Genomic DNA, 288,358 nt, shown 5'->3' on the forward strand with positions numbered 1-288,358 from the left:
GAACGTTCAGTTGATTTCCTTCCCAGCTTTGTGGTGGCAGTAACAAAAGTGTCAGAAATACCTTAGAAGAGGGATGAACAATGTTGAAGGAGTTTGAGCAGAGGAGTGAATACAGTCTATCCAGCCTCTGAGAAGGGTGACTCTGGCCACTGTGTGGAAATGGAGAGCCGCTAGGAGGCTGTCCTGGGAATCTGGGGAGAAGGCCATAATGGCATGCTACTCAGCTGTTCATTACTGTGACAACTACCTAAGACGATCAACTTAAAAGGAGGAAAGGTTTATTTTGCCTTGTGGTTTCAGAGATTTTTGTCCATGGTCACTTTGTCCTGTTGCTTTGGGTCTGTGGTGACATAGCAGGGAGCATATGGCATATTGGAACAGCTGGGAAGGAAAAAGGGAAGAAGAGGAAGGACAGAGTCTTAATATCCCCTTCAAGGGCACAACCCCCAATGACCTAAACTCCTCCTCCTAAACTGTACTGGGTGGAGAGGGGTGCTAGCTCTACATGGGAAGACCAAGCCTTCAACACGTGGGATTTGTGGGGGAACAGTCAAGATCCAATCTGTAGTGCATGTCTTAGATGGGGAAGGTTGTGATTAAGACAAGGGAAGGTTAGGATTCAGGTTATACTTTAGTTATAATAGCATTACAATATCAAGTTAAGGAGTTTGCAGTTTGGTGAGTGGGTGGGTCAGAGATGGCAATTGAAGGTTTAGGGGAAAGACCAATGATAGCTTTGGCAGCAGTAATGGGGTAGGGCAGGGACAGAAGAAGTTGGAGTCTGTGACTGTCAGGCTGTAGGAAAGAGCAGTGGCAGTGGCTGTGCCCAGACTTACTACATAAATGGGGTCATCTCATCCAGGAGATCCCAATAAAAGGCCTGATACATTCAGTCACTGGCTGCCACTAACCCCTTAGCATCAGCTCACCTGCACATGAACTTCAAGAGAACACAACAAACAGCTCAAGGACAAAAAACAAACACCCCAATTAAAAATGGGGCAAAAGATTGGACAGACATTTCTCTAACGAGGATATGCAAAGGGCCAATAAGTACATGCAAAAAATGTTCAACATAACCAATTACTGGGGAAATATGAATTAAGCCATAATGGGACAAGACCTCACACCCATTAAGATTGCTGCTATAAAAAAAGAGAGAGAATAATAAGTGTTGACAAGGAGGCACAGAAACTGGAGCCAAAAAAACTAAACTGAATTACCATATGACCTAGCAATTCCTCTTCTTTTTGGATGTATATTCAAAAGAATTGAAGGCAGGGGCTCCAATAAGTATTTGCACACCCATGTTCATGGTAGCATTCTTCACAAAGCTGAAAGAGGAAAGCAATCCAACTGTCCGTTGATGGATGAATAATCAAAACGTGATATATACATACAATGGAATATGATTCAGCCCTAAAATGGAAGGAATTTTTGATAATGCTACTATAATTTTTTAATGAAGAGAAATATCCAATAAATGAAGTTAGGGACCAATTTATGAGTAATAATATGTTATGTGATAACCCTGGTCATTGACCTGGGGAGTCTACAGAGAGGTGGTCTGCCCCTTGGCAGAGCAGTGTCCAGTGCCTAACAGGAGAGGAGCTTAAGGATGCTGACAATTCTCACACAAAGGACAGCTGCGGAACAATGGGAGGGACAGGACTTTCCTGAGCCTGCACAATCTCCCTGTGCTGCTCATTGGTGTTTGTTCCAGCCCTGCCCACTGAGGAATGCTGGGGGAACTATCTGAAGTCTTTTGACTTCACTGTGGCTTTCCTGGTCACAGCTGAAATCAAAGAACAGAACCCCTTCCTCCCCTGGGGACTTGGAGCAGAGGTGTGAGTGTGGGCACCTGCTCATCTGGGAGAAAGATCCCTTCCTTCCCTGACTCCTTCATATGATCCCAAGTTACCACCCTGATGCCCTTGAGTACAAAATGCAGAGCTGTTAGAAATTCCAGGAGGAAAAAAACTAAAAGGTCAAGAAAAGCCCAAAGTGTTTGTGAACCTATTACCAAAGAAATGCTCTCACTTGATGTAATGTAAGTGCTCTAAATATTATTATGTGAATTAAAATTTATAAGTCTAATCACATTTTAAAAGCACTAGAGGAAAACCTAGTGCTATTAAGGAAACACGCCCTAAATCCTTAAAAACAATTTAAAAAAAAAAGGTTTCTAATGAAACAAAGGTTTCCTTTCCCCCACCTTCCTTCCTTTCATAGATGTTTTCAACATTGAAACTCTTTAGATATGGAGTTTTCTTTTTTAAAAAAAATTCTTCATTTTTTAATGGTGCATTATGGTTGTATGTATTGATGGGATTTGTTGTTATATATTCACACATGCACACAATATAACAATATAATTTGGCCAATATCACTCCCCAGCATATCCCCCCTCCCTCCCTACCTTCCACCCCTTGGTCCTTTTCTTCTACTGATCTCCTTTGATTTTTAGGAGATCCACCCCCATTTTTGTTTTCTTTTCTCCTCTCTAGCTTCTACATATGACAGAAAACATATGACCATTCACCTTCTGAGTTTAACTTATTTTGCTTAACATAACTGTCTCTAGTTCCATCCATTTCCCAGCAAATGCCATAATTTCATTTTTTTAATGGCTGAATAAAAATCCATTGTGTATATGTGCCATTCTTTATCCAGTCATCGTTGATGGGCACCTACTCTGGTTCTCCGGTTTGGCTATTATGAATTGTGCTATTAACACGGGTGTGCATGTATCACTGCTGTAAGATGCCTTTAATTCTCCAGGGTAAATACCAAGAAATGGTATAGCGGGTCGTGTGGTGGTTCCATGCCTAGTCTTTTTAGAAGCCTTATATGGAGTCTTTTTAAAGCAAGGCCCACAGTTACAGAACATTCACTGGAGGAATTTATGCCTCTCAGGGTGTGTTTTAAAATACTGAACAGAAGGGCAGGAGAGGAGTAAATCGCATGCCTTCTGGAGCCAAAAAGAGGTTAAGAAACAAAAAAGGTTTTTTACAGTCAGAGTAAGGGAAAAGGTCCCAGAGAGAATCAGTGGGCTAATAAATGAGCAAAAGCATGACATTAATGATGATGACAGATGCTCTCGATGAGGAGTCCATTTTCAAAGCTCATTAAAAAAATCTTTAATAAAAATGATCAAAGAAAAAAATAGGAGCACCAGGATGATTTGGAAGCTTCACAAAAACAGTTGTGGCTTGAATTAATTAATTAAGTCAATATAGATGTATTATATAGGTTAATTATATTAACATAGCGCCTGCCATGTACCAGGCTCTGTTAGAGGCACTGGAGATAAAGTAGTTAACAAAATAAAGACCCTTGCTCCTTCCCTCAGCACATACAGTCTGGTGGGGACGCAGGTGAAAAATTCCACATATAATTAAAACACATCTTGTGACTGAGAGTGGCAATTGGTAAGGAGCATGAAAGGGGAAGTGAAGGGTGTGGTGTGGGGGAGGACAGAACTGTAAATAATGTGGTTAGGGAAGGCTGCTGAGGGATGGACCATATCCCACCCTGAAATTCATGGGTTGGAGTCTTAACCCTAGTACCTCTGAATGGGTACCATTCAGGGTAGGGTCTATTAGGAAATAATTAATATAAAATGAGGTCATTAGTGTAGACTCAAGTTCAGTATGTCTGGCATTCATTTAAGAAGAGATTAATTAGGACATAACAGGCAGGAAGGAGAGAGAGAGAGAGAGAGAGAGAGAGAGAGAGAGAGAGAGAGAGAGAACCCCACAGGCACACCCCCAGAGAACTACTTCCTTCAGCTACATCCAACCTGTCTACAGCTACCACCCAGTTAATCCATATCAGTGGATTAATTCACTTACACCTCTCATAATCATTTCACCTCTGAAAAAAATCTCTCATTGTCTCACACATAAGCTTTTGGGAAATACCTCATATATAAACCATAACAGATTTCTAATATCCAGAAATGGCAAAACAAATTTCTATTGTTTAACATCTCACTCTGTGGTACTTTATTATGGAAGACATGACAAACTAATACAAAGAACTCATTGAGCTCATGCATGCCTGTAATCACAATGGTCCAGGAGGCTGAGGCAGGAGGATCGCAAGTTCAAAGCCAGCCTCAGTAAGAGCGAGGTGCTAAGCAACTTAGTGAGATCCTGTCTCTAGATAATATAGGGCTGGGGATGTGGCTCAGTGGTCAATGCCACTGAGTTCAATCTCTGGTACCAAAAGAAAAAAAGAAAAAAAAAAAGATCTCATTGACAAGCAACTTTAAAGAACAGAAGAAAGTTAAGAGAATGGACCAGGTAGTTGGGTATTGTGGAGGAAATGGGGCATATCAGGTACATAGGCCCTGAGGCAGGGATTTGCCTCATGTGGCTGGATTGGAGTAACAAAAAGGATCAGAGTAACAAAAAGTGGTCAGTTTTATGTGGCTGTAACAAAATACCCGAAGCTGGAATCCTTATAGAGAAAAGGGATTTATTTAGTTCACAGTTTCGGAGACTCAAAGTCCAAGAGCAGTCAGTACTGTTAATTTGGCCTCTGGTGACAGTCATGTGACTCCCTCACGACATGCTGGATGGCATCATAGTGAAAGCACCTGCAAGTTGGAGAAAACATGGGGCATGATGAGGAGGCATGAGAGATTCAGGGGCCAGTCTGGTTCTTTTTTATAACAACCATCTCTCTTGGGAACTAATCAGTGCCCCATAAGAACTACATTAATACTGGGCTGGAGGGGATGTGGATCAGTGGTAGAGCACTTTCCTAGTGTGTGCAAGGCCCAGGGTTTAATCCCCAGCATAAAAAAAATGGGGGGGAACTACATCAATCCATTCCACATTAATCCCCTTTGAGAGCAGTACCCCCATGACCTAATCCAGATCCACCTCTTAGAGGTCCTACCAACTCTCATTATCACAACATTGGCGACCAAGCTTCCAGCACACGAACCTTTAGGTGGATACACTCCAGCCACAACAGAGAAGTAACGGACCATGTGTACTGGAGCAGTTTTGGCTTTCACTCTAAGGTGGGAAACTGTTGGAGGGGTTTTGGACAGAGAAGTAGAACATGGTCTGACTTGTATTTCAGCTGAACTATTATTGCTGCTGATTTGAAATCATCAGGTAAACTAGGAGAGCAGGGAAACCAGTTAGTGGCTATTCAGTACCCCCAGGTGAGTGCAAATGGCAGCTTGGACAAGCATGGAAACAAGAGAGTTGAATTCTGGATACAGTCTGAAGGCAGAGTCAGTAGGATTGGTTGACAAGTCCCATGTGGAATGGACTAGAAAGAGAAGAGAAGAAAAGGCCAGTGTTTTTGTTCTGAGGCACAGCAAGAAGGCAATGGCTATGGCCAGGAGACACAGGGTATGGGGAATCATCAGGGACTTGATTCTGGACACTGTAGGTTAGAGAAGCTTGTAACAAATCTTTCTGGAGAGGTGGTATCCAGTGGTTGGGCTCTGTAAGATGGTTGTGTTCAAACCCACAAGAGTGACAAGAGCCCAGGAGTGGCGGTGTGGGTCCAGAGATGCTGTGCCTCCTGCACTTAATATTCAAAGGCAGGGGGTGAGAAGGAGCAGCCAGAAAAGGCCAGAAGAACACCAGGCTTCATGATCCTGGATCCACAGAGCCCTGTATGAAGATGTGAGAGCAAATGGCATTGCCTGATGCTGCTAATAGGCCAAGTTGAACAGGACCAAGAGGAGCAATGGAGTGAAGACCTGGTTAGAGGAAGGTCACTAGAGAATGGAGGCAGGAATTGGAGGTGACTAAGGCCCAAGCCTGGGTCAGGAGTGTTAGAAAACCACAAGGGTTTTAAAAGAGGGTGGAGTCCTACTGAGTCAGGAGATCAACTAGGTGACTTAAGGCCACAAAGGGCCTTTCGCTCCATTCCTTCTTGCCTCCCTCACTCCCTCATTCCTCTCTGTTCTTCAGACCCTTATTGACAAATAACCTGTGCCCATCCCTGTCCCAGGTGTGCCGGGATATGGAGATGAGTACACTGCAGTGTCCGCAGCCTGATCCTCAGCCCTTATCCTCCTCCCTTCCATCTAGCAGCTTGGCTCAGTTCTGATGATTGCACCTCGTCTGGTCCTCTGAGCCACATGTCTGCTCTGCTCAGCTCTCCAGCTGATGTATCTCCCTCATCCCACCTTGAACTTCCATGTCCCCATAAGCCGTCTTGGAATGCTTCAATTATATGCATAAGGATTTGTAGTGACACAAACTATCAGAGTCTAGTCTCACTTGGGGTGACATTGAATCTGATCACTTAACTGTGCTCTGTTCTGTAGTTTCCTGTAACTCTGGATGCATGCAACAACTCAATGAGGCAATGAGCACAGAGTTCCAAGCACAGAGAGACACCTGTGGTAGTCATAGGTGGTCTCTGAATGCTTTGTGGGCAAGTGGGCATGGGTGAAGGTACACTTGAACTGAACCTGGAGTGGCTGAGAGATGGAGGGAGGTGGCCAGGGTCACCACTGAATTTTGTGATAGAAGTTTTAACAATGGCCAGGCTTGGTGGTAGAGGCTTGGGGGGCTGAGGCAGGAGGAGCTCAAGTTCAAAGTCAGCCTCAGTAACTTAGCAAGACTTTAAGCAACTCAGCAATATCCTGTTTCTAAATAAAATGTAAAATGGGCTGGATGGTGTGGTTTAGGGGTTAAGTGGCCCTGGGTTCAATCCCCCTGTACCAAAACAAACAGACAAACAACAACAAAAAGTCCTAACAATACTATGCATAAACCTGATGGATTCTCTCTGCCTTGACAGGTGAGTAGAAATACAGTCCAGGGAGGGAGCCGGAAAAGGGCCAGGCAGTGGTGTCCAGGCAACAGGAACCAAGTGCAAATCCAGTACTTTGAACTGTTGACAGTAGCTGTGAGGTTTGGGGACAGTTTTCCTGCCAGGGTTGGAGTGAGGGAATGTGAGACACTGACCTGGAAGCCAGAGGCCAGGCCATGGGGAACCTTGGAAGTCACCCTAAGGACTTCTACTTCATTTATCAAGTGGTAGAAAGCTGGCTACCAAAGGCTCTTACAATAAAAGAGAGAAGTGAATGGTCTGGATTGAATTGTGTCCCCAGAAGATGTTACTATCCTAACCTCCCCTCCCCAACCCCATACTGAGAATGTGACCTTGGACCGTGTATATTATACAACTATATTATTTGAAAGAGTCTTTGCTAATGATCAAATTAAAATGAGGTCACTAACATGGACCCTACTCCATTATGACTAGTATTCTTAAAAAAAAAAAAGGAATTATTTTTCCAAATGAATTTCTTAATTGCTTTTTCTATTTCTATGAGGAATGTCATTGGGATTTTAATAGGAATTGCATTAAATCTGTATAACACTTTTGGTAGTATGCCCATTTTGACAATGTTAATTCCACCTATCCAAAAGCATGGGAGATCTTTCCATCTTCTGAGGTCTTTTTCAATTTCTTTCTTTAGTGTTTTGTAGTTTTCGTTGTAGAGCTATTTCTACTTTTGTTAGATTGATTCCCAAATATTTGACTTTTTTAGGCTACTGTGAATGGGGTAGTTTTCCTAATTTCTCTTTCAGTGGATTCATCACTGATATATAGGAACTCATTTGATTTATGGGTGTTAATTTTATATCCTGCTACTTTGCTGAATTCATTTGTTAGTTCTAGACCGTTTCTGGTGGAATTTTTTGTATCTTCTAAATATAGCATCATGTCATTGGCAAAGGTACACTCATAAGTTGCTGGTGGAACAGCAAATTGGTGCAACCACTCTGGAAAGCAATATGGAGATTCCTCAGAAAACTTGGAATGGAACCATTATCAGACCCCACTATCCCGCTCCTCAGTTTATACCCCAAAGACTTAAAATCAGTATACAACAGTGACACAGACACTGTTTATAGCAGCTCAATTCATAATAGCTAAGCCATGGAACCAACCTAGGTGCCCTTTAACAGATGAATGGATAAAGAAAATGTGGTATATATACACAGTGAATTATTACTCATCCTTAAAGGAGAATGAAATTATGGCATTTGCCAGTAAATGGACGGAGCTGGAGAATATCATGCTAAACAAAATAAGCCAATCCCCCAAACTAAAGGTTGAATGTTTTCTCTGATATGAGGATGCTAATTTATAATAAGGGGGTGGGGCTAGGGAAGAATAGAGGTACTTCTGCTTAGATAGAGAGGAGTGAAGGGAGGGGAGGGACATGGGGGTAGGAATGATAATAAAATAATAATGATAGTAATCTGGCATTATTACCCTATGTGCATATATGATTACATGACCTGTGTAACTTTACATCATGTACAACCCAACAAATGAGAAGTTATACTCCATTTATGTATTATGTGTCAGAATTGCAGTTTACTGTTATGTGTAACTAATTAGAACAAATAAAAAAAAGGAGGAATTATCTCCAGCACTGAAAAAGAATAAAATAAAAGGAGGAAGGGATTCAGACAGAAGGACATACGTGCACAGAGGAAAGTTGATGTGAAGCAGAGGAATACCTGACCCGCAGGCAGCTAGGAGCAAAGCTGGACATTGATGCTTCCTCACATCCCTCCGAAGAAACCCACCTTACCGCACCTTGATTTTAGTCTTCCACTCCCATGACTGTGAGACCACAGATAATGTGCATCTGTCGTTTGCCACCCCCCACTTCCGTCTGTGGTAGTTCGCTGGGCAGCCCGAGTACACGAGATCTGTAAGGGCTGGTAGTGCTGTGGAGGCTGCTCATGGGAGACAGGGAGCTTGCCATGGCACAGAGGACAACTGTCCAGGGCTAGAGCAAGGTCAGCGGCAGGAGAGGGAGAGAGCAGGGGCAGGTTGCAGAGCTATGTCAGGGGGAGAGTCAGGGCTCCCAGCTTTGATACACAGCACAGGCTCTGGGTTTGGAAGGAGAGATTTAGACATGCAATGATGGTTCCAGTGCATGGCCACATGTGTGTTGTCTGGGCAGATGCAGCATGGGTAGGAACGATACCATACTGTTTCCTCAGGAGCTTCTGGGATGAAGCTGGAGTTAGGTGAGAAAGAGGAGGTGCATGCTTCACAATACCACTGTGTAATAGTAAGAAATCTATACTTTGTCTCTCCCCCAGTTCCTGGCACAGAGCTCCTAACACCTTTATAGAAAGAAGCAATAAATTTTTGTTGTTTTAATATATGGCCTTTGATTCCTGATCCTGAATTCCATGGAATTTCCGTAGAGACTAAGAGCATCTTTTGTTTTAATGAAGCAACTCTTGATGGACTCTTGGAGAGCCTCAGAATGGGGTGGTTACCAGGGAAACCAATTATGCAACTGGACCATTAGAACTTTCAGTCTGAGCCCCCAACCTCCAGGGAGGGGAGAAGGGCTAAAAATTGAATTGCTCCAACAATGTCATCCATGATTCCTTGTTGGAATAACTTTCAGTCTCAGCTAGCAGCTACTAGCAGCTTGGAAGTGCCTGAAATATCCACCTTCCTTCAGGCCTGACAGGAGCGCCTGCAGGATGGGGTGAAACCATATCCTAGCACTTATGGTTAGCATTGCCAAACTGCCGGGTCAAGAAACTGAGAGTCAGGGGCTTCAGGGCATGAAACCCTTGACTCAGGGCTAAAAACTCTTCCAGATTGCTTTCTGCCAGGACAGCAATATTTAGAGTTTCCTCACAGTGCGGTTACATTAGGCAGAAGATGACTGGCTTATGGATATTGTCTTGCTTATGTATGATTGACAGGCATGCCCCACTCAAACCCTATAACCGTTGTGTGCATTCCAAAAATAAACTGAGCTACTGGACGATGACCTGAGGCAGCTCTCCAGCCAGTTCTCTCACCAGCTCCCGGAGTCTGTGTGTGTTGATTCTGTGTCTCTACAGCCCCCGGCCCCCGTGACAAGGTAGCCGAATGACCATCGATCACGAAGGGACTAGGAACACATTCAATTCCTAAATGAATCCTCCATAAAAACCAAAATGGCAGGGTTCAGAGATTCCAGAGAACTGGACACATGGAGGTAACTTGGAGGGTGGTGAGTCTGGAGAGCACAGAAATGTCTCACAGCCCTTGCAGCCAACTTTGCCCAGTGCATCTCTTCATCTGTGTCCTTTGTAAGATCCTTTATAATAAATGGATAAATGGAAGTAAAGTGCTTCCCTGAATTCTATGAGCCACTCTAGCAAATTAATTGAACCTAAGGGAAGGGTTATAGAAATGGCCAATTTATCACCAGCCAGTTGGAAGTACAGGTTATAACTTGAGACTTTCAAATGACATCCTATTTTGAGGGGCAGTGTTGTGGAACTGAATCTTCAACCTGTGCGATGTGATGCCATCTCTGGGTAGATAATGTCAGAATTGAAATGAATTACTAGAGAAATGATTGATAACCAAAGGGGAAGTATTTTGTTCAAGTTATGTTTAGTGGTGAGAGTAGGGAAAACTCTTTGAGTTTTTCCTATCCTCAACAATCATCAACCTGACTAAATCAAGAGCAAAAGACTTACACAGTGACTTCATGAAAGAGTAATATTTAAATGGCCAATAAACACATAAAAGTTGTTCAACTTCTTTAATTTAATGTTCACAAATATTTTCAACTAAAATGCAAACTAAAACCCCAATAGAATAGCACTTCTCACTTATGAGAAAAGCTAAACAAATAAAAAGATAATACCAAGTGCTGTCAATGATGTAGGACAAGATTCTATTACATTGCTGGTGGGAGTCTAAATTGACATAACTATTTTGTATAAGTGCTGGGCAAAATCTGCAAAGCAAAACACATGTAATCCTACGACACAGCCATTTCACTCCATAGTGAAATGAGTGCTTCTATCAAAGAAATATACCTATACAAGCATTAACTACTTTATTTCTAGTAGCCTCAGATGGAAATGACACAAATGTCCATCAACATGAAAATGGGTAAATAAATTGTGCAGTCCTGTTATGAGAAACTACAGAGTAATAGAAAAACAAGTGCTGACATATGCGACAATATGGGTGAATTTTAGAGACATAACAAAGAAGTCTTATACCATAGAGTACATATATCAAATGAGTTCAGGTACATGAAGTTTAAGCAAAGGCAAAGTTAATCTAAGGTGATAGCAGTCAGAATAGTGCTTGCCTTTTAGGAAGGGTCATTGACAGTGGGGAGGTAAGAGAAGCATGCTGAGGTCCCAGAAATGCTGACCCTGAGCTAGGCAATATGATCTAGATGTGCACATATTTAAATTGTGCACCTGGGAAGAGAAGGGGTTGTAGCTCAGTGATACAGAGCATACTTAGCATGTGTGAGGCCCTGGGTTCAATCTTTAGCACCAAATAAATAAATTAAATTTATTAAAAGTAAATTGTTTATAGGTAGGGACAGAGAATATGGACCATTGTTGTAATCCATCTGTCTCTATTGATTCAGAATCTATACTTTATTAAGATACCTGGGTGATTGAGAGCACAAACAAATTATTATTATTTTTTTAGCTACACTTTAATACAAAAACAAGAAGAGACAAAAACCCAACCTAATGACCAGGCCCCAAGAATAAACAGGTAAGGGTTGGTCCCCAAATCCCACATATGGACATCTACTGCTACAGCAAAAATGGAATATTAACACAAAACCTGTGGATACCAAACCTATGGGGGGAATCTCAATCCAGATCACTCTAGGACACTTTTTAAAAATTTTATTGCAAAATTCAAGTATTTTATTTGAAGGAAGGAAGGGAGGGAGCTCTCTGACCCTGAACTAAGCAAGTAATAATCTCATGAAGAGTGAACTGGCCCTGCACACACTGTATGAGCTTCCTCCCTCATATTCTGAAAGGAACAAGAGTTATGCACCTGAGAGGAGCTGAGAAATCTACTTCATAAAGTGTTTAGAAACCCAGTAGGTGAAAATATTTGTGCATGTTAAATGGTCAGGGCCTCTGTCTGATGACAAAATTTTGGCATGTCATGGATGAAAGCCCCTACAAATTTGAGAACTAGTTTTGGAGAAAGACTCTGGAATCAAGCGATGGAGGGGTGTAAAGGAAAGCAGGGGAGAAGCTCCATGGACCCTGGGTTTTTGATTGGGTGGGGGAGTAGGTGATGGTGACTGAGTACTGAGATCAACAGGGGACACTGGTGGATGTGACTTCCAATGCTGCTATCTAGGAGGCCTTGGGTTTACTCCTTGTCTTGGTTTTAGGAGAGAGGTCAAAGCTGGAGTTACAGATCTGGGAATGTAGGTTGAAGCCAAGGCTAAGATTGTGGAGGGAGGCATAATAAACTGAAGAAGGGCCAAGGGCAGTTTTCATTTGTGAGTTCTAAAAAGATGACTCAAGAGTTAGAGGAAACCAAGAAGAAAATAGTCCACCAGTCCAAATGCCCCAGAGAGAATCGTTTCTTGGCCTTTTGACCAAGATCAAGTGTAGTATCTGTCCTTATCCATTTAATATCTGCTACAGCCTCTATCCAAATGCTCCAGGGAGTTACATTCCAGACAGAAACATGTCTGTAGGTTTTTAGAGGTGGTGCCAAAATTCAGATTGTGGCAGAGTGAGGAGTTGGGAGGGGAAAATCTTGACTACTCTTTCTAGAGGGCAGAGAAGGGTGATTATGACTTGTGGAAAGTTACAGGAAGAGAGGGAGTTGGTGGCAAGGAATACAGGGGAGATGTGCTGAGCAGATGGACAGCTCACTGGTGGCTTTTTTTTTTCTATGCTGGGGATGGGACCCAGGACCTTGTACATGCTAGGCAAGCACTCTATCTCTGAGCTACACCCCTAGACCTTGATTCCCCTGTTCTCCAAGGAGATGAGAGGACCTGAGGTCCAGAGGATAAACCAAAGGAAAAGCCATGACAGGGGATGGTGGGAATAGGGAGGAGGCTGAAGACATTCCTTTTGGAGGCTTTTATTTTTTCTATGAAATGAAAGACAAGGTCCTCAGGAAGGGTGACAGAGGAAAGAGGAGGGGCTAGGTGTGAGGGTTAGAATTGCAGAGAGTAACAAGCACGATTACCTACAGGCTCTGAGGGCCCAGCTGAAGCTGAATGAATAAATAAATTTTATTCCAGAATTTTCTAGGATGTAAAAAATGTATAACATCTTCCTATTTTTCCGTTTTCTCTGAACACTTTAGCTTATATATTTTTTGATCTCTTCAAATTCCACCCTGGAAAATGCAATTATTAAAAAGGTATATTGCCTTCATTTGTAAACCTTGGACGGGAAATTAGAAATCTTTGAGCTCAATATTCACCTTTGCTATGAACTCCTGACATTACTTTGGACAAGCATACAGAGAGTGAAAGCGCTCCTCAAATATTTGAAGGGCTATCACACTGAAGAAGGGTTTATGTAATGTCTGTGCCGTGCTGGAGGGCAGATCAGGGCAAGTGTGCACACCCTCTGGGGCAGGCTGCTCAGGTGTGACTTGGTCTGAGAAAACCAGAGTGAGCACATGAACCCTCCCATTGGTGGCAAATGGCAAGGTAATTTCTTTTGATTTTGATTCTGATTTTTCCATTTGTCCTGCTGTGTCACCCTCTACATGTGTGCCTCCTGCTGACCCCTCTTAGCTGGGACTTGACCTGAACATCCACAAGGTATAGAACTGGGTTAGATAGCTGAAACCTATTATAGTTTGGATATAGTCAGGTGTGTCCCCAAAGGTTCATACATCGGAAGCTCGGTCCCCCATGTGGAGGTATTAAGAGGAAACCAGACCTTTAAGAGATAGGGTTTAGTGTAAAGAAATTAGGTCATTGGGAGCATTGCCCTGGGAAGGGATTAATATAGTTCTCATGAGAACTTGGTTAGTGCTCTTGAGAGTAAGACTAAAATGAATGAGCCTGGCCCCTATCTGATCTCTGATTTCCCGTCCTGCCAGGTGATTTTCCCTGTGGCATTTGCTCCCACCATGATGCCATCTGCCATGTTGTGACCCAGCCAGGGGCTGAACTGATGGGGGTCACTTAATCTTGGCTTTTTTTAATATTTATTTTTCAGTTGTAGTTGGATATAATACCTTCATTTTATTTATTTATTTTTATGTGGTGCTGAGGATCGAACCCTGGGCCTCGCACATGCAAGGCAAGTGCTCTACCACTGAGCCACAACCCCAGCCCAATCCTGGCTTTTTAAAATATGAATTAAATAAATCTCTTTGTAAGTACCAAGCTTAAGTTATTTTGCTATAGCAAGGAAAACATACTAATACCGACCCAAAGTTAGTAGGCTGCAGCCTCTGCCTCCAGAGGGTTCAGGGATGATGGATGTACTTGTGTCCTTTTTTTGGTGGGCTGGGAGCAGTGCCAGGAATTGAACTCAGGGCCTCCTACATATTGGGCAAGCACTTTACCACTGAGCAAATCCCTAGCCCTAGGTACTTTTTCCCTAAAAAGAGAGTAAAGGATGCAGAGCGGAAGAGTCTAGGCCCAACCTCAATTTAGGATGTTAGTTCTGACATAGCAGTAAAAGTGCAGACTCTAAATACTAACCATTTTATTTCAAGTCCTAGCTCTTGTGGACTTACTAGTTATTCATCCCCTCTGTGCCTTAGTTTCTTCATCTGTAAAATGGTGATGATAATGAAGTTTTATTAGGGTTAAACTTGCTTAGAATATTTGGCACACACACATTATGTTAGCTATTTATATTATCTAGTTGAGGAGGCAGCTTTTATCTTGGGAAGCCTTATTAATTATTAATAATGTTTCTTTTAAAAACAAAAATCATTCTAGTTGCATAAACCACAAACTTACAGAATGAGGTTTGGTAGCCACTTAGAAATCTTAGGGAAGAAAGCAAAAATATAAGAGACGGGTTTCCCTTTTTTATTAACCAAGTAAATTAAAAGGCCCCATTGAAACACAGAATTTGCCTAATAATCATCTCTGTGGAGAAAGAAGAGGGGCTTTGAGGGGTTGGCTGTCTCTCACTTTGCACACCACTTCCTGTACATCTGAGTGAGTGGTCACCCCTGCCCAGGAGTTAGTGTCACATATTGTGGGTGCATGCAGGACACTGTGGCTCCTTAGGGATGGTGGGAAGAGCCAGAGAATGAATACCCTCATTGGATCCCAGCCAGGACACCTTGTTGACAAATGTGACTGTAGAGGAAGAGGTAACCCTCTGGTGACCACAATCTTCACATTGTGTGGGTTTTATGTCTACAATTTCAGAAGAATTAGTTGGACCTTTGGTTGCCTCCCTGGGGATATTATTTTGTGAGTCTAGCTCAGGTAATTAATATTGCTTCTACATTTCAGAAGATGAGTTTTCTCAGCAGGCCTTTGCATTAGCCGGCTTGGGCCTGAATTTCTACTCTGCCTCAGTGGAGTGTGACCTCAAGGAAGTCAGGTAAACACACTCAGCTTCCTCATATGGAGAACAGAGGCAAGGACTGCTTTTTTTTTTTTAATGAGAAACAAATATTTAGTGAATGATTAGCAGTACCTAGGGCATAGTAAATTGTCAGGTCAGTATGGTGCCACTAATCTATTGCAGTTGGGAGAGGATATAAAGGTTATCTTGTTAGTCCCCCAACCAGGAGCAAGGCAGCCCCTCCATCTACTGTGGTGCTGAGCTTGCCTTATTTCTCATTTCTGTAGGAATTCAAGAGAGCAACTTCCATCTTCTGGTCACACCCTCTAGGGTCCAGATCAGTCTGTGGCAGCACATGGCTTCATCTGGGACATTCCCATTTTCTCAGCCTAATATATAATATGACCCAGGGAAACTGCCTTAAGAGTGGATCCTGGACATGGAAAATAAGATGAGATCTTGCCCATAGTGGGATTTTTATTTTTTTGTACCAAGGATTGAACCCAGGAATGCTTAACAACTGAGCCATATGCCCAGCCCTTTTTAGTTTTTATTTGAGACCGGATCTTGATAAGTTGCTTAGGGCTTCACTAAATTTCTAAGGCTGGCTTTGAACTTGCAATTTTCCTGCCTCTGCCTCCTGAGCCATTGGGATTACAGGGGTGCACCACCAAACCCAGCTCCTTCTGGGATTTTTGAAAATCCAGGGCCAGGGCCTCTATCCTGGAGCTGAAAGAGGACTTAGACGCCAACTGATCTGGCCCCTCCACTCCACACATTAATAAACTGAAGCTCAGAAGAGCACTTCATCTTTTAGTGAATCATTTCACATTCATTCCCTCCTCTGGTTCTCCAGATAGTACTTTGAGAGAGACATTAGCAATATCTTTGTTTACATATAAGGAAATCAAGTGGGTTAGTGCAGTGGGATGGTGAAGATTATGGACTATGCTGTCAGATTGCTAGGCTTCAAGTTTCAGCTCCACTATATACTAACTGTGAGACCCCAAGCAAGTCATTTTTCCTCTCTGTACCTAATTTTCCCATCTGCAAAATGGTGATAATTCTTGGTGTAATGGAAGTGGGGCTATTTTTACTTTATTCCTTAAGCCAGTATATAGTACATTTGATTTGTGTCAGGCACTGTCCAGGGTTCTGAAGATGCAATGGTGAGCAAAACCAGACATTGCCTTCTTTTACAGGAGCTTAAAGTCTAGTGGGGAGACGTGCACCAACCCAATTAACTGATGTAATATGTTACTTAAAGCAAGTGTGATGAAGGAGCCACATATTGTGTTGTAATCAGACAGTAGGATTTATCTGAGGGATTTGGGGGGGCAATTGAAACTGTTGCAAAATTAGATAAGTGCACTGGAATTAGCTAGATGGGGTGGGTGGAGGGAAAGGTGGTAGTTGGGGGGACAGTGCAGTTTGGGCAGGGGGATGCAGTAACATCAGCCTTGTGGAAGATGGCATAAACACCTTCAGAGACTGCCGCAGCTGGAGTAAAGGTACCGGGCAGATCTGAGTAGAGGAGTGGGTGGGAACCACTCAGTTCTTTGTATTAAAAAAGAAGGGTGTAAGCTGAAAATGACAATAATCAGATCTATGTCATGGAAAGATTATCATGACCACAGTATGGAGAATAAATTAGTGGGTGGCAAGAGGTGATACAGGAGATTGTTAGGAGATTGAAGGGCAAAGGGTACATTGGTCTGGCGCTTCTGGAAAAGGTCTGTGCTGGAGATAAAATTTGAAATTGTGGGCAGGCTGATTACAGTCAAGGTCATGGGGGAGCTGGCCTGGGGAGACAGTCTAGAGCTATGCTGTCCAATACAATAACCACTGATCACATGTGGCTGTAAAGCCATGAAAATATCCCTTGTTTAAATTTAGATATGCGGAGGCTGGGGATTTGGCTCAAGCTGTAGCGCGCTCGCCTGTCGTGCCTGCGGCCTGGGTTCGATCCTCAGCAGCACCACATACAAACAAGGATGTTGTGTCCGCCAAAAACTGAAAAATAAATATTGGAACTCTCTCTCTCTTTGAATAAATAAATAAATAAATTTAGATATGCTGTAAGTGTAAAGCACAGACTGAATTCTGAAGACTTAGTAAAAGAATATAAAATGCCTCAATGATTTTATATTGATTGCTATTGAAATGATAATATTTCAGATATATTAAATACATTATTAAAATTAACCTTACCAGTGTGTTTAAATTTTTTAAAAATGTAATTACTTGAAAATTTAAACGACACATGGGATTGGTGTTTGTGAACCCAGTTATCCCAGCCCATGGAAATGACAGTGTTCAAACCAGGGTTTCAGTCAGTACCTTAATTATTTGCACATGATTAGTGGTGGGGATTCTAGATGGACAGGTGGATGGAAGGGCCATAAAGAGAGATGTGGGATGTAAGGTTCCAGGAGAGGAAAAGCATAGAGACAGTAGAGGATGTGGGCAAGAGGCACTACACGCAGAATCCAGCCACTCCCCAAGTTTGCATAGTCTAAGGTCGGGGAGTAGCAGTCCACAGCTCATGAGCATCGTTTCCCCATAGTGGAACAGACTACTTTCTAGGCTCTCATCTGTGGCTGCTTAAATGTCCGCAACAACCCTCAGTTGGGAGGGGAGCAGAAGGAAGCTGATTATTTCATAACTTTTCATCAAGTCTTACATATTGCTTTACCCAACTCCTTCTTTAGCACTATGTAAAAGGAGAGTTGCGTCCCTTTTAGAAGGGGCAGGTCTGGAGCCATACCAGACCAAAGCTGCAACGGTCTAGTCCGGGCCTCAGTTTCTCACCTGACACGTGATGGAGTGGTGAGATGAGATTAAGGCCACTTCTTCCTGTAGTCTGGGTTGGCGGCTCCAGGACCCAAACGGCCAGGTATGGCTTTTTATAGCTGTACACCAGTCGCCCGCATTTTCTAGTGAGGGTGTGTGTGACAGTGTTGGTAATGGAGGGGTGGGCGGTCCCTGGTGCAGAGACCTAGTTCCACTCCCGTCAAAGGAGAACGCAAAGGAAAAGGACTCACTTGATGCTGAATATTTTTTCTACCTATAATTGGTAAATATGCAAATGAAAAGGCCCACATGGTTTGGAAGGGGCAAATCAAGCTTTAAGCTAGCGACCGGGGGCAACCCGCTCTTCCCCAGGGAGTCTTGAAAGCACACGCCCCCCACCCCGAGGGCGCCCTCTGAGAGACCGCGGCGGAGGCTGGCGTGGGCGCGTCCCGGGCCCCCAGCTGTGGCTCTGCTGCCCTGGAGGCCCGTCCCCCGCCCCCGCCTCGCCCCCACCTCACCACCCGCCGAGCCTCAGAGCCCGCGATGCTGGGCTTTCGCAGCCACCGCCAGGTGCACTGGTCCGCAGGGTCGCCTGAGCGCTGGGCCGGCCGCCCGCCGAAGCCTCCCCTCGGCCCCCAGCTAAGCTTTGCGGCCCGCAGCAAGGTCCGCCGCGGTGCCCGCGTAGCTCCGTGTAGAGCGGCCGGCTTTGTTCCCGCGACCCGACGGCGCGGGGGCCCGTGCGTCTGGCGGCGGTGGCACTGCAGTGGTGGAAGCCCGGCTGGCCCGCCAGCCGGCAGCCCGCCGCTCGCAATGCACCAGCGCGGGCGCAGAGCGCGCCGAGCCTCGTCGGGCCGGCCGGGCCCCGGGGCAGCGAGCTACCCCCGCGCCCTCCTGCGTTAACTGCTGGAGTCCGCCCCCTCCCCGACCCGCTCGCCGCTCGCCGCAGTACGAGCCGCCTCCCCGCCCCCGCCCCCCGCGCCGCCGCCGCCGCCGCCGCCGCAGGAGAGGGAGGGAGGACGAAGGGAGGGAGAGAGGCGGCGGGGCCGTGCCCAGAGCCCGTCCCGGGCGCCGCGAGCAGCTCCGGCCGCGGCTGCAGGCGCCATCCGGGGGCCGCCGGGTAGCCGCGGCGCGCCTCGCCCTCCGCGCGTCTCGCAGTCGCCTTCCCCGGCCACCCCGCCGCAGCCTTCCCGCGGCTGGTAAAGAAGCTTCCCCTCTGCGGAGCAGAGAGACTCTTTTTATCCTCCCTTCCTGGGAGGGTGTCCACCTGGATCGCCAAGTGTGAGGGGTCCGGGAGGCGGGGACCGGATCGCCGTGACCCATCATGGCTCAAGCGGCCAAACAGCTGAAGAAAATCAAAGACATCGAGGCGCAGGCCCTCCAGGAGCAGAAGGAGAAGGAGAAGGAGGAATCCAACAGGAAGCGGAGGAACCGCTCCCGTGACCGAAAGAAGAAGGTAAGAGGGGGGCGGCGGCGAAAGCTCAGCAGCAGAGGCGCCCTGGAAGTGGCTGCAGGAGGAAGGGGCTCGGCAGACCCGCGGACAAGATGAGGGCTCGGGGCGCCGGGGCCAGTGGAGTTGATGCTACCCGAGAGTGAAGGGCTCCGGCGGGAGCGGTAGAGGCAAAGAGGTTTCTGTGCGGCGGGGAAGAGGACAGAGTAGGAGGAGGCTGGAAGGGCAGAGCGGGCGGGCAGTAGGCTGAGGGCGCGCAAAGGCTGGCCCGCCGCCGCCCGCGGAGTCCTTTCAGCACCTTGGACAGATGCGGGCAGGCCCGCACAGCTCCAGGACGAACTTTTCTGGCTTCTTCGCCGCCAGTTGGGGTAGTGGGCTGCTCTGCTCAGGCACGCCGCCCCTCCTAGCTTTCTGTGAGAGCTGGTTTGAGTAGACGCGGCTCAGGCTCCTGAAAGCAGCTCTGCCCAGCTCCTCCCCCGGTGACCCACTCTTTGGTGTGGAAAGCATCCTTCCCAGGTCTTTCTAAAGGAACGGGGCTCCAGCCCTTCTCTGACCCTTCTCAAGTCCAGGAATCCCCTTTCCTGACCCTCTGGGTCTGGGGGCAGAAAGGAACATGCCCCCCACCCTAGACACTGGCAACATCTTATGTTAGGATCACTCAGGATGAGCACTGATCGTAGGGAGGGGAAACTCCTTTGGAAACCAGGTACAGGTGCTGTCCAGCTTGGCCCAAAGGCCTGGTCAGAGAGTGCTTCTGACAATGGGTGAGCATCAGGCAGCTTTTTTGTGGAGGGGTGTTGAGACAAGTTATACCCCTCAATGACCCAAACCCCTTTTTAAAAGGTTGCTCTTTTCAGCCCTTCCTTTTTGGGTCTGGGGTCTCCTTTCCCAGTCAAGGCATCTTTAGAACCACCTTAGAAACACCCTTTAGTTGCAAACACCTTTGTGACGGAGAGGAACTGTGAACAGGCAGCTGGCTCCAGCAAGAGGCAGCGTAGAGCTTTGGGCTAAAGCCATAGAGACTCACAGGCCAGGATTACACGGATATAATCCTGGGAGTCAAAAGTAGAACTGGGCTCCAGCTTCTGAGTGCTATTTTGACCTGGAGAAGTTGGTGTGGGGCCTGGCCTGCAAGTCTCCTGGCCCAGTTACTGGTCCCCTTCGGGCTCCAGATTAGAGGCACTGGCATTGGTTGCAAAGGAAACATTTTTTCCCCCTTTGAGATTGACTCATTTTGAGAAAGAAATTTGGAGCCTTCAGTTAATAATGTGGGGAACAGGCTGTCTGTGGGTCATACCCCTTTACTAGGAGGTCAGCAAGACTGACATCTGGCTGTTTCCTAGAGATGAGTCTCTAGGGGTAGAGATGTTCTCTGATTTTAATAGAAGTAATGAACACTTTAGGCTTTCCTATTCCACCCCTCCCCCCCAGAAGATAGTAGCCCTCCTTTCCTCAGAGATTGCTATCTTGTGTGTAAATAGTAGTTTCATCAAGGTACCACCCCTTTAACAAGACTGAAAAGAGGCCTTCCCCAAACCAACAGTGAATCAGAGTTTGGGTTGGTGCCACTTAGAGAATCCCTTCAGGTCCCCCTGCTAGGGTCTAAAATACCAGGGCCCATCCTGTGAGTCAGGCAGGGGGAAGTCTGGTTATATGTGCAGAGTGTTCACCCACTTTCTTGGCAACAGTGTAAACTTCTCGTTAGGAAGGAGTGCTCTATATTTCCATTCCTGCCTTTTGCTTTTGAAGCCAAGGCAATCCTCTCCAAAACTGTTCACTCAATGTTTTTATCCCACTTCTTGCTCTTGAGCTTCCTTCTTGGTGCTCCTGATACTGTAAATAAGTTTTTGAGCAATAATCAAATCAGAACTCTCTTTTTAAATTTCCCTTTTATTCTATGAAACTCCCTTTAATATTACTCTGAATTCTGACTGCATATAACACACATAAAAGTGGTCATTTCAATATTCTTTTTACTTCCTGTATCTTAATCTTTACATTGTAATAAACTTTATTTCCATTTTTAGTGTGAGATAATAATATATCCCCCTTCCCCCCCCCAAATTGTGTTATTTTGTCCTACCAGCTGGTCCCAGCATACTGCATTGTAAGCATTCAAAAATCTTCCATACCGATTTTCATTATTTTATGTAGTATCTTGGATGCTATAATTAATACAATATAAGGAAATCTTAATCCAAAGTGATGATAATAACATAACCTCTTAGGACTGATTCTTTGAGTGTGGGGGGACTCAATATGGGTTAGAGTCTAGAGACGCTTCATTTGTATTTCATGATTGTGAGTCTCTAAGTCATTGGGGGTGGTCTTGATAACGATGTAAAATAATAGAGTTAAAGTTTAGAGCAAAATATAAATCATAAGAAGGTGGAAGGCCCTCAAGGGAAAAGTGAAGGAGGTAGAGCAGCGCAGAAAGGAGCATTTATTTATTTAGGTTTTTTTTTTTTTTTTTTTCAGTGCTAGGGTTGGAACTCAGAGCCTTGTGCATGTTAAGCAAGCACTCCACCACTGAGCTACACTCTTAGCCTATAGGGAGCATTTAGAGAAAGTTCATGAAGGTGCTGGTTAAGCAGAGGGCTGGGCACTAACTTGAAGGTTCATGTAAGGTGAAGTCTAACAAAGATCCATTTGTTACTAGTGAAGTAATTTTTCAAGGCAAACTATATTAAAATCAAGCAGCTGAGGACTTTCCAGTTGATCACACAGACAACAGGGTAGCTATGGAACCATCTTTCTTGTATCAGCGTGAAGAAAGAATTTCCTACATGTAAACGAACATTTTATTCCAGTGAATTGGCAATTTACGTGAATGTATAGCTGAGCCAAGGGCATTCTGAATTTACTAGAAGGAAAGGTGTTTATCCCATGGGTAACCTACTTAACCTGGGCTGACTGAGCAGAACCGCATCCCTCCCGTTTGTAGAAATAATTGTGGTTGTAACTTCAACAGTGGCTGCAATTTTTACAGTTGATGATGTTGTGTGGGAAGGCGCTTGCTAAGGGGTGCTGTGCATCGGGGGATGGAGGAGGCTGATGTTGTGACGCACTGACTGACACAGATAGAAACCACCTCAACACAGGGAATTGAGCTAAAACTCTGGAGCTTGAAAACTACCTGCATTGTTATGGGGCTTCATTCAGTTTTCTGTTTGTGTAGCACACATCCTCATCAGGAGCTTGCTGTTTGTAGCTGCAGATTTTGAAAAAGATAAAGCCCAGCATTTATGACATTCACTGATAAGTCTCCCTGCTTCTGATGGTTGCAATGGCAAGAAATAAATCCCAAAGCATGTGTAAAGCACGCATTTGCAGTAAGGACAGCTTTCTAGGACTGTGTAATGTGTGTGGTTTTTATCTTTACCGAGGGCTTAAGGTTAGGAGGAAAGGAGGACAGGCAGGTTGGAAAAAAAGTGAGACAGAGGATGGATGAGGGGCAAAAATTAAGGAAAGAGCAGTGGATAAAGAAGCAAAGACACAGAAAAAAAGAGGGCTGACATTTCAGCCTTACCTACAGCATTACACTAAGCTTACTACCTCAAAACCTGTATGTGCCCCCGGATAACATCTATTTAGCTCTCTGCTTGTCCCTTGTTCTGCCCACCTCTCTCATCCTCTGATGCTGATGAAGGGAAAGGCTGTATTTTTATTCACAGATGTGTCCCCAACACCTAGCTCAGGAATTGACACACATGGGACCTATAATGGATGTTTGTGGAACGAACGGTTGAATGAGTGAACTAATATAATATTTATTTCTGCCTGTCTAGATATTGGTTTGGTCTCAGACATGTGTTTGGGTGAACAATATACTTTTTGACCATCTTTTGGGGGCAACTGAAGCAAGCCTGGTATTTGTTTCTTTTTCTAATCATTTGCAAAGCAATAGCGATCTGCAGGCAGCCTGTGGAACTATCTAATCTTTTGGTGCAGTGCATTCCACCACTGAGCATGTAGTTAGTTCCTTACAGGGTTTCTGCTGCACTAAAATGTCAAACGGTTTTAGCCATTTGGAACAACAACAGTGTTTGCACAGGACCCCATGGAACCAAAGCCTTACAAGTAGGGCTGGATGAAAGGTACAGGAAGCAAAAGGGAAAAACAGAACCCAAGAGTGGAACCTGGCCTGCGCCACTTTGCTGCACAGGCAGCTCCGTCAGTCCTTCCAGTCTATGCAGCACACACTAGGGAGCCCTCAGCCTTTTTCCTCCCACAGCAGAGGAGGACCTGCTTCTGGGCTGTCCTCCTCTGAGATATCTTTCATTGAATCAGGGGAGATTTGGGGGTACCTGCCTGAACTTGGGGTAATAATGGCTAGGGCTTTGAGTTAGGGGATGAGGAGCAAATAGTGGGAAGAGGGAGGGGGATAGAAAGTTAAATAGGACTCATGTTGAACATGACTCCTGTTTACAAAGGACCTCAAATTCAAACTTCTGCTATCTACAAATGGATTTATAAATTCAATCCTAGAGTTAACGACAAGATTGAAGGAGAATGATGATCATCACATCTTTAAATTTGGGTCTTGTTGCTAAACCATTTCATTTTATACTGTATGTTACAGTATAAAATGGTATGAATAAGTGAAATCTTTGTTTGGCTTTTTAATTGCATAATTGTGTGGTACTGTTTGTGAATTGTTAAAAACATTAATTTATTAGTTACAAGTCTTTATAGCAAACCACAGCTTTGGTAACCTGACATGGGGAGCCTCAAAAAAAAGTCCTTGCCTCTCTCAATCTTTGGTAGGTGCTGGTAATGGCTGAAGATGTGGGGATTTTCCCAGCCTTCTTTATGTCCATTTGCCAAGGCAGCTTCACCTTCCCTGTTGCAGAGGTAGCAGAGGTGGGCTCTGTTCCCTGAGAGCTCCTGTCACTTCCCAACCATAAACTAGACCAGATCTTGTGGGCAGAGAAACTGTTACACCCTCAGGTATATCAAGCACTATAAGGTTTGCACTTTATTTGCTCTTCACAGTATGCCAGGTGGGTCAGAAGCCAATATTCAAAGCCTGGAGTGAGCAGCCTCCCTAGGAAAAAGATCACAAGCCAGCCCCAGGGCCTCTTTGTTTCTCTTGCTCACTCCAGAAAAGGCTGCTTACTAGTTCTGCTTTTGTCCTCTCAATATGAAAAGACTTTTAATTTTATTTTTCTTTTAATTAACACATAATATTATACATAATAGGAGTTATAGTTAATGACATGATGATTCCTATAGTTTTAGATTTGAAATGTCCCCCAAAGGCCCATGTATTGAAAGTTTGGTTCTCTAGGATATGGGAGGTCATGGAGCCTTTAAGAGGTGGAGCCTAGGGAGAGGTCTTCAGGTCACTGGAACATATCCAGGGGATTCTTTACCTGGCCCTTTTGTTCTCCTCTGATTTGTGTCCCAGCCATGAAGTGAGAGTGGTTTTGCTCCCCCATGTGCTCCCTGCCATGGTGTGCTGCCTCACTACAGGCCCAAAGCAATGGGCCAACTGATTATGGACTGAAACCTCCAAAACCGTGAGCCAAAATAAACCTTTTTCTCTTTATAAGTTGATTATCTCAGGTATTTATTATAATGATGGAAAACTAACTGGTATGATGCTTGTTAATTAAATTATTCTTTCTGATAAATCCTATGCCTGAGCTCATGGCTAACCTTCCACTGGCAGTGAGAGATCCCAGTGTTCATCTGGGAAGGACAGTGCATTATTATTTCAGTGGGGTAAATGAGAAAAGGACACTTTGAATCATACCTTCATTTCATTTTCAGAAAAGAAATGAAGTTCCTATTTGGACAAGATTTATTATCACAGACCTATTCAAGTCATTTTTGTGGGTCCAGTCTATGACTTTGAGATCTGCTTGGATATTTTTGAGCTTTATTAAAGTCCCTCATAATATTTGTAGCTGTATATCAAAGGAGAATCATAAAGTGGTTACCAATTTTTCTGACAATACTATCACTTAGGGACCATGGCCAATAAATATGGGATGGGCAATATCCCAGAGAATGAAACATGTGGTATTATGGGTGTACAAGACCTTTCTGAGGGAGACTCTACGAATCTTAGGATACAGAGCTCATATTCTCCAAGAAAGGAAAACTTGCACTATTGATGCTCAAAACTTAAAGTAGATTCAATGGCCAAGCGATTATTTTAATTTTTTTTTTTTGTTTCATACACTTTCAAGGTGACTGGATGCTTCACCTCAAAAAGGATTTTTCTGTGCTTTTGCTAAGGTGATAACAGATTTGCAATTGCTTTCTCCTCTATCTAGGAACATCATTGACAATGACAGCTACGAAAGCAACCCTCTTTGTTCATCGGACTCCCTTGATGAACATTGAATGTACCTGTTCTACCTGTGATATTTTACTGTGTCCTTCACTAGTTTGGTCATCCAAATGCTGGGGCTCAAACCCAGATTCGCTTGTCTCCAAATATTTTTCTCAGACCACTGCACAAGGCTATCTTCCTAGTCATTGGTTGTACCTCTAGGATGTTCAAAGCTATACCATGCATTGAAAGGAGAGTCAAAACCAAAGATAGGTTTTCTTTTTTGAAATGAAGGGCTTAAAATTAGTGGGAAAACAGAGGATTCAAGGCTTAGCACAGAACCATTCACCTCTGATTGCAGCTAGAAAACTGGTGTCCAAAAGCTGCACCAGATGATTCAGGAGCAGCCTGTTCGATGGCAAAAGACCTTGTCTGGGTATCCAGGTTAGCCTGAGAGGCAACAGGAAAGAACAGATGAAAACCAAATCCTAGGGATCATCTGCTTTCTTTCTGGCTGGTATGTCTCACAAAATAGTTATTTCCCCTTAACTGTCTGTTTCAGAGATTTCTCTGTCTACCAAATAATTGACATCTTCTCTATATAATCACTTAATATGCATGTAAATACAGAGCAACAACATTGCTGCTATCATCAATGATTTTTTTTATTATTATATGGGACTTTTGATTTTTACATGGGATACACAGATGAATCCTGGACATTTGAGTCCTGGCAGTGGACTTCAAGCACTGGCTAGAAGCTGGACTGGGTGTTGGGTATGATAAGGACAGGTGGGTAGAAGCTGAGCAAGGCCCAACTCTGGTCCTGTCTCTTGGATCCCCAAGGTTTCATGGCTCACCCCTTGAAGTCAAAAGCTCTGAGTAGTTTCTAAGTGCCCAAGACAAGGAGTACATCCAGGGAGAAAACAGGCATGAGAGATGGGAAGGCACAGGGTTGGGATGTATCTCGGTGGTAGAGTACTCATCTACCATGCACAAAATGCTGTGTTCAATCCCTAGCACTGCCAAAATAAAAATATAAGTGCAATTAGAAGGCACAGAGCAGCTTTGCACCAGAATTGAAAGAGGTCAGGGAGAGTGAGGAAGCATTGTGGGAAAGGAAAGGAGGCCCTTGGTGATGGGCTTGCCATAGCCATGGCTCTTAAAACTAATTTTGAGTGAAGGGGCAGCCCCAGATCCATGAGGTGAGGACTACAGAAAAAGAGAGAAGAAAGAAATGTTACCTGGGGCCTTTCCACTTTGTAAGAATCACAACACTTTACGGAGAGAGAATTTCCTAATTGTACAGCTGGTCTACTTCACACCTGTGGATGGGGTGAGGCCAGGTACCTGTGCTTCTAGCAAACTCCCTACAGTGGAGCCTGTATAGACCAATCTTGTTAACAAGTTAATGGAATGTGGTTGGACTAAGGGATGGGAACCAGGAGATGAAGGAAAGAAGTAAGAGAGCAGGAGACTTACATTTATTCTTTACCCAATTCCCCAGAAGAGGGGGCAAGTAAACAGTTCACTTTTGGGCTGTCCCAGGAGAGTAATCAGGACTAGGGCTGGGGGGGGGGGAGGTTGAGAGGCTTCCTGGGATGGAGGAGGTGGTGGCTGGGCTGGGTCTTTGTGGGTTGTTAGGGGGATATACAGGTAAGTGGGGACAGGGCCATTCAGCTGAGGGAGTAGCATGTGTGGAGGTGAGAAATCGAGGTCTGGAGGAGGAGGTGGTCTGGAATGTGGGTCCAGTGGCAGTAGCCAGGATGTCAGGCTGAGGGAACAGGGTGGAGAGGGAGTCGAGGCAAGGAAGGCAGAGGAGTCCCCGAGGTCTAGAAGTTTACTCTGATTTGGAGCAGAAATGTGGTGGGGTTGCAGGACACTGTGGGAAACAGGGCGCAGGGAATGCTGAGGCATAATCTCTCAGGCTGGCCTGAGCTGGGGTGGCGAGTGGGGGTAGAGAGCCAGTGACAAACTGAAGAAACAGTTGGGTGGTAGAGAGAGTCGCCTGTGTGAGTAACGGAGTGGGTGTGCAGGAGTAGTCTAGGATGATGCCGAAGTTTCCTTTGACATATGTTAACAAATTTGCATATACATTTATATATGTAAGTAGGTTGTGTGTTTGTGAGGGGGGGGGAGATATTCAGTGTCAACAGAGACTCATTTCTGACTTGATGTTTGGGTATTTAGCTAGAAAAGAGGAAAGGGAACAGGTTGGGATGAGCCTTATTTTTGGAATCTATTGTTAGCTAGCTTGCTAGGGCTCTCGACTGATAGAGGGAGAGAGCTCATGGAAAACATTCTTAAATACGGAGGGTAGAGAGAGAACCTCTTAGTCTTGCGATGGAAAGGAGGCAGTCCGTTCCATTCTGCCGTTTCTAACAAGACCCTGGAAAGCAGACATTCTGAGTGTTTGCTTTAAATATGGCACATGCACACAACACAGGAACAAAGTTGCACATGCAACAACTGAGGACTCTGACTGGTGGACGTTCAGACCTTTAAGGAGCAAAACTACCCAGCTTGCGGAGGGCTGGAGAGGACAAGACCAGTTTACTCTTAAAGAAGGAGAGAAGGAGCTGACACCAGCACCATGCATGTGGTGACACGCTGTGCATTCACTATTAACCATGTTTTTTAAAGAGACAGGGTCTTGCTTTATTGTGCAGACTGGCCTTGAGCTCCTAAACTCAAGCAATCCTCCTGCCTCAGCCTCCCTCCTGAGTAGCTGGGACTACAGTTGTGTACCACCACACCCGACTCTACATTCTTAACATGTTTTTGATTAAAAAAAATAGGAATATGCTTCTAATGTGATATTGACTTTAAATTGGAATAATGCAAATTTGTATGAATCATATAAGCTGAAAATATCAGGAAAACTAAGGGTGAGAGTGGCTAAGTGACATGTAACCAATTTAAGGAATTCTTTTCATATAATGTTCACAGTGGTTACCTTTATGTGTGTGTTTTGGGGTGGTTAAATTTTATTTTAAGTTCATTTTTTCTGTATTCACGAGAAATTTAAAAACAATCAGCATGTTATTGATATACAGAAAAAAAACAGAAACAAACAGAGGATGCCCTTCTTGTCAGAGGAGAGCCAGGCTTTCTCAGCCTGTGTCTTCTGGAGATGAAAGCTGAAATTTATAGATGACATCACACCCCAAATTAAGAATTCCAAGGTGATGTGGACTAGAGCCAAGTAGGTAACAGAATGTCCTGGCTCAAAGTGGAGCTGGACCATGGTCTCAAAGAGTCTGGGCAGTTGGGTCTTGGCATGTGAAGCTGTCTATTGTAAACCAACTTGAAAACGTGTGTTGGGCCTAATAGTCCACTCTGCAGCCAGGGTGATCTTCCAAAAATGCAAATCAGATCTTGATACTCCATTAAGTCTTTCAGTGGCTTCCTAATTGCTCTTATAATAAAGTCCACACTTGTTATCTGAGCTTCAGGGACCCCATACTTGCCTTACACATTTCCATACTTTCCTCCCCATATCTTGCACTGGGGTGTACTCAGAACTTCTTTAGTACTTTGGGAATTTGTATTTTCCCTTGCCTTCAGATCTCTCTGCATGCTGAATCTTTGGTCTCCAACACTAATGCCAACTTCTCCATCAGAAATCAATTTAAACATTGCCTCCCAAGTTCTCGATGAGGTAAGGCTACCTCATTGCCCATATTATTCTAGTATGTTCATGTGCAAGGTAAGTAGAAAATCAGAAAGATTTTAGTTTGTGTCAGGAGGTCCTCTTTGACTGTAATGAAGCCGTAATGAAGAGATGTGGGAATTAGATGGAGTCAGGTTTTCACTAGTTAGTAAGTTTGGACAAGTCTCACTTTTGCCAGGTGTAAATTGGAGAGAATACCACCTGCCCCATGACCATTCAGGGTTATGGGGAGGAGTGACTGCCTGGCTCCAATGCCGTGGTTTCTACTCATGCTCACCTCCAACCCCTGGGGCAACCAATAAAACTCAAGACAAGAAAAGAAAGAGTATTAACAGACTATGGACATGTGGAGAGGGATGGGAACTGCATGTCTGCACCAGAACTTTGAATGGTTATTTATTATTCTTTATTTATAATGAAGATCTTTTAAAAAAAATGTGACCACTGGAATTTTCTTCTTTAACCCTGAATAAAACTTCAAAGGTGAAAGTCTAGTGCCTCTAGACTAAATTTTCACCTTGATATAATTTAAAATAGGGAGTTCCACCAAGGTTGATTCCAAGGTTGGTAGTATGAGTTTCTTAAATGAATTAAGAAAGACTCTGGAGAAATGTGAACCTGATCTAAAACTCCAATTAAAGCAAAGAATTGGAAACAGACCAAGTCAGAAAAGTTTCAAAGTCTGAAATTTATCGTTATCTGTGGAGTGGCAGTGAATTTGTAGAGATAGTGAATTCTCCTTTGGTATAGAGATTTGGCAAATCCACTTCAGTGTCATTGGAAAGAACCACGTTGATTTCTACCATTGTAAACACTGGAAATGAGAAATATTCCCACTGATCTTAGGTTTCAGGGTGCTAGTGAACAGGAAGGCCTCTTCTACAGCTTCTTTAGCCTGTGATGCCTTGCATAGCACAGCCATGTGATCATGTGATTGATTCAGCCAGCCTCTGGTTGAGAATGGCTGGAGCACACAGTGGAAGGGACCAAGTGTCCACCTACTGACCCTGAGAAATATCTTGGGAAATATATCTTGGCAGAATACTTGAGTAAGTGCATTTAACTATCTGCTTTAGGTAGAGTAAACCAAAGTCAGTTTGTCTTTTTTAATTCTAATATTGTCTTCTTGCTTAGAACATCGGTCATGTGTAGCCTTTTGACTTCATTCTTGGACAAACCTGCATTTGAAGGACATCTGAACTGTAAGCAATTTGGTTCATTTTAGTACTTTATTTAATTATCATTTACTTATTGAAATCCTGAGGCTCAAACCCCAGGGCCTCATTCATGCTAGGCAAATGTTCTACCCCAGCCCTGGATTTTAGCACTTTAGACCCAGATGTGAATATTGTCCCCCTACAAGACTTAAAAGAGGCAGATGGAAAAAGCACTCTTTATGCCATACCAAGCCTCATTAGTTCTTCAGGAAGAACTTCTAAGAATTTTGCCACTGTATTCCTCATTCTCCACCCGTTTGCCTCTCTACTGCTCCTGCCTATGGTATTTCTGCAGCAGACTCCTCAGAGCCTTCTCCAGCCTGGCCCTTCAACACAGTATTTATCTTGCAGCTAGTGTCATTTTTTAAAAATGTATAATTAATTACACATTAATAACACATATCCCCTTTCAATTATTCCCCACTACCTTCAAAATGAAGTCAAAACTGCTTCCCAGTGTATGGGGTCCTTCATGATCTGCCAACCCCTGGAATCTGACCCAATATCACGACTCCCAGTGCTCTCTTGCCTGGCACCTCACACAAGCTGCTCTCTCTCTGCACCCCATCTTCCTTCTTATTCATCCTTTAAGGCCCAGCTTGACCTCCTCCAAGAAGCTCACCTGAGTCTGGTCAGTGGTGCTATCGAGCAGTGCCTGCCCTGAAGGAGGTTGGGCGAGGTGATAAGCAGTATTCCTTCCCACTCTATCACCGTAGGTTGGCTTGGGGAAGTTCCCAGGTCTTTTAATGGCAATCACACCTGTAATGAAGTCCTGGAACAACTCCGGATTATGGAGGCAGTCAGGAAATGGAACAAACACATTACCTGGTATGGCTCAATTCATTGAGCCTGAGTACAGTCTGGGTCCTAGGAGTTTCTTTCATCTTCCAGGCCACTCTGATTCATATGCATTACTGTGTGCTTCCGTGTTTGAGGACTGGCCCCTGGGGACAAGAGAGCTGGGAGTCTCTCTTGTGTCACTTTGGACACTTTGCTGAGTTTGTTTCTCTACCTTTCAAATAAAGGTACTGGCTTAGAGGGCTTTTAAGACTCCTTTAGATTTTCCTGTTACTCTGCAGGCAGATGGATTGACAAAGCCATGGGCAAAATGGTTCCCAGATATCAACCAGCTTACCCTGGCCTAACGTGTGCTTGATGGGAAATCTGGAGGGACAAGGCTGTCCTATGTCCAGTTGTAGAATATTTCAGACAGTAAGGCATATAGATGGTATCAAAGTACAAAAGATCACCTGCATAGGGTTCAGCTGATTTCTACTCTCTTCTAGTCAGCGTCTCATTTCCACAGCGCTGACAATATTGTGGGCAGGTATAGGAGAGGAAGGCTTGCTGACAAAGTGTATGAGCAGTATTCCTTATAGCATCCCTGACCAGACTCAGGGCCACGTGGGCTGTTAGAAGGTCACTGGTGCTCTCGGTTAACAGATCGGGTCCTCTGGGTGTATGTTTTTGAAGATTGCCTCTCACTGAGCCTGTGTAATCAGGCACCCCCGTGACTCTATAAATCTCCAGCAGAGGCCAGCCAGGTGTCTCCTTTTCTATGTTTGTAACAAACAGTAACCTCTGGGAGGTCAGAGAGTACCTGCCTCAGGTGGACAGGGAATGTGGGAGGTAGAATGACTGCTATTTTCAGCGCAAGGTGACTGGGTCTGTCACACACTGATGCTGAGCTGCTTTCAAGGTCATGAGCATTGGGATCCTCCTCCAGTGCTGCTTGGAGGAGTGCAGGAGGCCCAGACTCCACCAGGGGAGGGGGCTTGAGCAGCCCTGGCTGCCTGTGTTCCTGAAAAGCAGACTTGGCGATGTTCTATCAGGTGCATGATATAGTTTGCCACACAGACCTGGCTCTTTAGAAGCTTGACTTTTAGAGTTGTGTTAGTCAGCTTTGCATTACTATAATGAAATACCAGAGGTAATTAACTTATAAAGAGAGAGGGTTTGTTTTGGCTCACAAATTTGAAGCTTCCAGTCCAAGATCAGGCAGACCCATTGCTTTATATGCTGGTGGGGATGCTGGATGGCAATAGTGGGGGCAAGTATTGAAGCACATTGCTCACATCATGAACCAGGAAGCAGAAGAGAGCAACTGAATGGGCTGGGGCAACAAAATCCCCTCAGGGGTACGGCCCCAAAGATCTAAGGACCTTCTGCTAGGTCCAGCCTTCTAAAGGTTTACCACCTTCCAGTAGAGCCATTGTGGGGACCAAGCCTTCCACACATGGGCTTCTAGGGGACATTCAACATTCAGAACACAGCACAGGTGAGTTTGATCTATTTGGTAAATTCCAGCTTCTTTACTGAATGAGTGTCCCAGGAGTCAATATTTTCAGAAAAACTCAGTACCTCAGTTCAGCCCTAACTGAAGTTCTTTCTGATTTCAGTCTCTGCCCAGGGACCATCTCTACCATCTTGGAGTGCATTGCTTCCTGGTTTTCATGAAAGCCCCAGGTACTGAAAACCTTTCACATTTTCTCCAGTGGTTGCTTGTCAGGGACAGGGATAAGGAGAGAACAATCCTAGGAAGATGATGGCCAGGTAGGAGCTGCTGTTGAACGAGAACCTTTCCAGCAGCCATATCTCCCAGGATATGCATCCTTAGGGTACTCAGGCATCCAGAAGCCCTTGGAGCAATGGGGCCTGTACCATATGGACAGGAAGCCATGGTTACCTGGAGCTCGGTAGCTCCACACCTGCTGTCCAGTGCACTATTAATCCTCCCAGCAGTCCTGTGGAAGAGCAGGAATCATGTTTCCTATTTCACATAGGAGGAAACAATGGGTCAAAAAGATGAAATGCATTTCACACCACTAGTAAGTGGCAGAGCTGCAGGTGAAAGCTTGGACTCTCCAAAGTCTCTCTCCAAAGTTCTGGTTTATAACAAGCAGGTGGCCGTGAACATTGGGTGTTGTGCATTGGAATTTGTGTCATTCTCTATTCCTCATCTATCAACTGCCTACCTGGCTTCTAGTAGGAAAAAAGCCACGCCCAGCTGACTGATGTTCTCTCCTCCACAGGAGAAAAGGGAAGGCGAGGGGTTCATGGAACAGGCACAATACCACCTTGAGCCCACCTGGCCCTCCCAACCCTGGGCAAGTGTGTGGGAACAGCCATTTCACAGTGAGGACTCTTCAAGGCTCAGGAAGGTTAAATAACTTGCTCAAGGTTAGATGGCTAATTGGAATCAGAGCTGGGGTTCATCTCAGCTGCCTGATTTTAAAACCTTGGCCTTACTGTTTCTGGGGCTGTTATGAAGATTACAGATATAGTCGCCAAGAGGGGTAGGATGAGGGACAGGAGGGACTGGGCATAAAGAACATTTTAATAACACAGACACTGGAGCTTGCTGTGAATTCCAAGTATCAGTTCCCTTGACCATGAGATAAAATACCATCCCTGCCCATACTAGCCTCTGAACCACTCACTTGGAGATAGAAGGCATGTTCTGAAAAGAACCAACACCATAGATATGGACATGGAGAGAGAGATAGGTATGGATATGGACCTAGATATATAGAGACATGGACATAGATACACACATATATACAAAGCAGTGTATGGACAGTGGGTTAGGAACTAAAGATGCCAGTCCTGACTACGCCCCACTCGGGTAGCTGAGTGACCTTGGTAAAATCACTTCACCTTTCTGGGCCTTGTTTTTCTCATCTGTAGAATGAAAAGCCAGAGCTGGACTAGGTGACATAGCATCTTGGGAGAGACCTCGGAAATCTCACACTCCATCTCTTTTAGGAGGAGGCTTTGGTGTCAAGAGAGAAAATGGCTTGCCCAGGTCACACAGCTATTTTTAGGGACCAAGCAAGCAGTAGAGCCAGGTTTCCAGCCCCAAATCTTCTGTGCTCTGGTGAGAAATCCTAGCTCTTATAAGCAAAGATTCTTTGAGTACAATGGGAAGGGAGGAGTTCTGACAGGGGAGAGGGACTCTGTTCTTTGGGTCCACATGGAAACAAGACTACAGGGGAGAGTCAGCAAAATGCAGAGCCAGCAGAAATGGGGTGTGCCCATCTGCACTGCTGGTGCAAGGTGCTAAATTATTCAGGACCTGCCAGGCGCCTCTGTGAGGAAAAGGCTGCCAAGGAGCTCGAGTTTGGGTGCAGAAGCCTGAGCCCTCTCTGGGGCCTGGTGAAAGGAAATGTGCCCTGGATAGATTATTCCAAACGGGTCCTCGTCCCAGTGCCCTAATTAGTGCTCTTTGGGTGCCACTTGTGTGTTCAGGGGCTAGTGTGCTGCTGGCTGTGACCTGTTGTGGACATTTAGTTTGTTCTCCACATCTGGGCTTAGGGCCCCTGCAATACTGCAGGACCCAATGGTGAAATGGACCCTCAGTTCATATACAACCTGCTCTTTTTTCAGGCAGGAAAAGGCCTGGGATAGGGCCAGTAACTTCCCCAAGGCTTAGAGCTGAGCACTGAAATCTAGGAAGCCTCCCCTGACTTTATCAAGCAGAAATCATTGTTCCTTCTTTTCTTTACTTTTCCACGAGCACCGCTAATCTGTCCATTCTAGCACTCACTGTTTTGTTTGTTTATGTCCGGGGTTGGTAAACTTTTACAGCGAAGGACCTGAGAGTACATACGTCAGTCTCTGCTGCAAGTACTCTACGGTGCCATCATAGCACAAGAGCAGCCACAGAAACTACACAAATGAGCATGGCCACATTCCAGTAAAACTTTATTAATAGACTCTGAAGTTTGAATTTCATTTTTCACACATTAAAAATGCTATTCATTTCCCCCCAAACATTTAAAAATGTAAAAGTCATTCTTAACTCATAGGCTAAACAAAAACTGGAAGCTAGCTGGACGTGGCTCTTGAGTTGCTGTTTTCCAACCTTGGCTTAAATGCTCATTTTCCTTGCTAGACCCTGCACAAAGGCAGTACCTTGGTCATCTTGGCAGAACCTGTTGAATGAATGAATGAATGAATCAAGTGATTTGCATTAAACTCAGCCATGCAGAATAATAATCACTAATTCTTTTGATCCTTCAATAGTCCTTTGAGGGAGGCAAACAGAATAGGCATTATTGCTCCTATTTTACAGACAGGAAAAATGAGGCCATTGGACTGGTCTATTGGAAGAGCCTTAGGGCTTCTGATTTCTACTCTGGCAGGGCTGTTGTTGTGTCTTTTTTTGGGGGGGTTTCTGGTTTCCATGTCCCCCTCAATAATTGGGGGAACACTGAAAGAGCTGGGCCAGCAGGATGGCTCAGCTGATGGATGCATTAGAAATCCTTCAGGAGCCCCGTCCTTCAGTTGCGAAAATAGAAACAATCTGGTGCCTGCCTGGGTAAAAGGCCTGTGTCAAAATTGTTTGGTTTCCTTCCTACATCTCCCTGGCATTACACTCCTGGAATGAGAGGCAGCAGTGTCTGTTCTGTTGAGGGGGAATTGTTACACATGGCTAAAATTAGATGTTTTGTTTGAATTATGTTAATTTGACTTAATTGCTGGGGAATGTCAATGTTCTTCAGAAATTCCAGAGCTCTGCCTGGTCTTGGTGAATAACAGTAATCCCTCTATGGGTGTAGTGCCTCACCATTCACAACTCTGCCCCTTCATTATCTTGTTTGATCTCTCACAACAAACTCAGAAGGGCAGTGGGCCCAGGATGAGATGCCCATTTTTCTGGACTGGGAAACCAAGGTCCAAAGGGATAAGCTTCCATTCCTCAGGTCACAGCTCTTGGGAGGCAGAGTTGGGGACAGCAACTTATGTTTGAGTTCTCCATGGCTTCCATTCTACCATGATGAATTTAAAACAACTGTCCTTTATTTATTTGTGTATTTATTTATTTTTGAGCAGCAGGCACAGCTGGCTTCATGGTGGGTGAGGTATGCAGATGTACTGGGCTCCACACTCAGAAGATCCCTAGTGAATGGCTTAATACATTGACCATGTTGAAATGATTCTTCATTTTATTAACAAGGGGCCCCACACTTTCATTTCCCACTGGGTCATGAAAATTATGTAACCAGTCCTGGCTGTTAGATTATTTTCATGGGCCAGCATTTTTATTTTCTGTCCAGTTAACCTTGAGTGTGACTTGAACTTGGACATGGTGATTAGGATGTCCACAGAAGCTTTATATATATAAACATCCATCCCAAACCTGTCCAAAGGTGAGATTCCTGAGTGGCTTCTGGCCCCTACCTCCTCTTTCTTCCACCTTTGTCTTTGGACTTTGCCCTGTGCAGGTGGGGGATGATTGTCACATCAGAGATGCGTTTAGAAAGTGCAAAGAAATGTCCTTTCCCTGGCTGTGGCTGCAGACCAGCCTGGACACTCAATAAATCTTTGGGCACTGTCCTCCCTGCAGGGGGAACTAGTCAGACCAACCCCAACTTTTCAGGTCTGGTGCCAACTAAACCCTCTAATAGGTTTGTCATTGCTGCAAATGGCATTTGGAATTACTTTATAAGTCTCTGAGTTTGCAAAGAGTGGCTGTCTTTTACTGCTATTGAACTCTGCCGCCTTCTAGAATATGTTTTAGTTGATGATTTTACTAAGAACAACAATAGCCACAGGTTGATGACCATTTGCTGGGTGCCAGGTGTCCCTGCTAAGCCTCCAGCCTTTCCCTCATACCACCACAGCCCTAAGGACTTTGTTCCAACCCAGTCTAACTTGTTACCTGCTTTAGGACTTTGTGCTCAAAGTTTGCATCATCTCCACTTCTAGGTCACTTCCTCAGAAAAGGCTTCTCAGACCACTTGCTCTCTAGTAGCCCTTTACCCACTCACCCCCCCCCCACCTGATTAAGTTTATGACCCACCCACTCTGTCACATCACTTTGTTCAATTTTCTTTATTACCTGGAGTTAATCCTGTTTATTTCTGGCTTATTATCTATCTCCCCCTCCCTGCATTAAAAAAAATAAATTCTATGACAATAGGGGCTTAGAATTTCTATCTTGCTCTTCATTCTGTTTCCAGAGTCTAGAAAAATGAATGTGTAGCACACAGTAGGTGCTTAAAAAGTAGATACTCAATGAATACTCTAAAATTAGTCACCAATTCTAAAATTAGTCACCATTAGCCTCATTTTATAGATGGAGAGATGGAAGCCCTAGAGCAATGAAATAATTTGCCCAAGGTCTTGGGAAAGTAGGAATGCTATCTGATCCCACACACAGATTTCTTACCTGCCACATGGGATGGTGATTTTTTTTCCCCTTGGGTCTTTCCATATTAGTGTGGCAGTTCCATAAGATATTCTTGCTTTTCTAAAAAAATTTACACAGAAACTATTTTGATTTGCAAGTTTTAAAATATAACTTTACATTGATCAAGTGGCCTTTACCAAAGGACAACTCTATGAAACCCATCTGATTTTCTCATAGCTGGTTCTGGAAACACGAGATAACATATGCAAAATTGTTTGGAAAAATCCAAAGTGATACAGAGATGTGAGGGGTCACCTGTTACCCCAAATATCTACCATATTGATTTCTTACTAAAGTTGATACATCCAGTGAGGGTTATGTAAAGAAATTTTAGAGATTTCCTCTTGCATTCTCCTGTATTCAGGTTGAAAGTCAAATCTTTTATTGGTATAAAAGAAAGCACATAGGGTTTGGAGTTGGACATTAACCTAAACCCTGAGCTCTTTGTACCAATGTTGTACTTTGTTTATTTTCACTAAGCCTTAGTTTTCTTACCTGTAGTAAATCTGTCCTCCTATTCCCTGCCTCCCCATGGGGCTGTGAGATTTAAGAGTTACATTAGTCCATTAAGTCCCAAGTTTTTAATTATGCTAATATATCAATGAAGTTGACTCAAGTACATTAAAATAAGTTGGAAGTCATAATCTAGAGCTTTAAGTTATTATATTAATATTAGTATTATAGTTACATATAATTATGCATTATGTATTCAAAGTTTTATAGTTCCACAACTGGGATGATGGAACAAAATGGGTTAAATGTCCCTTCTCCAGGTGTGTCAGCCCTTTCCCAGGTCCCCTTTCCTGGGTGGGGTCTGGGGCAGAGGTGAGGTGCTGGTGCAAGAGGCTGAGACCAGGTGTAGGACAAGGACCGCCTGGAGTGCGCATCTGTGCTTGATGCCACGTGGCCTGAAGCTGGAACCCGCCTTGGCTGGTGAGATCCCACTCTGCTGCCCGGGCATTAGCCAGGACACTCTGAGCTGGGTCAAGGGCTCCGGAGCTTTAGGGAAAGGAAATCGGTTTCTATTTCTGGGCAGGAGGCCTGAGAGGTGCAGCGGTTGGTCGAGTCTCTTGTCCTGCTGGGTGGCCGCCACACACTGGCCAGGCAACTGAGCTGGCAAGAGCGTGGGTGCACAGGCACTGTGCGTGGGTGCGCTGGGGAGTGCACAGTCGCTGCCCCAGAGATTCCCACCCATGTAGGTAATGGAGGTGAAGGAGGAGCCTTATGCCTCCCTTCTGTGCCAGGCTACTGCCCAATTCCAGGGCCGTGAACTACAGGGACTTATAGCACTAACACATCTGAAAAGCACAGGAAAAAAAAAAAGTAAGATGTTGCTGTCCTGAGAGAAATTGTGCCCAGGGTGAAATTATATGTGGCAGTCAGTCATCCTCATGGAAAGGGTGTTTTTGAAGCTACAAGGAACTTTCTGCTCGCTTGCACGTGGCTTGCTTCCCAACAGCTTAGGAAGAGAGGCCAGATAACTTAGATTCTTTCAATCAGTATTCTTGAACAGCTGACACAACAGCCCAAGTGACCCATCCCTTGAAAGTACCTACTTAGTATGCTCCAGATATGTCTAGGCAGAGTGTGGCGATGGATCTGGGCAGACCATTGGGAAGAGCCAGGATTCTGGAGTTGGATGGGTCTGGGGTGAAACTTACCACCCAGATGAGTTACTTTTTTCTTGTGTGTTTGCTTTGTTGTCTTCTTCTTTCACCTTGTTAAGTTTTCCAGTTTTAGCATGTAAGTCAGCAGAAGTCAGTAGTGACTCTCCTGGAACTTCTGGAGACCTAGGGTTAGGACTCCTCTATTTATCCAAAGCAGCAATTGCCTCTATCCTCCCTGCCCCAGGTTATTAAGCCAGGGCCACCTGCTGACAGCCACTCAGCTAGTCTGTGTCAAGGTGCTCCAGGGTCTTTAGGACTTGTAGGTAAATAGAGATGCCAGACCCCAGCGTCCAGGTGACTGGGGCCTTGAAATTATGGAAAGGGGGAGTGAAGGGGCAGGAGGAGGGGAGCCTAGCCCTGTCCCCTCCAGCCAAGCTCTGCTTTCCTTGTCCTGTTCCCAACTTCATAAATGAACTGAGGCAGATTGTTCATCAGGGACCTTTGATTGTTTTCTGGACCCTTGAAGACTCCCCACAAACTCTCCTGAGAGTCCCACAGCTTGGGCAAAGCTTTTCGTCACATAGACATCCTGGTTAAAATGCAAATACCTAGGGTTGGGGTTGTGGCTCAATGGTAGAGTGCTCGCCTCGCACGTGTGAGACCCTGGGTTTGATCCTCAGCACCACATAAAAATAAATAAACAAAATAAAGATATTGTGCCCATGTATAAAAACATTTTTTTAAAAAAATGCAAATGCCTGGAGGAATAACCCACAGGAGGGTCATTCATATAGAGGAAAGGTCATTGGCATTTTTCAGCTTTGAAATGGGAAGCTTTAAAGCAGGAAGTCACTGAGAAAGGAAAAGGATGACAAAACGAAGGGGAACAGGGATAGGTGAGGAAGCCCCAACCCAGAAAGCAAGATCCTCAGTTGTAAATTTTTTCTTTGCTGGTATTGAAGAATTGGACACTGGTAGAGAGCAGTGTAAGACCTTTTGGTTACAGATCAGCCAGGGAGCAAGTCAGGCACTCACTGTCCCATCTCAATTAGCACCCCTTGTCTGGAGATAGAGAAAGACAGAGTTGCTCATCCACACCTCGTGTTCCCCCTCTCATGTCCTCTGAAAGAAATGGACATTCATCCAACACCACAACAGGGCCTTCCAAAGGGGCCAGTGGGTAAATGATCCAGATGTGCAGCAAAAATGAGCAGTTGAATTTTAAGAAACTGTCACTTTGATCAACACGTCTCACCCCCAACATTTTGTCCTTTTCCTGGACCCAGTGCAACCTTGCAATTTAAATTTATTTTGGTAGAAACACATTATGAAAGATAAGAGGGTAAAAAAAAAGGGATCTGAAATAGAAGTATTTCCAAGTTTCTGCTGGTTGTTGAGAAGTGATGGTGGGTCTTACTCTAAAGGTAGCCACAGGAGACTCTTTCTGTAGTCACCACAGTCCAGCAAGAGGGTCTCCAAGACAGGTCAGGTGCCTAATCCACCCAGTTGCAGCTGACTTGACCCTCACCTGTGGAAGGCCAAACATCTGGGCTGCTACCTTTCAAGGCCCCTTCCTGTAGTATGTCCAAGGGTCTCTTAGTTTTTAGGAGTGTGAGTGTGTGTGTATATATGTTTATGTGCACACAGGGGGATGTGTTGGTGTGGAGTCTGGCTGGTTCAGTTTGGTTCCTGGAGTAGCACATCCAGCCAAGCTTTCAGCTTCCCCTTGGTTCAGCCCATGAGGTAGACTCATTGTCCTGGCGGACAGAATTTCCTAAGAAAGACAATGCAGGAGTCTCAATGAAGGGGTGGCTGCAACATCCAGGGCCTCAGAGGTCCTAGACACACCAATGAATCTTGACCTGACATTGGGCAATTTACAAAGGGCTCTCATCTGTGATGTTTTATTTAATTTAATCCCCATGGTGGCATTGTCATCCCAGGTTGGATTTGGATGTAGCTCTAGCTTGGATACAAATGCTTGTAACTATGGGCTATGTATTAGTCTATTTAACAGTGGAATGCTAATAACAATTGTAATCAATAGCACAATGCCACAGACTGGGTGAGTTATAAACAGAAGAGGTGTGTTTTGGCTCATGCTTTTGGAGGTTCAAGGCCCAGGGGCTGCAGCTGGTGAAAGCCTTCTTGCCGGCAATCCCAAGGTGGTGTAGTCCCAAGGCGTGGCAAGAGATGGGCAGTGTGCGTGTGCATGCATTTTGTTTTCTCTCACTTTTCTTACAAAACCACCCTGTTGCAGTCATAGGGCTCCACCCTGGTGACCTTATCTTAACAACCAAAGTCAGATTGTTTTCACCCTCTTAAATTTCAACACACGAATATTTGGAAAACTCTCAAACCATATCTAAACCATTACAGACTGGTTTACCTCTTTCAACCTCAATTTCTTTTCTGCAAAATGGACCTACAACTAATAATACCTGTCTTGTTTGTAGGGTTATTGTGGAGATTCATGAATGTAATGGGCCTGATTGATGATTAGAGCCCAGAATGTTAACTCCTTGACCAACACTGATATTATCATCTTCACTTTACCAATGGGGAAAATGAGACCTGGAGAAAGGAGGTGAGAAAGAAAGAGGCATGATTAGGATGCTATAGATCATATAGGACCTAACAAACATTCTTATGAGGAGGTGCTAAAGCCATGTTCAAAGCAGCAACTTTTCAAAGAAAATGAACTATAATGGAGTGAGGGCTCAGGTGGAATGAACAATAGAAGAAAACAAAGCCTTTTTCTCAGGGCTGGCTACAGCCTCTCCACCCTCTGCAGTGTGCTTGCACATGAGGACTATTTTTTTTCCCCTTGAAAAGGATTGAGAATTTAATATTGTGTTTCCACAAACCATGTCATTGGTTGTTCTTCCACAAATCCTCTGCATTTGTCACCAGAGACATGGGCCCTACAGACTCCCCAGCCAGAGCCAGTTGTGGGGTGAATCATGGAGGGAGAATGTACTTTGAGGCTTTGATTTTTTCCAGGTCAGGGCAGCACGAAGGAAACACTGGCAAATCTCTTCTAGATCATCCCAGGGAGAGACTTAGGCAGGGCTCTCGTCTTGCAGATTTCATGAAGTATTTCTGAAATTCTCTTTGTTTGTGTAACCATAAGCCTCCTTTATAATCCAGGTTGAGGATTACAAAGCAAGTCTCCCTCCCTGCCAGGGGACTCACTCCAAGTATGTTGGTCACACATTCATGGCTGACATACTCCCATGACTCTAAGGTCTCTGAGCTGGCCTTGGCTCTCCCTGTCACTTTTACCTGGAATGACTGTCCAGAAATAGTTTATTTTTATTTAATAGAGAAAAGCTGGGGTTTGGGAATTAGAGCTAGAAAAGAATCCTGGCTTCAAGTCATGTCACCTGGTGGTCTCTGGCACTCTTTGGATATGGGTTACTTTTTCTCTGAAATGGAGAGACTAGCAGCACTGGAGGATTCGATGGGATGGGGTGCAAGGAGGTCTTGGTCCAGTCCCTGTCACCAGCTGGCAATTGAAAGCAGAGAAGCAGAAGGCAGGGTGGGGCAGAAGGCGGCTGGGCTCACTGAGGCCTGGGCCATTCTGCTCTGCTTGGCAACTGTGTCCCCCATGCTTTGGGGGAGCTGGAGCAACCAGTAAGATGTTTAACTCAAAGTCATCTTTCAGCCTGATTTTGGGGGAAGAGTTTTCTATGACTAAGTCTAGAAATCAGCTTGGGCAGAGCTAAGCGTCTGTTTCTGAAATATTAAAAACTCTTTAAAGTGGGTTAGACTGAACAGAGTGATGACAGCTGCTTATTAATAATAAACCCATTGGGGCTGCCGAGACTCTGCCTCTGACTCTGCAGTGTGGGTGCCTCTCCTGGACTCTGCCTCCTCCTGCCCAAGGGGCTTTCCTGCCATGCCAGGGTAGGGGTCTTCTGGGGTAGTTTTTGGTGGGCCTTCATAGTCCACAGATCCAAGTCCAGTGCAGCCTCTGCTCTCTGCCTCATGGCAGCCCCCTGAGCTCTGTGGTAATTCACTTGTTTCAAAAATGCATATTTTTCATTGGTGCTCAGAGGTACATGTGTACAGCTTGCTGAGGCTGCTGTACAAAGTACCACCCACTGGGTGGCTCAGCCAGCAGAAATGCACTGTCTTACACTTGTGGAGGCTGGAAACTCAAGATCCGTATGTTGGCAAACTTGGTTCCTTTGGAGGACCCTGGGGAGAACTGTTTTGGTCTCTCTCTGGCTTCTGGGGGTTGCTGGACTCTGGGGTTCCTTGGCTTGTAGAGGCATTGCCCTGTTTCCGCCTTTTCATCTTTACCTGCTGTTATGGTTTGGATCCTAAGTGTCTCCCAAAGGCCAGGTGTTGAAGGCTTGGTCACCAGCTCATGGCACTATTGGAAGTGGTGGAAACTCTAGGAAGTAAGACCTCGTGGAAGGAAGTTAAGGGCTATGCCTTTGAAGGGAGATTGAGAACCCAGCCCTCCTTTTTTTTCTTTTTCCTTCCCTGATACTATAAAGCAGCTTCCTCTGCTCCATGCTTCCCCACAGCCACCCCCATGCCATGACAAGCTGCCTCTCCACAGGCCCAAAAGCAACAGGCAAAGCAAACATGAGTTGAAACCATGAGCCCAAATAAGCCTTTCCTCCTTATGTGTAGATTATCTCTAGTTTTCCACCACAGTGGTAGAAAGCTGACTAAAACATGCTGTTCTGCTTTGGTTGGTCTCTGTGTTCACGTTTCCTTTTTTTTTTTTTAAGGACACCAGCAGTATTGGGTTAGAGCTCACCCTAATGGCTTCATTTTTACTTGATCTCTGTAAAGACTTCCCCCCTCCCCAAATAAGGTTACATTTGGAGGTACTGAGATTTGGACTCCAACATATAATTTTTGGGGTATACAATTCAACCCATAACACATTTGTAGGCACGTGCCAAGCCTATGTGCCCCAGAGGTCCCAAGTTGTGGACTATGTCACCCAAAAATCCTTCACTGTGCTTTGAGAGGCTTTGGGCTTCAGAATCAAAGACTCCCTGGGCTCTCAGAGGTGGTAGAGTATCCTTTACTGATGAGGAAACCAAAACTCTGAAACAGGGACCCCTGAGGCATGGTCCAGTAGAATTCCCACTTTACTTCTTCACTTCTGGGACTGTCATGGTGGGACTGCAGGTGTAGTGTTGGCCAGATACTTTGACATCTCACTTAATTCTTATGAGAACATCTATGCTGGATGTCATCATCCCCATGTTAAAAATGAGAAAATCAAGGCCCAGAGAAGTTTGAAATAAGTGGTCAATATTGTACTGCATAGGTAGTGACAGACTGGAATTATGATCCCAATTATGATCCCACTTCTGTCTTTCACTCATCACCATGTTCAGCCTTTGACTTGAATGCTGGGTTGGAAAGAAGAGAAAGGGAACAGGTCAAATCAATAAAGATTTATTAAAGGGCCTGGTTTATTACAGGATTTATTACAGCCCCAGCCCCTGTAGTTCTGTGGGGGAAGTTAGGAGGACATGTCAGTAACTCTGTCCTTCTGTGGCTTCTAATCCAGTTAGTAAGAGGAGATTCAGCCTCATAGATGGATCAGAGCTCATGGTAAGGTCCACTTTGGTTACATAGACAACTTGTGGTCTGTACTGAAGCTCCTGGGAGTAGAAGGCCCTCTTGGAACAGGGTCCTGCCTGGTGTGGAGAGGCTGGTCTTGATGGGGCTGTGGCTAAGGAGGAGATGGATGGACTTGCTCCTTTGGAGGTGGGTTAGCTCTTGAGCACAGCTGTGAGTTGGAGCATGAGTGCAGAGGATAATGAGAGAAAAGATGGGTAAGGGACAGATAGGCTAGTGACTGTGCAAGAGCCAGGAGGGCTGGGAAAACAGCTTGTCCTTGATTCTGGAAGAAGGTTCTACCCACCTATTTTCCCTAGCCACTCCCCCTGCACATGGGCACTGCTGAGATGCAGAACCCACCTGCTCCAATTGGGGTGTTTCTGACAGGATCAAATACTGTGTGGTTGTGAGCTTGGGCTAGTAATGATGAGGCCCAGTGATCCACCAGTGGGCATGGTGACCCACGTTTCTACCAGCCTCTTTCAGCTCCCCTCTCTTGGGCTCAGATTTTATTTCATTGGCTTTCTCTAGAACTTGTACCACCCATCAAGCTGAAAATTGGGCTTCCTCGCTGAGGTCTTCATAGGGCCACAATTCTCTGACCAGTATCAAATACTTTTTGTACACCCATTTATATGATCCATGGGGCTAGGGTTAGGAAGAGGCACCTTGACATTGTGGGATCCAGAATATTGGAGTTCCAAGTTTCAGGCCCAGGGAATCCATTAGGATGGGAGTGATGCTATGTCCCTTGTACATAGCATAGGGCATGAGTCATGACTGAAGCTCAGTACATGTGGTTTGAATGAATAAACATGAGTGAACAATGGAGAAGGTGACTTTTCTTAGTGTTCAGAAGGGACTGAGAATAGATTTACATAAAATAATACCTATCAAAATCTCTATTTTTAAACTTTTAAAAATGTCTTTATTATATTTTAATTTTTTATACTGGAGATGGAATCCAGGAGTGATTTTATCATTGACCTGCATTCCCCCACCCTTTTTATTTTTTATTTTGAGAGAGGGTCTTGCTTAGTTGCTGAGGCTGGCCTCCAACTTGAGATCCTCCTGCCTCAGCCTTCCAAGTTGCTGGCATTACAGGCATACATCATGCTTTAATGTTTCTAAAACAAACATTATCCTGGCTGTTTTTCTCATCTCCCTCACATCCATGCATGTAATCTCAGGGTCTTTTGGTAAAGACTACAGGATTAAAAGGGGTGATGTTGACTCCTATTCTCTGGCAGAACCACTTGATCTCCTCTTCCTTTCACACAAGGCACAGAGATAGACCCTCAGTTGTATTTGTTTTTCTTAGAGTGGTCTCAGGACCTCCTGAGTTCTTGCCCTCTAGAGCTCACTTGTTAAACTGCAGTGTGCTGCCCTCCTCAGTCTACCAAGTAGGATTCTTTCTGGGTAGAACCCAAGAATCAAGGATCAAGGGCGTTTCTGACCCACTCTTCTTAGGTAAGTCTTCTGAACACTACAGTTTGAGAACTACTGCACTAAGAAACCAACATCATGGCTTAATTATTGAACTTGTAGATCTGTAGCAATATTAAAGATGCTTGTAACTCCCAGTTACAATTTTCACTATCAGTTTTTATTATAGCCCATGTCACAGAATCAGAATATAGTGTAGGCTGACAGGAGCCTACAGAGGGGTCCAGGGTTCCAAAGTGTTCCCAGGCCTCTGTGATATCCCAGGCTCCTTTTCCCACAGGGCAGCCCTTCTCTGTACGGTCCCAGTCTTTCTGTGTGAGTATGCAGGGCCCATCTTTTAAAATGTAGCATCTGGGTCTTATCTAGAGCAACTGAATCAAGACCTTTAAGAATGGGATCTAAATATCTGCATTTTATGCAAGATTCTAAAGATTCTTCTGCTCAGTAAAGTTCAAGAACCATAGCTCTCTTCTTTTTTTTAATATTTATTTTTCAGTTGTACATGGACACAATAGCTTTATTTTATTTATTTATTTTTATGTGGTGCTGAGGATCAAACCCAGGGCCTTGCAAGTGCTAGGTGAGCGCTCTACTGCTGAGCCCCAGCCCCAACCCCATAGCTCTCTTCTTACTGCCTGAGACCTTAAGGACAGTATGCAGTAGGAGACTCCTGCAAGAAGCTAGTCACAGCATCAGAGATCAATAGGATTGGGGATATTCCAGTCCAGCCACACCGTACTAGGGATTAGGAACCTTGTGTTCTGATACCTCCTTATTCTGGAGTTTTGATTCTTCCTTTCTCAGCACATAAAGATTCATGAAGAGATGGAGACCATTATGTATTGAGCTTCTCCTATTGGTGATGCTTGTGCTAAGCACTTTGCTTTTCTCACTGCATTTGATCTCTCCAAAGGACAGGAAATGTTTTTAGGCAAATATTTTCCCTGTTTCCATTTTTGACATACTTTGCCTGGGTGCTAAAATCCTGAGCATTCCTATTCTTTATTCCTCTGCTGAGCCTCGATCTTCACATTCCTTTCCCTTGGAGGAAATTTCTTCCAGGTGAAAATTCAAATGGCTATTAAAAATGGTGTGAGGCAGTTTTCTGTCACAATAACAAAATATGCAAGGTAATTAACTTAGAAAGGAAAACAGGTTTATATTGGCTCATAGTTTTGGAGTTTCCAGTCCATTGTTGGTTAGCCCTGTTGCTTTGGGCCGGTGGCAAAGCAGCACATTGTGGCACATGGTGGAGAGAGACTACTCACCTATGGCTGGAAGCAAAAGAGGATGAGGAAGGGGCTACAGTCCTGTTAGTCCTTTCAAGGACTTGCCCCCAATAATCTAAAGACCTCCCACTAGGCTCCACCTTTTAAAGGGTCTACTGCCTCTCTATAACACAACCAAAAGGGGACATTCAAAATGCAAACTCTAGCATAAACTTTTGTTCTAGGAACTTTGCTCCCCACACTCCAAAATTTCTATGTCCTTTACAAAAGATTTGGAACAATTTTGATGCAGCATTTCCCCATCCCAGTCTTTAGTGAGCTTTGTAAATAATGAATCAGATCAGGGTCAATATTTTATGGCAAATGATTTAAGATTCCTACCAGAAGACCTCTTGGAAGAGGTTCCTGGGCACATTTCTTAATTATTCACAAGGTATATAAAGTTATAAATCATTCAGAAGATGATAATAAACGTTGTGAATGTTTCTGATGAGATTTCATACATTGTCTGGAATCTGCATTCAGGTCTTGCAATCTTAGAAGGTCCCTGAGAGGACAAACCCTGCACAAATAACTGCACATCATCTTGGTGAAATGGTTCTAACCTGGGAGTGATTTTGTTTCCCCCTGCCCGTTCCAGGGATCATTTAGCAAAGTCTAGAAACATTTAGATTGTCACAATGGAGGGGAAGGGTGCTACTGATGTCTATAGGTAGAAGACAGAGATACTGCTAAATAGTCTACAATTCATAGGTCTTCCTTCCCTGAGAAGGGATCACCGGGCTCCAAATGTCAATAGTGCTGAGGTTGGGAAACCTTGTCTTAATACTCCTACTAATGCTATTGTTATAAAAACCTGCTTAGTATAGAAATAGTATCTACCCATCCAGAAGTATGTGTAGAGCTTTGACTATGTGTCCAGGGATTGAGGGTACAGAGATGAGAAACTACCATTTCAATGGAGGGGAACATTGGTTAGAGGGGGAGGTGAAAAAGGAAACCAAGAAGTAGAGAGATGTGCAAAGCCGCTTGGAACACAGAGGAGGGCTCAACCATGCATGGGAGTCAGGAGGCCTCCCTGGGAGGTGATGCCTGAATGGAGTCTTCCAGCCTAAATAAGAGGCTAAAGGGTAGCTATAACGGGGAAGAAGAGTGCTCCAGGCATGGAACAGCATGTGCAAAGACCTGAAAGAGGAGAGCTCACCATGCTTGAGAGCTAAGAGTCACTTCCTATGGTGCAGAGTAGAAAACCTGGGGCATTTTCAGGTTGAGAATCTCCTTTGAAGAAGTTTTGCTTCTTGAATTTTGAGGGGTTTTACAGCATTTAAAGAGGTTTTGTTTTTTGTTTTTGTTTTGGTTTGGTTTGGTTTTGGTACCAGGGATTGAACTCAGGGGCACTTGACCATTGAGCCACATTCCCAGCCCTATTTTGTATTTTATTTAGAGACAGGGTCTCACTGAGTTGCTTAGCACCTCACTTTTGCTGAGGCTGGTTTTGAACTTTTGATCCTCCTGCCTCAGCCTCCCAAGCTGCTGGGATTACAAACATGTGCTGCCACCCATGGCTTGAGGAAAGTAGGGCAGGAGCACCTTCCACTTGGCTCTCCAGTGGCTTTTCTCCAAGATGAAAAAACTTCTATGGATGGACAAAGGGGACAGATGTACAACAATGTGAATATACTTAATGCCACTGAACTTTACACTTAAAAATGGTTGAGAAATTTCAAATATGTGTATTTTATCATACTTTTTTAAAAATAGAAAATTGCCTCAGGGGAAAGGTAGAGGCATGATATCCAAAGACAAAAAAGATTACACTCTTTCCCTGGATGGTCCTGTCTATTTGAAAAGGAAATATAGGAAAAGAGAGGGCAGGCTCCAGACCCCTTGGCTAAAGGGGTGTCTTCAGAGTTCCTCCAGATTCCAGTGGAAGCCAATGTCATTGTATAGAGAGACAAGAGCTAGAAATGAAGCTCTTTGCAAGCTGAGGATATTGGTGGCCTACTGAATGATGGGATGCAGGGGAGTGTGGCGCCATGGCATCTGCATTTTAGGAAGGTATTCTGATTAAAATCATCTAGTTGAGACCATTGAAAGACTGAAGAAAGGAGTGGCAGGTGGGAGGACAGGAGGGGACTGGCATGAGAAATGCTTCAGTGGCTCCCCTCCTTCCAGGCTCCTCAGGCTCACAGGGTCTGACTAGGTTAGCTGAATGGAAGGTAATGCCATTCATGGAGTGGGGTGAAGGGGAGGTGGATAGGTGGAGGAGAGGAAGTGACTAAGTCCCCTTTCAGATGTGTCCAGATGGGGTGCCACAGGTCATCTGCTCTGGCATCCGTAGGGTATGTGGATTTGGCAAGGAGAAGGGCTGGAAACTCAGATTTGTGAGATGTCACGGTGTAGATAATAGCTGGAGTGGTGAGTGTGAAGAAATTGTTTATTCATGTTTGCACAAATGTTTACCGAGCCCCAACTATGAGCTCAACCCTGTGCATCACATTGCAGGACACACACTTTGATTTAGCTGTGAGTTGAGGTGGGATCTGAAGAAGGTCTCGTGTGGACTTGGCACTTGCTAGGAGTAAAGATGGGAGGAAGGCCAGCTCAGCACCATGCAGACCCTGGCCAAGCAAGTACTTCAAGAAGACCACCAGCCTTAAACAGTTACTTAAAGATAGCACGGGGCATGTGGAGTTAACAGAGCTTTTGAAAATGTGGGATTTATATCAACTTACTTAGTGGTTCCGTCATAATATGCAATGTTGTTCCTCTAAAAGAGTAAAATTCTACAAGGCTCCTGGCCAAGGTTTTCACGCGACATGTCTGGGAGTCAAATCTGCTAACGTTCACAAGCACAGTACTCAGATGCTTTGAGAGTTTGTGTTTTTGCCAGAACTCAAACAGGAAGTCTGCCCCAGTTAACTGTAACTTGGGCATTTATGCTCATAAATCCAAACTCAGTGGGTGAATTAGGCTGTTTAAATCCATTGATCCAAAGCTCATGGAGTCCTTGGAGGACTCAGAGGCTCTCAGGAGGGTAGTCCAGATGCAGAGTGCAGCCTGGAGGCCCCCAACCTAGCAGGATTGGGTCTGTGGGAATGAGGGGTGCTATCCTGGGTCCCTGAGAGTGGCAAGGCTTCTAAGAGGAATCCTAGAGTGAGAGATCATGTTGGTGGCTGCTGGATGCCCTTCTTGTCATCTTGTTATCAGGCCAGTCCTCCCCCTAAGTGTTCCATTCTTCCATTCTGGGGGGGAGAAATCAGGTTGCTTGGACTGAAAATCGCTTATTAGGAAATGTTTTCTAAAAATCTAGCTGTTTGGCCTTATGCACACATGGCTTTGGTTGGGGAGCCCTTGGAAGGAGGCAGAGACGGGCATGATCCATTTCTTCTGTCCTCGATTGCTTACCTTACACATACCACAGCCTCCGGGAGCAATGATAGTTATATTGATGAGGTGATCGTCATTATCCTTTCTCCCCTTCTGCTTCACTATATTCCTGCTAATCTCTCTGCAGGGCTTAATTTTCCTCAAATTTTTCCATTTATTTTATTTACAATGCAATCACTATGGCAGAAGTGACTGAGGTTCTGCTGTTGTTTACAGAAAGCCCGAGCAGGTTACCGGACAGTAAATTCTGTGCTGTCATATAGGGTGATTTGACATGTAATGAGGAGCGAAGGATGAAGGAGAGCAGTGGAGGATCAGGCTGTGTTCACTGAGAGCCTGTGGGGTGGAACGGCTCCTGCAGCGGGTAAGAGGCAGTGGATTGTCCACGTTCCCCTATTATGAACAAATGTCCTGGGTGTTCAAATAAAGAGACCTTTGTATAGATTTTTTTTCATAACTAACCCAATGGGAGAAATAATATTCCATTTGGCAAGATAGGGGCTTTTGGAGGAAATGGTACCTTGAATTAAGAGAAAGCACTTAGCACAAAGCAGATGCACGGCACCTAGTGTTATGTAATGAACACAAATGTGAACCGACCCTTAGTGCTGCTCAGTCCCACAACTCCTGAGAACAGCCTGAACAAAAGCATATTTGCTATTCCAGGAGATGGGAGGACTCTGTTCTGGGTCCCAGTGCAGAACCTCTTATAATTTGTGTGACATTCGTGAGGTGTCTTTCTGGGCCTCAGTTGTTTCACCTGCAAAATAGGATTAATAATCTCTCACTAACAAGGGCAATGTCAGACTATTTATCAATCTGTCCAGCAGAGGCTTTTACCAATCAAAAGCTTCCATTCTAGGAACACACTATCAAAGAGGGATAATGTTAATGTTCATTATCTATCATGATGGAGAAAAGGCAAGTTACCATGTAGTGCAGGTGAATTATTTCATTTTGGTCAGAAAATAAATATTTACATGCCAATGTTGCCTAGCAAGACAGAAGCAAATTACACACAGTTTTGAAATTACCTTTAGCTGGTGAGATTGTGATGCTTTTTCTTTCCTTTTTCTGTTTACCTGTAATTCCTAATTTTTCTATAATGAAAATGCATTGCCCTATAATAAAGACTTTAAACCAAGTGACATTTATAGTTTTATATAGAGAATGACTTTTCCCTCCCAGTGTTTTTTTTTCTTTCTTGCCTTCTCACCAGACATGTTTATTTTTTCCTTTTTCTATCTGTTCCTCCTCTCTCTATCACTGTACCCATTTCTAATTTTAAGGCATGAAAGTAAATAAACCTGTTCCAAGATTTTTGGGTTTTTAAAAATTGGGTGTAAAGTATTTTCTTTCTTTCTTTCTTTTTTTTTTCCAGTGCTGGGGATGGAACCCAAGGCCTTGTGCATGCTGGGCAGGCATTCTACTGCCAAGGCGCACTCCAGCCCTATCTCCACTCTTGTTGGATTCATCCTTTTTTTTCCTCTCAGAGGTGCCCCCTTCCCTTCTCCAGTCTAATCAAGGAAGGTCAGTCAGTTCCATATTGATCACAGGCTGAAGGACAATGCAAGCCCCTTTCCATTCACTATCTCTGGACAAGGACAGGAGGTGGCCCTTTCCTTTAAACATTCCATCAGCTATGTGTGGCTAAACCTAACCTATTACATGCACTTCTTTTTTATTTGAGCCTCACTCTAATCCTGTAACTTGGTTTTTTTAGATATGCATTTCAAATATCAGGAAACCAAGGCTCACTCTAGGCAACCCAGCAAGTAAGGCTAGAGCTGTGACTTACACTTTGCTCATATATACAGGTCAAATATGTGTGCGTTTAGTGTTATCACTCCCCCAAACAGAAATAAAGGCACTGAGAGTCAGGGCCTGGGAGGGAGATTAAAGAGGGAGGGAAGAGATTAAAGACACTTTGCCAGCTTTCCCACAATCTTGTTCAAGATGCATAGACTCAGCACATTTGAACAGGGCCTGATCTTATTTGTGTAATTAACAGAGGCTACATCCGAAGCAGAGGGGCTTCTGGGTGGAAAGAAATATAAATCCTTTAGGACTAACATCCACTGGGAAGATCTTCCAGGGATGGAATCTTGCTTGTATTTTGAAAGCATCCAAGTGTATTTTCTAAGCAGACATGCTAATAAAAATAAAATGTAAATCTCTTTTAAGATTTAGCAAGGGAAGCTATTGTCCAGGGAGAGACTAAGAAGTTGCCTTTACCTTGGTCCCAGACATCAGTCTTTGGGCAGCTCTTCTGTGCGGTCATCAGTGTGGAGGGCTTGGGATTGCTCCTGCATTCATTTCTGCTGCAGGGCCTGGTGTTGACCCTGTCATTTCTGATGAAGTCTGATGGGCTAGGGTGCCTGGAGCCCTGGAGATGAGAAGATGAAGCCACCAAGTAAGAACTAACAACTGAATTGAACAGCAGAGTGGGAATTCCTAAACCAAAGCTGCTGCTTGTAGTGAGGAAATCTGATGGGGTATGGCTACGGTGTTTCACTAAAAAGCACCACAGTTCTATGCTTAGACAAGTTTAGCATTCTTTACTGCATAACCCCTGGGTACATTTACTCTCTATATTGCAAATGTGCAATAGGGCTTGTATTCTGCAGTGTTCTCAAACACTTTAGGTCAGGGAACCCTTTAATGATGGAGCGCATTGTAGGACTAGTTTCCATAGAACACACTTTGGGAAATGCTACTCTCTAGGATTACGACAAATACTTAGTAAAAACATGTTCATCAATAGAGAAAGGGGAAGAGGGGAGAGAGGAGGAGAGGAAAAGAGAAAGTATTGGGGACTGAAATAGAGCAAATCATATTCCATACCTGTGTAATTATGTCAAAATGAGCCCTACCATTATATACTGTGCTAATAAACACATTTAACACAACATCAAAAAACACGCTCATCAGCTACTGTCTAATTTGAAGGAGGACTTCATTCAGTGCACAGTGTTGGTTTCCTTGTTGAGAAGTGATTTCATCTGAGGACTGGTGTCTGTCAGCCTGTTCCAACAATGTGCCTGGACAGTTCCTCTTCCCTCAACCACACTTGAAGGCCCTTCGCTCCTGTTGATTTTTTTGCTAAGCCATGGACTCAAGGGACCTTGTTACTATTTTGATCACTCCTGCCAGTGCTTCTTGGGGAAGACATTTCTGAGGCTGTGAAAATGGCAGATGGATTTTTTGGAAGCAGTGGTTGTCCTGTTCACAAACTGTTTGAGAACATTTGGCCTGTTTTGCACAATCTTTTGTTGGGATCTTGCAGCCTGGTGTCGGAAATCCATTAAATTTGCTCTTGGGTGGTGGTCTGGGCAATCAGGAGAGGTGCTCCAGGGTCTGTGCAGCTGCTCACAGTTTCAAATTTGATCTCCCCCAGCCACCTCAACAGGATCCTCTCCTGGGGAAGGTTCTTATTTACTTGTTAACTCTTTTCTGTGTGTGTGTGGTGGGGAAGGATGCAACTTTAAAAATAGTGTTTCAGGTTGAATGCATCAGTTCTAGGCACCTCCCTATATTGATTCTTATAGAAATCCTGCTCAATTCTCTTGGCTAGAGCTTACTGTTTCACCCCAAGTCGGGGCCTAGAGCAAAGCCCTTAGCATCTGAATATCCCACAAGTGCATTCTAAGAATTTTATTGCTTTGTCCTAGCTGCATTTTTACAAAGAGTGTTAGACTTGGTCTTGACTGATCCTTGACTGCCCCACTTCTTGGGCAGGGGCTGATTCGGCTTCCCTTTATGGACTGGAATGTTCTTGCCTGGGAACCCCAGCCACAGAACTGGTCCAAGGCAGGCCAACATTGCACTGCTTTCTCAGAGGCGGCATCTAGAGGGAACTGAACTGTCCCTCTTGGGGCATAAATCTTGAGCTATTCTTGGCCTGCAAAGACAAGATTTTAATGATCTGGCTCCTCTGGGCTTTGGAGATTAACAGAATTTTTAAATGTCCATCTAGAATGTAGGCTCACCCTCCCACCCCCACTCTAGTTCTCTCCCTCTCTTTTATATCATAAATGTTTGAGCAGATTCGGTCTGCAGTCTGCCTTGTCTTATTTGCTGACGGTAGGGGTTAGGAAGGAGACATCTTTGCTCCAGGTCCTTCTCTCTGCGTCTGCCTCCTCATTTCGTCCGTTAGTGAGACCCAGCCTTTGGTGGGAGAGGTCAAGAGAGGATTGACAATTTTCCAGAGATGGCAGGCACATCGATTCTTCTGGTTGATTGGAGACAGGGTCAACTGTCAAGCTGTCTTTTGTTGTTGCAACCACTACAGAGTCCCTGCTTGGACTTCCCAAGCTCCAGTTGCTTAGAGGTGGGGGGGACAGGCAGTTCCAACCCTATGTTTGAGCCACTGCTCAAATAATTTCATTCCTGGCAACATTAGCCAAGGAGGAAATCAATTGATTGGTAAGTATTTATTGAGCACATAGTCTGTAACTGTCAAAAAAAAAAAAAAAAGAAGCTATTTAAGCAATATAGATTTAAGAAACTCAGCTTTTGTCAGAGAGCCAAACCCAGGAAAAAATTCTGAAGGTGCTGTTGAGCCTCACTGTCCTCCCACCTGCCAGTTCAGGGGACCTTCTCTTCCCAAGGTGCTACAATTCCTGCTCCCTGGTTCCAGGTTCTCGTACTGCACCTTGGGGCCTTAGAGACCATCCACACCTTCCCTCTTGGGATGGAAAACCCTCAGGATCCAGGTCCATCAATCCTGTGTTCAGTGTACTATCTCTTAGGACCTGCTCCCCTGGGCACCATCTACCAACACAGCAGTGCCAACCACTGGTGATTGGTGGTGCCAGTGGGAGCCCCTCTTCTTCCATTTCTGTTCTCTCTCACACTTTCCTTCCTGTGCAGAATTCTCTCCATTCTTCAGTGCCTGTCCTCTACTCTCCACCCTCCATACAGGTGATGAAAATGGCTGAAATTGACGATGCACTCCAGGAACCACCTCCTGTGTGTGGCATGTTATCATAAGCAAGTCATTTAATCCACACAACAGCCTGTGAAGCAGATTTTCTTGTTGCCATTTTGATTTTTTGTTTTTCCCACAAGGTGACTAAAATAAAACTGCCTTGTGTTTTATAGATTGATAAATAGAAGGACTGGAATTCAAACCTACATATGCCTGATATCTGAGCCTGCTTTCCATCCCTAAGCCCTCAGATGCCCGGCCATGCTTCCACTCACTGTCTGAAGGATGCTGAGCCATGACCCTCGGTGGTGGTTTCTTTTGTGTCGTCATGCTCATTTCTCCAATGGGACGCAAGCCAACTTGAGGCACACCCCATAGTACCTCCCTCTGTTACACACATGCTTCTTGACAGATGATTTGGATATTTGTCCCTCTTGGCCTGGGTGTATTTTTTTTTAAGAGAGAGAGAATTTTTTAATATTTATTTTTCAGTTTTCGGTGGACATAACATCTTTATTTTATTTTTATGTGGTGCTGAGGATTGAACCCAGCGCCCCGCGCATGTCAGGCGAGCGTTTTACCGCTTGAGCCACATCCCTAGCCCCTGGGTGTATTTTTAACAGGGTCTGCCAATCCTTTCATGCAAAGAAGGGATTTGAGGTATTTTAAGGTGAGAGAATTTCTTGAGGATCTTCCCATTAGTGAAAAGAAAGAAAGGAGGTCAATGAAATGACATTAAGTATCAAGTCAACATGCATGACAGTCACTTTTCATGCATTATTTGAAAATGTATGAGGTAGTATTATCATTCCCATTTTTCAGATGATAAACTGAGTCTCCAAGAGATTAAGAGATTAAGTGGCTTTGTTGAGGACCCAGAGTTATTAAGTGAAGAACTGGGACTCAAATTCACATTTTTCTAATCATAACCATACGGTTCCCATTGTACATGCAAACACTCTCATTTCTAAGATAAATTTTTTTTTTCACATTTAGGTAGAAAATTGAAAACAATTCTTAAAGGTGTTCATGATAGATGAAACACAGTCATGTTCAGAGGACCAGAGAAAAGGCTACAGCTTGCATTTCTACCAGTGATTATTAACCTAGAATTTCTGGACCCTAGAGACTCTACGAATAGCTCTCAAGAAGTTCCCTTGAAACTGAAACCCAAAAATGTGCTTATGTGCATTTTTCCTGGGAGAGATAGAGGAGCCATAGATTTCATCAGTTTCTCAAATATATTCATGAACCCCCCCCCAAAAAAAAAAAAAACTTAAGGAGTTCCATTCTTCCAATTTAGAGAAGCAGAAATCAAATACCCCCAAAGAGATTTCATCCTTCCATGGATTTCTGATGGAGGGGGCTTTGTCCTGACTCATCAACGTCAGAATGTCAAGTGCTGAGAAGCAAATAGTAGTCGACAGATCTCATGATGCCCCCTTGGATGCTCTAGATTCAGAGTGGCTTGGCTTTAAATCTGTGGGGACTGCAGTCACCAGGCCTGTCCTACACGAAGTGATGGATTGGATGTGACAGAAGTGGATGGTTCAAGAAACAGGAGCTGTAGGATTTTCCACTTGGCAAGGGCAGGTTCTGCATGAAGCTCTGCCCTCTTGGGTTAACTCAATCCAGCATTCTTGCTGATGCCAGGGGAGAGGAAGAGAAGGATGTATCTAAACTGCAGAACACGCTCAGAGCAAAGTCCTTACATCCAGATAATCTAAAGCACTGCTGTGTCAACTTTAACAAAAATAGAGTCAGTTATCTTGGGCAGACAGAGACTTTTCTCTTGACTTCTTTTCCTCAAGATGATTTGATTTCCAATGTGACTGAAAAACAAACACATCCCAGTTGACCCCATTGGTTCCTCCATACATAAAGTGGCTTCTTTAATTGAATTGTTCTGTGAAAAATACTCTGTAAGCGTGACCCAGTGGTCTGGAATGTTGACCGAGGGAGCCTGGTGATATAGCATCCTCCATTCGGGCACTTTTTAAAGGAACAAGTCATATTGGGCTTTGAGCCCCCTTTCTTCACCTTCCAATAAAACATGGAAAATGAATGAGTCTATAGAGATGACTGGATTCTAATTGGTTCAGATTTTTGTGACTCTGGTCACATGACATTTTTGTGTCCTATCTCAAATTCTCATTAATTTATTCAGTTGTTCATGCATCTATCTCTTTATTTGTCTATCATCTGTTCAGCTAACATTTCTAAAGAGATCAAACTATTTAACTGACACTGCACTGAGAATACAGAGATGAATGAGACACAGTCTGGGTCCTATAACTTCTCAATATGTGTGTGCACACAGATCACCTGGGATTCTTGTTAAATGCAAATCCTGAATCATAGGTCTAGAAGAGGGCCCAACAGGCTATATTTTTAAAATGCTTGCAGGTGGTACAGATTTTTGGCCATTTCATTGCCAATATTGCTAGTTCAAAGACTACCCTTTGAGGGGCAAGGGACTAAAATATCATGCTCCCTCATCTTCTTTATCTATATTAGGAGGATGTATCCAAAGTCACTTCAGAAAAGCAAAAGATACTTCTCAAGTAGAATATTTGACCTTGGAATATGTCCTATCTGGGTCTCCCATTAGGTAATAAGATGGTTCAGTTGCAATTATTTGGAATTGGAGCTGAGCCAAGCTAGAAGAATACAAGAAGATTCAAGTTGTAATCTAGATTTGCAGCTAGAGTAGGTGATTTCATAGCTAAACTCCCTCCCTGCTCCTTCCCTTCCCATCCTTCCTCTCTCCTGAGCTTTTATATGAAAGACATTCTCTTTCTCCTGAGAGTGCTCAGTGTCCTGGCGCCACCCAGCTGGGAGCAGCAAGCCTCTGCAGGGAGATGTGGTTTTGCCATTTAATTCATTGGCAAGATTCGAAGCCATGATAAATAGCCAAGTGTTTAATCCATGGTGAATTAGTGAATAAATATTTTGTTAGCTTGATAAGGAGAAAGCATTTCTGTCTTTTATGGAGTCATGTATATTGAGCCTACGTTGATCAGAGTAGTCCTTCATTAGTTAATAAGATATTAACCCAAGCGATAGTGATCTGGTGTTTTAATGCCCATCCTCTGTAGACAATCTCTTACTTGGTGGTGAGGCTGGGTATGAAGGAATGGAATTTAGAGAAGAGAAGAAGCAGTTTTAAGTTGCATTTTTAAAATATAAAAATTAAAATAAATTTGATTTTTAAAAGGAGTGGTACATCAATAAAGCCTAGAGCAAAATCAATAACAAAATTTCAAGTTGAAAAATTACCAGGAGGAAGAGAAACATTAAGTGTTCATACCCTTGGAGAAAGAAGTCTAAAATAAATTTCATTGATCTTGTTAAAACATTTTTTGAGTTTGCTATTTTTCCCTCACTAGTTTGCCTTTGCAATGCAGAAATTCTAGAAGTTTATTTGAATAGTGCACTAAAAAGACATTGTAAGCAAAGTTGCCAGAATATTTTTGTAGAGTCAATCATTTTTCAGCAAACCCTGACTCTCTTTGGCATGTCAGTATCAGGAGGAAAGCCAGGAAAGAGAACTGTTTTGTTCTCTTATAAATTGACAATAGCTGTGTTCCTGAAAAGTTGAATGTCAAATGAATTTTTGGAAATTGAGTCTCATTCTTGAATGCACCCAGGGAAATCCCATAGTTGTAAAAACACAGATGCCTTTGGTTAAGTGAGTACTTTCCCTCTCTCCCTTCTTTTGCATTTAAAAAATTTGCAAGTCTGAATTTTCATATGTTGCATTTACTTAAAGTAGAGACCACCTGTGGACAAAAGGACAGGAAGAAAGTACCATTTGTTCCTACCACAGGCTCTGAGGTTCAGGATAAATGCTGGGGGAACATTTCCAATAATCAGGCCCAGGTGTAGGAGAGCATGAGAACAGCTTTCTTCACAGAAGATCTCCAGGGATTGGGCAAAGCCATGTTCTTTGGTGGCAAGGGCTCCAGGTAGGTGGGGAAATTATAGCCAGGCCACGCCAATGAACTGTGTCAGCTTAGATAGGTCATCCAACAGTGGTGAGCCACTGTTACTCAATCTTGTGATAAGGCCAAGGACATTCCCCCTTGGAAGCTGCTTGAGGGATGAAACAAGACCATGTCTGGCAAAAAGTAGCAGCTCAATAAATGGTGGCCACATTTAGTGAGGGGTCTAGATAGGGGCACAGAGTCCCTAGAGCGAATCGTAATAACCTGTGATTTCAATTCTCTCATTCTCTTCCCCTCTTTATCCCCCACCCCCACGCCAGCTTTGTTGCACTTCTATTCTACAACAGGTGAGGATTCTTCCATTAGCCACGGAGAGAGTGCCCGATGCTTGACAGAGTCTCTCCATGAGGAGAGGCAAGCAGCAATGCCGGGATGTCACAGTGGCCGCCTAGTTTTTACACGAAGCTTCTATCCCCAGGGTTTCACCACAAGCAACCAGATGGGCAGGATCTGAGGGCACACTGGTCCCTCTTACCAACCCAGTGTCAGCTTCATAGCCAGTGGCTTGGAGCAGCTCTTGCCCTCTGTGTACCTATAGCCCTAGAGCAGAATCTGGTTGCTTGGTTGCTTGGGCATCCCGTGCCCTACTGGTTCCCCTCTAAGGCTCAGACCCCCACTTGGCTCTCTTTCCCTGTTCCTGGATTCCCCGTCCCAGGTAGATGTCCAGACTCATGTTAGTCAGCTTTCTGTCACTTTGACAAGATACCTGAGAAAATCAACTTATAAGGAAGAAAACTTTATTTTGGTTTCAGAGGTTTCAGTCCATGGTTGCTCAGCCCAGTTGCCTTTGGGCCTGTGGAGGCGCGGTGCTTCATGGTGGGAACACGTGCTAGAGGAACCTGCTTGCTCATGGCAGCCCAGAAGCAAAGAGAGAGGGAAAGGGCAGAGTCTCAATATCTCCTTCACGAGCACACCCCTAACCAATAACCTTCCTCCCATTGGGCCCTGCTTCTTTAAGGTTCCACCACCTCCCAACAGCATCATAGTCCGGTAGCCAACCCTTGGATGGATTGAGGAATTTCAAGATCCAAATCATAATGAGGCCCAATCACCTACTAGCCTTGTGAGCTAGTTACACTACTTTTCATCCTAAAGCTTTACTTTCTTCAGCTATGAAATGGGGATGATGACACATGGTGGATAAAGTTTCTGAAGAGGAGCCGGCATGGTGGCATCCCAGCCGCTCAGCAGGCTGAGGCAGGGGGATCACAAGTTCAAAATCAGCCTCAGCAAAAAGTGAGGCACTAAGCAACTCAGTGAGACCCTGACTCTAAATAAAAAATACAAAATAGGGCTAGGGATGTGGTTCAGTGGTAGAGTGCTCCTGAGTTCAATCCCCAGTAATACCCCTCCCCCCAAAAAAGTTCTGAAGGATAATAAACAGAAAGCACCTTGAGAGGGGTTATTATGACCAGTTCATTGGGGCTCAGGGCTGGTAGCTGTGGTGGGGAATGGAATAACAGCATCAACACATTCACAGCTAGCTGGGGCTTCCAGTACTTGGATGCCCAGGAGCAATCTGTAAAGACAGATGGGTGGAGACAGTCCACGTTCCGGAGCACCTTCTCTGTCCAGCAAGACAGTGCAGGCCTTTGGTGTGGATTTGGTCTCATGAGACCACTGGGTCTAGATCTAGGAGGCTTAGGTCTGATTGGTGGCAGGATAGGACATTCCACACACCCTGCACCATGTCACTGCTACATTGCTGGCCTCTTTTCTGCTTTTCTTGGGGATCTGGTGAAGCTTTTGAGAGAGAGAGAGAGAGACAGAGAGAGAGAGAGAGAGAGAGAGAGAGAAAGGAAGAGAGACAGACGGAGCGAGAAGCAGCTGAGCAAGCCGATGACCGTGCAGCACTATTAATATTGATCGCGATTTCATCGATCTTTCAGTGAACTCTGCAGCTTCAGTATTGATCTCTAAGCATTGAAATAAAAAAGGGAGGCCTCTGACTGTCAAAGTTCAGGTGTGCTGGCCAGCTGTGGCTAGAGTGAATTTGGAGTGTGAGGACCCAGGTAGGATTGCTGTGAGGGGTATTCTCTTTCAGAGATCACTGAAGTATCATCCAGTCCTCCTTCTCCTCAAAGTACTTCCTCCATGGTGGTGAACCAGTCCCTCTCCACAAGAAAGAGGAAAGGCAGCTAGGCATGGTAATGTGCAAAGGGACTTCAGAGAGAGACATATCTGGGGTTGGCTCACAGCCCAGCTACTTACTACCTGAGGACCTCAGGAATATTGTTTAGTCATTTGTTTTTCTCTCAATAATTATTTATTGAACACCTACAATATTCCTAGCAAGGAGACCTGGAATCTGCTTTGGTAACATTCTTCTTTTTTTCTTTCTTTTTTGCCTTAGAGAGGAAATTTTTTTATTTTAGTTTTTTTTTTAATGAAAAACATCAAATATACACAGAAGAGTTTCGACTGACCCCCACTTAGCCATTGCCCAGTTTTGACAATTATTCAGCATTTTCTAAGACCATTTAGCCAGTAGCCCACATGATTCCAGTGCCCTTTAACTAGCTCCTGTGAGGCCTTAAGTGAGTTCCTTAATCTCTCTAAGCCTCAGTATCTTCATCTGCAAAGTGGGAAGTCTGTACTTAGCTTATAGGACTGTAGCAAGGAGTAAGTGATATATACTCTCAGGGTGGTGAGAAACTCTCCAGTGTGAACAGTTGTGGGGCTTCTGGGGGGTACAGTAGGACAATGTCTAGAGGGTCGCTAGCAGGTGACAGTTGAAGGAGCGTGGTCATCTTGTTGTCATGCTGACTGGAGTAGCCCAGCTCCTGGCCAAGAGCAGTCCCTCACTGATGATGGTAAAGATGGTGATTGTGGAATACATTTTCTCACATTTCTACCTGGTTGGTGAAAAAGAGTTAAAAAGGATATAAGAGAAAAAAATTATGATTGGCATGTGGTGATGAGAGGAGCTGAAGAGGTCACTAAGAAAAGACATTGTAGGTAGAATAAGTATTAAAATATTAAAATCCTGAAATGACACAACCCCCCTCTTGTGTTTGTTGAATACCTCCCATATGCAAGGTGAAGGGTGCTGCAGGGCTCATGGTCATGTTCAGGACCCTGCCTTTGCCTTCTCTGTTTGGGAAGATAGAACAGAAACTCCTGATGAATGATGACAACAAATTACTTAACTAACAGCCCCAGACCAAAGAAGAGCTGACAAGGGCTGAGGCTGACTAATTGGTCTATTTCTTGTACAGACATTAGGGGCTCTCAGTTTAGAGAGGAGCCAGGAAAGATATCAGGACATTTTCACTCAGAAATATTGGGTTTCCGTGAGGTCTTCAAGGATGGTAGAAGACATAAAGCAGATTCCTCCAAATGTGGTTCAGAGGTCAATAAAGTCAAAGTTTGATGCATTGTTCACTCAGTTTTGTGATTTTTAAATCATTTTTAGGTTTGGTTCAAGTCCCTGGTGCCCTGTCTGGCATTTAAAGGTAGAAGTTCCAATGATAAAGCCCTAGGTAGAAGGGCTTTAAGGAAAACTCCATTGGGGGTGATGGCTTCAGACCAGGGGGTGCCGGCCCTGGACCTGGAGACTGGGTTTGCCCTAGGACTCCCAGCTGGTTGGGAAAGGTCCTTCAAAAGCAAGGGGAATGGACTTTGCAGCCCAGCCTTGGCAATCTATTCCCGCCTCTGTGCTTGGCATGTCCAGCTGCAAAATGGGGATAATAATACCAGGATTGCTGCAAAAGAGGACTCGATACATGAGGATCCTATGAGGGGATCTTAGGGGATGGTATGTAGAGCTGTCTGGACTTGGGGCTGTCTCCAGGTTGGTGCAGTCTAGTCCCAGTTTCAAAACATATTTTTTTTCTTTGCATTCACAGGGTCCGTTCATCTCCCCAACTCCCAATATCCTGAGTGGTTTGATGAGAGACAGTCCACACAGGACAGTCTCAGGACACGGATAAGTGTCCCCAGACCAGGCAGTGGGCCAAGGGCTGGCCGCTGGAGAAGAGAGGCTGTGACCTCGGCCTCGTGCCTGGTCACCTTGAGTCTGGCTCTGCAATGACAGATGATGTTGAGCTAAGGTGTGTTGAGCCGTGAATGTGCGTGCCTCACATTTCTTTCTTTTGCATTTTAGCCAAGACCTGGAGACAGGCCTCATTCCAAAGGAATTACTCTGTGGTGGAAGTTGTGTGATCTGATAGAAAAGAACAAAACAAAACAAAACACTGGATGCTTTATAAGGAGGGATGTTAGATGTTTGCAGAATAATGTATGCCATATTCTAGTTTTTAAAGAAAGTGATAAATCAGTTGGGCAGTCATTATGATTACATACATAAATGTTTATGCACATACAAACACATGTGCAAAATGATCTAGAAGGTGTGGGGGGGTGGGGATCTGGGATGGGAGGCAGGATGGTGATAATGGATTAAAGTCTTCTCTGTAATGTTTTAATTTTGCACAAAGGAAGATACATTCATATAGTAGAACAGGGACTTGAAGTCTGAGCCCTGGATTCTGTGAATCTCCTTGTAAAAGGAAGATGAATCATGCTCAGTGAGCCATCATGGGGATTGAATGAGATGCTTAGATAGCTCCTAGCACAATGCTTGACACATGCAGCTCCATCAGTTAAAGTCAGTGTCATTGTCCCCTTTGCAGCAGAGATGGATGGTCACCCGTCCTTGCTCACTTGTCCTTCCCTCTATACCCCCATCCCCTATCCCACAGGAAAACTATATTCCCCAGCTTATCTTGCATTTAGTAATCATCTGACGAGTTCTGGCCAATGAAATGTGCATAGAAGTGATATTGTATTAGGCGTGGCCATAAACCCACCTGCACCGTTCTCATCTGGTTGACCTTGGCAGGGAAATATCACAGGTGATGGTGTCATCCTTGAGTGCCCAATTGGAAGAGAGCAACCAGGAAAGACACTCAGCTCATATGAGTCTATGATAAGAGCAAGAAGTGAATTTATTATGTCAAACAACTGAGATTTTGAGGTCATTTTGTTGTCAATCCTAGGTGTATTAATTACTCTTCTGTTTTCTCTCCTGGTTCTGAGGTTGTGTTTCTGTTCTGCCATCTAACTCTGGGTTTTTATAAGGTGGAAAGTCACATGATTTGGCTTTCCTGCCTGTCTCACAGGGCTCTTTTTGAAAACCCAATAAGAGGTGGATTGTGAAACCGCAGTGTGACTGCTAAGGGATGTGGCAGGTGGCAGTCCTCAGGTAGTGGAGCTGGACTTTCTCCAGCCCCTCAGATCATGTGATACAGACAGGCTGACTGGGTCATGGGGCCCCTTGTCAGGAGGGCCTGGCCTCAGGCCACCCAAAGGGTGGGGCAAGTGGCATGGGTAAGATGAGGCTTGGGAATTGGGCCTTCCCACATCCTCCAGCTGCCGAGAAGTGCCTGTGGCTAGAAGTGGTTGTTGCCACTTGCCAGTTACAATAGAATCCCTGGATCAGGCAAGGATCAATTCCCAGGATCAATTCACTGTAGGCTGATAAGAGACTCAATGTGTTGTGGGGATTGGCCACTGCCCAGGCCAATGCAAAAACTTGCACCGTAAGCAGTAATTAAGAAGTGATTTGCCCTTGGCCCCTATTCCTGGGACGAATGCCAGCCCCTGCAAGCCATCAGAGCTGCCTGCCTTCAGGAGCTGTTCAGATGGGACAGGTGACCTGCTCCGCACACGCTGCAGCCCATGTACGCCTTGGCAGTTCTCTGTGCTTGCTCCAGTCCAGCGCATCTGGTGCTCTTTTCTGTGGGTGAACACTGCTGGAAAAGGCTTTGTAGGGCACAAAGGTGAGTCTGGCCATTTCAGACAATTTGCCATCGATTCAGATCAGGTGGTCCTGTGGAGAGATCTCTGGGTTTGGAGACAGGAAGCCTGGACTTTATGAAGCTGGCCACATCACAGCCGTCCTCTGGGCCTCAGTTTTGTCTTTTGTAAAATGGTCTATAAGTGGAATCTCACCTGTCCAATCACAGAGCCTGGAGACACAGTTGTGGACAGACAGCATCTCTGCCCTTCATGGACCTTCCAGTCTGGCTCATCTTTGTGTCTTCTTTTTGCTCAAGAGTCCTTTGGGTTGGTAGATGTTGAGCAGTGAATTCTAAAGCCTTCCATTTTGCAAAGAAAAGGGTGGATATAAATTTGGAGAGAAGGTGGGAAGAATGGAAGAAAGCAAGACTTTGGGTGACCCCAATATGTAAATATTCTGCACAGCTCTTGGGATCTATGCACCAACATGTACTTTTCGCATGTGGAAGCTTAAAATCATCTTGGTGTGTTTAAGTAGTGGGAGGGGAAGAAGAAAAACAGATGGAGAAGAAGAACAGAAAGACACATTTCCTTTTGCCTTTACTCATGGTCAGATAATTTCGATGGAAGGCATAATTTATGTACATCTATGCAGATGAGCTGGTTTCCTGGAGTTAATCATCTCTCCTGTCCCCACTAACAGAGTGGGTGAAACTGTAGCCGGAAGGGGATGACTCACAACTCAAATGTTTCACAACTCAGACTCCTCCAAACCCCAGCCCTTCTACCCAGAGGCACATGCCATGTCACTGACATTGTTGTGACATGGATGCCCCAGCCTGGAGTCCACTGAAGAGATGAGAGAACAAACCAAAGGTAGAATTGGTTTAGAAATGTGCATCTTTGATAAGATTTGCAGCCCAGGTGCTTTGGGGGGTTCAGTTCCTTTTTCAAAAGTGAACTTGGTTAGTGAGCTGAATAAAGGTAACTTCTTCCCACACTGACATCCTAGAGAGGGTGCACATTCAATCTCTGGCTTGCAGATGTGCAGTACATCCAGGAAGCTCACCCCAGAGTGTGGTTTCCAGGCTTCTGCCCCTCATTTTCTCTCTCTCAGGTCTATGCCACTTCCCCACCCCCTTGCCTCATTCTTACTTCCTTGGACTAAGAAGTTACATTTTATATATTCTAAAGCGGAACTGACCATTTAATTAAGAACAAAAGCAACGTACACTGATAAACTGATTGCAATTTACAAAGCTCCTTGGAGATTTCTCCCCACCCCCATTTCCAAGCTCTTTGGAAGCAGGAAACCCGAGCTCAGGGAGACTCAATGGCCTATCTGAGATCGTGTGAGTGATAGGCAAAGAGGAAAACCAGAAAGCCTCTAGCTCCCTTCCTGTGTTTGTCAATCCACAGAACGTGCTCGTGTGTGATGCGGTGTGTGCCTGTGTGTCCGGCACAGGGAGCAGGAGGTGCAGCAGCGATGGACTTGTTTGCCGAGAGTGGCAGACGCAGAGCTCTGTGCACCTGTCCATCCACTTTTCTGACCTGGATCTACCTATATGCCCACAGCTCCGATGTTGCTGCTGCCTCTGGCTGCACTTATTGGACCTGACAAACCCATGGTTTATTTATGGACATCCCTGAGCAGGTAGCAAGGTCTGCCAGTTGAAGGGGTTGGGCAGGGGCAGGGCATAGCTGCCTCCAAGATTTCAACTTCAAAAGTCCAAGGATCACCCTGTACCCCATAAATATGTATAAGGATTATGTGTCAATTAAAGAAAACCAAAGGGCCAGGAAGATTCCCAGCCACTTTGGATTTCCTTAGTGACAAATGTATAGTTTCCTGACATGAGATTTATAGAAACCCTTCCTGACCTACCTCCCTGTGATTTCTAGCCTGCACCATATCTTGGGTTAACAGGCCTTAGACATTTATAAGCCACTATAAATTTGTCCTAAACTCGCATTCTTAAAACTTCAACAGAGATCTGCTCACTCTGGTGTTTTGGGACTGGGTGAACAAGTTAGTAGTGTTTTCTGGTCTCTTTCATGGAGCGAGGCTCTCTGGTCACATGTCTCTGGGCACTGGGAATCCCCCAGCCAGTCTGGCTTTGTCCTACTGAGACTTCTGTGGCTGGGGGTGGCCATGCTGGACAGGACAGCCTCATCTTAGCAGGTGGGGAGCCATTCTTTGAACTGGTGCTGCTATAAATGCACCGGCTGGAAATTAGAAAGCACTGTGCTGATTACAAACTAGGCCACGCTGGAAAAGCAGACAAGGACTTTAGGGAATGGAGGCATAGCTTAGGAGTCCTGGGGATGCTGGAGAGAAAAGAAAGGAGATGCACAGAGTATATGTTTTCACACACAAAAAAATTATTTTTAGGAAAAGTTTTCAATTTATAGAAAAATTGCCAAGAGAGTATAGAGTTTCCACATACCCCACACCCGTTTCCTTCTCTATGTTTATTACAAATAATGAACTAATGTTGATACAGTTTTAGTAACAAAGTTCATTCAGATTTCCCCATTTTTCCCCCCTGATGTCCTTTTACTTTCTTGGGTCCCATTTAGGATGCAGCATTTAGTTGTCTCATCCCCTTAGACTCCTCTTAGCTGCTAGGTTGTCCCAGATTTGCCTTATTTTCGATGACTTGGGCAGTTTTGAGGAGGACTGGTGGCCGTAAGTTTTCTGGAGTGTCCTTTTAGCTGATTTGGTTGTTGTTAGTCATGAGGCCCATTCAGGATTTTCCAAGCCTTTGGGTGAGGGAGGGGGAGTCCCATTATGGTTGAGGATTGGGGGCTGTACACATCATTTTGCTAGGCAACATTTCAATCATATTAATACTTATCTCACCCATCTGTGCATTCTAGAGACATAAAAGTCACCTCTGGGGCCCAGGGAGACCAAGCCCATCTTCTTTGCAGCACTGGCTAGTGCACAGTTGGCTGGACACGGGGGGCCTGCTTCACTATGTTCACCCCCAACTCCCATCAGCCCCAGGGCAGCTCGGGGAGGCAGCATGCTGGACAGATAGCAAGAGCTCTGGAGCCCATCTGCCTGTGCCTGCATCCCAGTTGGGTCACTTACTGCCCTGGTAACTCTGGCCAAGTGACTCAGTTTCTTTGTTTCTCACAATGTGAGATGACAATAGTATCTGTGTGGACCAGCTTTCCATTGCTGTAACAAATACCTGAGATAATCAACCCATTTAGTTTTATTATTATTTATTATTATTATTATTTAGTTATACATGACAGTATAGTACATTTTAGAGTTTTTAGTCTGTGGTCAGTTGGCCCGATTTCTTTGGGACTGTGGTGAGGCAGCACATCATGGAACACAGGGTAGAGCAAAACCACTCACTACATGGCCAGAGAGCAAAATAGAAGAGAAAGAGACCAGAGTCCCATAATCCCCGTCCAAGGGCACAGCTCAGTAACCTAAAGACCTCTTCCATGAGGTTCCATCTTAAAATTTCCCTACCACCCAATGGCACATGAACTGGGGACCTAATCTTTGACATTTAACCTTTGGGGGATACTTGTCCTAACCATAGCAGTACCCATCTTAGCTAAAATACAAAGTGCTTAGAACATGCCTCATTCAGAGTCAGTGCTATAGAAGTAGCAGTTATCATTAGTGTCTAAAAGTGCCAGTTGTAACTCTGTAATTACAGAGAGGACAGAAGAGTTCCTCTCTCTGCAACAAAATTTCTAACTGGTACGAGTGGTATGGTTGTTGTATTTAAACAAACAAACAAACAAACAACCCTTTTAAGACATAATACAGAGTGTGTGGAAGAGAGAAAATGCTTAATGAATGTGAGCTTTACTCATATAGGGTATTTCACAACTGCTGTGGGTTCACTGCCGTCCCCAGACCTACCCAGGTTACTTAGGTCTTGTATCATGGTAGTTGTTTTAGTCAGCTTTTTCACCACTGTCACTAAAAATCTGACTAAAACAATTGTAGAGGAGGAAAAGTTTATTTAAGGGCTCACAGTTCCAGAGGTCTCAGTCTGTAGGAAGCTGGCTTCATTCCTCAGGGATCCAGGTGAGGCAGAAGAACATTATGGCAGAAGAAGGTTCCCATAGCCATTCTCAGGTCCCCAGGCTATGAACAGTGGAATAGGAAGCCCACTTGTCAATGGTTTCTCTCCAAGTCGAAAGCAAAAAGACCAGGTGCTCAAGTTATTAAAAGTCTTTATTTACAAGAGGCACTCCAATCTACCCCAGGGTAAGCACTCTTCCATCTTGGTCACCTCGGTCCCAGAACTGAGCCCATGTGTGGCCACCTAGTAAGTGTTAATAAATATATACCCAAGGAATGCATGGCAATTGATTTACTGCTATACAACTCTCACAAATCCTTTTGTCACATTCACGCCTTAAAACTATTCTGTGAGGGTGGGGCTGTGGCTCAGTGGTAGAGTGCTTGCCTAGCACGTGCAAGACCCTGGGTTCAATCCTCAGCACCACATAAAAATAAATAAGAGAAATAAAGGTATTAAAATATTTTTAAAAAACTATTCTGTGAAAGAGGGGTTGATAATATTATCTCCATTTTAAGAGTCAAGAAAATGTAAGGGAAATTAACACTGACTGGGGGCCTTCTGTAGGTGGCTTTTTGCCTGGTTATCTTATTTAATCAGTGCATGTCATCCTCAGAGAAACATCACATACTGCTGATGGCAGACCCAGGACCATGACTTCCCTATGCACATCCTCAGGCCCATGTTCTGCCCACTGGCTCTGCTGGCTCAGAGGCCCTTGTCCTGATGCCCTTATCCCAGGCAAGAAGCCTTAGCCCAATATACGGACGCTTGTGTAGGAGCCCATGATCCTCAGTGCCCCAAGCCCACACCCACCTGGGCAAGGCAGGAGAGTCACCTGCACAATTAAGATAGTATCAGAAAAGGCCAAATGTGGCTCCTGGCCCAGTGAATGCACTCACATCGGTGACTGTTGCCATTAGGATTTGTTCTTTAATCACATGACACCTGCTATTGTAGACAGGAGATGGAGCAAGAAATCACTGGAGGATGAAAACCTTGCTTCATTTATTTATGTTTCGAATGACTTCCTCTCCACTCAGAAAGAGCAAGAACTGAGGATTTTTTTTCTTTCTTTTTAGAAAAAAAAAAAGGTTGTTAACAAGAAAACTGAACCGTCAGCAGGTTTTGCATGTCGCGAAGGAATTTGCAGCACAAAAGGAGGTCATTTTGAGAAGTCCTGTGAATTGTCCTGGGCATAAGGGAAGTTTCTGGCAAATCAGGGCCTACCAGAACTGCTGAAGTATTTTCCTGAGGTCTCTGACAACCCCATAATTCCTGACAGAACTCTGAAGGGAAGCATCGTCCCTCGTGACCTCTACCTGAACAACTGTGCTGGGCACAGGCCGGGAGAGTGCCTTGCAGATCAGCGGATTTCACCCAAGCTGCTCCCCTTCTAGACCTTTCCATCGATTACTCTGCCTTCTTCCATTCAATGATGAGGCCTGCAGACACTCTGGGGGCATCAGGGAGTCCTGGCCTAGACGGGAGAGGCTCACTGGGCAGGGGAAGCTTTTGTCAGTGTGGCAGGACACCCTACCCTTCAGTTAACTAACTGCTCAGAGGGAGAAGGACCTCAGATGTCCTCTGGCTGAAGACTCAGCAACCTTCTGTGAAAGGCCAGATAGCCAGTATTTCAGACTTTTCTGAAATACTGTCATTACTGTTATTCTTCCTTCACTTAAAAATGTTAAAAAAAATAAATAAAAACATTTACTATAGTTTAAATCTCAAATGTCCCCAAAGGTCCACGTGTTAAGAACTTTCTCCCCTGTCCATGGCATTATTGGGAGGTGGTGGAACCTTTAGAAATTGGGGCCTAATAGAAAGAAATTAGGCCACTGGGGCATACCCCTAAGGGGATATTGAAATCCCCACTTCTTTCCTCCTTTTATCTTTCACTTCCTGGCCACCTTGGGGTGAGAAGCTTTGCCCCATGACACTTTCTGTGCTGTGATATGCTGCCTAACCACAGGTCCAAAACCAATGGGACCAACTGGTTGTAGACTGAAACCTTTAAAAGTGTGACCCAACATAAACATTTTTCTCTTTTTCAGTTGATTATCTCAGTTATTTCATTACAGTAATAGGTAGCTGGCTAACACATCATTCTTAGTGTGAGTTGTACAAGAAGACAGTGGCTGGATTTGGCCTGTGGCCTGCAGTTTGGTTGTCTCTGAATTACTCCTTTTTCTTCCTCCTGTCCCCGCAAGACCGAAATCATTTTTTGCAGAAGAATTCCTAACAAGGGTGATTATTTACCCTTGACCTAATCAGATTTCCAATAGTAGATCACCTACAAACTCCTGAAACCAAATCACCAAATCCCAAAACGCCACTCATAGTGATGGGGCCCTCGGAACTCTGGAACATCTACTGCCTTCTAGCTATCTCCTTTGTAACTGCTCTGACCTGACTCCCTATCACCTTCTCACTGACTTCAATTCAGACATTAGGTCATAGGGAAGCCTTCTGGAGCCTCAGAAGGCCCATGAGATAGCAGCACCCTGGGGCAGGATGACCACCCTAGGTCAGAATAAGAGGTGCTGCTTCTGGGGAATGGGCTTGTTCCTTACTGCTGGGTGTGTAATGGCAGGAGAAGAACAGTAGGCGGCAGCACTGAGCTGTCTTTACTCATTTTCATCCTCCGCAGGATCTTAAATCCAGACCCAATCGACTGTGGCCTTTGAGTACCCATCATTGAACCGACAGGGATGCTAAGCTCCATAATGCGGGGAGATGCTCCATATTGATTCTACAAAGATCGAGGTCTTATTCTTGTACTTTCTGTGACCTCATTGATGCTCTTAGGTGACTACTAAAAGTCAGCTCTGAACCCTGTTAACCTCTTTTTGCAGTTCCCAGTCCAGCTGCACCTCTGCACCTATGGCTGGAACAGTAGGGGGAACTGTGTGCCAGGTTCCAAGGCAGCCTTTGCTGTGACTTAAGTTGCGGTTTTTAAGCACCCCCACTTAGGAGGTTTGACTGGTCAAGGCAGAATTTGGGTGTATACCAGGAGTTTTCAAGAATGAAACCACTGTGCTGCCCCATCTGACACCATAGTCTGGATCCTAGCCAGTAGCCATGTTGGAAACCTGAAGAGTCATTGAATCCAGAAACCTGGAGTTGATCCTCTTCTGCCTCTACCTCATCTCCCATGTCTGATGGCATAGCCTCCTAAATGTTTTTCAAATCCTTCCCTTCCTGTCCATGCTGACATGGCCTGGCCAGGGCCTCAGCAACCCAACCCTGGATGTCCTCCTGAGCAGCCACCCTCTCCTTGGCTGCCGGAATGACCTCTCTGAAGGCAGTGTGGATCCTGGTTCTCTGAGCTGCTAGGATCCTCAGGGCTTCTTAGATAGAATGATCTCCCTCATCTATCATGCCAGACCCACTGGGACCTCCATTCCTCTCTCATTGCTCTCCACTTCTGAGTGATGCTTTAACCACAGTTTCCTGCAGACTTCCAGCTGTTTCTGGCCTTTGTCTTTGTCTTTGCTGGGTTCTCTGCCTGGAGTGCCATCCCTCTGCATTCTGCTCCCTGCTAATTTCTGCTTCTCCTTTTGTTTGGGGGTGGGGTGGGGTACTGGGGATTGAACTCAGGGGCATTCAACCACTGAGCCACATCCCCAATCCTATTTTGTAATTTATTTGGAGACAGGGTCTCACTGAGTTGCTTAGCGCCTTGCCTTTGCTGAGGCTGGCTTTGAACTTGTGATCGGCTTCTCCTTTAAGACTCACATGTTAGTCAGTTTTCCTTTACTGCAACAAATACCTGTGATAATCAACTTAAGAAGAGAAAAGGTTTGCTTTGGGCTCACAGTTTCAGAGATTCTAGTCCATGATCAGTGGGAACCTATTGCTTTTAGGTCCCTGGTGGGGGTGGGGCAGCACATCATGGCAGGAGCATGTGGCAGAGTGAAAGTGCTCCCCTTGTGGACAGAAATAGGAATAGGAAGGGGCTGGGGTCCCACTATCTCTTCAAGGTCATACCCCCAGGCACCGAAGCCCTCCCACTGGGCCCCACCTCTTAAAGGTTCCACCACCTCCCAGTAGCACCATGGGCTGGGGACCAAGCCTTTAACACTTGGGCCTTTGGAGGACATTCCAGATTTGCGCCATAGCAACACAGGTTAGATACGTCTGCCAGCCAGTTAGAACCTCCTGCCATTCCTTGGTTAATCTACTCTTTGGAATCTGCTCTTTTATCACCTAGCCTGTTGAGGTGGTGTTGTTCCCTAGCATGTGACCTCCTTGAGGGCCAGGACTGTTTTGTGTATGTCTTCACAACCATAGCATGAACACAGTGCCAGGAACACCGAGGTGCTCGGTGAATGTTCGTTAACTGTGTGAATGCGCAAGACTAGATGAGAACTTGAGGCACCATCTGGCCCCTCCTCTGGCAAACCCTCAGCAGTCCTTTGGAAACCCAGAAACAGGAGATGACCCAGTCTTAGGCAGCGATCATTCCCGTCTTTGATCATTTTTTGTTTTTTGCAATTCCTCTCACTATATCCAGTCTAACCTAAATCCTTGGCACTTCCATTTAACCTTGTCCCATCAACCTTGCAGATGGAGAACAGCTGCTGAGCATCTGCACCCACCCCCAGACACCTGCTGCAATCACAGGGCACTTGGCACATGTAGAAACTACAGTGCATCACCCAGGAGTGACTGGGGAAGACCCAGGAGGCTGGGCTGATTGCAGAGTCCATCAAGGGAACTGTCTTGGGTGATCCCTAATATCCTTTGAGAGGGCCTGATGCACTGGAACATGGAATGGACTTGGGGGCTTCCCTCACACAATGTGCTCAAGAGTAGATTTACAGGGTTAGTTTACCTTTCGTATCCACATTTGGTCTTGGGGCTCAGTTTCCAGTGGGGTCAGTAGTTAGGTAGGTTATTTGGCCTTTTCTGCCTCTTCCTAAGCACCTCAGCTTGCTTTGGGGTCAGCTTTCAAGAGAGGTTTGCCTAACAGACCTAGTTCTCTAATCTCCAGGGTATGAACCAGGAAGCAAACAATATGGGTGTGTGGATCTAGGTTGATTGAGGTGTGACAAATGACCTTTGGTTGTGGGAGAGGGTAGGTGAGTCCACACCGCTACAGGCAGGATTTAGCAAATAAAAATACATGCAAACGTTGCATGGACATACTTAAACCAAACCATTATGTGATTTATTAGAAATTCAAATTTATTTGGCATCCTGTATTTCTCTGGCAATGCTGGTAGAGGAGAAGACCCCCGTGCATGGTGGGAGGGGCAGGCATTCTTGGTATCAGTCCAAGAAGAGGCAGGTTTTCATCCAGGTAAAGGAGACAGGGAATCCAGGCCTTGGTACCAAAAGTACCTCTTGGCTTGGCTTTCCTAAGTCTCCAGGTCTTTAGGCAAGCCCAGCAGTAGGAGAGTGGCCTCTGTTTCATTGACACTGACCAGGAGGTAAATAAGGTGTGGGGAGTTGGGCATTAATAGCTCTGGCTTATTTCCCACTCTTGGTTTCGAACCATTAGTCTAATTGGGTGTCTAATGGGCTGGGAGCCTCAAGGGAAGGAACATGGTCCATATGTGGGCAGCAGAGCCCACTGGATCAGCAAGGCATGTCAGTAGGATGGTAGGTCCCAGGGAACCTGAGTTGACTTTAGGGACACTTCTCTTTCCCTGTCTTTCTCCATCCAGTGGACAATCATCCTTTTTTTTTTTTCCAGTATTGAAGGACACGTGCTTGATTTTTAAAATAATTTTTAACATTTCTCTTTTAAATTCATATATAGTAAAACTCACTTCTCTTTTTGTTTGGTCCCAAGGGTTTTGGCAAGTTTATAGAGTCATGTTCCAGCACTGCAATCAAGGTTGAGAACAGATCTATCACCCCTCAAATTTCTCTCCTGTTGCCCCTTTATTTTTGGTGCTGGGGGTGGAACCCAGGGCCTCAAGCATGCTAAGCAAATGCTCCAGCCCCTGGTGCTGCCTGTTTAGGGTCAAATGTTCCCACCCCCATCCCCTGACCACCACAGATCTGTCCTCCACTGCTATAGTTTTGTGTTATCCAGAATGTCTTCCACGTGGGATCACAGGATAAACCTTTGCTTCTGGCTTCTTCTGCTTTGTGTTTGAGATTCTTCCATGGCATTGTATGTATCCCAGTTCACTCCTGAGTTGGAATCTGCTGTATAAATGTGTCAGCATTTGTTTATACATTCACCCACTGAGGACATTGGGTTGATCCTAGTTTGGGGGCAATTCAAATAAAGCTACTATAAACACTTTGTGTTCAGGTTTTTGTTTGTTTGTTTGTTTTGTTTTTAATCTTGGGCAAATACCCAGGGGTGATTTGCTGGGTCCTATGCTAAGCATCTTTTCAATATTATTAGAGAAAATCTCTGGGCTTGTTTTCTATTGGGGAGGAAGAGGTACCCTCAGCTTGTACACACTTTTCAGATGATAGCACCATATTGCTAACTGGCTTTGGTTTTACAGATGGGTAAATGGAAACCCAGAGAAATCAAATGACAAGTCCAGAATTTTTTTTAAAAAGTCAGTGTTGAGGTTCAAATCAGAGTAAGGGTCCCTGACTCCCAGGCTACTCTTCTTTTGTTTGTATAGTACTATCCTTTCCTCATCTTCTGCTGCACTCTCATCACCCTGGGGGCCCTTTTGGGACACACTGGGCAACCACCACTGATGAGAAGTGTGACTCAAAGGATGGATCCACTTAGTGAAGAAGACCAAGTGACCATATGAACGCAACCACGCCGATGTGCAGAATCCATCTCCGTGCTATGGACACAGCCTTGCCCCCGGTTACTAGACACGATGGAGTCATCTACAGACTTAGTCTTTTATGATTCATCTACGAAATTATTCTTCTGAGATCTTTTCAAGCAGGACCAATTTTCTGTGTGTTTCCTTGGGCGCTGGATACTGTTTGCTTTTTCTTGCTACCTTCCCTTTGTACCTGTCACTGGGGGTTTGGGGCCTGTCCCTGAAAGTTCTAGCCATACAGTCCTGCCTTTATCTGCTTCAAGCATAGAATCAAGATAACAGGACCTGACACTCCCTGGGAATCTTGGCTTTCCCACAATTCCAGCTTCTGAACATGCCAGGGGAGGACTGATTGTTACCCAGGCTGTCACTGTTATGTACGTCACTTTTCTTTGGAGCAAATTCATGGGATTTTATTATCTGAGGAAAGCAGCCATACCAGAGTGGAGAATAATTTTGATTGATGATTTAGCTTAAAAATAGTTTCCTATTTTAATAAGCTTTATCAGGAACAGATGACCTCACTGGGAACTGCATGCTTATCTAGTATCCTGTGTATTCTGTAAAAATGTGTGTATTTTGAAGAAAAGCAGAGGGACTGTGATTGTTTGGTCCTTTAGGCTTGTTCTAGAAGCTTAGTGTGGGGACATACATTGGCCTGTCCCAGCCTGACTGCTCTCCTTGTGCTCAGAGAAAAGAAGCAGACAGTGGTTGAGTAGTTTCTAGTTGGATTCCTGCAGGCTCAAAATTAGATTCAATAAATGGTTATTTAGCACTTGCTGTGTGCTGGGCAAAACATTCCTTTACCTAGGAATGCCTAGGTAAAGATAGGAGACTCTCACTTATAAAATAAATAATTGTCCTGGGCCTGGGGATATAGTGGCAAAACACCTGCCTAACAGGCAGAAGGTCCTGGGTTTGATTCCCAGCACCGCAAAACAAAACAAAAAACACTAAGTACCCTGCCCAACCAGTGAGAGGATAGCAGTCTTTTAGACAATGAGATCCCCTAGCACACATCACACGGAGAATTCAAAAGATTGAGTTTGGAAGACTATTTATCATAGGGGATTGCATATGTGAGATCTTACAGTATAGGTTAGACTGGGAGAAAGCAGAGTATCCTTCTGAGGACTGTGACTCTGGAGACAGATTCGCTGGGCACAAGTCCAGCCCCATTTACCGCTGGCATAGCCTAGAGCAAGTGGCACTTCACTCCTCTGAGCATCAATTTCTGCATCTATAAACTGGGAGTCATAATGGCTCCCTTCTAAGGTTGCAAGAAGGATCCAGTGACAGCGGCTGCCCCAGAGAAATCAGCGAGCTACCAAGACCCTGGGCCTTTGGTTTTGTTCCAACAACACCATCTAAGATCATCAAGCCGCAAGGAAAAACCCCAGCACATGCACACACACACACCACCCCCGTGCGTAGGAAATGCCAAAATTGAGGTTTTCCTTTGAAGCTTTGTGGAGGAAGCCTCTGAAAACCAATTCACAGGCCCTGGAAAGTGCTTCCCCAAAGAGCCGGATGAGTAAACCACGGTCTTCATCCCAGGCGGGGAGACCGGGTGGGGACATGGGCACAGCGGTGGGCTTTGCGGTGAGCCAAGGACCCCACCAGTGGCTCTAAAAGTGCTTCAGGGTAAGATCGGTCTTATCTACAGCGAGTTGGACTCTGGTTTGAGGCTGGAGGAACCAAGAGGGTGCGGAGGACGCCAGGGGGCGCTCTGGAGAGGATAGAGGCAGGCCTGGGCTCTACCCTGGGGCTAGAGAAAGGCGGGCGGGGCTCTCCGAGGAACCCTCTCCTGCGCCTGTTTTCAGGATTCTGCGGAAAGGCACCGCCTGCGGGGACCTGTCCTCTTGCAGCCACCTGTGCATTGTCTGCAAGTGCCCTTCCTCAGCGTCTTCTCAGACCTTTCATGGGAAATCTTCAGGAAAATAGCTCTGCCCTCCACCCCCCAGCAAAGATGTAAAGGACTGCGAAGCACCCATGGGAAACAATGCCTATTGTTGTTCCAAGTGCACTCTCCACAGCCCTGTCATTGTAGTGTGAACTAGGATAATCCAATTAACAATTGCACCCAAGAGCATGTTAGTTTCAAAGACATAAAAGGCCTTGGTTTAAGAATAAGTAAATAAAATGTACTTGGAACAGAGGAGAAGATCCACTCCCTCTGGCAGCTAAGTTGGAGGTTCTAAGGAAGAAAGGGCTTTCTGGAGAAGGTGTCAGGGAAGGTGGGTGCAGCTGCGAGCCCAGCCGTTGAAGCAAAGGGTTCAGACAGGAAACCAAGGTTGGTAGCTGAAGATGGAACCTGTCATTCCGTCCATCCCATCTTGCGTTTCAGACGGGCACTTAACTAGTTTGGCATATGGCGATGGTGAAGATGGAGGGCATTTCACAGAATGTTGGTCTTAGAGCTCTCAGGCAGGAAACCATAAGGCAAGTCCAGATGAGGAAAAGCAGCCCAGGGGAGAAGGAAAGTGGTTTGTCTGAATCACAGAGCTAAGCAAATGCAGGGTCAGAATAGGAGAGGCTGGAGTGGGGATGCAGCAGGCAGGGGTGGGGAAAGTGTGGGAGGGAATAGAGAAGAGCACTGGGCATCCCATTTCCTTTTTCTCCTCCCGTACTCAGCCTTTAATAGGAAATTAAACATTAAGTATAAGGTAATGGAGGGTTGATAGATGACTCATTAATGATCTTAGTGTATTATTAATAGTATTAAAAGTATATGGGGGGGGGCTATGGCTGTGGCTCAGTGGTAGCACTTGCCTAGCATGCACAAGGCACTGGGTTTGATCCTCAGCACCACATAAATGTAAAATAAAGATACTGTGTCCACCTAAAACTAAAAAATAAATGTTAAAAAAAAGTATATGAGGGTTACTCTTTCTTACTCATGGCAGGAGAGAGAGAACTTATGTTTGGGAGCAGAAATAATAGTTCTTGTAAAATGGGGTCAGAATTTTAAAAAATTATTTTAATGTTAGAAACTAAGTGTGGTTAATTTGTAATGCTGTCTACACCTAAATTTTCTTTTAAAAGCCATCTTATTTTAAGGTTGTGAAGATAGTATGCAAAGGAGAGTTTTCATCTCATTATTTCTTCTTTAATGTTTGAATCATTCAGGCTCCAGGGTGGCCCACCCTCCATAAATCTCAGCCAGAAAGGTCCAGGATGCTTCTGGTCCTATGTTGGCACATCTTACACTGGGGGAAGGAATACATCTCATTTATACCAGCAAAAGAAAGGATTGAATCATAAAAATACAAGGTAGTCTTTACCAAATGTTGCCACCATAAGATTGGCAATGATTCCTGGCAACTGGTGAGGCTGAAGAGTTTTAACTTTTGCCTAGAAACAACAAAAGGCAGCGGGAGGAATGGAACCCAAATTATATGAAGCAATCTGAAAATCGGCACATATTTATTGAACACCTACTATGTATGAGACATGGTTCTGATCTGTAGGGGCATATGTTATTGCCAGGAACACAAGACCAATTCTCAAAGTTGTTAGAAAAGACAAGATAATATATCAAGCAGTGAATTATGCAATCTATGTAACAAAGGTTGAACATATTGACAGGAATAGAATTAATACAGACTAGAATGATTTAGGCCAGGCTTTGCAGGACAAAGAATTAAAGATAGGGGAAGATGTAGATGGATGAGTGGATAGATGAAGGGCAGGGAAAGGGAGGGAAACTTGAGAACCACAGCACACATAAAGCTAGAGATGCAAGAATAAGAATGATAGGTTTATACAGCAAGGCTTGAAAAAGTACAGGATATAAAATCTTTCACGTGGTATAATTCTAATTTGGAAAAAACATGTAGTGTTCATATGCAAAGAAATAAGACTAAAAAAATGTGTTCCAATGTCAATAATGTTTATCATGTGATAAAGATATTAGGGGTGATTTTTTTCTTCCTTCTTTTTACATTTTGGTCTTTTCTAATTATTTGCAATGGAATGATCAATCCTTGTAACCAGAAGAGGAAACACTGTCCCACTCAGAGTGGGGTGTGCACAGATATTGATGGACTGTGGAGCATATGGCTGGCCAGGGGTGGAGGGTGTGTGGAGATACAGCAGATCAGCATCTGGGAGGCTCATGTAGCCAGGGAAAGGCTGGCTCCAGGACGCAGGAATGGATGGCAATGAGGGTGTTGAGCAGGAGTGGACAGTGCAGACACTCTGAGACTGGTCTAGTAGTAGCCAGCAGTATGATCTGGGGAGGAGGCACTGGGGCTCTTAAATTGAGTAATTCAGACCCAAGGGAATGAGAACATCAGCCCCTGTGGGGTTGTGAACAATAAGATAAAGGGGTGGATGAGAGAAACTTTTCTAGAAAAACAGAGCAATTGTATAGCCAGAAAAGGAAAATAAAGAATCTAACAGTTGGCATATAAGGGAATTGAGAGGCACCAACATGACGTTTCTGTCTAGTGAATTGCAGACCCCCTTCAACAGGTGCTGAGTGATCTCAAGTTGCCTGACCTCTTTGGTAGATTGGCAATTGCTTGTGAATAGCCACTAGCAGGCAGGACCAAGGGTGAGGTGAACTCCCACTTCTCCATCCAAACTCTCCACCTATAGAAAATGGAGGTTGTTTCTAGAGCTGAGATCATGAATTTTGGTTCTCTGGGAAGCTTGGCTTGGCCAGGGGATATGGTTCTCAGAGGCAGCTGTTACCCACTCAGGGAGATGCTGAGTGTTCAATGGGCAAAGTGACTTTTGCCTTCTATATAGTGGGTCTTGGAGGGTGCTTCTCCAGCCTGGAATGTGGGAGCATGGGTGCTGGGCATCATGGTGTGAGTGTGATCACAGTGAAAGTGTGCCCCAAAAGCCAGTTCCAGAGGGGATGGAAGCTGGAGAAGTCTTGCAGCTGACCAACAATTGTGATCATTTATATTCATAGGAGTATTTTTATTTACCTAATCCAATGGATAAGAACATTGGTGAACTCCATACTCTTTTCAGTTAGCATCCTGTGTAAAAAATAGAAATCTAGAATGGGGGATGCATCTTGAAAGTGCTGCTGTGGTCTTTGTCGGGAGAGCAGAAGCATTAGCAGAAGCATTAGATTATGGGTCCCAAGCAAACTGGTGGAGGTTCCTATATCCACCCAGAACTAGTCATGCTATGTCCAGGGGCTTCCCTCCTGATGTAGCCCCACAAATTCCGGAATGACGGAAGTGCCACATCGTGGAACTTTGCTGGTAATTCATGAAATGTTCTCACACTTGTGGTTCCATCCATTTGTGGCCCATGGAGAGTAAGAAGGGAGGTGTGGGAGTCTTTGCCCTCCACTGGGCTCTCATGACTGGGACCTAGAAGAAGGACAAGCTTCAGAGGCAGACAGGCCATCCACAGCCAGCCTTCCATACTTTTTCACTTTCTGTAAACTTGGACCAGGAGATTTACAGAATCCTAGTGGCATAAACTCCTAAGCAGATGCCCCTGTAGCTAGCTCTCCTGGGTGAGATGCAAGAGAATCTTACCGTGTTCTGAACTCTGCTGTCTAGAAAATCAGAACCGCAAAGGTAGGCTCAAGGCTGAACTCCCACCTGAGGGGCTCATTTAGAAATTCATAGTACACCTTTATGCAGAATAACATATAGTGTGTCAGTCATTTAGATTCATAGAAGTATTTGTATTTACCTAATCCAATACATAAGAACGTGGTGAACTCTACACTCTTTTCAGTTAGCATTCTATGTAATAAATAGAAATAATAGAATAATGTCCCCACCTCTTGATTTACAATATCCATCTTTGCTCTGCCTAATAACAAAACAGTGGTGTTTTTGTTTGTTTGTTTTCTCTGTGTGTGTGTGTGTATAAATCATTCCCACAGGAGCAGAGAAATGAAAGCAGCAAGAATTCTCAATTCTTCATGTGGTTTGTGCTGACATCTTCCTAGGACTTGGAAGCAAAGGGATTTTCCCTTACATTATGATTAATCATGGCCCAAAGATTATAGTAGGCACTTTACAGATACCTGTTGCATGAGTGAGTGAATGAACCAAAGTAATAATAAGAAGACATACTTTTAAATTTAAAAACACTCAAAATGATACTATCTACTACTTAGAGATACATATGTACATTATGAAAATATGTAAAAGTGTGTGAAGTGGTAAATATCACATGAAGAATATTGGGTTGGGAAGGAAGTGATGGAGAAGAATGCAGAAAGTGGATTTAACGTACCACTACACTGAAAAAATATCTCTAATATAAAGATTGCTTCACAAGAGAAAAAGCAGAGGGCGGGAAAGTTGAATAAATACGTCTGTTTCTTCCCTAAGTTGGGCGCCTTTTCCTTCTGTTGCTCACTAACTCCTACACCCTTTCTTATCTACACCAACCACTTCTCTTCCCCTAGATTGTCCCTTCCAGCATTGCTAAGTAATTATATCTTCAGCTTCTGGCTGGAAGACAAATGCTTCTGTGCATCAACATGGAGGCTGTTAGTGAGATCTGAGCAGCCTTATTTCTTATAGACACCACCTTCTAAATAAAAAGATCACCCGCTGTATGACGTGAGAGGAGACACACGTTTTTGGGCACCAACTCTGTGCCCATATTCCACACATTTACTCATTTAATCCTCAAAGCAGCCTGCAATGTAGGTGTTAGCTTTCTTGTTTATAAATGAGTGGGGTGGCTCAATGGTGCTCAGCACTTGCCCAGAATAAGACACATATGGAAGAAGGGTCCCCAAATCAGTATGTGGAAGAAGTGGGCTTTCTCCCCAATCGCCCTCTGCTGCCCGTGCTCTGATCCAGGGGTACAGAGCCACAGTGCTGGCTGCTGACCTTGTGTCTGGTGGCACACATTTGTGAAGTGCCTGGAAGATGAAGGATACAAGACAGTGGTTCTTTTTTTGGGGAGGGGGAAGAGGGGTACTGGGGATTGAACTCAGGGGCACTTGACCACTTAGCCACATCCCCAGCCCTATTTTGCATTTTATTTAGAGACAGGGTCTCACTAAGTTGCTTAGCACTTTGCTTTTGCTGAGGCTGGCTTTGAACTCGCGATCCTCCTGCCTCACCCCCCAAGCCGCTGGGACTACAGGTGTGTGCCATTGTGCCTGGCAAGACAGTGATTCTTAAGTCCAGTGAACCTCCACGGGTGGCTCATCATCATCATTGTAAAGACTAGTCATGTGGCCTCCAAAGTGTGTGTGCCCCAGCAGGGTGCAAGAAAATGCAGAAAAGAGACATCAGAACTTCCATTTATCTAGATTTTAAAAAATCTCCTTCTTTTAAATTTTCTATTTTCTTGGATGTTTTACAATGTTCATAATATATGGGTACATTGTACATGTAGATAATTTATAAATAAATATGCACACATTGAAGATATTTTCAAATATTTAAATATTGTTATTGAGAGGATTGTGAAGTTTTAAAAGTTTAGAGAATAGGGCTGAGGGTGTAACTCAATGGTTGAGCATTTACTTTGCAAGGGCAAGGCCCTAGATTTGATCTAAAGTACTGAAAAGGGGGGAAAAATGTTTAGCGACCATAGAAAGACTACTCCACTGATCTGATCCAGCTTGTTCCCAATCAGCCATTAGTACTCAAGTGTTAAATGAGCTCAGATCTTGTAGCACAGAGCAATGTCATTTCTGGTACTAAGTGATATTGGACATATGGTCATAATGACACTCTTGGGAATATTGGTTAAATCATGGGAAAAAAAACAAGAGGAAAGTCAAGAAAGGTAGATGTCTCACTTTTCAAGAAGTTTATAAGGTCAAATTCCTGAAAACTATTTTAGAATTGACTATTCACCAAATGGTTTATGGCCAGTTAGGGGAAAAACAGTGGTCTGTAGCAGCTAGCCTAGATTCACTAGAAATGAGTCATACCCAGATGAATTCACTTCATTTATAACACTCACCAGAGGCTTATTGGGATAAATCATTCATTCGTGCATGTGGGCATTCATGGTCCACTTAGCAGGTAATTACTAAGCATCTATTATGTTTAAAGCCCCATGGTTGGATGACACCTAGTGATGAATATATTGCAATCCCTGCCCCCAAAGAGCTTTCCTTTTAATAACGGAGACAAACACGTACACAAATAACTGTAATCATCAATAGAAGTAAACTGCTATGGGGGAAATGATCCTTGATCTCTAGACCATCCGCTTCATTGAGGAAAGAAAGCATTTGAATTTCTGTTGATTTAAAAATATTATATTGTAAATATTTATCTGTTTTGTGTACATTTTACATTGATAAAGTTTCACATGATTTTTGCAGGAAAAGTGAAGAAAAGACATTTGGGTTGATGATGATAGGTTATTCGGAACAGGTGGTACAACCATACCCAAAGTGTGGACATCAGCCCAAGGGGAGTTCTTCAGTGATGTGCTGCTGACCCCATCCTTAGCCATGCTATTTAATAGTTTGGTTTACAACTGCTTGCAAACATAGCAAGCATATTCAGTTAATTCTTGGAGAGGTAAATGCATTTAGATGAGCAGAGATGATATTAGCTCTGCCTTATTTTAGAACATATCCATATACGTTTGGGAAAAAAACAGTAAAAAAAAGACCACAAAATGTAATAAACACTAGAACAACTATTTCCATTGTATTTATATTATATCAGCTATAACAAGCAATCTAGAGATTAAGCATATGGGAAGATGTACATAGGTTATATGCAAACACCATATCACCTTATCTAGGGACTTGATCTTCCCTGGATTTTGGTCCATGGTGCATCCTGGAACCAGCCTATAGACATTGAGGGATGACTATAGTTGGAGAAAATCATAATATTAATAACAATTACAATAATAACAGCACAAACTATTTACGGACACCATTGTTGAGCACTGTACATGTTATCTCACTGAGTCTTCACAGGAGGCCTGTGGGGTAGACACTATTATTACTTCCACTATACAGCTGGACTCATTGAGATTTAAGGAGTGTATTATTTAGCTTTATAGAAAGCTGTCAAAATATCTAAGACAATCAACTTAGGAAGAAAAAAGTTTTCTTTGGGCCACAGTTTCAGCAGTTTTAGTGCATGGTCATTTGGTCCTGTTGCCTGTGGGATTGCGGCAAGGCAGCACATCATGGCAGGAGGACACAGTGAAGGAAGCTACTTACCTCCTGGCAGCCAGTAAGGAAAAGAGACAGGAAGTGGCTGAGGAGTGACCTAACTTCCTCCCACTAGGCCCCACCTCTTAAAGGTTCCACTAATTCCCAACATGGACTGCGGTCCAAGCTTTCAACACATGGGCCTTTGGGAGACATTCCAGATCCAATCTAAAGCTAGGAGGTTCCTCAGCCTATGCTGTGGCCTCTCCACACCAAGATTACTTGAAGTATCGGGGCCTGTGACCCAGACGAGAGAGGGCTGCGCTGTCCTCTGCTTGGATTTAAGTTGAGAGGAAGGTAGTGAATTAATTCAGAATGGGGCTGGGGCGGTGGGCGGAACTGGAACTAAAAGGTAGCAGTTACAAGGTGGCAGCTCCTTCTATGTAAAGAGGGACTTCTGAGCCTTCTGCAACATGTAGCTTGCAGCACATATCCCTGTTGGGGTGCTGGAAGAGAGTTGCATACTGGGTGACTTTAAGGTCCAGTTACACTTTAAGAGTCTCTGACCCTGTGTGGGTAATGGGCCTGAAGCCCACTGCTTACCAACAGTGGGTTTGCCAGCCATTAAAAGAGATGTTAATATGGCTCCAGGGCAATCTCTGAGGAGCAACCACAGATGGCTTCACTGTGGAAACCAATTCTTTTCCGGAGAGGTCAGAGCCATGACCTGAGGGGGTGGAAAGAGCAAACTGGAGCTGCCATGGCCTGATCTTTTTCTTTTGCATGGAAAAAGAAAGCCTTAATCCTTTCTGCCTCTATCATACAACTTCAGAGTCGTTGATTATTTGGCTGAATAGTGAACATTCGGCACTTGTCTGTATGAATTTTTCCTTCAATACTGCCTAGAAGGGGGAAATGCCAGACTATAAATAATCAGACAGATGATCCCATATCTGAAAGCATAAGCTGACAAGTTTAGGAGTCCAAATGCCTTCCAGGTTGGAGAATGACCCTTAAACAGAACATTCAACATTTGAAACTTTATCATCATGAAATCAGGGGTAAAGCTAGAATTTAAGGGAAACTGAAGCAAAATTCCCTATCAAATTTTCACTCTTTCTGTCCCCCAACAACACGCCCCCCCTCACTTCCATCAGGTATGCATGGTCATAAAAAATGACAGAGAGAGAGAGAGAGAGCGTGAGCGCTAGCAGGGCTCAGTCAACTCTTAGCAACATGATTAACTTATTTTCACAAAGCAGAGAGGCAGTGAAGCATGAGGGGTTCTGGAATTTAGATAGAAGAACAGATTCTAGCCTCTATTACTAATTAGCTGTAGGACCACAGACAACTCAGTTTTTTTTCCCTTGGTCCATTAGAACTAACAACAACAACAATAATAATAATAATAATAATAATAATAATAATAATAATAATATTTTATCATAATAACCCCAGAATTATTTTGGGTATTAAATATAGTGTATGATGGGTAACATGTCTGCAAACTGCAAATTGCTCTGCAAATGTATGTTTCTGCCATGATGATTGTTAAGATGGAAATTTCCTGCCAGTTTGGAGGTATTTACAGTCTTTGGTGTAGATAAAGTGTTTGTTTCGTGGATCCTCAAATGCACAGAGTAATTAGGGAAGTAAATTCTGGCTAAGCCAGCATATGTGGTGGCCAGTCCAATTAATCCTGCCAGCAATATGCACAAGGAAGGAGTGATGCCAATGTGGAGATTAAGATCCACTTAGGAGAGGTCTTCAAATCATGCCCCCCAAGGATGTGCAGGCCTTGAATGAACCTCTTTTGTATGGTCAGCTGCCTGGCTGTCTTTAGGCAAGACCAAGACTTGCAGGCCATGTTTGAGCTGGGTGAGTCGTGTTTGAAGACAACTTCCCACTGCTATCCAGGTAAAGAAGAGCATTGTATATATTTTCGCAAGGAAAATCAATGATGCCCATTAAAGCCACAGAAATGTTCATATTGTTTTTTTTTGTTGTTGTTTGTTTGTTTGTTTGGTGCTTTGAATTGAACCCAGGCCTGGCTCTCCCACTGAGTTACATCCCCAACCCCTGGGAAAGTTCTTAATAATCACATTCAAGAACACAAAGATATCCATTGTAACATTGTTTAAATTGGGGTAAAAAGAGAAAGAGAGCGTGGGCACACAATCGAGAGTGCACAAGAGAAAGAACCTAAGAAATAATAATTAATAATTGCTTTTTGCTTAGTCAGCAATCAGGGTTGAGTTAAATGAGTAGCAAACACTCTTAGGATATGTTACTGTCAATAAACACAATGATGCAGATACGTATTATTCTCACATGAAAAATATTTTTGATATATTGCTAAGTTAACAAAAGCAAATTATGAAACACCACAGATCTATTTTTTGAAATGTATATTTGTATGTATCATGTGTGCATTTTTTAAAGTCTGGGAATATTCCATAGAACAACAGTAGCAGCTAATATCAATTGAGTACTTTCTGTGGGGCAGGGCTCTACACATATGCTACCTCATTTTGTCCTTTCAACCATCCCTGAAATGAATGTTAATATTCTCATCTTATGGAAGAAGTAATTCAGGGATTTAGAGACATTAGAAATGTGCCCCAAGGTCACACAGCTACTAAGAGGCAACATTTAGCTCTGTCTGACTCCAAAGCTATGCTCATAACCCTCATGAATTAGTGCCTTCCAGTGACACCTTGGCTATACTCAAGCAGTGAGGTTATGAGTTTTATTATTTTCCAAGTTATCTGACTCTTATTTTGTCTGGTGTTAGGGATCCAACCCAGGGCCTCACACATGCTAGGCAAGTGCTATACCACTGAGCTACACTCTCAGCACTGAATTTGATTTTAAAGAACATTCTACCTTATGATAAACTTAACTGCCTATTTAAAGAAATACTTGTGTTCCCCCAAGTTAGATAAGATGGGATGTCAACTCAGGAAGAGCTATGGATGCCCAAGGAGAAGCTACTGGTATTTTGAATTGCATATACGTATCATTGGATTATTGGGAACAGAGGGATATGTAAATCAAGTCATTTATCACTCCTAAGATAGGGTATGTAGAAGCAAGACTAGTGTTGTTTCGGTTAATAATAATAAGGTGCTCTAGGATCAGCCACTGGTGGTGATTCTCCTAACAATTTTGTGAGGCCTACAAAGAATTTCTTTTGATACTCATTTGATAGTTAAGGTGATCTGAGGCCAGGGAAAGATGAGTGGCATGGCCAGGTTATGTAGCCTTAGGTAACAAGGATGCTACCAGAGACGAGACCATCTGACTCCTAGTACACTGCTTTTCTCTTGACAAGGGGTTTTCAGGAAGAGTTGTTCTGGAATCGAAGTGACCCCATGGGAGTTTGGGTGGGACCAGAAGTTGTGTGGTGGACTTGTGGAGTTGTCTGAGCAGGGACACCCTGCCACTCTCTCTAGCTGAAGATACTTTTTGTTCAGAAAGATGCTGATCGGGGAGCCAGCTGAGTAGCTTATTTCTCTAGAAAAGTAATCCAATTCCTTCTCCTCCTTGTAGAGAGAAAAACCAGCCCTCCCTCCTGCTCCCATCCTCTTCCCTCCCTTGGAGACACTTGTGGAGAAGGAAGTTTCAATGACGTGAATCTGACTTTCTTCAAATAGGGTCTCTTGAACACCAGTATTTTACCCCCAAACTTAAAAATCAGAGAAAGTTAATATCCTAAGATGTCCAGTATCTCAGGACCAAATGTCTTAGAGGTGACTAGTGATTTTTATTAGCTACCACCTTTCCATATCATCCTCACCTTCATTACTTCCACCACCCTATCATCACCATGAGATCCATCTCTTAAACTCCAATTCCTCTTAAGCTATTGTAGGGATATTGCTGCTCTTGGATTTATCATTACAATATGGGGTCAAAAGAGACACCGTAGTGATGATTCTTGAATTTTCTCTGGTGGATTGTGAAGGAATGAAAATTCAGATAAATAATCTATAAGTGATTTGAAGCCATGCGATAGTGTCATTTTAGAGGCAGTATAATGTGGATAAGAGCAATTGCTCCAGAATGAGACTTGGTCTTAGGTCCCCACCCCCTCACTAGTTCTGCAACTTTGGTAAGTATGTCTACTGCCCCAGTTTCTTTATCAGTAAAATGGACTTCTCAGTTTCTAACCCCCATTAGATTGCTGAAGTAGTAAGTGAATAACAGCTATAAAATGTTTAACCTGTGTGTGATTTCTTTACCATTGTTTGCTTAGTACCATGCGTGCTTAATAAATAAATGTTAACCATTATTATTGATCCATTCTTTTATCCCTCCTAAGGCTAAAAGGTATAGTTTTATTGACTTGATTTTATTTCCTCTTTTTGTCATGTCTATTGATGGTGATGCCGTAAGAGAATGGGCAAAGGCAGGCAGAAACAGGGACTTCTGAGGAGGAGGGCCAGGAAAATGTGCAAGTTGGACAATCAACACATGAAACAATCAACAGCAGAGTCGTCACCTGCTATCTTAGAACACTGTGCTGCCTCTGAATTTTCTTTTTCCTCCTTTTTCTTTATCTTGCTCCTCTTTTTTTCACCTGATGCTAGGAAAAACAGGGGACTCAGGAGACTCTGCTCCACAAAAAACACCCTGGATAAATCCCATTATCTCCCCGGCCACAGTTTCATTTTCAGAATGAGGACACCAGAGAACTCTCCGACTTGTGCAGTCTCTCATACTTTGCTTCTGTGTTCTTTCTTTCCTAGCTCAATGTCAGAGAAATATTTGAGTGCCTCGATCTGCAGTTTCAAAGTACAGTCTAAAGAACTGGAGTGCAGTCTGGACTCTTCCAGACCCAAAGGAGACCCAAGAGCGTGTTCTCATGATACTAAGATATTTGCCTTATTCACTCTTCTTCCGTCACTCATGTGAAGCACATGAAGTTTCCTGGGTATTCTTTGGGATCCCATACTGCAACCAACTTGAAGAAATAATTACTTCTTGGGTGTTGGTGTGGTATCCAGTAAGATTTTCACAATTAACTGAAAAGGCTGTTAAAGTGCTCCTTCCTTGTCTAACTACGTAACTGATGGGGCCGTCTTGTCTTCATAGACCTTAACCCAAGCATCATACTGGGACTCACTGAATGCAGAAACTGACATGAGAATTCATCTGACTTGTCTTAAGTCAGACATTGAAGAGATTGCCCAAACACACAACAGTCACCCTCTTACCACTGAATTTTGGGTTGTTTTGGAAAAAAGAGCTACTTTTCATAAAAATGTCATCTATATTAGTATGAAATGGGTTTGTTATGCTATATTCAAGTAAATTGATAGTCTATCATTTTTAAAACTCTCAATTTTAACTTCTAACATGCTAAATGTTGATACATATACCCTACACTTAAGAAAAACTCCTTGAGGTCCTCAGTTTTTTTTTTTTAAGAGTGTAAATTGGTCCTGAGACCAAAAGTTGGATCCATTATTCTCAATTTACCAGAGCCAGAAGTCTACCATTGGTTATTTTTTATTATTATTATTAACTTAGATGTGTTGCTTAAGCTCTTTACCCTTTCAGTTCTCCTGTTCTTCATACTAAAATGCTTTTATGGGTGTATGAGGTCACTTCTCTGTTTTAGTGGTATTCTGCCTAGATCAAAGAATTTTACAGCACTCTAAGCAAGTACTGAGTAGTTGGAGGACGTATAAGGTTTAAGAGAATGTGAGTGAAGTTTTCTGAATCTGGAATATATTTTAAAGATATGGATCTCTTAACAAACTTATAGTCTGAATATAACATTAAATAAGGCAAATCCATAATCACCCTTCCACATGGGTACCACATTGTTTTGCAGGCAACAGTTCCACTCATATCATTGCAGAAAACAGAAGAAGGAAAGTCAGTCAACTCAGGATAAGAAAACTGAAGATAATATAGGAAAAGAAAATATTAGATCAAGGTGGCAATTTAAAAATATATTCACAAATTCTTTGGTACATTTGCTTTCAGCAACTCCCTGCTGTTGAATGTGGACTGGGTTTAGTGATTTGCCTCTAGCAAATATGATACAGTAGAAGGTGATGAAGTGCTATGCCCAGGCTAGGTGTCATAACAGGCTATGGTTTCTGTCCTCCTTTCTTATGTCACTCTGGGGAAATCCAGTTGCCATGTCATGAGGACACTCAGCACTTTCTGCTAACAGCCATTGAAAATCTTAGAGGTGGATCATCTAGCCCCAATGGTGCCTTCAGATGCCTGAAACCCTAGCTGACATCTTGGAATTTTTTTTTTTTTTTTTTGTATACTAGAAATTGAATTCAGGGGCCTCTACCACTGAGCCATACCCTCTAGCCCTTTTTATTTTGAGTCGGGGTCTTGCTAAGTTGCCTGGGCTGGCCTTGAACTCACAATCTTCCTGTTCCGACCTCCTGAGTTGCTGGGATTACGGCCCGCCCTAGCTGACAGCTTGACTGCAACTTCATGAGAGACTCTGAGCCAGAACCACCCGGCTGAGGCTGAGTTGCTCCTGAATTCCTGATCCATGGAGACTGTGAAATAATAAATTTGTGTATTTTTTAAGTCACTAAAATGTTTGTGTGTACATGGGGGGGGTAATTTGTTATGCAACAGTAGCAAATTAATACAACCAATATAATTTATGGTTATGGATATAGAAATCCAACGAAATCCTATAGAAAATATCACAATTCTAATGCAGTGATGCTGTATTTAAGATAACACATCATGACTAAGGAGGGCTTAACCCAGGAATACAAGGATAGTTTATCATAAGAAAAATTTGCTAACGTGATGTATCATTTTCAAAGAAAAATAGAATAAAACACATTATTTTCAATTTTCATTCATGATTTTAAAACTGTAATAAATTGGGACTAGGGGCAAACTTCTTTAATAAAAGGTATCTAAAAAAACATTATACTTACTGGTTAATCCTTAAAAGTAGCCATTTAGGTGAACAGCTAGATCCTATGCTATTACTGTTTCATTCAACAATATAGTGGCTATTTTAACTAAGATGATAGTACTACAACAGTGCAAGAAAAGAAAATATGGGGTGAAAAATCTACTAAAGATAATAGCAAAATATTCTTATTTCTGAGTTTAACTGTCTACAGATAAAAATCAAAGAGAATCATGAAAAAACTATTCAAATTAGTAAAGAGCTCAACAAAATTCCTGGGTATAAGTTCAAGATACTTGTACACCATAATATCCTAATTAAAATATAGTTGAATTAAACATCTCGATTAGCAACAGTATTAAAACTATAAAATACCATGGAATGAACCTAATAAAAATGTGCAAGAACTTTTATGGAGAAAAATTATAAAACATTATTGAATAACATCCAGGAAGACCCTGAATAACAACTGAGAGACTGCACCATGTATATGTAATTGAAAGACTCAACAATATAAAGCTGTAGGTGCTTTAAAGTGATAAGCATATTCCATGTAATATAATCAAAATGCCTTACAGGGGATTTTGTATGTGTGGAATTTTTCTAAGCTCACATGGAAGGGCAAAGGATCAAGAAAGGCTTTGAAGCTTTGAAAGAGGAATGAAGCAAGGAAAGTGACCTCATCTGTATTACATTAAGACTGACTACAAACAATATGAAACCTTATTTTTTTTTTAGAGAATTTTTTTAATATTTATTTTTTAGTTTTCGGCAGACACAACATCTTTGTTTGTATGTGGTGCACATGCAAGGCGCTTGAGCCACATCCCCAGCTCATGAAACCTTATTATAATGCAAAGAAGATAGTATGGCATTGGCCTTGAGACAGACACGTGGGCCCATGACCCTTGGAGAGAGTCCCCTCCTTGACAGATCCAGGCACCTGGTGCCATAATATGTGGTGAAGAGGACATTACAGTGCAGTGTGGGAGAGAATGTGCTAGTCAATAAACAGTGCCAGGACAACTGACTATCAATATGGAAAAAAATTAAAACTCTTAATCCACACCCTACACAAAATGCCAGGTGAATTTAAAGACCTAACTATGAAAGCAAAACTAAAAACACTTACTATTGTAGTTTGGTTCTGGAATATCCCCCAGGGGCCTATGTGTGGCTTGGTCCCCAGCCTGTGGCACTTTTTCAAGGTGATGGAACCTTAGGAGGCAGGGCTTAGTGAGAGGAGTTAGGTCATTAGGGGCGTGTCCTTAAAGGAGATATGGGGACCCTAGCCTCTTCCTGTCTTTCTCTTTGCTTCCCAACCAACCTGAGGTGGACAGGGTCCTTTGCATGCACTCTCACCATGAGACACTGTGCCACCAGAGGCCCAAAGGCAACAGGGCCAAATGACCATGGACTGGAACCTCTGAAACTGTGAGCCCAAACAAAACTTTCCTCCTTTTAAGTTGATTATATCAGATGTTTTGTCATAGTAATAGAAAGCTGACTAACACATTTATAACACAGTAAAATGATTTTTGTGGGGTTTTCTTTGTTTTTCTTGAATTCTGAGTTGAAAGGGTTTCTTCAACCAGACAGCACAAGGAAAAGAAAACAATAGATACATTTGACTATGTTAAAATTGACAACTTTGGCTCATCAAAACAGACCATTTTAAAAAGCAAAAGATGAGCCACAAGCAGGGAGAAGATATTTCATTGCATATTAACTAACAAATGATTAGTATTCTGGCTAGGTAGAGAACTCCTCCACCTCCATAAGAAAAAGGCAAACACTGAAACGGAAAAATGAGCAAAGGGCTTGAACAGTAATTTCACAGAAGAGGAAAAATAAATGGCCATTGAACATGTAAAAAGGTGCCCAACCTCATTAGTAATCAGGAAAATGCAAATTAAAACTACAGTGCCACACTCTGTTCTACCCACCATATTAGCAAAAGTTTAAAAATCTGACAATACCAAGTGAGGAGCTTAAGGAGTAACTTCATACCTGCTATGGAGAGTGTAGATTGAAAAGACCAGTTTCAAAAACAGCTCGGCATTCTCTAATAAAGCGGAAGGTATACTTACAATTCAGTAATTCTGCTCCCCTAGTACACACCCTGGGCAGACCTTGCATGTGTGCCCTGCAATAATGTCTTCTTAAAAACATCTTTTTATTGTTGATGGACCTTAATATTATATATTTATTTATATGTGGTGCTGAGAATTGAACCCAGTGCCTCACACATGCTAGGCAAGAGCTCTCCCACTGGGCTACAACCTCAGCCCAACAATAATGTCTTAATAGCAAAAAGCTGGAAACCGCTCAAATTCCAGTAGCAGTAAAATCAATAATGTGTGGTATTTGCCCCCAGTGGAATATGATACTGCAAGGAAAGTGAGTGAACTACTCACTTTGTGAACATTGTGCTGCATCAAAAATGCAAATAGCAGAATGCATCAGACATTATTACCCTATGTACGTATATAACTATATGACCAGTGTGATTCTACATTATATACAATCAGTAGAATAAGAAAGTATACTCCATTATATATGATGCATCAAAGTGCATTCTACTGTCATGTATAACTAATTAAAACAAATTTAAAGAATTTTAAAAATGCAAATAGCAGAGGAATCATGCAGCATAATTCATAGTTAGGAATTGCAAGTGAACAATCACTGTACAGGGATACATATGTAGGTGGCAAAAGTAAGAAAGGCAAGGAAATGAGAAACACAGGGTTTGGGGCAGTGCCTTCCTCTGAGGGGAGGAGACAGAGCCATGAAGTAGATGGAGTCAGATGAAAGAAGGGGTGAGGTATCCTCTGTCCTCCAACCTCTTTATTAGGCGAGTCTTGGGCATATGACCTTATGATTTTGTTATCTTTCTTTATGCCTTACAGATGGGTATAAACACCAGATTCTGGTCAGTCGCCCCCTAGGACAGAGAGAGTGGGATCAAGGTATAATATATTAGTTTATGTAATATTTTATTTTTTCTCAGAAAAATCTAACATAAACTGTGAAATTTCTTGAAGTTGAAAAGTGGACATGGGATGATTCACTCTGATGTACTCTGTAATTTTCCGTTTGTTTGAAATGTTTCATCAAAACATTATAATAGGGGCTGGGGCTGGGGCTCAGTGGTAGAGCACTTGCCTAGCATGTGTGAGGAACTGGGTTAGATTCTAAGCACCACATATAAATAAATAAAAATAAAGGTCCATTGACAACTAAAAAAAAATTTTAAAAATACTTAAGAACATTATAATAAAAAGAAAAAAATGCATATTAAAACGAGAGGCTAGAGAGAAATACATCAGAATGCCAACTAGGGTTGTTTTGGGAATACTGAGGGAGACTGAGATTATATGCATTGCTTTCTGTTTTTCAAACTTTTTCCAGTGAGGGTGTCTTATTATTATTTTTTTTAAGTATTTGTCCTTTTAATGCTATATGCAATTGTTTCAGAGCAAGGTTTCTTCAACCTTCATACTAAGGCCATTTTTTTGTTTTGTTTTGTTTTTTGGTATCAGGGATTGAATTCAGGGGCACTCTACCACTGAGACACATCCTCAGCCCTATTTTGTATTTTATTTAGAGACAGCACCTCACCATTGCCGAGGCTGGCTTTGAATTCACGATCCTCCAGTCTCAGCCTCCAGAGCTACTGAGATTACAGGTGCACACCACTGCACCTGGCCTTATTACCTTTTGTAATTATGAAAAAAAAAACCTTCTAGAAGCCCCTTCTTTTGACTTATTCGTCTTCTAAAAATGGAGCACACTAAGATGTGAAGGCTTGAAACATTCAACAGAGACTTGTTGCTTTCCATACTAATTAAGGAAAGTGCATCAGCTAACAGTGGACTGAAGTCTTAATCCAAAAGCAAAATGGCAGACTTGGTCTCTAGACCCTTCATCCAAGCTGCCTGGAATAGACCCCTTGCTTGACCCCTTCTTGAGTAGATATCTTGGTTTTGTTTTATTTTCCTTCTTGTGCTGGGAATTGAACCCAGGGCATCAGGCATGCCAGGCAAGTGCTCACAACTGAAATCTATCCCAGTCCATTGAGAAGATTTTTTTTTCTCTCTCTATGCCTCAGCTTCCTTGTCTGTAAACTGGGCCTAATTATACTGAACACCTCCCATAGTAATTATAAGCATTACCTGAGTAAAATCTCACCCAGTGCTTAGAAGAGTACCTAGCATCTAGCAAGCACTAGATGTACATTTCCATAAATGAAACAAAAAGAAGAGGGTCTTGTAAAGGGAGGATGGGAGGGTGTTGCTTCCAGGGGGTGAATTGGGGCACACCAGGAGTCTGGTTTCTGGGAACCAAGCTGTGTGTGATATCAGCACAGCTCTTTTTTTTTTTATCCTGCTTGGCTCTTTTGCCCCTAAGGGCATCTGGTCTTTTTTTTTGGCCTTGGACACATCCATGGGAGAAGAGTCTTCTCTTTCCTGGTCCAAGTGAGGTGGTATGGGTTCTGGAGTTAAATTCTGAGGTGACCCAGATCCCGGAGATATTAAACAGCCAGGGTCCCAGGCCTCTGGGGCCTGTGAGGGACTGTGCTGCCACCAAAAGCATCTTGCAGGATCAAGCCTGGGATTTGGAATCACTGTGTCTACTCACAGGACGATATTTCTACATCACAGTGACATTCCCTGTGTGTTGGCTGGGTGTTCTGTCCTCAGTGCTTGGGAACTCCTATGAGAAAATATTGTTCTCTCTCTTCCCTGGATGATGATATGGCTTGTTGCTCTTATCATTCTAATTGATAACAATTATGGATTAACCCTAGATATTTGCCTTGATCACCCAGGAGGTACTAAGTCCACTGCTATTCCAAACCCATTCCTACAACTGAGTGGGGCTCAGGCCAGCACTTTCCCATCATGAGCAAGCTGGCCCCATGCTGTTGCCAAAGACCAAGAGTAGTGGGATAGAGTTATTTGAAATCCTGCCTAACAGGACCTACTTCTTTTGCTTGTTTTAGCTTTCTGGTTCTGAAAAAAAGAAAGAGGAGGAAGCCATTGTTTTGAGTTCAGTGCTTCAAAGTACACCTGCTTGAGGACATATGCCTTAATGACTGTGGTGGTTATTTTTAGTCCAAATGTGGCCTCCAGCTTGTTGTGCCCTTCCCCTGCCATGTCAGGTGCTAGTCGGCTTGGAGATGACCCTAGTCTCCAGTGGGGGGCTCTCCAGCTGCTGCAGAAAACAGAGGGGTCACAGCGTGGTTCTCAGTGGCATTTTTTCCGGGGCAGCTGTGCCCTCACAGCAGGGCCTGCTTGGTTCTGCAGGGAAGCTCTGAAGCCAGATGGCTGCCTCGTCAGGGGACCTGGACCAGCGTCAGCCTAGCAGGAGGGAGGCAGAGCATGATATGAGGAAATCAGGAGAGACCCTTCTTGGAAGGACTGGACGCAGCAGCCCACACCATGTCAATGCACCTCTAGAAAGGAAATTGTGATCCATCTTTCACAAGTGGCAGCCTCTTTAAGAGGAGGTCACCCCCAGGATCCAGGGACACTGCCATTCTCCAGGCCTCATGGTTCAGTTCCTTTGGGTCATTTATTCCCTCTGCCAGACACCCAACTGCTACTGCAGGGCATGATGCTCTCACAGGATAAAGCCACTCTGGGCAGATGCCACTTCATCCCATTGTTGGATTGGATGGATGTTGGGAGGAGAAAAACAAAACAAAACAAAACACCAAAACCACCCTTCCCACGCCAGGCCTGCAGAAGTTTGGCCTTGAATGGACCCAGCTACGCTGGTCAGGCATCCCACATTCCCTGGCGGCCCCTTCTCCCTCCTGGTCACTGTCTACTGGTGACTCACCTCTGGTTCCCAGGAATGTTGTTATTTTAGCCCCAGTTTTATTAAGACTGTGCCCAGATTCCCTACAAATTGACAATTAAGCAACACAGTGGCCCCCAGAGAAAGCATGAAAAATAAAAAATAGAGGGCCAGAGGCGGATGTTCTCCTATTCTGCAGACCCCGGGCTCCTTCCGCAGCAGAGCTGCCTGGGAGAAGAGACTGGCGCGTGGAACCAACTTGGTGCTCCCTTGGAGGCTTGGCCCCAGCCTCCTCCAGGCAGCCTGCCCATGGGGAGGTGCGCCCTTGGCCTCCCGCCCCGAGGGGCCCTAGGGGGCTGGGCTGTCTGGAGCGAGGCTGTGCTGGAGTGGGGGTGCCCCTGATATCTGTAAACCCCAGTCGGGCGCCGCCCTCCGCCCGCGCTCAGAGTCCATAGCATGTCTCTGGGGCGGGTGATAAGGCCCCTCTGAGCGCGCGGCCCGCAGGGTGCAGCCACCCTGCCCCCGCAGAGGCTGCGGTCTTCCCGCGGCTGGCCGCAGCTGTTCCTCCACGGGACCGACTGACCGTCGGCGGGATCCTGTTTTGGGATCAGCATGATGGGCTTCTGCAAAGTGAGTACTGAGCGGCTGCTCAAAGCGGGCAGGGAGTGATGCTAGGAAAGGTGGGGGACTGAGAAGCCCTGGGTAGGACGAGGGGGTGTGCAGCTTTGCCGCCTGCAAGGGGAGGGAGAGGGTGCCTGCGTCTACCCACCCAGAAAACCACCTCCTGAGCTCATCTTTGGAATAACTTCAGCTCTCATGCGCTCTGGCTCTGTCTCTGAATGTAGTGGCAGGTGGCCTCTGCCGGACTCAATTAATTCAGTTCATATTTTTTACAGCCAGAGATTTGCTGTCAAATTGAGTTCCACCTACCTGGGTCTCTTGAATTGTTCTCTCTGCATTAAGGGTTGGGCAGGATGAGTTAGGGATCATAATCCAAATCCATGAAATTCTAGAAGCTTTCCTTTGACTCTCCTGAGCAGTGTATTTTGTAGATGTGTCATGGGACCTGTACCCCGGGGGAGTATAAAGAGGCACCTGAGAGTGGGCTGTCCTGCCAGGGTGCCCTGTCACCCTTTTGATGGGGGGCTTGCTTGTCTCCCTAAGACTCACAAAGAGCAGTCACATAGTGGTCATATTTTCTTCCTTCTTGAAATGATAAACTTTGGGTTTATGTTGTTAATTAAAGGGAGAGAAGTCTAAGAAGGAAGAAGGGGAGAAATGCCAGTATAGATTTTGGAGATAGGGTGTGATGAACATTTTTAAGGATAACAGAGCATTACAGGGGGTTACCCTTGCCATCCCCAGTTCTCCCTGAGAATATAGGATGTACCCTTGCCCAGCAGCTCTGCTGTGTAGTGTTTTCCAGTGGGCTGTTGATGGACTTGGAGTTCAGAGCTGGATATCAGGCCATATGCTCAGAGCATGAATGAAAGGGATTCTGGTGGCCAAGGAGGAGATCCACTCTTTTATGTGTCTAACCGTTGCCAGGTGCAGGGAAACAATATTAATTTCTTTTCCTAAGTATGGAAGCTTCTGTGGAGAAATCTAGGGACTCCCACTGTGGTCCCACTAGTAGCACGTACCAGGTTAAGTTTATCCAGGTCTTTCCCTTTTGCTGCACCATGCTAGAACCTACGTTCTAGAGATCCTCATAGGGCCTGCTCTTAACAGACCACAGGAAGAAGAGAGGTTAAGAAGAGCAGGTCAACTGTCCTCAGGCCCAAATACAAGTCTTGTGTTTTGCAGGAATAAGGAATCTCCCTTGAACAGAATGTGTAAAATGAGTGGTATGCTTTCACTGACCTAATACCCTGAGAGAGCCGCTTTTCTCTGTGTCTCAGTTTCTTTGCCTGGGAATAGGGTATGCTATGAATCTGAAGTGTGGCAGGTTATAAGTGCATTTGGAAAGGAAAGAAAAGACTTCAGAGTTGGTCATTGTAACCAGAGTCAATAAATTCAGCTGGTCCCTGACTTTAGGAATCAGATATAATTAGCTTTTCAGCCCAGGTTGCCACCCCTCAGCTAGTTCAAAATGGTTTGGCCAGAGTCTGAACAACCAGCTGACTTCTTTTGAAATTAATCTAAGTGAGACATATTTAGAAAGGCAGGGTTTTTTGTAATTCTTGCCAAAAAAATATGAGAAAAAGATAAGAGGGCTCTCCAAAGGTAAAGTAACTGAAAGCCTTTGTCCTCAAGGCTTTCATAAATGTTTGTTGAACACCTTTCAACAAACATTTATCAAGTGACATTCGAAGTCCTGTGTGGCATTGTGACAAAAGAGTGAGCCACACAGACTAAGATCCAGCCCTCATGGAGCTTATGTTCCCATAGGTGAAGGAAAAAGTGAAAAATGAAGTAAATGAGTAAATTACACATCTACCAAAAGACTGGGGGTGTAGCTTAGTGGTAGAACACTTGCCTAGCATGAAAGAGAGAATTGGGTTCAGTCCTAGCACCGCACACACATGCATGTGCGTGTGCGCGCGCACACACACACACACACACACACCAGGTAATAAGTACTGTGGGGAGTGAGTAGCAGGCAAGAGGAATAAGAAGGTTGGAGAGGTCTACAAGTTAATAGTGTGTTCAGAAGAAGCCTTAGTGAGGGGCTATTGAGCAAAGACTTAAAGAAGGTAAGGGCTAGAGCTATGCCGCAATCAGGAGGAAGACGCAGAGGAAGCAATACATGCAAAGGTCCTGGGGAAGGCATGTATTGTGGAAATAACCAAGAAACTAGTGTTGCTGGAACAGAATGAGGAAGGAGGAGCTGGAGAAGGTGAGGTCACAGAAGTAGCAGGGAGAAGACACTGGAGCAGAGGCATGGGTACAGAAAATAAAGGATTTTATACATCATTGTGAGGATTTTATTTTTACCTTGAGACAGGAGGCTTTAGGCGGTTTTAGTATGAGACAAATAAAAACCAGTATGATTTGAATTCTACCTGTGCCTGCCACTTCCTGACACCTTTGAAACCAAATCAATCCACACTGCTCTCACTGAATTCTAGTGCAATTGTTCTCAACTTTTTTTTTTCTCCCTCTGGAATAGCAGGGCTGGTTGTTAACGTAGTTATGCATGGTATTTCCATGGTTATAATCTGGTGGTGTATTGATACACCTCTTCTCCTTTACACTCTCAAAATGTAATGAGAAAATAAGTGGGGCCACAGGTGCTCCTTATGTTAAAAAAAATCACCATCAATAAAATTAAAAAGGAGACAGAAGTCACCATCAAAACACAATTAGTATGCAGTATGGTAATTTGTAATCACACAGCTGCTAATGATCCCTGGTCTTCTTTGAACCCTGGTGTGGGTGAAGCAGATGAGCGTTGAGGAATGCTAGCTGTCAAGAACGCTCATTGGGCATAAGCACGTGAGAGTGGAGCTGCTAGAGGGGAACCTCAAATTTGCTCTGATGTAAAAAGGAGCAAGGTCTTCCTTCCCTTTGACACTTTTTCTTTTCTTTTCTTTTGTAGAGCTAGGGATTGGACCCAGGGCTGCAACCAAAGCACTATTTGAGAAAGGGCAATCTCACCCTGTCACCCTCTGTTTTAAATCTTCTTCACGGTGTTGTGAGGACAGGGTCCAGTCTCCTTCATCTGGCAGTTTTAGTCCTGGTTCTGTCATCTTTCCAGCCTTGCTTCATACTCAGTCTTTCCAGGATCATGGCTTCAGGCACACTGTTAGCTCCCTTGGCGGGGTGCCTGTAGACATTTTTATATTATATTTATAGGCTTCACATGGGTGAGATTTGTGCTATTATCCATTATTACATCCTTGACATTTACTGTAGTGTCCAGCATGTAGTAGGTGCTCATTAAATATTGGTGACACTAACAAATGAACAATAAAATTGCTTGCAAAACACCTCATGACTGATTACTCTTTGCCAGTCTGGTTGCAAACCTGCAATTGAAAGCGATCGCTCTAACGGTTTGCATAGAAGATTTTTTACTTTGCTCTTGGGATTTAAAAAAAATAATCCTAAGATAATTTTTTCTGAACTCTCATTGCACCTTACGGGAACCTTCCTGAGGCCCTTCTCATTTTCCACACCTTTACATTTATTTACTTCTATGTCAGCTCTCCTACGGGCTTAGGGTGGGAGGAGGGCAGCACCCACACCTGACTCATCTTTGAGTCACTTCCTCTTATTTTCCCCCAGCATCCCCTGAAGTCTTGAATGTGGGATGGAAAAAATATATTTGTTAGATGAATTGATTTAAAACCATGAATGGGTGTGAGCTCTTGTTTTCCTTTCACTTGCCCAAATTGTGAGCATCGACTGCTAGGAATATGTTGGTTGGGCTATTAATTTGGAAAGCAATTCTCTAGGCAGGCCCTGTGCAGAAGCAGGTGGTCGTAGCCTAATGGCCCAAGGTCCCAGCTAGCTTGATATTCCAGTTTCTAAGGCACCCCTGATCTGGACTCCAGCCCTGGTGAACCTGCTCTGGGCAAGTGCAAAGCTTGTCATCATTCTCAGGCAGGCACTGACAACCAATTAGAAGTCGAGTGAGAAGTGGAATTGCCTTTTCCCCTCACCTCCCGCTCACCCTTGACCACCATCCTCCCTTTGTGGCTCACTATCAGAGTAGAGGCTGATTTATCTCCTGAATTTAGTGTCCCAGCACAGGAAGGAAAACACATTAAGGGAGGAAGCGGTCCCATTGCTAGTGGGCCTGACCAACCAGCTGCTAAAACCTATTAGCGAGCAGTGGTAGGAGGTACAGGAATGGAAACAGCGTGTGTTGCCTGAAGACAAAACTTGTTTATGGACAAAGTAGTAAAAACAGAACAAGCAAGCAGCCCTTGCCCCCAGCTCCTCTGGACCCAGTTGTCTTTGGAAGGTAGTGGGAAAATTCTCTAACCCTCCCGGGGGAGGGGGGGAAGGGGTGATATTAGTCAGAAAACTGTCCTGCTCTCTCCAAAAGTGGGACAAGAGGCAATATTTTGGAAGAAAGAGCACCTGGTTTCAATTTCCTTTGGAAAGCCTATCAAAGCTGGAAATAAGCTGGCTTTGGTCTAGCTGTTCTCCTTAGTTCCCTGGTGGCCGAGCTGTTGATCATGGGTGATGAAGGTTTTCGAACAATGGAACAGATTCCAGCTCCTCAGAAAACCCATTAGCAGCTGAGCAGGCTGCCTCCGGGAGCTGGGATGAGCTGGGGTGGGTCTTGGTGTGTGTTTGTGGTTCCTTTTTGCTCCAGAAGGAGGAAATGACTGGGGACCATTTATCCAACATCTGTGGAACATGTCAGATCTGTCCTGAGTCCCAACGTTTCTGTCTCCATGATGTAATTTGAAAGTGCCAGCCGAATGTCCAAGTCCTGGAACACCTTAGCCACCTATCTGCCATGAAGCCCACATGTCCATCACTGGAGATTCTTCCTTAAAGGGGGCTTATCTCTAAAAATTTTCCATTAATTGCATACATTGACATCTTTCTAAGAGGATCTTGAGTTATACAGATGCAAGGGACTAATTCTTACTGGGATTTTTAGAGGATTAAGTTAACAGTGAGGAGTGGAGTTCAGGGCAGGTTCATGAACAGATAGGGAAGAGCAGGTGCTAGGACCAGGGTCAAGGGCAGGAACAGCTCGCTTCCCTACATGGGACAGCCACACTGGAATTCATATTTCTTCCTAAACATTCATTTATCCTGAGTTATTGGGTCCCTAATGGTCTGGTCAGCCATGATATAGAACACACAATTTGATGGGGGATGGGTGAACTTAAAATGGAAAGAGGGGTCAGTGGCAGGAGTTCTGTGGATGACGAATGCTCTTCACATGTGCATGGCATCCAGGTGACCATGGGGTCAACCCAGGAATCAGCTAGACTTCTTGGCCTGAATTCCCTGGGGCTTTACTCCTTTCCCCCACCACTAGCCTTTCAAATGCTGTGCATGGAATGCTATTGTTTTACAATATAACAAGAACTGCACTTTCTTTACAGCCTTCATCTTAATGTGGTATTGAAACTACCTCGTGAGATCTGTGTTATTATCCTTACTTTCCATTTGAGGAGAGGAAGATGAGCAGATAATCACCTGGCCCAAGTCTGGCAGCTGGGTCCAGCCTGTGTCTGTTTCCTTACACTCTCCAGACTGATACTCACTGGACATATTTTCTTCACTTCTCCTGAGCATGCTGAAACTATTGTTTTATATGCCTGTCTCTTCTGCCCCCCAGCCTTCAGTGTCTGGGGTGTATGGTGGTGTAGGTGGCCTTGCCCAAGCAGGATCTAAAGGCTGGTGTTTGAGTGCGGTAGTCCAGCAGCACAGCAGATGGTCCAGTCTGTGGGCTCTGCAGCCAGAACACTTAGTCACTTTCTAGAAGTTACCCTGGGGCCAGATGTATACTCCTCCATGCCTCCATCTGTCAGCTGGAGGCTATAGTGATTGCCTTAGTTTTGTTGGTAGAAATACATCAGATCGGTGCCTTCCATTTCAGGAATGTTAGTTATTATAACTTTTTGGGAGGGATCACAAGTTCTTCTCTGGATTAATAGTTTTACATACCTTTGATACAGGTCAACAGAATTTATTGAGTAGGAAACATCAATAAACAACATCAATAAATAACTCCCTGACCCACAGCAGTGGGAAATGCTCTATTAGTGGATTGAAACAAGTAGGGTGGAAGCCTAAAAGGAAGGAAAACTAATTATTCTGACCAAGAAACAGAGGAAAACTTCTTAGAGGAAGAGAACTCTGATTGGGTCTTGAGAATCAGCAGAATTTCACAAAACAGAGAAAGTACAATGGAAAGGGAACACGCGTCTGGCATGTTTTGTAAAGGTGCATGATCCAGGTCACTAGGGACAGAGGTGATGGAGAGCTTCAGGAGAAGAGGCTCAAGAGCTAGGCAGGGCTAGATTGTGAGTTTCTGAACATTAGCCTATAAGTTTTCAGGGAGCTGGCAAGGGTTTTTGAGTAGTAAAGTGTCAAGATCCAATTTGTACTTCAGAAGACGCCTTACTCTGGCTGGGACCACCGGAGGGAAAACCAGTTAGGAGAATATTGCCAGTCTACAAGTGAGAATTGATGTGGTCCAGAGTCAAGAGTAACGGGAGATGGTTAACTTTACTGGGAAGCTGCTAATGTCCCAGCCACGATGCTCTGTGATTAATTATCTCAACTCATTTAATATTTAAAACAATCACATATAGAGTCACTACCCACATTACAAATGAGGAAACTGAGTCTTATTGCAATTAGCAAGGTTGATAAGATAAGGTTAGTGTCTGAGGACATTAAGCAGCTGCTCATACTAGTGACCAATGGTCTCGAATCTAGCCCCAGTCACTTGAGTTTTTGAAAATATTTTTCATTGTGACTCCCTCGGTCCTTTGGTCTTCTTTTGTGTTCTTGTTCATCAGTGTTCTCTGGTCAGTGAATTCTGTTCCATTAAGAAAATCTAAATGTCCAATCAGTTAGAGCCAGGGTCCTGGTAAGTGTGCAATCAGAGAAACAGGAGGGGAAATAATCTTGAAGAATATGTCATCAAGACTGGGAAAGGCCTGATGAATCATTCATGCTCATAGCCGGGAGCATCACATTTGTTACAAATTGCTGATTCAACAACATCAGAATAGAAAATGAGTCTCATTGCCTGATGTCAATGCTAGCCTATTTGATAGCAGCTGCTGGGATGTTGTTTTGATAAAGATTCTGAAGCCACTTTTAGGCTTATTGGGCCAGAGCATTGTGGCAACTGAGCCACCTCCACTGGGGGTACCAGATGGGGCGGCATTGGTGTCTTGGCAGACTTGTCATTTCTGGGCCATTATTATTTTTCCTTTTCTTCTTTGAGTTCTCCTTAATCAAATAAGCCATGTTCTGACTGCTGTTTATTTGGGAGATATCCTGCCTTTCCAGGATGTCTGATGCTAACTCACATCATGCTTTCTGTGTTGATTTGGTGGTTTACCACCTAAAAGATAATGTTATATCAAAGATTCCCATTTCCTCACCTCTCCCAGCTACCACCATCAGGTTGAGGATGAGGATTAACTAGAGCTCAGAGTACCAGGGCCTCTATTCTGTCTGAGGCCTGTGCAGGTACAAAGTCCAGCTCATTCTCTCATACTGAAGCCATCACTTCTCATTGTCAAATGCGTGGGAATTGCCATTCAGGATCATCAGCTGGCATGGAACTTTCCAATCCAACTTCTTCAGGCTTCTGATAGAATCACCAGCGGACCATACCCCTCCCCTCCAGTCTGGGCCTGACTCTTCCTCCCTGTTTCTCTGCCCCAATTTGAATGCTGCCCCCACTTTGGATCAGAGCAGGCACCACCCCCAGCTTTCCCGGCCTTTCACCTCTCCTCAGCCTCTGGTCCTCTTCAGGGCAGTGGCCTCCATCAGCAGCTGGCTAACCCATCACTGCTTTGAGATGTCTTGTGCAATAAATAAATACATGTAGAGTTTTTAAAAAATGAATGACCAATAAACTGAACTTGACTTTGTGTGAAATGTGTGGAAATGTGTCGGGGTTGTTGCCCTGAGTGGTTCATTAAGTAGGACTTGTTCTCCCCCCCCACCTTTCTTCTTCCCTTTATGGAATCCCCCATGGAAAGAGCCTTTTATTAGAACAGCAATCTTTCTCAGATTTGGTTTCAAAAAAACATCTGCAGATGGAATGATGAACTAAGTTGGGAGGTTTCAATTTTTAGTCTCCATCTAGACTGTCTTCCAGTGGAATTTTGAAATATCACTTCATTTTCAATGTCCTTGTTTCTCTATGTGAAAAACAGTGATCCACAGAGGGGTCCAGTGTTCAGCACTGAGCAGTGTTCACAGATTGTTCTGGATTTACCTGGTGCAAAGTGGTATCTAGATGATCTAGAACTGGGATAGCTGTATGGAGCCCCTTCTCCCTGCTCCACTCATTTGCATCATGGCCATTGGGCACTTCATCTCTAGCTTTTTTGAATAAATGGGATGTAAATTTAGAGCAAGTGGTGACCACGGCAGCCTCAACTTGTTGCTTAGGGTCTTGGTTTTGTTTGTTGGCAACTAAGTTTGTTTGTTTAGTGGTAAGGGTGCATCCTGCTCAGGGACATTACTGATAACTGTGAAGTAGGTGGGGCCTGTCTTAATGGTCCCCAGTTCAGTGAGTCTCCTCTCCAGGCAGTTCTTTCGGGGCTCAGGGACAACATTCAGGGCTGTCTGAGATGCTCCTCTTGTCCTGCCTATCACTCGCTGGGGGAGTCCCTGTTCCTGATGCCCTGTCCTGACTTGTTTCCCTTACTGTTCCTTTAGCGTCTTGCTCTGTGGCATTTTTAGAGCTGATAAGCAATCACTGAAAACCCCAGATGGGTAAGGCTTCAGGAAGACGCAGATAGAAAGTATCCTGGTGGCTCTTAAAGTGCTTAGAACCTGCAAGGGGTGATGAGGCAGGGACCGAAACAACAATAGTCCAGAATGAAGAAGGGATCTGCCACAAGGGACAACATGCTTTAGAGAGTCAGAGGAGGGTGAGACTGTTGCCAGTTGAGGCAATCAAGGGAAGTCCCAGGTAGAGAGCAGCATCAAGTTAGTTCTGAGAGACAGGTCTGGTGCAGACTTGTGAGAGTAGAGGGGAATCCGAGGAGACAACAGCAGGAGAACCCAGAGCAGGCCAGGCATTTCAGAGCAGTTCAACGCTTGGGAAGAGAAGAGGCTGTGATGGGGCAGGAATTTGGCTGGAAAGTGGAAGTGCAAGGGCCAAGGTGTTTGAAGAACCTGAGAGCAGCGAGGAGCAGTGGAGGGCTCTGGGCCTAAGGATCCTGGCTATGGGTCAGATGTTGAATCTGGCCCAGTATGAGCTGAACGGAGGGGAGCCCAGGGGAAGAGAAGTCAGGCAGGAGGGAGATGCCAAATGGTCCAGGGGAGAGTCATGGATAATTGAGTCTTAGGTATTAGCAGTTAAAACAGAAAGCAGTTGTTCAAGTGAGCAAGAAAAGTGAGGAGACCTGAGCCAGGCCCCGTTCTAAGCTCTACACAGGTGTGAACTTCTGGGATTATAGGCATGCACAACCGCGCTTGGCCAGAGCCAGGCTGGAAGATGCCAGCATTGCTCTTCCGGGGTCATACAGGGCATTTCACCTGGAAGTCCTGGAAGCCTACATGCCAAATGCTGACTCCAAAGGTGAGAGAGTTTGGTCCTGCAGAAGGGTGTGGCATGACAGGGCCTGCTTTGGGGCTTTTCATATCACCTACTCTGCCCATTCCTTCCACAAACCCTTATGGGATCCACAGGGCTGTCCTCTTTATTCCAAAAACCAAAACCAAAACCACCTCAATACCTATGTAAGTTAAAACAAACAGAAAACAGCTATATGATGGTGCACACTGGTAATCCCAGTGACTCAGGAGGCTGAGGCAGGAGGATCAAAAGTTCAAGACCAGACTCAGCAGCTTAGCAAGTCCCTAAGCAACTTAGTGAAACTCTGCATCAAAATGAAAAAAATAAAAAGGGCTGGAGATGCGGCTCAGCACCCCAGGGTTCAATCCCCAGTACTAAAACAGAAAAAAAAAAAGCTGCATTACAGCATGTTTATTTACTTTGCAAAAGTTTCACCATGGGGTTTCTTTAAGGAGTTAGCTCCCAAGTGCATGTGAAAAAATATCGTACATAAAAATTTTTGTGGGAGGCACAAAAATGCCTCAACAGAATAGATCCAGATACACTCCATGCTAAAAGGATCTGAAAATGTTTCCAGTTCTCAGCCTGCTTCTCATGTGTGTCAGTGGATTTAATGACAGACATCCATCATCCAAAAAATATCCTTGTGGTAGGTGGCAGTTTTGGATTGCATTACGGGTCCTACTGAAGAGATGCAATTTTATTATGCTTAAGTTCACATGCACAAATTAGAAAAATTAAGGCCTTTATTAATTATATCCCAAAAGGATGCTTTGCTTTAAGAAGGAATCTATAAAATACAAGTTAGCTATTATGTAAGTTCTTTATTTTTATGTTGTTAATTCCTGGGCGCCAGAAAAGCTGGGGGCTGCAGGTGTGGATGGGGGTAGGGTGAAAAAGGGAGGTAGAGGAATATACTGAAGGGTTATAAGACTTCACCAGTTGGAGGACAGTCAGAGTGAAGGTGACCAGCCTCCCCCAAAGCAGGAGGCAAATAAAGATTTATTATTAATTACATTTGAGAAACATTAGCTTAAATGCTATTAATCAGGGCTGGGCTTGTAGCTCAGCGGTAAAGCACTTGCCCAGCATGCATGAGGCCCTGGGTTCGATCCCCAGCACCACATAAAAAAACTAAATAAACAAAATAAAGGTACTCTGTCTATCTACAACTAAAAATATTTTAAAAAAATAAAATAAATGCTATTAATCAGATTTCTCCACAATCACTCCGAGCTTTAAAAAGCTTTTTCATTTTGAGACTCTAAAGACAGGACAGGGTTCACATTTTCCACATACACTGTCCTGCACATCTTTTGTGCTGGAGTAGGTGACATTGCCCAGGACTAGTATTCCTGGGAACACACTTTGGGAAACACGATGTCAGGTTCTTTTGCAAAGACTATGTTCAGCTTTTGATTTTAGAGAGACTTTGATCATTGGAACATCATGTAGGCAGAGGGTAGTCAGCAAGGGAAAAGGTCTGGAACCATGGCTGGGAGAAATTTGAAGGAACAGAAGAGAAATAAGATTCAAGAGGCTGAAGAAAAGTCCCCAATTGTACCAGGTTGTCACCAGCAAAAGCAGAGACTTACCCTGGTGTGTTCCAAGACAAGGGCCAGAGAAAGGGGTCGGTAGAAGTCACAGGAAAGCAGATGTTGACTGTAGGTAAGAAAGAACTTTCCAGCAAATTGGATTCTTCAATGGGGAGAGTCCTGTCAAGCATTTGAAAAGAGGAACAGGTACATGGACCAGGAATAGGATTCTTCAAAATGATCCCCTTTAATGACTTGATTATCAGATAGAAAAGTTCAAGAGGAAATAGGGTTTGATTAACAAAAACTTCATGTGCTACATTCAATCAGGTACACTTTTGTTTGCTAAGGACTGACTTATCCAAATGTTGTCAATTTTTTTTTCCTCCTGTGCTTGTGGGGTTTTGATAGTTTGCATGGTTGGTTTAACAGCTCTCAGTGGAAATGAGAAAAATCATTCAATCAGGTGAAATGGATTTGGAATGATCAAAGAAGCTTTTTTCAGTGTGGATATTTTAGAAATGCGTATTTGATTTGGATACAGTAGTTAGAAATCTTGGGACTTTCTGATCAGCTGGTGCCTAATGATCAAGTCAATGAAATGCTTGAAATTTTATAAGCTAAGTCAGATAGAATCTTTCTTCTCATTTGGGATCCAAATTTGTACGTTGTTTGCTTAGATTTGTGTAGGTGATTAGAGCGGTTCTATCTCCAAATGTGTAAGATGAAATAAAAATCAATTTATGCAATTTAGTTGATTTTGATTCAGATAAAATGCTTAGAGCTTGATTCACCAGGAATCTGAGATCACCTGAGATGGTTCTTAACAGGCCATCCCTGTCCCTCCTGAGTTTTAGGGAAATACCTGCCAGCAGGGAGAGCCTTACAGATGTTCAGGGGACAGGCCTGCTGGATGCAGGACCGAGTGACATAATGTTCTCACTGGGAAATAAAATCTCATTTTGCAGAGGTGGAAACTGGGATAAGAAGGGTTCAGAGACTTGCTGGTTAGTGGGGCCTGTGATGGAATGACCGTGAGGGCCCTGAAAGATACCAGCTTTGCTCTCCCAGTTTGAAATACCTACCCAAGAAATGCCAGCCACATCCTCACCTGATAGAGGTGGGCTTCTCTACACTATGGCCCTGCATTTTGGCCTTGAGTGTTTGCAGGTTTGGTCAAGTAGTTCTCTATGGAAATGCACAGTTCTTTCTTTCATTGGAAAATCCAGTAGTGAGGGTGGACTTTCCCAAAATAAGTTGGGTGCAGGGGAGAGGGGTTAATGTCTGAGCTTAGAGGGTACATGGGGAAGGGCAGGGCTCCTTGCTGAAAGGCTCCTGAGGCCCTGAGGCTGGTGCTGGTGAGTGCTGAGGGCTCGTGGAGTAGTTACTGAGCTCCTAAGTATTTAAAATCCAAAGTATTTAAATCCTTGGGTTTACATAGCTCCATTCCCAATTTGACAGAGTAGTTTCTTACCACTCTGACCCTGGTGCTAACATGGACCTTAGCTCTGTCATCAGCCATGTCCCCACAGCCCCCACTTTATTTGTTCTTACCCCCAGCACTTGTTCTCACCTCCCAGTCCTGGATTCTGGAAAGGACCCTGACACTGACATCTGTTCCTACCCCGTTTGGCCTTCAGGACCCTCTGCCTTCCCTTCTCAGGCCTGAGGGGCTCCAAACTGGAGCAGGATTTGTGTCCTCACCTTGTTCCTTTGGTTCTTAGTCTCTGTGTCCTCAGTTCAGTTTCCACCCATTCAGGTCAGGGACAGGGGCCATCTGTGCAGACTCTAGGAGTGTCATGGACTGTGCTGGACCAGGAGACAGAAGCCTTGGTCTCTGGTGCCACCTTTTCCATGAACTCGACATTTGTTTGAGTGGGCAATGACTCTGTTTTTTCCTCGGCAGAGGCCAGGTGCAGAGGGTGGGGGTGGGCATAGACAGGAAAGTGGGGAGGTAGGGAAAGCTGAGATCTGCACTGCACTTTGGGCTCAGAAGCTGGACAGGGGGTCCTCAAAGTGCTTCCATGTCTGGGATCCTTGGGATGTGGTGCCCAAACAACCAGTGCCTTGCACAACTCTGCTGGGTCAGGGGAATGGCTTCATATGGCACCCTGCCTAAGAGAGTCACTTGGAATTGCCTGACATGGTGGCCTTTCCAATTAGGGAAGGGCTGCTAGGCAGGGAGTCCTGGCAGGTAGGTGCATGGTCCAGAGCTTGCCGACATTCTAGGAAACTGCAGAGGGCAGGGGAAGATTGAGGCTGCTGAAGAGACTTTGGGGGTACACAGACCTCAGGTGAACTCCCCTCCCATCATTTTGATTGCCTCTCTGCTACCTTCCAAATGGAGTCCCCAATTAAGACAGAAAATGGCAATATTTTTTTCCAGAGAGGGAGGCTTTCCAGAAATGTAGAACAGAGCATGAACATTTCTCTTTTGCACTTCTGGTTAGGGATTTCACCTGCTTTCTAGTGAGATGAGATTAGAAGCTCAATGCCAAAACCACACACTCTTTTTCTTTTCTTTTTTTTTTTTTCGGTAGTGTTTCTCTCCCCACTGCCATCTGCCTATATCCCCTTTAAGTAATTTGTCTAGTAAACTATAAATACATTTGCCCATGGAAAGGACAGTGAGTCTAACAGCTGTCTATCCTCCTCACCAACCTTCCCCACCCCCAGCCTCAGCCTCCAGAGCCTAACCCTCTAACCTACTCTTGGTTTCACTGATCACACACACACACACACACACACACACGTATGTAGACACACATTCCTTTCAAGTGGGTGGGTCTGAAAAACTACTGGAGCTATTCAGGCCTCAGACTGGGGAAAACCATCACCCTGTGGGTCCAAGAAGCATCAGCCCATTTTGGTGGGGAGGGGCGGGGGACAAATCTACTAAGAGGAGAGTCTAATCCCCTCCCTTCCCTGGGCGGGATGTAGGAGGATGTCTCATTCCCTGGAGGAGAGGAAAATGAGCTGGATGCTGTAATAATGAGTCACTGGGGTTAACTCAACAAACTCCTACAGGCCTTTGAAAAATGTTAATGCTATTTATGAATTCAATGGGAGTCTAAGAGGAAATAATTGAAAGTTATTGGTTAAAAATTCAGAGGAGGTAAACTTGGGTCTCCTATCTGCTAGGATCAGCTGGACACACTCAGGTGAGTCCCCAGGGAGAACGGGACAATGGGGGGCCTGGGAGGGTACAGCTTCAGCTGTTTTGACCTCAGTGTCCCCAGATTGGCCCCAGTGCAGGGTAGGTGCTGGGTGATGCTGAATATCAATCTGAATAAGTGGCCTGGACAGAGTACTGCTGAGCAACCTGGCAGGCTGCTGGCAGAGAACAGAGACTTCCCAAGGCCATCTCTCATCTCCACTGCAGCCAGATGCCGCGTCTCTTACCATTACTTCCTCAGAGTTCCTGAGTTTTCTGTTCTTCTGTGGTCTTGCAGTCCACATCTTTAAGGCACTAGAGCTGAATGCTTACAACTGCAGACTTGGCTCCAATTGCTGAATTCGAATCCTAGCCCAGCCACTTCTGTGCTGTGTGACAGTGAGCAAGATTTTTTAACTTCTCTGTGCCTCTGCTTTCTACTTGTAAAAGAAGGATAGTTAGAGCACCTAATTTATAAAGTCACTGTGTATTAACTGGTTAGCTGAGTTACCACTTTTAAAGTGCATAGAAAAGTGCCTCGCACCCCCAATATGTTACCTATTACTATCTTTTCTTTCTTTGGGTTCCTCCACCAGCATCTCTAGCTTCTTGTCTTAGGGCATCAAAAGTTGCATAGAGTCTACAGGTACAGAAGAGAGCCTTCCAGATTAAGGACCATATCTTGGTGATGGTGGGAGTGAGCACTAGAATGTTCTACAACTATCATTACCTCTCATAAGTTTGCCTGTCCAGGTACAAAATGTCCATTCCCTGCCTGTGTTCAGCCCACCCCACCGCACCCCACCCCCAGGCCTCCCATATCTAATGCTATCTAACACCACGGATGGCTCTCCATCCCTTTTCCTGTTTGATTTCCCTTTTGGCATCTACTACTTCCTGATAGAATGTAGGTCTCACTGCTCATCCATCTACCTCCCCTTCCTCATGTTAGAATGTATGTGTCTGAGAGCAGGATTTTGTCTGTTCATTGTTGGATCCTCCACAGTGCCCAGCACCTGGCAGGCACACACATATTTTTAAATGAATGAATGAATCTGAAAATTATTTCATTTTTCTCTTCACGTAAAGTTTTTGTATGGGATGGAAATGCCCTTTAATCTCAGGACAGGAGACATGAAATTTTGAAAGCTATGCTGTTGTTAGGCATGAATTATCCTTTTGCATAATATTCACACTATTCCCAAGGGTAGGTCCATTAATTTTGTTACATAGCATATGAGTTTTAATTTGTAAGTATTTGTTTCTGGATCCACTTGTTCTATCTGGGAGATCAGGAAGCATGCATTCTTTTGGATTCTCTTCTAGAACCAAGCACCTAGACCCCACCTAGACTCCAAATAAGCATGGGTGGTGTTGAAATTGATCCACACATTTTCCTGAAACCTGGCAGTCCTTTAAGATTCTGTTCAAATCTCAGTGCTGCATACAAGATCCCTCTAAGTACCAGGACTCCCCCTGATATCAGTCCTTCCTTTGAACTCCCAGGACTCCTTGTTGGAACCTCTCATTTGGTATTTAATTGCAACACTATCAAGGGCATCTCCTGAACTATTGTCTTACTGGGTATTTGACCCTTTTCCTATTTATTTTCCATATAGTTACAGCTTTAACCTTTGCCAGTTTGTGATCTTCCCAAGAGCAGGGACCATAGAAAATCCATATCTCTGTTTGCCACCAGGCTCTCAGATTGCACATGGCAGTTTAATAGCTCACATGTGAATCAAAGAATATATGAACAGGGACAAGCATGTCTATTGAATATCCCCAGGTTCTTGTATTGGTAATTTATCTTTTACCCTCATCCTAAAATCACTAAAGACTGTTTCCTTTGAAATCATTAATGGGCATCTTAACATCTTATTTCAGAAATCCTGGAACTATTTCATTGTGGAGCCTAAGAACCAGCCCAGTCATTCCAAAAATGATAATTGTTTGGGAGTTTTGTTTTGTTTTAGTGATACTTGATTCACTGCCCATTTCTCCTATTCTTTCTCTAATATGTGACATTACTTAGAAGTTCAAGGTCAAGGGTGCTGATCAAGGCCATTTTAAAAAGCAGCTTATGGAAGTGAATTTCAAGATTGATTTTGGAGTAGAAATAAGGTTTTCACTTCATAAAGTCATAGAACTTTAGAGATGGAAAGAACATCAATACAGCTTCAACATTTTATTTCTTTTAAAAGATGAGAAGCCAAAGTCTAAAAAACAGACGATGTAGACTCTCTTCATTATTGTGCAGGTTAGAAATGTCCAACTTAACAACATCCCTTAGGATTCACCCAGTGTAGGAGGGGTTTTCTGCAGATAAGTGTGAATTGGGAGAGAAGTGAAGATGTAGCTGATGATGTATGGCTTATTTGCTCACCTCTTTTATTTAAGTAATTATAAAGGGGGTGATATAAATACTGTATGAAAAGATAGCCAAGAGAGGAGCCAGCCAGAATTCACAAGAGGATTAAATAGAAAGATAATGGTCTCGATTCAATTATTAAGAATAATATGATGCGTCCCATGTGACATATTTACATGTGGCACCTGCTCTTGTTGCCTTGGTAGTAAAGAGAAAATAGGATTAGGATGTAGAAAGCAGATGCCAAGCTCTTTTCTAGGGGTAGCTGTTAAGCACCCTGTTGAAAGGAGATTATGAGATTCTTGGAAGAAAGAACTTGTCTGGCTGGTAAGTTGTGAAAAATGGCAAAATCTAGAGCCAGTCAGTGGGCTGGTTAGTGTTTTAATTTTATTCAATTGCTTCACAATGTTTTGACTCTGGAAGGAGAGAAGAAACCTTTGCAGTCAGCATTTGGCCAACAGATCAACCCCTGATCACCAGGGTCTGAAGGAAGGGGAAGAGGTGGGTTCCTTTGCAGAGGGTCCTGTGGTTCCTTCTACTTCATCTGCACTTCTTGGGTTGAAGATCCAAGGCTGCCTGGGAAGACTTAGTATCTGCTTTCTGGAGCTTCTTTCCCCTTGTTCAGAAGGTGTGTAGCTGAGAAGACAGGATTGGTGTTACTGTTCTATTCCAGAGAACTCAGAGTGCACAGATTAAAATCAACCATATTGTACCAAGAGCCTCTGTTTCCCTATTGCTCTCAGGAAGGACAAACTCTGGTCAATCACCTCTTATCAAGTCCTGGAGGGTCAAGCTTCATGTCAACAGTGGCCTGACATTTCTGAACTCAATATGCATCTGACCAGTAGCTGGGGTCTTTTTGGTATAAAAAGGTCAAACTAATAAAGATGCCTAGATTATTCCCAAATTTCCAAGACTGAGAAATTCCTAATGGAGAATGTTAAAATTCACTTTCTCACTTGCCCCAAGAAAACTTTCTTAGGCCCATAGAAAAGGGCAAAATGTAGAGCAGCTCTCTACTTCAGCACCAGAGCACAGAGCAACATCTTACCTTTGGGTGACTTTGAGAAAAGGACTTAATGTGCCTAAGCTGCTGCTTCTGTAAAATGGGGACAATAATAGTAGCCACCGCACTGGAGGATTGTGATAATTAAAAGTGTTAAGATGTCAAAAGGGATTAGAAGAATACCTGTCTTATAAATTTCAGCTATTATTCTTTGAAAAGCCCTTTCCCCTTCCTGCTCCTCCATCTTTCTCATTGTCACTACAGTGAATTTTCATAGGCCAGAAGCCATGGAAGGGATCCCAAAGTATAATGCTCCCAGGCCAATTTCCTAGTGGATGACTCCAGGCTGCCTTCCCCAAATGGAAGAGCTACGCTTCAGAGGCTGGTCAAACTGCACATCTTGGGCTGAAGATCCAGAACTACCTTAGAAGACTTAGCATCTGCTTTCTGGAGCTTCTTTGGCCTTGTTCAGAAACAGGTCCTAGTGGAATCTTTAGGCAGGTCTTCCTGTGGCTGGCAATGGGTCACCCATTCTGACTCTTTCCCTTCAAGTTGATATAGGGGAGACATGAGTGGATCATCCTGAGTAGATCACTGGGCAGCCTTTCCAGACATGGATGATCGTTCCTATAAGACAGGGTTGCATTTCTAAGGGTAGGACCCTGGCTTGCACCAGGTGAGCATGCCATACAGGATTGTCTGAGCAGACCTGGGGCATCCTTCAGAAACTCTGGAACCATGGGGCTCACTGACAATACTCAAGCCCATTTACAAAAAAAAAAAAAAAAAGTTTCCATGTAGCACCATCAAAGTGAGTTTAATTTTGCAATTTCTCTAATGTGTACTCTTCCTCTTCCCATACAGCAGGCTGCAGAGGAAGGCTTCCATGATGTTGGAAACTCCAGAGGTAGTTTTAGTAAATGAGACCATTATGGCAATGCAGTTCATACATGTTTTCCAGAATGTGTCATTTCCCCTGTAGTCTGGGTTCCCCAATCAGCAATATGTTCTGAAGTGTCAGTTCTAAATGCAACCCGTTCCTCAAACTGTGGAGAGAATGAAGCATAGCTAGGCGGCATGGGCTAGTATACTGGATGATGGCAGTTTCTCTTAGAATTCTGATGGTGCACCCTGATGACATCCCACTTTTTACCCCCTTGCAGGGAGGTAAGAGTGATTGAAGAACTCTGTGCCTCTTTGCTTGAGAGGGAAGAAGCAGAATGGATCTGATGGACTGGGAATGGAGATTATAGGAAAAAAGAACAGAGAGGTGTGGATTGAGGGGCAGGGCCCTTTCTCTGTGGCATGGCCCAGGGCTTGATGGAAAGCCACTGTAACTTCCCCACCTAGGAAAGGACAGTGGTTCCCAGACTGTTTCCACAGGAGCCATAACAGCTTGTGGGAAAATGAACAGATTAGTCAACCAGCCTGGACATCTGATTGTTTTTGTTTTTCACTGATGTGGCTCATTTTAAAATTGAAAGCAATTGGATTCAGTGAGATTCCAATTCAGTTAATATTTATAGTCTCTGGTGTGCGGCCAGTACCGGGCTAAGATTCACGTCTGTTGTTTTGACCAAGCTGATCAGAAACTCTTATTTTGTGGGTTCCTGTTGCTCTTGCACCAACTTGGAATTCCTCAACTCAACCTGTTTAACTCCAGAAATCAGTGTAGAGCAATTCTGTGTCATGGGGACTCCAGATGAATGGATCATCTGAAAAGATACCTTGCCTTTATTCACCTCCCTGGAAGTCCCAGCACCTCTCTGCAGAAGCATTCGCTTGTTTTCAAAGCATTTCATTCTTTAGAAAATCCAGTTCTCTCTCTCATCCTGAGAAATGGATAGTGAAGCTGAGATTTGTTATTGAACATAAAACATTCTGTTCTCTTCATCTGGCTATTTGATGAGACCGTGGTGTTGGATGCCTGTTTATTTCTCACTGTTTTGAAAATAGTCCTGTTTCCTACAGACTTGTCATTTGGGTCCACTCCCCACCCTTCTTTTTAGCACAAGGGACCAGGTTTCAAGGTATGAGCACAATGACCATCTGGGAGCTCAGACTTGGCTTGGATGCTCCTATTGGCAAACTCCAGACTGTGAGCTCTGCCTTGCTGAATGGGGTGGTCATTCCAGAATATATGATTTAACAGGTATATAAAATTCATATTGATTTTTCATACTAGGACCAGCAGTGTCAAAAACAACCACACTAAATACACATAACACTCGTCCCCCCCACACGCACACACACAAAAAAACACCCCAGAAAACAAAAAACTTCAATAATGAGAAATAGACCATAGAAAAACGTTTTTCAACCATTGCTCACTAGGAATCAAATCCCATGTGACAGTTCCCAAAAGTGGGCATGTGACTCAAGTTGATCCCTTTGGAAAGACGGTCAATATCTGATCCCAGGAATGAGGGGAACCCTGTATGTAAGGAAGAGAAAAATCCTAGATTCAGCTGTACTCTCTCCCCCTCCCTCCGTCCCTCCTGCAGTAATCCAGGTTTAATTTGGTCTTCTCTGGAATCCATGTAGCACCTTTCTCATGGGTCTAAAAATAGACTCAAGGGCTGCCAACCCTCTTAAAAGGAACACTATGGAGAAGAGTGCCAACACAGTGGGACCTGATACCCGGCTCTGGTCACCTCCCTAAATATACCCCCATACTTGCCATCTCTTCGTCCAGAAAGGCAGATGCCCAGGGTTACCTAATTGGCCACTGGAAATGTACTACACAATGTTAAATAGAAAAACAACGAAGGCTCTCTGTTCTCTCCCCACTCTCCTATAAATGTTAAAAAGAAATAACAAAGTTTTAAAGGAGTTGGACTCAATTTCTTATTGGATTTGAATGTTATTTATTTATCTATTTATGGTACTGGGGATTGAATCCAGAACCTCGCACATGATTAAGCAGAGGCTCCCACTGAGCTATACCCCCAAGACCCTCAAAGGAACTTTTCATGGAACATTCCATAAAGATGCTTTCTAATTAATTGGGGAGTAGGGTAGTGAGGGAAACTGCAATGTGTATGTGAGAAATAAATTTCCCAACAGTGATGTTCTTGATGGTTTTCAAACTCCCCAGGGTGGTTCTCAAGTGTTGATAAACTGGCCTTTCTCAGTAAAGGGTGGAGCTCCTGGTACCCACCCTTATCAGTGGTACCCAGAGCCTCTAAGGACTGGGGTGACTCCCTGTGTGGGTGAGGGACAGAATAGATAGAGTCGGCAGGCCACAGTGTGGCAGGAATACTGTGAGAGGAGCTGGCAGAAAGGGATTGGGAGCACAGCTTCAGTTGGATACGCAACTGGAGAATCATTGTCTTCCATGCAGAGAATGTGGAAATTGAAGACAGTGTGTAGGAAGCCCCAGAGATCTAGTTGCTACGGCAACTAGGGGTCCTCTTCTTGGCCATGGGTATTAGACCCTGGTTAAATAATAATAAGGCCCTAATTTTACAGGGTAGAAGCAAGATCAGTAACACTCTATAACTCTGGGGAAGAAGTTTAGCAAAAGCTTTAGTTGAGAAGAAGGAAAGCGGGGGTGGAAAGGTCAGCTGTCATTTATTGAGCACCTACTGTGTGTCAGAAGTAGTGCTAGGTATTTTCACATTAGATTCTCACAATACTTGGAGAGGTAGGTGAAGCTGCTTTCATATTCCTGATGTGGACACCAAAGCTGAGAAAAATAATTTCTCTTATCAAAACATATACACAGCTCAATTGCAGATCGATTAACATCAAGTATTTTTAGAAGCTGAGAAGCAACTTGTGTTGTTGCACTTAGTTCCAGGTTTGAGTTGATCCCATAGGTGGGTTATAACAGGATGGCCATTGCCATAGGGCTGAGGAACCAGGATGCCCTGCTTTGGAACTCTGAGTCTGCCCCAAATCTCAGCTCTGCTGTCCCTTTGGAGAAGAGTTACCTTACATACCTGGCTGGCTATTGCTTAAATCAGCCTGCTCCTTCCAACCTCCCCCCACAAAATATCCTGGGGGGCAGAATCATCTGAGAACCCTACTTGCTTAGGATTCTTTGTTCTAGGCTTGGAAACACACACACACACACACACACACACACACACACACAAATAAAGCCCAACGGTTTTTATGGAAAAGCAGAGTGATTCAGCCATATAGGGATTCACTGCACGTACCCATCAACCATCCCAGGTTCCCGCCATCCTGGTGACAACCCGCCTCATCAAACCAGAAGGAAGCCAGAAGTTTTAAGTGTTGCCCAGTGAGTTTCTTCCCTTTTTCTTCCCTACACGGCCCCCTCCTAACAAAGCTTAATGCAGGTTAGAGGACAGAGCGCCACGGCTGAAGCCTCCAGCACATCATTACGCTTGCGTGCTGAGGGAGCTGCAGAGAGGCAGTTGGTACGGTATTTAGCAAGCTTGGAAAAATCCTGCAGAGTCCATGAAGCTGTAGGATAGAACAAGGGGCCTGGTGTGTCTTTGTTGTGAACCTCTAGCTTTTTCTTTAGCTCATCAATTCTGTTCTGTTGTTCTGATGTGATTTTGGTGACTCTCATTGGTAGATCCACTGAGCACACTTAATACCTGCATTGAAAAGTGCAGCCTTAAAGTATGGGGTGGGGGAAGGAGATGGAGAAGAATTAGGATGATTATTGGTGTCTGAAGGTATGGTAGTGATGGGTTGAGGGGGCAGTCCGTTATGGGGAAAATATAATGGTTTATCTTTCTGAATCCCCAGGGTCCAAAGAGAAACTTCAAATTCATTTAATTTATCTAGTGCTCCTATTTGCCATATCAATTGGTGAGTTATCTTCCTCTGCTATTCTGAAGTCTCTCTAGCAAAGAATCACTCCTTTCTGAATAATGATTTCTGTTAAGTCCTATATTCCTTATAGCTGGAAAATTCTTTCCATTCAGTCTAAATCTTTTCTATTTCAATTCAATTCTTAGACATAGTTTCCTTATGACTAGCATAAATGGCTGGTGTGCCATCTTTCAAACATCAGCTAGCAAGTGTTGGGACTGGTGCTGCCCCACACTGTGCTGGTCACTTAGGGGAGTGGTCGGGAAAGGCCAGGAGGAAGGAACTGGAATAAAGAGCCTAATAGCCAAGCTGCTTCTGCTGGTGTGTAGCTGATAAAAGTCCTGGTGCCAGCGACTTTACCTGGGAGAGGGCACCATGTAATTAAGTCTACTCTGAGGGTCCCAGCTCCAGTGCTGGGGAAGTGTTCCTCTTAAGGGCTATATTCTTTAGCCTTCTATTCTTTCATGTTGATCATCTCATTCCTTTAATCTCAGGCCTTCCTGAGCAACAAGTCTACAGTTGTCTCATTTCTTCTCCTCTTGGGCCTTTCTTGACATATCTAAGTTTCAGAGCCTCAGCCTGAATAAGGCTAATGCCATGGCTAATGTCAAGGATTCTTGGCAGTCCTGTGTACTAATGTCTTTTGATAATACATCTTTCCCATTACATTCGTAGTGCTATGGGTTGTCTTCAGCTTCTGGTCCATTGTGACTACCTCATCTTTTTCTTTGTGATTGTATATAAGCTATACCATTGTATAATATTTTAAAAATTGGGTTTGGGAGTTAGAAGAACTGGGTACCAAAACTGGATAGGGCATTTTTTGCTATTGAAATTTAAAATTTTGCTTTTAGGATTTCAGTTTGTCTGACCTTTAAGACAGATACTCTGTATATAAGGAACTCTCAAAACTCAATAATATGAAAGCAAACAATCCAATTAAAAAATGGGCCAAAGAATACACAGGTACATCACTGAAGAAAATATATGGACGGCAAATGAGCATCTGAAAAGATGTTACTAATGGTTAGGGAAATGTGGATTGGAAGGAACCACAGTGAGATACTACTACGTATCTGTTAGGATGTCTAAATTAAGATTGACCATACCAAGTGTTGACAAGGATATAAACCAGCTAGTAGGAAACAGGGATGCATTACCAAGAGGCATGAAGAAACTGGAGGTGATTGATGTGTTTATATCAATTGTGGTGATGGTTTCAAGGAAGTATATGTATATCAAAATAGCAAATTGTGAATCTTAAATATGCAACTCATAAAGTCAGTTATACCTCAAATAGTTGAAAAATTTTCAGTTCATTGTTTAAGTCCATTGCATTTGTATTTTTGAGAGTATTATACGTATTATTCATTTTCCATTTGAGTAGGGCACTTTCTCTCACACTAAATATTAATGTTGGAACAGTGCTTTAGAATCCCTTGAGATATTCTCCCGGGCTGGAATCAGGGCTGTTCCAGTAACCATAATTTATTAATGGAAACTCTCTGTATAGAGAATTTTAGCAAATTTGGGAGGCAGTTTTAAGAGGCATGGGGCGAGTGTTTAGGCAATGTGTTCAAGGGGGGAGAATGAGCTCCAGTGACTGCCCCCTCTAGACCAACATCTGCTGTTTGGTATAAAAAATGGGCATTTTCCATCTCCTTCCAGAGCTTGCCTGTCCTCAAGTTCAATCTCCAACAGTGTCAAGGGCTGAAGACCCAGAGAATTCTGATGTTGCTGTCTTCAAATCATTTTTTTTTTCACATAGCAAGGAGTTAATTGTATCAGTACACTTCAGATTGATCTTTTTGGCCATATCCTAACTTTTCTTGATCTTTACTTATCTCACTTCTTTGGGACACCCCTCCCCCGCCCCTATTGCAGCATGGCTCTATGAACACCTTATGTTGTAACATAGGCTCAGGGTTTTTTCTAATTTTCAGGGGCACCTGCCATACCATCTATCTCTTCCTAGCACTGAGTGAACTTTTGTTAGGAAGTGGAAGAATTTGGGATTTGGGGTCAATTAGGCTGTGAGCCAGTAGGAGCCACCCTTTACCAGTGGTCCCCTTGGTCCTGACTCTCTAGGCTGTTTCTTCATCCATGCAACCATAATAGTATTGTCTATCTTTCTGGTGCCTGTGAGGGTTAAATGAGGTAATGTCCAGCAGCTAATAGTGCTCATGCCTTTATTCCTCACACACAGCTATACTGTACCATAAGTTAGGCAGCAGAGTGGGGGAAAGAGTATTGGTATTGCATCTCCACTGTTATTTGAGGCCAGGCCCATGATACAGAACATCTATGTCTTGAACAAGCAATAAATACTGTGAGGGGCCCTCTCACCTGACGTGGCTTTTGCTGATCATTTCTCCCTGTTCAGAGTTGAGCCTGCTTTCAACAATCCCTGATATCACCCCTAAGACTTTGCCAGCCCCTGACATGCTTTTCACATCCACCCCTGAAATGACCTCAGAAATGGTGGGATGGTCCCAGAGCAGAAAACTGGGAGCATGCTCCACGGACCACAGCCCTGGGTGGTATTTCGGTAACACCCTCACACCGGAGGAGTGAGGCGGTAGTAGCAGATCTGCCTCTTGCTCCTCAGCTTCATTTCGCGTGGCGGCTCTCCCGCAGAATCTGGAATAGGGTGATTAACCGGTATCTCAGGACACGATGTAAGAGCTCAAAACATGCAAATTGGTTGTGGGGCATAAATAGACTTTGCTGAGCTCACCCTGGCCGTCTCTGCAGGCTCCGGGGCCCATTCACTAGGGCAGCCGGGGTAGCAGGAGGCAGGGCGGGAGCGCCATGCAGCTTGGAGCTCCTCACCTCCATTGGACGTGTGTGCCTCCCTTCTGCAACAGCAGGACGCTCGCTCTGCGCCCGCCGGGGCCGGCCGGCACCTGCAGCTCAAGCCGCACCCCCACCCGCACCCTTCACGCACTCCCTCCGCTGGGCTTGGCAGCAGGTGCCTTCTCTTGGGAGATCGCTTCGCATTAACTTTCCCATCTGACATAATAATAATGGAGAGAAAATGAAGAGATCCCATTAGCGGCTGGCTGGCAGGCGGTCGGCCGGGAAAGCGAGGAGCGAGCGCAGGGTCCCCGCGCGCCAGAGCGGAGCGGAGCGGAGGGAGCCTGTATTTTTAGCCAGATGCCGCGTAACTTGCTGGCGCTCCCCGCGCCGCCCAGCAGATAACGGGGGAGGGGGAGCTCGGATTTCAGCGCGGGCGCCGGACGATGGCAGCGAGACAGGGCAGGTCCGGGCCAGACCCTGCGGTGAGTGGACGAGCTGCTGGCGGCCGCTCCGGCCGGGCGCGGGGTGGCGCGGGGCCGCCGCTGTGCGGGGTGCGGGCCTCAGCGCCCCTACTTCGGGCTGCGGCTGCCCGCCGGCGCCCGGCGCCAACTTTCCCGGGCGGGTGCGGGGACGCGCGCTGGGCTGCCCTTCTGCTGCCTCATGCCGGGCGCCGAGGCTTCTAGCAGGATCCAGAGGAAAATTCCTTTGGCCTGGAGGCCGCGGCCGCCAAGGGGCTGGTGCCGGGAGGCGGCGCGACCTGTGGCCGGCGGGGGCGAGGTGCCACGCGCGGGAGCTCAGAGTCGCCGCGGGGATTCCCCGAGGGGTGCGTCGAACGCTCGCAGAGACCGTGTCCCCTCACCCTGGGGAGGAGAGTCCAGCCCAGTGGGTACAGCTATGGGGGATGCCACAACCTCGGGTCCTGGCTGGAGCAGCTGCTCCTAGCAGGCGGCCTGACCAGAAACCTTAGAAACGCCAGTTGTCCCGAGGTCCCTAGGAAGCGGGAAAAGAATGGGGGCGAGAGGGAAGCAGACCTGTTGTGCGCCAGAGCCCAGCTGTGGATTATCCTCATTTTAGATCTGGGGAAATTGAGGTTGGCCAACTTGGACGAGGCACACAGCATCAAGGGACGAGCAGGAATTCACAGGCAGGTGCTCCACGCCAGGGCTCACCCTGGCTTTTCACAGACCACCCCAAGTAAGACACAGCCGGTAAGGCACCATGCTGATGGCACAGAGAGTGGATAGGGATCTTCGCAAGGCCCCGCATTTGTGATGGGGATGGAAAGGGAACCCAGGACTCTGGTTTGTACATCTTGTTGCTTTAGTGACACCTCTCATTTGTTCATTTCATCTTTGCCGATAGTAGTCAGATTAAGGTGCTGGAGACAGTTTGTGAAGCAGGAATAGCCCAACTTTCTGGAAAGAAATCTAATGAAAAGATGCACGGTGGCCCAGAGTTCACTTCTGTTTCTGCATAGTCAAAGGCAAGGGCCACGCAGATACTCAGGCTGGAGCTGTCTTTTCTGTGAGGACTTACCTGGACCTGGAAGAACAAACCTAGGGCCCTCACCACCACCACCAGTATCACCACCACCCCCACACACTGGAGTGTCACATAGGGAATGCAGCCTGTCTCAGTCACCTGACTGAGCTGCAGTTCCCCCAGGAAACCATCAAGACCGTCTTTCCCCTAGTTTTGACAATGGCTGTGTCCAAGCGCATTCTGCCCAAACAAGATGCTTAGGGAAAGAGAGATTGCCTTGTTGCTTTCTGTTTACAGACACTTGTTATTGAATTAGTTTTCCATTCATCATTTTGGAAGGAAACTGTGTCCTCAAAACCTTGAGACAGAGTTGCAATCTGTGCTAGGGAAAACTTGGGCCCCCTCAAGCCCCCAAAGAAGGTATAAAGAGACCTGAGATCCTCTTACTCTGTCTGAAATTAAACTTTGCTTGGCCTTTGGTGGTTTGGAAGGCTGTAGCTCATGTGTTAGGAAACATGCTGACATTCAGCAACATGCTTCCGGCTCCTCCCTCCCAGGATACTGGAGGCCCCTCCGCTACCCGTTTATCACTATAATAGTATCACTCTACTCAGGAAGTACAAGTTTAATAATAGTCTGGATGTCTCAGGTAACCAGGGTTCACCCCCTTTCAGAGCAGCCCTGATGAGAGCTTGAGTTCCAGGAGGAATTCCAATCTCTTCCTTTCTTTTCCATTTCCTTCCTCCTGAAGGCAGGCGGAAGGCTTCTTCTAGCCAAAGCTGAACTTGAGAGGAACTTTATGAGCCTTCAAAAGTGACAGCACAGTGGTTAAAAGAAAGACCTTAGAGATACACTACCTAGATCCAAACCTGGCCAATTAACTGTGGGACTGTGAGCAAATTGCTTAATTTTTCTGTAACCTCATCTGTGAAAAAGGAGATAATAAAAATACCTGCCTCATGGGATTCTTGGGGGGGGGGGGGAACAAACACATGATCTTATTTAGAATGCTTAAAACATAGTAAGAACTTTATAAAAGTAAACTTACTTTGTTTTGAAAGAAAGTTCAGGGTTATCACATGGACTGACCTGCAGGGATATGGCCTAGGGGTGAAACAAAATGTACGTTGTGGAACTCCTCCATTCCTCCAAAACACACATGCGCACACACGTGTAATTAAATTAAAATGGAGCTCAAGATAAAGAAGGGACAGAGACACAAGAGAGCAGCCTTGGTGGGGTGCACAGGGATGTGAGCACCTTGAAGGCATCCATCCAGGGCTTATGGGAGCTGTGGGCCTACTGATTGTACACAACAGCAGGCCCTTTTGGGTTCCCTAGTTTCTTTCCACGTAATAGCTTTCTTGAGGCTGCCTAGAAGGGGATGGATAGGACTCAGAGAGGGCCAGCAACTTTTCTCCAACTTACCATAGCCTAGAGAATGTCTGGTTAGTATTTTGTTGTTGTTTTCCTGGTTAGTATTTACTCAGATAAATATTTTTAATGGAACTTATTGGATTCTTCTGAATCTTCCCACCCTGTTAGATGACATAGCGTCTTCCTGGGTGCACAGAACACTAAAGCATAGGCAATTAAATTGGAGTAGTTGAACTAAATGGGTAGTAGGGGCTCAGAAGCACAAGATGGTAAACACCAGTCTCATAGACCAACTAGGACCATTTGCTCTGTAGTTTGTAAATTACCTGGCATCTTGAAGGTACTCAGTGAATACTTGTGAAATGAATCCATAGATGCCTGTGAGCATGAATGACCCCTTTATAACTCAGCCGCTTTACTTTTCAAATCATGAAGGCGAGGACTTACATTCTGATTTTTTATTCTCTCTCTTTACCTTAGCAGGATATTGGACTTGAAATAGGGTCTCAATAAATACATTATAGAATTAAACTGAGCGATGCCAGTGGGAGTGACATCATTATTTGAAATTCACCTCTAAGAGACCCTGATGATCTTGCTTATGTCCTGCCTACTCACTGCCCATAGAAACCCACCTCCCCCACCCCCAAACAAACAAACAAAAAACCTGACAAAGCCTTAATGAGTGAACTTCATTTCTAGGCAACCTTAGTCACGGCACTTCTCTGGGTCTCGATTTTATCATCAGGAAACAGATTTGTAGAACTAGATGACTCCTTTCTAGAGAACTGTGTTGGCCTTAACACAGTGCTTAGTGACAGAGGTGGGACCTTCTGGACCTGTCCAGAAACTTCACTTTTCCATGGATAAACTCTAGTCCTCGCCTAGCTCCTACACCTGTCAGGGCTGTCTGAATGGACACTCTCAGGCTTCTATGGCTGAGAATGGCCCATGGTGTCATGGACTTTGGTCAGGCACACTTGGGTTGAGTCCTTGAACATTAACTAGCTGCAGAACTTGGGCAAATGATTAGCTTCTGCAAACCTCAATTTCACCAGCTCTAAAATGGGGATAATAATTATACTCACCTCACCAGTTGTGATAAGGATTAAAAGATATACTGTTAGGGGCTGGGGGTGTAACTCAGTGGTGGAACATTTTCCTTGCATGCACAAGGCTCTGGGTTCAATCCACAGCAACATAGAAAAGAAAAAAAAGGTATAACTCACTTAGCCCATTGACTGCTATTATAATTTTATGTTTATATTATAAAAATTACAGACACCATTTAGCCTTCTCATTCTAGTCTAGATTGGCTTCCCTTGGCCTCTATTTATCTCCTTGTCTGTCATTAATATTCTGCTTTGCTTCCTAGAGTCAGTGCTTTGAATAGTCAAATAGAGTTGCTCATTGATATTGCATCTGTTTTTATCCATCTATTCTCAGGTTTTTATCCTGAATCCTATTATTGTGCTGGAAAATATACTCAGTTGGTGGGAGAAATGTCTCCATAATACCTTTATTCTTTTTTTAAAAAAACATGATGTCATTTTAAACATCTTTGTTTATTTATTTTTATCTGGTGCTGGGGATTGAACCCAGTGCCTCACGCATACTAGACAAGTACTGTACCACTGAGCCACAACCCCAACCCAACACCTTTATTCTTGGGAAATAATGTTGTATTTTTCCTTCTAGTTGAACACAGATAGGCTTTCTCAATCAGCAGGCCTAGTCATTTAGCTGGGAGATATACCTTGAGTCTGATTTCTCTGGGACTCCAGCTCATGCATGGAGAACCAATAGACTGATTCTTGTTTCTGAAATATTTCCTTCATCACAGATGGCTTGCTGAGGAACCTGGGGACGTGGGAACCATGTGCTTCAGGTCAAATGAGGCCTTGACCTTGCAGACATTAATTCTTTGAAGGACTTAAAAGAGATACAAGATTTGGTCCCTGCCTCAGGAAGCAAACAATTTGGCTGGGGAGATAAGATTTACATAAATTAAATAACTAGAGAAAGTTGTATTTAAAATGCTTGATTTAAAATCAAGCTCCTATCCTATGACTTCAACTTTTTGAAGATGGTAAATATTGAGTATTGAAGGGCAGAATCACGCAAGGAGTAGGAGCCCAGGGAGACCTTGAAGGAAGGAGAGATTGGAATGGACAGATGAGAGCTTCAGGGCTCAGGGAGTGGTGAGGGGACAGGCCAGGAGGGGGCAAAAAATGGGAATACCACAGGGAGACAAAAAAGAGAGGAGGGGGTCTTCCTGCTGATGGGGCAGCATGTGCCATGGGAGGACAGCCACAGAGCTTGTATTGGAACCTATATCAAAGGGGCTCAAATGGGACCTGGAGGAGGCAGGAATGGCCCAAAATCAGCCTTTGGGGAGAATCCTGATACTAAGGATGCTTGTTTCATCACAGGGTCACTGTTAAATGGCAAAGTGTGTATCCCTGCTTTGGGGAAGGGGTGATCAGAATTTCATTGTAGAATATTGTTTTGGGATTGTGGGGCTGTACATTTTGTGTCTTCCTTGTTTAGGGATGTTGGCATTAGCATATATATATATTAGTTTCCTGTGGCTGCTAAGACGAACTACCACAAACTGGGTGGCTTAAAAACAACAGAAATGTATTCTCTCCCAGTCCGGAGGCCTGAGGTCTGAAATGAAGTAGTGAGCAGGGCCGCACTCCCTCCAAAGGCTCTGGCGAAGGAACTGCTCTTGGTCCCTTCCACCTCTGTGCTTGCCTGCTACCTTGTCTTGGGGCTACCATCACTCCAATGTCTGCCTCCTTCTTTACATAGCTTTCTCCCCTGTGCGTGTGTCTCCTCTTCTGTCTTTTCTGAGGACACACAGCAGTGGATATAGGGCCAACCTAAGGAGTCTAAAATGATCTCATCTCAGGAGCCACAACTTAATTACATCGGCAAGGTCTCTGTTTACAAATGAGGGCACACTGGTAGTCTGCAGAGATCAGAGTGTGGAAGAATCTTTGGGGGCCATCATCCAGCATGTTCTCTGAAGATGCAGCGTAGAGGAAGGAGACAGACCTAGCCCTCAGTGGAGAGGGCACCACCAGGCAGGTGTTCTGGATGAGTGGCATCACACACTTTCACCTGTGACTTGTCCACACAGCCACTCTTACCTGTTAAACTCAGCCTGTATATGCCTGGTGTGCCAAGCATTGTGCTCACATAATTATTTTCTCAAAGCACCACAAGGGAGTGAGGAAGAGTTTCTTCTCCACAGCTTTCAGATAGGGTGGCTGAGTACTTACAGTACTCAGCCTGGACTCAGGGGACCTGCTCTGAGCCTCTTCAGTCCTTTTATTTCATTTGTCCGCATTAGCAGACTTTCTTTTGTTGTCCCCAGCATTCACTCTCTGGCCATCATTCATCTTTAATGCAAACCAGTACTCCCAGCAGCACAGTCTTCCTGTGCGTGGGGTAAGCGTCTGAGCAACAGCCCAGGAACAGAAGGCTTTAATGTCATTCAAGAAATCGGACAGGGATTTTGGGGCACCTGAGTGTCTAAGGCCAGATGAAACCAGTAGCAGAGCTAGGAGTGAAGCTCATGAATTTCAGAGCCACCACCTGCCTTAATCCTGGTTGTGCCTCTTACTTCCTGTGGGACTCTGAACAAGTCATTTCAGCTCTCTGTGCCTCAGTGACCTTATCTGTAAAATGGGGACCATAGTGGTATTTCCTTCTTGGATTTTTTTAAATGGAGGTCAGGTGCATATCTCCGTGTGTGTCCATGTGTGGCGATATATATGTAAAATGCCGATAATGATTCTTAGCACCTAGTAAGTAGTACTATGTGCTGTTTGCTTACAAAAACAAAAACAAACAGCCCCACAGAGCATATGGCTCTTCCTTCTATGCCTGTACTCATGAATCACTGGAGCTGGAGACCTATGTGATATTACAGGTTCCTCAGCAAGAATGTGGAGCCCTTGAAAAATCAAAGGAGTGAACCCCAGGCCATGCTAAGCATCCACTGTTGGAATAGGATCCCGCTCAAAGCCTGCTACCCAGCCAAGATGTTTGCTTACGAAAATACCCAAAGGGTGGGAGGCATGGTGTCTAAGGTAGCCTTACATTCTGGTTCTAAGAACAGTGCAGCCAGGAGCCCAAAGGTACCTTCACCGCACCTGAGGACCTGACATGAGGGTAAGGTGCTGCCACTGTGACATGGGATCAGATGGGATTGTTACAGCAAGACACAGGGTACGCTCCACTCACAGCCTGTTGTTTTCCCTACAGGCTGATGCTGCTACCAGCTTTCTGAGGGCAGCACGATCAGGTAACTTGGACAAAGCTTTGGATCATCTGCGGAATGGGGTGGATATTAACACCTGTAACCAGGTAAGTGAGATGGAGGCAGGCATGTTGCCTCTGAAGGGTCACTCTTCCCTGGTGTTGTTTCTTGAAAGCTTTTGAGATCTTAAAAACCCCCAAGGTCTCTGCATGCTGTAGCCCCTAACTTTGTGGAGACATCTCTGGCTACTGAGGCTGAGCCCCAGTGAGAAGGGCTGCTTCCTGACAGGTGGGAGTGAGACCCACCCTGGACCCCCTGGGACCTCTTTCCTTAGAAGCTGATTCCTGCTGTTGTCTTCAAATATGTGGCCTTTGAAAGTGGGCAGGAGGAAGGGCCTTTGAAGGAGGTTGTATTAGTGGGAAGGTTAAATTGCTTTCGTTCACCAGCCACCTTTATGGGTTTTCAGCTGGGCGGAGAAGAAAGGTGAGGGAGGACTCTGTTTGTCAGGTGTTGAGGAAGGCAAGTCTGAGGAGGGCTCCAACACCTTGCTCTTCATGGCTCCTGAGCTTGTGACAGGAGCTTGGTCTCAGGAAGGGGCTGGGAAGGAAACAATGTGTTCAGGATGGACTGCAGGGCAGAGGAGTCAGGTGCTGGGCCAAAGATCTAGGAGCTAGCTGAACAGAGAAGAAAGAAGCTTCTGGAAAGAGGACAGGTGAGGGATTTGGGCTCATGGATTGGTGACTTGTTTTGGTTTTGGTTTGTTGGTGCTTGTCAGCCAACTGAGTGACTCAGGTGTGCATGCAAATTCAGTTTCTCATTCAGAAAACATTGGCCAACTGCGACTCCTCTTATTTTTACCATAGTCATTCTTTTAAATCTTGCTTTTAATGGTAGTTAAATGTAACATAGAGTTTACCCTCTTAGTACAGTTGGGTCATGTTGAGTGCGTTCACAGTGTTCTGGGCCACCACTAGCATTCCTTCATAGAATCCTTCGCATCTTGCCAAATTGAAACTGTGTCCCCGTTAAGCAGCTCCCCATTTCTTGACTCCCCAGCCCCTTCTACTCTCAGACCCTATGAATTTGAGAAATCTAGGGACCTTGGAGGAACAGAATACTACAGCATTGTCCTTTTGTGACCTGCTGCTTTACCTTGCACAGTGTCCTCTGGTGCGTCTGTGTTGTAGAGGCTGCTTGACTTCTACAAGACAGCGAGGACAAATTTTCTGCCCAAGGCAGGTTTAGTTTTCCATGGGCTACATTCCTCTGTCCCCTGCCCTCCTCATCCTTACTTCCCTGCCACTCCAAGCTCTGCTGCAAATGCAAAATACTGCTTGCGCTCTCTCCCAGGGCCAAGACCCCATTTGGAGTTGCTTGATGGCACAATTTCATAGCTAAAAGATCAGAGAGGACTGGGCATAGTGGCGCATACCTATAATCCCAGTGGCTCAGGAGGCCGAGACAGGAGGATCTCAAATTAAAGATAGCCTCAGCAACTTAAGGAGACCTTAAGCAACTCAGTGAGACCCTGTTTCTAAATAAAATATTAAAAAGGGCTGGGGATGTGGCTCAGTGGTATAGTGCCCCTGGGTTCAATCCCTGGTACCCCTCCCCTCAAAAAAATTAGAGAGAACAGAGTGGGTGAGGTACGTGACAGAAAACCAGGAAACAGGGAAATGCAAACCTGTGGCAGTGAACTTCAGAGGGGAGCAGAAGAGGATGCAAACTGGATGAGGAGAAGGCAGCCCTCCTCCTCTCCTTTCATCCCTCCACCCAGAACACCTATACCTACACATCCCAGACCGACGGATGTTGGTGATTATAACCAAACACCAGACCCTGAGTTGAAGGTTGGCCCTTGGGTGGCAGAAGGGAACTCTGAACTCATTGCTTTGATGGAAAGAGGTGGAAGAAGGAAAGTAACAGGACAAGCTGAGAGTCCTGGAGGAGAGTGGCTCAGGAGGGGGGCTTAGACACCTCTTAACACCACGTTCCCAGAAACAGGTGCACAAGCCCATTCATGTTGTTCCCAGCGCCCCCCATCCCCAGCCCTGGTGAGGGCTGCTCTCCTGTGGCCTGCGTTGCTGGGCCGGGCTGTGTGGGTTCTGAGGTTTTCCATGCTGTGGCTAGAGAGATGCATCTGGGTGTTTCTCTGCAGTGCAGTTCCTGGTGGAAGCGACTCAGTCCTTCGGAGGCCTTCCAAGGGTTAAGATTCCGGCTCTCAAAGGAATCCATTTAGCCGAAATGGGGACAACTGAACGTTCATAAAACTTGAGCCAGGGCTCATTTTCTGTGTGAAATTGGAAGATTTTGATGACATCCGGGGAATGGCTTTGTCCTGATTGGTCTCCTGTTGGGTGTAACTGCCTCATCCCTCTGTCTTCTCTCCTTAGAGGACCTCCTTGGTTCATTTCGGGCTCAGAGAGCAGCAGGCACCGAGGCATTATTTGCACTTTATTGACACAATTTCTGATGGGCTCAGCGCCAGTGACAAGTTGCAATTCTCCCTGCTAGACACTGATAGGGGCGGGGGAGGACTTCAGCCTCGAGACCGCAGTCTTGGCTATGACAAGCCTCTTTCTTTCAAAGAAGATGCTGCTGCAAGAAAGGAAATGGATGGCAGAGAGGAGTCAAAGGAAAACCCACCCCAGGCTAAGCCCCTGGCTGTGGTCTTGCTCCTGAGGCTGTTTCGTCCCCTGCTCCCCACATTTGGGCCCTAGTGGCTTGTGTCTTAGGTCCATGACTGTGCAGTGACAGGCAGCTGCAGATGGGCTGCACCTGGAAAGGAGCTGGTCATGTTGCCTGAGCTCGCCCTGGTTGTGTAGAGGATGATTTGGTTTGTGCTTTAGAAGGGAGAGGACAGGCAGTGGGGGAAGGGCTGTTTCCGAATTCGTGCCCTCATTGGGCACATTAGGGCCCCCATGGGGACCATACCGCTTCTTTATAGTGTTCACAGGGCTGGCCTCCTAATGGTACTAGAGCTTTCTCCTCTGTAAAACATGCATTCATTGTTTTGAGAAGATAAAAACAGGCTCTTGTCCTGGGGTCACGGCTTGGGAATTTGCTTTCTGCTGGAGTCTTTTGAGCTGATGGGCCGCGGAGCAGGGGCACAACCTGCACTCCTCCTTATGTAAGCAACGCGCTTCCAGATAGTTCGCGGTGGGGGAAGAATGAGTGCTGCTTGCCGTCAGAGGAAGTAATTACTCTAAGGAGGGTAAGAGAGGAGCTCTGGGCTTATATAAGAGGCATTGGAATATTCAGGGCAGCTTCCTTATTGCAGGGATCATATCTGTTAATTTTTACCATTATCATCACTATTCTGTTTATGGAACAGAACAAATTCAGACCTAAGAACACACACACATGTACACACACATACACCAGAGCATTTATGTAGATGCCTGGCTTTTTGTTTGTTTGAATGTATTTAAGCATCATTCAAGCTTCAGGCCCCTGCATCCAATGTCTTCCTGTTCATCTCCAGGTGTACAAGGAGTGCTGGGCTGTAGGTATTTAAGAGCAAAATAAGTCATAGGCCTCAGCCTCTCTGAACTCTAGGCTAGTGGCAGTAAGAGCTGTTCATCAAATAAATAGAAATAGATATGTGACCCCAAAACTATTGTCATGAAAGAAAACCCTAGAATATTCTGAGAATAGATAAGAGGTCTGGCCTGGAGATCAGGGAACGCTACCATGAGCAAGACACAGTGGAACTGAAGGATGAGCAGGGCTTAATGAGGTGAAGGAAGGGAAGAACATTCCAGTCATGGAGAAGAGCCTGAGCAAAGTCCTGGAGGCAGAAAAAAAGAGTGGAGTGTTTAAGGAAGGCCAGGATAGGGCAAGTGCAGAGAGCAGGAGGTCCCAGGTGAGGTAAAGCTGGGATGGAACTGGAACTTAACAGGCCAGGATTAGAGTGCAACATTCAGCAACTGGGACAGCATGCCCTAGGCCTGAATGATGTGTGCACACACGTATATACGCATTGTGTGTGGGGTGTGTGTGTGTGTGTTTACATATTACTCCAGATAAACCCTGGAGTTGCTCATGGAGGGGAAGGGATTTGAAGAAGGGGTCAGAGTGGCCAGAGCAGCAGATGGGAGAGGTACCTAAGAGCTTGAGGCAGTGGCTGCAGGCTAAGCGGAAGGGAGGCATTTCAGCCTTGAACAATCTGTGCAACCCTGTTAGTGTGTCCTGTTTAACTATCTCCCCAGCTTTCAGAAGCCACGTTAAGGATTCTGGTCTTTATCCTGGGAGCAGTGGAAAGTGAATGGTGGATTCCAGCAGGGGAGTGCCAGGCTCAGAAGTGTGCTTTAAAGAATCGCACAGGCTACGGTATAGAAGACAGATGGAGAGTGCAAGGTGACCGTAGGGAGGCCAGTCATGAGACTATTGCAGTAGCCCAGGAGGAAAATGTCGGTAGCTTGGCTACGAGCTGTGGCTGTAGAGATGGAGCAAAGCCAGCAGGTCTGGGCAATGAACTGGCTGGGGGAGAACAGGGATGGAAATCCCAGAATGATCCTCAGGGTCTGGTTTGTGCAGTGGGTGGATAGTGTCACCAGCTACTGAGAAAAGGAATGCTGGATGCAGACAGAAACATGGAAACAGAGTGAAGGGTCAGGAAATGAACAGCGTGGAGATCCTGGTGAGTAGATCTGTGGAATCTCAATGGAGACATATAGTAAGTAATTGGACATTTGAGCCGGGAACTCAGATAAGAGGTCCAGCCCAAAGATAGTATTTGGAAGTCACTCAGCATTTGAGGAAGTCAAATGCTGGCATTGGCTGGTACAAACAGGGATGAGAGGCATGTAAAATATAATCCCACTAGTGTCTTTGTGGGGTAATTTCACATATATTTATTAAACACCTACTGTATGCCAGATTCTACTCTAGACATTGAACAAGCTAGACAGAATAGACAGTCTGTGCTCTTGACATTTGTCTGTGGGTGTAGAAGACAGACACTCACTAAGAAAATGGACAAATAGGTAATGTCAGCTGATGAGAAATTACCATGGAGGAGAAAGAAGTAAGGAAGAGGACTGTGTGGTTTCTGGGGAACTGCATTCCTGGAAGAGGGGGAAACATATGCAAAGGCCCTGGGGCTGAATAAGCTTGGTTTGTTTGGAGAGCAGCAACAAGAGCCGTGGGATGGAGTGAATGACCCAAGGGAAAAGTGGTAGGCAAGGAGATGGGGGAAACGAGACAGGGCCAGATCAGGAAGGGCTTGCAGGCAGCGGTGAGGACGTGGACTTTGTTCCAAGGGTAATGATGGGGAGGCACTGGAAGGTCATCTCTGTGCCCTAAGAGGTGCTCTATCTGACTTAGGTTTTTAAACAATCACCCTGGCTGCTGTGTGATCTGCAGAGTGGACCTGGGACCCAGGTACAGAGCAGGGAGGCTGGTTAGGAGGCAGGTGCGGTGTACCAGGTAGAACCCCTCAGTGGCTTGGAATGAGGAGGAGACCGTGACAGTGAGAAACCTGAAGATTTGCCTCCTGGGCTTGAGGTGTTGCTGCCCCTGCTGTGGTGGTCTCAAGCATACAGGATGCAAGTCCCTTATACAGCAGGACTGTGTCATTCTTATCACCACACAGCAATGGGCTGGTTGACTTCAATCTCAGCCCAAAAGCCACTGTGAAGACATCCTTGACCGCCCCCAGCATGAAGTAACCTTCACCTTTATATCTATCAGACCCTCTTTTACAGCTCAATGGAGTCCCACCATGTAGCATGGTGACATTAAGCACATCTGTGGCTCCTGGCCGACTCTAAGCCACACAAAGGCAAAGTCCACACAGTCTCCCCACAGCACCCAGCATTGGATATGACACCTAATAGAGGTTCTGATATTTATGTGAATGAATGGTTACTTAATTATGCTTGTGCCAATCTTAGGTTCACGTGTTTAATTTACAGGGTTATTGCTAAATCATTTCTATCAAATTGTAATATTTTTTTATGGAGACTGGAGCAATTAAAAACTACTTCCTAGGATAAGGTAATTGGTTTTATGCTCTTATCAGTTAGCCAGATAAAAAGAGAGCTAGAACCATTTTTCTGTTCACTTCCTAGATTAGTTGGGTCAATACAGCTGCTCCCTAGGAACCATGAGCTCTAACTTTTTGCCCTCCAGAGCAAAAAGCCTTGCTAGTTTAATTTTCTGTTTTATTCTTATAATGCTAACAAATGTGGCCTTGCTTGGCCTTCCTGATAGGAAAGAAAGTATTGAAGATCCCAGCAGAACATTTCCCACCAGAAAGAGTGACCTTGTCAACTACAGCTCTGGTGTGAGACAGAAGAGAGGGCTTCTGGGATATCCTGACATTGCTCTTGGCTACCTTTGTCTAATTTTTCTCCATATACTTGTTACTGCCTGGTTTATGCATTTGTATGTCTACTTATTTTTCTTTCTCGACTTTAATAAAATGTAGACACCTCAAGGGGGAAAAAGCTTTGTCTTATTCAGTGCTCTGTATCATGATCCTGCTTGGTGCTAGTAGGTGCTTATAAAATCATTAGTGGATTGAATGAAAAGCTGCAGGGATGTGCTGCGAAGATTTTGGGGACCACTAATGATCTTAAAGCTTCTCCTCAGTCCACATCAGTACTAGACTAAGCCTACTACTTCGTAAGAGCCTTGTTCAGTGATGAGCTCTTGGGATAATGACTCTGCTGGGTTAACCACTGTTCAGATGCTGGCATCAGCCCCACTGGTAGAGTATGTGGCAATATTTGCTGCTGTCTCCAGGAGCTCGACCATCTGAACAACCCCAAAAGCATAACAGATTTCTGCGCTAACACAGCCAATGAAAACATGCAAAACCACACCAGTTCCACTGACACTGCTTAGATATGCATGTGTGCCTTAGGCAGCCCTGTGGTGGCTGGAAGGTGAAGCTGTTGTTGAGCTGGAAGGTGAAGAGTTGTAGGCATTTTAGAAACATGGGGCATACATAACAATAATTTCTGCTACAGAATAGACTTTTCTTCAGCAGCCAAATGCCAAGTCTTTGACCAGGAGTTGTTGGACTCTGGTGATTGTGGTAATTATGACCTTTTCAAGTGGTAGAATCTTAGCCCTTGGAAGAGATCATGGTGTTTATAATGCTGGAAACCGAGGTCTAGAGGTTACCTCTGAATATCTCACAAACTTTGTGACTTTGGATTTGGTGAGATGGATATAGGAAGGTGCACATGATGTTTCTGAGCTCATTCATTTATTCCACAGACATTTATTGAGCAGTGCCAATGCTGGAGACCAGGATTAACAAAGATAAATAAACACATTCCCTGCTCTCAAAGAACCAAGAGGCAAAGAGAAAACTCTGGTTTATTTAAAGGTAGAAGGTTGCAAATTCAATGTTTTAAGTGACATGCAGAGAAAGCCCAGAGGAAGTTTTCATGCTTGACACACATGTTCATTGAGCTGCTGTAATATGCCAAGTGCTGGCCAGCTGCTGGTGAGTGAGTCCCAGGGCCCGCTGTCCTGTTGTTTCGGATCTGAGGGTGGTGGCTAACATGCCATGAGTCAGAGAAACAGCCCAAAGGAAGACTGGAAGCCTCTGGTCTCTGTTCCAGGACAGAATCAGGAAGTGGGAGTTACAGTGAGAAGGAGTAAGCTCTAGACATAGGCAGGAGTGGGGAAAGGCAAGGGGTAGTGGGAACTTGGTGAGGTTGGGGTACACGAAATGACCGAGTGGTGATCGACCAAGCTGGGGAGGTTCCATCTAGATCAGTTTAAATATAGAGCCTGTAACTTCTCTCTGTCATTTTTTTCCTTAGGAACTATTGACAGTCATAGAAATGGTATTAAACCACATGGTTCCTAAATTCTACCTGCACCCCACAGGCACACAAAAAACCTTCTTAATATGATAATGGGGTCACATTAAGCCTTCATAAAACTCACTGCCTTGGTACAGCCCTGGAATAGTGATGAGGTAGAGAGAAAAATAAATCCCTGCAGTCCCCACCTGGGACAGTGATATTTATTCTGTGGTGTGTAGTTAAATAAGACAAGCAGCTTGATGCCCGTGAGCTGGTGCTCTGGATCCTTCTGAAGTTCTGATTTCCACTAGGAAAGGAATTAGCAATAAAGATAGAACTTGGAAACCTCTACCCCTGAATTATTTTAAATAAGGACATTTCTTTTGTATCTGGGCAGGAACTGAGCTATTTGATGTTCCTCTTGCTAATTCTGAGACCAAATGGCAATTGTAAAATAAGTGATTCCTTATCACAAGTCAGAATGACCCATCATGTTTCGCCGTCCCAGATTGCAATTTTGCCAAGTTTTGCTATCTAAAGCCCTTCCTCAGCCATGACCTTTGAATATTCACTTTACCTTCATGAGGTGGGCAGAGCAGGTGGTGGACAAGGAAGGCTCAGAGAGGTGAAGAATCTTCCTGAAGCAGATCCCTGCACCCACCAGCCCAAGTCCTTGCTCTGTACTACACTGCACAGATGGATTGGAAACTGAGCAGCAGAGATTGTCATTCCTCTGGGCCATCTGCCCCTGGACTGGGTTCATTTTTATTCTTCCTTTGCAGTGCAGAAAGAGTTAACTGACCAGTTCAGTTACATAAAGATGTCCATTTGTAGCAACAACAGGGACATCTCTGGGATCCTAGGAACTAAGAAAAAGGTGACTAGCATTGTCAGGAACAATCTGGAACATATTGCAAGGAAAGTACGCCCTCCAAACTCCACTTTATGGTTTGATAGCTGTGAATTTACAGTATGAAGACCAGATGTGATCCTCTTACTCATGAGAGACTAAGAAAAAAGAGCTCCATGTATGTGGCAGGTTGCACGAATGTGCGTTCAATTCTGCAGACTCTTGTGGAAAACACTCTATGTGCTAGACTCCACGCTGGGGCCTGATTACAATAGAAAACACAGGATCTCAAAAAATCGAGGCCTTTGGTGCAGATGGACACGAGCAGATAAATGCAATATTATGTGATTAGGACCTTGAGAGATATCAACTGAGTCCCATGGAAACATGCTCAAGAGGGAAATTCAATTTTGGGAGGCTAGAAATAGGGTATAATGTGGCAAAGAGGAGCAGAGTGACCAAGAAAAGTGAGCCTTGATCTGATCCTGAGGGAGTCTAGCCTGTCTGACAGAGGAAATGCTGAATGCCATCTCATTCCTGACAGGAATAGATTGAATGTGAATTGGCTTAAAATGTTGGTTCTATTGACCATAAATTCTTTGTTATAAACTTTTTCTCTTTTTAAAAAAATTTTTTACTTATTTATTTCTATGTGGTGCTGAAGATTGAACCCAGTGCCTTACATGTGCTAGGCAAGCACTCTGCCACTGCTAAAGCCCCAGCCCTATTTTATATTTTATTTAGAGACAAGGTCTTACTGAGTTTGCTTAACATCTTACTTTTGCTGAGGATGGCTTTGAACTCGCAATGCTCCTGCCTCAGCCTCCTGAGCCATCATTTTTTAAGTAAACAAAATTAATACATTTTTTTGCTTAAAAATCCAAACTATGCAGAAATATATAAAGTCTGATTGTTCTCTGCAACTCTCTCCCACTCCACAAATCATTAACAAAATCACTGTTAATGATTCAGTGAAATCTTGTCATACTTTTTTTTTTCTACATGCAGAACACAACATATCTTAACTGTTTTCTGAAGTCTGCTGCATTGTTTTCTCTTCTCCCCCCAACCCACCCACCCCTGGGGTGTGGAATTAGAAGGAAGCCAAGAGATCAGAGCAGGTTGGTCATTGTGCAGATGTATAGATTGAGACGCTGGGAGGTGGCTGATAGGATGATAGCTTAGAGGCCTCAACTCTCACCCAATATTCTTTCTCTAAACCCCATTGCTCTTCTTCAGAAGGTCTGGTTCTTTTTATTTTTTAAAGGAGTTTCAAGATCTCGGATAGAGAATCTTTCTAGTCCATAGGAGATATTCTTAGCTGCTGAGCTTAATTTCAGAGCCCCATTCTCTCATTAACTTGAACTCACACTTCCTCCTGCTCTACTCCCAAGGGCCCTACAACCTCTGCAGTGGCTTTGCTGCTGAGCCACAGGATTTCAGAGCGTGGGGGCAGCTGCAAGCTTTGTACAGTCAGAGAGTAGAGGGAAGGTGATCTGAGGTTGATTTGTCCCCTGGCGGAGTTCTGAAATCGTGGGTTTCTTCTTTTTCTTTTTAGATAATGAAAAGAATGAGAGTGTTTTTCCTCCTCGTGAGTGTCTAGTAAACTATGAACCTTAAAAGCTATCTGGGTAGAGAACTAAATTTAGATTGTAATAAAGCAAAGGGAAAATGCCGAAAGCTGGTTTGTTCCTTTCTGAGTTTGTGCATTCCTCTCGGATCCTTCTCTTGTGCTATTTTCCCTGTTCCTACAGGAAAGACAGTCTTGAAAAGGAGGCTTCCACCTTAGGGTGTTTTCCCACCAGGGTTAGGACAGTTGCTTTGGCTCTGTTGGGCTTCTGATTCATTAGACTCCAAGATCATATATTTTTAGCAGACCTTTCCCACCAAGCTGGTCTCTGGGGACCTGTCAACTATCAGGAGTAGAAAGAGATGAAGGTGGGCTGGCCTTGCAGCACATGTGGCATGTCCTATGGAAGAGGTATCCCCTGTCAGAAGTGTCCACAGGATTCTGAGGGCTGCTCTCTTAGGGTGGATGGTTTATATCCTTCCTGGAATAATGTGAGAACTCAGGTCAAGATGGCACCTCACTGGTTCCTTGGAAATGGGATGAATGGATGCGGTCAGATCTCCACCGGCTCAGAGTCCCTGGAACCATAGAAACCCACCCAGCCCACCCATCCTTCCCCATCATTACCAGAGCCCAGAGTCACCCCACAGCTCTGCCTCCTCTTCTTCAACAGCCTCTTTCACTCCTTGCCACTGTTACTCCCTGTCTCCTATTTTCTTTTTTTCAATTTTTTGGTAGTTTCCAACCATGGCAAGAGCATTACAAATTATCCCCCACCACCGTGACCACTTTATGGTGTTTATGTGCACTCTTTCTGTCTATCTATCCACCTGTCTATCCATCCATCCATCTATAACATATAACATGTATGACATAATTCTCTGTCACTCTTAGACATTTCAGTGCACACCACCCACAATAAAGGATGGTTTCCCACACAACCACTCTGCATGCCTCCCAATCACCAAATCTGCATCAATACAGCACCATCATCCAGCCCACAGACTTCATGACACTTTTGCCAATAATTTCTTCCTCTCCTTCTCTGTTCCTCCCCCTTTCCCCTCTGTCTTATTCTCTCTCTCTTTCCTTCTCCTTCCCCTTCGGTCTCTTCCTGCCCTGACCTACCCTCTTCACTCTCTCCCTTTCTCAGTTACAGGATTCTCTCCAAGTACATTCTTAGGTGACCTGTGTCATCAGTTTCCTTCAATCTGGAATAGTTCCTCAGTCTTTGCCTGCCTCTCGTGCTTTTGACTATATTCCATTCTGAGATTTGAACCTCAGCTGTGTCTTGCTGATGTTCTCTTGTGGCAGGACTAAGGTATTGTGTTCTTGACAGGAATACTGTGGAAATTGTGCTTCCTACCCACCCCTGGAGATTTTAACCTTGATTACTAGGTAACGTTGGCGTTTAACCTTGATTACTAGGTAAAGTTTTCTATTGTAAAATCATCAATGTTTCCCTGGTAGTTCATATGTATTTTCGTGGGGGAGAGAAATATTCTGATATGATAATGTCAGTATCTTTTCCCTATTAGACTTTCAGCCATCAGCCATGGCCATTCCTGAATGACTTTGGCCTGTATCAGCTACCACTCTGATGGTTCCAAAGAGTGACTCTCTGTTTTCATCATCATTTCCTCTTTTATTTATATCTGTTTGGATTCATGGATTCTGATCCCATTCAATGGATTTTAACCTGATCCTCTCATTATTTAATGTTCAACTCTAAATTAGGGCAGTAAGAGCTCTTTTAATACATTGGGAGTTTTGTTCTTTGATATGTCCTCATCATTCTTCAAGTATTTCCTTACTTTCTGGCATGGTTGTCCCAGGCTTATTTTGTATTTTCCCTGTGCCTCTTCTGCCTGGATCAACTATTTCTCCAAGGAACTCTGGATCCTGTTGGTGAAGGATGGTAGTTAGACACCAAAGTCTGCTCACTTTATTTATTTATTTTTAGTTTTCAGCGGACACAACATCTTTGTATGTGGCGCTGAGGATGGAACCCGGGCCGCACGCATGCCAGGCGAGCGCGCTACCGCTTGAGCCACATCCCCAGCCCCAAAGTCTGCTCACTTGAAGTGCTCATTACTCCTGGTTCTCATGGAGAATCCAGATTGAATAGGAAAACAGGATATTAAATTCAGAAACCTCGGTATAGAGCCCTCTGTGTCATGGGAAAGATCTTCTGACTGCTTCTGACCACTTGGGTAAAAGGGAGTGTCACCCCAAGATCAATTTATCTAGAAGTTTCTCTTCCACCACTCTGATATCCTTAGTCTCTTTGGCTTCTCTTCTATGGCTATGAAGCTGTTCTTCTCAGGGTGCCAGATCTTTCCTTCCCATTGAGAACTTTCTTGACCAGAGTCCCCTTGCCTGTGTGTCTGGCTAAATGGCAAGCAACTAATCTCATGAGCTGGACCAATAACATGATAGTAAATGTTGGAGAATGAGAAGATTATGCTTCCTAGATACTATATTAGCTTGTTGGCCCAAACCCACTGCTTACCTCAAAGAAAAGGAGTGAGGGGGTTGAAAAACTTAGTTTTAGGAGAAGTGAGGTGGGAGGACTGGGTGGACCTTGAGGTTCTTGGTCACAGGACATAGCTTGAGGCTGCCTGCTCCTCAGAGGCAGGGGAAATAAGCAACCATGAGAAAAGAAACTGTGGGCTGTGTGTTCTCATGAGAATGCAGGCAGCTGCTTTTGAGATGTTCTTGAATCTTCAGTGAGATGTGGGACCTCAGGACAACAAGGTCCTGAGGTTTGAAACCCTTCCTCTGCCCTTGACAGGACAAGAGTTAAGTTCCTATGACATGACTACTGTATTCATACATTTAGAAATCAGTTAGTGTAATTGGGGCAATCAGAAGAGCTAAACAGAGGAATAATTTACTGAGAACAAATGTCTGGAATTTTATATTTTGCCAATGGAATTTCTCACAGTTGGTGCAAAAAAAAAAAAAAAAACCTTCGAATTAAATCATTCAGGCTGAATGTGACTTTTTCTTCTTCTTAAAAAATGTTAAAAGAAACACAGCCTGGCTGAGATCTCCTTCCCCTCCCATCAGACAGATTGCTCCTCAGAAGAATCCTTTAAATTGACATTTTACCTGAAAAAGAGCAAAAGCAGATGAAAGACTCAGGGTGTGAGTGCTTGCCTTGAATATTTTTACCCCACCCCCCATAAAAAGGAGCCCAAAAAGGGTTGTCTGCTAATTTAGGACCAGGTGGCACAAGATCATGTGGAGATAAGTGGCTTCAGAGGCTTAACTGTATAGGGAGCACATAGGATGTGGAATATCATTGCTCCCACCTTACAAACTAGAAAAAAAGATCTGCATAATATACAGATTATGATTTTTCCTGAGCCCATCTGAGGACTAAGGTAGCAAGGTAACCAAGTAAACTGCATTCCAAAGAATTGGGAATTAATTCCAAAAATTATTTTGACTTTGGCAGAGCACAGGAGCAAGAGAGCACCATAAAAAACCTTGAAAACTCTGAAAGACCACATGTAGACCAATGTGTCTGGAACAGGCTTTTGACCCCAGGCCTTCACTGGCTGCTCATGAGAAGTATCAGAGACCAGAGAGAGACTCAGGTGTGCAGGGGGTGATGGGTGGCTGTGGAGGCCAGGTGGAGGGAGGAACAGACACAAAGCTTTGCACACTTTCCAAGACTCATCTGTCCTGTGCAGCAAAAACAGACCCTCCTGCTTTCAGAACAGGCCCCAAAGTCCAATCTCTTAAGGGAGGAATAAAAACTGACTACCCTGGCTTTTGGGGAGAGATAGGAAAATTCCTGCCAAAGGTCCATTGCTGCTACAAGAACCATAGAACAAAGGCCCTGTACTCCTGAGGGAGGGCCAGGAACTATATTATAGGCCCAGGATCCCTCATCAGTAACGAGCAGAGGTTTGTTTCTGCTCAAGGCTGCACAAGAAATTCCCACCTAAGACCAATGTAGACAAGGTAGGTTTTGTTGCTTCAGAGAAGAGAGGAAGGGATGCTCCCCCGTTTTTTGTTTTTGTTTTTTAAGCCATACCTTTGAGGTCCAGTGCATAGAGCCTACCAAGATTGAAGCTGAACTAGGACAAAAGAAAACTAACCTGCAGCCACCAGATTAGGAAAGAGCATACCTCATACTAAGAAGAACTGTTCGGAGAGGGGTAAGGGCATGGGGAAAATCCTATTTGAGGCACAGGCATATGGGAAAGCTAAGAGCTGAAGGAAATCAGATACACAGGAAACCCCTCTGGCAAAGCGCAGGGTGTAACAGCAGCCTATTTCTAAAAGAATGTGAAGGTTGTGATTTGCCAAAGGTAATAATGATATTCGCCCTTCCCACCCCATTCTAACAATGTCACAGATGAAGAAATCTGTCCATCTTCAGCTATAAATCCTGTTTACTTTCATCTCTCATACTCCTTTACATATGCTATCTGGCATTCAGTTAAAAATTATAAAACACAAATAAGGGGGGGGGGATAAAGAAAACAACAAGCCATTGTCAAGAGACAAAGCAATGAACAGAACTAGACTCAGAGATGACCAAGACGCTAGAACTATCAGATGGACTTTCAAGTAACTATGATTAAGATGTTCCAGAATCTAGTAGGGAAAGAGGATCACATTCATGAGGTGATAGAGAATTGTAGCAGAGAGATGGAAATGCTAAGAAAGTCAAAAGGAATCCTAGAAAGTAAAGAAACAAAACAAAACCTCTTTCTCAGTGATGAAGAATTTCTTCAATAGGTTCATCTGGACTGGACATAGCTGAGGAGAGAATCAAAGAACTTGAAGTTAAGGCAAGAGAAATTGTTCAGATTGAAACCAAAAAAAAAAAAAGGAGAAAGAATGAGGAAATAAAAACAGAAAAGAGCAGCTGAGAGCTACAAGACAAAGTCCAGGGTCTAACACATGTGCAATTGGAGTCCCAGAAGGAGGAGCCTGGGAAGAAGAATCTATCAAGCTAATGATTTCTCCCAGGGAAGCCTGTGTGGGTGAAAAACAGCCACAGTGGATATCGCCTCCCCCTAGCTTCTAATTTAGCCCAAGCACATACTCTCATATTTCTCCACTTCATTTTTGCTTATCTTCTATGCCCTGTTATTTGAGAAACGTGTGATTTATCCTTCTTGTAATCCCCTTCAACAGCCTGCCTGCCATTTGGCATCAGAAATGGCTATGAAGGTTGGATGGAGTAGCTGAAAAGATGCAAGGCAAGATTCTGCAGTCTGCCTTTTCCTTTTGGCAATCAACTTACACTTGACTTAACTAAAATAAAACATATGGTTCCTGGTTTTGAAGGGGTGGTAAATTACAGTTCATCTCTGTCCATAGTCATAGCTAAGAACAAATGCTTCACATAATTTGCACTCTTCCCTTTCTCATTTCAGCAATTAAAAAAATCTGTTTAAGAAAAAGAAAGCATTAAATGTACATTTATCAGTGAACATTCTTTTGAATATAGGAAGTGGTCTCTGTGTGGGGTAGTTATGCATTGAATAAGACAGTGATACAGGAAAATCGGTTTTTAGGCATTCAGCAACTCTAGCTTCTGGACGATGATATCTTATGTCTATTGACCAGTCATCTACCTAAGGAGGCCTGTTGCTGCTGAAAACTTGCCACTATGAGTCTGATATTTGTGCATCTGTTAAATTCAGATGCACTGGATGAGAACCACTGAGAATAGATTATAAAATCTTAGCTCATGGGTTTAGATTTTAAAATCAGACATGGCTTCTCATCTTGCTGTTGTTCATAAACTTGCAACCCTACTGTTTCCAGGCTGGCTCCTGGGCCTTGAAACAGCCTTGGTGAAGCTCTGGCCTCCTTGACAGAGGAGCTCCTTACTCCTTTGTGTTACTGCTAATCTTACACATGCCATTTGGGGAGCTTTTTTTTTATGATTCTGCATTTATTTTGTATGCATCTGTTTGTCACGCAAAGCCATATTCTTCAAGAGAAAACGATTGTATTTTATTCATCTATAGCACACTGTCAGGCACAATAGGCTCTCGATAAGTGTTTTTTGAACTGGATTGAGTAAATGTCTCAATGTTAGGTGGAGCAGTGGCCATAAATGAGGTTGAGACAAATGATCCTTATGGTCCTATTGCAGAAGTAGTTTTATTATGCCAACCACCTTCCTGGCTCAGATAAGGACGGTGATTCAGATCACCACATGGAAGAGACATGGAAGTAACTTAGGGAGACTATGTGGAACACAAAAAAAGTTAAAAATAAAGTAAGAAAGATAAAGAAAGAGTCATAAAGGAGAAAGACATCATTGAACCAGGATCTGGGATGGAGGGTATGTAAAACTAGGAGAGATGCAGACCCAATCAGATGGGTCCTTTTGGGTGGAAGATGGCCGCTGTCTGCCAAGAGAAGGCTTATGACCCAGGGAGGAAAGAAAAGGGGCTTTCCGTGGACCTGGGCAATGAACAAAATCCTAGAGATGGATTGCAGAGATCTCAGTCAGGTCCATGGGGATGATTGCTATGACTGAATGTTTGCTCTAAGCTTCTTGATAGCTCAGAAAGGGAAGGTAAGCTGTCATCATCTGATAGAAGGGAGCACACTAGCTCCTGGGGGAGAAAAAAACAAACCCTTTCTCTCTGGAAAACCCAGACTAGTTCTGTATATGGCTGTGCCTAGAAAGACTATGTGACTTCAGCTAATCATTTGACTGTCCTGTGCCTCAATTTCTTTAGCTGCATGAAAGGGTAGAATTCATGGATCTCTGATATCCCTTGGGATTCTAATAGTCTCTGCTCAGACAGAATCTAGAATCCCTCTGGATTGAGATTTGGACACTGGCTCCAAAGAGCGGGGAAAGCCACCCCAGAGCATTAGTGGTAAGCATGAGGTATTTTCTCCCTGGCTTGCCAACTCTCCAGTTTTAAGGCATTCAGGACCAACAAATGCCCATCATTGTGTCTGTGCTGCCCAAGTAGGCACTGAAACTCCAGCCGTCAGCACCAAGGCTACGCTGGCCGCTTCCCCAGCTAGAGTTGTCTCTTGCAGTATGCAGACTGCAGCAGCTGCTCCAGCATCCACACACCCCACCGCCAATTCCCATGTAATCCCAGGGTGCCTGCTTTCAGTGCTGGAACCTTCTAGGCTTGAGGCTACCGCACAGAGGGAGCTGTGCTCTAATAAGGAGCAACTCCTCTCATGAGCCCTACCCCAGGAAACAGTTGCAAGTGGCAGAGTTGCAGGGAGTGGCTAAATGGGGGGGTTTGGCCTCAGGAGAACCCCTCACTTGACAGATTGCTCTTCTGTGAACTGTATCTTGCAAATTGAGTTGAGAGGATGGGTTAGCATCTGTCCAGTGTTCTTTCATTCCCCCCAGCATCCTGTTCTAACAAACTGCTGCCTGCCTTCCAGCATTCTCTCCCTTTGTTAGGAAAACTAGCTCTGACCTATCTTTGATCTGATAAACTCATTCACACTGGGGTGTGAGGAATTCACACAGCTTTGGACCCTACCTTGAATAGTGTAGAGAATCTGCGGGAGAAGGAAATCTAGTGGCAACTGAAGGGCATTTCTCCGAGGCAGTGTGTAATGAAGAGTCCCTCCCATCAGCCCCACACATCTACCTACCTACCTGTGCACATACACACAGAGACACATCCTGGGAAAACCAGTTGTATTGCTGGGCGAAGATGTGGCCATCCACACTCACTGGTTGCTCGAGGTGTGGTCAGACCTGATCTAAACAGGACATAGGTAAAGTTCCCTTTGCAGCCTCCTCTCTTGTCTGACACTCAAGGCACCTGTTTTGTTGTCATTGCTTTTGGTTTTGTTTGTTTTTGCAGTACTGGGGATTGAACCCAGGGTGCTTTACCACTGAGCTACATACCCCCAGCCATTTTTTAATTTTTATTTTTAAATCAAGGCAGGGTCTTACTAAGTTGTCCAGCCCAGACTCAAACTTGCAATCCTCCTATATTGGCCTCATGAATAGCTGGGATTACAGGCATGTGCCACCACACCCAGCTAGGCACCTGTTGAATTTGCCCCCAGTCGAAGGCTCTTGCGTGAAGTCAATTTAGTTCTCCTTCCCTTTTCCCATCAGGGCTTTATTCCCAACAGCGTTTCCTAGGCTGATAAACAAAGCAATATGGCTAGTCCATTAATGGACTGAGGCCCAACCACCTCCAAGTAGCAAATTTCTGCTTTAACAGGAATCTCTGGAAATGATGCCCTGTCCCAAGTGGAGTGGGACTTAAGAAATTCAGGTGACACTACAGAAATGTCCAGAGACAGTGAGTCAGAGATCCCTCACATCACACTCTTAGGAACCAAGGCCCCATTGTGTTGGTGGATGTGTTTTTATTAGCTGAAAGTTTGCAGTGACTCAGGGGTATCCCCGGGAAAGGAAGGTGCTAGAACAAAATTGATCAAAACGGAAGCCGGGAAGGAGTGGGAGGGGAGAGGAGAATTATTGGCAGGGAAGGAGGAGGCGAGGAGCAAAACAAAATAAAAGCAGGGGATGGAGATTGCTCACTGACTAAAATCATTTTCTGTACCCAGCCATGATCTACTCATCCACTAGAATTGAAATTTTATTCCAGTGTGTTGTGGGAATTATCTGTGGCTCTCAGTAGCACTCTTTGATGTCAGCTGTTGCCAGAAAGTTTCAAGACCTTTAAGTGAAAGAAGGATCAGAAGATCAGGAAGCAGGAGAGTGAGGAATACATCCTGAGCCAGGCTGCTTTCCCTGGAGCACAGAGGTAGCTCCACAAGACAGAATAGAACTTTCACTGGTTAGCAAGAGGTCTGCTTTTGTGAGCTGACGATTGGGCATGAAAAATGTATTTTGTTTTGTTTTTCCTACAACTAAACTAGCAAGCAGGCTTTTTTTGGTCATATTTGAAATGGCAGATTGTGAAAAGGGCTATTTTAATACCAATTTTTCTATCAAGGAAGTCGTACAACTAGGTGGGTGGCAATACATGTTTTCATATGAGACCTTATTTCAAAGTTGATCACTTAGTAATGCAAGCATGTCTCTGCAAATGTGGAGGGCACACCGTATTATGGTTTGGGTATGAGGTGCCCCCCCAAAAGCTCTGGTGTTGATGGAGGAATATTCAGAGGGAAAATGATTAGATTATGAGAGCTCTAATCAGTCCATCCTACTTGGAATGGACGAACTGGGTGATTAACTGTGGGCATGCGGGACTTGACTGGAGGAGATGGGGTCATGGAGGTGTGCCCTGGCAGGGTTCATCTTCCCTGCTGCTTCATCTCTTTCCCTCACCCCACTCTCTCTGCTCCCCAGCTGTCATGAGCTGAGCAGCTATCCTCCGCCATGGGATTCTACCTCATCTTGGACCCAAGGAATAGAATTACTTGATGATAGACTGAGATCTCTGAATCTGTGAGCCCAAAATATACTTTTCCTCATGTAAGTTATTCTTGTCAGGTTTTTCAGTTACCGTGATGCAAAGCTGACTGATGCATAGTGGTATTACCTCTTTGTTTTTTCTGGTTGCTGCTATGAAAATTCACCAGGGGACTGACGCTCTATCAACCATTTCCATTAAGCCGGTTGCTTGTGTTTGTCAGCCTTCTGTCACGGTGCAAAATGCCTGAAAAAAACCAACTTAATAAAAGAAAAGGTTTATTTTAGCTCATGGTTTCAGAGGTTTCAGTCCATGTCACTTGGCCCTATTGCTTTGGGCCTGTGGCAGCACAATACATCATGGTGTGAGCATATGGCAGAGGAGGATTGCTCATCTCTGGGCAGCTGGAAAGTGAAAGAGAAAGAGGAAGAGACCTGTATCCCAATATCCCCTTCAAGGACACGCCTCCAGTGACCTAACCTTTTTCCACTAGCCCCACCTCTTATTAAAGTTTCTACCACCTCCCAATAGCACCACAGGCTGTCAGAGAAGCCTTTGACACATAGGTATTCGGGGAACACTTCTAAAACATACCAATGCCTAAAGACTGCCAGTGATCTTATTTTGAAGCTTCTGCCATTGATTTGGGGAGAACTTTACAAAACTCAGTTTCTGTCTGGGGAGTGGTGGTCATTCATTCTTTGCTCTCCTGCTCCTGATACTCCTACACAAGAGGTACTAAGGGAGTCTGGGCATTTCTGCTCTGTGTTCCTCCAGTTCTGTCCTGCTACTCCTTCATATACCTCATGACTGGAGTGGGGCCTTTTTCCAGGGTAGAGAATATACATTCCCACTAACCACCTCTCCTACCTCTCTGCTCTTTTCAGAATGGGTTGAATGGCTTGCATCTGGCCTCTAAAGAAGGTCATGTGAAAATGGTGGTTGAACTTCTGCACAAAGAAATCATTCTAGAAACGACAACCAAGGTATGTCTCATGGGGAGTGGGGGCACTTGTCATAAAAAATTCAAGTCTCTTGGTCTCTTAATATAGTCCCAAACTGTCTTAGAAACTAGCCCTTCATGAAACAATCCTAAATGCACTTCTGAATTTGTCTTATCCTGATCACTTTCCAGTTCTCTGAGTTCACCTGAAAACACAGGACCCTGTTTCCAGAAAGATTCAGTGGGCCTTTACTTTTTTTATGATGCTGGGAATCAGATTGAATCTAGATGCATGCTAAGCATGTGCTCTACCACTGAGCTACACCCTCAGCCCCCCAGATAAGTTTTGTTTCTTATATACAGGCATCTTGTTTATTAAGCAGGATATAGACAGTATTTGAAAAAACAAAACTAAACTAAAAAAAAAAAAAATCTCCTTTTACTGGCTCAAGTACCATCTGCTCAATTCCCCTTTCTCTTCTCTCCCTACTTTCTCATGTTTTATGCTTGAGTTTTCTCCCCAGCTCATTTCCCATTTGTTATTTATTAGATGGGCTCTCATACACAGCCTCAGTTTCTGCTCTGTGCAGCACACATTTTGCTGCCTCTCAAGCAGAGAACACAGAAGAACAATATGTAGAGAACAGATATAATTTATGGGTATGACGTGAACTACCAAAATATTATGAAAGAGAATCAGATCTCAAGGTAAAATTCTGTAATTTTCATGTCATCTTCCCAATGTGAAAGGAGCTCTCTGATAAAATAAACTGAGTTGCTCTTTCTGACTATATATGGGTATTTTTTTGGTAACCCCAGGACAAGTGGCAATTGTCTCCACCCTGCTCTTAAAAGTATGAAGGGATGTAATTATTATGATTTTTATTTATTTGTTTGTTTGTTTGATGCTCTCACATACCTGGCTGCAAGCAGTGTACCATCTGACCAGCTCTGTGTGGGCCGGGGCAGCCGCTCTTCCCTGGCATTTCCCCAAGAGCTGTGAAAACATTATGCTTCAGCACTTTTGCTCTTTCCAAATTCCCCCCTTTGATTGTTATTTTGCAATGAACACTTGGTGTGTCTCTTTTATTTATAGAAATTTTATGAGCCAGCATGGTTTTGGAATGCCATGCAGAGGGAGGAGGAAAAAAAAATGGTAAAACTCAAACCGTGGGCTAAGGAAGACTCGTAACAGATTGAGGAATTGTAATGGATCTCCCAAGCCTGAGAAAGATTTTAAAAACAAAATAAGCAAGAAGCCAAAACCAATCTAGACTCCTAAGCTATGCTTAGAAATTCAAAAGCATAAAGCAAATGCACTGCTTCCCCACCCTCCCATCTCCACCCCTTAGAGGCCAGAGCTCAGCACCTTAGCTATTAATGAACCGAGAAAGCTTTCATCTCCACGGACAAAAGCCTTCTCCCTCACTGTGTTTCTGTCTCTCCGTCCACTTGAATTCACTCAGCACTGTTTCAACCATCCTCCCCTCTATGAGCTCTATGCGTCCCTGAAAATGGAGAAATTAGATATTTGTGGATCAAAATAGAACTAAATAATTTTTCCTGTGCCTTCACGGTCATATTCTTTCATGCTGAGGGAGAATGTAGAGGATGGCAACCTCCTTCCTCCTGCCTCCCACAGCCCAGGGCCAGAGGCCTTCTTGAGTGTGTGTGTGTGTGTGTGTGTGTGCGTGTGTGCAGATGGGATGGAAGGGGTCCCATTTCCCAGGAACTTCCCTTTGGTGTTATTCCTTATCAACGCTGCCCTCCGCCCACACGGCATGAACCAAGACCCACAGCCAGGTTCCACAGCTGATTAGCTTCTCTTCCTCGTGGGTAGAAAGAAAGTTCTGCTACCCTCAGATTTCAGGCAGGAAAGAGCAGATGGAAAGAAACATTTGAGGTCTGCCTCTTCAGGACAGAGAACCTGAGTCTCAGTCACCTCTGTGTTTCTACCCTGCCTGGCCCAGAGCCTGACACATGGGTTCTCAGTAATGAAGGGATACAACATACGTCCTTCTTCACGGGAGGCAGGGATGCTCCACTTGGAGCTCTGAGTCCTGGTTTCTAGAAAAGTTCCTGGTGCCAGCAGCCCTGTTTCATTTAGTACAGCAAATGAAAAGGACCCAAGTGCCAAAACCTTTAACATAACCTCCTTGGACTTCTATGAAAAATTATTAATTAGCATCTATACATTCGCTTCTGGCATTTATTCCCTGCTGGATCCTGGAGAAAGAATCCTTCTGCTTATCAAATGGGACTTTGGGAGGCAACAAACAAAAAATCTCCTGCCTGATGCAAACTTTGATCTTAAATAAAGCACAAGAAATGAAGATCTGAACTTCCAGCTCCCAGGTCCCCACAGGGGACCTACCTGGGGACACTTGGACAACAGTGGTTATGTGTCTGTGGAGCTGGGTCCTGAGCTGCTCAAGCCCACCTCAGTGAGGAAGCTTTGCCTGCAGGTGACAGGTGGCTGCAGTGCAAGGACTGGGTTTGAAGTCCTGGTTCTCATCAGTTCTTATTTTCAGAAGTGGATTAGTACATGATTATGGAGTTTAGTTTAAAAACTTTATGCAGTCGTCCCTCAGTATCCAGATTCCAGGACTCCCACAGACACCAAAAAATCTATGGAGGCTCAAGTCTCTGACATGGAATGGTATAGTATTTGCCCATAACCTAAACACATCCTCGCACAGACTTCACATCTCCTCTATAATACCTAATACAATGTAAATGCTAGGTAAGGAGTTGTTATACTGTATTGTATAGGGAATAATGACAAGAAAAGTCTGCACATATTCGGTACAAATGCATTTTTTCCCTAATATTTTCAACGTAAGGTTGGTGGAATCTGTGGCTACAGAACCGGGGATACAAAGGGCCAGATGAACTATAAAAAAATAGGTTGTTTATCATTTCTGCTACTTAAGTATCACAGAGACAGATAGGTCTGGCTGTAGTCCTGCTTTCTCCACTTGACTTGACAGACATGCTGACTGGAGCCTGTCCCCCAGAATGTCCCTGAACAGGGGTGCCAGTGCATGACATGCAGAGGATCCCTTGGGGAGACATTGGTAGCTTTTGGGCCCAAGACTCCTGGGAGTCAGGAGGAACCTGGCAGAAGGGTTGGCCGGCCAGGGAACCTCAGCATGCTAGACACAGATGGACACAGCTGGTCCTGCACTTCCTCTGTGAACCGTGGTTCAGTATCCAGGATAGCCACAGACCAGAAAACCTGAACGTTAAACTCACATCCTGGCAACCTGCCTCGTTTCCTTCTGCTACTGGTTCTTATCTTTTAAGAGGTTTAAGACACTTGTATGCCTTATTTTATCTTAGGGTTTTTTCTTTTTGGCTTTCCCTCCTCTCTTGTTTGGTGAGAACTTTGTCATTAAGTTTTACTTAATAATATCTTAAATATTCTCTTTGCATTTTCCTTTGCCAGATTTTATTCTACGAAGGCACCCCCCCATTTATTTTCATATTTTTCTTCTCTTCCCTACATACACTATAGAGTGCATTTCACCCTTTCCTTTTTTTTTTTTTTTTAAATATTTTCTTATGTTCTTATCCTCTCATCACCTTTGTCCCCTTCAGACCAGCTTTTGGTTTGTGGGTGTCCCTTTAACAGCATTGAGGGTATCAAGCCAGGGAATCTGCTGCCTCCCTTTCTCCAGAGCTCCCAGATGTAGTGGAAGCACACCACACAGGCCAGTTTGCTTGCGGATCTCATGGTGTGTGTGCCAAGGGGCACTGTCAGCCAGTGACAAGGCGCTGTGCCTGTGTGCAGCAAGATTAGCTGTTGAGAAGTTACATTGTGTGTGTGTGTGTGTGTACTGTCAGCATAATTTTTTATTAAAAAAATGCAAGAAGAATTTTTCTCCTGGTGTCTACAATACTATTTTAAGATATATGTCAGGCCAAGCACACACATGTGCATTTTCTACCTCTTTTGACCCAAGAGAAGGCCACTAGACCTCAGCACTCGTGTTTAGCTACCTATGATAGTCATTTATGCAAGTCCAGTGCAAACCCTACTCTGTCCCTCCCTCCGTGCATTTCAGAAAGGAAACACAGCTCTGCACATCGCTGCCCTCGCAGGTCAGGATGAGGTGGTCCGGGAGCTGGTCAACTATGGCGCCAATGTCAATGCTCAGTCACAGGTAATGGCTTTCTCTAGTCCCAGATCACTCCTCTTTTCTATTACACAGTGGACACATAAGCTATTGCATCAAGAGAATACATACATACACACACACACACACACACACACACACATTGTAGCCGAGCCTAGATTTATTAGCAACTTGTATCCAAGCAGGGATGCGTGCATTCTTTATTATTTTTTTCATGATTAGACTACATATTCTAAGCATTGCAGGCCCATCTCTATCCAGTAAACCAACTGATTAATAATATTTAGTCATGGTTCATTTAGGGAGAGAAACTGTGTGTGGAGGGGGAAGGGGATGAGGCTTGGGGGTTAACAAGGAAAGGAGTAGAAATGGAAGGGGTACATGTGATCCAGTGGGGCAGACTGACAGTGGTGAGGGGCAAGACCCAAACTTCCTGGAGAGTCATCCCCACCTTGCGGCCTTTGGTAATAACTCATTATGCTGTTTCAAAGAGACAGTGAGTCTTCACAGACGGGGGGTATCTCCCTGGGGGATGTGTGAAAATGAGATGAAGAGAGAGCTGTCCTCTCTTTTCGAGGGTTTTCTGCCTGCGTCTGCCTCTCTCCTCATTGCAGGTGAGTTCTAATGGCCTCTTCTTTTGGCTTGCAGAAAGGCTTTACTCCCCTGTACATGGCAGCACAAGAAAATCATTTAGAAGTGGTAAAGTTTTTACTGGAAAATGGAGCTAATCAGAATGTAGCCACAGAAGTAAGTACTTTGGGAAAATGTCCTCATCACCAGAGTGCCCTGGGCATATGATATGGGATCTTCCTGGGATGGGTCCTGACTGCATCTGAGATCTCAACTGACATAGAGTGTCACTGAGTGTTCCTGACCTTCATGTCACTTGCATGTCACTTCATGTCACACCTGAGTGTCCCGAGGTTCTTCAAGGGAGTAAGAGACAAAGTCATGGGTCTTGAGCAATGCCCAGATGTAGATGAAAGAAATGACATCAGACTTGAAGATGTCATCCTGCTGATATCCAACGCTGAGGGCTAGTGGGTGGGGCTGGTGTGTGAATGTCTGATTGACGAGTCTGCCTACCCGAGAAAGGCTCTTGTCATGAACCCATGGTACACCCTTGAACAAGTCACTTTAGCTCTGATCCTGAGGTTAGTAGTTGGATTAACTGGAGCCGAGGCTGTTCTTGACTCTGGACTCAATGACTTTGCCGTATCCTGCCTCAGCACTTCACGGGGTCCTGTTCCCCTCAGTATGCAGCCAAAGGAATCAATATTAGTAATTCACATTAAATGCTCAGGGCCTGCCTTGGTTTCTAGCATATGGTAGGTATTCAGTAATATTCTGCCATGTTCAAGGCATGATTCTGGCACGGATGGATGGGCTGAGAGGGACGGTAGGTAAAGAATCAAAAGCAGTAAAATGTCTCATAGCACACAGTGAGGCTAGAAACAAATGATAAAGGAAAATTAAGTAAATGCTTAAAAATGATTACCACAGGCCCTGTGAGGCTGCAGAGCAAGGAAGTGGTATAAGAAAATCTTTAGGGAAGAGATAGGTGGCATTTAAAAGCTAAGCTTGGAGGATAAAGAGAGCTTTGAAAAGCAGCACATCAGAGGAAGGTCATTTCAGGCTGGGACCCATCAGGAACAAAAGCCCTGAGGCAAGAGTATGTGTCCCATCTTGAGGACCCCAAGTGTCCAATAGTCAGTGTTTTACTCAGCTTTTTTGTTGCTGTGACTAAAAGACCTGACAAGAACAATTAGAGGAGAAGAAGTTTGTTTGGGGCTCACACTTTCAGAGAGATCTCAGTCCACACATAGCCAGTTCCATTGCTGAGGGCCCAGATGAGGCAGAACACGATGGCAGAAAAGTGTGGAGGAAGAAAGCAGCTCAGGACGTGGCAATCTGGAAGCAGAGAGAGCTGTGTTCACGAGGGACAAAATATAAACCCCAAAGACACACTCCCAGTGACCCACCTCCTCCAGCCACACTCTACCTGCCTATAGTTGCCACCCAGCTAATCCATACCAGTGAATTAAACCTCTCATAACCTAATTGTTTCACCTCTGAATGTTTTTGCATCGTCTCACATGTAAGCTTTCGAAGGACATCACGTATCCAAACCATAACAGTCGGAGTAAATCCATCTTTCCTCTCCTCTGGCCAGGATGGCTTCACTCCTCTAGCCGTGGCTCTGCAGCAGGGCCATGAGAATGTGGTGGCACACCTCATCAACTATGGGACGAAAGGGAAAGTGCGCCTCCCGGCCCTGCACATCGCAGCCCGCAACGATGACACACGGACAGCTGCGGTGCTTCTGCAGAATGACCCCAACCCAGATGTCCTTTCCAAGGTGAGGGTGGCCAGGAGGAGCACCCGGGGGACACCAGGCCACAACCATGGAGGCCTATGTGATAGAGTCACCACAAACACCCAACCATTTCCCAAGAATGAGCCAGGCCCTAGACGGACCACCTGTCACACTGGGCACCAGCTCCACAGTGCCATCAGGTTCCCAGTAACAATACAGACAGGAGCCAGTAGACAGCTCCGCTTTAGGTGCCCCCCTACCTCATGAATACAGAGAAAAATGTTCTTAGCAGGGAGCAGGGAACGTCCAGGTGGGGTGGGATGAGTCTCCATCCAGAGTGAAGCTGGGTCCAGGAGTGGCATTCTGGGCTTTTCTTCCCCTTTTTTTTACCCCAGCTGCCCCCTGCTAGAGGGAGGAGGTGTCCCAGTCTTGGGGGGCTGGAGTGTGGAAAGAGGGGTTTCCCCAGGGGCCTCATTTGTTAATCAGTCATCTACACTGTTGGATCCACTGTCTGAACATTTAGACTCTGTTTTCTTTCAGTGGGAGTGGATTTGGGCTGAATTGTTCACATGGCCCCCTCACCCCACTCCACTCTAACCCATGGCCACTGGGTTTTGTCTCCAAAACAGCTGACAAGGTATAGATGTGTCTGAGGTTATAAGACAGGGTGGCAACAATGGACCCACCAAGGGGCCAGAGGTCTGCCTTTGGTCAAGCAAATGAGTCATCAGACTATTTTAGGAAGCTGAAACTATCCCTAGAATTAAGATCAAGGACCCCCATAACACTTGCCATCCATGAATTAAAATCTCCTAAGTAATCTTTCCGATGAGTGGCCCTACAGAGTTTGAGGCAATCCTAGTCTATGGCTTGTCCATGGGCACAAAGCAGAGACTGGTCACTCAGGTGCCTGTTTTTTTAATACAACATGCTACAGGATGTCCCTTGACCCATTCTGCGATGCGACCATCCATCAAAATCTGCTTCATGTATTAGGTCCTCTGGATCTACCAACTTTTCCCGGATCCCCAGACTGATTCTTGGTTAGAGATGCCAGGTTTTCTCTCCTCTCTTGGGAAGACACATGACAGGTTTTCTACCTCTCTGTTGTACCCCAGACGGGATTTACCCCCCTCCACATCGCAGCTCACTACGAGAACCTCAACGTGGCCCAGTTACTCCTCAACAGGGGAGCCAGTGTCAACTTCACGCCACAGGTAACCTATCTTCTGCATGGCTGTCTGGGAGTCTGGGGGTTTCTAGAATCTGGGTGTCCCTGCCTCTTGCCCTGACACCATGGAATTCATCCATGCTGCAGAAATGCCTAGGGGTGAAACAGCAGTGTCTATCAAGACCCCTTGCTTGCTGACAGGTTCCTAAACAGCCATCCCTCATTTTCTGCCTGTTTTGTCTTGAGAAACTCTAAACCACATTTGGTCATTCTTAACATGGGAAACATAGAGGCAGGGGCCAGTTTTCAAATAGTCAGCTTGCTTTCTGTCTGTTAGGGTGACTCTGGGGGACATGGCTTGGCCAACAACAGTGTAAATAGGTCCTCTCAGGTTTTAAAACCTTTCTTCAGTGAGAAATGCCCTAACAGTAGGTTTAAAATGGCTACAGTTGCAGGGCTGGGGCGCTGGGGAGTGGGGTGCACCCAGCCACATTCAAGAGGATGCCTATTCCTGACTGTACCCTGCTTCTTCCCCTCCAGAACGGTATCACACCACTGCACATCGCCTCCCGCAGGGGGAACGTGATCATGGTGCGACTCCTGCTAGACCGGGGAGCCCAGATAGAAACAAGGACCAAGGTGGGTGCCAGCAACCTTCATGGCCAGGTCAGGGGAGGGGGTTCTGCCCTCGAGAGCCTCACCTGGAGAGGTAAGCTCCTGGTGACCCCGTTAGTGACACACCACTCGCCTCCCAGGGCATCTTGCCATGTCTGCCTGGTGCAGCGGGAGAAGATCATAAGCTGGAGTCAAACTAGCCCCAAAGGAAACATCAGCACTTTTGCAGCTGAGAACAATGCTGCAGGCAGTCTTCTCTCCAAATGGCCTCTGATGGGTGCCTTTTGGGCTTTCTGTTTTTCACTCTGTCTTTTAAAGGACGAATTGACACCTCTCCACTGTGCAGCTCGAAATGGGCACGTGCGAATCTCAGAGATCCTGTTGGACCACGGGGCACCCATCCAAGCCAAAACCAAGGTGTGTACCTCCTTCCTGTTAGGGGAATCTTCCAGGCAGGGATCCAGATCAGACAGACCTGGGATCAAATCCCATTTCTGTAAAAGAGAGATGTCAATACAACTGAATGCAATAGTGTGTGTGACATTTATTGCAACACCTGTCACTTAGGAAGTTCTAATTATTCTGGATCAAGGATTGAAAACATTTTATCTAAAGGACCAGGTAGTAAATATTTAGGCTTTACAGGCTTCAGTCTCTGTTGCAATGATTAAACTGCCAATGGAACGAAAAAGTAAACATGGGCAAACTAGTGGCCATGTTCCAACAAAACTTTGTTTACAAAGCTAGGTAAATCTGCAGGCCAGATCTGGCCCACAGACTCTAAATCAATCCCTATCTCTTTGATCCTAGCTCCAGAAGCAATAGAAGCTAAGACTTTTAGAAGTCTTCAGAGCCTAGGGCAAATGGGAGTGAAGTTTTAAAAAGAAAATGAAACTGTCCTTCTCAAGCTCCATTAGAGGCCAGAGCAAAGGTCCATCTCTAGTTTCTAATGTGAGGTCTTGAGTCTTCCAGGAGGGAAGTTCTGCCTCTACCTCCTCCAGGCCTTCTGCCCTGTTCCTTGGGGTGAATTTAGAAGATGTGTCAAAGTAGAAAACCAGGCCCCTACTCAACCACTGAAGTGCATTTGTCAGGAGCCAGGAACAGAAGGATCCAGATCCAGTTCTACTTTGTCACTTTATTCACTGAAAACCACATTAATTAAGGACCACTAAGTATGATACACACATTTATTTGGCACTGTGAGGCATTTAAGAAACATTAGAGCTGGGTGCCATGGTGCAGCCTGTCGTTGTTTGAGGCAGGAGGACTGCAAGTTTAAGGCCAACCTGAGCAACTTGTTGAGACCCTCTCAAAATAAAATTTAGAATAAGACTGGGATATAGCTCAGTGGTAGAATGCTTGCCTAGCAGGTGCAAGGCCCTGAATTCCAACCCAGTGTATGTAAAGAAAGGAAGGAGGGAGGAAGAGAAAGAAGCGTTAGACAGAGCCACTGATCTTAAGATGCTTGTAAGGAGAAGTAATACACACATCTGAAAAGTTAATCATGATTTGACAAATATGAGAATAAGGTCTAAGAGAATGGCACAGATCAGGAAAGCCCACAGGGGTCCAGGGTGGTCAGGGAAGGGTTTGTGGAAAAGGTGGGCCTAACTGGTAATGGCTTGGAGTATTTGGGTGGAAAGGAGAATGTAGCTGGAGGCCAGCAGGAGCAGAGAGGCCTGATTGAACCAAGCTCACTCAGGACTCACTTCAAAGCATCACATAGGCCAGAAAAGGGAAGTGATGTTGGTATCATTGTCCTGAATTTCCGTGTTCCATTCCCAGAAAGCCTTGCAATTGTTTGTGTTGTTTTCTTTACCCAGAATGGCTTGTCCCCAATTCACATGGCGGCTCAGGGAGACCACCTCGACTGTGTCCGACTTCTATTGCAATACAGTGCAGAGATAGACGACATCACCCTGGACCACCTGACCCCACTCCATGTCGCAGCCCACTGTGGCCATCACAGGGTGGCCAAGGTCCTTTTGGATAAAGGAGCCAAACCAAACTCCAGAGCCCTGGTGAGTGGGCAGCTATTAAAGAAGGTGCTGGAGGGGACAAGGACAGAGGGAGGTAGAACCAGAGCCTGACCTGGGCAGGACCAGAGCAGGTGCCTTGAGAGGATCCTAAGATTCAGGGCCTGTGTAGTGTGCAATATTTCAAGCTATAGTGTGGGTGGCTGCTAAAGCCTGGGAGACAAGTGCACTTGGTGTGTGCTCATCCTTCACTCCTGCACTCAGTTAGCACAGCCCCTGTAGTGGGCTGTGGTCCAGGGTGGGTTTGTGCCCAGGAGTCCTGACTCCAGAAGCAGCATTCATGGTGTACACATGGGTTGAGGAACCACTTCAGCTCCAACCAAGCCCAGGCTGAAGAACAATGAAGTCTCAGAGACTGCCGGGCTTTCCCAGCAATGGCAGCGGTGGCCTGAGCTGAGTAATCTTCTTCTGCAGAGGGGCTTAACATGACACTGCTACAGGCATGAGTTTAGGCCTAAAGCAGATTCCTCCTGTGGCCATGGTTTTTCTCTCTCCTCCCTAGGTCAAGGGTTCCCAGGTTGGTCCAGGAAACTAGTGGGGCTATAACCCATTATCTTCTTCTGCCTCCTGTCCATTCCCAGAGGAGGAGAACTGAGTGGGGCAAGGCATCTTTCAAGGGCAGCAGAGGATGGCTCATTCATTCATTTGAAAATGCTTTCATTAAGCATTGACCTCAGCCATGCACTGGGGTACTGGAGGCTTCTCAACCTTGGACCATTGACATTTGGAGTTGATGTTTGTGGTTCTGAGCATTGTAGGATGATCAGCATCATCCCTGGCCTCAACCCATTAGGTAGCAACAGCTCTCCTCCCCTAGTTATGAAAATCAAAAGTGTCTCCAGAGCCGGGCGTGGTTGGCGCACTGTAATCTCAGTGGCTCAGGAGGCTGAGGCAGGAGGATCGGGAGTTCAAAGCCAGCCTCAGCAAAAGCAAGGCACTAAGCAACTCAGTGAGACCCTGTCTCTAAATAAAATACAAAAATAGGGCTGAGGATGTTGCTCAGTGGTTGAGTGCCCCTGAGTTCAATCCCCAGTACCAAAAAAAAAAAAAAGTGTCTCTGGACATGGCCACGTGTAGAGAAAGAGTGAAAACCCCTCTCCTCTTCCCACCCCTTCCCCTAGTTTGAGAACCACTGCCCTAAGGGGATAAAGCACTAAAAGGACAGGCAGACAAAAATGAAAGTCCCTGCCCTGTGGAACTTGCTTTCCAGTGTATCAATCACACTTAAAAACAAAAATCCATTGCTCTCATACTGATCCATGGTTTCAGGGCAGAAGGAACATGATTTGCTTCCCCCAAAGTACTCTTTATCATCAGTTTACCCTTAAGGGGACGTTACACAAGGCTCTTTTAGTGCATCCAGAAATACAATGGAATTTTTTAAAAGGTTTCTAAACAACACGTTTAAGAGCATGTTTGATGTATAAACTGAGGGCCTTGTTATCTCTTTCACGATTCACACTAAGATTAATCAATTCATGTGCTTTTATTCATTTTTCTGTGGGCACCCACTGGTGGGCTGGGGTGGGTGTGCAGTCCTGCATGCGCTCCTTGGCTAGTGTGTAAGCTCCTGATGTCTGTCTCCCTTTGTGTGGGGCTGCAGAATGGCTTTACCCCCTTACACATCGCCTGCAAGAAGAACCACATCCGTGTTATGGAGCTGCTGCTGAAGACAGGAGCCTCCATTGATGCGGTCACCGAGGTAGGAGAGACTCTGCAGATGGGCCCTGGTTCTGCCCTGATCTTCCTCCACTAGCCCTCTCTGGGAGTTGATTGTTCTTTGTGGCTGTGGCTGCAGGATTGTGTGTGTGTGTGTGTGCAAGACCTGTTCAAAGGAATGAACCAGGGGTGACTGAGATGAGCGGGCTTGTGCCAAGTCTCAGGGAGCTTTCCAAGATCTGAAGCAATATTTCAAGCTATAAAAGTGGGCAGAACTTTCCCTCCAGTGATTTTGTTCCTCTGGCCATTGTCCTGAAAGTAAACCCACCTCATTTAACTCCCTCTTCTTGGAAAACCGTTCATGGAGGACCTAGCTGTAAGAACACATTAGATGCCATCTGGTTCTCTCTTCTTTGTGGGGAAGACAACCACTCAGCTCTCTCCACTCTTGTCTGTCCTAGTCTGGCCTGACACCTCTCCACGTGGCTTCCTTCATGGGGCACCTTCCCATAGTGAAGAACCTCCTGCAGCGAGGGGCATCACCCAATGTCTCCAACGTGGTAAGACCTTGGCCACAGCAAGACTTGTTGCTCTGGGTGGAGGGCTCTGAGGGGAACTTTGTGTGCACTACTGAAGTCTCTGCTCTGGGCCTGGAGGTGAAATTCTCAGGGTAGCGAAGGCTTCAGATATGGGAGAACCTTCCTGTCTATTAATGCTCTCTCAATTAAATTTGCCCCACATCTGTAAATCTACAGGATTTTATTTTGGATAATATTTTGGAACTTCTGTGTAGTCTGGAAATCATTTATATTTTTAAATATTCATTAGCTCTGGGGTTTATTTTTAAGAATACCTAGAGTGCACGTGCACCCACATGCACATGCGCGCGCGCGCATACACACACACACACACACACACACATACACCAACAGGCCAAAGAGTGTTTTGCTGGGGCAATTCCACCTCTTGGATAACACCCCGTCAAGCTACACCAGACTGGCACTTGGGAGCTCTGTGTGTGTCCTTTTGCAAACCCAGCATGTATTAACAGTTCTATAATTTTGTTATTTTACAGAAAGTAGAAACTCCACTGCACATGGCAGCCAGAGCAGGGCACACAGAAGTGGCCAAATACCTGCTCCAGAATAAAGCCAAAGTCAATGCTAAGGCCAAGGTGAGTTCCAGAGGCGGGAAGGGAAGGATCCTGGGGTGGAGGCAGCTCAAGCACAATAAGGGGAATCCATCCTCATTAGAGGCCGGGCAGCAGTGTTTTTGGCTCAGTGATCACTTGTCATTCCCATTTAGGTCACACGAAAAGCTCTGATTCTGCTTTGCAGGGCTTTTGAGAAGGCCAGAGATATTTTTTGTGTTAAAGCTGTTACTCTAGAATAATGAAAGTCTGAGGAATGTGGCTGGCCAGCAGTGTTTATTGGGCTAGTGGTTTAAAGAGGAAAGCAGCTTTTTAAACATAGTGCCATCAGTGAAAATCAGCCAAGAATCACTAGATGTAAAAGTGGAGGATTTCCAGAGCACATGGATGCACACCTGTAATCCCAACAGCTCTGGAGGCTGAGGCAGGAGGATCTCAAGTTCAAGGTCAGCCTGGGCAACTTAGTGAGGCCCTGTCTCAAAAACTAAAAAGGACTGGGGATGTAGCTCAGTGATAGAACACCCCTGGATTCAATCCCCAGTACCACAAAAATACGTATATCAAATTAACTAATTAAAAACAAAAATGGAGAATTTCCCCTTGTTGTATGCACATTTTTGAAATGTTGGGTGAGTGACCAATAAGGATAGCTGCTGATTCTGCAAGTCGATGGGCAAAGATCATGCTTTCCTACCCATAGATGGTTGAAGATGCCCCTTAGCGTTAGGACCTGAGATTTGTGTCTGGGCCATAACTTGGGATGAGCCCAGTGACAGAAAGACCTTGTCTGTGGAGCCCTACACCATAGCCATAAACAGGAAGTTGGGCAGGGGTGGGACAAGACTACGTCCTTCCCTTTTAGCAATTTAACTCTCCCATGACCCCTGGTGTAGAGAAACTGAAAGTAAAGTTCAAACAGAAAGATGAGCATATCCGCTTGGAAAGGTCTGGGGAGATGGTAATAACAAGTTTATTGAGTGTTTAATATACCCAACACTACATGAGGCCCTTTCTGTACATTATCTGTCAATATTATCATTCTCATTTTACAGATGGGAGGGCTGAGCCTTTGGACAATTAAGTGGAAATAACAACTTACTTGAAGAGTTATAAAGTTAAATAAGATAGAACATATCATTTTCTATGACTCAAAGGCTTGACTCAAATTCCAGCTCTTTATCCGCTTCGCTGTGTCCCTGAGAAAATCATTTAACCTTTCGGGGCCTTACCTTTCTTGTTTGTAAAATGAAATGTTGGGTTTGATAATGTTAACATTTCCCAATCTTTGTTTTCCCTTTGGGGTTCAGGATGACCAGACCCCACTTCACTGTGCAGCTCGCATCGGCCACACAAACATGGTGAAGCTCCTCTTAGAAAATAATGCCAACCCCAACCTGGCCACCACTGCCGGGCACACGCCCCTGCACACTGCGGCCCGAGAGGGCCATGTGGATACAGCCCTGGCCCTTCTGGAAAAGGAGGCATCCCAGGCCTGCATGACCAAGGTACAGCCCTTCTTCTCTTGTTCTTAAAAAGTGACAGGCACCTGTAGTCCCAAATCCTAGGAAAGCTAGGGCAGGAGGACCACTTGTGCCCAGTTCACGTTCAAGGCCAGCCTGGGCAAGAACTTGTCACAAAAGGAAAAAAAGAAAAGAAAAGCCATAAATAACAGACTGGGGCTCCAAGGGGATTCCTGCCTGATGGCCTTTGAAGTTTTAATGACAATGTAGGCAGCTGGAAGGGTGGACACCCATAGGACTGGCCACCATCTGTGAGCCTGGTGTGTTGTTGTACTTTCCCAGAAAGGGCAGTGAGCCATTCTCTCTTTCATTCACTATTCATCCATTTATCACAGACCAATTATTTCTCAGGCACCTGCTCTAACCCATGACAGGGAGATTTTGGAGATTCAAGAAGGAATAAGGGGCTTGGGATATAGCTCAGTTGGTAGAGTGCTGGCTTACCTAGCACTCACAAGGCCCTGGGTTCAATACCCAGCACCACCAAAAAAAAAAAAAAAAGAAGAAGAAGAAGAAGAAGAAGAAGGAATAAGTCCCTTTCTTCTCCCAGGGAGTGAGCATCTAATGACAATATCAGGCATGGGAGGAATGCAGAGGTGCCTGGTGGAGGAAGCTTGGGTTCCTGAGGTCTTGGCATCTCAAAGGGATCAAAACTTGGGGTGCTGGGAAGCCTCCATTGCTGTGGGCCCTTTCTCCCAGGAGAATGGCTCTGGCTTCCTGTGGTCCTGACAGCCTGTGTTTCTCCTCAGAAAGGATTTACCCCTCTCCACGTGGCGGCTAAGTACGGGAAGGTGAGGGTGGCAGAGCTGCTGCTGGAAAGAGACGCACACCCCAACGCTGCCGGGAAGGTGAGTTTGTCCGTCTCCTTCTGGGGTCAAAGGAAACAAAACAGGACAAACTTCACTACTTGTGGATTCCATCTCTTACCTGTTTTGCCCACGCTTTGGGCAGACATCTAGGGAGAATGGCCTTTGAAAAGAGTGATCTTTCTGTGAAAGGCCTAGTAATGTTAGAAGGTTAGAAGGCCTTCTCTGAGCAAGGGTGATTTCACTGCTCTGCATCCCCTGCTGCCTCCACAGGGATAGTACTTGGCCCTGGGTCCTGCTGGGTATGTCCCCTAGTGACTCCTAGTCAAGATTGACTGGGAACACGTTTATTTATTTTTTTTAACAGTAACTTTATTTTCTTAATTAATTAATTTTGTGGTGGGGTACTAGGGATAGAACTCAGAGGCACTCACCACTGAGCCACATCCCCAGCCCTATTTTGTATTTTACTTAGAGACAGGGTCTCACTGAGTTGCTTAGCACCTCACCATTGCTGAGGCTGGCTTGGAACTTTCGATCCTCCTGCCTCAGCCTCCTGAGCCACTGGGATTATAGGTGTGTGCCACTGTACCCAGCTATTTTTAAAATTTATTTTGCAGTGCTAGGGATCAAACCCAGGGCCTCATGCATGCTGGACAGATCCTCCACCACCGAGCTACACCCACAGCCCATCCTTCAATAAAATTTTAACCAGATTATTACAGATTTTATAAATTTTTAAGCAGATTTTACCTGTTTAAAATAAGTGCTGTGAATCTCATAAAGGGCTCCCAAGTGGAAAACCCACTGGAGTGAAGCTGTTCTCATTTCTCTGTTTTGTCCCTTTGCAGAATGGCTTGACTCCCCTACATGTGGCCGTTCATCACAATAACCTGGAGATCGTCAAGCTACTGCTGCCCCGGGGTGGCTCTCCACACAGTCCCGCCTGGGTAAGATGCCTCCCTGGGCAGACCAAGAGTGCCCAGCCGTGGGCGCCGAGTCTACAGCCCACAGAGGGTTGTTGTGAACGCCACCCAAGGGGTCTGGTGTTTTGCTTTTATTTTTTACCTCAGACACCTCACCCCACTTTCACATATGTTACCTGCAATATAATTGCCACTATTTGGAGACCAGGAATGAGGTGGGAAGCAGTGACACTCCTCCGCAACAGGCTCCCTGGCAGAGATGGAATTGGCTTTACACACCAAATGTATGCCCCAAGCAGCCGCCTGCCAGCTGAATTTTGTAAACTGGCTATCAAAGATCAGCTTGGATAAGGATCTCTGGGGAGCCATAAGCCTTGTTCTCAGAGATCCCTACTCAGTGGGACTGTGGGATGGCCCAGGAGTCCAATTTCCCACCTGCTCTCCACGTGCTCTGATGCTGGGGCAAGATGCTGACACTTGGAGAAACATCCAAGGCTGCTGGGGGCACTTTCTGGAACCTTGAAGGAAGAAGCCTTTTCTGAGTGAATGATCACCCCAAAATTTATTTCTCTCATGAGTTCAGACAATTAGATTGTGGCATTCTTTTAAGTATAATATATATGATGTGGAATATACATAATGTGGAATATATATAATGTGGACCCTCAGGGAAGCAGAGTCAAAGGAACTTTGTAGGGCCAGCATGGGGGAGGAGGTAACACAAGGACACAGCCACAGCAAGGAAGGAGCATTTTGCGGGGATGCCCCCACCCTGTGGAAAGGTGAGGGCTATGTGGGGTTTGTGTCTATGAGGGCCAGGACTCTGAGGGCTGGTGGCAGGGAAAGGAGAGGGACAGGACTAGGCATACAAGAGACACATGCAGTCTCTGTGCCCAGAAGTTCGTAATCTGACAGGGCAGCCCAAAGCATGAGAAACACCATCAGATGACAATTTATGGCAGAGCTGTCATGTGGAGGGAGTGTCAGAGCTGCCTGGGATGGAGCCACAGGATGGTCCCTGTGTGATTCCAGCTGACACCTGCAGACTTTGGAGCCTCAGTGGCCCAGGCAGGAGAAAAATCAGTGCAAGGCTTCAGTTGTTTTCCCCTGATCAGCACGGGTGCTTATCTCAACCTTACAGCATCCCTTTCCTGCAGACACAGCATCTCCCAGATGCCCCTGTCTCCTCAGGCTTCTGTCCCTGCTATTGTCATAGTGAACCTCACGTTACTGTGCAGAGGGAGCTCGCGGCCCTGCTGAGATGTCGACTTACTCCTGCTTCTAAAAATAAAAAGCTGGACTCCCCTCCTCCTCCTCCTCCTCACTCTCCTACTTATATAAAAGGAACTGGAGCCAGGTTCATGATATTTAAAGAGAGCTAAATGCAAGTGCAAACGCTGTACAGATGGGTTTTGTTTCCATGGCAAAAAATAGTTTCCAAAGTAGTCTGGCAATTTTGTAGAATTTCACATGCAAATCCCTCTGCACCCAAACCAAACTCTCCCCTTCCTAATTTGATGCTAATGTTGCAACATTCAGGCAGAGCCCTCTCACGCATTCAGTCCTCCAGATGAGCTCATTTCCTTAGGAAAGAAGAGTCTTTGCTTGGCACACATCCCTCCCTAACTGCTCCCCGACTCGCTAGCCCAATTGCCTCTTGTCCTTGTCACCTGTAGAAGGTCATCATTACCTGGTTTGTCATCATTAGTCCTGGTTTGGAGGAAGTTCCATTGGAATAGCCCATGTTCAGAAATCGTCAGTGGCTCTTGTATCATCTCTATGATACAAGGTGACCTAGCAGCCCTAGACATCTCCAGAGCAAGCTCTCCTTTGGCCAGGAGAGGGCGCAGTTGCCAACACGGACACCCACAGTTGCCTAAGTGGTCTGGAACTCCTGGTGATGTGTCCATGAACGTACTTCAAATTTTGTCAGTGACTTTCCTTTGTACTTTAAAAGAAATCCTAATAATCCTTACTTTCTTATAGCAAATGCCTTCTCTGGGCCAGCACTAGCAGAGGGTGCATCTCATCTGATGGTGTCTGCCCTGCTGGGGGGGAAACATTCTACAGTGGTCTCAGAGAAGATGATCTGTAATTGGAGATGGCTCCATGTCTCAGGATTGACCACTGAGCCACATCTCTTTTTTGCTCTCTTTTGATACAGAACAAAAAAAAAAATCATTCTGCTTAATTAATTTTATTACAATCAAAATGCTGATCTTGTTTTATGAACAAAACCCCCAAAGAACAATGTCATGTTTTCTCATAATGGAATCCAATTAAAAAGGAGAAATACTAGAAAGAATTATCTTACATAATTTTGCCAAGAGAATGATTTTTAATTCAATTTAATTTGGGAAGTAAATTACAAATTTTTAATTTCCCCAATGAAAGCCACTTTACAGACCAACCTAGCTATCCTATTCCATGTCCCCATTACTATATAACTGGGATTTTACTCTGTTGGTCAGCTCCTTCTATTCCCTTCCCTTTTCCTCACCAGTGATCCTGAAAGAGTGAAAAATGTTGGTTGCCACAAGAAAACGGTGGCTGGCAGAGGGGAATGCAGTCCTCAAGAACAGCTAGGGGAGGCCGGCCAAGGTGGGAGGAAGCTCCTTGAAAAAATAGCAGGTACCCACCCACCTGCCCTGGGAAAAGAAGTCCTTGGGCCTGGCATCCCTCTTTGCCATGAGTGCTTGAGGGTCTTGCTACTCAAGTGTGATCCCTGGAAAGGCAACATCAACATCATCTGAGAGCATTATTACCTTCCTACACCTTCTTAATTACAATCTACATTTGAACAAGGTCTCAAGTGATTCGAATGCATATCTGAGTTCAATTCTGTCATTTTATTATTTGGCTTTAGATAAAGCACTCACCCCTCAGGGGATTGGCTTCTTTATCTGCAATATAGGATAGCAATAAAAATACCTGCATTTAGTACCTTGCATGGTGTGGGTGAAGCTCAAAAGAGATAATGGAGGGAAAAGTGGTTTCTAAAAAAACGATGCCCAGGAGCCAATCTATAGGCTGTCAACGATCCGCAGTTGGATAAGAGGTGTGCTCCAGATGTAAACCCATGCACTGCTTCCTTCATGGAGAAAGTTTCATTAAAAAAAAAAATAGCAGAATGAATAGAAGACAATGGCATAATTGACTTACTCACCCAAACTCCTTTGTCTCGCCTTGTACTTACAATGCCTTATGAATCAATGCATCACAAACCCACATTAGTTTTATTTCCTTTTGTATCTTTATTTTGGAAAGATTCTTTCTGTACATTATCATATTTGATCTACCCAACAACTTTGAGAAATGAAAAAGGTAGTTGCTCTAACACTCTTTTAATGGCTTAAAAGAAATACAAAAGGAAGTCCAGGAGGTAGAATACTTGCCCGGGTCACAAACGAAGACTGGCGCCCGTTGCCTGGTGCGTGTCCACTTCCATCACCTGTCTGATGCCAGCAGGCCCAAAAGGCAGCACTTGCCCCAACCGTGCAGGGACAGGAGAAAGGCTGCTGTTTCTTTCTTTTATGAAATGTTGGGGTTTGGGGTTATTCTTGTTTTCTTGCCCACCTAGCCTTCTAGTTGTTCTGTAGCCCACCTAATTGAATCCCAGCTTTGTTCCTTGACAGAGCATTTCCTGCACAGCAGTTTATCTATCTAAGCAGAATAACACAAAATAGATGGTGAAAAAAAAGGGACAGACATTTCCTGGCTATGGGAGCCTGGAGAGCCATCTCCAAATCAAATGGCTTTTGTTTGTTTGTTTACTTAAATTGCTCTCCTGGGTGACACCAGCCCTGCTCAGTAGTTGTTCAGCAGCCCTAGAGCCACGCCCAGCCTTCCCTCAGGCACTCATATTGCCAACTCGGCATTCCTGTCACCAAACTCTGGGTGGCTTCCTCTCTTTCAGAATGGCTACACCCCTTTGCACATTGCTGCCAAGCAGAACCAGATGGAGGTGGCCCGCAGTCTGTTGCAGTATGGGGGGTCTGCGAATGCAGAGTCGGTGCAAGGTGTGACTCCCCTTCACCTGGCTGCCCAAGAAGGTCACGCAGAGATGGTTGCTCTGCTCTTCTCGAAACAAGCCAATGGCAACCTGGGGAACAAGGTAGGTGTGGCCCCCTTGGATTTGCCCTGTAGTCCTGGTAGTATGTGTTGGTGTCAGCTCATCAGATGTAAATCTACATGTGGAGCACCTAGCGCGGGCTCAGCTTCTGAGTCAGGTGGTGTGTGTGTGTGTGTGTGTGAGGTCCCTACAACAAACAGCCCTGTGTAAATTTTGTCTCGGTTTGTGAATGAATCAATAGAGTCAGAAAGATTGCTTGTTCTCAAGGTTACAGGTCACTGAACAAAAGCTTTGCCTTTTCTCCTACCATGCTGTCTTTCTCAACAGATTCACGATGTGCAAGAAGTTCTAAGTGAAAATCCAGAGTATACTTTCCTGAATATAGGCCAGTGTGTGACTTCAGGAGTATATTCAGTAATTTGGTACTAAATATCCACTTTCTGTGGAGGAAGATTTTTTTTTAAAATACTGATCTATACATTAGACTAGCCATTCTTAATTTAGGAGTATAGGTATATGAGCATGATATCTACTAAAATTGTATACAACCCTTTGGGTTTATGGGCACATGAGTGCCTTTCTGGCTGAGGTGTTCCTAGATTCCCTCAGCTTCTCAAAGGAATTCATGACCCAAAAGAGACTAAAGAATCGGTTCTTTTTTAAACAACTGATTTATTGAAATATAATTCATATAAAATTTATCCTGTCACCTGTACAATTCAGTGGATTTTAGTACATTTAAAGAATTGGAAAACTATCATTACCTAACGTAGGACATTTTCATCACCCGAAAAGGAAATTCCATCTCTGTTAGCAACCACCTTCTGATTCCCCACAAAACCCCCGTCGCTGACCACCACCTACCTATCTCTGAATTTTCCTATTCTGGAAATTGCATTTAAATGGAATCAAACAATATGAAGAGCTAGTTCTTTAGATGATAAATTAATATAACAGTTTCAGAAAGGCAAGCATTTTAAGGATGATTTCAGATTTCCTAAACCTCTGATCCGATGGTTCTTTTCATATAGGTTTGGATAGGTGACCTCCAACAAGGGAACCATTGTAGTCATGGCATTCTGGGTGTCTTCCTTGTCCCAAGTAAAGTGAGCTACATAAGAAGACAATAATGGTGGCAGTGTGTTTTTGTTCAGGAAACACTCTCACCCCTGCCACCCTCCCAAGGCAGATTCCTGGTGTTACCCCGAGAACTGAGCCAGTCACCTGCCTGAGGGGCTAGCAGTTGACACAGTGACATTGGCACAGGCACCTGCAGCCAAGGAGGGCCACTGTTCATTGGCTTCTGGTCAGCCTTGGGGAATGCAGAAGGCAGAGGAGGGCAGGTGGAGTCACTAATGGGGCCACTGCCTGTGACTTCAGAGGAATCAGATGTTGGTCCCACTGTTAGCAGAGTGTATTGAGGTAAGGTGCAAGGAGGAGAAGACTTCTGACATTTTTGTACAACAAGAGCTCTGATTCATTACTACCCTCCGGAAAAAGCTGTGATGAAAAGTCCATGAACGTGGTCTTTTCACTCCCAGCTCTTTACAGATCCTCCCTGCTCTTTACAGTGCTGCACTGGCTGTGATCCCATAATAGTACGCTATATTTAAAGAGTACATTGTGCTTTTCAAAGTGATTTTACATGAACTGTGCTTTCTCAAATGCTCCTTACGTTCCCTCTAGATAGGTCAGTGATAGAATCCCTATTTTCTAAATTAGGAAACCAAGGCTCTGAAAATTTACCATGGAAATAGAAAGTGTTGTCATTGGAAGGTACTCTAAAGTTCATTTATGACCTGTGAGCCAAATCCAGCCCACCACTTGTTGTAAATAAAGCTTTATTGGAACACAGCCATGACCATTCACTTCTAGAGCCGCTTTGTTACCTTAAGGGACAAAGTTGGGTACTTGCAACAAAGACACAGATTTAAAATATTGACAGTCTTACCCTGAACAGAAAAAATTGACACTTCCCGATTTCATTTAACTATCTCATTTTTTTAGGTAGGGATATTGAGGCTCAGAACAGGAAGAGTTTTGCTAAACAGGTGGTCAGATAGCAGGCTGTGGCTGCAAACCAGGCTTCCAGACCTCAGTGCTCTGTCACAGTAGCCTGGAATTGTTTCCTGCCTCAAAGCTGATGAACATCTTTCTTTTTCCAGAGTGGACTCACTCCTCTCCATCTGGTAGCACAAGAAGGCCACGTTCCAGTGGCAGATGTGCTCATCAAACACGGTGTCATGGTGGATGCCACTACCCGGGTAAGGCAGGCAGCCCTGAGCTAGCTTCTGTCCTCATGGCTCCCCCTGCTGAGCCTGTGTTCTCTGACCCAGGCCCAGGGTGCCTCCCTCATGCCTCAGAATCATCTCTTCCCCTGGGGGACAGAATCCTAAGGATCTGGTGGAACTTTCTTCCCTGCCACTTTCTGGCAGGGAAGTAGAATTCAAGGCAGTAGAATTCAAGGACACCATCCTAATGATCTCACATTCCCCTTGGGAATTTTAAAAAGTTTGTTGGAGCTTTGAGCTTCTGCAGCAGGAATTTGGAGGAATGTTGAATTGTGATCTGCCTTGTATGAGTTGCAGAGGAAGGTCAAAGGGGGGGGGGGGCTTCCTTGGAGTCACTCAAAAATGCAGCCCCTTCTATTCCAGCTGTTAGTTGAATTCAGCTCAACTCGCTTTGAACCTCTTTTGTGTGTAAGGAGCTCAGTGAGATGGTGTGAGCGAGGCACATGCAGTTTGGAAGCTGGGCTGCAGGCATTTGTGGTTTAGTGTGGAGATGATTGCAAGAGACAGGAAGGAACTGGAAATATGATATTGGTGGGAGAGAACACCCGGGAGCCCCGAGAGGGCCAGGGTGCTTCCAGCTGGTGGGAAGGAGGCGGCTTCCTGGAAGAAGTGCATTTTACTCCTTTCATCACAAGGTAGTTTTATTAAAAGGAAGGGATAGAGTGACGCCACCACCAGCCCCACCCCTTCTAGAGATCTCCTGGAGCACTAGGCAACATGAGGTCATCCTGAGAAAAAACTGGAACCGCCTCTTTGTCCCCACCTGCCTGCATCAACAAGAATCTGTTTTTAAAAAGCCAAGAATGTTCTGGATCTTTGGGGCTTCTCTTGTGTGCCCAGTTTAGTCTTTTAGGTTCCTTCCCTGAGACCCCCTATTCTTTGGGTTAGAACTGCCTCAGGGATCCTAAGCCAGCCCGCTACATGAGGGTCTTGCCCACAGCATCTGTATTAAGATGATCTCTGCAGTCCGGCTCTGGCTCCCTGGGTACGTTTGGGAACAAAGAGTTCAGAAGGCCTTGGCTCAGAGGCGGCACCAAAATATTCGATGGGGGCTGGGGCTGGAGCTCTATGGTAGAGCATGTGCTTGGCAGGCATGAGAACCTAGGTTCAATTCCCAGCACTAAAAACAAACAAAAAAATATTCATTAGGACAGATTCCTTGAAAATAAGCTCCTTCTTAGACCAAACTCCCACTATTTCAAGAAATGAGCATTTCCTATAAATTCCATTACACTAAACTCAGTGACCCCAAGCAGCCTTTGGGGATCTTACAATGGGAGTTCACCTTTCTAATGAAATAAGTCTGCAATCACTGGGGTCAGCCAGGACTCCATGTGTCCATTTGTCCTGCTCTTCACACTCTTCTCAGCAGAGGGCCCCATTGCTGTTCCTGTCTTCTTAAAATGACTCCTCTTAGTCTCTGGAGCACAGCTCTCTCCATTGTCCCTCCAGCCTCCCTTCCAACTTTCCCTCTGAATGTTGGTGCAGTCCTTAGGCCCCTCTCTGTTCTCCCTCCACTTCATCTTAGATACACTCATTTATCTCCAAAGCTATCAGCTCTCCCATAGGCTGAGGATGACTCCTAGCCCAGCCTTCATGGCAGGGTTCAGTGTCCACCCTCCTGTCACCTACTTGACTTCTCTGCCTGGCTCACCTCCAAACATCTCAGACTTCAGTTGTCTGACAATGAACCCTGCTCCTTCCCAGGCCAGTGGTATCTGGCTGGCAATAGCAGGACACCACGTAGCAGCTGTTAACCTTCCAAAGGGTTCCCCATCCATTCTCTCTTTAAATTACCTGCTTTTAAAAAGAATTTGATTAAATGCACAGTTCATGGTGGCTTAAGGTCTGCCCAGAAGCCCTGAAGGTCACCTATGCTCAACTTCTTGCATTTCAGATGGGTTACACTCCACTGCACGTGGCCAGTCATTATGGAAATATCAAGCTGGTGAAGTTTCTGCTACAACACCAGGCAGATGTCAATGCCAAGACCAAGGTACAGGGTGCCTTAGACCCCACTCCTAAAAGGGCACTTCTTAAGTGCCCAATTAGAATGGAGCCAGACCTACTCTGAGCACACTTGGGGTTCTGCCAGTTTTGGACTTGGATCCTGAAGGAGGAAATGGGGAAAAATCCTTTTTCTTTTTTTGTCACAAGTAGAAGGTGAATGGATTCCATGATATGTGGGTGGTTCTTTCTCTACTAGCTAGCTGATCCTGCCAAAATGTCTACCTCACTTTATAGCTAGGATACAGCCCCTTGCACCAGGCGGCCCAACAAGGACATACTGACATTGTGACTTTGCTACTGAAAAATGGCGCTTCCCCAAACGAAGTCAGCTCGGTGAGTACCCGCCCCGGCCTGATTTCAGAAAACTGTTCTTCCCTGGGCAGCAGCCCTGGGAGACATCCCAGAGCCATAGAGGTTGGTGTACACATCTGGGACCCAGACAGAGCTGCAGCACTTTGGGTATTCCGGGGGATAGGGTATTGAGATCAGTTTCTCTTCTGGTGACTGAACTTCATCCTTGTAAATAGCAGTTACTTCCCCCTTTTATATTTGATTAAACATTTTTGTGGATGCCTCTTCCGAAGTATGTGAGGCTACATTCGGTGTGCTACAAGTGAATCAAATTAAAGGTCTTGTGGAGTGTCTGATCTTTCAGGGTCTTGGGTTATCCTTAGCAACTTTAGTGATCAGGGCTCAGTATGAACTTATCATCTGACAATGTGAGGTTTTATTAGATTCCCTCCATGGCTTCTCCCAACTCTGAAAGCATGTGGACCTTTGACTACAGATGTGGGTCCTGAAATTGTAACTAGAGATGGGGCCAAATCTGGATGGATCCTGGGCCATGTCCTGAAACTAGAAAACACAGAAGAAAAATAGTCTTCATTGATTTTCACTTAGCTCTTTCTCTTAAAGTCAAAGTAGAAAATATGGTCCCTATCCTATTTCTGGTGACCTGTAATTTCTGATTGGCCTGCCTAGTTCACTGAAGTACAGGGATTGTTTTAATTGTTGCGATGCTGTTATTGACACCCAGAGAACAGACTTTGAAGCAGTGAGAACAGACTCTGTACCCTCCTGTTTCAGAATCACACATGGTGACTTCTGACACCCTTCCTGCCAGAGGGTTCCCTCTTGGCAGTCTTGCCTTGCTGTCATTTCAAGCCCCCACACAATGCTACAACATGAGGTGTCAGCGCTCTCCTCTCTCCCTGCCCTAGTCTGAGTGGGCATCTCTGCTCTCCCACTGATGCAGCCATCTTGCTTTGGGCTCCAAAGCAAAATCTGTCCACTCAAGCCCTTCTGAATAGTCAGAGGTGAACTTAGACTCTGTACAGGGGCAGAGTGTCCTTCCTCTCTTGCTCCCTTGTCTGATCACACCCTCTTGCTGCCATTTTTTTCTAGAATGGAACCACACCTCTGGCAATAGCCAAGCGTTTGGGCTACATTTCCGTAACAGACGTGCTCAAAGTTGTCACCGACGAAACCAGTGTAGCGGTATGTGTGCTCCTCCCGGCACTGCCCGTCCCCACTCCACCCCCCACCACAGCCTGACAGGCAGGGCGTCCTGTGGGCGACTCTCCAAAGCCTCGGGTAGGAAGCATCCTGCCAAAAGGGTAGCCGCCGAGTAGGCTCCATCCTCAGTTGAGCAGGGTTATACTGCCACCTAGTGGCCTGAGGAATTAGAGCTGTGGCCAGACCTAAGGGAGTCACTGTGAGGTGAACCGGGCTTGGGAAGGGATGAGGCGGCAAGGTCCCCGGTTATCCTCTCTGGGATGCCACCAGGCCTCAGCTTCCTGGGTCTGGTTTTCTTTTGGGGGGACAAACTTCCTTTATCACCTCCTCTTCTGTCCCCTCATGGTGACCAGATCACTGCTGGGCTGGTGAAAGGGTGGTGGTGCTCTGTTTGGGTTGAATTCTCGCCGCCTTCTCCTTTCAGTTAGTCAGTGACAAGCACCGCATGAGTTACCCTGAGACAGTGGATGAGATCCTGGATGTCTCTGAAGATGAAGGTAAAGTCAGGGAGGGGTCGGTGAGCTCTGACCAATGGGAGCAGAGGGGCGCTGAGCACCCTGAGTGGCTTCCTGCCCCAGCCAGGAGGCAAGGGTCCCCTGCAGCCACCCAGGGTTCTGCAGATGTGCATTGACACTGAGGAGGCCCACTTTTTACAAATGTTGTCTATTATGAAAACAATTGCTTTCCTATAGTCTTAGGTGGAGGAAAATTGACATCTCAGAGATTAACATTTAAAATTTTGTGAAGCTTCACAAGTATGTGTGTGTTTGCATATATGATGAATGTGTATCAAATCGAGTGTGATTCTACTCAGCTCAACTCTAGGGCTGTGAGGAGCTTTCCTGGTGCTTTGAACAAATAACAAGTGAGTTGTTTAAAATCCATGAGCATGCATTTTAATAAGCTGCTCTTCTGATCATATAGTGGGTCAGGAGGGGTTCAGGTTCTGTTCATTACTGTGGAAGTTACTACATTTCAACTTTATGAACTACCCAGTGCTTTTACTATTATTCCTTCCCCAAATAAGTCTTGTATCCTTGCTTGAGTGTGAGAGAACCCTCATGAAGCAGAATAGTGGGGTTGGACTGGGTTCATTCTGTAGACCCTCCCATCTATAATTCAGTGGTTGTACAAACCTAGTCAATTAGACAGCTGAATCTTTCCCTGTGTGCCCCTTAATAGCATGCCTCTTGCTTTACCTGACTTCAGTGCTGTCCTTCCTTCACCTTGGCTCTTCTTTGCTTTTCAGGAACCGCTCACATATCTATAATGGGTATGAAACACTTTCTGTTCCCTGTGGTCTTTTCTTACCAGAGTGCATTTCACCCTCAGCAACCCAAGTTCCCACTAATCCATTCCTGCTTTCCATCCTCTGATGGCTCACAGTCCGAGCCCAGAGCTTGACTAAAACAGGACATTTACGCCCAGGAGTTCCATCCTCAAGGGGGCAACTCCTGCCTGTCCATCTCTGTGTCTGTGCCCATGCCACCATGTTTGTGGTCATCACTGCATGAGCGGTTGTGATTCCATCCTGTCAGTTTCAGATCACAAGGCCAGGGCACTCACTGCTACTGATAGTCAATGACATGCAAGGACAAGGACCCTGGCTCCAAGTCTACTTAAAGCAAGAGAAGGAAACAAAAAGGCAGTGTGGGGTGTGGGCAGCTAATTCACCAGTAGCTTGAACTTATTTGTAATGAAGCTTTAGAAATAATGAAATTTTAGGGACCATGTTATAAACACACACACACACACACACACACACACACACACACCAACCTATAGCCCTTCAAAATAAATGGTCTGGTCTGCAGTGGGAAATGACAAGCTAAGGAAGTTCTTTCTGGCACACACACACACATACACACACACACACACAAACAACCTACAGCCCTTCAAAATAAATGGTCTTATTTGCAGTGGGAAATGAAGTTCTTTCTGGCTGTGTTGTCTTTCCTACAAAGTCTGGCATAGACTGAGTTAGGAACTGACCACTGCACACTATACATCAGGGCTGGAAGGAATAAGACTGAGCAAAATCAGAGCCATGGTCCCTTTGAAGCATCAGAGACTTCTCTGTGCTTCTCAGGAGCAAGCATTAAGAGGTGGACAAGGAGAAGCACTTTTTCAGGAGGTCTCCACCCTGTCACTCACTTGAGCTTGTGTTCTTTCAGGGGAAGAACTTGTTGGCTCCAAGGCTGAGAAGCCGGATTCCAGGGACTTGGATGAAGAGAAAGAGCTGTTGGATTTTGTGCCAAAGTTCGACCAAGTGTAAGAAAGGGCTCACTGGAAGGGTCACACCATGCATGGTCAAGGTACAGCCCTGCAGCTCAGAGTAGGATTGCAAATCGAGGAGAAGTCACAAGGACAGGCCCTGGGTGTGCTGCCACTATAGATGGACGGCTGGCGGGCCAGGCTGCGGCACCAGCACCTTGACCACCAAGCGCGTACTCAGAGGCCTCCCTCACAGTGCGCTGTCAGTTGGGTCTCTTCACTTCCAGCATCCCCGCCATGCACCTTTCTTCCCCCCCCCCCCCCCCCGTACTCACAGCTTCATGATCACACCCCTTCTCCTTTTCATGCACACTCAGCTTCTCCTCAGAATAATCTTGGAGAAAGGTTCACGTTAGAAATTTGCCAAGCTAATATCAAATACTGACCACATCCCTCCATTGGTGAGGTACCTTAGAGAAAGCCCACGGAGGTTCTGTATCTACCTGGAACCCATTTCTCAGCCCTCCCTGTCTGCTGTGACTTAGGCCACCACAGATCCATTTTTCCACAGAGATGTTTTGCAAATAAATCTACAATCAACCAGTTTTTAGAAACACTGGGATGTTTCCCATGGCTTATACAAAACCAGACAGCAGGACAGTAGGAAGGGAAAGTGTTAAGAAGTTTAATCTGTTGGTGTTTACTAAATATCTGTTAGAAAAAAAATACAGAACTTGGACCCTTATGTAGATTCATTTGGTGGGATCAAAACCCACACCAAGTGCAATTTAGATTGATGAATGAATGAGGTCAGAGTAAGGGTTCTGTTAGCAGGCAAGAGAGAGCTGCAGAAAGGGCAGATGAGTCGGGGCTGGAGGGTCCTTCTGAGAGATATGAAGGGCAGCTAGGCTCTGCAGAGTCACAAGGGAGGAGACAGCTTCAAGTCTATTCAACCTGTGGAATCATCTTATTGCACATGCAAGGGGGTACTGAGGCTGAGGTGAGGGGATGGGTTGCTAAGTCATTACAAAGGTACTGAGGTCTTTCACTTAAGTCTCTTGGGAGAGATAGGGGGTGACTTCAAAAGTTCCGCCCTTTGATTTCCCAATGTTCCTGGTACACAGGGTGGAATCTCCAGCCATCCCGAGGATTCCTTGTGTCACACCTGAGACAGTGGTGATCAGATCTGAAGAGCCAGAACAGGTAAGAAGCACCATTTCTCTTGTATTCCCATTTGCAGAGTGAGGATATGACCCCAGGACAATGCTTATTTTGAGATGACCTGGAGGGCAAAAAGAGCTAGCATGGAAAAACTTGTTGTGCTTCCAAAGATCTGTGATTTTGTGTGCTCTGTGTAGCCCATGTTCTTGGCATTCTCATTACCCCAGATGTGAACACCGTGGGGCTCAGGGAGCTCTAGGGTGTAGGAAACACCATCAGAATAGTCTAATGATGAGTGAGGGTGAGAACTGACACCAGCAGTTCTGGCTCCCAAGACCATGTTCATGGCCAAACCTCTGTGCACATATTCTCTGCATCTTGGGGCAGCAGGCATAGAAGGGAACCTGTGGCAGGTGGAGTGCAGCCTGCACATCTCACAAAGCTCTGGGAGAGTCGCAGAACTCTGTGCTCCTCTCACATTCGTAAGAGAGGACAGCTTCCATCTCCTCTTCCCCCAAAGAATTCTGGGAGCCAGAGACACCAATACAGACAGAAAAGACATGCCAGAGAGCTGCTTTGGGTGTAGGGTCTTGTTCATTATGGTATCCTGTTTTATGACTTCTGAGATTGCCACCTGAATTTATCCAAAAAAGCAGGGATGGGAGGCAGTTTAATTTTATGCCATTGGCACTTTTTTTTTTTTTTTAAGGACAGGGGGATTTCCTGGGGAGAAATGAAAATAGTGCACTGTTTAAGGTTGGATGTCACTGTCCCAAGGCCTGATAGCTAAGTCAGTCATGGCTGTTAGAATCTAGCTAAAGTTGATTTCTTTCTCTGTTCCCTATGTGGTGTCTGTCTCACAGCAGCAGCCATAGCCCTGGACCAAAAGTGGCGCATAGGGATAAGCCAGCCACATGGCTGTTGAGCAGCAGGTTATATGTCACAGTGATGCAACATGAGTATAGCCGGGTGGCATTTGAGAGAAATGGTCAAATATGGCCCCCAGAACTGCAGTGGCATATTCCCTGGATGCTGCTAAAGATAGCAGTGAGAACCAACTGAGTAGACCTGGGTTCTGTTGTTTCCTGACCACTTCATTCCCTTAAAATCTCTGGGGGGAGGGAGTACTAAGGTTCAAACCCAGGGCCTACCACTGAGCCACACCCCCAGCATTTCTCTTCAACTCTGCTTGAGTCATAACTCATCAGGGGCAGTTTCCTGGATTCCCACTAAGTGCCCTGTCCAGGGCTCTATATATCCTGTAGAGGAGGACCATGAGCATCTGCCTCCTAGGAGTCGCTGTCCAGCTGGGAAGAGAGGACTTATACACGTGGGAGCAGGTAGCACAGAGTGCAGGAAGGGTAAACAGTGAAGTGCTTAATGGCGTGCTGTGAGTGAGCCCTTCCAAAGTGCAGAGAAGGCAGGCTGGGGTCAACAGGACAGCTCTATAGAGGAGAAAAGGCAGAAAAATAGGTGATTGGAGCAGGGAAGGTCGGGGGTGAGGATGTTCTGGACCAGGGGGAGGATGAATAAAAGCAGAGTTGAGAATCCATCTAGAGGCCACTGAGGCCAGATGCAGACCCTGCTGTTCTCCAGAGTCATTGTGGTATTCAAGGACCTGTTACAAAGCAGCCAAATGGCCCCTTTGGTTGTAAGGAATGTCCCCCTTCTACAGAGGAAAACAATAGGAAGCCCCAAAGACTTGGTGTGTTCACTTCCCATACCTCAGGTGCCTACTAGCCAAGTAGGTAGGAGGGGATGGTGCAGGGTCCAGGGCCAACTCTAGAGGAAAAGCCAGTCTACCTGGACAGAGCTTCTCCACGGGGGCACTGTGGGAGGGAACTGTGGGCAGGTGGGCAATGTATGCAGCTGGCAGGGGACCTAGAACCAGACTGAAGAGCGAGGACTCATTCCATCTGTTCCTGCACTCTGCTCCGGGGTCTGGAGCCAAGCTAAGGCCAGCAAGAGGGGAGGAAGCCAATGCTTCCCTTTAGACCCCAGGAATGCCTTGTCCCCAAAGAGTGAGTAGGTGAGCCTGTGAAAGCAGGTTCTCCATGGTGCCACTCCAAAGCTGTTGTGGCCTGGAGCAGTGTTCAGGTGGCTCAGGGGAGACAGGGGGCCCTTTTCTCCTCTTTAGGCATCTAAAGAATATGATGAAGACTCACTCATCCCCAGCAGCCCCGCCACAGAGACCTCAGACAACATCAGCCCAGTGGCCAGCCCCGTCCACACAGGGTGAGTGACACAGGACTCTGGGACCCACTCTGGCCGTGGGGTGGGGGTGGGGGCAAAGGTGCCCAACAAGGATCTGCCTGTGCCTCCAGGTTTCTGGTGAGCTTCATGGTCGATGCCCGGGGAGGCTCCATGAGAGGAAGTCGCCACAACGGCCTGAGGGTGGTGATCCCTCCGCGGACCTGTGCCGCACCCACACGTATTACCTGTCGCCTGGTCAAGCCCCAGAAGTTGAGCACGCCACCCCCGCTGGGTGAGGAGGAGGGCCTGGCCAGCAGGATCATCGCGCTGGGGCCCACAGGGGCCCAGTTCCTGAGGTGAGACGCTGCTTTGCAGGACATGTGGGCAACACGTGTCCCTAATCCATTCCCGTCCTGCTCACCCCACTGCCACCACCTCAGCAGCAACCACCTAGAACAACCCTGCCACAGGGTAGAGCTGCGGGAACTCATGACAGAGAAGCAGAAGTGGGAGCCTCGCCCCCTTGCTTTGATTTTTCTCAGGTACTCTAAGGAATCCATAGCCCTGGTGGAGCTTCCTACTCTCAAATCCTACTGGGACACTAGAGAAGGGAATGGAGATGGGGCTACTTGGGGGACCTCCAGGATTTAATTATGTATGCACTGAAATGGTGGCACTAGAAGGCAGCCCCTGCAGCCTCGTCCCTCAGGACCATAGGATGAATGGACTTCAGGTGCCTATTCCTCACCTTCTCTGAAGCAGACTAGGGTCTGCTTGGAGCTTTCTTGTCCTTCATGCAACAATATCCAGGGTTGTAATGTTGGGACAGGTGTGGCCTTCCCATCTCCATCCACCCTCCTGTCAATCATCATTTGCAAAGCTTTCTTATTGATTTTCTCTTTAAATATAAGCCTAAAATCCTACCTCTAAAGGAAATATCATTATGGCCATTTAATAGATGAGAATGCAAGGGCTCAGAGACCTATCTAGGGATGTCCCATGTTTTTTGTTTGTTTGTTTTGGGGATTTTGTTTGGTTGGTTTTGTTTTGTTTTATTTTGTTGGTACCAGGGATCAAACTCAGGGGCACTAGACCACTGAGCCACATCCCCAGCCCTTTTTATATTTTATTTAGAGACAAGGTCTCTCTGAGTTGCTTAGGGACTCACTGAGACTGGCTTTGAACTCACAGTCTCCTTAGCTGCTGGGATTACTGGTGTGTGCCATAATGCCTGGCGTTCACATGGGTTTTCTTAATCAGGTCTGAGGGTGAGATCATTTAGCTGAGCCTCAGCCAAGCACACAGGCCAGGAGAGTTGCTGTCTCTGCATCTGTGCCTGCCCTACCTGTCACTCCAGACTCATGGGGAGCCTGAGGCAGGTCTAGTCCACTCCAGAGAACTTCCAAGAGGGGACCTCCACTGTGGCTGCGGAACCCCTTTCTCCTGGGCAGGAGTGAACTGCCCCTTCCCTCCCCCTCCGCCCCCCCCCCCCGGGCACCTGCACATGCAGGGAAACAACTTGCCTACCCTCTGCTCTGTCCCTGTCTCAGCCCTGTGATTGTGGAGATCCCCCACTTTGCCTCCCATGGTCGTGGGGACCGCGAGCTTGTGGTTCTGAGGAGTGAAAATGGCGCTCTGTGGAAGGAACACAAGAGCCGCTTTGGAGAAAGCTACCTGCAACAGATCCTCAATGGGATGGATGAAGGTAACAGAGCCCCAGGGATACCAGATCTCTCACTTTTGGGAGATAGAATTTGAGGCTGCACGTTTGGGGTGGGCTATCAGGGCTGCCTGGAATTTGGGCAGCAACACGAGGCTAGGAATTGGCCCCACGTAGTCAAGCTCTGGGTCCCCAGGTCATGTGAGTGGGTGCCCTGCTTGCAGCCACACCTCTTCTGCTGGGCCTCTGGGTCTGGGCGCTTCTCCCTCCAGGACACCTCTCTGCCTGTCATAGGGAGGGTGTGCGCCCTGTGTCCTGGAGATAAGGAAGCTCAGGCCACGGGGTTAGTGGCTGATCTTGAGCTCAGTGTGACAAGATGGTGGCCCCCGGGCTGTGTCATTCCAGAGTTGGGGAGCCTAGAGGAGCTGGAGAAGAAGAGGGTCTGCCGCATCATCACCACGGACTTCCCCTTGTACTTTGTGATCATGACACGGCTCTGCCAGGACTATGACACCATTGGCCCTGAAGGGGGCTCTCTGAAGAGCAAGCTGGTGCCCCTGGTGCAGGCAACGTTCCCAGCAAATGCTGTCACCAAGAAAGTGAAGCTGGCTCTGCAGGTAATACAGGCCCTCCTGGCCAGGTCCTGGAGGGTGGAAAGAGTGCAAGGCCCTGGGAAAACGGGGCATCCCACGCTTTCGACCAATACCATTAGAATTAGGTTTTTGACTTAAAAGCTTAGAAAGTTGGGTGGGAGGGATGAGGCAGACGCAGCCTGACAAGTCGCAGAAAGTCCCACATCACACATTAAACTGCAAGGCCGCCTATGCTCAGCAGGAGAAAGTTCCTGCAAAGATGTGCCATCCCTGGGAAGGAGAGGCAGAAGGAAAAAGGGTTCAGAAAGGAGAGCTAATCAGTGACATCAGAGCTGGGACAGGCCCTGTGCTCAGAAAAATGAAGATGGTGGTCCAGCAGCGGGGGGCAACCTCTCTCACCAGGAGTCTTTGCCCTGTGCATAGAGGGCACCATGCCGTCTCCCGTCATGCCTGCCCCTCTCCTGCCTGGGGCTGAGTATCTTGCCTTTGGCACTTCACAGGCCCAGCCTGTCCCAGATGAGCTAGTCACCAAGCTCCTGGGCAACCAGGCCACGTTCAGCCCCATTGTCACGGTGGAGCCAAGACGCCGCAAGTTCCATCGTCCCATTGGGCTTCGGATCCCACTCCCTCCTTCTTGGACTGACAACCCAAGGGACAGTGGGGAAGGAGACACCACCAGCCTGCGCCTGCTCTGCAGCGTCATTGGTGAGAGGTTCCCCTTTGCCCCTGTCTAGCAGCACTAGCTCCTTCTGTAACACATAGGAGGGCAGAGGGAGATGGGAGAATGCCAAGCCAGCAACCGCGGCGGTGGGTTTTGTTGATTTCCCCTGGGGATGGTGTGCTCTTCCAAGACATAGGGGGATGAGGAATCTGAATTAAAGTCCATTGCCCGGTGGAAGAGCCCTCTGAGCCCTAGGAGAAGCGGGTACTGCAGGTCACAAGGAAAAGGGGCAGAGTATGAGAAAATAGGTGTGCTCAGTGCTGCAGACCAAGCAAGTGTCACCCAGAAGTCCACCTCTGCCCTCGCACACTAGGACCTTAGCACCATGTTCACATCCAAAAGAGTGTCCCCAGCCCCACTTCTGCTGGTGTTGCAGGCGGAACTGAACAAGCCCAGTGGGAAGACATAACGGGAACAACCAAGCTCGTGTATGCCAACGAGTGTGCCAACTTTACCACCAATGTCTCTGCCAGGTGAGACGAGGCCCAGCCCAGTGTCTCAGGCTTGATCTTGAGGCTCTTTCATTACCCCTCCACACAGAAGCGCCCTCAACCGCCAGACGTGGCAGAGTCACCACTGTGTGGCTTGCAGGTTGTGCCTGACCAGATGGAGATGGAGCTTTGTTTTCCTCGGGAATTGAGGAAGGTAGTCATGACTTGCCCTCTCTTTTAAGGTTTTGGCTGTCGGACTGTCCTCGGACTGCTGAGGCCGTGAACTTTGCCACTCTGTTATACAAAGAGCTTACCGCAGTGCCCTACATGGCCAAGTTTGTCATCTTTGCCAAAATGAATGACCCCCGGGAAGGGCGGCTGCGTTGCTACTGCATGACAGACGACAAAGTGGACAAGACCTTGGAGCAGCATGAGAACTTTGTGGAGGTGGCCCGGAGTAGGGACATAGAGGTATGCCTGGGTCCTTGAAGGCCTCTAAAACACTTCTCATAAGAAGATAAAGCTCTGGAGCCAGGGCAACTCCCAAATGGGTTCAAATGAGAATGGCAGATGAGAGTATTATGTACACAGAAAGGATTATTATCATAGGTGAAATTAAAATATAGCAAGGTTTTACTGGCCCTTCTCATGAGCTCAACACCTTTGGACAGGTAGAAAAACAGACCCAGGATTTTTTCAGAAACTGTATTGTGATGTCCTAGTTCTGGAATGTTCTAGATCAATTGCCTAGGGGCATAAGAAAATTCCTACAGAGTGTAAAATCTTTTGGGGCAAGGAAGCATGACTCATTCATCATAACCTTATAAATAAAGCCTTTTCCAAAACAAACAGTGGTGTTTCTCCTGTGTGGCCTGCTGTCCCCCTGTGTATCCACCTGACTTGGGTGGGGTGGGAAAGACCAGAGCGTCAAGGCAGGACATCTGAGCATTTCTACCTGACAAGCTATATTTGATTTTTCTTTCCTACAGGTTTTGGAAGGAATGCCCCTTTTTGCAGAACTTTCTGGGAACCTGGTACCTGTAAAGAAAGCTGCCCAACAGCGGAGCTTCCACTTCCAGTCATTTCGGGAGAACCGTTTGGCCATACCTGTAAAGGTGCTGGCCTCCTCTTGCTGGCCTCTCCTCTGGATCTAGAAAGCTGGGAGGTGAAAAATCTCTAAACCAGCCACCTGGTGGCCACCAAAGGGCCTGCTGAATCTTCTTTTATGTTTGAACTTAGGTGAGGGACAGCAGTCGGGAACCAGGAGGGTTCTTGTCATTTCTGCGCAAGGCGATGAAATATGAGGACACCCAGCACATCCTCTGCCACTTGAACATCACCATGCCCCCCTGCACCAAGGTGAGCCACTACCTGGGGAGGATCTTTAGCCAAAGATGGGTTACCCTAAGGAAGTTCCCGAACAGACCCCAGGACAAACACCTCCTTAGGGCTTCTTCCTATTGAAACGCAGCCTTTGAATTCCCTGAGGTACACATGGGCTCTTTACTCTCCTCCGGACATTTGTTCTATGACCTGGCAGGGGAAGCATGCCCTGGCTCTCTCTGCAAATCTCAGTCCAGCTCTGGTCATGTGACATGAGGAACAAATGTGTCAGATGGTGATAGGTTTATTCACTCTGTGAGCCCTGAGCCCTCTGGGATATGAAGGTCAAGTGTCCTCCTCAACTTCCCTTTCTGAGGCTTCTGAGGTTTTGAAATGCATTTTGAATTAGATGTTCAAGGTTACCCAGCCGCTGGACAGCTGTTCTCCAGCCTTTTTTTCATTTACTCACTTATCTTCCCCAGGGTGCTAGGCCCTCAAAGAAGGGGATCCTGGTGTCCTCAGCCACTGCAAACACCCAGGGTTTTGAGCTCAACAAAGTAGTCTTCAGCAAGTATGTTCATTTATCCATATCTGTCAGAGCACCACGGTCACCACCTATGCTAGGGACTTCGGAGTGATCATGTCCTCAGAATGTCTTGTTCCTTGTTGGTGTTGTTTGGCTGTTGTTGTTGTTTTAATCATTAGCCTTCCATGCTAAACTAGAAAGAAGCAAGGTCCCATTCATATGTCCATGAATCCGTTTCTCTTTTCTTTCTGGGGATGAGGGTGAACCAATACCTCTCTCCAGAGAGAATTCCTACATCTTTGAGCAAACAAGTTCTTATTGTTAAGCCTGAAGCCAGCGTCAGAAGCTGATCTGTTGAACCTAAAGGAATCCAAAAAGAAAAACTGAATTTTAAGGTCAAACTTCAGTTCCATGGCCCATACACTGGGTGCCTTGGGAAAACTGCTTAACTTCTCTATGCCTCAGTTTTCTCATCGATGAAATGGGGTTAGTAATAGTACCTATCTCATAGGTGTTTGTGGTTGGTGTGAGCATTAAATACAGTCTTGTGCATGACGAGGGCTACATAAGTTTGCCATTATTCCTAATAAAGTATTCAAGTTTCATCAACTTCTTTTACTCCCACCTCTTCCGTCTACTCTGTTGAGCCTCTAACGGAATGGAGCTACTTACTCCTGCCAGGACCTCAAGGCTCAAGTCACCTCCTCTGAGAAGGGGGTATACCCAAAATCCAAAGCATCCTTTCTTTGACTTTCTTCTGCAGGGGAGCGGAGCAGAAGATAGGCGAAGGACCTTGACACCCCTGTCCCTGAGATACAGCATTCTCAGTGAATCAACACCAGGTATCAACCTCTTTGTGATGATGTATTTTTGCTCCCCCTAACTATTTTTTTTTTAGTACTGGCAATTGAGTGGTACTCTACCACTGAGTAACATTCCAGCCCCAAATTTTTTTACTTTTTTAAATTTTGAGACAAGGTCTCATCAAGATCCTCCTGCCTTGGCCTCCCAAGTAGCCAGGATTACAGGCACACACCATTGTGTCTGGCTGCTTGCTCCCTTTGAAAGGTTATAAGTGAGCTTGTGACACCTCTACCCTCCATGCTGCTTCCTCAGCCTGTTCTGCCAACAGCACACAGAGCCTTTGACTTGGGTCTCCACCTGACCTCTTATAGATTTAGCACGGGTGTATACGGAGGTTCACAGTGGGACCTGGGCATCCATCAGAGACCGTATAAACATGCCTGTCAGTTCTGTGTCCTTCTCAGGCTGCTAAATAAAATCTAATGCATCTCTTTAGGTTTTCTCAGTGGGACAGACCAAGCAGATATGAAGATGGCTATTATATCAGAACACCTCGGCCTCAGCTGGGCAGGTGAGTTGGGGAATTGGGGGCAGAAGAGGACTTTGTCTCACCCCTACATCCCCTTCTCTTTACTGAGCAATGGATAAAGCATTTTCAACCCTTGTCTCCATTACCCATTGTGCATCTGATTTGCATATCTGGGTAGATCCCTTTGCCAAGCCATACCACTGAGTTCCAGTGAAAAGCTGGGTGTTCTCTTCCTCCTCCCTTTCTGTCTGGTTTTCCTTTGAAAAAAAGAAGCAACTCTTGACTTTACAAAAGATCTCACTATGGGGCTGGGATTATAGCTAAATGGTAGAGCACTTGCCTAGCATGTGTGAGGCACTGGATTGGATCCTCAGCATCACATAAAGATAAATAAATAAAAATAAAGGTATTGTGTCCATCTACAACTAAAAAGAAATTTTTTTTTTAAATCTCACAGTGTATCTAGTTCACCTTACTTTATAGATGGGAAAACTGGGATCCAGTTCAATAGAGTTGTGTAATTAGCTAGTGACAGAACCCAGAAAAATCAAATAAACAAAAGAAATGCACAAACAAAACATCTCCCAAAGGCCTGTGCATGGCCTCCTCCACATGATGCATGGCCTTTCCTTTGAGGCCAGCTCAGCTGAGGGAGGTCGGGGGAGGCCAGTCTCAGCAGGTCTCATTGACAATTGGCCATAGCTGCAGCCTGCCAACAGCAGTGACAGATCTGATTTGAAGGGAGGCAGGCGGACAAAAGAAAGTCAATCCTCAAACTGTGTTTTATACAGCCATAGGCCTACAATCTGATTCTCCCTCCCCCCCCCCACTTTTTAAAAACTTTTATGTGAATGGACTCCTAGACTCCCTCCCTCACCTTACATGCCTACACAGTGCTTTAGACAAACCCAGAGCCTCAGCAATAACTTGGTGAAAGGCAGTGTCATGGGAACTCAGAAGTTCAGGGACTGCTCATTCTTTAAGTTACACTCTTGCTGCTTTGAGCATATGTGTATGTATGTGTGTCCATGTGTTCCCATACATTTGCACATATGTGTGTGTGACATGTGCTTGTGTGCAAGCATACGTATATTGCATTGTGCCCATGTGTGTATAAGTGTGTGCATTAATGAGTGCACCTGTATGCATACGTGTGTGAGTGTGTTGTGTACATGTGTTCTGATTCACATTATTACTCTTCCTCTGGTCTTCCTCATCTTTGAAATCAGACTCTGAGGCACTTCTCCCTCATAAATATCTGTGAGTGATAACAATAAAAATAATCAGAGGGTGGGGGAGCTACAATTCTGCATCACTGCTATGCATTTAGATGAAAACTTCTATTTTCATTTTAAACATAAGTAATACCTTTTCCAAAAGACTTGTAATTCCAGAGTTGCCTTTCTGCCACCATTGGACCCAGGAGGAAAGTAGGCAGCCTCCCAGTTTGGCAGGCAGTACTGCGGTAGGGCCAGCAGCCTCAGCTACCTCTTGGTTCCAGGACTAACTTGTCATATGTGCCCGGAGAAGCTGCTAACCTTGCTAAGAGGCTCATTCTCATCATCTCGTATCTGAAGTCCAGAAAGGCAGGGCATTGTTCATTTACTTGCTTGATCATTCTTTCAACACCTATTTCCGGAACACCCCTCCCCTGCCCTGTTTTTCTGGGCATAGAAAGCTGTAGGTTCCTGCGTATCAACCAGGTCCCTGGTGAGGAGAAACAACGAATCTAAAGGGAAAGTGCTCTGACTTCCTGTGCTCACATCTGCTCTTGGTGTTTGCTTGCAGAGTTGGCCAGAGAGCTACAGTTCAGTGTGGAAGACATCAACAGGATCCGTGTAGAAAACCCTAACTCCTTGTTGGAGCAGAGCACAGCCTTGTTGAACCTCTGGATCGTCCGTGAAGGCGAAAACGCAAAAAGTCAGTATCCCAAGCTGAGGAGGCCTCGTTCCACAGACTTGCTAGGACCTACTTCTTGCCCAAGTAGCTCTTCCTTCCAATTCCACCCCTAATGCTGGTCCTTGTGATCTCTGTATTTCTGCCTCTCTGCCTCTCTGTCTCTCTGTCTCTCTCTGTCTCTCTCTCTCTCTCTCTCTCTCTCTCTCACACACACACACACACACACACACACACACGTACACACACACTCACGCACCACTCACAGCCAAAAGGTCTTCCAGGCAATCCTGCTAGAACATATTGCCAGTGAATCTTGGCCTCAGTCTTTCTCCCACCCCCTGATGACAGCATATATGTCGACTCATCTTCAGTCTTCCTGTTGGACTTCTCATCCAAATGAGTGTTGGCTTAGAGCAGAGTGTGGGTGGGCCAAATCCCAGAAGGAACAGTTCTGTCCCCAGGCACATCTTTGTCCAACATGGAGGAAAGATTTGACTCACCCTCTTTTCAAAGTATCCTCAACCAAATTCCTGTCCTCAACAACACTAAGAGAAATTTGAATGTTTTCATTTGCATCTCAAATCAACAGGCAAGGACTCAGAATTTCAAAAGGACAAAATCCAATCATTCTTACCCTCATTTTCTTGTTGTACTCCTCTTAGATTACAAAACATCAGTCTTTGGATGCTTTGCTGAGGAGTTGGAGGTATAGTTCAGTGGCAGAACACCTGCCTAGCATTCATGAGGTTGTCACTAGCCCTGCAAAAAAAAGAAAAAAAAAAAAAGGTGTGATGGGCACTGCTAGTTTTTGGAAAAGATCTGTTGTAGCAAAAAAATATATATATATTTTGGGTTGATTCTGACAAAAGTAGGGTCCCTCACCTTCTGAAAAAAAAAATGATCATCTCCCTTCTCCCATCATCCTCCTGGCCCAGTTTTCAGGCCTGCAAAACAATCCCTGGCTGCTCTAGAATCATGAGAATTTGCTCCTCAGGCGCCTCTTCTCTTCTTTCTTCTGATTAGTGGAGAATCTGTACACAGCTTTGCGGAACATTGACCGCAGTGAGATAGTGAACATGTTGGAGGGCTCAGGCAGACAGAGCCGCAATCTGAAGCCAGACCGCCGGCACGCGGACCGGGACTACTCTTTGTCACCCTCCCAGATGAATGGTGAGTTTCCTCTGGTTGGAGGCAGCTGCTGGCCTGGATCTTCCAGGCACCAGCTCTCAAGGCCCCTTCCCAGGACACTTTTCCCTCCAAACCATTTTTCCCCCAGGGAGAGCAGAGACAAGCAAGAGAGACAGGTGGCATACACCTGTGCAGGTGGGCACACTCCCCCATGCCACATGCCTCTGTAACCACATGTGGAGTGTCTCCCAGGCCTCACCACTAGCACAGAGGTCCCAGCAAGGCTGAATGTGGTGGGAAAGAGCTTGAGTCTGGGAAGCACCTGGTTAGACTCTTGCTCCACAGTCCATGAACTTTCTGTGTCACTCATCACAAGGCATAGGCTCTCTCTGGGATATTGGTGTCCCTATTTTAGAACGTTCTGTGGTTGGAAAGCAAAGGTTCTGGTTCGAGGTCCAGTGTGCATTAGCTGGATGTTGTTTAAGAAATCCCACTGTGGCCACGTGGGGAGGCTAAATGGTTTCCTTTAGTTTGAGTCCTATCTCTTTCCTTAACTCTTTCTTTTCTGTTTTCCTCATTCCATCTGCCTCCCTTCACTATTTTTGGTGTGGTTCAACATGGCAGGGAGCCCCAGTGAGATCTAGCCCAAGGAGAGGCAGCCCTGGAGGCCCAGCCTTTGCCCCAGGACCCCACAGCTGCTTCTTTTTGAAGCAGCAGTGAAAATAGCCACCAGCACAGCTGGAAGGCACAGAGCCTGGGGGCTCCCATGCCTTCCTTTCACCTGCCCTCTGTAGCCAGTGGGCAACGAGTAGAAGAGCCACTTCAACCTCAGCCCTCTGTGGTGTTTCAGGAGGCCTGGGTTCTGTCCCGTCCTTCCTGCCAACTCCCTGTGTGGCCAAGCTGTCTCCTCGCCTTTAAAACCAGCTGGGTTAGATCCCTAAGATTCTTTACAGAACTTGAAAACATTTTTAGCTCTATGAAATATCTTCTTCCAGTATCAGATATGTCACCCTGTGCAGCTGTATGGCAATGTTAATGCTCCCTAAGACCCTAGTTTTAAGGGCCCCCCAAAAATGATCATGCTGGCAGTGATGGCCAGAGAGTCTGGGCTGAGCCGGACCCAGGGCCGCCTTCTGCCAGGCAGAGCCTGTGCATGCCAAGCCCTTCCCCATTCTCTCTCCATGTTCTGTGTCTGTGAAACATGCCATCTAGGGCCACCAGGTGTAGAGCTCATCTTCTATTGATCATGTCCTGACACCTTTCTCTTCTACCTCTGACCTCATCCTAACCTCTGGTTCATTCATTCTCTTGCACTTCCTGTCTCCACTGTCTCCACCTGGGCCAGGTGTATGAGAGCCGTCAACCTCCAGAGATGCATGTCACGAAGGACTCCCAGTGCCCACCCCCACGCGTCTCATGGCTGTCTCTCTGGACATACTGTGTGTGCGTGTGTGCATGGTGTGTTGTCTGTGATGCATCATAGTGGCTGCCAACTGTGTGTGCTCCACTCACTCTTCAGATGCTCCAAGACAATGGTCCACACCTACAGGGATTGCGGCTGGTCCCCACAGCAGTAGACTCAGCCAGAATATTGCAGGGCCTCCCAAGTAGGTCAGCTCTCTTCCACAAATGGATAAATAGAGAGTAATTGAGAAATCTTGCAAATTTCAGAAAATCCAAGTGACAAGGTACTGGTCCCTGAGTGGGCTTCTTAATATCCCTTGTGCTATTTTACTTTAGTCGAGTCAAATCTGCAAGAGTTTGGTTTTTCTGTGCCCTAGTTAATTACTTAAAGGATTAATGGAACATTAGAATTCCATGAGTCTGAATAAGGAAAGTCTCCATTGGCCACAAGACTCAGGCCTAGAGACCTCAGTGCCCAAGCAGCATTGTGTGGCCTGGGTCTCTACACGTCCTGTGTCTGGTGGAAGGAGCTCTATTGCAGTTATTCAACCCATTTGGCTAATATTTTTCAAGCATCAACTACATGCCAGGCCTTGTTCCAGGCAGGGGAGATAAATCAATTCTTGAATAGACAAGTAAAAAAACCTCTACCTTCATGAAATCCACAGTCTTCCATCGGGAGAACCAAATGATGTCATAACGTGAGGGAATTATGTCATGTGCTATCAAGTCACCAGAATGATATGGGAGAAAATAGACCAGAATAAGGAATTGGGGGTGAGGGGGGGTGAGGGTGATTGCATTTGAACAAAGGCATGAAGGAGATGAGGGAGTGAGCCTTATAAATAATATCAGGAAAAGAGCATTCCAGAAGGGCATCATGCCTGGTATGTTCACAGAATTGAGGGGTCTATGGAACTAGGGACAGAAGTATCAGGAGAGAAAGAGAAAGACAGAGGACAGGCATGAGGCTGAGGGGCAACAGGGGAGCAGCCCTGGAGACTACCATCAGGACACTGGATTTTGTCCAGCGGGTTTGAAGCAAAAGAGTGACATGATCTAACAACATTTTTAAAGGATTGCTTTTCCTGCTTTGTTGATTTTAAATGGTCACAAGTCAAAAGCTTCTGTGCTTCTGGGCTCCCCTGAGTGCCTCACAGCCCCTCTGTCCCCACTGCTCCAGCAGGTGTCCTGACAGGCCTGGGCTCTCTGCCCTGCCTGGGCCCTCCCCTCAGCCCAAGCTCATAAACAGATGCCTGATGTGGTCCATTCCACCTTCTAGGCACAACAGTTGGCTTCTATGTGTTTTTTCCTACCCTTGTCCCAGGAAGGCTCTTCCCACCTGGGTGCCCTTCTGGTCTGGAAAAGATAAAGCAAGAGGGATCAAAGGTACAGGGTGCAGAAGCAGCACCCTTCTGCATGGTCTCTGGCTCTCTCCCAGGCAGGACCATGTGACAGCTTGTTCTGGTACCAGCCCAGCTCTGTGTACTAATGGTCACTACCATCATCTTGGCACCTTATTTCTCTACTTGTCTGAGCCTCCTTCTGAAGCCATAGGAACTCAGGGCAGCAATGGGTTGCATGTATTCCTGTGAGTCTGAGAACATCAGGTGATTCAGGAAAGCAGAAAACCCACTGAGGAGAAATCCCCCTGGCCTAGTGACTCTGCCAGCCATATACACCTGCATTGGCTGGAGCAAAGGGGAGGGGTGAAAAGGCCAGTTAATTTCTTCTACAGAGGAGGGAATTACCCCAGGCCCATGGACTAGACATGGGTAAAAATTACCTATTAAAAAAATAAATAACATGCTCCTGAAAATCAGATTTATATGAAAGGGGAAAAATGGGGCAATTCACACCCATGTCAACTCCATTTGATTTGATGAATTGGACAACTATTAATGTCTACTTGAAAATAAAATTTGTTTTATAAATATCATCTCTTAACATGACTAGTGACGTGTGGCTCCTGTCTGAGGCCAGGTTGCCTGTCCACCCCTTTTGTTCGCTATTAACACTAAATTAACAAGATAATTATTACATCTAAGTTAGAGAGACCAGGGTAATGATCTGAGAGAAGTCACCTGACCATACTCTGCCCCAAGCAATATGTATGGTGGCCTTTTACCTGGGTTCACCAACATTTAACCCCAAATGAGAAGCCTCTAGACTGAGAGATGGACTGGTGACCCAAGTGAGTTAGGGCTACAAGAGAATCCTAGGGAGACAGACATTTCTAAAACTCAGGACACTCAGATGGTAGTCAGATCCACCCTGACCTTGTGAGGTGTTCCTCACAGGATGCATGGGGCCATACTGAACATCACTCCAACCTGATAGTCATGCCCACAAGCCTCAAATCTAAGTCTGTGTAGGTGGGTGGGGCCCTGTGGAAACAGAGGGAGAGCCAGGCATATACCTAAAGACTGGTCATGGGTGAGAGAAGATCTGGGGTGCTGGCAAGTAGGAATTCCTGGCAGAGGCTGCATGTGCTCTCCTCACTCACATATTTTCATTTGGTGAAATTCCATTTAAGTGAATGTTATAAAAGTTTCAAGGTGGAAAATTCACAAAAGGTACCCAAGAAGAGCTTCAGGTGTTCTGTGGCCAGCAAAGCTACATTCTCCTCCTTCTTCTTGAGTTTTTCTGACATTCCTGGGAGTGACAACATGGCCATCTGGCAGTATCTGAGGTGCTGTTTACACTTCTTGCCAAGATGGAATAACAGGAACTGGGCATACCCTCCTTCTTAAAGCCACAAAAACAAATGTAGGAAACCATCATTTTCAAGGCATTGGATACCAGGCAGCCAAGGACAGAGACTCATGAGGCATGGGAAGTAAACAAGGTGAGTCCTCCAATTGCCTTGAAAGGTTTCTAGGGAAACCCGGGAGACTCCCTGAGCTGAGACGCCCCTAAGATCAGAGAGACCACGGCAACAAGAACTCCCAAGACAGAGGCCTAGAGTGGTATACTAGCTACACAGGTAGAAAACTCTGGAGATCTGCAGAAAGTCCCCCAAAAGTTTCATTTGAGTATTAACCAGCTGTTCTGTGCAGTCAAACTGATAATTCACAGACATTGGTAGGGAGCAAAGAAACACTGCCTCAGAAATGGGGAATAATTAACCATAGTTGAAAAAATTTCCACCTAATAAATTCTTTGGTGCTAGAAGTAGAACCCAGGGCCTCAAGAGTGCTAGGCAAGTGCTCTACCTCTGAGCTGCATCCCTAGCCCCCATCTAATAAATCTTGAAAGAAAACACAAAAGGTTCAAACTGCTTCCAATTAACTGCATAACAGAACAAAACTCAAGAATATTTATATGATTAGAAAAATATCCATCTCCCAAAAACGTAAAATTCATAATGTCTGGCATCCAATTAAAGATTATCAGAAATATAAAGAGGCAGGAAAACAATCCATAATGAGGAGAAAAGCAATCAATTGAAACTGACCCAGAACAGGCAAGGATGTTAAAATGAGCAGAGAAGGATAGTAAATATTTATTATAATGGGATTTCACAAAAAGCCCAGAAGAGACACAGAAGATATTTTTAAAAGACACAAACTATCCTTCTGGAGATAAAACTAGAATGTATGAAAGCTATGCTGGATAGGATTAGGCCCTAGACCTTGCAGAAGAAAAGGTCAGTGAACTTCACGACATAGTAACAGAAACTCTCCAATGTGAAATACAAAAAGAAAAGGAATTTTTTAAAAATGCATCAGGCAATTTCAAGAGACCCAAGATATTAGAGTTCCCAACAGTGAAGAGAAGAGGAAGAGTATTCATGGCTGAAATTTTTCCAAATTTGATGAAAATGGTACATAGATTCAAGCAGTATAATGAAACCCATGCACAAGAAACATGCAGGCAACTATACTGAGGCACACTGTAAATAAACTAGTCAAAGCCAACGATTCTCTTAAAAACAGAGAATGAAAGGTGTTTTGGTACAGGAAGCAAAAATAAGGATGACAGCAGATGTCTTACTGGAAACAATACAAACAAAAAGATGGTGGATTCAAAATAGACCACATATTTAAAGAAGAAAAGAGTAGTTCTGGAGGTGGTAGGTAGCAGAGTATTTGCCTAGTATGTACAAAACCCTGGTTTTGATCCCCAGCAACACACACACACACACACACACGGAGAAGGAAATAGCCTTGACTTCTATACCCAGCAAAAGTAACTTTCAAATTGAAGGTAAAGACTTTTCTAGACATAAAAAAAAAAAAAAACAACGAAATAATTGATCACAAGGAGATCTATGCTATCGACAATGTTTTTTTTAAAAAAGTCCTTCAGGCCAAAGGAAAATGATATCAGACAGAAATATTGATCTACATGAAGGAATGAACAGGTCCCAAAAATGTTAACTGCAAAGATAAATGCATAAGATTTATTTTCCCATTATTTAAATCTCTAAAAATAACCCGCTGAACAAAAAAATAACAAAAGCACAACACTGGGTTTATAACACATTTAAAAGCCAAATGTCAAAAACAGTAACACAAAAGTCAGGACAGAAAAACTGAAGGGTACTATGATAAAGTTCTTATGTTGTATGCCAACTGTTTTAATATCACTCCAGGTAGACTGTGATGTGTTTAAGTAATATTACAAAGAGTTATAGCTAATAAGTACATCAAAATAAATAAAATATATCTCAGTGCATCTAAAAGAATTCAAGTCAAACACAGTGTTTTGATCACCATGTAATTAAATTAGAAATCAACAATAGAATTCTACTTGGAAAATCACAAACATTTAGAAACTAAATAATATACTTTATTAAAATTTTTATTAGTGCATTATACATAATATTGAGTTTCATTTTGACATATTCATGTATGCACATGACAATTTGCTCCATTTCATTCCTCGGTACTTCCCGTTTTTCTCTCTTCCTCCCTCCCCATGGTCCCCTTCCTCTATTCTACTATTATCCCTTCTATTTTTGTGAGATCCTCTTTTTTAAACTCCTTATTTCTATGTTCCACATATGAGAGAAAACATTCGACCCTTGACTTCTTGAGTCTGGCTCATTTCATTTATTGTGATGTTCTCCAGTTCTACCCATTTACCAGCAAATGACATAATTTCATTCTTCTTAATGGCTGAGGAGAACTTCATTCTGTATACATACCACATTTTCTTTATCTGTTCATCTGCTGGCGGCTATCTAGGCTAGTTCTGTAACTTGGCTATTGAGAATTGAACTGCTATAAATATTGGAACAGAGGTATCACTATAATAAGCTGACTTCAGTTCTTTTAGATAAATATCAAGGAATGTAATTGTTGGGTCATGTGATGGTTCCATTCTTAGTCTTTTGAGGAATTGGTACAATCTTTTGATTGTACTAAGTTGCAGTCCCAACAATAATGTGTAATCGTTCCTTTTTCCCCATGTCCTTGCCAGCATTTAATTTGTATTCTTGATGACTGCCATTCGACTGGGGAGAGATGAAGTTTCAGGGTAGTTTGATTTACATGTTTCTGATTGTTAAGAATACTGAACATTTTTTTGTACATTTTTTGGCCATTTGCATTATTGCTTTTGAGAACTGTTTAGTTCATTTGCCCATTTATTGATCAGGGTATTTGTTGGTTTGTTGGAATTAAGTTTTTTTTTTTATTTTTGTTGTTGTTGTGTGTTTGTTTGTTTTGGTACTGGGGATCGAACCCAGGGGCACTTAAACACTAAGCCACATCCTCAGCCCTTTTTTGTATTTTATTTAGAGACAGGGGTCTTACCAAATTGGTTACAGCCTTGCTAAATTGCTGGGGCTGGCCTTGAAGTTTCCATCCTCCTCCCTCAGCTTCCTGAGCCTCTGAGATTACAGGCGTGCACCTCTGTGCCCAACTTAGTATTAAGTTTTTTGAGTTCTTTATGTATTCTGGATATTAATTCATTGTCAGAAGAGTGGCTGGCAAAGATTTGCACTCATTCTGTGGGCTCTTTTTTATGCTTTTAATTGTAGAAGCTAAATAATATACATCTAAATAATCCATAAATCAAAGAATAAAGCAAAAGGGAAATTAGAAAATATTTTGAATCAAATGAAAATAAAAACACAAGATATCAAAATATATGGGATGTCACAAAAATAGTGCTTAGGGGGAAATTTATGTAACTAAATGTCCACATTAGGAAAGAGAAAAGTTCTCTAATTAATGACCTCACCTTCCACCTTAAGAAATGAGAAAAGAAGAAGCAAATTAAACCCAAAGTAAGGAGAAGGCAGGGAATAATTAAGATGTGTAAATCAGTGAAATCCAAAGGAAAACTCCAGAGAAAATCTATGACACCAAAACCTGGTGCTCTGAAAAGATCAGTAAAATTGATAAATTTTCAGCCAAATTGATCAGAAAAAAAGAGAAGACAAAATTTTCCAATGCCTAGAATAAGAGAGGTGATGTTATTACAGATTCTACAGGTAGCAAAAGGATTAGTAAAGGGCTTATGACAGTTTTGTGTCATAAATTTGAAAGCCCAGATGAAATTGATAAATTCCTTCAAAGATACAGATTATCAAAACTTCCCTGGGAAGAAATGAATCATCTCAGTAGCCTTATATAAATGAAAGAAATTAAATTTATGATTTAAAACATTTCAATGAAGAAAATTCCAAGCCCCTGTGGCTTCTCTGGTAAATTTTACCAAACATTTTAGGAAGAAATAACTTAGAAAATTGAAAAGGAGATAGTACTTTGTAGCTAATTCCGTGAGGCAAACATTCCCCTGATATTGAAAAAAACAAAAGACATTCCAAGAAAAAGAAATTACAGGCCAATAACTTTTATGAACATTTATGCAAAAATTTAAACTAAGATGAATTTAGGTTTATACCTTACAAATTAACTCAAAATGGATCATAGATTAAATGTAAAACTAAAACTATAAAACTTACTAAAGAAAGCATAAGAAAAAAACTAGGAATCATGGGTAAGTGAAAGAATTCTTAAATAAAGACACCAGAAGTATAATCCATAGAAGAAAAAATCGGTAAATTGTATTTCATCAAGATTAAAATGTGGTTCTCTTCAAACTACACTAGTGAAAAAATGAAAAGACAAGGTACAGACTAGGAAAAAATATTGGCAAGTAATTAAATAGCATGTATCCAGAACACATAAAGAATTCTCAAAACTCAATAATAAACCAGGCCTGCTAGGATATACCTGTAATCCCAGCTCCTCAGCAGGCTGAAGCAGGAAGACCTTCAGTTTGAGACCAGCCTTAGCAACTTAGCAAGACCATCAGCAGCTTATCAAGACCCTGTCTTAAAAATAAAAAGGGCTGGAGATGTAGTTCAGTAGTATGCTCCTGTGTTCAATCTCTATGCCCACCCTCCCCCCAAAAAATCACATTAATAAGAAAACAACTAAAGTTTTAGAATGGACAAAAGATTTGAAGACTTAACCCAGAATGTATACAGATGGCAAAGAAGCACATGAGAAGATGCTAAAATATAATTAATCATTGGGGAAAACAAAACTAGAAGGAGGATCAGGGAGGTAGCTCAGTGGTAGAATGCTTTCCTAGCTGCCCCAGCACTACAAATTCTCCAGCACCACCAAGAAATGTCCCAGCACCCCAAAAAGAAAGAAAGAAGAGGGGGAGGGGAGGAGAGAGGAAGGAAGGAGGAGAATGGAGGGAAGGAGAGAGGGGAGAGATGAAGGAAAGAAGAAAGAAAACTAACTACAATGAAATGCCATTATACGCCTATAAGAATGATTAAAATAAAAAGGCTGACCATGCCAAGTGTTAATGACAACATGGAGAAACCAGAATTTTCTTATACTGCTGTTGGGAATATAAAATGACACAACTACTTTGAAAAACACATTGGTTCTTTCTTTAAAACTTTAAACATATACATACCTTATAATCCAGCCATTCTACTCTGAGGTATTTGTCCAAAAGAAAAAAAAGTCATATATTTATACAGACTATCAGCTTTATTTGTAATATCCTAAACTGGAAGCAACCCAAGTGTCCATTAGCAGGATATACAAATTCTGGTATATCCGTCCAATGGGCGATGGCTCAGCAACAAATATGGATGAATTATTGATACAACTGCATGGATGAAACCCAAATGATTAGACCGAATGAAAGAAATCAGACCAAAAAAAAAGAGTATGAACTGTTCTTATTCCATTTATATAAAATCCTAGGAGAAGCAAACTAACAAATGGTGATGGAAAACAGATTGGCGATTGCCAGGGAATGAATGGGTGGAGCCAGGGAGGGTGAGATTAGAGAGATGCATGGGAAGACTTCTGGGATGGTACATCCTCTTTGTTCACTGTGGTGATGGCTTCATGGACACATTCACGTGTTAGAATGTATCTACTTCAAACATAGGCATTTATTACATTCAACTATAACCTCAGTAAAGCTATGTTGAAAAGAGATTAATGGCAAAATCTACTAGAAGCATTGCACTTACTAGCTGTGTAATCTTAAGGAAGTTGCAAAACCTCTGGTTTCCTCATCTATAAAGCAGAAACACTATTACTTCCCTTGTAGAGTTGTAATAATTAGAAATAATGTTATATATGTTTGTACTAAAGAAATGCACAATAGATGATAGGATTAGAATAATAATGCTAGTGAGAAAGAAAAGAAAAATAGCAATCACACAACTCTAGAATTTTCTGCTCATGTTTGCGAAGTGTCAGAAAGCTGTTGCTCCTGGTTTCCCAATTCCTCAGGTCACAGTTTCACAAATGGTGACCTGGAGTTAATAACAGGGTAAGGTTTGACCTACCTGTTTCACCTACTCTACTGCCAAGTTTTTGTTCCTCCCAGTTTGGCCAGAGCCACCGTGCAACTGACCCCCAGCCACCCCTTGTGGTCTCTCCCCTTTCCCTTAGTTTTGGGACTTGAAGCCACCTAGATTCATAGAAATAAGTCAGGAAGAAAACTCTCCTGGGAATTTTAAGAGCATTAAAGCATGTCAAGCACATGGCCTGGCTCATGTCACACTGGACACACAGGTAAATGTTAGCAGTGGTGGTTCACTCAACAGCAGTGAGGTCTTTCTGTTCTGGCTGCAGGGTTCCCTCACAAATCCAGAGAACTCTGCAATTATCATGGGACCAGTGGCTTCGCAACCCTGTTCTGGGCAAGTGGGAGGAAAGGATAGACATCATCCCTGTCTTCATAGGTTAACAGTTCCTTTGGCCAACTCAGTGAGGGGCCACAGGATAGGTTTAAAGATGGGAGAACCAAGATGAACTATAGATGTTGGGAAAATATGTTAAAGAAAACCTGTCAATGTGTGTGAGTTTGTGTTTGTAATCCTCAAGCCTCTAGCTTAGCACCTCGCATGTAATTGGACATCAGTGAATGGTTGGGTTGAGCAGGCAGATGAATAAAGGTAGTACTGTCAGAGTAGAGGCAAGGGGAGGGCAGGCACTGTGACCCAGAGCAGAGGCGGAACAAACAAGAGGAGCCCGCTTGGTTAGGATAGATAGAACAGAGGTCTAAACTGGAAGATTGTTGGTTGTGGGTTTGGGAGGAGTGGCTGGCAGATTGAAGATTTGGAAGCTTGGCTGGAGTGTCACTTTGAACAACAAGGAAGGTCCCTAGACACTCTGCAAGGCTTATCTCTCCCCACTGCAGGGACCTCCTTCAGTTCTGCTGCATCTTGAGTGGTTCTGGGCACACGCCTGCTCCCTGGCTTTCTGGTTGAGCTGAGACAAATGGAGTCTTGTCTTCTAGTCTCTTCTCCGACTCCCAGATTGACAGGCAGCTGCTCTGAAGGGAAATCAAGGTCCTTTTGACCCCTGGATAGAGGAGCACTCTAGACCCCCCAAAAGAGCACTGACATCCCCCCCACACACACACAAATTCCCTGCACATGTAGATGTGCTGCTTACTGTGTTTTGTAGTCACTTCTGAACATCAGGAGCCATTATCAAAGCCAGCCAGAATGCTGTCAAAGACTCATGTCCAGGCCAGGCCGTGAGAAACAGGTGTGGGAAGTAGCTGTAGTGACTACAGAGACATGCACTTGGGGGCCTGAGCTAGCTGGTTCTAGCCCCACCAGGTCACTGCTGACCCAGAACTAGATGCGCAGCTCAGGGCCTGCGGAGGAGGAGCTTAGGGGCAGATACACCTGGTGCCTCATGGTGCCCTCTGACCTTGCCCCCATTTTTGAACCCTTAGAACCCTCACCTGTGCCACTGTAGATCAGAGTTTCTGGAACCAATATGCATCTTGAGGAAAAGTCACTTCATGCCAAACCAGAAGCCTGTTTCCCATTTCACCACCGCACTGAGGTCTGTGGATGTTCAGTGTACCCTATTAGACCCCTCCAAGGCAGCCTGGTTCCTGGCCCTGGTCCTGGGTGGGCTGTACCCTCCCTTTAAGGTACATTTCTAACAGGACCCTAAGGACTGTGCTAACGTGAAGTTTTGAGCAAAGAACAACATTAACTCCTGCCCAGCCAAGGAGAAGTGGCCTTTTCATCTGATCAGAAACAGATGGGAGCACAAGTCCTTTGGATAAAGCCTTCTTTATCTAGTGCTCTGAATTAGATGTGAAAGAATTCCAATATCTTTTCTTTGCCATCCAGCAAAGGAGCCTGCCACGCCTTCTGTCCTCAATCCCTGGCTGCCCCCTACCCAGCTCAGAGCCTTGTTTCTCTTGCCAGTGTCCCAAGCATCAGCCACAAGGCCTGAGCATTGGACTTGGAGCTTGGAAAGCCCCCCCGCCCCGCGCATGCATCTCCGTGGCCGTGCCTGTGTGTGCGCGTGTGTGTGGATTTGCACGTAAGCGAGTGTGACAAAAATCGCTTCTGGAGCATGTCGCCCTCTGTCTGCCCATCCAGGTTACTCCTCGCTGCAGGACGAGCTGCTGTCCCCTGCCTCCCTGCACTACGCGCTCCCCTCTCCGCTGCGTGCAGACCAGTACTGGAACGAGGTGGCCGTCATAGACGCCATCCCCTTGGCGGCCACGGAGCATGACACCATGTTGGAGATGTCTGACATGCAGGTGTGGTCCGCAGGCCTCACGCCCTCCCTGGTCACTGCTGAGGACTCCTCTCTGGAGTGCAGCAAGGCCGAGGACTCTGATGCCACCGGCCACGAGTGGAAGTTGGAGGGGGCGCTCTCAGAGGAACCGCGGGGCCCGGAGCTGGGCTCTCTGGACCTTGTGGAGGACGACACAGTGGATTCAGATGCCACAAATGGCCTTATCGATATTCTTGACCAGGAGGAAGGTCAGAGGTCAGAAGAGAAGCTGCCAGGTTATAAGAGGCAGGAGGACTCGACAGGTGCAGGGCAGGATTCAGAGAATGAAGTGTCTCTTGTTTCAGGCCAGCAGAGGGTGCAAGCCCGAATCACAGACTCGCCCCATGTGAGTCAGGTGCTGGAGAGGAGCCAGGACAGGTAAGGGCCGCTGCGGTGGCGGAGGTCCCTTTCATCTTCCTGGGCTTCTGGGTAAGGTTGTGCATGGCGGTGAGCCCAGAGGGAATGCTTAAATGCTGCTACTATCCTGGACCCTATGTTCAAATGCCCTGGAGCATTTAGTAGGGCACCAGCTTGCTTCCCAAAGCCACTGTCCATGAGAATCGAGCTGTGATCTGCAAAGGCCACTTCCTTGCCAAGACACTCCCTGGGTGTGGCCAGAAGGAGAGACCCTGAAAGGTGTCAGGACAAGGGAGAGTGGGAGGTGGATCCTAAGACTTGGGAAGACCCATGACTGCAGGGCGCTGCTGGAGCTCAGTGCTCTGGATGCCTCTCACCACTGCGGGTTTGCTGTTGAAGGCCATATTTAGACACCTCGAAGCCCTGGGGCCCAGGGAAGTTATTTGTGTGCAGTCACACAGCCTGCATGTGATTCCACTGATAATGGTGGCCTTTCTACTTATCCCCTCTGAAAGAAAGAGACTGATGGGTTTATCTAGACAGGACAGAGCTTTCAACGGCTCTGAAATGGTGGTTCTCCTTGCCAAGCATCCTGTGCTGGGAAGGCAGGACACTGTGCCAGGGGCAAGGAAGCAGCTCCAGTAGTTCAGGCAACAGAACTCGTGCCCTCCGGACACTGGGAGCCTGTGTACCTTTGAACTCTCGCTGTTCTAGCAGTGGAACCTCCCCACTTCGCTGAGTACAGAAAAGGGCTCAGAGGTGAGAGAGTTCCTTGCGGTGGCAGAGAGAGAAGAGGCAGGCATGATCTGGGTATCGCTTTGGCCTCCCTGGACTGGAACAGGAAGAGAAGGATGAAGGCCCTTTCCTCCATGTTGCTTTGCTCCATAAGTTTTCCCTAAAGCAAGGAGATGGTTCCTGTGCTTCCAGAAGAAGGCTGTGGCCACCCCGTGAGCTCAGGAATAGCCAGACCACGGGGAAACTGTTCTCACTTCCTTTTCCCACCACCTTGTTCTGTGGCCCCTCAGAGACTCAGGTAGGCTTGACCACATCCCAAGTGGGAGGGAAAAGAAAGCCATTTAAAAGATGAGACAGCAAAGAATTCATTTTGTCTCCTAAACTGATTCTTCCATGAGAGTGGAGAATTGGATAGACTGAGCCCAAGTGTTCAGAGTAAAATGCTGGCATTTTGGATAGCCATTCTGTCCACACACATTTATGGAACGCTTCCTGTGTGCTGGCCACTTCCTGTTGTAACAGCAGGAGTACTGAACAGGGAGTCAGAAGACCTGGATTCTAGGCCTTGTTATATCACTGCCAGGTTCTGTGACCTTGGTCATCCATCCACTTCAACACGTGAATTTCATTCACTCAAACTAACAATGTTTATAGAGCACCTACTGTGTACCAGGCACCTGTAAAAAGTGGCTAAGTTCTAATGAGATGGCATTGAACAAATCAGACAAAAGTCTGTGCAAGAAGCTTATGTTCTAGTGGGGAAATTGACAAGAAACAAGATAAAAGGAAATAAAATTAGAAGTACCACTGGCCTTCATATTCATGGGTTCCAAGTCCATAGTTTTAATCAATCATGGATCAAATACATTAGGGAAAAATGCATCTGTACTGAACATGTGCAGACTTTTTTCTTATAATCATTCCCTAAACAATATAGCATAGCAACTATTTACATAACATCTACATTGTATTAGGTAGTATACGCATTCTTGAGATGATTTAAAATGTGCAAAGGGATTATGTGTAAGTTCTATTTGAATACTATGCCATTTTATCTAACATTGAACATTCATGGATTTCTTGGATATCAAGGTGACTTTAATGAAAATAGAAATGTTGGATACTGAAAGTGCTAAAGGAAAAATAAGAGAAGGGAATTAGGAGATAGGTATCTGTATGGAGAGGCAGAGGGTTGAAATTATAGATAGAGTGGCCAGGGAACCCCTTGGGAGGGACATTTAGTTAAGACTTAGAGGAAATAAGGGAGTGTGTCTTAGGCCCATAAGAAGGCCTAGCTAATGCTCATGCTGTGACCTGGAGCATGCCTGGTAAGATGCAGGGGACACTGAGAAGGTCATAGAGCCTCGGGGCCGAGTGAACAGGGTGATGAGGCCAAACATGTGGGGCCTTGAGGTCCTAAGAAAAATGGCCTTTCCAGGGTAGGATGGGGAGCCCCTGAAGGGCGTTGAGCAGAAGGAGTAGCATGCCCTGGCTATTGCCTTGAAGAGCTTGATGCGACCAGGGTGAGGGCAGGGAGGAGAGTTAGGAGGCAGGAGTTGATGGTGACGTGGACCAAGAGGCATCAGGGTGTGGTGAGAAATGGTTGAGTTTAGGTTATATTTTGAGAGTTGAACTCCAAAGACTCACTGATTAATATGATGTGGAGTGTGGGAGAAAGGAGACAAGGAGGGCAGATTCCCTCCAACTGGCAACTGCAAGGATGAAGGTGACTTCGTCCTTCATAACCTCAGGACTGTAGTGAGGACAACTGGGTGGAACGGGCGTGGAGCTGGATCCTCATTGCGGATCCCATCCTGCTGTCCTTGAGATCCTGTTGGAGAGCCAGAGTAGAGATGTGGGGAAGGAAATACACATCTGAAGTTCAAGAAAGGGTTCCAGGCTGAGCATGATGAGCATCTGGACAGGGTTTCCCACCATGAGCGGGAGAAGCTCCCTTAAAGAGGGAGCTAGCCGTGAGATCTGCAAATGGAACCCCATGCTCTCCAGTACTCAGAAGTCCTGGAAGTTAGGGGGACCCAGCAAAGGCCAGTAAGAAGGAGTGGCACTAGAGGGAGGGGGAGACCAGGCAAATGTGATATTCTGGAAGCCATAAGATATGTTTGAAGGGGAGAGAGTGATCACCCTTCAGATAAGGACTATCCAGTGACTTAGAGGGTGGGGTGGGAGACAGTCTGGGGATGCAAGATGATGGCTGTGGAGACCCCAGGAACTGAACCATCATCGAGCAAGGTGCCTCAGGAGCCCAGAGAAGAGAGCACTTAACTTAAAAGGAGGGACCATTGTTCTGGTGTCCGTTGCCCTCTGTACCTGATGGCAGGAATAGGCCACATGTGCCTCCTCCCCAGAGTGGTCAGCTCAGTGACTTGCTCATGCTCTCCATAGAGGTAGAAGACAGTATAGGCTGTGCCCTGGATGAGCCTTAGATGGGGATGGGGATCATCTGGGAGAGCACAGACCGAAAGATGACCGTTGTCCTTTCTTTCTCCCTGAACATCAATCATCTGGCCTGGACCCCAGACCACAGGACTGGGAAAAAGAAGGTTCCATAGTCACATACCTGCAAGATGCTGCCCAAAGCTCCTGGCAAGAGGAAGTCACGCAAGGCCCACACTCATTCCAGAGAACCATCACCACTGTCGGAGGGCTGGAGCCCAGCGGGTCTCAGGAGTATGAACACATGTGGATGGAACAGCCAGAGGCAGGGAGCTCCCAGGCAGACAGGGAACAGAGCCAACAGGGCCACACGGAGTGGTCGCAGGCGGCCGGGAGCATCTTCTCCCAGGTGATGCAGGTGAGGCCCACAGGGAGCCTTCTCCCCTTGCTCTTTTCCAGCATCAGAAAAGAAGCCCTGAGGCAACCCCGACTTGGCTGTGGCTCTCAACAGCAAGCTGTGTCCTTTCTTTAAAAATTGCAGTGGAGACCTTGCGTTCTCTAAGAGTAAGGACTCAAGGTCGCAGTCCACCTCTCTGCCTCCTTGACCTCTACTGGAGGAAGGGTGGCCTCACAGAGTAGTTGTCATCCATCTCAACAACATGGCAGCCTGGTGCTCATTCCCCTTTGGCCAATGATGATCGGAATGTTTGGGCAGCTTGCCCAAGGCCTCACTTGCCCAGGAGGGCTTGAGCTAAGCCTTTAGTGACCCCAATACCTTGGGTTTTGTTAGTTTTCTTCGTTGGTCATGCTAAGTTGTTTTAATTGGTATATAATGATACATAACAGGGGAATTGGTTGATATGAACTTGCACGTGCACGTAACAGAATTTGGTCTATTTTTTCCCTCAGTGTCTCCTCTTTCTTTCCCTTCCTCCTTCCCCTTGGCCCCCTTCCTATACTCTACTCTGCTTTTGTTGCCCATTGTGTTTTAGAAAGGGCTTAGAGCCAAACGGGAGAACTGGGCATTAGGCTGACTGGTCTGTATGACCATGCACAAGCCATTCTCTTCTCAGCACCTCCATGTCCTCTTGGGTAAATGAGGACTTGATTGGAATATCACAGAGCTCATCCAGCTCTGGAATCCTGTGTCTTTTTGGGGTGGCTTATGGGTTGGGAGGTGGTCAGGTAGAGATGGTTCACTTCTCTGCTCCTCCTGCTTTCTTGTGTGTCTCCCTCCCTCCTTCCTTCCCTCCTTCCTTCCCTTCCTTTCTTGTGCTTCTCATCCTCTCTTTGGATTTTCCCTGCATTTTTCTCCCTTTCTTTTCTCCAATCCTCCCTCCCTCTTCCCACCTTCCATGGTTACTCACTCATGGCCAGTCTTATTTTACCTGAACCGCAATCCTCTCCCCCCACACATTATTTTGAAGCAAATCTGAGACATCTTACTAATATGTGTCTTTTTGATTTATATATCCTTATAAAACTGCATTGCCGTTCTGTATGTATGCATTTTTAATATGGATATAGCTGCTATGTGCTGAGCATCTTGGTCACTTTCTCTTTTCACCCAGCACCACTTCCTAATCCAGGAACCGTTTTCTCAGCCTGTCCTTCCTATTTCTATCTTTCTCTCCCCCTTTTTACTCCCTGAACCTTAGCCTTGGCAGAAAACCTTTGAGGACTCCAGGACTAGGTTGACTCTGCAATGATTGTGAGCGGCTGGCTATAAAGAACTGCTAGGAATTAAATAGGGTTTTATTTAGAAAGCTTGTCTGCCAAGTATGTGCACTTGGGCAGGACAGACAGCTGTGTTCTTTTTTAACCTCAATCCACCCCAGTGCATTCTTTTCCATCAGGCTGTTCCTTGCCATCTACCCCTGCTCCTCCCAGAGCACAGGTGATCCTGATTGGGTCTGTTCTGGATCCCCAGGAAAAGAGAAAGATGTCGGGGTGTTCTTTTCCACTGCCCCTCTGCAGTTATCCCTTAGTGAGAGGAAAATTGGGGAGCAGAGGAGAAAGCAGGACAGCCCCAAGGAATCACAGAGAGAATGCTTCTAGGTTGTCCACCCAAGTCCCTGGATTACAGAGAAAGAAATTAAAGACCTTGGAGGCCCAGGGCTTTGTCCAGGGTCACCCAGTGAACCAACATCAGGGACAAGAGACTCCCAATCACTTGGTTCCTAGTTTCACATTCTTATGACCAGAAGGAGTGATCAGGGCCACCATGCCCAACCTGAAAATGGAGAACCCTATCATCTCCCTAGCCTCAGAGTGACTGGATGTGTGGACCAGTCAGTAATCAGGTGTCAGTAATCAGCTGACAAGACCCCAAGAGAGGATAATGAGGCCCATTGAAGATAATGATTTTTAAAGCTCCCCCCATTTACTAGTATTACCATTGAATTTCTAGAAAGAGAGAGAGAGAGAGAGAGAGAGAGAGAGAGAGAGAGAGATGCCATGTCACATAGGGCTTGGGAGTTGGGCCTGCAATGAATATAACCTGGCTGATTCTTCTGGGATCTGAGTGGAAATATCTGAAATTGGACTCTTTTTTGGCATGTGGTGTTAGGGATGGAACCCAGAGTCTCCCACGTCCCAGGCAAGGTCTCTACCACATTCCCCGACCCCCCCCCCAAAAAAAAAACCCAGCTCCTGGATTTGTCTTAGCCTTGTTAAAACTACATGTTGTGCCATGACCAACTCCTTTGCATGTGCTAAGTAAGGGCTTTTGTTTTTTCCCGACATTATCTTGTTGAAATGAGGTGTCATATTGGGGGTGATAGGAGTTTGAAATCTGACTCCGTCATTTACTTACTTTTTCACTTAGGCAAGTTACTTAAATTCTCTTTGCCTGTTTCTTTTATAAAAACGGGGAAATTATAGCACATACCTATAGGCCATTGGTAAGGTTTAACTGAGTTAATGTGTGAAACACACAGAACAATGCCTGCAAAGTAGTGCACAGTGGGGTACATCTATGCCACTATTATCCAGAGTGACAGTCTTCATAAACTCTGTGGTCCTCACAGCAATTTTAAGAAGGGGTAAGAAAAGCACATTAATTTCCAGCTTATGAATAAGGAAAATTAGGCACTGAGAAGATTTCCCAAGACCCCACAGTAAGTGAGTGCAGGGTGTCCCGGGTCTTTATTTTTTCTGCCAACAGGCTGCTACTTAAAAGGGGAACAACCTGACCCAGAAAGTGAAATTCCTTCCAGCCCCAGCTGCTGCGGCTTCATTTGTGAATCAGCTCTGTGCACGCAAGTGTAATACGCGTGGTTCCTGCTCAGTGGGCGTCAGTGTCCTAGCACGGGAAGAGCCTTTAAGGACAGGCCTTAAATAGACACACCAGTTCCATGCTGGAGTTCAGGGTTGTCATGCCCTGTAAAGGAGGGGACTGAGGGCTTGTGGGGCTCATAGGAATTACAGATCGGCTTTCAGGTGGCCCTACCACCTGTACTGGACTGCTGCCCTGCTCATTTGGCTGGGCCTGAGTAAATCACTCCCCCTTGAGGCTATTTTTAAAATAAACTCCTTCCTCACTATCCAGGGTATTAGCTGGTCTCGGCCTCCAGCACAGGCAGACATTCTGATGACTGCAGTAGCAGTCCAGGGAGAAACAGGAGCAACCACATTCTTGGAACATTTTATTTTATAGAATCCTTGAATGAGAAATTTTCCTAGGGCAGAACTCCCTCTGGTTTCCATAGGGACAGGCAGGCCGGAAAGGCTAGTGGGCAGGCCCCCCTTCCAGGTCTTCAGTGACTTTGACATGTGCTTTCTGTGTCCAGGACACAGCACCTGCCGGATTCCTTCTAGCCCAGTTGGACAGCTCCAGCAGCTGGTTTGGGAAGCTAAAATTATAGAAGCCTGATGTCACCGTGGAGTTAGGGCAGATCCCGGGGCTACTCACAGGAGGGGCACTCAGGCCGGCTGGTATATCGGGAGAAGGCCCATTCTGTCTCCTGCTTGGAGAGATAGAAAGAGACAAAGAGAAAACAAGAGAGAGAGAGAGAGAGAGAGAGAGAGAGAGAGAGAGAGAGAGAGAGAGAGAGAGGATGGAAGGGGTCTCTGGGGGACTCGTGAGTCCAAGAGGAGAATGAGAGACTGGATCCTTGCAGCAGCCGGGCCCCGGTTTCCCTGGTCCCTGGAGGGCCAGGCTGGTGAGAGGAGGTGAGGATGTGGACTTTCATCACCCAACTCCTGGTCACCCTAGTGCTCCTGGGCTTTTTCCTGGTCAGCTGTCAGAATGTGATGCACATTGTCAAGGGCTCCCTGTGCTTTGTGCTGAAGCACATCCACCAGGAGCTGGACAAGGAGCTGGGGGAGAGCGAGGGCCTGAGTGACGACGAGGAGACCATCTCTACCAGGGTGGTCCGGCGGCGGGTCCTCCTGCAGGTAATGGCCAGGCAGGCGGCAGGATGGGAGCTTGAGGGGAGCACCAGAGGCCAGGGCTGAGGGGACACTGTTGTGCTGTGCATGGTGTGGAGCTGGGGGAAAGCACCAGGAAATGTGTTGGAAGAGAAGGACCAGGAAGGCCTCCGGGGATCGGATTCTACACTGGGAGCCAGAGTTGTGTGTGGCTTCTCCCCAGCACCCAGCATGGGGTGACAGCCCAGAAAGCTCTGGGATTCGGGCCTTTTCTCTCTCATCCAGTTCTTGTTGCCAACCAGCTTTGGAATTGCGGGCTAGTCACTCTCAGGGTAGCTAACGATCTGTGGCAGGGCTACTGGACTGTGGAGTGCTGGAAAAATTATAAAACGGTGCCTTACCCACTTCTTCCCTCAGGGTTTCCTCCATCCAACTTGCGTAATCATCCCTATTTTGCTGGCTTCCTGGGCTGTTGTAAAGATCAAGCACACCAACCTCTTGCAAGCTCTGGGCCCATCCTATTTTCAGGCCTTGTGGCCCCACGGGGGCGCCGCCCCTGTGCTGGGAGTCCTCGGTTTGGCTGCGGCTACTTGCTGAGCTGGAGTTTCCTGCCAGGGTGGGGATTTATTGGATGTGTTGTTGCTGCCACGGCTCTTTTATGTCCTCAACCTCCATTTATCAATCTTATATATTTTCCCTTTCTCTTATTCCAGGGAAATGAGCTTCAGAATATTCCAGGGGAGCAGGTGACAGAGGAACAATTCACAGATGAGCAGGGCAACATTGTCACCAAGAAGGTGGGTGCAGAGAATACTCTGAGTTGGGGAGAGGCTGGTTGGGGCTAGAAGCTAAATGGCAGAAGAGCATAACTCGGGCCACACCAACAGGGTAGGCATGGCTATGGGCCACCCCAGCGCTCAGGAGGAGCGGTTTAGGTGTGTGTTCTTGGTCTCCAGCAGTTTGGATGTGGCTTTTCTCACAGCCTCTGTGTCCAAACCTAGTCCCTGATGTTTAACCTCTAAAATAGAGCAGTGTGCTATCCCCAGCCTACCAGGCATTCCCTCTAATAAGAAGGACCTGGAGATTCACTGAGTAGGTAGCATATATTAACTCACTAGATGTGGTTTTGCCTGTCGGGTGTCAGGCCCCATGCTAGCTAGGGGAAACCAGGGAGAGAAAACAGGGAGGATTTTGCATGTGCGTCTCAGGATCGCTGCTTGCACTATGGTGGAGCAAGACCTCTTGCCCCGTCTTTCCTCCTTCCTTTGGGCGGGGTCCATGTTCTTTTATGTTTTCATCTCCTGCTCTGATCGCATAGTAGATGCAGAGTAAATGGTATTTGAATGTTTGGATGGATGAACAAATAGGGACTGGGTGGGTGGAATGGAATTATTGTAGATAAAAAGAAAATGTTCTCCGCCCTTGGGCACTGACAGGAGGATGGGCAGCTTTTGGCTTCTACAGATGCCAAAAGGCAGAATGAAGCACAGTAGGCTTGAGACAGACTTTACATGTGGTCAGAATTTGATCATAAAACAAAACCTGCCAAGAGCCCTCCATAAATTCTAGCTTTTCTGACATTGTCCAGGGTGGGTTTTTCCATAAAGTAATGGCAGCAAGAGGCCGCTCCCTTTTCTTGTCCCCTCTGGGTAGGGCCCCTTATTCCTCAGATCTCTCTCCTGAGTCTTTCCTCACACTTTGTCTTCATGGTTTGACCAGCCCTTTCCCCCTTCCCTCTTTTTTCCAGATCGTTCGCAAAGTTGTCCGGCAGATAGACTCATCTGGTGCTGATGACACCCAGGAGCACCAGGAGGTGATTGTTGAGGGGCCCCTGGAGGACCCTAGTGAGCTGGAAGCCGATATTGAGTACTTTATAAAACATGCCAAGGTACTGAGGGGGCTTTTGGGGCTCCCTCACTCTTTGGAGGGAATTCCTCTGATGCCTGCCTCTCGGCCACAGCCTAGTCTGCACCGTCTGTTCCTCCAGTCACCTTCTTCCTGATGAATGGTGTTCCACCAGCTCCATACTGTCCCTTTTCCTTCCTTAGCTTTTGTTTTCCTTTCTCATCTGTCTGTGTGATCTGTCTTGCTTTCTGTCTCTGCTGCTGTCTCCAGGTGGAGCTGAGAGGGAGTGGCCTGCACCCGGACCTTATAGAGGGCAGAAAGGGGGCTCAGATAGTGAAGCGGGCCAGCCTGAAAAGGGGCAAACAGTGATCTCCAGTCTCTCCTCGGAGTAGCCTCTTGGGAGGTAACAGAAGCCTTCTCATCCTTTCTGCATGGCCTGGCCCTCAGTGGAGTTGCTGCTCATTTTTTGCCTGCATCCCTTTCTCCTAGGGTGCTCACTCTACCCAGCCTCTCTTGAGGCCCAACCTAGTGACTATGTCTCTGAGTCTCAGTTTCCTCTTCAAGGAAACAGAGGCACCTATCTCTCAGGAAGTGTACAAATGCGGTTTTTAGAATTTGGTTTTGGTTTTGGTGGTGCTGGAAATCAAACCCAGGGCCTCCTGCATGGTAGGCAAGCACTCTACCACTGAGCTACACCCCTAACCCCTATACAGTTTCAAAAGGACTCTTTCATGAGTGAAAAGCACTCTGTCCATCTAAGGTAGTCACACTATCTTAGAAACCAAGCAATGGGTTCCAGGGGTTGGTGGCAAGGACAGTGGAGAGTGCAGGAAAAACACTCTGGGCGGTGATATTTCAACACACTTTCCCAAAAAGAGCTCTCCAGAACCTGGAACCTAACTGAAGTTCTGTCAGGACCCGGGCTTCAGTTCTCCTTGATGTTTCGTGAACCAGGCTGCTCCCTTGCTTTCTAGGAAGGGGCTGAAGTTAACAGACCCAAGGGGTGGATGGTGTTCTCCCTGGAAAGTCAGGAGGGTCATGGGGTTGGGAGCTGGGTGCCGGTGCATGGTGAGGGTGAGCATGGGGCAATGGCGCTAAGGAGGGGTGTGTGCTGTGCTGTGCAGGGAGGGTCTCCAGCGGGCCTGTGCAGTGCCGGGGGCTTCAGCGGCCAGCTCTGATGATCTGCCCTCCCTGAGGGATCCTGTACTGAGCTGCCCCGAGGCCCTTCATTGTGCCCAGCTCGGGGCAGCTCAGTACAGGATGCATCGGGGTGGGAGTCGGCCGGGAGCGAGGAAGCATTGAGGCCCCAGCACAGCACTAACTGGGTTGTTGCCATCCAAATCCCCAAGGCCTGGCTCTGGGGCCAAGTAGCAAGCAGGTGCTGGCTTTCTGCATTCTGCAAAAAGCGGGGCCCGCTGTGTCCTGAGCCACCAGAAATGCTGACTTGGGGCTTCCTGACATATCTCAGCACTTGGGCAAAAAAGAGGACTGGCGGATCCAGTGAGAGGATAAAATTAGACCTGACTCCTCAGCAGCTTAAGGAGGTCACAGCATTAACCCCAGCATTGCCGGGGGTCCCACCTACTCCTGGCTTCGAAGGCTGAGGTTAGCTGAGATTCAGACTTGGAACTAATCCAAAGGTGCACAAATTTTTTAAAAGGAGAGTGAAGGGGAAAAGTACACTCTTCTGCCTTATTTTTCTTATAGTAGCTGCAGTAATGACTTTAAATTTGAGCTTCTGTTTGGCTCAGATTTTACCAATGTTCCTAAACAGGAGACAAGCAACCCAGAAAGAGGGCTAGGGGGATGGAGGGAATCTAGTATTATTTTTTATTGTTTAATTTGCCACAGATGATCTGCAAAGAGGTTGAACCCACTACTCACCAACACCCAACACCATCACAGGTGATTAAGGATCAGACTACATGAGCATGGGTGTCAGGAACATGGTAGGGCCTGGCTCCAGGACAGTGCTGGGACTTCTTCCAATAAAAGGCTAAGGGGATACCTGGGATTAGGGGTGACAGTGGTAAGGGAGGGAGCTTGGAGGCAGGCTCCTGGCTGTGTCCCAAAGGGCCTAAGGGGCAACATAAAATCCTGAACCCTTCTAATGAGAGCAAAGGCTGCAGAGAAGATAGTGAAAGGGCTGCAGACGCTCTAATTCTTAACATTTACTACCACCCACTCACAAGGATGTACAGGAGATCCTCCTTGTTCATTTTCAAATTCCCCTACTTGCTAAAATTCACTTGTAACCCAAAGCCAGTTCTCACTGTTCTTCTGTGGTCATTCACAGGAAGGCACAGAAGGGAGAAAAGTTTGAAACGCCTGACAATGCATATTCCCAGATGAGGCTGAGCAAGGAGAATTCTGCCTTATTTCAGCTCTCACAGTTCAAACAAGCATCCTTTTATTGGTCTATTTGGTGCCATGTTTGATGCATTTCTGTGGGTTTTTTGGTGACTTTCCTGTTTAAAATATTCTTCCAGGGCAATGCTAAAAGGCTTTCTAGTGTTTGTAAATGCAAAGAGGCTGTGATGTGCCTTCCAGAGATAATACATTTTAGAGAAGCTTCAGGAGCCGGTGCAGTGGCACATACCTATAATCCCAGTGACCTGGGAAGCTGAGGCAGGAAGATCACAAGGTGAAGGCCTGCCTGGGCAACTTAGCAAGACCCTATCTCAAAATAAAAAAATAAAAAGGGATGAGGATATAGCTCAGTGGTAGAGCAATCCTGGGTTGAATCTCCTGTACCAGAAGGAGAGTAAGAAACTTCGTGAAGAAACCAGTTATAGTGCTATTGATGGTGAGGTCAGTGTGAATGAATCAGCCATATATATTAATAAGGTGTCTTTGAACAGATCCCACATAAAATAGGGTTATATGTTTATTGGTCAATGAAAATGTGACCAGAGGCTTGTATTTCCTTTAAGAACGATGGTTCAGCATTCACTAATTCAGTGATTACAAACATGTGAATAGTGAATAGTGAATCAGCTCTGTTTGTTTCAGAGAGTGAAAACTGGAGTTTGGGAGTCTAGATTCAAGGCCTGGCTCCTCCTGTTTACCTTAAACAGGTCATTTAACTACCTGGAGTTTCAGACTCCTCAAAAGAAGATGAAAATAGTCCCTTCTGAAAATGAGTTACACTTCAATTTAAAAAAAAAAAAAAGAAGAAGAAGAAGAGGAAATTTCCAAGGATGGACATGCAGTTGAGTGGTAGAATATGCTTATCATGTACAAGGTCCTAGGTTTGATCCCCAGACACACCCTGCAAAAAAAAAAAAAAAAAAAAAAAACAATAAAATGAAACAACAATAACATACAAAGGTTTACAAATAAGGGGGAAAGCTATGTAAAGAGTAAATAAGAACATACTCTGGCACTCAATCAATGGCGGATTTTATTTGTAATATGCCTCAGGGCAAGTCAATTGACCTTCCTAAGCCTCAGGTTCTTTATCTATAAAGAAGCAATAATGCCGATATTTTTCCTCCCAGGATGTCTATGGTGATGGATGAGTTCATGTTTATGAAAGGGCTTTATAAATTGGCAAGTTCTACTATACTCTTTCTCAAAGTGCCATCCACTTCCCTGTATTGCAGTCATCCAAGAATCTTGTTAAAACATATGTTTTGGGGTTGGGGGTGTAGCTCAGTGGTAGAACACTTGCCTGACATGTATCAGGCCCTGGGTACTAAGCCCAGCAGCAGCAAAAAAAAAAAAGATATCTGTGAGTCCTGCCCCACCCAGTATTGGTGAATTATAATTCTAGAACTCAGGATTCTGTCCCTCAAGTTGCTCAAGTGATTTTTTATTTATATTGAATATTAAATTATTATGACTCTTTTTTTAATTCTCTTTGCCAAACTTCCTAGAAGTGAAGTAAACTGTTGTAACTTCGTGTCTAAAATGTGACCTGAGACAAATTATGGTTATAGTTCAATTAAAAATGTGGAACCCCCTCCCTCAAAGGGTAGAACTTAATGGACTAAGCCACTCATTCTGATTCCCCCACATCACTCCCAACCTTGGGAAGGCTTTTGCGTTGGAGGCCTGGCAGGGTGAGGGAGTTTCCTGGCAGTGTGTAGAAGCTGAAAAATTGCTGTTTAGTCAAGGCATGATTGTTTGGGGCAGATAGTAGCAGGTGTTGGGTTTTTCTTTGTATTTAGGTCCAAGTATTAGGGTTTTCAGTGCTGCTGTAGGGACTGTGTGGAGCCAGACAGCTGGAAGGAGTGGAGTAGAAGCAACTCTATAGCCTCTGCATTAACAGGAACGTGAGCAGGGTTCTGGTGTTTCTTGGCACCCCTCTTGTACAGGCCTGACTCTCCCTTGTAGAGCTCTCTGCAAAGCTGAAGGAGGAAAGAGACTACTGCCTTTGGATGTTTTTCTTTTTAGGGGATACTTGTACATTCAGACAATGTGGTTGCAAGACTTGCATTAACACTGACAGTAGAATAGTTTAATAAGTTTAAAATTAGTCAGTAGTCTGGATAGGAGGAGTGGGGGAGGTAAAGTGGAGGTATGCAGGAGGTATGAGTCTACCCTCATAGCCAGCCACTGCAGGGACATTAGAGTTAGGGTATAAGGGAGAGAAAAAAGAGCCACAAGCAATGGGTAGGGGTGGGGACAGGTGCTACAGTGCAGAGAGAAAATAAGAGAAGGAACAAGGCTGGCACAACCACACAGAATGAAGGGAGCTGTTTTCTAAGTTTTGAAAGGGTGATTCCTTCCCAGGGGAACAGCTGCAGAGATGAAGCTCGTGTGCTCTCCCACCCTGTGCTGCTGCTTGCTCCAGTTGGCCCTATCTCTGCTCCCCTTGAGTCTCACTTTACCCAAAAATGAAATGGGTAGTTATACCACAGTGATCTCCAAGGCTTTAACTTTCTCCTCTGCCGAGGGCCTGAGCCATAAATGGGTCTTTCCTGAGCTCCAGATTTCACTTTGTCTCTTGTTCAAAGAATGCTTACTATAGGAAACTCTAGGTAGAGGCTCCTGCCCCTGAAGTGTTTATAATCCAGCCAGGGAAATAACACAGATGTTTAAAAGAAAAGTCAACAGCAGGGCATGGTGGCTTGTAATCCCAATGGCTCAAGAGGCTGAGACAGGAGGATCACAAGTTTGAGGTCAGCCTCAACAACTTAGTGAGGCTCTATGAAATTTAGTGAGACCTAATCTCAAAATAAAAATTAAAAAGGGCTAGGTAAAGCGCTTGCCTAGCATGCGAGAGGCACTGGGTTCAATTCTCAGCACCACATATAAATAAGTAAAATAAAGGTCCAACGACAACTAAAAAAATATTTTAAAAGGTTGGGGGAGGCTGGGGATGTGGCTCAGTGGTTCAGAGCCCCTGGGTTCAATTTCTGGTACCACCCCTCCCCCCCCCCAAAAAAAAAGAAAAACAAAAACAAAGAACAACAATAACAGTAGCATTTCCAGAGAACCCAATAACAAGTTTACATGCATGCAATGCTCAGTCCTAAGGAATTTATTTATTTATTTATTAGTTCTTTTAAACATCACAATGATCTAATAAGATAGGTCCTATTACTGTCCTCATTTTACAGCTGAAGAAATTGAGTCACAGAGCAGGTAAGTAACTTAACCAAGGTCAGGCACCAAGTAACTGGGCAATCTGGCTGAGGAGTTCCTACTCCTAATCACTATACTTTGTAGACTCTTAAATGAAAAGTAGCTATGAGCAGGGAAGAGCTTCCAGAGCCAGGAGCAGCTGCAGTTCTCAGGAAGGCTTTGTGCAGGACAGGTCTAGGGGAGGGGGGCGGAACTTCAGCAGAGAGGAGAGTCGATCTACTGAGTGATTTCTCCCCAGGTGGCTGCACAGGTATGGGAGCCTTAAGGCACCCCTTCGGGAGCACGCAGCACAGCACCCTCCCTGCCCCATGCAGATTTCCCAGGAAACTCACCCACTGTGCAAGAAACCAGTGGAAACTTGGGTGGTGCGGAGAGACTGCCTTCCCCGGGGAAGGGTGGACAGTATTCCTGGAAGTTCAAAGTCCCTAAGCACAACAGCTCACTGCTTATCGCCTTGCTTGGGGAGTCTACTTTCCCTGAATCAGACCCTATCTGAGTAGCCGGCAAAAAACTCTGTGTTTGGAGTTGTTGCTGGGAGTTGCACCTTTAAATTCTAAGTGACTCCTTCTTTCTTTGTGTCTCTCAGGATCACACCTCAACACCCAACCCCTGAACTCCACACACTCTGCCATGCACACAGGAGGAGAGCTGGACCGGAGGGCTACAGAAGCGCTGCACATGTTCCTCTAGGCTCACAGCACGATCTCTGTAAGGGACTTCCTTTAGTCTCCTATTCGCATGAACGACTGACTGACTGTAGACGCATGACCTACAGTCTTCAATCCTGCCTCCGTCGACTACGGATCTCTGTCGGGAATCAGGGCAAAAGCAGCGAGAGGGGACAGAAAACAAGTACAAGAGAGAGCATATGGATGCAAACGTGAAAAAGGGCTCTTTTGTGGCTGGGGATGGTTTTTGTTTTTGTTTTTTAAAAAAATTGTTTTGATTTTGACTTCGTACAGGGTATTTTTTTTCCCCCAACCTCATCTGTGAGAAATCCATGTGGGCTTTTTGGAAAGGAAAAAAAAGAGGGGGGGGGGAGAAGAAATAAGAAAACTAGGCATGAAATCAGTTTAGTATCTTCAGCCCATGGCCTCATCTGCTAACCATCCCCACCTGCACACACCACCTCCATTCCATTCATGACAACCCCTCTACTCCCCAGTGGATTGCTCCTTCCAGAATGCTCTCCATGACATTCAGGGGACACACACACACACACACACACCCCTCCTCTTCACTCTGTCTACACACTGATTTTACTGTGACCTCTGAAGCTGTATAGAATCTCCTATGGATAAACTGGATTTTTTTTTATGTTCTCTCTCTCTCTCTCTCTCTCTCTCTCTCTCTCTCTCTCTCTCTCTCTGCCAGTTTCAATATTAATCATCTTCCAATGGAAAATCATCACCTTGAGAGTGCATTCAGGGTTCCTTGTGTTAGGGACTTAAGAATTGGAGGCGAGGACCCCAGGCTTAGCTATAGGGCTCAAAGGGAGCCAGTGACCCATCCTAAAGGTCTCAGCTGGGGAAGGGCCAGTGGCTGCCCCAGGGTCGCACCAGCATGTCCAATAGAGAAGAGGTTTTCTATATCTTCAAGCACTTCTATCATAGTCTGTGTTCAAAGTGTAAACTGTACAGTAATCAGCCTTGTGTATATGAAAAACAATAAATACTATGCAAACCAATAGAAACACTTTAGCAGTATGTACCAAGCACTAACAGCTCAGCTCCTGAGGACTTCTCCAGGCTGCGGGAGAAGGAGCTACAGGCTGTCTTTCAGTGAAAGAGGAAGGAAGGAAGTAGGGCTAGTGAATGTATCTGCCAGTTCTAGATGTCAGGCCACCCTAAGGTCTCCCAGAGCCAACTTGGTGCTCGAAGTCCAGGCAGCCCGCAGGCTGGGGGTACAGGCTCTAGGTTCCAGGCTGGCCAGCCCCAATGCCTCCCCTTTGCAAGGCTCCTGACCACGTGCCCAGTGGGAGGAGAGCCGAAGGAGGATGGAGCTGCTGACCACCAAGAGACCCCGGGCTGGCCAAGAGACCCTTCAAAGCCAGGCTCTGGGTCAGGGCAGGAAGGAAATCGACAGCTGGCTGTTCCTCGCCTCGGTGCCATCAGGGAAGAGCCTTAAAGTTATACTAGAGCCTCCGGCAGAGGGAGGCCCGAATCAGCACAATCCGGCCCCGTCCTTGCCCGGGCGGGCGCCCTCTAGGGCCAGGAGAGAGACTCTGATAGGCTCTTCTCTCAAAGAGCCACTGTGGCGGATGTCCAGTCACCTTCCTCCCCTGCCTCTCTCCGAAGGTGTCCTCTGGACACATTTAAACCTTCCAAGTAGCACAGAAGCGCCCTCAATGTCAGAGACCCCAAGGCTCTGGAGACAGACGGCAAAGGTCTCGGGCGGAACGGGGACAACCGGGCCTCCGCCGTCTGGCCCGGTGGTGCCCTACCCGGGCCAAGTGCGGTCGACTCGAGGGCCGCGTCCCGGACGGGCCGAGGCACTCCGGTCCGTCCGGGGCGGGGTTTGCTTTTGCTCTCCCAGTGGGGCGGGCAGGGGAGAGGAAGTGCCAACTCCTGGCCCCAGTTCTCGCCGAGAGCTGCGTCTGAGCAGCTGCAGGCTCGCAGCCCCCTCTTGCATGGTGCGAGACCCAACGCTGCTCGGACGCGGGCACGGGGCGCAGCGGTGGCCGCCAACGCCCCGCCCCGCCGCAGCGCCGGGCCGCGCCGCGCCGCGCCGCGAAGCAGAGGCGCCCCGGCTCCCGGCCTGCGGCAGGAGAGGCCAGGCAGCGCGGCCAGGGACCGATTCCGTGAAGGCTCAAGGAAGACAGGCGCAGGGCTTGCCTCCTCCGCCTCGATCCTGTCCCTTCCTCTCCCAGGTCGCCGCTGCAGCTGAACCCAGTAGCCCCTCTTAGCGCCCCGCGTGGGCCCCGCGGCTCCAGGCTCTGCTTTGGCACCTTCCGCTCCGTCTGGCATGGCTGCTTGGCCCGCCGGCCCCAGGCCCTCGGTGGCATGGCTGCACGCTCCCGCTGCTAGTAGGAGCTGTTTAGGGGAGGAGTTTGGGGTCTCCACATGATGCCTAGAGAATGCTGCAGTCTGCACATTAGACGCTTTTTAGAAGTTTTGAAATTACCTTGATTTTTTTAATTGTTATGAAAAACAAATCATTTCTTGACTCTCCCATGCTCTGTTACTGGGAGAGTATGCCCCCCCCCCACTCTGATGTATAGACCATTCTCCCTACACCAGCTGAACAGATGTCAAAATTAATAAAGAAATTGACTCATGACACAGGGCTCCATCTCTGCTTCCTGGCTCCTCTTTGGGACTTGTGCTGGGGCAAGAGTAAAGCCTGGGTTGGGGTGTAGAGGGGTCAATAGGTGGGATCAGAAGCCTGAACCCCAAAGAGGGGTCCACCAATTCTTCCTGAAAGCTTGGACAGCTCCTTAATTTAAACTGCCCACCCAGGGAGAAACCCCCAGAGAAAGGATAGCCTAAAGGCTACCATGAAATGGGGAGAAGTTGGAGGTCTGGTAAGGGACTCCACAAACTACCAGGATATGGCCAGTCCAGGCCCAGGGCTAGTATACACTGAGTGACATTCTAGTTCTTCCTGTGAAGGCATCTGGTCCTGCGCCCCATGGCATTAAACGTTCCAGAACCAACCCTTGCTATAGAGAGGATATGGCCCTGTTTCTATCTAGTTTCTAATACTTTATGCAAGGTTGGTCACCACTCTGGCCTCAGTTCCTCATGGATCAAATGGAATGAATTCAGCAGTTGCTAAAGTCTCTTCAGTTTGTCATCCTGGAGTTTTGGACCTTTAGTCTTAGCATTAAATAAGAATCAAAATTTGTAGAAGACTTCTTTCTTGGTAAGGTCTCATTATTAGGGGATGAATAATTCACAGTTCCAAGGTCCCTGGAGCATCCCCAGCTCTTGCTCCACCCCAAAAAGAACTCTTGGAATCTGAAAGGCCACCCAGAACAATGAGACCCTTATTGCTGTGCATTTATATTACCCAGAAGGCTTTTATAAAAGGTTTCAGAATCACAGTTGCATGGGTGGGATCCTGTGGGCATCCCTGGGAATCAGAACTAACTTCCAAAATGATGGTAGAGAGCGGCCTAGTAGAAAAGCCAACTTAGATGAATAAGAACTTATCTTTCTTACTGGACCTGGCTGTGTATACCTGTAATCCCAGAGACTCAGGAGGCAGAGGCAGGAGAATTGCAAGCTTGGGCAACTTAGCAAGACTCTGTCTCAAAAAATAAAAAGGGAGGGGGAGGGAGAGGGCTGGGGAGTTACACCTACATGTAAAAATAAAGAAAGAAAGGGCTGGGGATATAATTCAATGCTAAAGTACACCTTGGTTCAACTCTCAGTATCATCCAAAAAAAAAAAAAGAAAGAAAGAAAAAAGAAAAAAAGAAGAAGGAGGAGAAGAACCATTTTTCTTGTTTATAATTCAAATTTATAGAAAAATCATCTCACACCCTTTATAAGGTCTTCCTTAAATTAACTGAAATATGTGCTACAGAGAGTGGCTCAGAGAGTCTTGCCCTCCCCAGCCCTGGACCCTCTGCCTTCTACTGGAAACTAACAGAAGGCCAGCAAAGGGGTACCTATAGTTCCTCATGAGCACAGACCATAAGTGATAAGAGAGTGAACTCTGCAGAGCCCATGGACTGGTCAGCAAGGGCTTGGGGACTTCCAGGCAGAGGGAGGGCAGAAGTTCATCTGACAGTCACTAGTTTTTCTGTCATTTTGCATTTTCAGACAAGTAGCAGACTGGTTCTTCTTAGAGAATAGCATTCAGGAAAGAATGCTGCCCAGGGGCTGGGGATGTGGCTCAAGTGGTAGCGCCTTGCCTAGGATGCATGAGGCACTGGGTTCGATTCTCAGCACCACATAAAAATAAAATAGATATTGTGTCCACCTAAAAAACTAAAATATAAAAAAAAGAATGCTGCCCAAACCAGGAATAAACTTGTTTCCTGGAAAGTGGGCTCTGATTCCTCTGCACTTCAATTTCCTTGTCTGCACCTCAATTTCCTTGTTTGTAAAATGAGAGATTGCCCCAGTAGAGCCTCATACAGTATAAATACTCAAGGAAGAAGGGGGAAAAAAAGCATATGGGTGCACTGAGATTTAATCCAGTTCCATGAATCAAATATTTACTGAGTCCCAACTGAATCCCAACCGAATGTTTGACACATGGCTCCACCACGGAAGCAGGGGACATCTCAGCATCAGAGATTTCAAACCCAGACACCAAGTGAGATGGAATGTGGCTATTGCTCTAGCAGAGACACAAATGAGGAAGAGATCCTGGTGGAGGGGATCAGGGAAGGCTGTCCAGAGACAGAGGTGAGAACACACATGTGTACCACCACCTTTTCAGCTTCAGTGGAAAATGCACAAACCCACTACCCTGAGAGCTACCCACTACCCACCCCCGATCCAATCTGCCCATCAGGCTCTAAAATACTCACAGGCATTTTCTTCCCCGCAAGAAAGCAGACATTTCCCAGCCTCTGCACTTACCCTGTCCCAGCACCAAGGAGGAAAGGGAAGCAGTCGGTTCTCCTGCATAGACTGGACATCAGCAGATAAAGGGGCAGGAGCAGCTCAGGAATGTGACCTCTGAGCCCAGTCTCCTCACTCTCAGGAGGGCAGCTGCAGGAACTGTGACTTCCAGCTGCCTCAGGAACCTCCAGACACCTCCCAGATACCCACCTTTTCCTAGATGCTGGACTTGGGGGAATCAGGTGGAATCTCTAATGATGAACAAGAGCGTCTAGAACTAATTCTCTCTCTCTCTCTCTCTCTCTCTCTCTCTCTCTCTCACACACACACACACACACACACACACACACACAGAGGCTGATTTTACAGTCAATCTTTCAAAGTGCAATTTGTCTAGCAAAAGCCAATGTGAGGCCCGTGTTGCCTCCACCAATGGCGGCACAGCTCTCACAGCTCAGCCAGTCTCCAGTCTGTATTCTAATGGGCCATATCTTTATCAGGGAAATGTCCCTTCTCTGAACTTAAAACTTCTCATGGAGGGTCCCCAGACTCGGAGGCTGAGGAGGGGGCTGTGCTGAGCTGTGAGGAGCACCCTTCTCCAACAGGACGGGCCGAGAGGAAAGGTGCGCTGGGGAAGCCCCCACCTGCCCTAGTGGCACCTGACTTCCGAGCAGCTGACGTGGGTGCCAGTCCCTGGTGAAGGGCTGGACCAGATGCTGTAGGTGGGGGGCAGTCAGAGGCTTGGGGCTGCTTCTGACTCTCCAAACCTGCCATGAGATTCTGGGCCAGAATCTGGGGTCTCTGGCTTTAGGGGCCTGGACTTGGGCTTCTCACTCTCCCGCTGCTTGACCCGGAGATCATGGAGTCCAACCTGCAGGGGACATTCCTGTTGAACAACACGCCTTTGGCGCAGTTCTCAGAGATGAAGGCCCCGGTGTGCCAGTACTCCATGCAGAACTCCTTCTACAAGCTCAGCCCTCCAGGGTTGGGCCCCCAGCTGGCCGCCGGGACCCCCCATGGGATCACAGACATCCTGAGCAGGCCTGTGGCCACACCGAACAGCAGCCTCCTCTCCGGCTACCCCCACGTGGCAGGCTTCAGTGGACTGGGCTCCCAGGGGGTCTACTATGGCCCCCAGGTGGGGAATTTTTCCAAGGCTGGGAACGAGTACTCTACCCGGACCCGGAACTGCTGGGCGGACACAGGACAGGACTGGCGAGGCGGGCGGCAGTGCAGCAACAGTGAGTAGAAGGCAAACCTTCACCCCCAGCCCAGCCCACCCAGAGCCAGCCAGACTCAGGGGAGGAGGAGGAAGAGGTAGGAGACAGGGAACTCACCCTGCCCACCCTTACCCACCTCACCTCAGCCGCCATTAGATAGCCCAGCGCAGTTGCCTGGGTCCATTTTCTCAGCTTGGTGCAGGACTGAACTTACCCTCTCTGGCTCCAACCCCAGCTTTGCTTAGACACAGATGTCTGACTCCCATCCTTACCTATTGCCACCTCAGATGCCGTCCCAGGGAACCTGGGACTTCCAGGCCCAGAAAAGCCCAAACTGCCCACCTCTACCCTCCACAATGTCCAAATGGCAGCTCATCATTATTATTATTATTGTTGTTGTTGTAGTTGGACACAATACTTTACTTACTTATTTTTATGCGGTGCTGAGGATCAAACCCAGTGCCTCCCACATGCTAGGTAAGTGCTCTACCACTGAGCTATCTCCACAGCTGGTGGCAGCTCATCTTGCTTCTGGCCAGAGCCTTGCCACTGCTTCTTCATCCCCAAAGCAGGCAAACAGTACCACCAGTGAAGGAAATCTGCCACTGAGTCACATTCCCAAAGAGCCAGCTCATGCCTGGCATGTTTGGGGACACTGAATGCATTCTGACCCCCTCAAGCCCCTGCCTGTGAGTGAGATGGCTCATTTTCCACCTTCCTTCTCAGGGTTTATAGCAATAGTAGCAGCGACAATCCAGCCATCAGAGCACTGGCTGAGCCAAATTGAACTTGCCCTGGTTGCTGGAGGGACTCTCCTCAGCTCACCCATGCCTGAGTCTCAGTTTTTAGAGAACTAGTCCAGGGGGCCTGTGATGTATGTCAGGGACTAGTGGAGGTAGCAGTGGCATGTACAGGCAGGTAAGGCTCACCCACCTGGAAGGCAGGCAGAGGGAGCCTCCATTTTTGTCTGCTCTCTAGGCTCCCCCACTGAAATGTGGGTATGAGATCAACCATGGAAACTCCCTAAGCGCAGCCTCCCCTCTGCCACACTGCTTGGAGCCTCACTGCCTGACAGCCTGTGCCTCCCTCAACCTGACACTTAGGGATTTTTATGAGGATAGAGACCTCATCTCTTTTACAGCCCAGCTTTTTGGATACTTTAAGCCTCAAGTCGCCCCTCCCTGACCTCCATCATCCTTCCCCACCCTACTCCACACCCCAACTCTTCTATCCTGAATGCATGTACACAGGAAAATAGCAAAGAAGATCAGTGACCAAATTAAGTCAAAGGGAGCCAGGACTGAAGATGATGGTCTCTCAGGAGGTCTCTTCCTCTTTCTGTGCCTCAGTCTCTCCACCTATAAAAAAAGGAGATGGGACATGGATTGTCAGATTGTCCTGACCAAGGCCTAACACCTGGTGATTCTGTTTCCTCTGAACCCTACTGCCCCTGAGCACGCAGCCCTGGCTGGGGTGGGGATCTCCAGCCTCCATGCCTCCAGTGTCACTGTAGCCGTGTGATCTTCAGGCCTGGTGACATGGGGGAGTAGCACACTGGGATTGGAGGCTTTCCCTCCTTGTTTTTCAAGGGATCTGAGGAATTGCAGCCCAGAAGCAAGAAAATGGAGAGAAATCCACAGGTTCCTGGGGCCTTGTCTTGGTGACCTGAAGGAACATCCTTGTCTTGGTGTCTTGTGACAGAGAGGAAACTCCTATTGTCCTTTGGAAGAAGTCAGCATCATTGAGTAGAGAGAACATTAGACAAAAAGGCAGGAGAACCTGTTCTAAGCCCTGTTGATCCTAAATAGGTATAACCTGGGGCAACTGCCCTCTGGGGCTGCCACCCACCCTGACATGGTAGAGGTCACAGTCATTGTTATCTGAAATGTTAGTAATGTGGCTGAAGTGATAGGCATCATGATGCTTCAGCAACCTCAATGGCTTCTCCATAGGAGGGAGCTCACCCTATAGGAGAGGTAGGGCAGGGCTGGCATCCTGCAGGCAGTGCATGGTACCCAGGTGCCCCTTCATCCTTCTAATCCCACTTCCCTTCCTCCTACCAGCCCCAGACCCCCTGAGTGACAGCATCCACAAGAAAAAGCATACCCGGCCCACATTCACAGGGCACCAAATCTTTGCCCTGGAGAAAACCTTCGAGCAGACCAAGTACTTGGCTGGTCCTGAGAGAGCAAGGCTGGCATACTCACTGGGCATGACTGAGTCGCAGGTCAAGGTGAGTCTGTGTGGGTGAAGGCAACTGCCTTGCAGTGAGGGCACCTGCCAGGACAGGATGCCCTGCGTGGGAGGGAGGTAGCCACAGTTTCCCAATAAATCCCAGCCCCTCAGAGGGAGGCTGTCCTGGTGTTTGGGAACTACTTGCCCATCTAACCTTAGAGATTACAATAATTAACAACAAAATAAATGGCTGTCATCTACTGAACCCGATGCTGAATGCTTCTTATGTAGTTCATTTAATTATTATTAATTCGACAGATGAAGAAACAATCTCAGTTGACCCTCTTGCTCAAGGTCTCCTGGTTGGTAAGGGCAGAGCTGGGAATGGGACTCCAACCTCAGGCCTTCCCCTCTTCCACTGTCTGAACCAGGAAACCCAAGCACAAATGGCAGCCACTGGGCCAAATTAAATCTGGATTCCTCTTGATCTCTCAAAGGAGCTGGACTTGGCTTAATTATCTTTCAAGAAAGAAAAAAACCTTTTGCTACTCACCGGTCCAAAAGAAGATGGGATGGGATAGCAGATGTATGAAACTTAGGGAGGGTAGATATGCTCTGGTACTTCCTACCACGGGGAGCGTGAAATAGCCTCCTAAACAGGCCTCCAAAGATCTGCTTCTCCCTCCTCAGACTGCTGGGGGCAACTTTCTCAACTTTGACATTACAGCTCTCCCCAGAGATTTTGGGTGGGGACACCAAAGAAGAAAGCTTTGAGCTGCGCCAGACCTGCCTAGCTTAATGAAGCAGTCAGGTTCTCGCAAGTACCAGAGGCAGACTGGACCCTAGGTCTGGGCTTTGCTGCCAGCCTCTGGGACCACCTGTTCAGACAAATATTTGCCCTGCTGGAGAGTGAAAGCTGATGAATGGAAATGGAAGGAAATGATCTGGGCCCCTCTTAGGTATAGTTCTGCCTCTTTAGGTATCTTCAATCTTTACACCAAACAATGTACATGTTACTGTTCTAATTTGGGAGAAATTATTCATGAAGTTCAGTGAAAGTCTAAGAAGCTTAAAGAAGAGAGGGGTTTGTTGTTGTTGTTGTTGTTGTTGTTTGTTTGTTTTGTTTTGTTTTTTTAGGTCCTGGGGCCTGGGGTTGAACCCAGGTGTTTAGGCTCTACACTGAGCCACACTCCCATCCCAAGAACAACTCTTCAACACCTAGTGAAGTGCCCAGACCTGGACTAACCCCTTTCTACCCTGGTATTTCAGCATCTCCCACCAAGTGCATCAGATGGCAAAAGAGAAGGAAACTGCACTTGCAGGGAGGGTTGCACCAGATCTGCAGGGGTGTTCTTTTATTTTATTGCCCTCATTCCCCAGTAACGTGGCTATTACAGTTCACTCCAAAATCGAGCCATTTATTTTCCTACAAAAATAAGGATGACAGCGCTTTCTGCGGAGTGGAGCTGTCCTCTTACAAAGCCGCCCGTGTGCGCGGTGCGTGCGTGGTCCTCAGAGTCTCTCTTACCCCAGGTGTGGTTCCAGAACCGGAGGACCAAGTGGAGGAAGAAGAGTGCGCTGGAGCCCTCGTCCTCCACGCCGCGGGCCCCGGCGGGTGCCGGCGCGGGCGGGGACCGCGCGACCTCGGAGAACGAGGACGACGAGTACAACAAGCCGCTGGACCCCGACTCCGACGACGAGAAGATTCGGCTGCTGCTCCGCAAGCACCGCGCCGCCTTCTCGGTGCTCAGCCTGGGCGCACACAGCGTCTGACGCCCGCCTGCCCCAGCCCCTCCGCCAGCCCGCCCCCCGCCGCGCACGAGGTCCCGGGCAGCCGTGGGCCACCAGGCCAGGGCCAGCCTCCCCTTCCCCACGTGCCTGGGGAACAGGAGGCAGAGGGGGATGGAAGAGAAGGGAAGGAAGAGGAGGAGGAAGGGAGGAGAAGAAAGAGAAGGGGGGAAGAAGGGAGGAAGAAGAGGAGAAAGGTAGAAGGAGGGGAGGAAGAGGAGTCAGGGGGAATGGCCAGTCCAGCTGAGGGAGGAGGGAGATGCACACCTCTAAACACCTGCAAACCTCTCCGCCGTCTTGCACCTTTTCCAATTCTGCAGATTTTTAATGGCACAGGGATATCAAAATGACCAGGCTCTACAGCCCAGGCACGCCACTGTGATTCAGCTTTGGGGGCCCTTTCCCGAAGGAGGTAGCTGGCTGAGGAGTGAGGAGATCAGAATACTGGGTCCAGGTCAACTGCTGGCTGACCGCAGAAGAAAATATGGAGTTGGCATATCTGGGTACATATTCTAGGTACAACCTCTGCCCAGGAAAGACCCACTTTAGAGGCCCAAGCCAATCCTAAGGGAGAGGAAGTGGGTCCTGCAATGAATAAACACACCCCTGACACCCAAACTCAAGGATCCCCTCAGATCCTCTAAGTGGCAGGGATCTTTCTGGCCTCTTGTCTCCACTTTTCTCCCAAGTCAGATCTTGGACACTGACCCTGGCTGGGAAAGAGGAGATTGCAAGCAGAGGCTGAGAAGAGATGAGAAAATCCTAGTGCAAAGCTGCACCTGAGAGCCACCCGGCATTCACACTGCCCAAGGTCAGGACCATCTCAGCAGAAGAGGAAAGGAAGGGCTGGAAAGGACTTCAGAAACCCCTGCTCCTCCAAAAGGGGCACCCAGGCAGGGAGAGGGAGAGCCTCCAAGGCAGGGAAAGGTGCTGGGAGGGGCTGAGCCAACAGCATGCTGGGAATCCCCTGCTTTGCCATTCCTGGGATCACCCTGTAGCCTGGTCCTGGAGCTGCAGCCACCAGAGGGCACTAGCTTACAGGGTGGTGTTTTTTCACCCCAGTGATGTTGAACTACTTACTGGCAGGCAGGAGAGGGTGGGCTGAGGGAGGCTGGTAGGGCTGGCCGTGGAGGAGTGCAGCCCAGAAGGGACCAAGAGTTTGCCCATTCTCACTGGCTTTAAAAAAAAATGAAAAGAGTATAAATAAAAGTCCCAGAAACTTCCCATGGCTCATGTGTTTCTGTGAAAAGAATGGGCAACTGTATACTGGTGGTGGGGTCCCAGACAGGAAATGAGGGAGGTAGTGGCTTGGATCCCAGGAGGAGTCAGTACTCTGGGTCTGCCACTGAAAGTTTCATGACTGGGGTCAATTTGAAATCTCCATCTCTCTGGTACATGCAGGGACTGTCCTGGGTGCTGATAAACCCTTGACTAATTAAGTGGGGTTCTCTGACCTCCAGGAATTTCTGTTTCTGGTGGGGGAAATTATCTGTGGGAGAATCAGGTTCCAGAAGGAAAAGACAGTGGGGGAGAGCCTAGAAGCACTAACATTAACTAGACACCTGCTAATTTCTCCCTGGTAGAGTAGACTGTCTGGGTATCTTGCCCTTGACCCCACAAGAAACTTGGAAGGTAAATATATGCAAGGTAAATATGATGCATGCATGAGAAAACTGAGGCTCAGAAAGTTCCTAAACCAGCTCACAGAAGAAGCAAACTCAGAGATGATTCCAAGGCCCTCTGACATCCTTAATGGTTCCAGAAAACAGAGGGAATATGACAAGAAAACATAGATTGTTTTTAGCCTCTAAACTTTATCCCTGACAACACTACCTGCTCAGGAATCAGTGTCTCCCTTCATCAAGTGAGACAGAATGGCACTTATAGGAGAGGAGCCTAGCTCAGTATACTTTTCCTGGCCAGAGTAGGCTGGGCCACCACAGACCCCAATGAGAAGCTCTTTGCTGACACAGTCTTCTGGAGGGAGGTCCTACTGTAGCTGCAATAGGAGGGATGTCAGCCAGAGAGGATGCTAAGACTCATCACAGGTCTTAAAGAAGAGAAAACTCAGTGGGATCCAGGCAATGCACAACCCTGACTGAGGCTGGGGGAGGCTGTTGACATCCAGGTATGAAATCATGAAGCAGGTATGGAGGAAAATGAAAGTTACAAGAAACAAAAATGTGTTTGTTGCATTTCCGTAAGCATACTATCATCTTAACTACTCTATAATAATCATAATGCGTGCACATCTGATTCAAGTCATTTAGGGTCAGTATTAAAACAAGTCTGGGGAAAGATTTTCCCAGGATATGTTTGCTGAGCTAAACAAAACCTCCTTCAGTCTCAAAGTTCTGGGACACTTACCACTGGGACCTTTGGCTAAGAGACTCCAGCCTTCCCTGCCGTCTTTTCTGACTCCTTCCCTTTAACTGCCTTTCACAGGCAGCCAGAACATAGGCACCAAGAAGAAAAGAAGCGCTGGCTCCATTTCACTAATTATTGTGCTTACACTTATGAAAACTAGCTTTGAAGCTTGAAGGAGGAGTAGAGTTCAAGGTGAATGACCCAGAATATTGAGGATATTTGGAATATTTTATCCTCTGTGAGTGTGCACATGTATATGTATTGCAGGAGAAAACACAGGTTCTCTTACTTTGTCTATCATAAAGAGACATAAGAGAGCCCCTGCTTTTTATCTCTGATGATAGGCATGGCTTCTTGTATGTTCTGAGTCAAACTAACGAACAACAACAACAACAACAACAAAATAACACCAGAACTTTTTACAAATTTGTTCTCCCTGTAGTTCCTCCTTCCACATCATGAACATTTCAGAGATGAGGGAAAGAAACTGACTCCTGTGCTCTCAACAGCCGTGGAGTCTGCTATGATGGGCATCTCAATAAAGTTCAAAAAATCTGTGAGCACAGATTTTTTTGCCATAGCTCTCACTTTTGTATTTTCTGATTAGAAGACTCTAGGACATTTCCTCAGGAGGTCAGCAGTGAGAATAGGCAGATGTCAATATCTTATCAATTTCGGAATGGCCATATCCTGACAGCAACAATCAGAAGAGAGATGAAGTACTGAAATCTCACTTCTGGTAACTCCTCCTCATACTCAGTCCACCCAAGGATTTGACCCCAAAAAACTACTAACTCTGCAATGTGTCATAGGGCAATGGGGTCTGTTAGAACTGGGCTCAGATCACTGATCCACAATTGTCTGTATCATTGGGTTTTAACCTCTGAGCCTCAGTTTGCTCGTATGTACTATGGAATAAGTACTTTAAGCACCTGAATAAGTACTTTAAGGACCCTGAAAGATTTCTGTAGGATTCCAATGAGTGTGCCTGGCTTATACAGACCGGGAACAGCAATTCTGTATCACTCAAAGAAGATTTTGGAAGCTGCTATGATTTGAATGTTTGTGTTCCCTGCAAAATTCATATGTTAAAACTTAACTTCCAAGGTGATAATATGAAGAGGTGGGGCCTTTGGGAGGTGATTAGGCCATGAAGTCTCCACCCTTATGCATGTGATTAGTCACCACATAAAAGGGCCTCAGGAGGCAGTCAGGTCTTTTGGGCTCTTCTGTTTCTCTGTCATGTGAGGACACAACATTCAAAGTACGGTTTAAGAAGCAGAGACTAGGCCCTCATTGGACACTGAGGCTGCCAACACCTTGATCGTGGACTTCCCAGCCTCCAGAACTATGACAAATAAATTTCTAAACTTCATAAATTACCCAGAACAAGTGGACTAAAGACAGAGGCTGACAGTACTGGGTTTAAGTCTCGACTTCACTAAGTAGTAACTGGGTCATTGTGACCAAGTCAGGTTGACTTCTTTATATCCATTGTCCTCATCCATAAAATCAGGCTGGTAAATCAGTTCTACAACACTGATAAGATCAAATGAAATCATGCACCAAGTATCAGATAGTATGGGCACTTAAAAAGGAGTGCACCCGACTCTCTCCTTCTTCCAACTCTCGTCACTGGTAAGCAGCAGAGCAGTTCTAAACAGGTCTGTTCAAGAATAGGATAAGTGGATTCAAAGTCATAGCTCCCTGTCCCTGTCAGTTCTCCAACTCTGGCATGTCAACCACTATTCAGGAGGTTGTGGAAGGACTCCATGAATGACCCAGCAAAACCGCTAAGATTTTGAACTCTAGGAAAGAAGTCTAACCAGGTTCCCAGGGCCAAATTCAGAAACTGTAGTGTGCCATTTGGTAGGGTGAGCCTGGCCCAATGAGCTGTTTCTGCCATTTCCCCAGTCCAGTCCCTGTGCTCCCCACAGTTTCATCACCTGCTTGGCCCCTGAAGTCCTCAAGGCCTATACGCCCTGCTCAAGACCTTGTAATGGAAAGAAATCATCCATACACACAGCAGTGGCCTCATGTGAGGACCCATCAGAAATGAAGAATATCTTGAGCCCCATCTTAGAATCAGCCTGTATTTTAGCAAGATCCAGCTGGTTTGTGCTCACACTGCAGTGTGAGGGGATCCAAAGTGAATGACTGTGACTGTATGTGGACAGCACTCCTCTTCTCAGAACATAATTACAAAATTGTTAGACTGGGACTAAGGATGTACTTCAATGGTAGATCACTTGCCTAGCTTTTAAGAGACCCTGAGTTTAACCCCTAAAACCAGAAAAAAAAATTTTTAGACTGATATGGATGGATATAGGTAGATATATAGCATCTGTGACCATATAACACACAGTTGGTACCCAACCGTAAGCAGAGTAAGAATCTTCTGAGGCCAGGTGTGGTAGAGCACACCTATAATCCCAGCTACTCAGTAGGCTGAGGCAGGAGGATCACAAGTTCAAGGTCAGTCTGGGACAGCAAGATCCTATGTTAAAGAAATTTTAAAAGGGCTGAGGATATAGTCCAGTGGTAGAGTGCTTGCCTAGTATGTGTGAGGCCCTGGTATATATTGATAATGGAGATTGAGTCTTCTGAGGATAAGGAAATAGCTATCATAGGGCCCGCTCACTACTCTCCCAGGTAAGGCCTGGAGCTGTGTCAGGAGAAGACAAGACTCCAAGAGACCCATGATTAGAGACACTGGACAGTGACCACCAGCAGTAACTGACAAGGAGAAAGGAATTAAAGAACATAGCCTAATCCAGAGAAGGATTTTCATGGGAAAAAGTATCTTGCTTTGAACGTCCCTGTCCCTGATGATGCTCAGATAAACAAAATGGTACCAAATATATAGCAATTCTGCTGTTGGGATCACATCACTTCAACTTGGCTGCAAGGATGGGTGGGGGGTTCATGGAGGAATCTGACACAGGTAGGCAGATGAAAGGATTTCCCAGAAGAGGCAGAGGTCCTGGGGAGGAGGCTAAGGGATTCCTTGTGTCACCTTATCCCCAGGATCCAGAGCTTGAAGTGAGCCATCAAAACAGAGTGCCAAATAGGCATCTGTTCCCTAAAAGGCAGGAGGTCCAGGGCCCAGGGAAGACTCCAGCACATTTTGAGAGAGGGGTTCTTTCCAAATGCTTCGCTCCCCTTTACTGGTTTATCTTCCAACAGTTGTGGGTGATTAGTGTCCCTGTTTTCCAAATGAAGATGCAGAGAAATTGGCTGACTCACTCCAGATCCATGAATAGTCCCAGTGATTCTGCTCGTCTTCCAAGAGCATGCTGTGGCTGCACCACACTGCTGTCGCTGTCACAGCGTCCAAGTCCACTGTCACTCCTGCTGTTACACCCAATGAAGGTCAATCAGACATTTGTAACAAGCTGTTCAAGGTGCTTTCTGGATCTTCTTTAATAGTCACAAATCCATATGAAGTAGCCACTGTCATTACTCCCACTTTACAACTGTGGACACTGGGGCACAGAGAACTCACCCTAGGTCACCCAGTTTAATTCAGGTGGAACTTGGGCTCTTGCCACCATAAAACCATCATAATGAAAAGAAAAAAATGAAAAAGAATAAATTTCTAAATAGCCAGGCCCAGTGTTGCACTTCTGTAATCCCAGCAATTTGGGAGGCTGAGGCAGGAGGATTACAAATTCAAGGTCAGCCTCAGCAATTTAATGAGGCTGTAAGCAATTTATAGAGATTTATCTCAAAACTAAAATTAAAATTTTTAAAAAAGGGCTGGGAATGTAGCTCAATGGAACAGTGCTCCTGGATTCAATCCCCAGCACTTAAAAAAAAAAGATTTAAAAACATAGAACTGGACTCAGTGGCACATGCCTATAATCCCTACAATTCAGGAGGCTGAGACAGGAAGATCACAAGTTCTAGGTCAGCCTCAGCAACATAGCAAGCCCCCATCTCAAAATAAAAAATAAAAAGGCCTAGGGATGTGGCTCAGGGGTTAAGCACCTTGGGATAAATCCCCAGTACAACACATACACACACAAACAAAAACCAGATTTAAAAAGTAAAAATAAGGACTGGGGGATGGTGTCTTCCTCTGAGAATCATCTATTCAAGCTCCTTGCCCAGTTTTAAATTGGGCTGTTTTCTTCCTATTGAATTGTTTGGGTTCTTTATATATTGTGGATATTAAACCTTTATTAAATGTAAGGACTGAAAATATTTTCTCCCAATCTATAGGTTGTCTCTTTACATTGTTTACTTTGCTGTGCAAAAACTTTTTAGTTTGATGTAGTTCCATTTGTCTGTTTTTGCTTTATTAATTTATTTATTGCTTTTGTGTCTGCACTTTGGGAATGAAATAAAAAAACAAACAAAAAATCATTGCCCAGATCAATGTCATATAGTTTTACCCCTACATTTTATTCTAGAAATTTGATAATTTCTGATTTTATATTTAAATCTTCAATCCATTTTTTAGTTGATTTTTATACATGGTATGAGATAAGATTTCAACTTCATTCTTATGCATGTGGATATCCAGTTTTCCCAGCACCATTTGTTAAAGAAACTGTCCCTTTCCTATTGTGTGTTCTTGACACCTTTGTTGAAAACTGTCCATATGTGCGTGCATGGGTTCATTTCTAGGCTTTCTATTCTGGTCAATATGTCTATTCTGGTCAGTGTGTCTATTTTTATACCAGTATCATGCTGTTTTAATTACCATAACTTTGTAAAATAGTTTGAAATCAGGTAATATGATACCTTCAGTTTTATCATTTTTGCTATAATTGCCTTACCTATTTGGTTTGTGTGTGTGGAGGGGTGTTCCATGTGAATTTCAGAACTGTGTTTTCTATTTCTATGAAAAATCACATTAGAAATTTGATAAGAAATACATTCTTGTCATATTATTGCATTTGATTATCAGACTAGTCATCAGATTTTTTCCCCCCAATTTGCAATTTAAAAAAGCGAGGTCTACAGTACTGAGGAGATCTGTCCAAGGTCAATAACTCTAGCAGATGAGACCAGGGCTGATACCTATGTCTTCCAGCTATAATTCAGGACTCAGTCCACTACCCAAGCATATAGAAGCTCCAAGTCTACAGAAGACACAAAAAGACTAGGTGAAATCCTCTGACCAAAGACACAATGATCAAATGTGTTTTGTACATTTTTATAGCAAATATCCTCTTTCTTAGTGTTGTTTCTGTGTCTTCATAGTCGACTACCAGTATCCCTGGATAGAGCAGGCAGAGATGTCCATTTGGGCAGTTTCCCAGATTTGCCCGATAATAGGACTTATTACATATTCAGACCTTCTTGGGTATTCAGATGGAGAGGGGTGGGGATGGAATGTGCCTGATTAACCAGGTCCCAGAGCACCCAGCATGGATAAATTTGGGAAACAGTGATTTTAAAAATCCAACTTAATTTAAATCCACCTTTTGACCCTCCCTTTTCCTTGTAGAATTGCTTGCAACTGAACTAAATTGAATTCTGCAGCTTTACCTTCTCCAAATGATAAAAATACAAATGGCCCCGGAATGCAGCAAGATGGAAGCAAAACAGTGAAGGATCCAGGTACTCTTCCTGAGGAAGGATGGATACATGACAGGGCCCGCAGCCTTCCTGCAGCCAGATACCTCAACTGTGGCTGAGATACCTGTGGTAAGGTCTAATATAATAATAAAACCAATGTTGATACACACACACACATCTCAGTTAATCCCTACCAGGGAATTAAATCACTGATTGGGTTAAGACTCTCACAACCCAATCGTTTCTCCTCTGAACCTTCTTGCATTGTCTCACATGTGAGCTTTTGGGGGACACCTCACATCCAAACCATAACACAGAATTAGAGAAACAGAGAAAGGGGAAGGGTTATGGTCCTACTAGTCTCTTCAAGGGCACACTCCCAGTAACCTAAAACCTACCACTAGGCCCCATCATTAAAAGTTTCTGCCATAGGCCCAGAACAAAGTCCTCAACGCCTGGACTTTTGAGGGACGTTTACCCAAACCACAGCACCTCCTTTATGATCTGCCATGTACTACTTGGCTGAGAAGGGACAAATTGGGGCAGGCTAGAATGAAAGAAGTAAATAGTAGAAAGAAGAAAAAAAGACTATAATTATAATCTGAAAGCCTTGTGTTAAAGTTCCATATACCTTTCTTCCCCAAGCCAGTTCTCTCTCCCACTGTCTGTCACTCTCCAAGTTGATTCTTCCCTAGATCATTCCCAAACTTCTGAGAAATCTACAAATCTTCACTCACAACCTTAAAGTTACTAAAAATTTACCCACTTATACAAATTTCCATATGCATTGGTAATTATCACACTAACACATGTATTTTTAATAGATTGAGCAAAGGGGGATACAAAACCTATAACATAAGGTATTTCCCAATGCTGTCTATTAAGCAGCTCATGGAAAAGATTTCGGCCTAAGAATTCTGAGAATTGCCAAACCACCATAAATAAACTTGTGATCACCAATGTGATGTCATCTCTACAGATTTATCCCTCTCCAAATTTCCTTTCAAAGTTTAAGACCCCAAAGGCAAGTCTCTCTCTCAAGACAGCCTGCATTTCCCCATGAATGTATACTTGTTGCTTTCCTAAATAAATATCCGTGCCTCAATATCTGAAGCATGCTGAAATTCTTTTCCAACATGTATGTCAAGGACCCTACATCCTGAGTTAAGGTCCCCCTCTCCCAGACCTCCTCAAACTATCTCTGGTGACAAAGCTGAAGGCTTATTCTTGCTCTGTTTAAGCTGCATTGAATCTACAGTCACAAAACACTCACTGCTCTGACTCCCATCTTGTTACCTCATCACTTAGGCCCAGGAGTCTCCTGCCCTAGGTCAGGGAGGGGCAGCCTTGCTTCTTCCGATGTTCCTCTGCCAGCTGCCCCACCTCAGAAGTTCTGGCCTGTCCTCTCTAATAATATTTCTCTTTTCTAAGCAATGAATCAAAGGCCAATTCTACATTTGACAATGACCTTGGGCACCAACAGAGCAAGGGCGCTGTGCCATGGGTAGGAAGAAAGTTTCAGGTGACTGGCAGGCCGACCCTCAAACTCAATATGCAGGTCTGCTGGGAAGGCGTCCTTGTGGGTAGTAACACTACAGGGCATGATACAGGCTCACATTCCTAAACAGGAATTCTTTCTTATTGTTTCTGTGGAGGGAAGACACTAGACTTAAATAGGAAAGGCGATGTTGGAAGTGGTAGACCAAGTCTGGCTTTCCTTGCACATGTCCAGCAGTTTGTCAGCCCCTTTCCCCACTGCCAACCCAGAAGGTGTGTGTTCAAAAGCCCCTCATTAGGCCTCTCTTAGCAGGCAAACAAACATCATTAATCTTAGTAAAGTGAGTGAAAGCACATTCACCTGTCCAAGCCAGAGAATTAATGTTGTGTCAATAGGAAATTAGTGTTTACCTCTGGCCTTTACATCTTCCCTTTACTACAAAAAGCCCAGGATAGACCAGCCTAAATGCCAGACCAGAGTCAAGGAGAAAAAAACAAAATCCTGAAAAGCAGGAGCAGCCAGGTGTGATAGCCAAGCCTGGGCCTCCAAGAAGACTGACTCCGCCTCATGGACAAAGGTGGCCAGCAGGCTCCTTCTTTCTCATCTACATGCTCAGGGTTCTTTTGTGTCAGGCAGGCAATGTGCACAGCTGCACAGGCTGAATGGACAACATTATTGACAAAGGAGCTGCTGTTTAGTGAGAACCTACCAAGCACCAGGCATTTTGTGTGATCACGGATAGATAATCTCTAAGAATCTTACAAAGCAGGTGTTCTACCTTTTTCTCAGATAAGGAAGAGACATTACAGAGCAGAAAAATGCAAATAATTAGCTTCCAGACCATACACAGGAAGGAAGTAGATTTGAACCCAGGTCCAACTCCAAAGCCAGATACCTCCCTCCCTACAAATCATCTCTCTCTCTCTCTCTCTCTCTCTCTCTCTCTCTCTCTCTCACACACACACACACACACACACACACACACACACACACCTTTTACACCAAGAAGTATCAGCCATAGCTTGTGAGGTCAAGTGTATAGAAAGGCCTTCTGGGTCATTTCCTACTCCCCCCATGCCCCAGGAATGCCTCTGGGTGGGAGGGTCAGGGAGAGGCAGGGCCAGGCCAGTGAGCTAGAGGGTGTTAGGGTGTGTGCGTGCCTCTGTGCCCCAGGAAAAGAAACCAAACAGGCCGATAAGATCTCTTGTTTCCAGAGCAAAGTACCAATTAAACACAAGGCAGATGTGAGCAAATAAAGCTGTGGCGTCCAGAGAGAAAATCAATACTAGATTATATGTCCTAGCCCAATCATATACCGATTAATACCGAGTGGGTGGGGCTGGGGGGAAGATAAATCCGGGTAGCTAGAATACAAGGCTCACAGTGCCTGCCCCTGGGTGGGCCTCATACCCTCTCTAGCTTTGGTCCATTGCGGACCCACACCCTGACCTTCCCAGAAAGAGACTGGGGGTGCTCCTCTGTGAACAGAAAGGCATGGGGGAGGGGATAAAATCCTCCCCCATTTGCACTGGTTGCTGGGTGTGCAGGAAGAAGGGCAAGTGGGTAGATGATGCTTTGGAAAGGAATCAGCAGCCCAGACCATGCAGACTGGAAGATGAAAATTGATTTGCCCCCCAGAAAAAAGGGGGCTTGTCCTTGGAAAGTGACAGAAAACCAGGTGAAAATGGGAAAAAAAAAATTTCTGCTCCCAAGAAGTGATATTGAAGCCTGGAGTTATTCTATCTGTATATTTAATTCAGAAAGTACAGCCAAGCAATTAATAAATCATTTGCAAGAGGGGTGATAAAAGACAAGTGGCAAGTGTTTGCAGAACAGGACAGGATGATAGTGACCATGGGGGTGCAGTTGCCCAGAACATTCTGAAGAAAGGCTTCAGGCCCATCACTGGGGTAACACAATGAGGCAGCAGGACACACAGCTGCTTGCCAACAGATAGAGTTTACCAAATTAAAGGCCCCTGCTCCAGGGGAGGTGACTTTGGCATGGCTGGACAGACAAAGGTGCTGATGTCCCAAGGAGAGGAAATATGACTACAGGGTTTGGCCACAAGGGCAGCTGTAGGCTAGGATGTCCTACCCTCCTAGTGTCAGGATGCATGGAGCAGAGCAAGCTCTCCCTTCCACAACAATTCCCAATGCCCCAGGGGAAAAGAGACCCAGAGATGCTTGAGAAACAGAACAAATGTGGCAGGAAGATGGTAAATTGGTACTGAAAAGGGTACTAGCTTCTTCTGGTGCCTCTACAGGAAGCCAGAGTTCCTTCTCTACCCTGAATACTTCCTAACATAGGAACCCCAGAGGAGGAAGCTCTTTCCGAGTGGGAGTTCCACGGGCCAAGGACTGTTGCATGCCAAAGGAAAACAAAATTTGCTAGCTAGCCGAATATTTTTTAGACATTTTGCAAGATGCACGGCCTCCCTGACAATTTTTAATGTACTAACTGCCTGGTCCAGTGAGCTGATTAATTGGTGCTGGAGAGATCAATAAAAAACAGAAAATTAAAACAATTTTAAAGTGATTAAGTAGTTTAACACCTGTCTCCCGTCACGTCAGCGCAGGAAGAAAAATAAAGCAGGTGTCGAAGGGGCCTCCTGAAGCAAGAGAAAACAGCGCCTGCCTCGGAGAAATGACAAATCACAGCTGGTGGATCAATCTGCGTGCAGGCAGCCCTTCCCTAGGCCCACTGCTGCAGCAGCAGGCACAGGGACCCTGTAAGGGCTGGGCACCTCCAGGACCGCTGCTGCACAGGTCAAGCAAGGCTCCAGCCTCCAGTGTCCACTGGCTCTTTATGTAGGGAGTTGTGAGGTGCCTGTTCATGCCTTGGAACCAAGGCAGGCAGCTCCTGGAGCCTAGGAGCAACTTTGCCCAAACTCTAGATGGGATCAGGGAGAAAGGCACTTAGCTACCCTTCCCTGGATCTCAGCTCCAGCCATTCGGAGCCAAGCCAGCAATAAGCGGAGGGTTTCAAACACTCCAAATGCATTCCAGGGCCTGCAGGGTCAAGGAAAGGAAACAAACTGTCACAGCTGCCCAAGGATTGCCAGACTTTCCTTTCTGGAAGCTTCAGGTCTCCTTCCTTCCTCCTAACCTCTACTTTCTGACTTCCTGCTGTTTGGTGACATCAACAGGTGGTGCAGGCACCTGCTGGATGATGGCCCAAATGTTCCTGGGAACCCTTTTGTCCAAACTTGCCTTCTACCAGCCACTAGAATGGAAACTGCCAAGCAAGTCATTCCTCTCCCAAAGGCATACATTTGACTTAAATCACTGGAAGTTGATTCATAGAACATAAGAAACTGAGAGGATTCCTTTCCAGCTTCCCACCAAAGTCCTCCTAACAAATGGAATGAACCAGAACAGGGGAAGAACAGTGAGAACGAATCAACAAAGCCTAGAGAATGGCCCAGGTAAAACTCTGCAGAAAAATCTCATTTTACCTTAAAAATAAACTTGAATTTTGCACATGTAAAATGCAAGACACATTTAATGTCACTCATGTTCTATGCCAGCCTGGAAGCCTGGCTCACCACTAGTATATCCCTGGAGCTGGGGCCTAACTGAGCTGTAGGCACAGGCCTCACAGGTCCCTGGAAGAGAAGCTGGGCTCATTGACCAAACTCCCGCACCTGGGGACAAAACGAGCCCTGCTCATGAAAAACACAAATACTTACCTGCTCCCCAGCTTCCTATTCACCTTCAGGGTCTCCTGTTGCCAGCACTTTCCACCCTTGTGACAAGGATAGAAAAGGAAATCCAAACAACTACAGAGAAAGCTTGTAGCAGGTTGAAAAATATTAAAACTTTTTTTTTTAAAGAGAGAGAGAGAGAGAATTTTAATATTTATTTTTTAGTTTTCAGCAGACACAACATCTTTGTTTGTATGTGGTGCTGAGGATTGAACCCCGGCCGCACGCATGCCAGGCAAGCGCGCTACCGCTTGAGCCACATCCCCAGCCCTTAAAACTTATTTACTAGTAATTCCCACTTTTAAAAGCCCTTCTCTTGTTACCATCTGCCACACTTAATGTGAATGGGGACAGGGTCAGGAGAAGGAATTCCAACTATTCATTTTAACAAACTAGACTTTTCCCCTGTTAACTTTTTTCTGGGCTGAGAATTCTGATTCTGTATTCAGTGTTTGGGTTGCTCTCTAGAAAATAATTTGTTTGCAGCCCCATCTTAATGAAGGGTCAAACTTTTTTTTTTTTTTTTGCAGTGTTGGGGATCAAACCCAGGACTTCCAGGCTTCTAGGCCAGCGCTCTGCCACTGAGCTACATTCAAACTTTTCGCAGCAAATTTTATGCCAATGAAAATCTCCAATCTTCAGTTTTTGGCTCACTTTAAAAAATAATCCACATAACATACACTGTCTCTTGGCATTTCCTGTCCCAAGATGTGACTTCGGTGGAGACTTGGCCAAGGCAGATAAAAGGACCTGCAGCCCAGCTCTCGGGTTGACTTCAAATGTCTACTTGCATAGGGTGTCTGCTGTAGGGTCCACCTTCCTGCTGAGAGAAGGCTGACCTGTGGGCTCTGTGGGACCTCCGCAGGCCACTGGTTCTATCCCAGAATGCAGTCATGAAGGGGTCCAGAAGCCCAGGAACTTCACCTCTCAGAAGCAAACACAAAGTTCTTGACGCAGTGGTGCCCACGGGCCTGCAGGCCTGTGGGCCTAAGGCTGCTCCCTGCAGAGTAAGCCCCACACTGACGGAGATAAAGTTTCCCTGGGCCCAAGTTCCAAACTCGGCTGTTTTGTTTCTGTTAAAATGCAATTGTTTTTCTCTGGAGTGTATGGTGACTGCTTGGCGTCAGGAAGATGTATGAAAACCTCCACTTCAATTCAGCATCCCTTTTCTCCCAGACAAACACGGTCGGATTTTAATAAATCAAAGAGCCACACTGTTTAATAAAAATTTATTGACTTACAAGTGATTATTTATCAAAAGACCATTAATAGCAGGTACTGAAATGATGTGTTACTGGGTGGTGCTGGGAGACTAATAGGAAATCAATGCAGCTGGCCGGCCGGAATGCATATGAGAAGCCCACCCCTCCAACAGCTAGAGAAATTTCACCAGCAAAATACACCAGACGCTACCCCTGGTGCAATGAAAAGTTCCCCCTTTTTATTTATCGTTTACAAATGAAATGATCAATACTTTTAATCTAGAGCAAAATTTATTAACTTTCCCATCGGAGAGAGACATATTGACTGGGGGGAGAAGGGGTGTGAGTGCAGTGGAAGATGGATGGCTGGATGGTCGTCTCTTAACCTGTCCAAGAGTCAGTGTGCATGCAGCTGCCCTTCCAGCCTGGGTGTCCCAGGCCACACAGGATGAGCACACCTGGAGAAATAGAGTCTGGCCACCCCAGACATGCAGCATGTAGATGGAGCCTGCAACACTGAAACCTTTCACACATAGGGGAGCAGCAGGAAGCACTGTCCCACTGAGAACTGCATTTTTGGTTAATTTCAGGAAGGAAATGATAGGGTTTATAGACACATATTTCCACAAGGTAGCAGGGTTAGTGCCCACCATTGCTTTTGCCATGAAGATCTACAACATGATGGTGCCCAAAGACCCCTTATAGCTGGCCTGACAACCACACCTCACACCATCAAGCCTTTTTTCACCTGAGAGTAGCAATAGGGAGTAGGGGCTAATACTAAATAAGCAAGCTCCAAGGTTGGTTTTACCATCATGAGGATGTCATCTCAAACTGCTCTATCAAGCTTAGCTTACAGAGCCTGGCCTGGCCGACAGCCTTCTATTGAGTTCTGTCAGGGGAATTTTACTAGCCTTATTAGAAATTTCTTCCTCTAATGGGCTGGATAAAAGTCTCATGCCTGAGTGAAAAGTCTGTCCCAGATCCACAATCCACCCAGCCTACGAGAAGTGCGGGCCCAGCTTCAACAATTTCCTGTATCACTTGGGGACTCAACTCTACACAAGGGGACACTCTCTAGTGATTTAGTTTCACTAGCCTGAAATTTCTTGAGAGCGAGCAAATGGGTTGAAAATTGACTTTTATTTTAAAACCCAGACTACTTTAGAGCTCAAAGCCGTTTGAAATATGGGTTTAAAATGACAGAAATTCCAGAGATGGAAATGGCCTTAGAGGTCCTAGCCCAAGTCCCTAGTTATCAATCAGGATATAGACTCAATAGAAATAAAAGTAACATAGCAAAGGAGCAATAATTTTGGAAGGGGTTGAAGCTGGCCAACACTCCCTCCACTAAGGCCACTTAATTTTATTCAAAGCCCATCTTTACCTTGGCTGATACCCCAAGAGCCAGTATAGTTTATACCTTATGTTGCTTTATATTTCTAGGTGTTGTGAAGTCTTAGCACTTGAGACCAACTCAGCAATCCCAAACCAAGTATTCTGACTTACGGACAGCAGAAGCCCCAGTAAATAGGATGGGGCAGTAGGAAGGGTCTGAAAGCCTTTAATGAGCACTAAATAAGAATGTCACAGACTTCATTTTTGCAGGAATAATTCACCTCCTTTCTCCTGTGACAGGTGTGCAGAATGTGGAGATAAGTGAAAACAAAAACAAAATATATTTTTGAAAAACCTATGCAAATCATGAAATAAGACAGAACATGAATGAAATTTTAGAGGAACTTCTTTGAAGGGATTTTGACCTTCAAGACCGATTTTTAAAGGTCATTCCAACTTGGCATTGAGACACTACAAACATCACCTCCTATAAAGGCTGAAAGTCACTTTTTATTCTTGAACATTACATAAAACAGTTCATAAGAGGCTCTTCTTAGAGTCATAACAGGGTTTTTATTTGAGAGAGAAAAGTTTTCCACTGACTAGGCAAAAAGGCAGGTAGGAGGAAATAGGAGGCCATGTGGGAGATGACAGGAAGGTGACAAGGATGAGTGACATCACAGGGTCAAAGGGGACTGGGTCCTTAAGCATGAGTGATGTGAGTTCATACTTCAGGAGCCTGATCTCACTCCCAGCACATCCCCAAATCCCAGGCCAGTGGGCAACCTTGGAAATATGACACCACAGCTGGGGCAGAATCCTGAAAGGTGCCAAGATTGTGCCACAATGGAGGAGGGGATGGTGGAGGGATGGGAAGATGGATAAATGGGCTGAGGCAACGCTCTCTTCAGAGGAATATAAAACTGGTGGACTGCAGAAGAACCAACAAGAATGGTTTGGCTTTGGATGTGCCTTTACAGTAACTGCAAGTGACCTGGTAGGCCCAGGAGACCTGCAGTTTACCCATCAGCTGTACAGAAGCATGTGATGCACCAATATCCTTGCCTATCCTGCCTCACCTGCCAACCCTTTCCAGGACCTCTGATCCTCCTTTCCCCGCTGTATATATTTCATGCCTCCCAGGGTCCTCACATCCAAACAGTCCCCAACATTGTCCAATCTCCACAAGCTCAACAAATGGGTGCCCTCAAATCCTGTGGTTCCCAACTGCGGAGAAATCTGTGTCTATGCTGGAAATTCTAAATTAACAGAGATGTGCAATGTGAAATGTTTATCTCCTGAACAAAATAATACCTATCCAGAGGCCAAGTGGGTCCTTGAGGTCCCAGGGTCACAAGTCAAGTACGAGAATTGTAACTTTGACAAAAAAACACGTTACTCAGGGCTACATGCAGGGGAGGGTGAGTGAAGGGAAAAGTCCCTCAATTCATTCACCATTCAGTTTTATTACTCACAAAAACAAGTCCAACACCTTGTGCAGCAGCTCTGAGCTCAGACCTTGTCCTGCCACATCCCGTGAACCTGTACTTGTGACACTGCACATTACATGTCCCTCACTCAACACTTGAATCCCCACAACAACCCTGTGAGGTAGGTATCATCACCCTTCCCCTCCTGATCCACATGATGGATGAGGAAATGAGGCACACATTAAACATAGAGCAAGTCATATAGGAAATTCAGGCTCAGCCTGGAGTTTAAACAGAAAATAACTCCTGGCTCTCACCAGACTAGTCAGTGGTCCATTCCTGGTCTCTTTCCATCCCCTCTGGTGATTTCCCATAAGCAGTAGCACAAGAATTTAAAACTTCGTTTTGGTGAATGCAGACAACAATTTTCTTTTCAAGCGTACAGAGTTCCAAGACTGAGGGGGTGATATTTAGGCATTGGCAGTGCCTCTCCTCAGGAGCCAGTGGACCTTCCCCAGCACAGTCCCTGACATGTGGGCAACAATTACAGACTAACACCCAACGTCTTAACAGGGAATGTGGCCGATCTCCCCGACTGCTCAGCCCTGCACAACACACAGAGTGGAGAGCTATTTTAATGGCATTCCTCCAATGGACTTATTGTAAAATAAGAACAAGAAGGCATCTTGTCCTGGGTAGCAACACCCAGCAGCATTCACTTCAGACAGCAAAGGGCAGGCTGTGCTGCCCCAGAGCCCAGGGATCCCCAAAAGGCTCTGAAGTGGCTAGAGTCCTGAGATCTGGAACAGCCCCAGAGGGCCCCAGGGTCTGGAAGGATGCAGCAGTGGGGGCGGTGGCGGTGGTGCAGCAGTGGCAGCAACAAATCCAGCTGGCTCACACGTCAGGATTCAGGCATGGTGGCTTCAGCCAATGTGAGCCACAGACTCAGGAACGGCTCCTGTCCTCGTGGTTCCCAACAATCATCTTGCTATATAGCTTCTGCTGCTCCTCTTTGAACGTGTCCTTCACCTTCTCCCTCTTCAGTCCACCATCCCTGATGAGAAAAAGACCCATGTAAAGCAGAGAAGGCGCTGTGGCCCACCCACATCATGGCAGACGCACGGTGCTGCTCAAAGTCCAGGAAAAACTGGTCAGAAACAATGATACTCCATAGTTTTTTCATTAGGATGTCGACAGAAACCAGCCTAGACAGCTCTCTCTTGCCCAGAGGTTGACATTCATGATTCTTCTAAAAGCACTGTGTAACTGCTTACACCTATTCAAGCAGTTTTTAACATTGTTTCTACTCTGACCTTCACCTTCAACTTACAGAAGCTAAGGGGTATTCTGGCATTATGGGAGGAGAGCTAAGCTTCAAGAAATACGGAAACTCAATTGTCTGTAAAAACTGTCTATCTCTGGTGCTTATTTTGTGACTTTGGGGAAAAAGGTGACTTGACTTCTTTGAGTTTTAGTTTCTTAATTTAAGGAATAATGATTTTTTTTTTTTATATATCCATGTTTTCAAGAGGGTGAAACAAGAACATCACAGCATATCAGAAACACAGTATTTGGTAAACTAAGTGCTCAGTAAACATTCACATTTTTAAAAGGTCATATTCCCAAGGCCATGCTATTACACGAAAATCCACAGTTCAGTTTAAAACTTGATTGTCTATACTTTCTGTTTTCATAAGGCCCATCTAGCCAAATGTCCTCTATGACTGATCCATGCCCTCCATGCCCTTCAGAATGTAGCAATGATGTTCTGTACCAGCATTCATACAGATCAACCTCCTACTGTATGAAGCATAATTACCTCAGACACTAGGATAAAAAGTGATAAAATATGTCCATGGGCCAAATCCCGCCTGACATCTGCTCTTGTAAATAAAGTTTTATTGGGACACAGTCATATTAATTTATTCAAGTTCTAATCCTGGCTGCTTTCACACTATAATGGCAGAAGCAAGCAGCTGTGACAGACATTACAGGCCTAAAATATTTACTGATTTATTATAGAAAAGATGTTAACTCCAGCTCTAGTAGGTAATAAATTAAATGTAATAAATGAAACTTTTGCCTTTCTAAGGATGGTTCAATTCTGTCAAATACACTGAAATCAGAAGAAGTGTTATACTCCTGAGGTTTCAGATCAGCCTCAGGTCATCCCTATCTAAAGATGAGAACTGTCTAAGTACCCTGACATAGTGGTACAGTCCCAGGAAGGTACATGAAATTCACTGCTTCAGTCTAGGCATCCTGAATTCCATGCTCCCAGAGGTCAAGGCACAGGGTACTTCTGAGTCGGGACTAGGGAAAAGAAGTCATAGTGCTCTGTCTCCAGAGATGGTGGGTTTCATTCACTACACCAGGAAGGAAAGGAGCCTTTGTAAAGGAAGCTGATGACTCAGCATCTGCTTCAGAAACACAAGGTCCCCTAGACTCCACGACATCACTCGGCACTTACCACAGCAGGTCCACCAATCCTCCCTGCCTGGCAATGGCAGATTTCACCCTATTGGCAAACTGGACGGCATCTTCATCTTTCTGTAGTAAGAAATGAATAAAGGCCATTCAGCCATGGCTCATGGTCACATGTAGCTAAATGAAGACCTCTGACAGCTGGAGGCACTTACCTCTCTGGTCATGGGAGGCAGGTACCAAACACTGCAGACAATAGCCCAGCTGGTCATCATTCTCAGTAGATATGTCACCATTCCATATTTGCTGCTATTCCAGAAGGCATCACCAAACTGAGGGTCATACTAAAACACAATGGACATTAAGAAGTGAGTAGTTCTAAACATGTGGTATCAACAGCAATGCTCGTGAATGAACCCACTGAGGCAGTATAAGGGTTAGAGTGCTGCTCCTACCCCCGACACGAACACTTATGAAGCAACTCTACACCCAGATAGCTCTGAACTTTAGCCACGCTAATCTCCCCAGACTACTCTCAGCTTCTGCCTCAACAGGGAAGCTTCTTCTAACAGCCATCATCAAACAAATGTCTTCTCTCCTTGGACAGCTTCATGTCTCACCCATAGGCACATACACTCTATTAATAAAGTTTTCAAACATATCCAAAACAGAGACTAAGCTAATATACCCATTACCCAGATTCAAAATTGCCAACATATCATCATGCTTGTTTCATCTATCCTCTCCCCTCATATAAGGCCTATCTCTAACAGCATGTCATTCACTCATAAATATATTTAGTGTGCATCTGTGAAGTAAAGGGATTTTCATCTCTTTTTGTTGGCCTAGACTCAAACAATTTGAAAGCTTATGTTTCTGTATTTATAATTCTATCAAAGCAAATTATCCATTCAGGCAGGAAGCTTAATATTCACTAGCACATCCAAGAGTCTCATGAGGTCTCAACCATGTAGGCACTGTACTTGCCACCAAGAAGTAGGCGTATCATAAACTTTTTTATTTGTCAATGATTCTAATAGAGGTAAATGGCTGTTGAAATGACATTTTGTGGGAAATGGGTCTGTAGCTGTGGTCCTCATTCTAACCAAAAAGTAATTCATTTCCTAAATCGGGAAGTGGGTGGTTATTTCCTCTGAATACTCCCCAGTCCTTTGTGATAGGGTGGCAACCCACTGGTATTCTCCTTCCGCTAGCACTGGACCCACGGTAGCCCAGCACTGCTATACTGGAGAAGAACAACTCATTGACTGGTACATCAGCTCCAGCCTCCACCTTCTTGCTGTATCCGGCCTTGGTGGCTGTGATAAAGACAGCATGCATCCTCAGAGGTCTTGTACCTTGATAGCAACAGGGTAAACTGTGGCTCCAATTTCAAAGCTTCCCTTTTTGAACATCATCACTGATGTATTATTGATGCAGGTTCCTAAAATGCAAGAGAGAATATAAAACACTGTTTTTTTTCCTGGTCCTTTACCTGAAATATTAGGAATTTCTTCCACACTAAATAATAAAATAGGAAAAACCTGTAATAACCTCAACTTATAAAATGAACACCTACAAGAGTCAGGCAAAATGTTGTATTTCCTTTTCCTTTTTTTTTTTTTTTGGTGCTGGGGATTGAACCCAAGGCCTTGTGCATGCGAGGCAAGCACTCTACCAACTGAGCTATATCCCCAGCCCCACTTCCTTCTCTTTATAGGCCACTTTCCCTTATTCCCACACACCAGCCTAGAAGAAGGCCAAAGACATTTGGTAGACTCCACAAGAAGGTGAAAGGGTACTTACTGTCAGCAGTACCACAGAAGATATTAATGCACTGAGGAAATTCACCCCGTGAATCTCTTAGTCCAAATTCTGAATTTCCCTGAGATTTTAGTCCCACAACCAATCTAAAGGTGACCAAAAGGTGACCACGGAGCTGCAATCCTGCATAGCGGTCAACACTGCAGCTCTGTGGGGACCAACTCCTTCTTACCTTCTGGGAAGATGAGGATAGGTAGCTTGCTTTTATCTTGTACATGCTCAGTCAGTCTTTAGAAGAAAAAAATAAGACAAAGAAATAGATAACCTCAGGCCAATCATCATCAAAGTGATTAATATATGTCACACTAGCTTGAGCATGTTAATAAACCCTTGTTTTTTATAAACCCCAAATCTAAAACTCATGAAGAAAATTTATATGGGCAGAGTACTACTATTTAATCCATATAATCATTCAATTCAGTATTAAAGTCTACACACAAAGGATGCTGCTCAGACTTAATACTATCTGCAGGAGGCTCACACATAGCACTCTCAGAAGTCTTGTTGCCTGACTACGCAACAGCCATGCTTGGTTGGACCTTGCTATGGTTTATCCCTTCAGAAACTTGTGGTGAGCCAGTTACAATGGCAATTTAGCAAGGCTCTAAGCAACTTGGTGAGACCCTGTCTCAAAATTTAAAAAATAATAACTTAAAAGGCTGGGGATATGGCTCAGAGGTTAAGTTCCCCTGGGCTCAATCCTTGGTACTTGCCCTCCCACACAAAAAAATTTATGGTGAAATCTGATTGCCTTATAACAGTGTTGGGAGGTGGGGCCTTTAAGAAGTAATTAAGTTGTTAAGAGGGATTAATGCAGTTTTCATGGTACTAGATCAGTTACTTTAAGAGTAATGTCTGTTGGCTGGGGATGTGGCTCAAGCGGTAGCACACTCGCCTGGTGTGTGCGGGGCGCTGAGTTCGATCCTCAACACCACATAAAAATAAAATAAAGATATTGTATCCACCCGAAACTAAAAAAATAAAGAAATATTAAAAAAAGAGTAATGTCTGTTAAACAACTTATTCCTGTCCTAAAAAAAAAAAAAAAGTAGGGTATTAGAAAGCAAGGCAGCCTCTTGTGTTTTGTCTCATCTGCACCTGCCTGTTGCCACTTCTGCTTTTCTATTATGTTATGGTGAAACATGAAGGTCTTGCCAGATGTGGTCACCCAAATGTGAACTTCCCAGCCATGAAGAGCTGTGTATCAAAATAAGTTTTTCTTCATAAATTACCCAATCTCAGGTACTCTGTTAAAACTGGGGAAAACAGACAGTCCCTTGTCTCAATATTCTGTCCCTAAGCAAAGGTGCAGCAACAAGAATTTAGTGGGAGGTTCACAAAGACCTGAGGAAGATAAACTCAACTGAGTCTTGATGTCATTACTGCAACTCTTTTCATTACATGCACCAGAAGGAGACTGAGCAGCAGTTTGTGTGTGTTTCTTTCTTTTTTTCTTTTCCAGAGGAGTTTTGTGTGTGTGTGTGTGTGTGTGTGTGTGTATGATAACGAATCTGTTTGGAGATTTCTAATAGCAATCAAAGTTCATACTTTTTTTTTTTTTTTGGAGAGAGAGAGAATTTTAATATTTATTTTTTTTAGTTTTCAGCGGACACAACATCTTTGTTTGTATGTGGTGCTGAGGATCAAACCCGGGCTGCACGCATGCCAGGCGAGCGCACTACCGCTTGAGCCACATCCCCAGCCAGAAAGTTCATACTTTTAATTAACTTTTTTTTTATGATACTGGGGATTGAACTCAGGGGTGCTGTACCACTGAACTACATCTCCAGACCTTTTTTTTTTTTTTTAATTTTTTATTGTCAGACAGAGTCTCACTAAGTTGCTGAGGCTGGCGTCTAACTTGTGAACTTCCTGCCTCAGTCTTCCAAGTTGCTGTGATGACAGGTGTACATACATCACAACCAGCTTATACTTTTCATATTGTTTTAGGAAAAAATTCATTATGAGAAGAGTATAGGCCCTGTGTAAGAACTATACTCTACAGTGAATTATAACTTTACAGTGGATGGATAACTACCCCTAAAACGTTTTCTGTTTATGTTACAACTGGGCAAATAGCATTGTTCATTTACCTCTTAGCCACCAGGTGGCGATCTTTCACTTCAGAACGCTCAAACCAGACGTGGGGGCAGGACTTCACCATGGCTCTCTGAATCACACCCATGAGTCCCCCGTGCACTTGACCCACCTAATCTCAGACAAAAGAATAATTAGGAAGCCACCCTCTCACAATACCCCCAACTCTGGGGAGAAGCCATAGGTCCCAAAAATGAGTACTCCAACCTTCATCCATAGATATCTGATTGCTAACTGCAGGTTTCTCACTATCAAAAAACCACTCTGAATCCTAAATGTCTCCTTTTAACCAGAGATATACAATTAAAGAAATAACTTAAAACCCTAAATAGTAAAGTTGAGTGATCCCTTGTGTCCCTCCCAGGTGTGTGCCAGGTGCAGTGGCACACACCTATAATCCCAGTTACTTCAGAGGCAGGATGATTTCAAGGACAAAGACAGCCTGCGCAACTTTAATACCCTGTCTCAAAAATAAAAAAGGAGCTGGGGACATACCTCAGGGGTAGAGCTGCTTATTTAAGTATGTGTGAGGTCCTGGGTTTGATCCCCAGTACTGAAATGCATGAATGAATAAAATGCCCCTCTGGCCATTCTCAAATGCCCTCGAATCCAGTCCTTTCAAGTCCCCATCCTCATCCTATACCCTTTCTTCCGTGGTTTGCCACAAAAAAAGCCAAAGTACCAACTTTAGCCACAATCTTATCACTTCAGAATACCTCCTATTTCCAAGTCCCTAGTCCCCAAGGAGTTCCCCAAGGTGACAATCTAGATCAAGGGTCCACGGGTAACAATATGCTTACATATTTATACCCTTAAGAAGGTGCTTTGTGAAAGGTTCAGAGGTCAACCAATTATGACCCTTTAAGGAGTCCTGCCTCAAAAAAATAGGAGGAAAAAACTTACCATGGCATAGTAGCCGTCACTGGCCAAAATGATCACATCAATAGGAGATGTATGATTGGCCACACAGATGCCTCCATTTCTTGGTCTGTTTTTTCTAGTGTAAAAAATATGCAAAGCAATAAAAATGAGTGTGAAACGATTAACTTAGAGCATATCTGTCACCTCATAAATTTCACCAGCTCTAACTTAAAGCTCAGAAGTCTCTTTGCAATTGGCTGAGTGCAGGTGAGTCCAAGTCACAGTTTGGGCCAGCACCATCTCCCTTTGCATCCAAACAAAGTTGCCTCACCTGTCATGATAGGTAATGATGGCTGTTAGGGCTCGCACACAGATCCGATAACACATCAAGTGAACGTGTTTACTCAAGAACTCCTTAAACCTGCAACAATAGGAAAAAGTCTGAGGTTTTATCTTACCTGTAAGAAGATGGGACAAGTTTGACTCCAACCATTTAAATCTGAAAAATGCTTTTATAAATATTACTGAGTATTGTAAACCCTGTAAGGTATTATCCTCTTTATGTCACACAAGATGAAACAAAGAAATGGCAACAAGACTTGCTTACATTCCCCTACATTATTGGTTCAGTATTCATAGCCTATAACTCCCAACACAGGTGGGCCAGGGTATCTCCTCGAGTCCTTTCCCCTAGTCATTCCCAGAGGCAGGCCAAGCCCAGAGTTCAACCTCCTCACCAGTCCCAGCATTAGAGAAGTCTGCTAGCCCTACAACTTCCCTGAAAGAACAAAGCTTAAAAAAAAAAAAAAAAAGACAAAATCTACTCGCATTCCTAATTATTTTTTTAAAACTTTACCCTCTTCCTTATCCCATCAATTTATCAACTTAGCAGAATGCTCAAAATTGAGTGATATGCTATAAAAACTGTTAACACTTGGGCCCTGGACCCTATGTTTTTGTGGTTGCTGCCTTTTTGTCTTAAAATGCGAAGAGTATGAGGGCTGAAGGACAAAAAAACCCAAAACCAAACAAAATAGTCACAGGTCAAGATCAATCACTAAATGAAAGCCTTTACTGTTACCACAGGGTTACTTTATGGATTGGGTTAGTATCTGAAAGAGTAGCTTGGCCTGCAGTATCAGCCACCATTCCCAGAACTGACCGCCCCACAACTGAGCACTTGTGCTCTACTTACCTCCCATTCGGTAAGTATCCCACCACAGTTGTGCCCACCACCAGGAGGCTAATCCCCGTGAACGCAAGAGCTATCCTGTAACAGGAAGACAAATTGAAACACAGCAAACCAAGTGAATGTGTGAAAATGAAAGCAGGAATCCCCAAAACCACCTGCAAGATCTGAGCACCTAAGACCAGGCAAGAGTTCCACCCAGAAATGCAAGCAGACTATCAGAACCAGGGATCACTATAATTCCAAATGGGAAGCCAACTATGAATCTGTTTCTCAGCTGACTAGCACCTCAGGCATCAGGCAGTTAAGAGTGACAGGAAACCCTAAAGCAAGCTGTTCTGCCCTTGGGCAACTACTGTCCTGCTGTCTTTCCCCTGCCCTCTGGCTTTACACCCTGGCTGAAGCAAAGCCTCTCTGAAGCAATAGGAGGCAGAGCCTAAAGGTACTGGCATGTCTCAAGGCATCCTCGGAACACACAGCACAGAAAAACAGAAATCGCCAGCGCCTCTGTGTTGGAGAGGCGAGCTTCAGGAAGAAAGGCCATGCCCAGGGAGCAGTGGCCAGAAAGCACATGATGTTCCCTGTCCCTGTGTTCAGTCCATCTAGACAAGCAATCTATCTTCATAAAACCCTACTATTTCCGTCTGATATGCAGAGAATCCAAGGGCCTTTAAAGGATAACCATACCAAGGTACTTTTTTTCAAGAGTCAGATGGACTGAAAAATGAAAGAATCACACTATTCTTTCTAAAATGGGAAAACAAAACAGAGAGATAGGCAGATCATGCTTCGGGCTCAGGAAAAGCAGGTCAAGTCTTTTATCTTCACCAGACCTTGCCCTCACCTGAGTGGTAGAAGAAAGCAATACCGAATCAGCACTCCTAACCCCCACAAGACAGTAAGCCGAAGACTGATGTACTGGAAATTATAATTGGTTCTGCTCAGCAGGTTCCAGGATTCCAATTCCTCCGCCGAGAATCTCTTTGTCACCTCATCATCCATAATGGTCTCCATTCCTTTCCGGCAAAAGTAGAAAATGTCAGAGAGCTCAAACTCTGGAGTATTATCCAGAGCCTTACTACTACCACTTCGGCGAATCTCTTTGATCTCTTCTTCTAGTGAAGTAGGATCTTTAGCAATGATTCCTACAAAAGAGAACACCCTGGTCAAGCAGCAAGCTAGGAAGGAGCATGTTAGAAATAGGGTACAAATACTGCATTTTAAATAGTGAAGGGTACCTGTGTGCTATGGTTTAACAACATTTTAAGTGTGTCCCCCTAAAGATTCAAAACATTATTGAGAGCTATGCATTTTTAAGAGGTAAGGTCTCATGGAAGGTGATTAGGTCATGGGGTCATGTCTGATCAGAGGACAAACACTGGTATCTTGGGGAGTCAGATCTGCAGAAGTGGATTAGTTCCTGCAAGATAAGGAACTAATTTCCAAAAAGCAAGATCAGACCCTCCCCATTCTCTTGGGTACTCTCTCATTACGTAACCATCTCCTTACTTCTTCCTTCCCTCACACATGCTCGCTTGCCATGTGATGCCATCTACCACATCGTGAAGCAGCCAGGCTCTCAGCAATGCCATGCTATGCTATCTGGATTTTTCTTTTCTTTTGGTACTGGGAATTGAACTCAGGGGCACTTGACCACTGAGCCACATCCCCAGCCCTATTTTGTATTTTATTTAGAGACAGGGTCTCAAATGAGTTGCTTAGTGCCTCGCCTTGCCATTGCTGAGGTGGGTTTTGTACTGAGATTCTCCTGTCTCAGCGCCCCTAAGCCTCTAAGATTACAGGCATGCGCTACTGCACCCTGTATTTCTCTATGCACCAGAATGAAGAGCCAAATAAACCTTTTTTCTTTATAAACTACCCACTCTCAGGTTATAGGAACAGAAAACAGACTAAGTGTACGATTGAAAGCACTTAGGAACATATTTCAAAGAGCTCTTTTAGGCTAAGAATCAAGACACAATCTTACCGTTGGTATAGGGCTTATAAAGTTGGTGGTTCTTCTCCTTGGCTCCTCTCTCCATTCTCAAGGTAGCCCACTGTTGGGAGAAAAGGGAGGTGATGGCAAAATATGAGAGCATGAATGAGATCCTTTTTCAATCAGTGAGCACCTCCTTTTCCACTCTGTGAAAGGGATTGGACTATAGCCAAGCAGCACACGTTCTGAAAGGGGACCCACACCCCTCTCAGAACAGGACCTTCCTTGATAACCAGGACCCCACTAAGCAGGTTCCAGGATTCCAAGTTACTGAGAGGAAAGAGCTGGAAACCCCAAAAACCTGGGCAAGTCACTCAGGCTTTGTTTCTCACTGCCTGAACCTCTTTTCCCTGTATACTTAAGGAACTTGCCAACTGACAGTACCCAACTAGCAAAATCACGTATCTTTTCAAATTAATCCAGAAAGCAACAATTTTAATTTTCAAGGATATAAAGGACTTAAATAATGTGTATGTCTGGACTGTAACAAGAGTAACCTTTTTGCAGAAGAAACCCACAACAACACAGAAAGCCCTGGGACTGCTTCACTGAATTAAATGTGGTGGGTATTTGGAAATTTTAAAAATCCAGTTCAGGTTAAGGGTATGGCTCAGTGGTATAGTATTTGCCTAGCATATATGAGGCCCTGGGTTCAATCCCCAGCACTGCAAATTAAATCATTCAGTTTCAAAGCCCAAGTTTAGCCCTCACTAGCTGTCTTACTCAAGATCTCCCCATCCCCTCAGAATCTTGGTCTGTTTACCTGCAATAGAAGATCAACACTATCGTGACACCTCTTACTTTGTGGGGTCTTTTAGGATCAAACAACATCATGCATGTGACAGAACATGGAAACACAAAGCACTCTGTCGTCTTACTACTCAAATCTTTGAACTCTAGAAGAGACTGAGAAAGTGGCTGTCCTGGAGCTCTCTACCTTCATTAAAACATTTTTAACTGAAGTAAAATAGAATCAGAGGCTGAGGTGGAGTCCTTCCACTATCACATAATGAAAGGTAAAAACAAGAGCTAGCTCACTCATTCCCTATGGGAATATGTTATCACTGAACAGAAAGTTATTTCCACATTGAATCAAGAAAATATTAAAAAGATGTCTTCAAAATTCTGTGTCCACAGTTATGCAAGGCGGGAGAGAACCCTATGGTGCCATGCAAATGCAAAACACACCTGGCCCAAAGTATCTGATGTAGATTCTGCTGGTAGAGCCTCAAGTACCAGCTAGATTGCTCTGCATAATCTAGCAAAGCCAAAAGTGGGAAATGAGTATAATCAGTGACTTAATCCCAAATGGAAATTTCTTCAAATGCCACTGTCTTAAAAAAAAAAAAAAGGTGGTTCTCAAGAGTCATCCACTCAAAAAATGTTGAAGGCCAGAAAACGCAACCCATTTTCTATATTTCAGATATTTGACAGCTGATATCTTTGGCTTTATGCTTATATGGATTATCTCTTCTGGAAAAAAATGTTAAAATAATTCCTAAAATGGAGGAAGGTAAATTCCACCTGTTTTTCTGGAACAAGGAAAGAGGTTTAAAAAAAAAAAAAGAAAAGAGGCAAGACAAACCTAGACATAGAGATAACAGGTTACTCAACCAAAATTTAAGGTTTTACATTTGGGCCAAAACTCCGTATTGGTGTAACAATGTTCAGTACAGAAACATTTGATTCTGTTATGACAATACTGATACATTAGACAGCAATAGGTAGGTGAGATATGACATCAGGCTGTGGGTTTTGCTTTAATTGGAAGGGTGTCTCTGAGATTCTCCACCTCTTTAAGTAAGAGCTCAGTGGTCAGTGGGTGGGGTTCAAATTCCCAACAATCTAATCACTGGGTTGTTTGGGTGATTAGTCCCATATCCAGAGAATATTTAGAATATTTAGGATCCCCCTTTAAGTCACACCATTAGCATAAACTGTGTGATCAGAGGAGTGAAATGTGAGCCAAGCACAGTGGCACTGGCCTGAGGCAGAAGGATCACAAATTGAAGGCCAACTTGAGCAACTCAGTGAAACCCCATCTCAAAATAAAGAGGGTTAGGGGTATAGTTCAGTTTTCAAGCACCTGAATTCAATCCCCAGAACTGAACAAATAAAAGGGTTGGTGAGCAGGAAGTTCACTGCAAATAATAAAAAGACACTACTATCACTCAGCAAATTCCTAGGGTTTTAGGAGCTCTGTGACAGGAACTGGGCCCAAAGACCAGCTACATTTTATACTATGATACCACAGGACAATGCACAATACAATAGCAATGTCTGGAAACTATGCAATTGGATTCTCTGAGCTGTCACTTTAAGTAGTTTGTGGGGCAGGGGTAGAGTGCTTGCACAGCCATGGGTTCAATTCCCAGGACTGCTAAATAAATAAACAACCAACCAACCTAGCTTCAGAATTCATTTCACCATAAAAATCTCTTCCTCTGAACTGAGATGCCAGGCTATTCAATATTTAATTACATATTCCCCTTTCAGCCCAAGACAATTTAAGGGCATTAATACAGTGATCTTAGGTAACATTAATCTGAATGGAGATCTTGGCAGGTAAAATGTAGATGGTTCTTCATGCAGCATTTTTGCTAGTTATTTATTCTATTAAACACTATAATTTAGGAACTAATAAAATTAGTTAAGAGCTACAGTCCTGGCAAAACTAATCTCAGCAGAAACTTTCCCCTTCTTTTCAGTCAGTCTCCATTGCATTTTCCCATGAATTAGAAACTGAAGAACCTGGCATTTACAAAAAAGATGCTTTGATCATCTATCCCCTTCTATTTCCCATGCAAACACTCCACCTTTAACACATCTCTTCCTTCCTTCCTGCTACTGCCAAGTCTACAACTTTATTCTTAATTTTACAGAAGTGCCAACTTTATGTTTGCAATGAAAAAGTCCAGGCAGCCCTCCCAGTGCAGCAAGCACATTCAGAGGCAGCACACTTGCTCCTGATTCACAGCAAGCCTCCTCTAGTGTTACTCCCAATCTTGGTGAGTAACACCTCTCCCTTTAACCACTCCAGCTTTCAAGGTCCCTCTATGTTACCAAACCCTAGCAAGTCACTGCTTAAATAGCCCTCTCTCACACATCTACCTCTTGTTTCATGCCACTTCATCATTCACTCCCTTATTCTCTTGTTACACTAATTGCTTTTTTTTCCTCCAGAGTCTGATCTTGTCATTCACTTGCTCAGAAAAGCTCAATGACTAAAGAAATATTCAGGCCAAATAAAATGGCATGTGCCTGTAACCCCAGCTATTCAGAAGGCTGTGGCAGGAGGACCAAAGGTTAGTGGCCTGCATTAGCACTTCAGTGGCAGAGCTCTGACTTCCATCCCTAATATTATACAAAAAACAGAAAGAGAAAAAAATATATTGTAACCTACCCCCTTTCTTCACAAACTGGTTGTTTTTGCTCTAGTGTGTGGTGTGCTGTCTCTAAACAAGACTTTCATCTTTATTCACTGCACTTCTATTATGCTCTGTCTTCTTCATTTTTAAGATACAATTCAAATGCCAAATCTAAGATGAAATGTTACCTACCCAATTCCTGCAATCAGAATTAACCTTTGCTGAATTAGTTATGAGTGCATATTTGTGTTTCCAATGGGACTACAAATACATTGAAAGGAAGGAGCCAACTACTCATATGTGCATTCTGGCAGAGTCTGGGAGTGCCTTGCACTAAGCAGGTAGTCAATGAAGGGTCCATTTCATTAATCAACTCCCAGTATTTCTCTTCACCAACCTCTCCATATGAGAAAAGACCTGAAGTAACAAACCTAAGACTTCCCTGATATGAATCGTCCCATCTCCTTCAGTCTGTCCTTAACCTACCTTTCAAGGTTATAATAGAATTGCACTTCTCACAGGGTAGGAAAGACATACATAATTAGCAACACTTCTTTCACTACAGCCATGGGAGACAGGAACTACCACACCCACTCTATAGATGAAGAAATAGAAAATGGAAAAATTCAATGACTGAGGTCAAGTTTTAGAGTTGGCAGGGAAAGCCCAAAGTATTTAAGGTAAAGGTTGCCTGACCCAAAAACAAATGCCCATTTATTGCAATCCCACTATCTTGTATTCAACTTCACCACCACCACCGGTTTCTGTGACTCTCTACCAACATACTCAACTTTGGAGCTGAACACTGATCAGATTTCAAGAGTCTCATCTTCTCTAACTGACCTGATCAATTCCTTTCACCTCAGGCAGAATTCAGGTCATTTATTTTCATCTTTCTCCTTTTTACCCAGGCATTCTTCTCTCCCTTTTCCCAAGCCAAAAAATACCATCACCACTTGTGCAGAGGACATCTGAAGCAAAACACCAAGACAACATGCTGCTCTCTGCACAAGATAGTCTTCAGTAACTCAGCACAAGAGAGGGGACAGACAGACACTGATCCCATCACTTATATCCTCTTCATCTCCCCCAGTGGCAGGTATACAAATATCTTCTCTGGGTTTATTTATAGAGAACGAAATATGAAAAAGAGCTGTTAAGCCAGAGCTGCTTAGGTCTGTCAAAACCATAGGTATATATACTGCACGAACTATCATATATTCAGTTTTAATAATCTTTATGAATATTATGTAGTAAAATGTGAAAATGTCTAATAACAAAAGAAAATATCCACAAAATTAAATGTCCACACTATTAACACAGTCAAAATATCAATGTGTATTTTTCATCAAAGATTGAAAAGAAATATAATAAGCAAATAAAGGTGTTATAAACTGTGGGACATGGATGAATGTTTAAAATTATCTATTAATATATTATTTATCTGGTTGTAATAATAACCAGTAAAATATATAGCCTCTAGTGACTGGCTTTGTAACATTACTATTCTCCAAAAAGTGGCATCATTTATTTTGCTCAAGAATCCACAGACTATAGATAGGACTGGCATAAGCTGGGCGGATGGAAGAATGAGGACTGGAATCCTTGGAAGGTTCACCCTACCATGATGTGCATGAGATGCTGGGACTGTGATCTGAGACACCTACAGGTGTCCTACCTTTGCCACATCTGGTGGCTGGGTTCCAAGAAAAAGCCAGATAGAAGATATATCTCCTTTTCTAAACCTAATATCACAAGGTGCAACACCTCAAGTTCACCACTACTATTTCTTGGAAACAAATCACTAATTAGGCTCACATTCAAGAGTGGGTAATCCAGATCCACCTTCTGAAGATGAACAACAGAATCACCTGGGGGTGGGGTATTTAGGGAAAAAAGTCTACCTAGAGGAATAGGGATGTAGCTCAGTGGTAAAGCACTTGCCTAGTATATGAAATGCCCCCGATTTGATCCCCAGAACCAATTAAATCACATCTTAATGCCCCCAAATAAGTTATTTTTAAAAAATATTGCTGGATGTGGTGGCACACATCTGTAATCTCATCAGCTCACAAAGATATCAAGTTCAAGGCTAGCCCAATAATTTAGCAAGGCCCTAAGCAACTCAGTGAGTCTCAAAATAAAACATAAAAGGGCTGGGATATAACTCAGTGGTAAAGCACCCTGGGTTCAATCCCCAATACCAAAACAAAAAACAAAAGGCTTCCCTAAATGATAAAAATGTATATATCAGGAGAGAGACAAGTGAAGAAAGAAAAAAAATAAATAAAGATAGAAGACAAAAGGAAAAGGAAACTATAGCTCCATTATTCCCAAATTCCTGGGAAATTTTTATAAGATGTTAAAGTTATTGTAAATTCAATTATTTATGAAAATTACCTGATTTGATTAATGCTTATGTTAGACTATACAATGTATTTTCAAATTAGATAAAACAAAGGGAGATGTATTTTATTTCAAATGAGATAAAACAAAGGGAATGTACCTATAATACAGGCACATTCTAAACATTATTTATTAGATAGAGGAGACAATGTCAGCCTGAAGGTCCTGGAGACCAGATCACTATAAACATTCTGTGATCCATGATCAAAGAATTGAGTTCCCCAGGCTGACACTGTTCCCATATGCCTTCCCATGCCCACCCCTTTTCTTTAAAAGAACAGCCTAAAACCCCAAAAGCGCATCTGACTCTTAAGTAGCTCCAATTCTTCAGAATGCATGTCTCCACCTTTCATTCTCTAATAAAAATTTATTTTTACTAAAACCAGAGATGGGGCTGGGGCTATATCTCAGTGGTATAGCACATGTGAGGCTCTGGGTTTGACGATCAGCACCACATAAAAATAAATAAAGGTATTGTGTCAATCTACAATTTAAAAAAATTAAAAAAAAAACAAAACAAAACCCTGAGGTCTCCTTAAATTTTTTTCTATAACATGACAAGAGCCTAGAAGGTCCAAATAGGTCTCCTCAGCCTCTCAAGACCTCCCTTACTCCCAAAACTGCATTAAGATAATCTCTGAACTATCTTAAGTTTTAAAATTACGTATATCATCCTAATATAGAAAAAAGTGAAGAGTCTAAAAAAGGTAGAAAGAAAATCTCTGCCATGAGATTAAACCTTTATGTTCCCTCCGCCAAAATCTTAAAACCCAGTCCCCAATGTGATATATTTGGAGGTGAGGTCTTTGGACAGTATTAAGATTATAAAGGTAGAGTCTTCATGAATGGGGTTAGTGCCCTCAGAAAGAAAGCCCAGAGAGCTCCCTCATCCCTTTCTATCACCTGAGGACACAGAAAGACTGATATCTGGGAACAGGCAGCAGGCCCTCACCAATCACTGAATCTGCCATTATGTTGCTCTTGGCTTCAGAACCTCCTGAACTATGAGAAGTAAATTTCACAGGTCACCCAGTACATGGCAGTTTGCTATAGTAATTTACTTTACAGGGGATTGACACTCCTCTATAAAATAAAAACAAAAACAGAAAAAAAATCACCCATAAATATGGGTGTCTTTTAGATATATACATGGAACACAAGATACATCTTTTCCAAGGCTTAACACTGGCTTGGACAAATCAAGTTCCTACCAAATATTATCACTGATAAAAGTAGTATTGAGTTTTCTATTAAAATCAACTCAGAACAGAAACCAAAGGTGACACACTAATAGACTGGACACTCTCCCAGAACCTCCGTAAGCCCCTGCAGGCATGCACCAGTCCTTTCTAGCTCAACCCTTATTCTAGCGTATAGCCAACTCAGTCTATGAAGCTCCACAGGACAGGTACTATAGGGTACTCTGAACCCTTTATGTGCCCAGTCCTCTAGGAAGTAAAATCTATTTTTAGAAAAAAAATTTTTTTTCCCCTTTTTTGCCATGCTGGGGATTGAACCTAGGACCTCATGCTTCCTGGGCAAGTGCTTTAAGACTGAGATACACCCTCAACACCTACCACTTTATTAATTTATTTATTTTATTAATTTAAAAAAATGACAGCAGAATGCATTACAATTCTTATTACACATATATACCACAATTTTTCATATCTCTGTTTGTATATAAAGTATGTTGGCACCCAATTCGTGTCTTCATACATGTACTTTGGATAATGATGTCTATCACATTCCACCATCCAACACCTACTATTTTAAATGTTTAATCTTGAGTTTACAAATACATGTTACTTTCATCACCATTTCTAAACTGCTATGTACAAATCAGTGATTGTCAAGATGTGGTCTATAATGTCTGAAGGCTGAAGATTACATGTTCTACAAATTGGCCTAACACTAAACACCTAATGAATTTTCCATTGTATAATTATAAACTATGTTAAAAATCACAAGAATGTACATTTAAAAAATAGAAATCACAGCCCTGGCACAGTGATGCACACCTGTAATCCCAGCCACTCAAGAGGCTGAAGCAGGAGGATCACATGTTTGAGGTTGGCCTTGGCAAGTTAGTGAGACCCTATCTCAAAATAAAAAGGGCTGGAGATTTAACTCAGTGGTAAAGCGCCCCTGGAATCAATCCCCAGTTAACCTCCCCACCGCCACACATAAAGATTCATGAGATGGATTTACTTGGCATATTTGAACTTTAAAATATTAAATTTGGGAGACATTTTCAAAAACGTGGATTTTAGGCCTTTTATTTCATCTACTGCCATCCAAGTTAGAAAGAAAAACACTAGGATCATAACTCTTATTTATGCATTTTTAAAATAACAATTTCAGGGTTCAGGTTGCAGCTAAGCAGTAGAGCGCTCATCTAGCACATGCAAGGTCCTGGGTTCAATCCTTAGCACCACATATAAATAATTAAATTTTTTTTTTTTTGAAAAATAGCAATTTCAGGGGGCTGGAGTTGTAGTTCAGTGTTAAAGTGCATGCATAGCATGTGCAAGGGCCTCGGTTCAATGCTTAGCAACCCCAAAAATAAATAACACAAAAACTAAAAATGACAATTTCCGTAGGCCCAAGAATGAATCACTTGCCTATAAACTTGAATAAAAGCTACTAGATATCACACCTTGTTGTCTCCTAAAAGTTTATCATTCTACTATTTCTGTCCTGGTGTATGTTTTCCACAACTAAAGGGCATGATATTACCTTATATTTATATTGTCTACAGGGATCCTGTGTTCTTTAAAGATTTACTTGGCCTGAAATGTATGAAAATCCCTTTTCCTGACTGATTAAAATAGATACTATACATTAGTAAAACAGCCAGCTCAAAGACCAACTAGATAACTACTTCTCAGATTTTAATGTATAAAAAAAAAATCTGTATCTTGTTTAAAATGCAGATTCTAGGCTGGGGATGTAGCTCAGTGGTATACTTCCTGCCTAGCATCGCCAAAAAAAAGCAAGCAGATTCTAATTCAGTAGTCTACAGCAGGCATGAGATTTTCATTCATAATCAACTCCTAGGCAGTAAATATGCTGCTGATCTCCAGGTCTGCTGAGCAGCAAGGGCTACGTCCACATACCCATAACACCAGACATTATCATAAGAGGTGCTCAAAAAATTGGTCTTGAAAACTGACACTTCAACAAATACAGGTATATACATGTTCAAAGCAGCAGTATCCACAACAGACAGAAGGTGGAAACATACCATCAATGTCCTTCAGTGGATGAGTTGAAGCGAATTATGGTATAGACAAACAATAGAATATTATTTAACCATGCACACAAAAAAGAAACACTGATACATGCTATCATGCAGATGAACCTTGAAAATGTTATGCTAAGTGAAAGAAGCCGGATCCAAAAGAGCACATTTGGTATGATTCCATTTACATGAAATATCCATATTAGGTAAATCCTCAGAGACAGAACACAGGTTGCCAGCAGTTGAGTGAAGGGGAAATAGGGACTGATTGCTGAATGAGTAAGTTTTTTTTTTTTTTTTGAACTGGTGACAATGTAATAGAACAAGACAGAGGCAGTGGTTGTAAAATACCATGAATATACTTAATATATCACAATGATATACATAAAAATATTTCCACTGTAATATAACATTTCATATATTTCACTTGTCTCTTTCTTCATTGATAAAATGCAGATATTTACTCTATTCACCACAAAATTCTAAGGAACCAAAGGAAAGTAAAACATTTATTCTAAAGACTATAAATTAGGGTTAAAGGTGCAGCTCAGAGGTAGAGCACTTGCCTAGTAATGTGAAAGGCCCTGGGCTAGCACTGCAAAACAAAACAAAACAAAACCAAAAGATACCATATGAACAAGTAATGCTGCAATATCATTAGCATTAAGGCTGCATTTCTCAAAAGTATACATGGTTTCAGCTGTGGAAAACAATTCTTGAAGATCTGGTAACTACTGACATTGCAATTAATAAATTAACCGGCTGGTTATTTAATAAATTAAAGAGCTGGAGATGTGGCTCAGAGGTTAAGTGTCCCTGGGTTCAAAAAACTAAAGTCTCACTGCATGGATCAACTTCAGGAAATATCACTCTTTTTGTTTTCACTGTAAGGTGACTAGTTCTGTTTAGTGGTAGATCCAAGCTCTGACATATGTTCAGAAATTTATTATCCTTCTCTTTCAGGAAACAAAACAATTCAAATGCCTTTTTTTGTCTAAAATACAAGAACCTACTTAAGATAAATAAACCAAGGAGAGAAAAGGTTATCAGTGAGGGGATATGTTGGCTACAGCTGTGTGCTCCACTATCTGTTATACAAGAAGATATAGAGTCTGGCAATGATTTTTAAAATTCTAAGCCCCATTCTCTATGAAATAAACAGGCAAGCTGTGGAGTCATGGAATAAGTCCCTTTGCTCAGCATGAATCAAATACACAAGCAGCTTAGCTCTCTGAGAAAAACTGCCAAAGGCTTTCAAAAGTACACATTTATTCTTTTTTCACCAGATGCCACTTCCTATTCTCCTCACTTTCTCCCTATTCAATGAAGAGAGAGACATTGGCCAGGTAAGAACTCTTTCGCCTAAAAGCATGTCCCCCTCCTTCCTCTGTGAAATAAACTTACTGTAACAGTTCAACTTACCGCAAAGATTTTTAACAAAGTTTTCATGTAGAGCTTTCGGATACCAAAAGAGACTCCAAAAATGGCAGGGACTATGATGAAAACAAGCAGGAGGGTGAAGAGGACTGTCAGGGAGATGCCCAGAAGGTTGACTATCAGGCTATCAAAAGGCAGCAACAGAAACATGGTGGAGGATCCAGGCCAGGCCAGTGCCCTCCTCCCCAAGCACAAATCACAGCCTTCAGATGGTCCTTTCTAACACCAGCAGCCTATGAAAGGAAGTCAGTCCTCCGAGAGTAAAATACTCCATTCCAAAGTTCACATCATTCAACTGCTTGTATAGAAGGGTTGGGGGCAGAATGACAGTACAAAAGGGCCACAGGAAGCAGCCCAAGAATGCCAGGTTTCCCCAGAATAGAGAGACTTCACAGTGAATGCGGGAGGATAAGTTTTAGTTAAAACATCCAAGTCCAGACTGAGTTTCTGTGCAAGTGAGCACCGAGGGAGGGGTCTCTGCTCTGCTATACTTATACTGCTTCCAGAGGTTTTCTTTCTTTTCCTGCCCCAGAGCATTCAGTAGATAAATCTGTCCTGCAGATCTGTATTGCCAGAAGTACCAAGAAGAGTTCACCTTGGTGCCAGAAAAATCCTGAAAACTCCCGTAGAGGAGGGTGACTGTTAGTACTTCACCCAGAAGGCTTTTTGAACGTGAATATGTGGAAATTAAATAATCGTTTTACTTAAAATTCCTTCATAAGCTGAAAATCAAGTTCATTGTAGAGAGTTCGTATCTGGCCCCATTCTCCCTCTGGAGAGGCTCTTGGTGCTTGCTGCCCCGAGGACCCTCCTACGTGGAGAGTCCCAACCTTCTCCAGTAGGACACAGATGCTGGCACTGAATGTGTCATGCTGCCTGCAGTGAGTGTAATTCCAGACGCGCCTGGCATTGATGTACTCTCGATATTCTTCTCCCTTAAGGCCCCCTTTTCAGCGGTGACCTTGGCAAAAAGTTGTTTACATGCTGCCAGATCTAGGGGTGGAAAGAGAAACACTGTCAGTCACACAAATCAAGAGGAGAAATGTCAATGTGCTTTGTTTACGGGCAGGGAGGGTTGTTTCACCATGAGCTTATCGTCAGAGCCAGCTTCTCAAGCCACTGAAGACAGAGGAACCAGGCAGGGCCACATATGGCAGACACTGATGAGAGGAAAACAAATATTCCATCTAGTTTCAACTCCAATGATAGGAATTGTGGTCACTCAAACTTTCTGAACAGAACATGCACGTCTAAAAGACACATTTCAAAAGACCAAAAGGGTATATTATGAAATGTAAATCTCCCTCCTACCTGTCCTGTTACCCAAAGTTCTCCAAGATTCAACCACAGTACCAGCTTCATAATCTGCCCTTGATAGTCTCTGCTTATACAAGGAAGTCATATTCCTCTGCCCAGGCCTGGCAGCAACAACAATGGCATACAACAAACATTGTTCTTCACCTTGCTTTTTATTTGGTTTTAGCTTAACATATCCTGGAAATAGTTCCATCAGCACATGCAGAGCTGCTGCACTCTTTGCAGGTATATATAGTTTTCAACTGTTAAGAATACACCAGGACCTAGGTTACCAATCTCCTAAAGCTAGAGACTACTAGTAGTTCCATTTTGTTTTTTATAAAAATGTAATGAATAACCATATGCATGTGAGATTTAGTACATAAAATGCACATGGTGAATATATTTCTAGGATAAATTCCTAGAACAGAATTGCAGGAGAAAAGGAAATGCATAGTTTCAACATTGCAAAACAGTGTTTTATTTCCTCCATAGAGATTAAACCCCTGCAGTCTATCTCCCTACCCTGGCTACTCATTTTAAAATTCCACTATTTCGAATATCTCACAAAAACATTCCAATTTTACAGTATTCATTCCATATCACAAGTTATCAAGTCCTGAACCTGGGAGTATCCTATCAAGTCTTTTAGGCAAAAGATCTCCTGTACCTCATGGTGTAGAGACTGAACTCAGGGCCTCACATGTGCTAGGCACTTGCTACAACTCGAGTCCCTGGCAAAAAGATTTTGGCTTCTCACAAATCATCATCTAGCTCTGTCCTAAAATATTTAGAAATTCAAGAATTGAACAGGTACTGACTTCATTTTAAATTCTGTCCAATGCTTTATAAACTCAAACATGTTACCTCATTTGGTTACCTTGAATTTGTCAACATGTATTATTCCATTTTCTAAATGAGGAAATGAAGAGAGGTAGACACAGATCCATTTCTATACAGCTCCAACACTTTTTCACACAGTGATCAAATACTCAACAAGGACACGACAGTTCAGTGACAATGAGTCACAAATAAAAGTTCCCATTTTTTTTTCTTTTGGTGCTGGGGATTGAACCCAGGGCCTTGTGCAAGCAAGGCAAACACTCTACCAACTGAGCTATATCCCCAGCAAAAGTTCCCATTTTTGATCCCCAGGTTCCCTCATTTTCTTCTACTTTTACCTCATTATTATTGCTAACATTTACTGAATGCTTACAAGATGATTGGCACTGAGTAATAAGCACTTTACATATATTGTTTTCACTTAGTTCTCACAACTCTGGAAGAATTATTATTATCAAGGCCATTTACAGGCAAGGATACTGAGACTTAGGAGATTATTCACAGTGGTAGAATAGGATAAGGACAAGTGCTTTTGTCTCTGACCTCTTCCTATCTCACAAACTATCCTGAAATAATTCTTTCATGCCAGGCCTGCTCTACAGAACTTCTTGTGATTAGAGAAAAACCACAAAGCAGATCTGGATTCACTTATCAAGATTTGGTGTTCTTCTCAGAATCCAAAGTACAGACATGCTCTTTCATTTTTATAAACTGGCGAAACTATATGTGCATGCCAGATTTCTAACTATATTCCAAAGCAGCTGAGGAATCTGCGTCACTGTGTTCCTTTTACCTGTCAGATGGCTGCCTAATTCTACAGCTGTACCTCCACTCCAGTCTTTCATCTCAACCCTCCCATGAGAAAGATGCAACAAGAAACCTCTGTCCCACTGGCCAAGGTTACTCTGAGTTTCAGGGACCCAGGGTGACTGTCATTAGGGCGACTTTGACGCCACATGCCAAAGTTTTGATGGCTCTTCTTTGAATCACAATCAATTGAGAATTCCCAATGTTATTCTGGGTTAATGTCCCCCAAACAATAAACACATGTAGCAACAAACTAATTTCTTCACCTAGTTCAGGGGTTGGCAAATCACAATGTGTGGGCCAACTCTAGCTATGGCCAGTTTTATATGGATCTTGAGATAGATCCATATCTTACCTTGAGATAGGTATGGTTTTCACGTCTTTAAAGAGATGAGAGAATTTTTAAAAGATTATAACAAAGACCACAGCCTACAAAGCCTAAAATATTTACTATCTGCCCCTTTACAGAAAGTTTGCAACCCATGACACAGTTGATCCTTCCTTCCCCAGAGGTAGTGACCTCTCCCCATGTTGTCCCGCCGCACCCTGAGTTCACATTTGTGAGTGCCAGCCTCTCAGAGAACAGGAAACTAGCCAAACAAGTTATCCAGCCAACATTAATCTTCACATAAATTCTCAGAAGTAGAGGAAACAGCAAGCAAACTGGGACTGGTTATCAAATAAGCTTCCAAACAACTTGGGAATTAGTATAAAAATAATTAAAGCCAGAGGTATCTGGTGTCTCATGGACCCCTTAATACAGACTTTGATGTCTGGAAATATCAAAACTCTACTCACATCTGAAAAGAATCCAATCAAAGTACAATTTCTGGATAACTGCCGATTTAGGAGAGGATATTACTTTAACTCAGGTAAATATAACCATGACTATTTAAAAGTGTGAAGTAGGGGAAAACATTAATTCCTAGAAATAACTTAAGTTCCACATCTGGATTCCAGCTAAACTCACGAAGAATCATTTGGACCAAAGTTGCCTCAACAGCTCAAATGTTCCAGAGAGAAACATAAGAGCCAACTAACTCTGAACCTTTTAGGAAGGCAACAGAGCCCATCTCCAGGCCAACTAAACTATTCAACCTGCTGAATGGCAAATCTAAGCCTGGAGGCCTCCAGATGGCCTCAGTTCTTGGAGTGACTAGTTCTTCAATTCAACAAATATTCACTGAGCACACACCATGTGCCAGATATTTATTCCAGGGTTAGATATTATTGTTGAACAAATATTCCTAGAGAAAACAATCAAGCAAGTAAACATATATAAAGTCACAATTTCAAATTTTCATGATTTTTGTTTCTGTGTATTTTTGCACTACTGGGGATTGAACTCAGGGTTTCACACATTCTCGTGAAGTGTTCTATTACTGAGTGATATCTATCCCCTGCCCAATTTTCAAGATTTTGGAAAAAAACAGAGCCCAAGAGGAAAAATTAGAGGAAAGTTAACGTAAATCAGGACCTCAAAGCTGAGCTTGGGGGTGTACCCTCTAATCCTAGTGACTCAGGAGGCTGAGGCAGGACAAGTTTGAGGCCTTGTTATCGGAAAAAAAAAAAAAAAGGCTGAGAATGTAGCTCAGTGGTAGTGTGCTCCTGGGTTCAATTCCCAGTGACATTCATAAATAAATAATTAGGGCCTCTACACCCCTTCATCAAGTATGTGGTAGAAACTGTTATCTTTCCTAATTGCAGGATCAAATACTTCCCAGCTAACTCTTTGAGACATTTTCTAATTCAGGAAACCATGACTGTCAGAATATGTCCAGAGATGCCAAGTACCAATCTGAAAGGTTAAAAAGAAATGCCATTTCATTAAAAATAAATGCTTAAGACTACATAGGAATATATACTGTTATGGACTGGATATAAAGTAACGCCCCCACAAAGATCCTATGTTCATGTAGGAATATTCAGACATGAAATGATTGGATTATGAGAGGTCTTACCTAATCCTAACTTAAATGGACTAACTAGGTGGTAATTGTAGGCAGGTAGGGGTGTGGCTAAGGAGGCAGGTCACTAAGTGTTCCCTGCAGCCCCCTTTCCTCACCCCTGCTTCCTGGTAGCCATGAGTGGAACAGCACTCTTCTACCATGCCCTTCTGCCATGATGTTCTGCCTCACCTTGGGCCCAGAGAAATGGAGTTGGCCCACCATAGACTAAACCTCTGAAACTATAAGTCAAAAGAAGCTTTTCCTCCTCTAAATTGTTCTTGTCAGGTATTTTGGTCACAGGAACAAAAGGATAACACACGTGCATTTTTAAAGCACACCAAGTATAATGTCTGCCACATATTAGATACAAATAAACAGTACATATTATTTCATTAGGATCAGAAGAAACCCAGTGGGCTATCTTCAGTTCTAGATACCAAACTTTCAGAAAGCTTTAAAGATTATTTCAAAGTAGAACACAAAATCCATAATCCAAAAAATACTACACGCATAGAAAGTAGCAAGTGCTCATTTTAAAAAGTTAGCTATACCACCATTTGACCCAGCTATTCCCCTTCTCGGTCTATTCCCTAAAGACCTAAAAAGAGCATGCTACAGGGACACTGCTACATCGATGTTCATAGCAGCACAATTCACGATAGCAAGACTGTGGAACCAACCTAGATGCCCTTCAATAGACGAATGGATAAAAAAAAAATGTGGCATTTATACACAATGGAGTATTACTCTGCATTAAAAAATGACAAAATCATAGAATTTGCAGGGAAATGGATGGCATTAGAGCAGATTATGCCAAGTGAAGCTAGCCAATCCCTAAAAAACAAATGCCAAATGTCTTCTTTGATATAAGGAGAGTAACTAAGAACAGAGTAGGGACGAAGAGCAGGAGAAGAAGATTAAAATTAAATAGGGATGAGAGGTGGGAGGGAAAGGGAGAGAGAAGGGAAATTGCATGGAAATGGAAGGAGACCCTCAGGGTTATACAAAAGTACATACAAGAGGAAGTGAGGGGAAAGGGAAAAATAATACAAGGGGGAGAAATGAATGACAGTAGAGGGGGTAGAGAGAGGAGAGGAGAGGAGAGGGGAGGGGAGGGGAGGGGGAATAGTAGAGGATAGGAAAGGCAGCAGAACACAACAGACATTAGTATGGCAATATGTAAATCAATGGATGTGTAACTGATGTGATTCTACAATCTGTATATGGGGTAAAAATGGGAGTTCATAACCCACTTGAATCAAAGTGTGAAATATGATATATCAAGAAATTTGTAATGTTTTGAACAACCAACAATAAAAAAATTAAAAAAGAAAAAAAGAAAAAAAAATAAATAAATAAATAAATTTAATTCCTTTAAAAAAAAAGTTAGCTATAACAGAAATATGGCAAAAAAAAAATTTTTTTTTTAATCAGAGCATTAGTTATATGTAGTAGCTGGGTTCATTTTGACCAAATCATACATGCGTTGGATTTGATCTACTCCATTTCAGTCCCAGTTTTCCACCCCCCCCACCCCCAATCCTTAATCCTCTACTTATCTTCCTTTTTACTCTTTTATTCATTTTTGATTGCTGCTTTCACAAAGGGGAAATGCCCTGCGGTATATACCTATTTACACATAACATGATTTTGTTATTATTCATTCCACATTTCCTCTCCTTACCTGTTCCCTCCAGACCACCTCCACCTACTCCTTGTACTTTTTTTTTGATGTTCAATCCCCCACTACCTCTTTTCCTTATTTTGCTCTAGCTGCCACATGAGAAAAAACATTTGACCCCTGATTTTTTGAGTCTGCCTTATTTCACTTAGCATGATGTTTTTCATTTCCTCCCTTTACTGGCAAATGCCATAATTTCATTATTTATGGCTGAATATAACTCTATTGTATATATACACCACATTTTCTTAATCCATTCATCTATTGACAGGCATATGTGCTGATTCCATAATTTGGCTACTGTGAACTGTGCTACTATAAATATTGAAATGGCTGTATTGCTATAGTATGCTGATTTAGTTCTCTTGTATAAATACGAAGGAGCAGGATTAGCTAGGTCATATGGTGGTTCCATTCCTAGTTTTTTTTTTTTAAAGAAATTTCCATACTGCTTTCCAAAGTGAATTGTACTAATTTGCAGTCCCACCAACAATGTGAGCGTACCTCTTTCCTCACACCTTCACCAACATTTATTATTATTTGTATTCTTGATAATTGCCATTCTGACTGAAGTGAGATGGAATCTTAATGTAGCTTTTATTTGCATTTCTCCAACAGATAGAGATGTTGAAATTTTTTTCATATATTTGTTGGCCATGGATAAACCACTATACTGGTGAGAATGAGAAAATATCCTTGAATACAGCTGGTTGAAGCATAAAATGGTACAGCCTCTTAATAAAGAAAAGTTTAGCAATTGCCATAAAAATTCTAAATTCACCTAACCTTAGATCCAGTTATTTCATTTGTTAAAAAAAAAAACTATCCTAAAAATAAATTAAAACAATGTTCTCAATCAGGTGTTATTTTTGACCCTGATGAGAAAAGCTGGCAATGTTTGCGTTGCCACTAATTATCTGGTTATAACAACTAGAAATGGGATGTTACCAGCTTCTAGAGTATAGAGGGCTGAGAAGATACCAAACATCCTGAAATGCACAGGACAGGGCCCCACAACAAAGACTTGGCCACAGACGCCAAGGGCTGAAATTGAAAAACCCCTTTTTCATTTGCAAAAGAAAAGTAGGTGCTAGGTTACTGACTACAGCATTACTTATACCATCTAAAGAAACACAGATATCCAGGAGTATAAGATACAATGGAATATTATTCATCTGTTAAAAAAGACAGAAAGAGACAACGAGGATTGGGAGTACAATTCAGTGCAGGGGTATAGTTCAGTGGCAGAGCACTTGTTTATTCAGCTTCACGTGAGGCCCTGGGATTCAATCCCCAGCACCATAAAAAACACTGTTGGTGGTTACGTAAATCAATACTGCCAGTATAGAGAACAGTATGGAGAGTCTTCAAAAAACTAAACTCAGGACTACCATATAATCCAGTAATTCCACCATTGGGTATAAATCTAAAGGTGTTATAAAACCATTATGCCAAAGTTACTTGTACTCTCATGTTTACTGCAGCACTATTCACAATAGCTAAAACATGGCATCAACCTGCATGACCTTGGTGGATGAATGGATAAAGAAAATGTGGTATATATTCACAACAGAATATTAGCCATAAAAATGAATGAAATCCTGTCACCTGGAGCAACATAAATACAACTGGAGGTTATCAAGTGAAATAATTCAGATTATTTGGAAAGACAATTACTACATATTCTTATTCATTTGTGGAAGCTAACATGCAATATTGTAAAAGAACAGATTGGAATAGCAGTCACTAGAGACTAAGTTAAGGGCAGTGGAGAAGGAGGTCAGAAAGAAATTCAATAAAGGGGAATCAAAACATAATTAGAATAGAAGAATTATTTTTGGTTCTTCTTTTAAAACAATCTATGATATATTTCAAAACAACTAGAAGAGTACAAAAGTCCCAAAACAAAAAAATGATTAATGTACTGGGCACAGTGGCTCCTGCCCATAATCCCAGCAACTCTGGAGGCTGAGGCAGGAGACTCACCAAGTTTGAGGTCAGCCTCAGCAACTTAGTGAGGACCTAAACAACCTGTCTCAAAATAAATAATTAAAAAAGGGCTGGGTATAGCACAGTAGTAAAGTATCCCTGGGCTCAATCCCCAGTACTGGTAAAAATAATAATAATAATTATGTTTGAAGAGATGGAAATGCTTATTACCCTGATTTGACTATTACACCTTGTAACATGTACTGAATTACCATAATGCAACCCATATAAAGATATACAAAAATATTATCCCAATAGTAAAATCCCCCTCCAAAAAAAGATTATGAGACAATAAACATAAGGTTCTTTTCCAGTACTCTTTTCATAGTAGAAAATGCTTAAAATGCGTAAACTATTATTTTTATTTCTATTCTAAACCTGTCACTACGAATGAGGAGGGGCATTTGAAAGTGTTTCCCAAAAAGTAATGACATGCCATTAATGCACAATCTATTTTCTGCTATTATTCCTGCCTAAAAATGTTCTGAATCCCCTAAAGTGGCTGGAGCATGAGGTTCCCAACCAGAAACTTCATGAGGTCTGACAGGGAGGAAAAACAAAGCTACACCTGTGTCTGCAGAACACACTTGGGGGAAGAAAAGACTGCTGTAGAAATCAGGAAAAAAAAAATTGATGCTTAAAGATGGCACACTGTGTGAATGCATAAACAAAGACTAAGAATCTGCCACAGCAATTCTGAAATCAAGAAAGTAGATACCCAGCCTGCTGCAGTAGTGTAGGCCTGTAATCACAGCAACTCAGAAGCCTGAGGCAGGAGGATTGCAAATTTAAGGCTGGCCTTCACAACTTATTAAGACCCTGTCCCAAAATAAAAACTAAAAACGGACAGGGATGTAGCTTAGTGGTAAGCACCCCAGGGTTCAATTCCCAATAACCCCCCCCCACAACAACACACACACACACACACACAAAATAAATACTCATGTACAAAAATAGCAGGGATGTGAGCAGTGTAGGTCCTGAAAAACCTAGCCAGAACCATTCTTTGTTTGACCACAATTGGATGCACTGATTCTCCACTCAGGATACACATTTCAATCACCTGGTCATCAGTCTAGATGACATAAATCAGGGTGAATACTAAACATACTAGGCTTCGATAATTAATTTTCCAGGGCCACACAACTAGTAAGTGGTAGAACAGAATTAGGACAAGTGACTTGGTCTCCAAGACGATGCATGCTCTTTAACTACTATACCTTCCCATCTCTTAAAGTAGCCTAAAATAAATTTCCCTCGTGCCAAACCTGCTCTATAGAACTTCTAATGATACAAAAAAAAAAAAAAAATCACAAGGCAGAATGGATTCATATATAAGAAACAAATCTGGTTTTGTTTTTAGGAGACTTGATCTTAACATGTAGGTGGAGTTAAGAATTAGCAGTTAATTTAGCAAAGAACAAGTGAAAACTAAGGAAGACTGCCACTATCTTTGATCACAAATACCCGTAAGTAAATAAAATGCATCAAGTTTCCTAATTAAAAAAAAAAGTGAGGGAGAGGACATAGGTTAGGTTTAAGCACATTCATAAGACAGCTGATGATAGGATCTAAAACATTATATGAGGGCTGGGGATGTAGTTTAATGTTAGAGCGCTTGCCTTGCATGTGTGAGGTACTGGATTCGATTTTCAGCACCAAATAATAATAATAATAAGAAGAAGAAGAAGAAGAAGTCCATTAACAACTAAAAAAATAAAATAAAACATCATAGGACCATGAATACTGGTAGAAGTCATTTGCCATTACAGAATACACAAACGATCCAATCAAGCCGGCTGTCATCTAGAAAAAGCAGCTTTGCTCTGAGTACCCTGAGGCAAAAGAATTGGTGTTATGACTGGCAGTTATAGAGTGCAAATTTTGGTTGATATTAAGAATCCCAACCCTCAGGATTGGAGGTGTAGCTCAGTGGTAGAGTTCAGCACGTGCAAGGCCCTAGATTCCATGCCCAGCACTTTAAAAAGCAAAAAAAAAAAAAGTCCAAACTGCAGGTGGGAATGTTAGATGGTGCAGCTGTCTTTGGAAAATGGTTAAACACAGAGTTACTACATGAGCTAGTAATTCCATTCTTAGGTGGAATAAACTAAAAACTATCTACACACACACACACACACAAAAAGTTGTGCATGAATGCTTACAGCAGCCTTATTCAAATAGTCCAAAGATGCAAACAATCAAAATGCCCATCAAATGATGAATGGATAAACAGTGTAGTATATCCATACAATGGAATGTTATTTGGCCATAAAATGGAATGAAGTTCTGATGCACACTGCAACATGGATTAACCTTCTAAACATTATACTACATGAAAGAAATCACATATTATATGACTCCATTTATATGCAATTGGCAAACCTAATGAAGTATCATTGTGAAGACTAAACAGAAGATAATGCTGATCAAGTGATCAGTACAATGCTCAGCACAAGTGCTCAATAACAGAAGGTACAGCTATTAATCATCATAAAGCTGAGGCAATAATAAAATGATGATAAACTGCATCATTATTAGTTGATCACTGAGAGCTCTTGTCTAATCTCTTCGTTTTATGGCTCAAATAACTGAGCCCTGGAAGGATTAAATTTAGACTGAGATAAGTTATAGAACTGGCTAGGGACAGACAGGCAGAAGTATAACTTAGAGGAGTACTAATGATCCTTAGTTTAGTGGTCCTGCTCCTCAGGCTAACCTCTGCTTTGGAGTGGGTTTACAAAGAAAGCCACCCATTTTCTGAGGTCTCTCTGTTGCCAACACATATTCATCAAATGACCCAATCCAATGAGATACAAACATGATGTAAACAAATGATATAAACATTCAAGCCCAGACACAAAGGAAATGTGTACTGGTTGTATTTAAAGTCAAGTGTATCAGAAGTAGTGAAATATAACAAATTTGTTTGAATAGAATGCTGCTGCTCAGCAGGAAAAGTGCACCTTTCCAAAAAGACAGCTCAGAATTACTTCCAAAAACTCAAGAGTTACTAGGTTCAAGTGAACTGAAGTGCTGAAGAGTCATGAATACATAAACAGTTGACATTGATCCTGGATAAAATAAATTATCCAAGACAGAGCCAGGATACAAAAGGCCAAAGGATTACTCCACTCACTAGGAAGAAGTCAGAATGCAGTCAGTTTCAGGGTCTTGGTCTTATCTAAGGTTATTCTAACCTCATTGGATAATAAGTAACATGGTACACCAAGTGTTCACTCCAAACAATTTTGATATTCAGCACCATTCTTTTAGAAAAGGACAATTTGATTTGTTGGGGCTTTAAGACCCAAGATGTTTCATTCATTATCCAACCTTACTATTGCATTGATTGCTCCATTTCAAAATTTGTGTTTTTACATTTGGGTACTATATATGTAACTGGAAGCAACTTTCTGGCCGCCTTCTTTTATTTTTTAATCAAGATTTTTTTTGTTGGGTTTATTTTTTTCAGTTTAATGATTTTGAGAATAATCCATGCTGTTGCCAATGTGTCAGCAGGTCATTCCTTTTTATTGCTGAGTAGTATTCGCTGGTATGAACATCCCACAATTAATCTACTTACCTACTGAACGACATTGAGGATGTTCTATTATAGAGATCTGACCAAAAAAAAAAGAAACTATAATTCACAAGTTTTTGTATGAATATATACTTTCATTTCTCTTGGGTAAATTCCTAGTAGTTGGAATTACGAATTCTAAGGGAGGTGTATGTTTAGTTTTTTATGAAACTGTTCTAAACTGACAGCACCATCTTGTATTCCCAGCATCAATGGCTTTACATCCTCCCAACACTTGATATGTCCCAGTCTTTTTAATTTTAGACATACTAATGGATATGAAATGAAATCTAATAATTCTAACTTACATTTCCTAATGAATCATGATACAGATCATCTTTTTATGTGCTTATTTTCCATCCATGTATCTTCTTTGGTAAAGTGTCAAAAATTTTTGCCTATTATTTTATTCGCCCATTTACTATGTTATTATTGAAGTTGTTACTGATCATTTTTTAAGTTTTTGCCTAATGACTAAGTATTTTTATTTAAAGTAAGAAAGCATTACTACTAAACTGTACACTCAAAAATAGTTAAAATAAGCCAGGCATGGTGGCACATACCTGTAATCCCAGTGACTTGAGAAGATGAAGCCAGCCTCAGCAACTTAGTAAGGCCCTAAGCAACTCAGTGAGACTACCTCAAAATAAAAAATAAAAAATGGCTGGGGATGTGATTCAGCACCCCTAGGTTCCATCCCCAGTACTAAAAAAAGAAAGAAAGAAAAAAGTGGACAGTTAAAGAAAAAAATGAAATGATCATCCCTTTAAAAAAAAAAAAAAAGAAAGAAAGCATTTCATCACACAGGCACAAAATTTGTGGCATCAAACTTCTTTGTTTAACTCCATAAATTCAAAATAATCCTAGCTATGGTGTTCTTCCTCCATTTTCATGTTGACAAGTTACTGGTTCTAAGCACAGCTGTTACTCTCTGTCTATATGACTTCAAAAAAGTAATGTGGCTTCATGAATTGAAGTTTCCTTACCTTTTTAAAATTTTAATTCAAAAAGTCAGTAAAGGCTAGAGGTGTAGATCAATGGTGCAGCAAATACTAATCATGCTCAAGGCTCTAGGTTCCATCCCCAGCACTCTCACCAAATAAATAAACAAACAAAAATGAAAAATATATTATGTTCCTGCTTGTGACAAAGCATTTTTCTAGTACTGCAGATCTTGAGCTTATGGTTTAGCAGAAAATGCAATCTAAATATACTACACAGGGTAAAATAAGGAGTACCCTAAGAAAGGTAACAAGCCAGTGACTATGGCATGCTCAATGGTAAAATGCTTTTAAAGGAGAAAAAGTGCCTTAAAGGAGTTAGGAAAAACTCCAAGCACTTAGAACACTCCTTTTAGCTTTCCAATTCCATTCTTTTAAGAAGTATTAGTTATGCTACAGAAAACACTAACATGTAGCTTAGTGCTGTATGGAATGGATCAATTGAGACTTCCCCAAAAGCTAAATAACACAGTGAGAAGTAAATGAGTACACCTATAATATACCGATATAAAAATGTGAAGGGGGGTGAAGCAAATAACATGACAAAATGAGGTTCTATTTATAGAAGCAACTCAGCAATATAAACCACACTTAACCAGGCCCAAATAATCTCCAGAATGCAAGAGATTTTCTTTATAAAAGGTAACCTTTTATGATAAGCAACAGATGAAAATAGTGATTTATTTTAGCAGTAAACACTTATATTAGACTAGAATCCTGACAGACCGGCCACAGCACTCTTCCCCATGCTACAAACCCACAAAATAAACACAAAACTGACAATCTCCTCCACTCTCACCTTCAGGGTTAATGATGTGTCATGACAACTACACAGTTATTTCAATGGTATTTCCATAAGTTGGATGTACATGACAATTACTATGGTCACAAAATCACAAGAAAAGTTCTTCCTGAAAGTAAATTTACAACTACGTCAGAACAATATAAATAATCTGAACTTACAAAGTCAAAGAACTCTACATACAAGGACTTGCTTGTTCATAGTATTTCTCAGGGGGAGAATATCACCATATGAATAAGGAAATTGAGGCACAAGTAAAAGTATGGTCATGCATTGCATAAGGTCAATGAGCATAATAAAGTTAACAATAGACCACTTATACTAACAGTGGTCCCATGAAGATTATACCACCTAGTGATACACCTCAACCATCTTAGTTTGCACAAGTGTACCCTTTTCATGTTCCAACAACAAAATCTACCCAATAATGCATTCTGTCCTTCCATGACTCCTAACGGTTCTGAATTTACCTGTTCTTGTTGTAAAAAATAGCATAAAGATTGCAAAGAAATGCATACCATGTTTTTATAACCAATGGTCCATTCTTACCAATTAATGGCAAGAACAGATTATGGTAAAATGACACTGTTCTCTCAGCTATTAAGAATAAAACAAGGGTGTATTCCCATTTTAGTTTCCTTTCCTTCCTTAGTTAATAGCTTAGTTATAGCTGTGAATGTTATCCAAATCCTTCATAGCTTGTTTTTAGTATCTATGGTATTCCATTTCTAAGTCAGGACTCTCCCATGTCTCCCAAAAACTATGATTAGAAATTCTCATTTGTCTTAAATTTATTTTTAAAATAATTTAAGGCATATTCTCCAGTTTTATCATTCCAGAATTTGGTGAAAAACTTCCTTCTTTTTACTCATTTGTACCAAACTTATTTTAAGAAATAATTTAAGGCATATTCTGGGGTTTTACTATTCTGGAATTTGGTGGGAAAGTTCACGTTTACCAATGCAAGGCCTTCATGAATATGAGTTTTCAATCAGAGCCCTTGCATTCATTTTCTTTTTTCCCTAAAAAAAAACAAGGTAAAGACAAGCATTATGAAAGAGTTGAAAGAAGACCAAATGCAGAATTAGAAGCTGTTTCCAGCCTCAGTACAACCTCTGGATCTGGACAAGGTGATCTCGAAGTTCTCATCCAGATCAGAAATACTTTGTTTTAATCTGTTCACTAGTAGATTGATCATTTCAGAACCCCTTTTCTGATCTATCCCCAACACTTACATATTCCTTAGTTGTATAATAGACTATTACAATAAAAGTACCTTATGACTTTATATGAGAAGATTTTTATTGTGAATCTGAAGATACATTTGACAATCATGGCTCATCTGCCATCAAGAATTTTTCTCTTTGACATGTGGGAAGGGAAAGGGATGAGGATGTGGTTGGGACAGGGTTAATCATAGGTAAATTGTTAAGGTCAGATGATGGATATATGCTGGTTCACTATTCTATTTTTCTATGTCTTAAATTCTCCAAAACACAATTCTGGAAAAAAAAAAATCACTTTCAACAGAAAGAATATCTAACTGGTAGTTTTACAGGATTTTATCCATATAGTCTTTGGTTTAAACATAATTGCTTTTTTTTCACTTGGGTTGAGACCGAATCTCTAAGGCCCGAAACTAAGCAGAGGTTCTCAGAGTTCTGCCAACATTAAGGAAAACGTAACAGAAACGAAATTCTTCAAATGATTTCAAGGCTATCAATCAGAATGAGGACGTGAGTGGTGAGAGACACTGATACTTATTTCCATAGTTACATCATGTTTCATATAGTATATTTTCCATAACTTCTGAACTGCAAAAGTTAAAGCCCTATGAAAGATGGAAAATGAAATAATAAGCAAGACCCTCAGGTAGGGGGATGCCCTGGAGGGCGTGGACTCAACATGGAAAGGGGCAAGGGGTTTCGGGGAATAAGAGAGCCTAAAAAAAGAAAAATGGGGAACACTATTTGAGGAAAGAGAAAAAACACACATCCCTGGAAAGTCGGAGAACACAGGCAAAGAGATTAGAGGCGAAGGCGGCGTCCACGTGATCTAATGCCCCTTGCAGCACTGACCACCCACATTCCACCTCCCCGAAAAAGTTGCGCCACACCGGGGGCTGAGGAAGAGCACCAGCAACTAGGCGCCCGCGTGGCCAGCGCGGCAGGGAGGGCGCGCGGACCGTTCCACTGCGGGCCAGGGGGCGGCACGCTCCACCCGGCCGGGAATCCCTGGCAGCGGCCACGGTGCCTCCTGACGCGGAGTGGAATCAGCAGGGCGTTTGGCCCACAGGCCCTCGCTAGGAGCCCGACCCCAAGCCCCACGCTCGGCCCCCCGGAAGCCAGTGACCTTCAACGAGGGGCCGGCTTACCCCTACTCACCGACCGCGAGGCTCCAGGGCTCCCAAATCCTCCGCAGACAGTGACTCCCGCCCTTGCCTGCCGCCGCTGGCAAAGGCGTGCGTAAGGACGTGCGCGCGCCCGCCTTTGTCTACGCCGCCTGACGTGAGCCCGCGCCCCGGCGCTGCCCTCCCACCGTCTGCCCCACGCCCCGCTCTCGCGCTTTGCGCGGGCGGGCCGGGAGAGGGAGTAGGGGGGCCCCTCCAGTGCTGCCCCGCCGGTGGAGGGCTGGCTCTCGACGCGCTGAGCAGCGACCCCGCGAATGGGCTGGGGCTGAGGGGAGTGGTACCTGGCGTCCTGGGCCCTGGCGCGCCTCCCGGATTCCTGATCTGATTTAGAGAGCTCTTCCGGAAGAGGGGCCCCACGTTTCTGAGCTGCCGAAAGAGGATGAAGTCAGCACTATTACGGAGAAGGGGCTTGAGTCACTCACTAAGTCACTTTATTATCTCGGGGCTATTTGAATACAACGAGATAACTCCATTTCGAATGTAGCTTAGTGCCCAGCACACTCAAGAAATGTTAGCTGCCGCTGCCACCACCACCACCATCATCCCTGAGTCTCATATGCCTTAATAGTAAAGCCAAGGAATTAAAAATGTCAGTGTAGACGACCTTCACGTTCCTTCACAGTGTCGATTTGGGACTGATGTCTTATTAAAGTCAGCTGGTTCTGATGAATGTTGCGGTTGTATTTCTCGCAATCTTTTCAGACTTCAAACTCCTAATCCAGCCTTATCGTCTCCCCTAAAGTTAGCACTGGGTAGAAATCCAGGGCTTCCCTTTATAGGCAGGCGCTCTACCACTAAGCTACACTGCCGCCCCTTTTCTTTAAATCTTTAATTTTTTTTCTGCCTTCAGTACCAGGCCCTATCCCTGCCCCTAGTTTATTCTGCATATTGCTGCCAGATCATCAGTCCATGCTAAATAATCTGATTAAAATCTTGAGGGCAAAACTCACATTCTTTGACATCAAAATCTGTTTATAAGAATGCTGTTTCTGCTCCAAAACACTGAACCACTAGTCCCCAATACATGTTATCACACTCCTTTGGGGCTTAACACATATTCATTATGTCATCCACTCAATTAACAAGCCTTTGTGGAGTTCTCATTATGTGCCCAGGTTTGGGGATGGGGGCATGCCAATGATACGTAGTTGAATAATGCCTGGCCATATTTAATCTCTAGCTTTATTAAATTCTATAAGATACTGGACATTGTGCATCCTCCACAGTGTTAGAGATAGGGTTTTTAAGTAACCATCCCCATCTTCATTGATTCTTGGTTTCTTATATCTGGTCCCCTTTTCTCCCCACAGAACCAGTCAGAACTTAAAAGTAGCCCATCCGCTATGGTTTGAAAGTGGCTCATCTACCCAAACTCATGAAGTTTAATCCCCAAAGTCATATGTTAAACATAATAAGAGTGTAGAAACTTAATCTGACTATGGTATTTGGAGGTGGGACTTTTGAGAAATGATAGGGTTTAGATTTAAATGAAGTCATTTGGGCAGAGCACCAACCTCCATGATTACATTCTGATGGCTTATAAGAGGAGGATCAGAAGCTGGGTGCAGTGGTGCACACCGGTAATCACAGTGACTCAAGAGGCTGAGACAAGAGCATCTCAAGTTCAAGGCCAGCCTCAGCAATTTAGTGAGACTGTCTCAAAATTAAAAGGACTGATGATGTAGCACAGTGGTAAAGTGCCCCCTAGGTTAAATCCCCAATTCTAAAAAAAAAAAAAGGAAAAGAGGCTAGACCCACAGACACAGACACATAGTGATCCCTGTCTTTTGCCATGTGAAGCCTTGGGACTCTGCCAGCAAAAAGGCTATCACCAACTCCATGACCTTGGGCCTTCAAAATTTCTGGTTAAATAAATATTTTTTACAATAATGAAAAGATGACATATATTATAGTTCTTTGTATATAATAGTTTTGAAATGGAAAAATATTTCACACATATGAGAAGTTCACCAAGAATCATATTGATTCTCAACCATTCTCAATCATATTGATGGCTCAACCATTCAGCCACAATCCCCAACCTTATTTTGTATTTTATTTAGAGACAGGGTCTCACTGAGTTGCTTAGTGCCTCGCTTTTTATTGAGGCTAGCTTTGAACTCGAAATCCTCCTGCCTCAGCGTCCGGAGCTGCTAGGATTACAGGCATGAGCCACGATGCCCGGCCTTGAATGATTCTTTATTCAACCAAATAGTACACTCAGTTGTTGAATATTAACACATATTTGTGAGAGTACGCATATTCACTTG

At 44.7% G+C, this 288,358-nt stretch overlaps 3 protein-coding genes, 1 non-coding gene and 1 pseudogene across 15 annotated transcripts; 3 read left to right on the forward strand and 2 right to left on the reverse strand.

The window, feature by feature from the left end:
- The first annotated feature begins 12,392 nt into the window (after window positions 1–12,392).
- LOC124091877 (U2 spliceosomal RNA) lies at window positions 12,393–12,508 on the forward strand (annotated as a pseudogene).
- Window positions 12,509–19,273: 6,765 nt separating this feature from the next.
- Ank1 (ankyrin 1) lies at window positions 19,274–222,065 on the forward strand. Of its 11 annotated transcripts, none has more exons than XM_058578908.1 (44): window positions 19,274–19,569; window positions 131,482–131,583; window positions 151,918–152,016; window positions 156,041–156,139; window positions 156,761–156,859; window positions 158,286–158,471; window positions 159,548–159,646; window positions 160,141–160,239; window positions 160,534–160,632; window positions 162,039–162,236; window positions 163,855–163,953; window positions 164,372–164,470; window positions 164,986–165,084; window positions 166,368–166,565; window positions 167,330–167,428; window positions 168,238–168,336; window positions 172,229–172,426; window positions 174,550–174,648; window positions 176,573–176,671; window positions 176,920–177,018; window positions 178,090–178,182; window positions 178,625–178,697; window positions 179,450–179,473; window positions 180,375–180,471; window positions 181,539–181,617; window positions 183,713–183,810; window positions 183,900–184,124; window positions 185,319–185,473; window positions 185,834–186,045; window positions 186,522–186,726; window positions 187,119–187,215; window positions 187,416–187,644; window positions 188,163–188,288; window positions 188,413–188,532; window positions 189,786–189,864; window positions 190,323–190,397; window positions 192,144–192,275; window positions 193,278–193,424; window positions 205,639–206,197; window positions 209,450–209,723; window positions 214,390–214,473; window positions 215,424–215,489; window positions 215,792–215,924; window positions 221,700–222,065. In XM_058578908.1, the coding sequence occupies exons 1-43, from the start codon at window positions 19,438–19,440 to the stop codon at window positions 215,888–215,890; spliced, it is 5,748 nt and encodes a 1,915-aa protein (XP_058434891.1). In that variant the 5' UTR covers window positions 19,274–19,437; the 3' UTR covers window positions 215,891–215,924; window positions 221,700–222,065. The 11 variants fall into 11 exon arrangements, with proteins under 11 accessions (XP_058434891.1, XP_058434890.1, XP_058434894.1 ...); XM_058578914.1 differs by lacking the exon at window positions 19,274–19,569 and adding an exon at window positions 124,316–124,829; XM_058578907.1 differs by lacking the exon at window positions 215,792–215,924 and having other exon boundaries at window positions 215,424–215,564.
- On the reverse strand, window positions 216,150–216,220 carry Trnag-acc (transfer RNA glycine (anticodon ACC)). Its single transcript has one exon. It is a non-coding gene; the product is annotated as a tRNA-Gly (tRNA).
- Window positions 222,066–227,490: 5,425 nt separating the features above from the next.
- Nkx6-3 (NK6 homeobox 3) lies at window positions 227,491–231,799 on the forward strand. The gene is made up of 3 exons (XM_046443068.1): window positions 227,491–227,872; window positions 229,915–230,084; window positions 231,560–231,799. Exons 1-3 carry the CDS (start codon window positions 227,491–227,493, stop codon window positions 231,797–231,799), a joined length of 792 nt encoding a protein of 263 aa, XP_046299024.1.
- A 16,145-nt stretch (window positions 231,800–247,944) lies between these two features.
- Window positions 247,945–286,203, reverse strand: Gpat4 (glycerol-3-phosphate acyltransferase 4). 2 transcript variants are annotated; one of them, XM_046443112.2, is made up of 13 exons: window positions 286,063–286,203; window positions 269,716–270,723; window positions 259,267–259,336; window positions 258,124–258,424; window positions 257,286–257,360; window positions 256,422–256,511; window positions 256,133–256,226; window positions 255,226–255,341; window positions 253,305–253,360; window positions 252,667–252,752; window positions 251,524–251,652; window positions 251,355–251,434; window positions 247,945–249,938 (listed from the first exon to the last, which is right to left on the reverse strand). In XM_046443112.2, exons 2-13 carry the CDS (start codon window positions 269,878–269,880, stop codon window positions 249,830–249,832), a joined length of 1,371 nt encoding a protein of 456 aa, XP_046299068.1. In that variant the 5' UTR covers window positions 269,881–270,723; window positions 286,063–286,203; the 3' UTR covers window positions 247,945–249,829. The 2 variants fall into 2 exon arrangements, with proteins under 2 accessions (XP_046299068.1, XP_046299069.1); XM_046443113.2 differs by having other exon boundaries at window positions 286,053–286,118.
- Window positions 286,204–288,358: the final 2,155 nt, after the last annotated feature.

Source organism: Marmota monax, unplaced genomic scaffold, assembly GCF_021218885.2.
Source record: "Marmota monax isolate L192 unplaced genomic scaffold, Marmota_monax_Labrador192_F-V1.1 WCK01_AAM20220418_F8-fsc00252, whole genome shotgun sequence".
Lineage (NCBI taxonomy): Eukaryota > Metazoa > Chordata > Mammalia > Rodentia > Sciuridae > Marmota > Marmota monax.

What these genes read in the sequence shown, in the direction of transcription:
- Nkx6-3 (XM_046443068.1), top strand. Translation starts at nt 227,491, where the DNA reads ATGGAGTCCAACCTGCAGGGGACATTCCTGTTGAACAACACGCCTTTG. An exon ending in CGGGCGGCAGTGCAGCAACA is followed by an intron (nt 227,873 to 229,914) that starts GTGAGTAGAAGG and finishes TCCTCCTACCAG; the next exon opens with CCCCAGACCCCCTGAGTGAC. An exon ending in TGACTGAGTCGCAGGTCAAG is followed by an intron (nt 230,085 to 231,559) that starts GTGAGTCTGTGT and finishes CTCTTACCCCAG; the next exon opens with GTGTGGTTCCAGAACCGGAG.
- Ank1 (XM_058578907.1), top strand. Translation starts at nt 19,438, where the DNA reads ATGGCTCAAGCGGCCAAACAGCTGAAGAAAATCAAAGACATCGAGGCG. An exon ending in ACCCCAACGCTGCCGGGAAG is followed by an intron (nt 167,429 to 168,237) that starts GTGAGTTTGTCC and finishes GTCCCTTTGCAG; the next exon opens with AATGGCTTGACTCCCCTACA. An exon ending in CCCGGAGTAGGGACATAGAG is followed by an intron (nt 187,645 to 188,162) that starts GTATGCCTGGGT and finishes TCTTTCCTACAG; the next exon opens with GTTTTGGAAGGAATGCCCCT.
- Gpat4 (XM_046443112.2), bottom strand. Translation starts at nt 269,880, where the DNA reads ATGTTTCTGTTGCTGCCTTTTGATAGCCTGATAGTCAACCTTCTGGGC. An exon ending in CTTTGTTAAAAATCTTTGCG is followed by an intron (nt 259,337 to 269,715) that starts GTAAGTTGAACT and finishes TTCTCCCAACAG; the next exon opens with TGGGCTACCTTGAGAATGGA. An exon ending in TTTACCCTGTTGCTATCAAG is followed by an intron (nt 251,653 to 252,666) that starts GTACAAGACCTC and finishes ATTGTGTTTTAG; the next exon opens with TATGACCCTCAGTTTGGTGA.